Source organism: Schistocerca americana, chromosome 3 (genome assembly GCF_021461395.2).
Source record: "Schistocerca americana isolate TAMUIC-IGC-003095 chromosome 3, iqSchAmer2.1, whole genome shotgun sequence".
In the NCBI taxonomy this organism is placed as follows: domain Eukaryota; kingdom Metazoa; phylum Arthropoda; class Insecta; order Orthoptera; family Acrididae; genus Schistocerca; species Schistocerca americana.
The window spans coordinates 426,778,590-427,066,947 of NC_060121.1; the positions used below are offsets into that span (position 1 = coordinate 426,778,590).

At 41.2% G+C, this 288,358-nt stretch overlaps 2 protein-coding genes and 1 pseudogene across 3 annotated transcripts; 2 read left to right on the forward strand and 1 right to left on the reverse strand.

The window, feature by feature from the left end:
* The first annotated feature begins 458 nt into the window (after nt 1-458).
* On the forward strand, nt 459-87,513 carry LOC124606665 (solute carrier family 22 member 7-like). 2 transcript variants are annotated; one of them, XM_047138676.1, is made up of 9 exons: nt 459-567; nt 19,829-20,073; nt 27,745-27,969; nt 43,972-44,129; nt 50,160-50,328; nt 67,469-67,690; nt 81,313-81,527; nt 81,658-81,845; nt 86,757-87,513. In XM_047138676.1, the coding sequence occupies exons 1-9, from the start codon at nt 547-549 to the stop codon at nt 86,979-86,981; spliced, it is 1,668 nt and encodes a 555-aa protein (XP_046994632.1). In that variant the 5' UTR covers nt 459-546; the 3' UTR covers nt 86,982-87,513. The 2 variants fall into 2 exon arrangements, with proteins under 2 accessions (XP_046994632.1, XP_046994633.1); XM_047138677.1 differs by having other exon boundaries at nt 505-561.
* LOC124608107 lies at nt 59,027-59,144 on the forward strand (annotated as a pseudogene).
* A 32,164-nt stretch (nt 87,514-119,677) lies between the features above and the next one.
* LOC124607012 (solute carrier family 22 member 7-like) lies at nt 119,678-240,960 on the reverse strand. Its single transcript, XM_047139166.1, has 9 exons — nt 240,940-240,960; nt 218,241-218,488; nt 176,396-176,620; nt 170,147-170,304; nt 155,202-155,370; nt 144,916-145,137; nt 124,015-124,229; nt 123,644-123,831; nt 119,678-120,171 (listed from the first exon to the last, which is right to left on the reverse strand). The coding sequence occupies exons 2-9, from the start codon at nt 218,468-218,470 to the stop codon at nt 119,968-119,970; spliced, it is 1,611 nt and encodes a 536-aa protein (XP_046995122.1). The 5' UTR covers nt 218,471-218,488; nt 240,940-240,960; the 3' UTR covers nt 119,678-119,967.
* Between the last annotated feature and the right edge of the window lie 47,398 nt (nt 240,961-288,358).

Below are 288,358 nucleotides of genomic sequence, written 5' to 3' on the forward strand. Positions count from 1 at the left end.
CACGGCATAATAATTGTAGCTGTACTGAGACAACACGTCATCTTATTTCGGAAGAACAGTTTCGTTCCTAATGCATGTCACTTAGAATGCATACTCGTTATGTCGCGTCCGATAGTCCTCATGGTTTTCACTTACGGTACTTTTACTGTTTTCAATTCATAAAAAACCCTCGAATAAACGCTGTCCCATAAATCCGAAAGAATATGCCAAAACAGTCTTGTTTGAGGCTTATCTTCCGTTTTTAAGTCCGCTTGTAGCCGTATTAATTTGCATTCAGATTAAGTATAGCTTTCCAATTGCCTTACACGTTATTAGGAAGGCCTTGAGGACGGTATCTACCACGACATTGAAGCATACGATAGTCGTGTTGACTCATTAGCGTCAAACACGCCCTAACGTAAATGTTCACTAATGAGCCTAGAATCTTTATTTTCGTGTTATCACCATAACTAGGACTAAGCAGACACTGTGCCCTCAAGCTCTTTAGATTCAGTGTAACACGAGCGGCGACAGGTACACGAATCACTGCGCCGAGGCACCTACAGGATGGCTGACGCAGATGTACGAGTATGTTCTCATTTTACTATAAGCGCTGTAGTTATACTGTCTGTCTGTATCTCTCTGTGTTGTCTTCACAACTTCGTCTTTACACACTTCACGGGAATTAAAATGCGTAACCGAATACTTGTATGTTATAACGTCACCTTATTCAATCTCTTCGCGAAAAGTACTGGAATGATTCTACAGCAGTAGAGATGCCACAGTTCTATAAACTTGCGTCTAAGTACACTTGTAAATGTACGAGCGTGAGTCGTGTAAGACTTAAGACCCCCTTTATTCCTGGGGCGATTGCACGTATCGACAAGCGGTTTTCGGCGAATCATGGCGGACTATGGGGCACATACGTTGGTACATGCACAATAAACACAACGTTTATATTGACCGAGATGATGAGGCAAGTACATGTTTTTTAAGTGGGACGCTATACCATTTTACTTTTTTTACCATCATTCGAATGCTCTGGAAAAGACGCGCATAGTGATGTAACGCATGTTACTATTGTGATTCAAACTTTGCTTAAAAGAGGGCGGATGAGGATTTACCTACGTAGCGTAGGCCGTGCATGCTGCATAGAGCACGGCAACTCGGCCTGCGGGTCGCGCGAGGCGTGTTTACAGTCTGGAGCCACTTCCGACCGCCTCGACCTTCAATCGTACAATATTTACCAAGGTCTTTTAAGCGAAGTTTGAATCACATATAGCAACATGCGTTACATCACTATACCCGTCTTTTCCAGAGCGTTCGAATGATGGTAAAAAAAGTACAGCGTCCCATTTAAAAAACATGTACTTGTCTCATTATCTGGATCAATATAGGCCGGCCAGTGTGGCCGAGCGGTTCTAGGCGCTACAGTCTGGAACCGCGCGACCGCTACGGTCGCAAGTTCGAATCCTGCCTCGGGCATGGATGTGTATGATGTCCTTAGGTTAGTTAGGTTTAAGTAGTTCTAAGTTCTAGGGGACAGATGACCACAGATGTTAAGTCCCATAATGCTCAGAGCCATTTGAACCATTTTTTTCGGTCAATATAAACGTTGTGATTATTGTGCATGTACCAAAGTATGTGCCCTATAGTCGGCTATGATTCGCCAAACACCACTTGTCGATACGTGCAATCGCCCCCGGAATAATGGAGGTGTTACATCTTACTCGACTCACCCTATACATATATATATATATATATATATATATATATATATATATATATATATATATGTGTGTGTGTGTGTGTGTGTGTGTGTGTGTGTGTATGTATGTATGTATGTATGTATATATATATGTATGTATATATGTATACAGGGTCAGCCACCTAACGTTACCGCTGGGTATATTTCGTAAACCACATCAAATACTGACGAATCGATGGTGGCGGAAAACGCGAAGAGCACGTCGCCGCTCACGTATTGCGTCACGGCACGCCTCGTTCCACCAAGGAACTGGGGGACGTCGGGGCAATTCGGAGGTGCGTGGTATTGAACGTTCCGCAGCTGTAAGAATAATGTCGGTAATATGTGTGACCTCATCGTCGACGCTGGGAAAGTGACGGTCATCGAATGTCGCGAGAGACGAAAAAAGTGTCCAATCGGCTTGGGCAAACTTCCAGCGTCGCGGTCGCATGTATGGCAGTTGAGGCTGCAGTCTAAGGACACATGGAAAGTGGTCACTCGAGTGTGTATCATCAAGGGCGAACCAGTCGAAGCGCCGAGCTAGCGGAACAGTACCGACCGAAAGGTCCAAATGAGAGAAATTTGTCGTGGAGGCAGACAAAAGTGTAGGGACCCCAGTGTTGAGGCAAACTAGATCCGCGTGGTGGAAGACGTCTAGCAATAGTGAGCCACGTGGACAAGGATGTGGAGATCCCCAAAGTGGGTGGTGGGCATTGAAGTCCCCATCCAGCAAATACGGGGGTGGAAGCTGACCAAGAAGATGAAGGAGATCAGCTCGTGCCATTGGTGTGGACGATGGAATGTATACAGTACAAAGAGAAAAGGTATATCCAGAAAGGGAAAGACGGACAGCGACAGCTTGGAAGGAAGTGTTTAAGGGGATTGGGTGATAATGGAGAGTATCATGGAGAAGAATCATGAGTCCTCCATGGTCTGGAGTGCCTTCAACAGAGGGAGATCAAATCGGACGGACCGAAAATGGAGGAGAACAAAGTGGTCATGGGGACGCAGCTTTGTTTCCTGAAGACAGAAGATGACCGGCGAGTAGGATCGTAAGAGGATCGACAATTCATCCCGATTGGCTCGAATGCCGCGGATATTCCAGTGGATAATGGACATAGGGTGAACAGAAAATGGAGGAATGTGACCAAGGTTGCCATCAACTCAACGACTGCTCAGAGCTTGCGACCGACAGCATGGAATAGCATTCAGCCGATGGCAAAAGATCCTGATCCATAGGTTGTTCAGGAGCAGCTCCTGCCACCAGCGATCGGCCGGTTGATCGGCCGCCAGCAGCGCGCCTCGGCGACACAGAAGACGGCCGAGGGCGATTTCCGCCAGTTGGTGCTGTAGATGGGACACGCCTTGGCGGAGAAGGAGATGAACTAGGTTTCTTAGTAGCCTTCTTGGAAATGTGATGTTTAGATGAAGGAGGAACCGATGGTTGTGAAGTTGGGGTATGTAAAAATTCTTCACGAGTATGCTCTTTTTTCGAAGTCTTGGTGTCTGACTTTTGGGCTCGAGATTTAGCAGAACCTGATGAAGGGTGAGCCATAGAGTGGGCGGGCGAAAGTGGTGAGGTTGAACGGGCGATCTTTGCGCTGGCCGATCGGACGACCGTGGCACTAAAGGTGAGTTCGCAAGTCTGCGTGGCCGCCTCTTTTGTTGGCCGAGGAGAAGCAAGGACAGTGCTGTATTTTCCTGTCTGAGGCACGGTGGGCTGTCGACTGGCGAATAATTTTCGAGCAGCAAAGGTCGACACCTTTTCCTTCACTCTGATTTCCTGGATGAGCTTTTCGTCTTTAAAAACAGGGCAATCTTGAGAGGAAGCAGCGTGGTCACCCATACAGTTGATGCAGCGAGGGGATGGAGGTGGACAAGCACCCTCATGGGCATCCTTGCCACACGTAACACATTTGGCCGGATTGGAACAGGACTGGCTGGTGTGATTGAACCGCTGACACCGATAGCAACGCGTATGGTTTGGGACGTAGGGGCGAACGGAAATTATCTCATAGCCTGCTTTGATTTTCGATGGGAGGTGAACTTTGTCAAATGTCAAGAAGACAGTGCGGGTTGGAATGATGTTCGTGTCAACCCTTTTCATAACTCTATGAACAGCCGTTACGCCCTGGTCAGACAGGTAGTGCTGAATTTCTTTGTCAGACAATCCATCGAGGGAGCGTGTATAAACGACTCCACACAAGGAATTTAAAGTGTGGTGTGCTTCAACCCGGACAGGGAAGGTGTGGAGCAGTGAAGTACGCAGCAATTTTTGTGCCTGGAGGGCACTGACTGTTTCTAACAACAAGGTGCCATTCCGCAATCTGGAACAAGACTTTACAGGACCTGCAATTGCGTCGACACCTTTCTGAATAATGAAAGAGTTGACCGTGGAGAAGTCATGACCTTCGTCAGACCGAGAAACAACAAGGAACTGTGGCAACGATGGAAGAACTGTCTGTGGCTGAGACTCAGTGAACTTACGCTTGTGAGCAGACATAGTGGAAGGCGAGGAAACCATTGCGGATGAATCCCCCATGATTACCGGCGTCTTCGATGGCGCGCTCCTCCCTTGTGGGGGCCCTCTCTGAGGGCACTCCCACCTTAGGTGATTGTTCACACCTTAGGTCACACCTCCCGACAAACGGACAGAGGGACCAATCGGCACTTTCGGAAGGTATCAGCTCGGGTAATCACCCCTCCCTGGGCCTGGCCGTTACCAGGGGGTACGTACGTGTCCTACCTGTCTACCCGGGGCAGGGAATCATGCATTACCCCATCACCGGCTACGCACAAAATGCGTGGGCAGGCCTTCAGACACGCACAGGGAGAAAGAAAGAAAAAGGGAAGAAACAAAGAAAGGGAAAGGAAAGAAGAGAGGTCTCAAACGCCGCAGCAGAGAAAAGGGTAAAAAGAAGAGGTGAGGAAAAGAGAAGGACAAAGGAAGGATGAAGACATACAAGCAGAGAAGGCGAAGAATGCGTTACATTTACGAGCATCCGTCTCCGGACGCAGGCACAAACCATACTCCCAGAGGGGGGAAAGGGAAGGAAAGAGCCAGAGGGGTGGGGAGGGGGGTGAAGATGGGGGATAGGGAAGATGCGGAAAGGGAAGGTATGCAGCCCGGAAAGGAAGGAGGGCCACATTAGCTCGGGGTCCCGTGCTCGCTATGCACGTATCCACAAAAGGGTTGTGGACCCCCTTGGGGGGTGCATGTGTGTGTGTGTGCGCGTGTGTGTGCGCGTGTGTGTGCGCGTTTGTGTGTGCGCGCGCGTGTGTGTGCGCGTGTGCGCGTGTGCGTGTGCATGTGTGCGCATGTGTGTGTGTGTGTGTGTGTGTGTGTGTGTGTGTGTGTGCGTGTGCGATATACATTCTATCGACCTCCGTAGCTGACCCTGTCTAGCTGTAACGCGGATGACTTCGGTTCGGTTCCTGGAACTGCCATGGAGTTTTTGGTGGTGGGAGGACTGCAAAGGGCTGCAGTAAGCCTCGTAATGCCAGATTAGAAGCGACTTGAGTCAGAAACAGTGGCTACAGAGTCAAGAAAGGCAGCAACGGCAGGGAGAGCAGTTTGCCAAACCCACACCTCTTCATACCGCATCAAATGACACGATTGGCGTAGGATGACAAGGCGGCTTGTCTGATCCAGTTGACCCTTCAGAGCCAAAATGGGGAGCTTTATATATACATCCCGCCATGTGGAATTTTATATTTGGAATTCGGTGCAGAATAGATATAAATCAGTGTGGTCTAAACCAGCCATTCAGTAACATATGTGCGACCAATGAAACTGAAAAAGTAAACAAAGAACAATGTGCCAGTATGCAAGTATGAAGAAATAAACCATGTGACCCAAGGATAAGTATGACAGCTACTGCTTCTTACATACTCTGTTACTGTGGTAATTAACGAAATGGACGGAAAGCCAGGGGGATTTAAAATTGTTGAGAAGTATAAGCAGCCTAGTTATCACAGGGTTAACTGAAACCTGGAAGTCAAGGAAGGCAGGATTCGGTTACGATTGTGGACGGGTCCTTAATCAGTTACCACTGGTTCCCTTTTGCAATTACACACATTTATTTTAAAACGGTGTTTCCAGACTCAGCAATAAATGAAGATATCATACGTTATTAATGAAAGAATAAACAACTGCGTAATTAATACTGCTTACAGTGGTTACGATTTACCAAATGAGCATAAGATACAGAGACAGCAAATAATGTTTTAAAAACAAGCCAACGTGACCCCATTTAGAATTTTAAGGCAAGTAACCACAGTCATGGCTGAAGGCCTTTAACGCCAAGAACGGCAATTGTAAAAAAGTTTAACAAACACATTGTAAAACAGCAGTGCAATAGCAAAGGTTAATTTAAAAAGACAGGCAAATAATCACCAAACGAGTGAGACAAAATGATGGTAAACTTGGTAGCACAACCATTTAAACCTGCTGTAATGCCAAGAATGGCAATTATATAAAAATTAAAAAATACATACAGTGAAACAGTAAATACGACAGAAAAGGTTAATTCAAAAGGACAAGCAAAAGATCACCAAACAGGTGAGACAAAACGATGGTAAATTTGGTAGCTCAATCATTTAAACCTGCTGTAATGCCAACTACGGAAATTACATAAAATGTTTTAGAAACATACAATAAAACAGCAAATGCAATAATAAAACACAAGGGCCAGTCACAGACGGTGCACCAGGAATCGAGCTCTGAATATGTCCGGCAAAAACACATCTGCGAGCAATGAGATAGGCAGCCAAGAGTTGCATTCACTTCACAAGATGGTAACTCAGACTAGTGGCAGTCTAACGAATGACTAATGATAATCTTGCTGACGCTGCCTGACGTCCAATAAACCAAATACCAAAATGTAAAATTACGCCAAAGCCGGAACCGGCGGTCTGGTCGCAGTCCGCAGAATACTGTGCTTAGAGCGCTCGGAACGAGAAAGGAGTCACTACCACCAGAGTAGAAGAATCGTCAACCAACCTACAATCAAGAAAGCTGTCAAAACTACCCGCCTCACCGGACAGCAGCGGCAAGGCGAGGAAACGTTCACTGCCATTAGATATACTAGCTTCCAGGGCAGGTAACTGGGGCGTTAGCGGACACGAGGCAGGAAAAATACTTCTGACTGAACTTAACAAATAGTAACTAACTGAACGCAATAAATAGTAATTAGAAGTCGACGAAAGCTAATCAGATCCGCCTCCCCAAGCACTCCACTCACTACTCTTCGCCTAAGCAACACTGCAAGCAGCAACACGAACCAAAGTCACTGGAAAATCGCAAGATCTCGCAATGGTGGAGGTTTCTCTACTTGAATCCGAATGCACTCAACTTAAAGCTTGCCGGATCCGGTTTACGACGAGGTCAATCCAGCAGTCCATGCGTGCTGCCAGCAGTCGCGGCCTGTTGTTGCACTGCGCGGACCTGACTCCTCCTGAGTCCCCAACCGAACTGCCCACTAACATGACCCAAAAGAAGCACGACGTCACCCCAAAGATAGGGCCACCGTTACTACATATCGATAACCGCCGCTGCTGCTACTAGCAGACAGGCAACGCTTGTAAAACGAAGTGGCGCCAGTCAACACGAGAAACACACAAACAACCGCAACCATGTCAACTAAACGATACGGTCTGGTCTCCAACAGAGGAAAGAGAGCGCAATTAAAGTAATGGGACTCAATAGAAACCAATGTAAGAGTTTTCAAGACTGACAGAAATACTTTAGAAGAACTACTGCACTCCAGATAGGAACATAGGCACAGCGTATGCTACTCTTCTAGCTGTATCGCTTGATGCACAAGCAGCGGTTTCTGTCCCACGAAAACGAGAGACTCACCTGTGCAATGAATGCAAAAACTTACGGACTAACTAACTCAGAAAATATACTATATGCTCAATATGTGACCGCTGAAGCAAACACACGCTGTGAATACAAATGCACATCCACGATGTAGTAAATTGTAGACACCTACCTAGTGCAGCAAATATAGCGCAGTCTGATTCTGATGACGTACGTGTAGGACTGAAGATCTCGTCATTTGGAACAATTTATGTCCGAAACGATATGTTCGCTGACGCTGCACAGCAATGGGAGACATCTTTTTGTATTGGTTATGGCCCTGAGAGGCGACACGACCTAGGCACATTGTGGTGTATTGATGTCTTGTGTATTGCTCACAGTCCAGGCATCTTCCCGAGACATGACAATGTGATGAGAACAAATTCCCAAGCTCTAGTTTAGTACTGATTTTAATATGTATGTAAATAACAGTAATCGCTGATTGAAGGAACAAATGGTGTTGCTGTATGAGAAATGGAACAGGTGTTATACCGATTTTAATCAAGAGGCGAGGATCAGAATTCCGCTCGAAGCTGGACATGAGGCGAACCAGCACGTGCCATGTGGTTGGTAATGCCGAATGGTTACGGAGTGAGCCGAGTCTGGGTCGGCCCGGGACATAGTGACTTGCACGGGCAAGGTGGTGGAGGAACACAGCGAAGAATTGGGCAAAAACTAAAATGCCATATCCATTCCACTTTGGGGAAGGTGAATTTGTCTGACCAGCGCCTTCTAGCAAAGACAGCATAGTTCAGTCACTAAATAACTAAGGTTAAGCAGGAAGCATTTTAGCGTGAGACGAAAATATGAATACAGTAAGTAGATTCAGAAGGAGTAGATTGAATTAGTTACATTCAGAGAGAAAAAGTCTCTCGCAGGACAGAGTAGCGTGGAGATCTGCATCAAACCAGTCGTTGGGCTGAAGACCACTACAACAACATATACCATAAAAGCATGTAGCATAACGTACACTATAGCGTAAAATAATAAATTGCTAACACAGCTTAATGAAAAGGAGACACAAACTATGATAAAAACATAAATGTGAAGCTGTGTTAAACCCAACGTACAGGAAAAGTAAATATTAGCACCAAGTACGCTCAGTCAAAATCATCCTCCCATAAAGTGGTTTGCATATCATGTCACCTGTAAAATTAGGAAAAACGTGAAGTCAACATAAACAGCAGTAATGATTAAATAATCATGAGATATTGTCAAAAGAGAAACTAAAATTATGTGGAACCTGCCAAAGTAAAAAGCGAAATATCTTAGGAACTACGCGTCTATGACTAACGACATACACTGCAACATACACTAAAAACTCTTCGAAATACGCCGGCCTAACGCCAATCAATAGAGGATTGTAAAGAGTGCAACGCCTAATTGTGACACAAAATTACAATTTCCATATGGTACAATCCTCTCCAATGAGAGAATGAAACAATGATTAGTGTCAGTTAAAATCGACGACACATGTCAACAAAGAGGAGGGGAGGCGAGGAAAGTGGAGAGGAGCGGTAGGGAGAGTAGGTTATGACCCAAGAGAGATTAATACAAAAAGTCCAATGATATTATAACAAAATGATGGTTTGGCAATGCACAGCCAAAAGGAAATAGTAGTGACAAATGAGAAATTAGGAGACGATGTAGACAAAATCAATACTTGCAGCGTCAGTTTGCATAAAGTATAAGAGATGGACGACATTTTACTATTTAGATCCGCTGTAACTCGATCGATTATTCGATGATGATTATATCATTTTATCGCACATTGTTAGTACATTTTATGAAGCTATATTTATAACAATTTTATGTTTTAAGGTTGGATGCACCACGTGATTTACGATGTATACATATTTGATTTCTTTTTTACTATTGTATGTCCTTGAATAAAAACGAGGCTAAAATTAAACAAAAACCAGTGCCTAAATTGTAAATTTGTATGTAACTACTTTATTCCGTGCCTATATGATAACTGTTTGTAGAAGTCGTAATATTTAACCATTTATTTACTGTAGATAGATTGTATATATTGCTATATCTACTTTCAGTCAGTACATTACATAATTCGCGTGGTTTTTTAATATTCCTTCCTGATTTCTTTTATGACTCTTAGGCTCATTAGTGCATGATCGATATATTCATTGTATACTTCCCGTTGCTTACGTTCTTCGACATGCAGCTGTTGTCTGTATAGTTACTAATACCGTCTGTTGACAGTTGTTATCCTTACCACTATATTTCTCGATGAGTATACTAAATGAGTAATTTAGTACGTAAAGAGAGAAGAAAATCATGGGGGATTCGAATGGGGTTGTAGGGAAAGGAATAGAAGAAAAGGTTACGGGAGAATTTGGGCTTGGTACTAGGAATAAGAGACGAGAAAGGCTAACTGATTACTGCAGTAAACTTCAGCTAGTAACAGGGAATACTCCATTCAAGAATCACAGTAGGAGGAGGCATACTTGGAAAAGGCCGGGAGATACGGGAAGATGTCAGATTAAATCATGGTCAGCAGAGATTCCAAAATCAGATATTGTCTTATAAGGTGTATCCAGGAGCAGATATAGACTCAAATCACAATGTAGTAGTGATGAACACCAGGCTAAAGTTTAAGAGATTATTCAGGAAAATCAACGTCGAAAGAAGTGGAATGCGGAAATGCTAAGGAATGACGATATACTCCTGAAGTTCTCTTAGACTATAGATACTGTGATAAGGAATATCTCAGTAGGCAGTTTAGCTGAAGAGGAACAGACATTTCTAACAAAGGAATTGTCGAAATTTTGAAGAAAAACATAGGTACACAGAAGGTAACTGGTAGGAAGGGGACGGGGGTGGGGGTGGTAGAGAGTCGGCATTAATGAAGGTAGAGGGGATTATACGTTGGGACTAAGGACCCTTTTAATACCTTTAGAACACGAAAGGTTGGATACAGTGATCCTTGAGTGGCAAGCCACTGGACGATAGATTTACAGAAACATTTATTAACATCATTTAAGGAACATACATTGGTACTCAGAGCAGTCAACAGCATTACTTATATCGTGATTCCAAGTCATGACTTGTTTTACTCAAATAAAAACAGTTATTATTATTGATGGGCGGCACTAAGCCACTTGGAACGTTCTTAACAAAACTAACAATATTTCTTTAATTACTTCGAGGCATTAACCATACGTAATAGAAAGAAGGTAATAACATACCATATATTGACCTAAAGCCAACGGATACAGCTCCAGGTTAGCAAAGTAGTCACCAGCTATTTTATCTTCAACCTAAGACAAAACCAGCAACTATTAATAGTTATATAAGAGCAAATAAGCCCTCGGTCACAAATATTAAGTCAAAATTGACCATGTTTCGACGCTACTATGAGCGTCGTCTTCAGAATTAGACTAACTGTTCTATGAGTAAAACCCTTGTTCCCAGTACGAGCAGCCCTTAGCGGTTCGCCGTCTCACTTACAACTATTCATGACGTCGCCTTTCCGGCTTACACCTTTTTTAATATGTGACTTGTAAGTACTGCATCTTTTTCCAGTCAGTACAAACTTTAATTTTATTAATGTATTATACACATAATATGTTTTAGAACAGTTAGTCTAATTCTGAAGACGACGCTCATAGTACGAGGTGCATTCAAGTTCTAAGGCCACCGATTTTTTTTTTAATTAACTACTCATCCGAAATCGATGAAACTGGCGTTACTTCTCGAGGTAATCGTCCTGCAGACGTACACATTTTTCACAATGCTGACGCCATGATTCCATGGCAGTGGCGAAGGCTTCTTTAGGAGTCTGTTTTGACCACTGGAAAATCGCTGAGGCAATAGCAGCACGGCTGGTGAATGTGCGGCCACGGAGAGTGTCTTTCATTGTTGGAAAAAGCCAAGAGTCACTAGGAGCCAGGTCAGGTGAGTAGGGAGCATGAGGAATCACTTCAAAGTTGTTATCACGAAGAAACTGTTGCGTAACGTTAGCTCGATGTGCGGGTGCGTTGTCTTGGTGAAACAGCTCACGCGCAGCCCTTCCCGGACGTTTTTGTTGCAGTGCAGGAAGGAATTTGTTCTTCAAAACATTTTCGTAGGATGCACCTGTTACCGTAGTGCCCTTTGGAACGCAATGGGTAAGGATTACGCCCTCGCTGTCCCAGAACATGGACACCATCATTTTTTCAGCACTGGCGGTTACACGAAATTTTTTTGGTGGCGGTGAATCTGTGTGCTTCCATTGAGCTGACTGGCGCTTTGTTTCTGGATTGAAAAATGGCATCCACGTCTCATCCATTGTCACAACCAACGAAAAGAAAGTCCCATTCATGCTGTCGCTGCGCGTCAACATTGCTTGGCAACATGCCACACAGGCAGCCATGTGGTCGTCCGTCAGCATTTGTGGCATCCACCTGGATGACACTTTTCGCATTTTCAGGCCGTCATGCAGGATTGTGTGCACAGAACCCACAGAAATGCCAACTCTGGAGGCGATCTGTTCAACAGTCATTCGGCGATCCTCCAAAACAATTCTCTCCACTTTCTCGATCATGTCGTCAGACCGGCTTGTGCGAGCCCGAGGTTGTTTCGGTTTGTTGTCACACTATGTTCTGCCTTCATTGAACTGTCACACCCACGAACGCACTTTAGACACATCCATAACTCCATCACCACATGTCTGCTTCAACTGTCGATGAATTTCAATTGGTTTCACACCACGCAAATTCAGAAAACGAATAATTGCACACTGTTCAAGTAAGGAAAACGTCGCCATTTTAAGTATTTAAAACAGTTCTCATTCTCGCTGCTGGCGGTAAAATTCCATCTGCCGTACGGTGCTGCCATCTCTGGGGCACATTGACAATGAACGCGGCCTCATTTTAAAATAATGCGCATGTTTCTATCTTTTTCCAGTCCGGAGAAAAAAAAGTCGGAGGCCTTAGAACTTGAAACCTCGTAGCGTCGGAACCTGGTCTATTTTGACTTAATATTTGTGACCGAGGGCTTTTTTGTTCTGATATAATTCTGACACAGTCACTGAACCTTAGCAGATATGTTCAAAGTTTTTTTTTATTAGTAGTTAATATGTACGCACTATAATAGTTGCACCACGCCAAACAGTGGCCTCTTTAAAATTCATTATTAAACTGAGCAAAATCTGTGGACTACAAATCATGGGCACTAGCCCCTTAATCAATTCATGAGTAGTTTAAAGACAATTTTCTGATGACGAATAATATTATTACACAAAATTTGCATGAACATGGACGTAATTCTGGGGAATAAATGACCTAAAATTTAAATCTCAAATTTAGCAAGTTTTCCAAAATGACCTGGACCTAACAGTTTTAAAGTCACAAGACACATGACTAGTACTGAATCAAACAAATTACAATATACATTTTTAGATGCGGTCTGTAAATGACAAACTTCGGATACAAGCCACTTTTCCCCAAAGCAGCCCAAATCTATGGCACAATGTGGTTATTCAACGTGCGGTGCTAGCCAGTTCGAAAAACTCGTTAATACGCCAACTTCCCTTAAGCGCTACTACGTAAGTAACAAGTGTAAGGATATTTCAGTTTGAAGTCAACAACCACATTGAGCAACACGACAACTGTCGGTTCCCTTAAAATTTCACACTTAAATTAGTGCTTTGAGTTTTTGTCATTAAACAGAATGATTTTTCAGTTTGAGCTCAACAACTCAATTAACCAACACGAGAACTGTCTGTTCCTTTTAAAATTTAACCACTTGAGTTTGAGCTTTATGTATCTGTTATCCAAATGGGCAACTCACAACTTGACTCTTGGAAATGATGAAACAAGAATACGTGATCATTTACAGGACCTTGACCCGATAGCCATCTTTCCAGCACACGGCGATCAAAATTATGTTACTCATTCCGTTGCCGACGGTTTACCAGCGCATTTTGCTGTCAACATAGAAACCGGTAAGCACAACCAATCAGCTGATAACGTTAAGCAAGCACCACACTCAGGACGATTCTTTACTTACATATAAACTAAATTACATATAAACTTTCTGCTTCTACAACATAACAGAAAGAAACGTTAACCCACACTTAAGCATCAAAGACAGCATCCACCACAATTCTCAAAGCACGACCAACCAAAATTTTCCGACATCCAAGTAATGTGGTGAATCGAAGAAGAACACAGTAACACCCGCAATCGAAAACGGGCAGCTCACTGGCCCGCATTCGTCGCTCTGCGGTACATCAAGCCAACTGCCGAATACCGACTGCCAAGGTGCGACCGCGTCGCCGCACGAGATTCCGTCAAACCGCCTCACAGGAACTTCTCCCAGCTCACTGTTCAAGCACACGAGTAGAGGGCTTTTCCTATACTCGGTGCTCGAACGAGTACGACCTCTTCCTTCAGCCTCATCGATTCAATTACACTGCCAACAGTCAGGTCCAATCGATATGCACATTTCAGTAACTGCGAAGAGGCCATGGGTCACAGAACAAATACTTCCCTTGTTCAATTAAATAGGGAAGTACAAAAAGTTCAGGGAAATTCAGGGATAGAGAAATAACAAGTCACTTAAGAATGAAATAAATAGAAAGTGAAGGGGAGCTAAGGCGAAATGGCTGTAGGAAAAATGCGAAGAAACAGAAAGAGAAATAACTGTCGGAAGGACTGACTCAGCATATAGGAGAGTCAGAAGAATCTTCGGTGAAATTAAGAACAATGATGACAACGTTAAGAGTGGAATGGGAACTACACTGGTAAATGCAGGGGAGAGAGAAGATAGGTGGAAAGAGTACATTAGGGTTAGTTAGGAGGAAAGACTTGTTTGATGATGCGGTAGAAGAAGAGGCACGAGTCAACATAGAAGAGATAGGAGATCCAGTATTACAATCAGAATTAAAAGAGCTTTGGAAGACTTACGACTGAATAAGGAGAGGGGATAAACAACATCTCATCAGAATTTCCGAAATCTTTGGCGGGAGGGGGGATTGCAACAAAACGACTATTCACGTTGGAGTGTAGAATGTGTTAGTGTGGCGATATAACATTTGTCTTTCGGAGAAACATCGTCCACATAATTCTGAAGATTGCAAGAGCCGACAGGTGTGAGAATTATGGGACAATCAGCTTAACAGCTTATGCATCCAAGTTGCTGACTAGGATAATATGCAGAGGAGTGGAAAAGAAGATTGAGGACGTGTTAGATGATTATCAGTTTGACATTAGGAAAGGTAATCGCACCAGAAAGACAATTCTGCCGTTGTGGTTGATAATGGAAGCTAGACTACAGAAAAATCGACACATTCATAGGATTTGTGACTTGAAAAAGGCGTTCGACAATGTAGAATGGTGCGAGATGTTCGAAATTCTGAGAAAAATAGGAGTGAACTATAAGGAAAGACGGGTGACATACAGTATATATAAGAACCAAGAGGGAACCATAAGAGCGGGGTGAAGAACGAAGTACTCTGATTATAGAAGGTGTAAGACAGGGATGTAGTCTTTCGCCCCTATCGAAGAAGCAATTATAGATGCAAAAGAAAGGTTGAAGAATGGAAGTAAAATTGAAAGTGAAATTGTATAAATGGTAATATTGGCTGATGACATTGGTATTCTCTTTGGAAGTGAAGAAGAATTACAGGATCTGCTGAATGGAATGAACAATCTAATGATTACAGGATATGAACTGGGAGTAAATCGAAGAGAGATGAAAGTAATGAGAAGTAGCAGAAATGAAAATAGCGAGAAACAACATCAGGATTAGTGATCAGCAAGTAGATTATGTTAAGGGATTCTGCTACCTAGGCAGCAAAATAACCCACGACGGTCGGAGCAGGGAAGACATCATCAAGAGCAGACTAGCACTTGCAAAACGGGCATTCCTCGACAAAAGAAATCTACCAGTACCAACTCAGAAATTTCTGATAACGTACGTTTGAAGAGAATTTTCCATTTTAGATGGGTGTTACAGAAGAATGTTGAAAATTAGGTAGACTGATCAGGAAATGAATGAGGACGTTCTCTGGAGAATCGTCTAGGAAAGGAAAATGTGGAAAACACCGACAAGAATCAGGAACATTATGATCAGACATCTGTTAAGACAAACACTGAATAACTTCGATGGACTAGAGGAAGCTATTGAGAGTAAAAACTGTAGAAGAGGACAGAGACTGGAATACTCCCAGAAAACAGTTGAGGACGTATGTTTAAAGTGGTACTCTGAGATGGATAAGAAAAGGAAAAAAAGTTTTCGATGTATGATCAGTGTGGCACCTGACTCCACATATGTGAAAGCGATATTTTCAGTAGCATACATGCCCATTTTGTGTGTTTTGTTCTTGTCACTCATTGTGAGTACTGATGGAAACTGTTGTAAACTATTGCACTTATTTTACCTGAGGCATCTTTTATATTATATTTCTTTGATTTTACCACAGATGTGTCTGATGTTGATGATGTATCTGAAGGTTGTGGGGTGAAGCGTGTGCTTGAGGACCTGTTGGAAACATTGTTGGTAGTTAAGAATGGTTTTATTGACTTCAGTACATGATGTAGTGGGGCAACACACCTGTCTCATTTGTCCCTGGCCGGCGCTGACGTATGGGCGGTGGCTTCCGCCCTGGCTGCTGAGTCGGCGCCCTGCGTTGCTAATGGTCGGCCTGTGGTAAGAGGACAACTTTTAGTGGCCAGGGTCGTTGACATCATTGCGCGCTACTTTGTTCGCCGTGGTGGGGTCGGCAAAGCCCCCCCCTCTGCTCGCGTCACCGCGTTGATGCGTGAGGATGACTGTGCACGGGACACAGCTTACTGCCCTCTGGCAGCATTCGGATGGTGGCTGCCACTGGCCAAGTCCCACTGGGAAGTCAGCGTCGTGGCAGCAGGCACGGATGGCTATTCAGCTGACCTTACTGCTGGTGGCAGGTGCAGCCCAGTCTCGGCTCATGGCTACTGCTGGTGACGCCCAGTCGTCTTGCTGTCTGGCGTACCTCTGGCGTTGTGGTCGTGCTGCTGGTTTCTGATGCCATGAAGTGATCCCACGCCTTGAAACTAAGACTTATTTACATGCCAGTGTCATGCATTTGTTTCACTAAAACCCGGCACTTAGTCACGCCACCTAATACAGGAGATTTGGCCTCGTGTGGTGACGTCACCCTACTGGCTACACGGTTGCCACAGAGTGGTCGCTTTCTGCTGACCTCGTCTGTCCTCACCCTGCAACCCACTTGCGTATCTCTTATCGTGACCCACATGTAGCCTCATTGGCGGCTACCGATACCTGGCTGTTACAACATTGCTCCACAGCTGCTTCTACACTACTTTTGCTAAAGACATAAATTTTGCTCAAAGGGAGGGCAGAAGCACTACACAGCCACTCGAACCCCCCTCCTCCCCTCCCCCCTCGGCCCTCCATAGAGAAGCCCCATTCCCTTTGGTCTTGCCACAGCCCAATTCTCTACTGTAATTACTACCACCCTTGCTCTGTAAAACAAATACATAATCAGCTATTATGGACTATTATGCAGCTACTAAGTTTATCAGCACCTTCATAAACGTATTTCATCCTTTGCTCGTGCTGCTTAATCTCACATTTCTCAGGGGTTCCTTGCTCTGCTCATAACTCAAATACTACGAACATAATTCCTTGCCGGACCTGTTGCCATATTTATACAAAACCAACTTCTCACTCTCCACTCCACACCTACAAACTAACATGATTTTCTTTCTTTCTTAATAAATTACACTTTACACATAAACTTAAACAAAACATGTTCTCGCTTCATTAAACTGTTATGCTTGGCGTCTGATCTGGTTTCTTTATTGTTTTGGAACAACTTTCGGAATTTTGTTCTCTTTATTGTTCCCAAAACAACGAAGAGAAAATGGACAGGAAATGGGCAATGTGGGTATTAATAAAGGAGGAAAAGGACAGAGAGGAGAGAAGTATATGGACAGTGGAATGAAAGAGGAGATGGACAGAGAGAGAGGGGGATGCGGAGATTGACAGAGAGATGGGGTGAATAAGAGTTGGTCAGAGGAAAGCGTGGAGGAGGAGATGGGTAAGAAGAGGGTGAGGGGCAGGAGATTGACTAAGAGGGGGGATGGTGAGATTGACAGAGCGCGAAGGAGGAGATGGTCAGAGGGAAGGCAAGCAGATAGAGAAAGAGGAGGGGACAGATAAAGAGGACGGGTGGGGGGGGGGGGGGGGGTGCGAGCTGGACAGAAAAAGGGTGAAGAAAGAAATGTACTGATTAAAGATTGGAATAAATACGTGTCTGAGCAACACTGCATACTCAGTTAATAAGAAAACACATAGGAAGTGCGGGAAAGCCAGGACGAAATGGTCGCTGGTAAAACGTGAAGAAATGTAGAAAGAGATATTAAAAAAGAAAACCCTAACGTTTTGCCAATAACAAATTTAGAAATGTTATATTTTGCACAACAATAGGAATATTAATATTATTATCACGTTCTACGAAGCACGGGCTGAAAATTCAGTTAAGGTTTGTAGGGGGTTCATTACTATTCGCTAGCGCACTTGAGCAGATGTAATTTTGATGGATAGCTCACGCGCTGCCTGTGATATGGAATATCTATACTACAATAGAATCGCAGATCAGAGCAGTGTTGGCAGTAAGTCGAGTTTAGTAGCTCGCAGAGAGCACTCTTGTTTTGTAGCTCGTACAGAGCACTTGGAGTTTTGGAGTTCGGACAGGACAGTGCAGCGGTTGATTTGTGTTGGGCCAGTCGTGCAGAACGATGTCGGTGCCTGAGCGATGTGGTATAAGGTAAAAAAAAATATATAGTTCTTTGTTGCCGCTCCCATATGTTAATTGCCATAACTGATTTAACCACAATTGTAGTGATAAAGTCCCATGTAATTCCTTGCAGAAATGTTTCAAAAACAACTTTTGTTCTGAAGAAAACTTTTGCCAGTTATTTATCTGAGTTTAAAGTTTTTACGAATTTTTCCTGTCCATACTCGTGTTGATTAAGCAAAAGAAAATCAGTTGTTTTCCTACAAATGAAAATCTAGTGGCCAGCATTGCAATGGGGTGTGCCAAAAATTTTTTATTGGGGAAGATACATAGATAGCGTTATCCGGCGACATCATTGTGAGGTAAGAATTTTTAGTTTATTCAGGATGATTTCACAGGGCCGTGACGCAGCGCTGCTGACGTCAAAACATATTAATCTCGATATGCACTCAGTTTTTAATGGAAGATCACATTAAAACTTGAAATTTTATTATTGGAAAGAAATTTTTCTATTGGGAACTTAAACGAGATTTTCTGTTGGGAGGTTACACTGAATGTGAATATTATAGTTAGTTTTCTGTTGGGAGGTTACAGGTTACAAAAACAAATGGTCGAGGTTATCCGAAAGAATGATTCAGCATAAGGATCAACACAGCCTTCAGTGAAACTAAAAGGTGGAAAGGTGTCAACGTCAAGAGTATATTGAGAATTTCATTGATAATCACAGAGGAGAGAACAGACAGATGATATAAAGAGTACATACGAGAGAAGTAGCAGTATAACCGCGTGAGAAAAGAAGAAATTGGAGTCTATATAAAATACATAGCGGATCCAATAGTGGCGTGACAGTTTAACAGAACTCTGGAAGACTTGAGATCAAATAGGGCAGAAGAGATAGATAACATCTTTTCAGTGACCCCGGAGTCCCATGCTCTGCCCTCGCTGGTACCACACCGCTTTTTGTACTCGTCCATCGCGGCGCTCGAGTTAACAGCACCAAGTTTCGACACCTGAAGATGGGCGTATAAGAGACCGAAATCGGTCGTGTTCTAAATAAAAGAACTTACAACTGTAGCGATATTTTCAGCCTGTGGTAAGTAGGTATAACTTGAAACATTACCTGCCACTTTGGCAACTGGCAAACACATGTTCTTTCCTAAGAGCAATGTAGGACGTTGTTATAATTATCCTGTACAAAATACATCCCGTCTAATATGCCAGAAGAACTTCATTCTTTGGAAACTACTGTTATAAAATATTTATTATTCATTTTTACTCGTATGTCAGTAAAGTTAAGGATTCATTAACTTCATTTTTCCGAAAGGGTTATTTCGTTGTACGTTTGTCCCCATGACTGCAGACGTAACCAATTGAAAATATAAAACGTGTTAAATAAAAAACAAGTGTTTTATAGAACGATGTCGTCACGAAAATCTTCGATTTCATTGTGTAAAAATATTCTCGTAGTATAATGTCGTCTTTACTAAATTTACAGGTTCCCACTGGACAATACTTCAACGAAAAGACCAAGTTCGAGGACATAATAGATAAAATCGGAAGTAATGGAAGGTTTCAAATACGTATGAACATCATCTTCAATTTTTTGGCGCTGACTCTCTCTGCGATGTCCACTTTTGCAACACTGATTGCCCTCACAGTTCCGCCACACTGGTGTCACGTCCCTGGAAGAGAAGCCGCAAATATGACCGTGGAAATGTGGAAGAGTCTGACTATACCACGGTAAGTCTCACTTCAATTTGGAAACTTCAACTGAAGAAAACCGCAACAGGTCAGTCAAAACTGTTTATTAATTACGACGACTTTTGTGACATTCTAGACACACCTTCAGTTGATATTTCAACACAGAATGTCTTTAAATGTCCATCAGAGGAATTTGGAAATATATAATAATAAATAAAAAATATTCGTTTAACGACAAGGAAACAGTAGCGGAAAAGTATGGGGTGTAGCCATATGTGGCTCGGAGAGGTGGATAGTAAGGAAGTCAGGGCGGAAAAGACATCAGGTTTCTGAGGCGTGGCGTTGAAGTACGGTACAAAAGATATCATGTGCAGCGAGGATGAGCAAAGGAGAAGTCTTCAACAAAGCAAAGGAGAAGTCTTCAGTAACTCAGAGAAGAGGACTATCAAAGAGGCAAGGGACCGATGGGTTAAACAAAATGATTCAAATGGCTCTGAGCACTATGCGACTTAACTTCTGAAGTCATCAGTCGCCTAGAACTTAGAACTAATTAAACCTAACTAACCTAAGGACATCACACACATCCATGCCCGAGGCAGGATTCGAACCTGCGACCGTAGCGGTCGCTCGGTTCCAGACTGTAGCGCCTAGAACCGCAAGGCCACTCCAGCCGGCGATGGGTTAAACACCTACACATGTATAGACCCTTCATTGTGATATTAGTAGAATAAAAAAATGCCATAAACAATGCACGAAGAAAACTAATTAAGGACATTGGACAAAAAAAAACAAGATCTGTAATTGGCACTGTACTATGGCCTGAAGACGCTTCTGGAAGATAGTAAAAAAGGGCAAACATAATTTTTACCTAACAATCAACCGCGTGAAAACGAAAGAAGACGATCATATTAATATCAAAAAGTTACATAGGAAGTTTAAACACAACTATACAGTATTTAAAATCTTGTGAAATTTTTTGTAGCATTCGTTTATATGATACACTGAAGCGCATGAAGTTGTTAGTAATTCCCAGATACAAGTAAGACAGCTCTTCAGGCCAGAAATAAGGATACGAACGCAAAATCGCGCAACGATGGTTTACCCAGAAGAGTATTGTGACTCCCAGTCGTCACTAACTTGAAGCTGAACCTGTGGTGCAAATAGTCTCACAATCCGTGAACAACACAAGGATGGACCCTGAAGCAAATGGCCAACTCTGATCTAAATATGCCTCCTACCTGCTGAGGACTCAACTTTACGGAATTAATTGCTTCCAGTTGCTGACCTGCTATATGGTAGCTAAATGATAGGGGACAGTGTAAAACGGGGCAAGATATTCGAAATTCTGACAAAAATAGGGGTAATACATAGGGAAAGACGGGGAAACATACAATGTGTACAAGAAACAAGAGGAAAAAGTAAGAGTGAAGGATCAAGAACTAAGCGCACCTATTAAAAATCGTTTAAGACAGGATGTAGTCTTTCGCCTGTACTGTTTAACTTTCCTACTAATTGAGGTCTTTAAAAACGGTAAAGGAAACAGAGAGGCAGTTCTGACGTTGCGGTTCATAATGGAAGCGAGACTGAAGAAAAATGGAGACACGTTCATAGTATTTGTCGACCGGGAAAAACGTGTTCGACATCTACATCTACATCCATACTCCGCAAGCCACCTGACGGTGTGTGGCGGAGGGTACATTGAGTACCTCTATCGGTTCTCCCTTCTATTCCAGTCTCGTATTGTTCGTGGAAAGAAGGATTGTCGGTATGCCTCTGTGTGGGCTCTAATCTCTCTGATTTTATCCTCATGGTCTCTTCACGAGATATACGCAGGAGGGAGCAATATACTGTTTGACCCCTCGGTGAAGGTATGTTCTCGAAACTTCAACAAAAGCCCGTACCGAGCTACTGAGCGTCTCTCCTGCCAGAGTCTTCCACTGGAGTTTATCTATCATCTCCGTAACGCTTTCAAGATTACTAAATGATCCTGTAACGAAGCGCGCTGCTCTCTATCTCTTCTATCAACCCTATCTGGTACGGATCCCACACTGCTGAGCAGTATTCAAGCAGTGGGCGAACAAGCGTACTGTAACCTACTTCCTTTGTTTTCGGATTGCATTTCCTCAGGATTCTTCCAATGAATCTCAGTCTGGCATCTGCTTTACCGACAATCAACTTTATATGATCATTCCATTAAATCACTCCTAATGCGTACTCCCAGATAATTTATGGAATTTCCAGTTGCTGATCTGCTATATGGTAGCTAAATGATAAGGGACAGTGTAAAACGGGGCAAGATATTCCTGACGTTGCGGTTCAAATGGAAGCGAGACTGAAGAAAAATGGAGACACGTTCATAGGATTTGTCGACATAAAAAGCAACAAGAACTAGCAAAAAGGGCATACCTGATGAAAGAAGTCTTGTATTATCAAACACAGTCGTTTATTTGAGGAAGAAATCTCTAATAATATACGTCTGGAGTACAGCAGTGTATGGTAGTGAAACAAGGACAGTGGAAAAACCGGAACAGAAGAGAATCGAAGAATTTGAGATGTGGTGCTACAGACGAATGTTGAAAATTAGGTGGACGGATAAGGTAAGGAATGAGGAGGTTCTGCGCAGAATCGGAGAGGAAAGGAATATCTGGAAAACACAGATAAGGAGAAGGGGCAGGATGATAGGCCATCTGTTAAAGCTCGAGGGAAAGCCTTCCGTGTTACTAGAGGGAGTTAAAGAGGATAAAAATAGTAGAGGAAGACAGTGCTTGGAGTATAGCCAGAAACAATTCCGGACCTAGATTGCAAGTGCTACTCTGAGATGAAGAGGATGGCACAGGAGAGGAATTCGTGGCGGGCCTTATCAGGCCAGTCAGAATATCAATGATTCAAAAAAGAGGTCTAGAATAATTCTATAAATTGCCTGTCCCATCAAATTTCGTTCCCTCTGAGAGAGATAACTGCGTACCTACTCTCAAATGTGAAATCTGATTACTGTAGTCTACAGATGAATGAAGCAGACGGCAATGCAATTGATTGCTTTGTGATAATTTCATTTAGAACTGCTAAACTTTCATCTTAGGTGGCTTATATTTTCTTGAGTTGTAGTTCTGCTTTCGATTTTCCTTTCGCAGTCGACGAGGTTGCTATGAAAATTGATTGCCACATACAATGACGATCCAAAAGATTATGATCATAGACAGCCGCGAGATTGAGCATCACCACGTAGTGTTTTGGGTGCATGGCGTCGTAAGAAAAGTACGTATGTGGGAGAGGAAATTGCCCTGCAAGTCGAGGACACTGTCTCTAGGGATGAGACATCTGGGCAAAATCAGCCACTGGTGCACTGTCTGGAAGGCGAAAATCGATCCTAAAACCAAGCTCAAGCTTCCCAACCACCTACTGGTTACAGGTGACACGAAATTGAGTTAATGTGACACAGTCAAATTACTTGGATTTACCCAAAGCAAGAGACTGACTAGTGGATCGCGCATAACGAGTATGATCGACGAGAGTTATGGCCTAATTAATGGTAGCTCTTTGTGGCAGACTATTAGGCAACATAAAATTGACAGTTTGGTGCACCAGCTCACTTCCGGCCACCTTGTGTGTTTGAGAAGCGTGGCCGATGGCAGCCGACAAACACATGGGGCCTGAATCTTCAAAACAATCTTTTTGGCGGAATAACGGGCGACCCTCTCCAAACTATACTCTCAACTTTCAGACTAAGGAACATTTTGGGCAGTCATCCATCAACCAAATCATCCAGAGAAGATCAATAATATTTTATACAAAACGACCTTTTTACACGACATTCTCACTTATTCATTAGAACAAGAACACTGAAATTCGCTTCATAAAAAAGAAATTTACGTCTCGTACGACACTTTATCGACTGACACACGTATACGGACTACGTAAAACTGAAATTGTACACAGATTATATCCACTCACTTTCCTAATCGTATACAGCGGAATCTGAAATCAGACGAGCACATTGTTCTGTGAAGGTTCTGTTTGGGGAACTGTTCTAGAGTCGATGCAGGCCGCAAATAGGGAAATCCACTGACAGAAGCAACTCTGACAGAGGACAGCTTCGGAAACGGCGAAGCTAACCGACCGTTCACGTGATACATTCATTAGCATCTGTGGACAGTGGTTGAAGAACTGTGAAATTTCAGGTAGTCGCAAGGTGTTGGGCGTCAACGCCTCATCACTGAATGTGGCAACAAACTGCGAGATTTTGAAAGACTGTAAGGCTACGGCAGCTGTGTTTCAGAGCACACCGTTGATCGACATTACTAAACATAGGGCTTCTCACCAGTCAACACTCAAGTGTTCCACGTTGAACCACCCCTTTTTCCGGGGTACACTGCTTTTTGTGTCCTCATTTCTTTGTCCGTCGTGGGTTATTTCCAAGGTGGTAGAATTCCTTGACTTAGTCCAGTTCGTGATAAACAATCTTGATGTTCAGTTTCTCGCTATCTTCATTTCTGCTGCTTTTCATTACTTTTGTCTTTCTTCAGTTTACTCTCAATCCATTAAACTGCTCGTGCTATTCAACATATCCCGTAAATGTTGTTCATATTCGCTAAGGATAGCAACGTCATCAATGAACATATAACTGATATCCCTCCACCCTGGATTTTGATCTCATTCTTGAACCTTTTTTAAAAATTTCTTTCTCAGTTTGAACAGTAGGGGGCAAAGATTACATGCCTGTCTTACACCCTTTCTTATCCGATTACTCTGTTCTTTAGCTTCTAATCATATTATTTCTCTGGGTACGTACTCTATGTTACCTGCCTTTTCCAATAGCTTACTTCTATTTTTCTTAGTATCTGTAACATCTTGCTCCATTTTACAATCTCGATCTTCTTCTGTGTCAACAAATCCTATGAATGTTTCTTAACTTTAATTTTTTCGGTATCGCTCCATCATCGAGCGCAGCGGCAGGACTGCCTCTCTGGTGCCTCTACGTCAGATCATTCCAAACTGATGGACGTCCAACAGATGCTTGATTTTCTTTTCCGTTCTTCTGTACGTATATCCTCATTAGCAGCTAGGATGCTTGAGATGTTAAGCTGATTGTGCGATAGTTCTCGCACGTATCAGGTCTTGCTGTCTTCTGAATTGTGTGAATGATGTTTTTCGTAAGTCTGATGGAATGTCGCGAAACTCGTAGATTCTACACACCACCTTGAAAAGTCATTTGGCTGCCGCTTTCCATAAGTATGGATTTACCTAAATTTTATTGCGAACCACATACATCCTATCTTGCTTGATGTCTATCCAGACTGCCACGGTTTCTCTCATGTCAAAAGGCCCGAATCGAGCTGCAGTGGTTTGAGGATCATGATGTATTTGCTGCCAAATGCGCCTGGTCTGAACCTGAAGGAACCTATCTGGGACGCCATGCGACACCATCTCCGGACCCATAAACCACCGGCCAGCAATTAACGTGAACTGCGTTGACTTATACGTAGACATATGGTATCGTACACCTTTGCAACATACTAAGGATCCACGGCACGCAGAATAGCTGCAGTATCACGTTCGACAGGTGGACCGGCCGCGGTGGACGAGCGGTTCTAGCGCTTCAGTCCGGAACCGTGTGACTGCTACGATCGCAGGTTTGAATCCTGCCTCGGGCATGGATGTGTGTGATGTCCTTAGGTTAGTTAGGTTTAAGTAGTTCCAAGTTCTAGGGGACTGATGACCTCAGATGTTAAGTCCCATAGTCCTCACAGCCATTTTTTCCACAGGTGGAATAACACGCTATTATGCAGTTAATGGTAATGTCTTGGATCATCAGAGTATATTAAAATGTTGAAGAGTAAGTGACGAAGGGTCTTTTGTTGTATTGGCTGTACATTAACAGTACAACTGTCATTCTGCTTGGATGCATATTTTTTATGTAATTAAACACACTCTGCCCGTAGACATCCTACTAAGAGGTGTTTTTGTATGTTGGTGACAAAATAACGTACGCAATGTGCAAATGGTGTTTTACTCGGTGTAAAATACGAGATTCTCCGTAACAAGGTCAGAAATAGTTGCAAGGAAGGAACGTATTAAAACAGCCTATACCACAAAAGGACAAACACAGCGTCTTCCTATGGAGACATATGTTTAATGTTTACATTCTATATTGCTCATAATGTAGTGCAGTTCACTATCTATAAAAGTAGACTTGTACGATAATTAGAAATTGAGATACTAATAGACTTAATGAAGTCTAACAAACCCTAAGTGAGACAAACAAGCCAGAAACAATTTTGGAGTTTCCTATTGAAACATTGCGCTTTATTTTTCATAATTAAAATGTTCTGAACGTTTTCCTCCTGGATTTTCAATGTATCAAAAGAAAAAGTCATTCACAAATACATACTCAAATAGTGAACTACAATAATATTAAGTATTTGTAAAGTTAAAAGAAAGTGCGGTATGGTACGTGCATAATTTCGACGTGGTGTTTTGGTTTCTTGTTGGTTACACTATGGATAATTTTAAATAAAAAGTTATCCACAATGACTAGCGGTGCAGGAAGACCTCAGAAACGTGTTATATGGTTTAGAGATAAATGTTTTAATGATATAGTTTTATTTATTACTAAGCGAAATTCGATGGCCATAATGAGTGAGAGATAATTATGAACAATCTTGGTTTTATCTCGAAAATGCGTACCCATACTCATATTTAGCAGCTGCAGTGTGTCAGTTAGTTTGTTCCATGATTTGTCTGCCTTAGTATTGTCAATGTATTATGGAGAAACAGTGTATAAAATGGGCCTGGTTTATTTAAAACTCCAGCAATGATAGTTTATGAAAATTTATAAAGGATTGTCTTGAGAACTATTTCCTTACATAACAACAATAAACAACTTGTGCATATCGCTTAAGTTTGAAAACATGGGTACCAGAGGTTTCGGTAAAAAAAAAAGGAATATGATAAATAGGAACTTTGGGCCTGTTTGGTTGTGAACAGTTTTATTCATACTAGTCCAATTAATATCAGAAGAGTTCTGCATTCGTTTGTGTATTTTTAATTTTAAGATTGTTGGAAGAAGCACAATGATGTTGAATTGATTTTTGATGTTGGTTTTTCTTCTTTTCTGATTTACTGCCAAACTACTACAGAATGGGGGTTTAATTGTTCTCTTTTCCATCGGTACGAAGGCGCTCTTCTAGGGTGTGAAACAGTGAAAATGTAAAAATAACAAATAAAGGATCTGTATAATTTTCGAAAAGCCTGAGACAATTAAAATCGAACATTAACAACTGATTTGGCAGGAGCGATTTTTGGATAAAGTGAAGCTGATATCTAGTCACCAACAAATTACGCAATACATTGTGCACCAAGCTTCATCCACACATCTCATTTACGAACAAAATATGAAAGGCGTTGAAATACGTCAACGTACAGGTAACAGTAGGTGGCCGAAACTATATTTATTTTCCCTATTTTTCTATGTTTCTTCTGTATTTTCCGTGTTTTGTCAGAATTCAAAAGCAAATGACAGTGGAAAAATTTTATACGTCTACTACATAGTATTCCACATAATTAGTTTAGTCAATGGAAGTCGAAAATATGCACAGTGACTCAAGTGTAACCCTTTACGTAATGGTTGATATCTTTGTACACAAACCACACGTGGTGAAGTGACGCACAAAGAATTTTTTGCCTGTTGATTAAAATTATTTGTGTTTCTAGAGACGAAAGAGGATACAGCAAGTGCCTTATGAAGACGCCTGGAAATGAAAATGTGACAATGTCTTGTACCCACGAATGGGAATACGACGACACCTGGTTTAGCTCCACTGCCGCTTCACAGGCGAACTGGGTGTGCGACAAGAGGATGTACCCCAACAAGCTCTATTCTATCAGCCGATTTGCGTCGATACCGTTTGGAGTTTTGCTGTTCTACTGTGGTGACAGGTTAGTAACCGACTAATTCCGAATTTCTTATTTTTCTTTGCACATTCTGAGTAACTTCATTATTATTTAGCATGTTTTATTCCGAATCCAAGCAGACAGAGTGGATCCTTAGACAAGTGCAATTCATTTGCAATGAAGTCTGCCGCTATCATTGGGGAAATGGCATTTCAAACTGGGAATATTTGGGAGGATGTTGTCAGTTCTGAGATTAGTCTGATACCCAGAGGTGCCTTCCAAAATTTTTTGGTTGGAATCAATGGAACGGTGTTAGTTTGCATCACGGAGACAGCACTATACTTGGTAACCTTATGAAGAGGCACACTACTAGTCCATATATTTCAGCCAGGTACCAGGGAAGTGGTTTTAGCACAGGGCTCAGAAATAGGGAGTACTCTGGAGGTGATTTCCAGCAGTTCCTGAATTTGCCTTATAATGAAGGAATAATGCTCGAAAACCATCGTTAACACTTGTCTATTGGAACTGTTTCCAATTTATTGCTGTAACAAAAGTATTCCATTTAAATAAGACTGATATCTGGATACAATCGATTTTGTGTTTTTGAAAGTTGATAACTTAACATTTATTAATCCTCAAATCCAGCTCGATTTTCGGGGGATGTTGATGGCACCATTCAGTCTATTTAAAATTAGACAGTACGCTTACTTGGCGTGTTACTATCATTTGGACAACCGGTAGTGGGTCTTCTATCCATCATCACAATTGGCTCTAATATGGCGTAACGTATATTTATTTGACATTCCCGTCATTTGGAATTGAGGTAACGTACATAGACGCACATTACCCTCTTTTTAATCACGTATCCACCTTAAGAAGTTTTTATAAGCTACAAAACCAATTGTGGTCCCATAAAGTATCTTACATACAGCTATTTGCGGTTTTTATTCCACTGGATTTATTTATCTGCTCCTGCCTTTACACCGACCACCCACTGAAATAATTTTTTCTTCCTTAGCAAAAGGAGACTAAAAACGGTGCTGCAAAAAAAAGTGAGTGGATTGGATTCTTGCTGGGTAAACCAAGGCTTCTCTTTTGTAACAACTGCTAGTTCATTACTGACAAAGTGGTGATCAATTTTCACAAGCATGTCGAATGGGATCTTCAATACCCCTCCCGAATATACGTCAACAATACTCTGATGAAGTGGATTAAACTAATTTAAGGTATCAACGACACAGGCTAGTCGCAGTAGCGGGTCGGCGATGTCAATCCCCTATTGATGAATACAACTCCAGAGCTCTAATAACATTCTCGCCTTCAGTCAAGGAGCTTCGTACTATTACATAATGGAGATAGCGTACGGGTTTCGAAACTCATCACTTCAACGTCACGTAGCAAAATTTACCACGTTGAAGTCAGTGATATGTGTACTTATTATAGCAACTAATAAAGAAAATTTCTCTTTGTGAAGCGGAATTATTAACTTAAAGATGTACTACTAGAGAAAAATCGAATGAATTGGATCCCTGCAATGAGCCATAAATTAGAAATGTATGTCGAGGATAGTAATGTTCTACCTCATATGTGGTGTAAACCATCACCTTTTCTTCTCACAAGCCCCAGAATAGATTTAAAGAGAACTAATTTTAATATGAATCTCTCCGTAAATGATTTTTAGGATTTTTTGGTAGTATTTAAGTTGAAAGCCTCAGTTTTAAATCAGTGAATATCAAGGACTTGAAAAAGATAGATTCCCTTGACTGTCCAGCAGTTTCTCGTGTTCATGCTGCCTGGATAGTTTACCAGATGCGTCTACAGTGTACTACGCTGAATTATTCGTGATTCTGAAGTTGGTGGAGAAGATGAGGTAAGACCATTGGAGATGTTAATCAACTACAATTCGCTTGGTGCTCTTCTTTCAACACATACACCCACGGGAAAAATGGTATAGAGGCTTTAGGATACTCTCTCTTTGCTGCAGCAAACTGGAACAGAGGTTTTTTCTGATAGTCACTAAGGGTCATGGGAAAGAGTTGTTGTAGCCACCAAGGAGTTCTGTGGGAGTGACAGAAGAACAAACTTCCAGTTCACCGGTTATGCATTGGCTGGAGGAAAAACAGCTTGAGGTGAGGGAAAACGAACTTAGGCTGTGTTACCAACTTCTACGTAACGCCCCATCTTCCTGTCACCCGAACGATGTTAGGTCTCACCCACCCTCTTCGAATAGGCCCTTCTACACGTATTCCACATTTTTCTCTATGTACTGACTCTTTTGTAATGCCTGTGATCTACTCATTTTGGTACTGCCTATTTTGCGGCAATGCCTTTTGTATTCTGACAAGAGGGCCAGTGTTAATTTTTGTGGGGATCTGTTTTGGCTGATGACGAGATGTTATTGCTGAAACTTTTAAAATTTTGTATTTTTTCTAGTATTTTCTAGACTCTTGCATAAGCTTTTAAGTTGTAGATTTGTGCTAGTGGTTGAACGTCTTTTAGTCCCTGGATCATCATGTTATTTTCGGATCACTGACCTTATCGTGAGGCAGCAAGTATAAGAGCAACACTAGAACAATCTCACATAAAAGATGCTACCATACTATAATCAGAGAATCAAGTGCGAACAAAATGAATCCCATTCATCATACTGATCGAGTGTTCGAAGCTAGTAGGTGTGGAGTGTTTATGCTGCTGAGGAGAGGCTCTGCTCTATGACGTCATTCATAATGGACACTTCGTTTCTGCTCTTCTGGAACTGTCAGCAGTTTTCAGTTGCTTAGCGAATTTGTTACCGCGTCTTCACTGCTTAGTCAAACTGCTGCTAGGTGTTGTTGTGTCCTGCATACTTCCTCTTATGTAATGCCTCGAGTGTAAGGAAGACAGGTCAGCCTGTGCTCTTCCAACTATTTTCTGCTGAAATGTCTCACAGCCACACACATGGGTGTCAAGGTTACTGTCTTCTTGGACAAGTAACGATACTGAAATTTTTACGCTTCCTGGCTAGTAGCTTTTGATATTTCCACTTGACTATCCTAACTTAGTAAATTTTACTCTTCCACTTCCTTACTAGTTTGTCGAGTATCATGCCCCTGCATTTTAACAAAATTCGTTCCGAATTTTATCCTTTTCTCTCTGTTTGGTTAATTATCTTGCATATTTGCATCTACTCTCCATCTTTAGCTCGTTTATCCTAGCTCAACACTATTTTTCTAGCTTGCTTCTATTTACAATTTACTTTAAAATCTTTTACTTACAGGTACGAAACCATTCCGAAGAAATTTCATGGACGGTTGTCCCCTTTGCACGATTTATTCTCTTTCTGAGACTGCATGGAGAAAAGCTAGTATCTCTATAACATTAGTGGTTGATACATAGACTGTAACGATATTTTGTTTACGCTTCTCTTGCTATCTCCGTACAGCCATTTGACCGACAGAAATTTGACCTCTTTGTGCAATGACTAATTCATTTATTGTCCGTGGTAGAGTGCGATCTAAAGCTTTATTCGGAAAGGTTACGTTTTGCATAGGTAACACACTAGAAGGTTTCTCCGGCCAATTCAACGTTGGTCGAGTTCTCGTATTTATCGTGGTATCTGTAATCGTAGCAGGCAGATGAAACTTTTTTCCCGGCCACATTACTCTTGGTTCCATATACTAATAGATTACTTTGTTTTACCACTAATTTTTTCATCCTTTTAAATGTGGTATTACTGTAGTAATTTACTATTACTGTCTCTGGCGAAAACATCGAATATAACCTATGACTGCCAATCCCCAGAAAATATGGTTGCGGCATTGATACTACTTTTTTACACGCTGGAGCTTCCGTAATTCCTAGGGACAACTGAATTTCAGTTTGAACCACCTGAACGGGAGAAATAGTGACTAACTTCTTGACACAACTGTGAGAGCTCCTATTAACATAACATCATGTGTATCTCTTTGTTCTGACAAGTTACACTTCATTACTTTGCACTTGTATCCACTTATCGATAATTTTCCATTTGACATACATATGGATTGTGAAACAATGGTAACCGGAATTTAAACTTGAAACTGAAAACTGTATGTTAATTTACAGTCTTTCTCGATCTGAATAAACATGAACTGTAGGAACATGGAAGAAGAACGTTGTTTTACTTTTAACTAATGGTAAAACCTGTTGCATCCCCGTTAGAAATTCTTTTTCCTTTTGCTGCAATCCCAACAGAAACTACTGTCGTTTTAACAATGTTGTACTTATCTGTCTATGTGCGACGTAGAGTTTCGCTTCTTGTACCCTTTCAATTTACATTCTTGCACCCCCTAAGCTACTCGCTAGTTTGCATAGCAATCCGGCTTCTCGTCTAACGTCCATAACTGATTCAATATCTCTCTTAGGTCTATTCAATCTTGCGATCGTTTCTCGCATATGCTGTTGCAACTCTTGTTATTTTGTGCATACTTATCATTCTGCTTGACACTCCCTGTTCCATGTTCGTGTAATATGCCAACTAAAAGCGGTTTCTGTGTTCCTTGCCATTTCTTGTATTATCCCTATTGTACTATTTAAATCTGTGACGTCATTGTTATCTTCTGTCCCCAATATTGTTTTTAATAATTTCCCACCAGCATCTGACCGACCTCTTTTCTTTTGTAATAGTTTCTGAAATAATCTCTGTGATGAGCTGTAACTGAGCACAAAGTTTTTGATAGGAGAATTTCAGTTCCTGGTATCCGTTCTGTACATGTGTTAACATTTCCCCTTTTACTGTTTCCATAGATATATTTGTGAACATACTCTGCAAACTCCGATTTTCCTCCCAGATTCCATTTTCCAACGGCTGGATTGCAATTACCTCTGCTTCACTCACAAGAAATGGCTCTGAGCACTATGGGACTTAACATCTTAGGTCATCAGTCCCCTAGAACTTAGAACTACTTAAACCTAGCTAACCTAAGGACATCACACACATCCATGCCCGAGGCAGGATTCGAACCTGCGACCGTAGTAGTCCCGCAGGTCCGGACTGTAGCGCCCAGAACCGCACGGCCACCGAGCCGGCACTTCACTCACATAACAGAACATTATAGCCATGATAATATATTGTGGCGTCGACATCACGTAGGAGAAAGAAATTACCCAGAATCCCCTACTTACGAAAAATGTGTATCTCACTGAAAACTACTATAGAAAACTAAAAACATAATATCAATCGATGTAATCCAACACGAAATTAAACAAAATACACCGCTACTTTATCACTTATCCCTAGATCTAAGCTCATGAGGTACACTTTGTGATACTCTTGATCTTCCTGGTAATTTCTTTTTCTGCTGTAAAGGTGCAGCTATTTGCAATAATGAATCGACTATACCCTGGATTTTTTAGTTGTACACACTCAACAGGCATATTAAATAGACATTCCTGTCCAAAAGGTGACTATCACGTAGGGGATTAACATTTTCACAATGGTACCGTGGACTCGTCCCATACTATCATCAGCTTCTGGATGGAACGAACTAAAACACGATTTCGTTATTTTCAGTAAGCAACATAACTGTTTCGTCAGATTAGATATAAAACTAGTTCCTTGACTTGTTACTATAGTTTCTAGTACAACATACTCAATTATCCATTTGTCAACCATGGCTTGAAGTGCAGTACTCACTTTTTGATCCGGTATTGCTATCATTACAAAGTATCTTGAAAAATGGTCGATGATCGTTAGTACATACTTATTACATGCTGAAACAGACCCAATATGTCAAGTCATACGTTTTGAAAATGTTTTTTCGAGTCTGCTAATCTATGAAGCTGCACCTTTAGCTGACTCAAATCTGTTCGTTGAGGACATGGAATGCAATATCTGACATATTGCTCCACAACATCACATTGTGTTCTCCACCAAAATCTTTCTGCGTCTCGTCTTCAGCAGCTCCCCTGTCTCCATATCCTGATAGTATCGTCATGTGCTGGTCGTAAACCTCAGTTCATAGTGTTTCAGGAATGATGACGATGGTCTGCATTAGCCGACTTGCACAGTATCTCTTCTTGCTAAAGAAACTATGGTGGTTTACTGTACGCTTGGCATTCTCTATCCACTGCTTGTGTCCTTTTAAAATCTACTTAATTCAATCCCGATGCTTGCAAGACAGCAAACTGAGCGTATCCACATTCGTGTGTTTGATACGAGGTTTGTGAAGTACTTCATACTGAAACTCACAAATATTTTAGTGCCAATCTTGTTGAACTATAATGACTTCACACTTACGGCCATATTGGTAGCAATGTAAATATGGAATATGATCATCAAAGCTAACATCCGCTTTTCTGTAGCAGGATAATTGCGCTCAGCTTTATTCAAGTGATGGGGCACACAAGCTACAGAATATTTTTGTACGTCTACAGTCTGATTGAAAATGATGCCCAAAGCTGTATCGCTTGCATCATTTAATAATGTTGTTGTTGTGGTCTTCAGTCCATGGACTGGTTTGATGCCGCTCTCCATGCTACTCTATCCTGTGCAAGCTTCATCTCCCAGTACCTACTGCAACCTACATCCTTCTGAGTCTGTTTAGTGTATTCATCTCTTGGTCTCCCTCTACGATATTTACCCTCCGCGCTGCCCTCCAATACTAAATTGGTGATCCCTTGATGCCTCAGAATCACACGATTTAATTCGACTACATTCCATTGTCCTCGTTTTGCTTTTGTTGATGTTCATCTTATATCCTCCTTTCAAGACACTGTCCATTCCGTTCAGCTGCTCTTCCAGGTCCTTTGCTGTCTCTCATCGGCGAACCTCAAAGTTTTTATTTCTTAATAATAATATAATGATATAAATTATTAAGTAAAACCAGGAATAATTAGTACAGGATCTGAAGTCAGTATCTCCTCCAAATTTCGGAACGCTGCTTGACGTTCTGATGTCCACTGAAATGTAACTCCTGTTTCTAGTAATCTAGTCAATGGTTACGCAATTTCTGCAAAGCCTTTGACAAATTTTCGATAATAAGTTGCCTATTGTAATATCTCTTTATATTCGATGAATTATTCTGATACAATTCTACCCTTGAATGACGTTTACTGATTTTCTATCTTCATACTCGCAGAATCCATGCGCAAAGTAGTTTCATACAATAGCTATGCCAGGAGCGCATAATTATTCTTTGTAGTACTCTCTCTGGTGGTTGTCAAAAAAAAAAAAAACCTTCCGAGATTGTCTTCGTGCCGATTATCCTGACCTTTGTTTGAAGAATTGTAATTTGAATATTGCGATTTATGACAAAAGATAACTGATACGAAATTGTACGATTAAAAGGGATATAGATATATATTGCTCCTTCATACAATAGATGTGTAGCGCCTACCATTCTACATTATTTGACATTTGAGAATTAATGATATTCATCGATATATTGCGTAGTTGTTAATCAGAAGGGAACTTCCGAAAGACTGGATACGAACCTGCATCTAATGATCCAAGAGCTCCATTACTTCTTCGGAAGGTTAAACTTCATCAAAGCCAAATATCCGCTTGATCTGTGGTTTCCCGACCGATTATACAACGCTCCCAAAATTACGAGGTATTTTATTTGTACAGATTAGCAGACGCACGAGCCTGCAGAGAAGAAGAATCATCGCCTGATTTCATTCTAACAAGTAAAATTTCTGAATCATTTTGAGTGACTGAGTTATGATTGGGTTTCCTATTATGAATGACTGATTGCTCGAACGAATTGAGAACTACATAATTACATAGATAGGAGGAAAAATTACACTATCCATTTGGTGGGAGGAGTGGGCATCATTTATACAGTACATTTTGCTCGCATTCTACATATACATCTGCGTGATTATTCCGCAATTCACAGTTAAGTGTCCGACAGGGATTGATTGAACCACTTTCACACTATTTCACTACCCTTCCACTCCTAAATAACATAGCGCCAAAAAAAAAAAAAAAACGAAAGCTTATTTGTGTGAGCTCTTATTTCTCTTATTTTATTACAGTCCCGTAGGTGGGTGTCAACAAAATGTTTTCGCATTTGGAGGACAACGTTGGAAGTGGAAATTTCGCGATGAGATCTTGATGCAAGGAAAAAGGCCTTTGTTTTAATGATTGACACTCCAATTCACGTATCATGTTCGTGGCACTCTCTCCCGTATGTCACGTTAATACAAAATGAGCTGCCCTTCTTTCAACTTTTTAGACGTCCTCTGTCAATCCTGTCTAGCAAGGATCCCATACAGCACAGCAGTACTCGAGCGGAGGACAGGCAAGTGTATTGTAGAGAGTCTCTTTGGTAGATCTGTTGCATCTTGTAAGAGTTCTGTCAATACAACGAAGTCATTTGCTTGCTTTCCCCACAACATTATCTAAATGTGCATTTCGATGTAATTGGTTCGTAATTCGAATTCTTAGGTGTACAGTTGAATTGCCAGCCTTTAGATTTGTATGAGGAATTTTGTGACCGAAATGTAGCAGATTTCATTTAGTACTCATGCGGATGATCCCACACATTTCATTATTTATGGTCAACTGCCACTGTTCGTACCATAGAGGTATCTTGTCTAAATCACTTTGTAAAATTGGGTTTTGATCATCTGATGACTTTACTAATCGCTAAATGCCAGCATCATCTGCTACAATCTAACAGGTCTGCTCAGGTTGTCTCCCAAATCTTCTAAGTGATAGTGCTCCTGAACCAACTCTTAAAAATTATTTTCGGGGAACGCATTTGGTACGATTTTGGATGAGGTTCTATGCCTATAACTGATATTAAACATGTATTTTCGCTAACATATCTAGGGCAGATTGAGATCAGCACCAAGTATAATTGTGCGAATGGGGTACGCATCTAAAACAAGATTCAAGTCGTCTTTGAACTGTATGGCAACTTTATCGTCAGAGATAAAATGTATGTAAGAGCAACCAAATATTAATTTATACTAACCATTCTAACTTACAGGAACTATCTACTTTCGCTACAGTATACACTACTTGTAACAGTAAGAAAGAGGTCACCACCATCCGTATTTAACCAATCCTTTTTGATCACCGTTACCCTGTTATGTAAAATTTTGGCTGTATCTATAACGATTTGTGCTTTAGTGCTTTCTACACCATTATGCAGTGCCTGTGTTGTTCTAATGTTCTTTGCAAATGTCCGAAGGGACAGGCACTGCAGTGATAGACAGCCGTATGAAATACGAGAATCATATTCACATTTGCGAATGTTGCTAAACTTCGATTGCACTGTTCATTGGTGATAATAGAAATACTTGCATAGACTGGGAAACGAATCCTGATCTTCGACTTTGTACGAGCAGTCACCTTGACTGTCTCGACCAACCGAGCACGGTCCCAGAACAGACCCAAACTTCCATACGTCAACGCTAATAACTGTTCTTCGATTTTGATCATACGTCTTTATCTGCACAGGATTCACAGTATCTGTGCGAGTGTAAGTTGTAGACGGTAGCGGTGACATATGGAAGTTTGAGTCGGTCCAGAGAGCATGCTCTGGTGACCGAGGTGCTCAAGGCAACTAATCGTGTAAGGTGGAAGATCTGGGTTTGAGTCCTGGTCCATGCATTGATTTTCATTATCACCAGTGCATAGTGTAGCCGAAGTATAGCAATATTCGAAAATGCGAATATAATTCTCTTACTACAGCGCTTTCTATTAGCGCCTGGAGATCTGATTCCTTCCAATCACAGCTACGACTAAGACCTGTGGTTCCTAGGTCAATCCCTGTCCTGTGTTTGACTTGCAGTTGTACCAACATGAGCCAGCACCTGTCGTTTGTTGCTCCCTGTGCTCTTCATGTTCCACGTCTTGTATGACTCCTCCCGTGTATGCACACAGAGCGCACACTGTATTTCTTCCCCTCCTTGGTAGGCGTATCCCTGAGGGCCTCCATTACAAGATTAACGTTGGAGCTCTCAACTAGCAATAATCGTACACACTGTAACTACCTGCAACATGCAGCAGAGAGGCTTCTTCTAAAACAGGTGAAGTACCTGCATCTGACTCAGGTTCTTTATCAGTCACAGATAGCTCCTTAAACTTATTCATCGGAGGAATCAGGTCTTTTGATCGACTCCTCATAAAGTCCTTCATTGCCTGCATCACCTTAGGGTGACGTCCCACTCATCCTCAGTGTGGGCGATAAACCGGGCATAAGCAGTAATGAACTGATTTGAGGGACACGTGGGGCGTCCCGGACGTCCTCGGCTCTCCACATCTGGTCACTCACAGCGTCAAACTATTTCACTGAAGCCAGCATTGTCTGGAGCAAAAGCTCACCAACGCAGCAGTCACAGTTACTATCCATATTAAAGATGGTGGAACTCTACATTACACAATTATTAAAACGTTAGACTGTGCCTGGTAAGTACACAAACACACAAGAAATTTCAGGATTAATCTAGTAACCACAGAGGTATGTCAAGAAAAAGGTCAACTCAGTTTGGAGGTCGTAAAAATAATTCACAAATGAACGCTGTACTTGCCTATGCTGCTGCAACAACCGAAGCATCCACCTTCACTGGCTGTCTGACCGGCACTGAACAGTTGAAACAAAAATAAAAGCCTCTGGCCATACTCTACACTACACAGATATTTAACCGCTAGACTGAGCCTAGTTTCTGCAGGATACGTAAGCAGTGCCTGGTGCATTGGACAGGCTGTTATATCCGGTGAAGCAGGAATTTAATCTCTCTTCAGGGCCTGAAAGAACCATGCTACAAAGGGGGCCAGACACTCGGGCGATCTGTCGCAGGATGATATTTGGCACCTTTGTAACTGCATGCAGGAAGGCAGGCCAAATTTGTCGGCAGAGGAGGATATACTATATACTGTTGCGACTGTTGGGGCACACTTTGCTACTAACTGTGTGTGTCGTTGAGTTTGAGTTTATTTTAATTTTTAAAATTTTTTTTGAGTCGTCAGTATACTGACAAACTTGATGCAGCCCGCCACGAATTCCTGGGCTGTGCCAAACTCTTCATCTCATGGTGGCACTTGCAGCCTACGCTCTCAGCTGTTTGTGGGAAGTATTCCTATGACTGTCAGCTTTTAGCTCTACAGCGCCCTTAGCACCATGTACGTTATTCCTTGATGTCTTAACAAATGTCATATCATCCTGTCACCTCTTCTTGTTAGAGTTTTCCATGGATTCCTTTCCTCTTCGACTCTTCCCAGAACCTCCCCATTTCTAACATTATCAGTCCACCTAATTTTCAGCACACGTCTGTAGCACCACATCCCAGACGCTTCGATTCTCTTCTGTTCTAGTTTTCATACAGTTGCCTAGAATTTTAATTCCACTCTTGAACCTGTCTTTTATTTTCATCATTCCTTCTTCGACGTATAGTCAGAACAGTAGGGGCAATATGTTATGTCCCTATCTCACACAATTTCTAATCCGAGCATTTCGTTCTTGGTCTTCCACTCTTATTATTCCCTATTCACTCTTTGTATACCTTGTATATTAACCGTCTCTCCCTATATCTTACCCTCATTTTCCTCAGAATTTCGAACATCCTCCCTCCTTTGACACTGTAGAATGGTTTTCACGGTCGACTAATCCCATGAACTTGTCTTGATTTTTCTTTAGATTTGCTTCCATTATCAGTGGAAACATGAGAACGCCTCGCTGGTGCCTTTTCCTTTCCTAAAGTCAAACTGATCGCCATCTAACTCAGCCTCGATTTTCTTTTTCATTCTTCTGTATATTATTCTTGTAAGCAACTAGAATGCATTAGCTGTTAAGCTGATTGTGGGATAATTACCACACTTGTCAGCCTTTGCAGTCATAGGGATGGCGTGGATGATATTTTTCCGAAATTCAAATGGTATATTGCCAGACTTACACAGTCTACACACCAATGTGAATAGTCGTTTCGTTGCCCCTACCTCCAATGATGTTAGAAATTCCGTTGGAAGATTATGTATCCCTTCTGCCTTATTTGACCTTAAGCTTTCCAAAACTTTTCTAAATTCTAATTCTAATATTCACTTTTATATCGACAGCTGTTTCTTCTTCTATCACATCAGACAAGTCTTCCTCCTCATATAGGCCTTCAACGCAGTTTTTTCACCCACCCGCTGTCTCCTATGCATTTAACAGTACGATTCCTTTTGCACTCATAATATTACCATCCTTGCTTTTAATTTCATTGAAGAGTTTTTTGACTTTTCTGTCCTGTTCCTTTTCGATTTCTTCACATTTTTCATGCAGCCATTTCGCCTTATCTTGCCTGCACTTCCTCTTTATTTCAATCCTCAATGACTTGTATTTCTGTATTCCAGCATTTCCCTGAACGTTTTTGTATTTCCATTTTTCATCTATCAACTGAAGTATTTCTTGTGTCATGCATGGTTCCTTCGCAGTTACATTCTTTGTACCTATGTTTTTCTTTACAACTTCTGTGATTTCTGTTCTTAGAGATATCCATTCCTCTTCAGCTGAACTGCCTACTGAGCTATTCCTTATCTCAGTATCTACAGCCTTAGAGAACTTCAAGCATATCTCCTCATTCCTTAGTACTTCCGTATCCCAGTTCTTTGCGTATTCATTCTTCCTGACCAATCTCTTAAACTTCAGCCTACTCTTCATCACTAGTACATCGTGATTTGAGTCTATATATGCTCCTGGATATTCCTTATAATCCAGTATCTGATTTCGAAATCTCTGACTGGCCATGATGTAATGTAATTGAAATCTTATCTTCCCCTATTTCCCGTCCTTTTCCAAGTATACGGCTCCTTTTGTGATTCTTGAACAGAGTATTCGCTGTTACTGGATGAAATTTGTGACAGAACTCAGTTAGCCTTTCATCTCTCATTCCTAGTACCAAGCCCATATTCTCTCGTAACCCTTTCTTCTACTCCTTCCCCAAGAACTGTATTTCCAGTCCCCCATGAGTACTAGATTTTCTTCTCCCTTTACATACTGAATTAGCCGTTCAATATCCTCGCATATTTTCTCTATCTCTTCATTTCTGCTTGCTACATCGTCATGTATATGTGAACCATCGTTGTCGATGTTGGTTTGCTGTCGATTATGATAAGAACAACACTATCACTGAACTGTTCACAGTAAGACACTTTCTGCCACACCTTCCTATTCATAGCGAATCCTATTCCTATTATACCATTTTCTGCTGCTGTCGATGTTACCCTATACTCATCTAACGAGAATTCCCTGTCTTCTTTCCATTTCATTTTACTGGACCCACTATATCTAGTTTTAGTCTTTGCATTTCTCTCTTCATTCTAGCTTCCCCACGACGTTCAAACTTCGGACGTTCCACGCCCTGCCTCCTAGAACGTTATCCTTCCTTTGGTTATTCAGTCTTTTTTAATGGTCACTTTCCCCTTTGCATTCCTCTCCCGGAGATCTGAACGTGGTACTGGTCAGGAATCTTTGAGACTGGTGAGGTCATGATGACACTTTCTAAATTATAGGCCACATATTCTGTGGATACACATTATGCACCTTCAGTGCAGTGGTTTCTATTGCCTTCTGCATCGTCAAGCCGTTGACCATTGCTGATTCTTCCACCTCTAGGTGCAGTTTCCCACCCCAAGGTCAAGAAGGTGCCCTGAATCTCTGTCCACTCCTCCGTCCTCTTTCAGAAGGCTGTTGTCAAAATGAGGGTGACTACCTACGCCAGAAGTCTTTGGCTGACAAAACTGATGATTTTGTTAGCGTATACTATATATTTCTAGAATGAAGAACTACTTGTCACATTATTTGAGGGGTTGGAAGTGCAAGCGGTACAAGTGGGGTTTCACAAAAGAAATGATCTAAATAAACATTTGGCAAGCAAGCTAAAACGTGGATCCCTTCTGAGCAAAATCACTTCAATAGATTTCCCGTATAATGCCATATTCTGTGACGATCAAATTTAAGCTCCAAGCCAGTGCCTGGGCTGCATTTAGAATGCAACTAGTCCAGATGAAATGGCGAGCGGGAGGAGAATTCCTGATCCTTAATGAAGGTTTGGGTATTTAACTTTTTGAGAGTACAACGATAGTGAAATTTGTGTGCTTTCAAGAGTTCTTATAGTAATATTTAATGCATGTTTAAATAGGCCGTAATTTGAAATACCGCTTGTACATGTCGAGGCAAAATGAGCACACGCACATTATAGATCGTAAGGTCTCTGAATTTGGACATGCATATACGGAATGTGATAAAGATTTTGGCCTCTCTGAAAAGGCAAGGAAACACTTCAGACATGTGTTACTTCCCCAAGACAGAAAGCAAGTGGTGAAGAAGCTCAGTAGAACACGTTCGGTAGTGGAAACGAAGACAGAAACTTTCCTTTAATTAAAGCTATGGATGCCATAGAAGAGGATAAGGTTGCTAAAGACGCAGAAGGAAACAAAATACAAAGTAAAGTAAACCAGGTGGATATGAATCAGCAAAGATAGTCCTCTAACAGTGCAGTGAAAGCATTCATTATTTATAGAAGCGGACTTTACGAGGGCCAAGACTGGTCTGCCATCGATACCTCTTCTTGAGCCTATGCATCAAGATAAGTTTGAAACAAATTTTGAGGACTGGAAAATTCTTGGGGAGATGAAGAACCACATCTCTCCACTTCACTTTGAGTTCTACAACAACATTATATGCTATTCCCAGACAGCAGTTACCATGGGTGTAAGAAGAAAGATTTGAAAAAGAAGAGGACGTGGCCAGAGAAGGGAACGAGGAAGACTGAAAATGCACAATGGTACAGCCACCCGAGTGTTTGCCAGCAAGGACATTCTTCAAGGGATACCGCAGAAGGAAATGATTACGGTTATATAGATGCTGACAGTGATGGGATTAGGGAGAGTGGCTATGAATAACCGCTCATTTATGTTGGAACCACGTCAGTAAGTTTTCGTTTTGTTTTTTTAACTTTATTTGCTGTGTACCCATTGTTTTTCCGCTTGTTGTATTAATTTAGTTTTAATTACTCACATATCCTCGTTTTATAGTGAAAAGTAGTGTGCTATGTCTATTATACGTGTCTGCCTAAAAAGATTTTCAAAATATAGCGCAGTAAATAAAATGATTTCGCGCTTCTACAGGTTTTACGCTAAAAAGATTTAAGATGCAAGAAGTATATTTATTACATTATATAAATAATGAAGGGGCACTACAATACCTAACCATACCTACAACTATACACAGGCCAGTTGACCATTAGGAAAAAATACTGATGTTTCGATAATAGCTCAAATAATTTATAAATTGTGATTTAACTTTGACAGTCATTTACTGAGTTTGCTTCAGCAAACCCTTGTATCACTTGTACTCTTAGCCAATCAATAAAATGACCTTTCCCTTGAGCATGTTGCATTTTTTCCAGCAATGTACAAATCAACTACTACCACAAACTGATTTGACATGATATCTTCGAATAGAAAGACAGAAAGTTAGTTGGAATTTGTCAACTTGATTTGCGTATGATGTCATGGAACTCGCCTGGTGACTACTTGGCCAGATCAAATTAGGACTCTAATTACTAGATGGCAAAACCGAATAGTCGGTTGTTGTTACCTACAGTGTGCGCTGGACCAACAAAGACGACCATGGGGAAGTAACAAGCTGATAATTCTGCACTCGCAATATGCATTGGTCGAAAGACCTCAAATGTTTGATAAATTAGTGTAAATCTGGAATGAGATAAGTTCCTTCACAAGTACGGATCAAAGTAAAGTTTTAAGAGAGATCTCTAACGTTGCTATGAGTTGCAGCACGTTAATCAGGTCACGGAGAAGGTTTCACATTTCTCATAGAAACTGACCTGAATAAAAGATTTTAGCATCAAGTATAATAACAAAAATTACCTAACCTGAAACATACATAAATATTTTTGAAGACAGCAACATTTATCTGAGAACGACGGAACTTCATAGTTAGTTCTGCAGCAGAAGGTGAAACTATATGTTATTTTTATAAGAATTACATTTTATATAATTTGTAATGACCATCTACACTGAGTGATAAAATTAATAAATTTTTTCATGTAGAGTGAAAATGTCATTGTTTCCAGATTTGGCAGAAAAAAACAATTTCTGTTGAGCATATCCGTGATAGCAATATCCAGATCGCTGCTAACGGTTTCAGCGGGTGTGTACCCACTTTACGTCGCCCTTTCGGCCTTATCTGAAGCACCTGGCATGCCGTGCATTGAATCAACAACTGCTATAGGTGAGTACAGTAGCCAGTGTGATCTCTAATCAGAGAAAAATCTGTTTCACGCGTCATATCCCTCTTTATTATGTTATGCATCGCTGAAGGACTATATTACACCTCTAATGCATTCCTTCTTTCGCTGCTCACGTTTTACTTTCCTTTTTTCATGGACTATCCATTAAATGTTTGCAAACTTTTTGATATACTTTATTTTCATCCCTTGCACTTTAATTTTTTTTAACTGATCTGCAAAAACGTCTAAAATTCAGAATTAATGCCTGTCATCTACCCTTTTGTCAGTCCCATTCTCAACACGCCCCCTGTGTCACCATTGTACCGACGACTTCGTCTGCTCCGCATATTTCATTTATACACTAGTGGCCATTAAAACTGCTACACCACGAAAATGAAGTGCTACAGAAGCGAAATTTAACCGACAGGAAGAAGATGCTGTGATATGCAAATGATCAGCTTTTCAGATCATTCGCACAAGGTTGACGCCGGTGGCGACACCTACAACGTGCTGACATGAGGAAAGTTTCCAACCGATTTCTCGTACACAAACAGCAGTTGACTGGCGTTGCCTGGTGAAACGTTGTTGTGATGCCTCGTGTAAGGAGGAGAAATGCTTACCATCACGTTTCCGACTTTCATAAAGGTCAGATTGTAGCCTATCGCGATTGCGGTTTATCGTATCGCGACATTGCTGCTCGCGTTGGTCGAGATCCAATGACTGTTAGCAGAATATGGAATCGGTGGGTTCAGGAGGGTAATGCGGAACGCCGTGCTGGATCCCAACGGCCTCGTATCACTAGCAGTCCAGATGACAGGCATCTTATCCACATGACTGTAACGGATCGTGCAGCCACGTCTCGATCCCTGAGTCAACAGATGGGGACGTTTGCAAGACAACAACCATCTGCACGAACAGTTCGACGACGTTTGCAGCAGCATGGACTATTAGCTTCAGCGACGGAGACCATGGCTGCGGTTACCCTTGACGCTGCATCACAGACAGGAGCGCCTGCGATGTTGTACTCGACGACGAACCTGGTTGCACGAATGGCAAAACGTCATTTTTTCGGATGAATCCAGGTTCTGTTTACATCATCATGACGGTTGCATCTGTGTTTGGTGACATCGCGGTGAACGCACATTGGAAGGGTGTATTCATCATCGCCATACTGGCGTATCACCCGGCGTGATGGTATGGGGTGCCATTGCTTACACGTCTCGGTCACCTCTTGTTCGCATTGACGGCACTTTGAACAGTGGACGTTACATTCAAGATGTGTTACGACCCGTGGCTCTACCCTTCATTCGATCCCTGCGAAACCCTACATTTCAGCAGTATAATGCACGACCGCATGTTGCAGGTCCTGTACTGGCCTTTCTGCATACAGAAAATGTTTGACTGCTGCCCTGGCCAGCACATTCTCCAGATCTCTCACCAATTGAAAACGTCTGGTCAATGGTGGCCGAGCGACTGGCTCGTCACAATACGCCAATCACTACTCTTGATGAACTGTGGTATCGTGTTGACGCTGCACGGGCGGCTGTGCCTGTACACGCCACCCATGCTCTGACTAATTGCCCAGACGTATCAAATGGTTCAAATGGCTCTGAGGACTATGGGACTTAACTGCTGTGGTCATCAGTCCCCTAGAACTTAGAACTACTTAAACCTAACTAACCTAAGGACATCACACACATCCATGCCCGAGGCAGGATTCGAACCTGCGACTGTAGCGGTCACACGGCTCCAGACTGTAGCGCCTAGAACCGCTCTGCCACTCCGGCCGGCCAAGACGTATCAAGGCCGTTATTACGGCCAGAAGTGGTTGTTCTGGGTACTGATTTCTCAGGATCTATGCACCCAAATTGCGTGAAAATGTAATCACATTCAGTTCTAGTATAATATATTTCTCCGATGAATACCCTTTTATCATCTGCATTTCTTCTTGGTGTAGCAATTTTTAATGGCCAGTAGTGTAATACAGTATGAAGTATAAATACACTTATCAGTTCTTAGGAACTGCATACAAGTGGTCCCAAACTATATTCAAACTCAGATTTAACGAGATCTTGAGAAGATACGTCACAGCTTACAGAATACTAGTAGTTACCCCGGCCGCAGGACAGCAGGTCGTAGCACGGGTCCTCCGTGTGCCACAAAGTGTGATCTCAAGATTATGCCAACGATTCCAGCAGATAGGAAGCGTGTCCAGGCGCTGCAGTACGGGACGTCCAAAGTGTACAACACGATATCTCACCATCAATGCCGGCAGACGGCCACGGAGTACTGCAGGTAGCCTTGCTCGGGACCTTACTGCAGTCACTGGATCAGTTGTTTCCAGACACATAATCTACAGACGACTGAACAGACATGGTTTATTCGCCTGGAGACCTGCAAAGTGCATTCCACTGACCTTTGGTCACAGGAGAGCCCGTAAAGCCTGGTGTCAAGAACACAGTAACGGTCATTGGAACAGTGGTCCCAGGTTATGTTCACGGACGAATGCAGGTATAGTCTGAACTGTGATTATCGGCGGGTTTTCATCTAGCGTGAACCAGGAGCCAGATACCAACCCTTTAATATCCTTGAAAGGGACGTGTATGGAGGTCGTGGTTTGATGGTGTGGGGTGGGATTATGATTGGTGCACGTACACCCCTGCATGTCTTTGACAGAGGAAGTGTAACAGGTCAGGTGTATCGGGATTTCATTTTGTATCAATATGTCAGCCTTTTCAGGGGTGGAGTAGGTCCCACCTGCCTCCTGATGGATGAAAACGCACGGCCCCACCGAGCTGCCATCGTGGAGGAGTACCTTCAAACAGAAGATATCAGGCTAATGGAGTGGCTGCCTGTTCTCCAGACTTAAACCCCATCGAGCACATCTGCGATGTTCTCGGTCGACGTATCGCTGCACGTCTTCAAACCCCTAGGACACTTCAGGAGCTCTGAGAGGCACTGGTGCAAGAATGGGAGGCTATACCCCAGCAGCTGCTCGACCACCTGATCCAGAGTATGCCAACCCGTTGTGCGGCCTGTGTACATGTGCATGGTGATCATATCCCATATTGATGTCGGGGTACATGCGCAGGAAATAGTGGCGTTTTGTAGAACATGTGTTTCGGGACGGTTTTCTCGACTTATCACCAATACCGTGGGCTTACAGTTCTGTGTCGTGTGTGTTCCCTGTGTGCCTGTGCTATTAGCGCCAGTTTGTGAAGTGCCGCGTTGTGTAGCACCAGATTCTGCAATTATCTATAATTTATGAGCATGAGTGTAGTTTAATCGCAGACTTTGACCTATTCTGATAGAACGCCTTGCTGCCGAACACATAACAAACGCACACAAGTTAACGACCGTATGGTTCATATTAAAGGTCAACGTTTTAATTCACTGGGGCAAGATTGAGACAGCACTTCCGCAACAAGGCACAAACAGTCCACATCGTAAACCGGCCACTCGAATCTGGAAGGGGATGGCCCCAGATCTGCGTTTGACGTTCTCCCTCACCAGGTTACTGCCCTAGACGTATCCCGGCAGGCACAAACAGAGCACGTGGCTCAGGCACTGTCGCTTTACCGGCAGTTCGAAACACCCGCCTGCTCCAACAGGTTCACGGCTTCATTAACAAACAGCACAGCGCTCCATGCCCACTTGCTTTAGCCGTGGTCCTTTCTCCAACCTTTTACTGCGTGGAGCCCACGTTCCAACTACCAGGGTTCCGCTGTCGCGCCACGGATGCGCGCTCTGACATAGATGGCCACGCAACGGCACAACCGACAATCGAGGGATCAAAGATAGCCGCACGTCTCAACAACAGAATCTATATCCATTTGAACCGACTACTGTATTCATTCCTTGGCTCTCCTCTACTATTTTAACCCTTTACCTACCATCAAGCCTCAGAGGCCTGTCAGTGATATTTCTACGAGGGTGAGTCAAATGAAAACCTTAAATTTGGAATAACAAATCTAAATTTCGCGCCTTTATCCTGTATGAAGGTAAGCGTGCTACAAACGGCTTGCAGAATGGCCTGTAGGTGGCAGTATAGTGCAGATGCACACACACCGTCGCAGTGTCAGTATAAAGATGGCCACCCCACTTGCGACTTGCACCAGGGAAGAACAGCATTCTGTTATTCGGTTTTTGCGTAGTCAAGGTGTGAAACCTATTGAAACTCATCGACGAATGAAGGTTCAGTACGGTGATGCATGTTTGTCACAGCAAAAATTCTACGAATGGAGTTGGAAGTTCGCAAAATGGTGTGACTTCAGTGGAAGGTGCTCCTCGTCCAGGTCAGGCACAACGAGTCGTGACTCCACAGAACATTGCAGCAGTTGAAGCCATAGTGAAGGAAAACCGCCGAGTGACACTGAATGACATTGCAGCATGTTTACAGATTAGTCATGGCTCAGCACACCATATCGTGCATGATGTGCTCCTGGTCCACAAAGTGTCTGCAAGATGGGTGCACGGCAGCTGACTCCTGAAATGACAGAACGAAGTGTTGATGGTTGTATAGAACTTCTTCGGCGCTTTGAACGAGAAGGTGATGGCTTCCTTGCAAGAATCGTTACTGGGGATGAAACCTGGGTTCACTTCCACCAACCGGAAACGAAGAGAGCGAGCAAGGAATGGCGCCATTCCTCATCACCAGAACCAAAGAAGTTTCGCACAGAACCATCAGCAGGAAAGGTTGTGATGACTCTCTTTTGGGACAAAAAGGCGTCATTTTGGAACATCACATGCCTAAGGGGACCACTGTCACCAGTGCATCATACACAGATCTCCTAAAAAATCATCTGCGGCCTGCAATCAAATCAAAGCGTCACGGATTGCTGTCAGCAGGTGTTCTTTTGCAAGATGACAATGCAAGGCCCCACACTGCCCGTGCAACAATTGCAACAATCACAGACCTGCATTTTGAGTTCCTTCCTCATCCATCAAACTCACCAGACCTTGCCTCAAATGATTTCAATATGTATGGACCACTCAAAAACGCAATGGGAGGAAAGCAGTTCCGTTCTGATGAAGAGGTAAGCCACGCGGTGCATGAGTGGTTGCGCGGACTACCAAAATAACTTTTTTTCTAAAGGAATTTATGCACTTTGTAAGCACTGGAGGACTTGCATTGAGCATGGGGGAGATTATATTGAAAAGTGATACAGCTTTGTACCACTTGTGCACAATAAATAATATTTAAAAAATATTTAAGATTTTCATTTGACTCACCCTCGTACTATTCCTAATATTTCTCATTTTTAGTAGAGCTTGATGGTCAGCAGTGTCAGTGGTCTTTGCCAGATCTAAAAATATACCTGTGATACGTTCATTGTTGTCTAATTAATGAACTATTACTTACTTGACCTCTGCCATAGCTACTGAGAAGTTATCCGCAATGGCTAGAGCTAACGTTCTTTATTAGTAGGATACCATCACAATATGCGACAGTGAACCCTATATCGCTGCAATCGAAAGACTCCCTTCTTCCCTCATACTTAAGAGGATTGGCGGTTCTTTCCGTATGATGTAAGTCTGAAACCAGCTACAGGTACAATAATTAAAATTATGTCGAGAAAGATCAGTATTCTGCTCAGCAGCGCCTAACTGACGGCGGTCATGGATCCAGATGGTCTTCCTGCGGCCTCTCAGCTTCGCTACTAATAAATCACTCTGAGATTTCAGTTACTCGATTTCCCTCTTAAGCAAGTTTCACAGAAGTTGATCCTACGGATTTGACACTCAGAATTTGTTTATTAGTGTTCAGCTACCATCCATTACAGCATTCCTTTTCCACTCTTTCTCTCAGACATTGTAGGCTACTGTAGATTTCGTTAAAATACAAACTTCTTACCGAGGTGTTATCATGCTTATATTAACTTAGGTCTAACAAAGTCGCATAAAAGAAATTTAATTTCTTAACCAGTTTCGGGCACTAGATCTCGAAATACATTTCCTGTTTATGGTTTACGTGTTTATGCATAACAACAGTGAATGAATCAAACGACTGTATGGAAATTTTTGTGTTACAGGTATCGAATTGGCTGGAATAAAACATCGCTCATATGTGAACTTTTTAGCAATTGCGTCTTACTGTATTGGAAGCATTGGTATGGGGTTAATAGCCTGGACTCTAAGAAACTGGGTACATTTCGTCCTTGCTGCCTCAGTTCCGTGCTTCATTCCTTTGCTACTTCACAGGTAATTGTAGTGTAAGAAAATGATCGGAGGAGGTCTTAGTCGTTTTTACGAACGGAAGCTCTATATTGTCTATATATTAAGTACGATTTTAGAAGGAAACGCGACTGCAGCTCCATCTTATTTTAAATTGAAAGGTATCTGTCGATGAAAGATCTGGTTGGGGATCGGTGCTCGTGATGAAGGTGTCCATAAAAATGAGTGTACACGAAAGAAAAACCTTTGATGTTTACATGAACTGAGTTCCCGGATCTGCACATTTATGATAGTTAAATAAGAATTAAATAAATAACATGGCCATATTTATCTGTTGCAGAACGGATAGCAGTAGGACGTAAAATGGAAGTTTGCGAGGGAATACGTAAGCATGTGCTCTGGTAAAAATATCACGTTTATTCGAGAACAGTTGAACGAACTAATAAACTAAACAATTAATAAATGGATGATGATTGCTCTTCTTCATAAAACTCTCGTCTGAGTTACAAAGTTACATTAAACGCGTCTTGGAGACCCCACAACGATTTATCATTAATCATTAATTATGGAAGGGTCAGAGGAATGGCGACATTAAAGTACATATACACATATAACAGATATTCAGGACAAATATAGGAATAAAGAAAAAACTTCACCACTATGCACATGGTTGGCAAACGGTCGTTCCCTTGGCTTGAGTGCACGAAGAAAATGAACAAGAATTCATCGATAAGAATAAATGTTAACAGTTGCTCCATAGAAGAAATTCTGAAACTAATTTGGAAGTCTTACCCTGAGAATCAGTAACTGTGACATGTAACTATTCTCGCAATACGTCAAGACGTGGTCGTCACAATCAAAAGTTCTGCACAAAATGAGTGGTAAAATTCAGAATGATGATGATGATGATGTGGTTCCATACACCGAGTAGCGTAGGGAGCGATGCGGGAGACATGCACCGCCGACTAGGCAAAGTCGTAGCGAAGGTGCTTTGCCAATGCCTTCCTCCGACGGTAATGGCGATGAATGATGATGATGATAACACAACACCCAGTCATCTCGAGGCAGGGAAAATCCCTCACTCCGCCAGGAATCGAACCCGGGACCCCGTGCGCGGAAAGCGAGAACGCTACCGCAAGACCACGAGTTGCGGACTAACTTACCACATTGGACTGGATATAGCACTGGGAGTCATGATCTGAGAACTTAAGGCTCTCAGATCCGTACTTAACACGTGAAGAGACAACAAAGGCATGTGGAAAATAGATTCCGAACTGAAATCGAAATTCGTGACGTTTCAGAAATCTGTTCAGGTGTACTATACTAGTGAGATCACCAACGAACTAAATCAGACAGAACTAAGAAGATACATCACGAGTCCATATGTCTGAACAGAAATGGATCGGAACAACGGCTTGCACAAGTGGCCAAACGAAACCGGTTACAACGTTCCGAAATTAACCATAAAAATTCCATATACCGCTAAACGAGCAATGAACGATGATAGCTAGGCGTATTTTTGGCTGCAGCTGAAGTCTACACAAGTAAGACAATGAATTAACTGTGAATAGGTACACTCACACGTAATGGGTTTCACCCACCTCGCGTCTCCCAGAACCCTGAACACTGCCGATCGAACTGTTTTGGAACACACGTGTCCCGTTCCTTCAAAAGTGGCCAAAGAGCTCCCTATTGTATGGCGTCAACCTGTACAAGAGCTTCGTCCAAGGCGAACAGAAACCTCTTTGCTACCTGGTACGTGCTTTAGTTCCACAGATCTAGACACTGAAATTTAAATTGTCCATACTGCACATAGATGTATTGAATAAGCGTGTGGGGCTCCGATAATTACCAAAATCTTATTAAATTTTGAGGTGAAGTAAAGGTAATATACTTTGTGATCACTATAGACACACTCAGCTACTCAGTCTTTTATAGTTTGCGCCCAGAATCGAGGTGCCAGAGGTGGGTACATTACAACCCAAAAATCGATGCGATAAGAGATATGAACAGAAATGTTAAGTCTAAACGACTGTAATCCTCAGATTTTCTCTCAGAAAGTTTTATAGATCAGTCTAAATAAATATATAAATAAGAAGCAACAACAAGAGTAGCGTTTCATATTTTCTACGCAGAAAGAAGATTATCCAAGCGACTAAATTAAAGAATATCCTTACGCTATAGGGTATATGTAATTTCAAGGTAAACTTGGTAGTTTTAAAATCATGACTGACGAATAGAAAACATTACTCTACGCCAGACGCAATCAAATCATTAGATTTTCTACCATCAACTTGATTCCATTTATTATTGCTAGAGTCATGCCTTCAATTTCTCCTCCTATATTTCCAAAACTGAACTAAGGGTTAAATTTAAAAGTTTTCCGCTTTGAAATAAATGAAAGTTATGGCGTGTGAGATTAAATGGTATTGTATTTTATAAGTTGTTGCCTTCTGCTGTCCACTACACACAGCATCGGCTGTCAGTGTCACGAAGGTGTCTTACATGGCAGGGCTTGCTACTGGATTTGCAGTTCGAGAGAAGAGGCGCTTACATCCCCATATCGTCATCCAGATTTAAATTTTTCATGGTTTCCCTGAATCACTCAAGAGATTAGAAGGGTTGCCCATCGCTCTCCAAGTACCCAACTCTGCTTAACATTACAGCCTTAAATTGCAGTCTTATGGCTGTTGGCGAAAGAATGACACGAATGACTGGTTTGACGTGCATAGCTACTTCCTTTCCTCGTGGCAACAGTACTAACCAGGATTGCAGCATTTGGAAGTCCACTTGGAGGCTGGCGGTTATTGGTAATAGATTTAGATCATCAAAACTGTTTTTTTATTTTATTTATATTGTTCATCACGCCTCTTACTGCTTTGTTGAAAATTAAGTTTAGTGGTTGAAGCTACTTGGAGAAGGACTGGCAGTCTTTGTAATCACCTATTTAGGGAAACCATAGAAGAACATAAATCTGGATGACCATACGGGGATGTGAACGCCTCCTTACCCGAATGTGAATCCAATGGTAGCAAGTCCTGCATTGTGTGAGCTGACTCTGGAGTGCAATAAAAACCAGAATTGGGGTAGCAGAGTACTGAAATTGCGTCCAACTACTGCTTTGCCTAGTGTTACATTCTTCCGGGTATAACAAACGGTGGTTAAACATTGACAGGGGGTGTTCTTGTTGGTGTGGATGCAGGTATAACTCACTATAGTGTGTAAACATCTGGAAGAAGTGCTGGGTGAGGTCGACAGACTACTGTTAGACCGCTGTCCTGATCTGCAGCAACGTTGGATGACCTGAAACGAATGCTGTGGCACCTGTGGAACACATGGAGTCGCCTGCAATCACTGACGCAGTTGCGCCTTCTAATGCGCTTGCTCTGGAAGGTCGACGTTTACCTGACGGTGAATAGCAAACAGTGACGAAGTCGCAGATATCTGGACGTACTTCGAAAGTGGGTACCAAACGCAGAGCTGTCCCTTACACCTCAAAAATGGATTTGAAGTATTTCCCACTGCTAAAAGTACATCTGAGCCAGCACAGGACGCTTTATATGTTGAGATTGGGCAGATCTTCCTGAAAGGTCCAAAAGCAGTGCTTGCCACTGGGAGCATAATTGTTACACGGGTATTGATGCCCCTTGTGGAAGTTACAGGAGGGTTTGGGAAGAAAGGCTAGTGACCAACTTATCTGCTTGCCAGGCGATCTCGTGAAAGATGTTGTCGAGGCTCTGCCGGGAGCGATTGAGACCACTGTATACTCTCACTTGCAAATCGAACGACGACTGCCGCCTAAGTTTATAGATCATTCCAATTTTCTACAGACAGCTCCCTACTTTGATGAAGACAGTCTTGACTGTGGGGTGGAGGCATATTTAGCATTTTACATCATTGTTCCCAAGAGCGATAGTGATCCTCTGGTATGGACCCATATGGAAGGCTTAAAGAAGTGTCAGGCAAGTGTGTTATGATCTTGGATGCGGATTTCTCGACCTCCTCTGTTGGTTGGAGAACTGTAGATCAGGTGTACACTATAGCCAAGAAGCGGCTCCTCGTGTGGCGTCCATACCTGGGTGATTTAGGAGAGAGAAATTCATCCACAAGAGCGATAAGATAAATTCTGATATCTGACTGGGAAGAGTATCAGTCCCACTGAAACGAAAATAATACCCACACAGTGCTTGGGATGGAAAGCTAGTTAAACCAACCGTCAATAACAAACGTACCAGGGTGGAGAGGCGGGGGGGGGGGGGGGGGGGCAGGTGGCGTTGTCGGGATTGGTGAAGGTAGATGGAATTACTTGGGAACTGAGAGCAGGAATGCCCGGATACAGTTGTCCTTGAGTGTTAAGCCATTGGACAATAGATTTACAAAACATTTATTAACATCATTTAAGGAACATACATTGGTACTTAGACCATTCAGCAGAATTACTTATATTGTGATTCCAAGTCATAACGTGTTCTACTAATATTAAAAAAAAGTTAACATTTCTGATTGGCGGCACTAAGCCACATAACAGGTTCTCAACACAACTAGCAAAATTTCTTTAACTAGTTTGAGGCACTAGCCACACATTTTTTTTAAAGAACAAGGTAATAACAACGTACAATGACATCTTGACCTAAAGCCAATGGGTACAGCTTCAGATTTGCGAAGCAACAACCCAAGACAAATCCAACAGCCATTGGTGCGTGTGACTAGATAACAAGTAGACACTACAATGGATGCACAACGCGAAACAGCAAACATTTTAAAATTTATAATTTAATTGAGCAACGTCTGTGGACTACAAAACATGGGCTCTAGTCACTACAGCAAAATATGCGAAGTTTAAAGATAATTTGCTTACGACAAATAAAATTTTTATCCTAAAATTGCATGAACACGAAAACTAGTCCTTGATAACTAACGACCTAAAATTTAAATCTCAAATGTAACAAGTTTCCAAAATGACCTTGGACCCCTTTTAAAATTACAAGATACATCACCAATAGTGAACCACATTTTTAGATACGAACTGTCAGTGACTTAAACTTCGGGCACTAGCCCTCCTTGAAATTTTCCCCAACGCAGCACAAATCTATGGCACACTGTAGTTATTCAATATGCGGCAACAGCCACTTTGAACTACAAGTTAATAGGCCAATTTTCCTTAAGCCCTATTACGTAGGTAACAAAATAAAAGATGTTTGAAATCAGCAACCACATTGAGCAACACGAAAACTGTCGGTTTCCTTAAAGTTTAACACTTAATTTGGTGCTTTGAGTTTTTGTCTTTACGAAGAATGGTTTTTCATTTTGAGCTCAACAACCCAATTAAGCAATACGACCACTCTTTGTTCCTTTTAAAATTTCACCACTTACATTTGAAATTTAGGTACTTGTCATCCAAGAGAATAATCCATAACTTTACTGTTGGAAATGATGAAACAAGAATACGTGGTCACTTACAGCACCTTGACTCGACAGCTACCTTTTCAGCACTCAGGAATCAAAATTATACTAGCTATTACGTTGCAGAAGGTTTACTAGCGCGTTTTGCTCTCATCATAGAAACAGGCCATCAGTAAACAAAAGCCATCAGCTGATAACGTTAAGCTACCACCATACTCAAGATTTTTCGTTGTTTACATATAAACTCCCTTCTCCTACAGCAAATAACAGAAAGAAACATTAATCCACACTGGAACATGAAAGACAGCAACCCGCCACAATTCTCAAAGCATGAAAGATTGTCAACATTCAGGTAATGTGGTGGATCTAAGTAGAACACAGCAGTAGTTCAAACAATAGTGGTGTCCTTGCAGTTGATCACAGCCACATCATTGGCCCACTTTCGCCATTCTTCTGTACGTCAAAACAACAGCCGAATACCGACTGCCAAGGAGCCGGCCGTTGTGGCCAAGCAGTTCTAGGCACTTCAGTCTGGAACCGCGCTGCTGCTAAGGTTGCTGGTTCGAATCCTGCCTCTGGTATGGATGTGTGTGATGGCCTTAGGTTAGTTAGGTTTAAGTAGTTCTAAGTCTAGGGGAATGATGACCTCAGATGTTAAGTCCCATAGTGGTCGGAGCCATTTGACTGCCAAGGCGCGGCTGTGCCCACCTCACGAGATTCTGTCAAACCCCTCCCACTGACGGCCCACAGCTCACTCTTCGAGCGTACGGGCAGAGGGCTTTTCCTATGCTCGGAACGAGTACGACCTCTGACTTAGCCGCATCGATGCAACTACACAGCCGATAGACAGGTCCAGTCGATTCACACGAATCAGAAATTTTAAATTCTGATTTGAATGTATATTGCAGAGAGAGACTGAACGTGTTTCTGTCAGTAAAATATGCATCAAAATCTAGTTATATTCTGGATGTGAAATTAATTTGGGCAAAGATAAGTATTAAACGTGGGTCAAACATGGGAGTCACATACTGTCTGTAGAACAGTATCAGCGGCTCATGTGAGGGATAGCTTGGAGAACATTTTGCATAAATTTACTGGTCATATTATAGTATTAGCTGGAAATTTCAACTTGGCTATTGACAGGGAGACTCAAATGAGTAATACATGTTGTAGGAATAGGGAAGCATGTGAAACTGTTCTAAATGCCTTATTCTAAAATCACTTTCAGTAGCTAATCATGAGCCAACTCGTGAAAATACCCTATTACAGCTCCATGTCATTAAGAGGCCAGAACTAATCGACACAGTTAACTTAGACCAGGTATTCAGGGGTCAAGTAGCAATATAAATAAAGATAACAAGATGTTACTGCTGAACAGGAGAACAACAAACAGATTGCAGACTAAGTGATAAACACAGAAATATCATACTCCGCTCCGACAACAGTACGCAGATTCAAGAGTACTGTAGGGGCTAGGGGTCCTCTAATGGGTAGGTGACATCAAATCCAGAGACTTCCGGCTTGGTAGCAGGTGACTCATTGTCGTATAATCAATCGTTTGTGGTATCCTCACTCAGTTCCCCCTTTAGCGGAGTGGCTTTCTGTGGTAGATATTCCCAGTCAGTGGAAGAACTGTTCCAGGTAGTGGTGCTACCTCCAAGCACTTTCATGCCTCCAATTTTATGTCTATAGCAAGGCAGGCTCCACAACTACAGAAAGTGAGGGAAGTGAAGACATATGGAGAATGAACCCCTGGCTGGTGACACCTGCTGATGGTGGATGTCAAACGAATCCGCTGCTAGCCAGCATCACTACATTCTTCCTCTCTTAAAGAAATGGATCCTCCAATTTCCATGTTACGGTTGAACCTGTAACTATTTTATTTTTCACACAGTTCATACTGAACACATGTTTATCCTGTCTTTAGCTCTCTCTTCACATTGATGTCTGCCTGCTTAACTGAATGGTAACTTGTTTGCCTACCATGCAGTGGGTCCCAGTTCGATTCCTGGCCAGTTTGGAGATTTTCTCCGCTTGTGGTCTGGGTTTTATGTTGTCCTCCTCATCATTTCATCATCACCAATATGCAAGTCGCCCAGTGTGGCATCACCTGAAATAAGACTTGCAACCCGGCCGCCGATCTTCCCTAGATAGAGTCTCCCAGCCATCAATGCCACACGATCATTTTATATTCACATTGATCAAACTATAAAATATTCACAGAGTCACTTTTGGATTTTTCAGTTTTTATGCAGTTTCTCGGTGAGTGCTGACATACAGGTAGTTAGTAAAGGACTGTATGCCTAAGGTTGACAGTGCTGTACACTTGCCTGTAACTTCTAAATTCATAGGAGCTAGTGTAATTGTTTCATCTGTTCAGATATAAAATTAGTATCCTGACTGGTTGTCATGGTTCTTAGTGCCCCACACTTCAAGATCCATTGCTAAACCATTGTGTGTACTACTCCTTCTGCTTGTTGATTGATAAAAAACACAGCATGAAAAGTGGTCAAAAATGATTTAAACATACTTTTTACCTGCTGATATTCACATGAAGGGCCCAAGAATACCCATACCATTCATTCAGAACGGTTGTTGGCCTCCAGTAATCTCTAAAATGGTACCCACTGATGCCTAAGTTCTGTTCTTAGAGCGCAGAGCACACAATTCATTACATTCTACCCTATATCCTGTTTGTATGTGCAACAACAGTAGTTCTCTGTGAAACATTGTTCCATTGTTCATCACTCTCCACAACTTGCTAAGCTCATTACATTAAATTCCTGGTGCATGATATGTTATCCATATTTGGTTTACATATACAATGAAATGTGAAATGAAGTCCCATGCTTCTTTACAGAGCATAGGGGAACGATGCGGGAGACCCGCATCGCCTTACTAGGCAAGGTCCTAATGGAGGTGGTTTGCCGTTGCCTTCCTCCGACCGTAATGGGGATGAATGATGATGATGAAGACGACACAACAACACCCAGTCATCTCGAGTCAGGAAAAATCCCTGACCCCGCCGGGAATCGAACCCGGGACCCCGTGCTCGGGAAGCGAGAACGCTACCGCGACACCACGAGGGCGGACACATATACAATGCCATTTGTTAATACACAACTCTGTTGCAAACTGCTTACAATCTAGGTCCGTGCCCTACTCCATTCCTCTGGAAAAATGCCAACATGATCTATTGTGCACACTTTACCATGTGTTATCCTGGGACAGTGTATCACATAAGCTGGTATATTAATTGAGTTAAGTGCTTGTTTCATCTTTCAGGCCCATAAGTCATTTTAATGCTGCGTGATACAATGCAGCCAATGGCCTTGCCACAGTGGTAACACTGGATCCCATCGGATCACCGAAGTTAAGCACTGTTGGGCTGGGCTAGCACTTGGATGAGTGACCATCTGGTCTGCCAAGCGCTGTTGGCAAATGGGGTGTACTCAGCCCTTGTGAGGCAAACTGAGGAGCTACTTACACTTGTTGATTGAGAAGTAGGGGTTCCGGTCTTGTAAACTGACAAAAGGCCAGGAGAGTGGTGAGCTGACCACATGACCCTCCATACCCACATCCAGTGACGCCTGTGGTCTGAGGATGACACAGTGGCCAGTCGGTATCATTGGGCTCTCTGAGGTCTGTTCGGAAGGAGTTTTAGTGATGCACACAGGTAACAACAGAAATATGTGGTACCATAAATCAGGCTGAGCATCATTCTTTCCACAGTGGAGTAATTATTCTCCATCTTATTTACATGCCTGTTAACACAGCTGGTCAGATACTCTCTTCCTCCTATTTCTTTGCTAACATTGCAGGACTATTTCAACTGCCTGTAAAAGGTTTGATGGGACAAGTTCAAATGGCTCTAAGCACTATGGGACTTAACAGCTGAGGTCATCAGGCCCATAAACTTAGAACTACTTAAACCAAACTAACCTAAGGACATCACACACATCCATGCCCGAGGCAGGATTCGAACCTGCAACCATAGCAGCTGCGTGGTTCCGGATAGGGGGGCCTAGAACTGCTCGGCCACTGTGGCTGGCGGATGGGACAAGTGTTAAGTAAGTTCTTCCACCACACAAAAGCTTGCTAGCAAATTGGTGTCCAATGAAACTGATGTGTTGGTAAATGTGCCAACACCTTGTAGATATAGGAGGCCGAAATGGAAGCTATCTAACGCAGACGGGCGTGAATCCTGGTACAGGATAAGTAGTGAATGGTAGCAAGAAAAGTATGCAGCTCCTCGAATACTTAACTTTTATATATCCTTTGTTGTTTACAGCATTCTTGATGAGACATTTCATACGATAACTGTCAACTATGTAAGGCTAATGGCGCCTTGCTAGGTCGTAGCCATGGACTTAGCTGAAGGCTGTTCTGTCTCTCGGCAAATGAGAGAAGGCTTCGTCTGTGTAGTCGCTAGCAAAGTCGTCGTACAACTGGGGCGAGTGCTAGTCCGTATCTCGAGACCTGCCTTGTGGTGGCGCTCGGTCTGCGATCACACAGTGGCGACACACGGGTCCGACATGTACTAAATGGACCGCGGCCGATTTAAGCTACCACCTAGCAAGTGTGGTGTCTGGCGGTGACACCACAGAAACTTTATCCCCTTTTTCAAAAAATGTATGCAGGGTCTTGCTGATTCCGCAGTTTCAGGCTCAAGTTCCCTGTAATAGTTATCCAAACCTAGAAAGCGCTGTCATTCCTTTTCTGTACTGTGAATATGAAATTCCCATATGGCTTGTAAAAGCTGAAGCTCTGTTTGCACATCAATCTGGCGATGGTATGGCCTACTTATCAAATTTAAGATTAAACAGCATTTTCCAAACCTTCTGTTAGCTGGGCTGGACAGAATCATCTAAACACATTCTTTACTGTGCCATGTTGTCTTGTATATCCATGAGAAACACTATAATACCATCCAAATAATCATACACTGCCTTTGTTTCAGGTTTCATAGCACAAAATATCAAAATATAACAGGTTTTGGAATGTCACCAGTACTTTCTTCAATCTGAATGACATATGCTGGTACCAGTAATGAGTGAATTGAACTCTGTAGGTGATGTTGGGTCGATTCCCCATTGCTGCTTCCAACTCATAGTACACACTTAGCAAATGTAAAGTTGAAAAATTTCGGCTTTGCCCCAGGCTATCTAAAGTTTTCGTAATATTCGATACTGATTATTTTTCTGTGACTGTCTGGTGATGAAAATACTGATAGTCACAATAAAACTGATATGCCTAACTCACAGCATGCTCTTCTTGGTTACAATTACTGATGATTCTCTCCAAGAGGTGGTTCTTTCTTCTACAGTTTCAACATTGAGCTGCTGATTCATGACCTCCCCCATCACCCAGTATGGTTACTTGTTTATTAGTAGTTTATTCCCAGTGGTAATCCTATTTTATATTACAGGAGTTGCTGGCAGAGGTCTTTGAGATGAGGTGACTCTGTATATTCTTGTTACAGTCTTTCCATTTCCTCCATATCACTTCTCTGTTGATGTGACACTTTCTCCCAGAATATGACTAAATTGACAGACTACCCCGATTTAGAGTACTGTGCTTTCTACTCTCTATCCTACTCTTCAATCTCCAGTACATCATGATCCCTTAGAATCGACTTGCAAGGTAGAATAAAGAAAGGCACATCTGACACATAGTGTAGGGGACTGGGATTTTATAGTGGGTAGGTGATGGTGATTCCTGACATATTAAGTTTGGTAATAGGTGATTTACTTAGTTGGTTCAGTCTACAATGAAGACCCTGCTCCAACATCCAGCAGGAGGGGTGGGCATTCAACCCACAATCCTCTGTGTTGACGCATTGTTGTATGGTCATCTCAGTGAGCATAGCTTAGAAGCGGAGCGACCTCGTTTGATAGACATTCCTACTTGGCGGTGGGGTTCTCAGGTACTGGCACAATGGTCAGGCACTACTACATTGATAGCAAATAGGCTAGAGACCTGCTCCAGATGTGGTAACTGACAAAAGGCATGACACCCGGAGAGCAAAACATGGCTAGCAGCGCTTGAGAATGGTGGACATGCTGTGGATCAGATGCTGGGAAGGTCTCAGGTTGGTCATCATCGGTGCTGAGGCTGGACCCTTATACAGGCAGTTCATAGTATGGCGAATGGGGACAGCTGCTCCTGCGGGTGGCAGGTGAAGAGTAGTGTCCCCTCAGCAACAGGCCGATTACTGACACGACAGCAGTCGCCAGTCTGGTTACTCTTGCTGACTGGACGGCCAGTATTTACACACATCTGTGTCATCAGCCATTTTGACAAACAGACGCACTGCTTTTTAAGTATCCTTGATTGCCACTGGTCACCATTCGAGTGGTCATGCTGGTCAGCTGAAGCAGCCATGATGGCACAATGCTATGCAAGAGGATTACTGCTAAAACTTGGTCTGGCCAGCACTGCTACATTAAGTTACACCTTTGATACGCATGTATCAAGCAAAGTTGTGAGGGTTGCAACACCTTCTGTAGTTCGACAACTGTGCTGAGAGACGTGCCAAAGTAATAAAGCGGTCGTGGCAAACCTGCCAAAGCTCTCCTTCCTCCTCCCCTGCCCCCTGACCTCACAAAACAACTTCCCTACAAATTGTTTCATGCAGATTTAGCATTTTTGATAATTTCTTAAGGGGATTAATAACACTCAATCATTATTGAAAAAATATTATTAATTGACTGTGCTGATGGAAAAAGCTGCATAGAACAAATTAAATGTATCATTTGTATTCTAAGAAGATTGAATGTAAAACAAGGTCTGTAACTTGTTGTTTAGGCAGCAACTGTACATTAGTTGTATGATGTATAGTAAAGAAGAGATTTTATATGTTCCCCCTAAATGATTGATACTACACAAATTACATATTCCCGCGATAATATCGGTGAAACAGCGACAAATACAGTGCTGAGACAGTATATGTTTGTGTCTACAGTCGCATTTTATTTATTTTGCCTAATGATTACTGGTTTTGGCACACAGTACCATCCTCAGTCCATTTCCTGGCACGTAGCCGTCAGCTTATTTCGCAGTTACGTATTTGACACACCTACTTTGCAAATAAGTGTGACGACTGTGGTCCAGGGGATGGCCTGAGAACAGTACAGCGTACCGAATATGGTAACCCTTAGAAATAAATTGCGACTGTAGATACAAACATATGTTTTTACTACATAAATTACTAATTAAGTACAATCGTGTACGATACAGAAATATAAGAAAAAGGGCTGCAGTTGTCGAGGGAATATTCCGTTCTAGCAATTTTGTTTTTGTTATCATTTTTTTTGCATTACCTTGCTTGCAGCGAAAGAAATCCATTCATTTTGCCACTGAAATAAATTTTAACAGCAGTGTCGGGCTTTATCTGCAGGATAACTAATCTGACGGCCTGCCTATGCCTATGGTTGACCTTATGTAATTATTTTATCATCATTAAATTGCTAAATACGGCTTCACAAGATGAAGCCGTCACTGGACTTGTCTTACGAATCCTCAAAGCTGTTTCGATATAGTGATAAGCTTCTCTTAACTCTCACTCATACCCTCAAAATGTCCAAATGTGAAGCCAATTCAGTGCTCTTAACTAGATGTTTGACCTTAAACTTGAAAACAGGTAGTTCGTTGAGTAGCTCAATTGCATCAACATATTTACTTAATTTGGCATCAAGACCTGATATAAATTTTTCTAAGTAAAACAGAGGTTTCATTAAAGGCATTTCTTTAATCAGGAAATTACAGTAAGATGAATTGCTGTGATATATTTATGGTATCTCTTTCATATTTCACTTATTATTTTATCAAATATTGTGAACCTCTCGAGGTCAGCGAGCCTTCATGTAGTTTTCAGTAGACAGATATCGGAAGAAAAATTGGCAAAAAAATGTTCGAATAACGCATTTGTGTCACTACTCTCTTGCTCGTATTTGAGGTCCTATAACTTCGTAGCGAAGTAGCGGTAAGTGATCCATTACCGAAATTAAGCGAGCTGTGTAGGTGGGAACTATGTAAAGCACTCTAGTTGGACGAAATGAAACAGTGTCAACATTGTTGCAGGTCTAGGGAAATAATTTTTCTCTTAGACATAATGTAGGAACAAGGTTGGCATTAGAACCCACGAACTTCTTCCGGTTATTTCTTCAACCTTCTCTGCTGAGGTTTCTTCCAGTCAGCTTTTGCGCCAGCTTTGTTCCTGCTCCCTTGGTGGGGGCCTATCTCCTTACCCATTAGTATGACTGTGACCAAATTACAAAGCTGCTACGAAAGCAAAGAGAGTTTCATTGCAAATTTAAACGTTGCAAAAGCGCCACAGAGCAAAAAACCGCACAAAGCCTAAATTACCTTAAAGATGACCTCCTATGGAGCATTTAAGGAACTGGAAAGTAAAATTCTATCTACCGACTTGGGTTTATGTTAAATCTGTAAACGGATCGAAGCCATCTGTCCAGACACACTGTCGCCATAATGACATCGACATGAAGGGTGACACAAAGAACGCCAAAATACTGAAAGTTTTTTTCCAAAACTGTGTCACCCTGATAGATCCCACTCTAGGTCCGCCTTAAAATTGTCGTACGAACGTGAGAATGACAGGTATCGAAATAAGCGACCATGGCATGGAACAGAAACTTAAAACTTTCAACAGATAGAAGGTCAAGCTATCTGACGGAATACCATTGGTTTGTATATGGATTAGGGGAAAGATCTAGCCCCTCTTATGGCAGCAGTGTACCGTATGTCTCTGGAGAAACGAAACGTTTCTAACGATTGGAAAAAGGTACAGGTCAATCCCGTTTTCAATAAGGGTCATCGAACAGGCGCTCAAAACTATTGGCCTATATCTGATGTGGGACTGTTGTACAATTTTGGGACATGTTGTATTTTCCATTTTAGTGATTCACATTTTATATATTATATATTGTTAACACTAGAAGTACTGTGTGGGTCATTTTTGACCCATGATGGTTTTTCGAGGACCGTAGCCCCCTCCTGAATCATCACAGGATCAAACGTTCCCGTGACTTTTCATCATTTATGGGGTTGTACAATTCATCAAAATTTCATCCCCCTAGCTCACCTAGAAGCATGAAAAATTTACCTGTTATACCAGTAGTGCCATGTGGGTCATTTTAGACCCACACGCATTTTAACGCAATCTGATATCAGTAACACCGGCTTTCAGACACTAAATAGTTTCTGGGCGTGCCTAGACGTTATTCACGAGATGTTAGAGTATATTATGATACTTTGGGCCAAAAAGAACGTGAAATACGAAGTATTCACAAGTCGGCTGATGTTTTGTATCAGCGCGGCTTTCTGTTTCCTATGGAGTGGCGACGTGTAGACCTACGGAATGACACTGGGAAGCTACAGAATAACATATTATACAGTCCCCTTCTCCAATGCTGTCTGGGACACTGCTAACAGTTCTCTTGCACAACAGCAGATGTCAGGTGCGTAGCCCTTACGGACGTCACGACTAACAGCTTCTTCACCTCCTGAAACTGGCAGATGAGCTGAAACAAAAAGGAACAAGTTTAGTTGGAGCTTTTCGGAGATTACTCAAGGAGGTCCTTCCTGCAGCGCGAAGTGGAGATGACACATTGTATGCAACACACTTACAAGTCAGGCGACAATCTACTCACAGCTTACCAGGGGAAAAAGAAAAAAAAGTACCCGTATTCTGAATAACAAGTATGCTGGATGTCAGACGAATGAGAATACTGGAAATAAACTTCCAGACACTGTGAAGTTTTATAATGGGACTAAGGATACAGTGGATGTAATTGACCAAATGGCTAGACACTGCAGTGTCCGAGCTGGCACCCACCGAAGGCCTGTGCGTGTCTTTTACAATATTCTTGACCTTGCCATGATAACGCTCACACAATTTTTAAATTACCTAGCTCTAAGAAGATTTCACGTCGGGACTTCATCCTCAGAGTAGCAGATGAGCTTGCTGCCCTCTAGAAACTGCAGACAGGAGCCTGTCTCCCCTTGCAGGCACTCGATACCGGCGCTGGCCAGTATGGAAAAGGCGCTGTCAAATTCAGGACTTTTATACACAGAGTCACAGAGAGCTTGCTGCCTCTTACAAACATCCGAGAGAGGTCAATTTCCCCTTTCAGGCACTCGATAGCGGCACTGGCCAATATGGAAGTGGATGGTCTTGTCAAATTCAGGTTTCCTCAAGCAACAAATCAACAAAGGGAAATAAAACATCAAGCGTATGCTTCAAGTGCAAGCATGGGTGCAAAAGCTGCCGAGCAAAAACTCTTGTCGAATGTCTGACTCCCAGCTGAGGCAATTCTGTCGAGTCCTTGTTCTTAAATATTTCCAAATATTTATTGTTATAGGCTGAAGTTATTTGTTCTTATGTTTTAGTTACTTGATTGCAATAACCAAGAAATCATGCAGAGCATTTTAGTCACCTGCTGCATTTTTGGATCTTCCACAAATATTTGGTACTTACCTTATTTTTCTATAAAAGTAAAAATATTATTAATACTCATGTAGGCCGTGCGGTTCTAGGCGCTTCAGTCTGGAACCGCGCGACCGCTACGGTCGCAGGTTCGGATCCTGCCTCGGGAATGGATGTGTGTGATGTCCTTAGGTTAGTTAGGTTCAAGTACTTCTAAGTTCTAGAGGACTGACGACCTCAGACGTTAAGTCCCATAGTGCTCAGAGCCACTTGAACCAATACTCACGTAAACAATATATTTTGATTCTGTTTCAATCGTTTTATAAAGAAAAAACATTATAATATTGTTTTACCTCCTTGTTTGAACGACGGTTGATTAATATTGTGGAATTCCTTCTCTAAAATTAAAATAAAAAAATGCTTACTCTGAAAATTTATGTTTGACAGTGCACTATTCATTTAGAGACTTATTGCCGACATGAAGACACTCGGAACACCACCCAAATACGAATAAAACGTGGTTTTCTACTGTGAGTCAAAAATGACCCATATGGTACAACGAGGGGTACGGGGAAGTGTGGCACTTCTAGTGTTACTCCTTATTATTATTCAATAGACTGCTGCCATCTGGTGGTACTCCTCTGTATTACTTTGTTAACCAAAATGGCATCCGGCAGTATGCAGCTGGCTGTCAACTCAGACACATGTGTCACTTCGTGTTAGGCCATGAGGACACATATTTTCTAGTGTTTTACTCTCTTTTAACCATTAGGTAAAGTTAGTTTTGGTATGTATATATTTATATTTGCTGTAATAACTCATCTAAAAGTAATTTTGTTTTTTTATTTCAAATTCACAGTCCGTTACGCCGGTACAAAATTAACATACGGTTTGTCGCACAGCAGGATTTCATAACCTCTGCACGCAGATACGCCAAAAACAAATTTACGATTACGGCTACAACAGTGTAGTAGTTTCGTGATATTTGTAACCTTGCAAATCTGAAGATAGCAGCTTAGCCCTGCCGAAACTAATAATCCAGTGTATCTGCATGCGATAAAGGGCAGACTTCGTATCTGAAGCTTTCTTTACATTAGAAAGTCTCTTCGGGTTTTACTATTTCGTTTAATCAAAGCTACAGGTTTAGTGCGCAATGGAAACGTACCAAAGATCCTACAATTTTCTTTCAGCTAGGATTATTTATTACCTACGTTATTTATTTATTTGAAATGATCATCGGCATTTGCTTCAAATGTATTGGAAGAGAAAGTTGTTATTGTGTTTACTTGTTTATTTATTTACGTTTTTGTTCTTTAGGTATTTACCCGAGTCTCCAAGATGGCTACTAAGCAAAGGGCGTCCTGATGAGGCGCTGAAGATTCTCGAACGTGTGGCGGCAACAAATGGCAAGCCGTTACCTCCTGATACCACAATGAAGCTTAAATTTTTGTGTCATCAAAGAACTCCCAATATGGGAATAATAAACATCTTAACGAACAGGAATCTCTTCAAAAACACAATTCTGCTTGTGATTAGCAGGTAACAGCAATTAAATCATAGCATTTTACATTCAGTTTAAAGGACAGTAACTACTTTAAATTAGTATTAATTACATGTTACGTATTACTTCTTTCTGAAATGAAAACGAATAGAAGCAAATAAGCATTACTTAAACAGGGTTAAGGTAATTGCCATTGTTTTAAAAAGAACTGCTGCAGTAAGGAACTACGATTTCAGTGTAGTAGGTTATGAATTATTGTGTACACGTAAAGCATTTTTGATCACAGTGATAGAGTTAGTTGTTAAAGTTAATCTTACGTCTTTCGTCAAATTTCCTATGAACAATTGAAATATTTTAGACGTTAACTTCACATGTTTTGCTAGATAGTAAATTTGATGCAAGCCGGTATCAGACTACTCTCATTTCAGACAACAGCTCCGTATTTTATAGGATCCAGTTATAAAAGTGGTTGTAAAAGGAAGCAGGCTGCTAAGAAGCAGGTACATGATGATTTGGCAAGCAAAGTGGTTTCCACCTAACAGAGGACCGCGCTACACATCACACATTTCGTCCTTATTTATGGCATACGCAGAGATTGGCGAGATATCAGAGTGACAGAAGCGAGAGCTCCATAGGACCAAGAATTTAGAAAAAATAGCATTTTTGTGGTGGCTCGTGTGAGGCATCACCGGTTATTTTAACGTGGTCTCCGCAGCGGAGAGAAAGCAGTCTGGTAACTGGAGCGTCGTGGGGTCAAAACGCTATTTTAAATTTTTACGTTACTTGCACTGTAATAATCAAAATGTGGGGAACTTAGCAACAGCTTATGATTTTTTTAGTGATATGATGAAGCCCTACATGGAGGACACAAATTTTTTCTTTTAATTGACTTGTCGGTGTGGCGGGGCTATCGAATGCACGTTTATGCTGCGAGATTTTTCAAGACGAAGAAGGATTGCCATCGTGCGGTATTAAAGTGATTCTGCCATCTCCTCTCCGCTAGCGCAACACTTCCCTGTCTGTTTTGATCATCAGGTAAAGAATATCATCAAAGAATTCACAAACTGCTCTTATCTCATAGAAGGAGAAAAAGAAATTGCGTCCCGAAAAAGGTGGATCAAAACAGAGTCCACAGAACATCACCAGCTATTTTCATTAGTATTTGGGGAAATGACGCGCTACACCTAGTTTGGTGGCAAACTGCGGGATGAGAGAGAACCTATTATAAATGTAAATCACGTCTGTCTCTTTATAGAAAGTTTGAAACAACCATGTAATTGTAAAAATGCGGCGTTTGTATCACATACCGAGAAAGTTACTACTTCCCCTGTTTTTACAATGAATATTACCTCAGCAAGAGTAAATTATCAACTGCAAAACAATAAAAGTATCTAATTTTATATACGAAATTTTCGTGTACGCCTCACAAAATCTTCCTGGAAAATTTAAGTTCAAATCCCAAGTTTTTCTTTCTGTTTTCTTTTCCATGTCTTTTACGAAAATATTTTATAAAATGCATGACAGACAATTACTGACTTTATTTATATTTTATTCCGACTTATTTCGCTCATAAGTCACGTTCATCGTCGTCGAAAGATTAACGTGCACACAAAGCTAAAAGTATTGCTCATTCCGAACATTACAGGTATGCTATCTGTGTGAAGAGCAACTATTTGACCAACTCTGGTTGGTTCTCTTCAGTTAGTTGTTCTTCACATAGGTATCATCCTGTAATATTCGAAATGAATGGTACTTTCAGCTTTGATGTGTAATGTTGGCTGCAGATTAATCTTTCCAGTCCACGAAAATGGTTTATGAACGAAAAGAGATGTTTAATGAAAATATTAGTAAACATAACATAGTGAGCATTCAATAATGGTTCAAATGGCTCTGAGCACTATGGGACTTAACATCTATGGTCATCAGTCCCCTAGAACTTAGAACTACTTAAACCTAACTAACCTAAGGACGTCACACAACACCCAGCCATCACGAGGCAGAGAAAATCCCTGACCCCGCCGGGAATCGAACCCGGGAACCCGGGCGTGGGAAGCGAGAACGCTACCGCACGACCACGAGATGCGGGCTAGTGAGCATTGTTTAGATTTATGTGCAGTGCAAGCAACGTAAAAATTGAAAAGAAAAAATAAAATAGGAAAAAGTTTCCGCATAAAGACAAAAACCCACGATCCTCGGATTGTCGTAGTGCACTGTTTAAGCAGCACCAAACACTGCGAATAAACTACGCTAACTTAAGTGTCTCATGCATCGCCTGACCTGAGTCAAAAAATGCAATTTTTCCTAAACTCTCATATATTATAGCTTCCTCTTCATATCTGGTCAAGTCCTGAATATATCACAAATTTGGACGAAATTTGTTATGACGGTCCCCGTTTCAGTAAGGCTTGAGTCCCGACCTCGACAATATGTGGAAACAACGATTCATGCCGCGCAAGCTGAAGAACTGATGTAACGCCACTATGTCCCGGGCCGGGCACTTCGCCCATCGCCCCCACCCCCTTCCCCCGTTCACAAGCGTGCCATGACGGGGTACCTCGGGGCTGAGCTCACCTGCCGGAGGGACGTGCTACGGAACACTGCGTCCAGTGGAAGAGAACAGTCGTCAGGGCCGCTTCAGGATACAGTCAGATTACTGAAATATCGCAGCATTTGGACCGGCGGTCGTCAAAACTGTGGCCCGAACCAAGCATGCGTGCAGCCCACGGTTCGCGGTCTATTTTATAGCGCTATGCATCTAGACACTAACAGCTGAATCCAGTAACGTCAGCTAACATTGAGAACTTCTCAGGACAATAGTTTTCCTGCTCACAATCAGCAACAAATAAAACAAACTTACATAGAGAATAATATTTTAAGATGTTCTCTATTTTAATTCACGTTGGTGAAATCTGCTGCGAGTCAAGTAAAGTTGGCCGTTTACGTCAGGGGCAGGGGCGGTAAGCAGCTTCACTGTGTGGCTAGGGGATGTGAGTGGGGAATGTTTTGCTGTTTATCTCTCGTTGCTGACAACTCATGGGAGTGTGTGCCTCGTACCGATCATACGCTATAGTATAAATTTCGAAGGGAAGTGAAATCCGATACTGCAGTGCGTGTGTTATTCTGAATTAAAATACAAAGATCCTCAGAACATGCACGCATGTCGGAAAGAACAGGAACTGCAGCGGCTATAGGCGATATGGAATACATTAATGCATGCACGTCCGAGGGAACACTGCATCGCACAGTAATTCGGAATAACGCAGGCACTGCAGTGTTGTTTTTATCCGCCGACACGGAGCAAGCGACTGTCAAGTAAAATGCCTCCCCTGTACGGGAATCAACATAACGGCTGTACAGGTGCAGGTTGTAGACACATGGCTGACGACATGTGGCAGCTTGGGTCTGGCCTTGAGTTATGCTTGGGTAGCCAAATGCTAAGGCGACCGCCAGCAATTAGTGGGAAATCCGGGTTCGGGTCACGGTCCTTCACAAATTTCCATTATCGTCATTCCATTTTACAGCTGATTGCGAATATATTCTATGGAAGCAAAATGCAGTCGTCAGTGCGCATTATAGAGACGGCCATCTTAAGACGCAATACATATCTGTGGCAAGGAATATGGAATTAATAAAGCTGTTGTAATGCAACGCAATGAGTAGAAGAAAAATTACATTCAAAGCATTTAGTAAATGTTTGTGATCGAGTTGCATATTCCATAACGCATTTAAATATAGGTGCTATTAAGGTTACTAATTAATTAATAAACTGCTCACACAACACAGCAACAATTCGTCAGGCAATTACAGTGTCGCAACTTTGGGGGTTCTTGGTTGGCAGCATCCTGAAACAGAAGAGTCGACACGAAGTTTTCCGAATGATGCCGACTTCTACCGATCAGTACTTGGGGGCCAGCATCCAACTTTCTATAGCTAGTCTGTTGGGGGCTCATAACGCACTAATTCACGTAAGTTACCATTCAGTAATGAGATCGGTACATATGCAGCCCGAGAGGCCGCTCCACAATGTCAGTGTTGGCTCTTGAATAGAAACATTTGACAACCACTGATTTAGACGATGCCTCCAGGCTGAAAACACGAGGACACTCCAAACCTCTCTCATTTTGTAACAAAGAAATGTAAAATAATTACTTAATTATTCTAGCTACTTATCGAAACTACTACATCTTTCAATACTACGCAATATTTTAGTTTCCTCTTTTATCTTTAGATACATGTAGAAATTGGAAGAGTACTATTGTTGTGGTCTTCAGTTCAAAGACCGATCTTCTACAGCTCATGACCATGACGTGGGTCTATCCTGTTCGAACCTGTTCGTCTCCGAATAACTGCTGCAACCTACTTACATTTCAACCTACTTCCTGTATTCATCTCTTGGTATCCCTCTACAGTTTTTACCTCCATAACGTCCCTTCAGTATTAAACTGATGATGCCGTGGTGTATTAGAATGTGTCCTATCAAGCAACTTCTTGTTTCATTCAAACTACACCAGAAATTTCTTTTCTTGACAGCTCTATTTACTACTCACTCGTAAGTTACGTGATCTACACATCTGATGTTAGCATTCTTCTGCAGCACCACATTTCAAAACCTTACATTCCTTTCTCGTTTGAACTTCTTATAGTTCACATCCCACTTCAGCACAAAACTAAGCTCCAAATACCTACAGACAACGCATCCTAACAGCCAGATCTATATTATATGTTAAGAAATTCCACTTTTTCAGAAATTTTTTTCATGCTATTGCCAATCTCTGCCTTAGCCATCATTAGTTATTTAAATGTTCAATTGGCGAAAGTCATCTACTACCTTTAGTGTCTCATTTCCTAATCTAATTACTTTGCTTGATTTTCATATTTTCATCATGTAAATCTCTCTTCAAGACAATCTTATTCGTACTCGTCGGCTTTAATTCCGTTTCTGAATTTCTCTTTCATTTTCTTTTATGCTTTATCAACGTACAGATTCAATAATATCAGTAGCAGGCTGCAAACCTGCCTCACTCTCTTCGTGACTGTTGCTCGTCTTTCATGTCGCTCGATGACCCGCGCCCCTGCTCGCGTTTTCTTAGTGCGTTCACTGGCGCCACTACGTTTGCTCGTTTTGTCTGCCCGTGAGTGGCAGCAGCGGCGTTTATCGATAGCGAGTACTGTGGTACTATCTTTGGAGCGACCTCTAGTATTTCCGGTTCGTTGTGTGGGAGTTCAGTTGGGACGGAGCAGCAGAGAGGTCCGCACAGCGCCAGTACTCGCAGGGACAGCTGGCGATACATGCACTGCCCGATGGAAGAATGTGGTCGCGAGAATGCACGACCACGCCGAGGACCGGATTCAGCTAGTTTAAGTTGAATGGATCGTTAAATCCGAGTAGTGAAACCGCCACCATTGTGTGTGTGTCCGTCCGCCGAAGTGACCTCATGGTAACAAGCTGTTAGTTGGCGATTCATACTACGACGTTTGCCTTGCCTGACTTGAGCGAGAGCGACCGTTGGTTGGTCGTTCGGTCGGTCGTCTCGACGGACGACGTGTATTTGGTCTTCCGACGGCTTCTGGGTTCTTTGTGTTTGTGTCGACTTGTAATTCGTCCTTGTTGCTCCACAGTGACTAGTTTTAGTATTGTTTGAGTTGTTTGTGGAATTGTTTACGCGGATCTGTGTGCACCTTGTGTGGTTTGAATGAGCAGCCATTTTAATGCTGTCTGCGTACCGGATTCGTGGAGACAAATTGCTGTCATTACCTAGGATTATTCTTATGTTTGAACATGGTCTCTTGTATAATATTTGTTGTTTACGATGTGAGGAGTGTAGTCCACCCGTCTGCCTGGCATGGGTTATTTCATCGTTGTATTAGGCATCGGACGCTAGGCAGATTTTGCGAGAGTGTTGGTCTTGCGTTTAACTGTGACTAGTTTGAGTTGCCATCCTGTTAAGTGAGTATTACACTGGGCTGCCTGTCTCACCTTACTTACGTTTGAGGGACTTTCCCAGGTCGATCATTGGAGCACTGTCTGCGGATCACTCCCTTCTTTATTTCGTATGATTGTGTCAATTGTTAAAAAAAATTGTTTAAATTATTCCAATTGATTGCGGCCTTCAGCCGACAAATAATTTGAATTCTTTCTTAATAAGGCCTTCAGCCATCAGTGCAGCTTGTGTTACAGTAATTTTTTTTAAAATGATAGTTTTTAAAAAAATTCCTTCCTTAAATAAAGTTGACGTGTTTACCGTGTAACCAACGGTAACTGATTAGGCCCCGTCCACACCTTTTCCTGCCGTCCCTAAGTCCCACGTCTCACTCGGCACTCATAACTTCAGTCTGAAATCTGTACAAGCAGTAAATAACATTTCATTTCCTGTGTTTTATCCCTGCTACCATCATAATCACCAGTCAACATTCACCGCCTGTTTATCACGGTTATTAGTTTGTCCGTATAACACAGTGGTCTCTGCCATTACTCAACAGGACAACGTTTTTGACGATGAAGTGCTGTAATACACTGACGAGGCAAAACTTTATTACCGCCTGTTTAAAAGCTGGTTGGGCCATCTTTGTAACGCAATATACACAGATTATGAGTATCAAAGATCTGACAGTTTGTCGATAGGTTTGTGGAGCTATGTGGCACGAAGTATCTACACAAGTCCTGTGATTCCCTTAAATAACTGACTCCTGGTTTCTGTACGCAGTGATGTCTCTCGATAGCGACCCAGATGGGGACCATCGGATTCACATCAGGCGAATTTGGTGGCCAAAACATTAACGTGATTTCACGCTCAGGCTCCTCGAACCTCTGTAGCACAATTCTGGCTTCGAGCCACGGACAATTGTTGAAGGACGACATCGTCGTTAGGGAAGAGATCAAGCATGAAGGGATGTGGGTGGTCCGCAGCTGACCTAATGTCTTCGATTAATACCACAGGTCCCATGACGAATTACAAGTCGTCCTTGTAGCTCCACAGTGACTGGTTTTAGTATTGTTTGAGTTGTTTGTGGAATTGTTTTCGCAGATCCGTGTGTATGTAGTGTGGTTTTGAATGAGCAGTCATTTTAAAGCTGTCTGCGTACTGGATTCGTGGAGGCGCATATTGGCCCAACGACATCGTCAATTACGACTATAGTGGGCTCGGGATCATCGATATTGGACCGTTTACCACTAGAAAAGCGCCGGTTCATCAGATAAATCACGTTTTTACTACAACAGGTCGATGGTCGTTTACAGAAATGCCGTCATCCAGGTGAACACGCAGGGGCCGTCTGCTGTTGAGCTCCTTGTTCAACAATGTCCGCTGAATGATGTGCTATGAAGCACATGTGCGTCCACCGGCGTTGTGCCCTTTCGCCAAAGGTGCCACAGATCGCCATCTATGCTACTTTACACAGCAGACAAGCCTCCCAATCCAACTTTCTGTGAAGAGCCGTGGACGTCCAACTACTTGGTGCCTAGTGGTAGAGTCACTGCCTTTCTACCACTTTCCTTAGATAGTCACGACAGTAGCACGTGAATATTCGATTAGTTTCACTTTTTTAGGGATACTCGTTCACCGCCTCTATGTAATAAGAACCTATACTTTGGCAAACTGGCTTATCTCAGTGGATTTCTCCATTTGCTGCGTATATATTCGCATCCGTCTCTGCTAGGTTTACATACATTTATTATTGCGTCACGTGTCCGTAACGCCACTATGAGGCATCCAAGCTTGCAATGGGCAGTGGTCATAATGAGTTGGCTTATCAGTCTATTTATTTCTTTAGATCTTCTTTGCGAAGCAACATTATGCTTATCTTCCTGTATCGATATATATTCGTAAGTCACGTGTCTTTGAAAAACAGTCTTTGTATAGCTATGAACTTTCACTGATGTGTGGACTATTTGTTTAGAATTACGTTTTCTGACGATGGCTCGAAAGCTGTAAGCCGGTTCATAACGAACTATTAAATATTACTCCAGAACATAAACGCTGTGTATAGTTGGCCGGCCGGAGTGGCCGTGCGGTTCTGGGCGCTACAGTCTGGAACCCAGCGACCGCTACGGTCGCAGGTTCGAATCCTGCCTCGGGCATGGATGTGTGTGATGTCCTTAGGTTAGTTAGGTTTAATTAGTTCTAAGTTCTAGGCGACTGATGACCTCAGAAGTTAAGTCGCATAGTGCTCAGAGCCATTTTGTATAGTAGTATAGTAGTATATCTGTTTTCCTCTAAATACCGACAAAATATTCCATAAACATTCTCAAAACTTCCTCTGGCTTTACACATGTTACAAACAAAGGTTTGCCTTTTATCCTACTATTTTTCAAGATAAGTCGTAAGCTCAGCATTGCCTCTGGGGTTTCCACCCAGATTGATCTTCCGCAAGGTTGGCTCCTATCACTTTCCCGTTTCATTGCTAAACAATTCGTATCGATACTTTGCAGCTATGAATTCTTGAAGCAATGATTTCGGTAGTACTCACACCCGTTAGCACCTGCCTTCTTTTTAACTGCACTTATTCAATTCTTCCTAACTTATGACGGTATTTCTCCTACCTCGTGTGGAGTCATAATGTGGAATAGTTTTGTCATGTCTTGCTTCCCTAAGGATCTCAATAATTCTTACGGTATGTCGTCTCCAGGATTTCGTTTCCACTTAGGTATTTCAGTGATCTGTGGTATTGTTGCTGCTTTATCGTATCTCCTTTCTCATCTTTATCTGATTCATCTTTCGGCCGGCCGAAGTGGCCGTGCGGTTAAAGGCGCTGCAGTCTGGAACCGCAAGACCGCTACGGTCGCAGGTTCGAATCCTGCCTCGGGCATGGATGTTTGTGATGTCCTTAGGTTAGTTAGGTTTAACTAGTTCTAAGTTCTAGGGGACTAATGACCTCAGCAGTTGAGTCCCATAGTGCTCAGAGCCATTTGATTCATCTTTCCTTTCTATAATATCATCTTTAACTTCATTCCCTTGCAGAGCCTCTATAAATATTCCTTTCTCTATTCGGTTTTACCTTCTTTGCTTAGCGGTCTGAACCTCCAATTATTAAGTGGAGTATTCTCTACGTCCTGTTACATTTTTGCACGCTCTTACGGAAATACCATGTATAGCGTTCTAGCCACTCCAGCTTAGCCAGTTTGCTCTCTCTCTAAACCTCATTTCTTAGTCGTTCGTGTTCCATTTCACCTGCTTCTTTCGCTGCCGCTTTATATTGTCTCCTTTCATCAACTAAATTCGTTGTTGTTGTTGTGGTCTTCAGTCCATAAGCTGCAACACTCGTTCACCTTTGGTGTTTCTGGAGGAGGCGCTAATCAGTGTTCGATGCGAGTAGAATATTGCTTGACCCGTTCTTTTGCCGTTCTTGCAGCAGGAAAGTGATGTGATGATCCAACAAGATAATAGTCGCCTACACGCTGTCCGTGAAACTTAACGTGCTGTGCAAGAAGTGTAGCAACTTCTCTGGTCATCACGACCTTCGGACTTGTCTTCAATCGAGCACTTGTGGGTTATGATGGGACAAGAAGTCACTCGTGCAACTCGTCAGCCAACAACTCTTACAGAACTACGTGAACAAGTCGAGCAACAAGACATAACGTATCCCAGGACGGTATTCGCCATCTGTACGACCGATTGGTTGCATAGTCAGCGCCTGAATTGATGCCCGTGGAGAGTACACTGCGTACTAACGGATATTCCAGCATCGGTCGATACCTGGAATCTCAGCATTGTTTGTGCTATTGGTCTGTAAATGTAATCTTTTGGTGTACTCCATTTGCGCTGTTGCAACAATAAATCTTGAATGAATTGGAAACGCCTAAAACGGTGTACTAATTTTTTGCTGGCAGTATATTTTATATGAATTTCTTATGTAGAATGTTACACACTTGACAATATGTTATATAAATTTCACAGCTGTTGTTACCTGTAACAATTTCATTTCTTTTCTATTTCAGGTTTACCTTAGTGCATGTTAATACAAGTATATATGACCAATATCAGTAGTTAAACGATTAATGTAATCTAGGTAATCACAATTGTGCTTTTTGTTGGATAGGTACTTGTGAATGAGACAGTTTTTTCACAGTGTCAACAATGCTTACAACAGCTAAACACCAAAATACAATAACAATAATAGTAGTAATGAAACTGATCTTCAGTGGAATAAATAGTTTAAGTGTCCACAGACTGGTATAGAGAGATTTCATTTAAACTATACACACATATCTTTTTCTCTTCCTAGTTTAATTCCAAACTTTGTGTTACCAACTTTGGTCTTTATATTCACTTCTAGCACCTTTCCATTATCCTCACATCTATCATTGCCATTTGCCACCGAAATGTGTTTCCAATCCACGTCTTAAGAAAATTGTATTCCTATTTTAATAGGAAATTTGTTTTCAGTAGTTTTTTCACTTATTTGAGTCACTAGCCAATTTCACCTCTTCTCTTCTTGTACAATCTTATATCTACCTTTCACATTTCCTGTTCAGTCCTCAGCGGGGATGATGTGTAACAGGTGGCTACACAGGGATCTGCTATTTATACTTCCTGTTGTCTTGCCAAAAAATCAGCCCTTGGTGTCATGCTGATTGTCCGTTTCGGTTAGAAATTATACTAGGCCAACATTATACTTAAGCAACAGTAAAATCAGACTTGAATCTAGCAGACTTGTATTTCTGTCCCAAACTTTTAATTTTATTAACAGTTTTCCTCTTGTAGAAATAAGCTACACAACAGAGATGTCAAACAGCAATATTAATTAATGTTCTTGTCAGTGACTCAAGTCTTACTTTATTTACCATATTTTTTCAAAATTTGTTGTTCGTAACTGATTTTTAAAGCGATGAATATACGCTGGCTAGTATCTACTGCTGCTCCATTTTCTATACGATTCTAAAGTTAATATTTCAGATACAGAGAACTTCAATGCATTCAAAATTGCCTTGAGAGCATCTTTGTATTTCTTCATTTCTTCTTTAGTAACCAAGAGACGAAGACGGACATGTAGTTGCTCTCACGCTAAACCAGCCACAGTGCTTTACCTCATTAATATGTACTTCTAACAACCAAATGCGAGAGTGTAAAGGAATGCTTATACCCGTAATAAGATGAAAATTTCGTCTCAGTCAGTTTGCAAAGCAAACATAAGGAGAAGTATATGAAATGAAGACATAAAATAAATAGTCGCAGTCACAGTCACAGTAACTACCTTTTCCCAGATAGCAATTGCTATAGTGTTTGTTTTCGCGTGCTTATGTGAAGACATGAATGGTATGTATGTTTTAAACTTTGATAAATAATGTCGGTTAAGTCATTTTAAGTGGCTGCGTAGTTTTCGTGCATTAGTGTTGCGTGGATTGACTTTTTAGTGTATTGATAAACAGACTCAGTTTACTAGCTGGCTATTGCTAAGCTTAGTGCTGTATTCCTTGTTGTATAGACGAACATAGATTAAAGACGGATAGGGACTAAAGGGGCTAAACTTGTCCTACAATGTCCAGTCACACCAATGTGACTACTGCCTGTCTTCGACTGCAACGTGTAATAACCACTCACAGTCGCAGGTGGCAGCACAAGCAGTGAAGTGTATATAAAGCGTATTGGGGTGACGCGGAAAACAGTGCAGTCGTTGCCGGAAACCAAGCTATTTATCTGACATAAAAAAGGGAATGATCATTGACTTTCAGGTCAAAGGTTGGAACCATTTCCGGAACGACTGAGTTTGTAAACTGTTCGCCTGTCGCCGTTCTTAAAGTATACCGTGCATTACAAAATTGTGCTATCCAAAACCAGCGCCAAGGCAAATGTGGGGCACCACAGTTGGCGGAGAAGTGTACGGGTGAACAGACGCGCAACTGTTGAGCAACCAACCTCCCAGAAGAACCAAGGGGCTGCCACAGTGACTGTCCAACTACCGTTCAGTTAATGCTGCTGCGAATTGGTCTGCACAACAAGAGTCTGGTTCATGTACTGGTTCAAATGGCTCTGAGCGCTATGGGACTTAACATCTGAGGTCACCAGTCCCCTAGAACTTAGAACTACTTAAACCTAACCAACCTAAGGACATCACACTCATCCATGCCCGAGGCAGGATTCGAACCTGCGACCGGAACGGTCGCGCGGTTCCAGACTGTAGCGCCTAGACCCACTCTGCCACACTGGCCGGCTTCATGTACTTTTTATCGGCGAAGGAGGCTGGAATTTGTACTAAAATACCGCAACTGAACGCACCGAATGGCTACAGGTGACCTTCCAGGTATCAGGTCACCGTTGGCGTGTACGGCATTAAATGTCTGAAAGCCAAGAACGTGCAAGCATTATGTAGAGTTACGGTCTGGGGGATGTTTTCGTGGCATTCCCTGGATAATATCGTCATTCTGGAAGATACGATGCATCAACACGATTATTCATCTATGCTTGAGGCCATATCCACCCCCGCATGCAGTTTCTTTTTCCTCCGCACGATGGCATCTACCAGGGGGACAATACAACTTATCACGTACCTCACAATGTACGTTTCTGGTTCGAGGAGCACGCAGATGAGTTTGCTGTACTCCCCTGGACACCAACCTCCTCAGATTAAAACTCAATTCAGAATCTAAGAGAGCATGCTGATCGGGACAACCTCAATCGTAAAACCTAGCGCAGCTACTCACGGCACCGGAGTCGGCGTGACTCCGTATCCCAGTCGGTGCCTTCCAGAGTCTCACTGAATTCTTTCCTTCACATCTCCCCATGGTCCCCGCTGCAAAACGTGGTTATTCAAGCTTTTAACAAGTGTTCAAATTAATGTAACCAGACAGTGTATGGGGATGCAGGGGAAGTTGGCCACTATCCGGAAACAACTCGGATCTGTTTGGTCATGGCTTCAGGTCTGTACTATTTATTTTTATTTAGCAACAGGAGTATTTGTTCATCACTCAAACAACCTCATTTATTTATCGTGCTGCGGTGGTGTTCGGGCATCCGTGACGAAGGTTTTGGCACATGTGGTGCCCACAGCGTCGCCTAGGATTCTAGATGCGGCAGTGCTCCCTCTCGCCTGCTGGTTCGCTCATTTTGGATGGTCGACACTCGTATGACAGTAAATGGCGAACAGAGGGTCCTGCCTGGGAGCAAGGTGAAAGGAGGTAACTGACTCTACGGTACTCCCCGTCCGTCTCTGAGGTATCGCCCATTGCTGAAAGAACATCTGAGTCGACGTGAGTCACGGCTTCTCTTGAGGCTGAGGTCCTGAGAAATTCAGGGGATAGGTTCCCTGGTCATTGCGAGCTCCAGCGCTAGATGGATGTTAGAGCCCCTTAAGGAAACAGCGTACAGGCCAGGAATGAAGGTCAGTGGCCGTCTGCTTATCGGAGGGTCTCGTCAGAAATGTGGAGGGGTCTCTGGCATCGGTTGACTGTTTCAGTGAAGATAGCTAACCTCACGCGAAGTAGAAGCAGCTTCGTTTCCAGAACCGGTCGCGGTCCGTTGGTTTGGAGCTGAGTATAAGGCGTAAATCAGAACCTAAGACGTTTCTGTGACGTTCTTAGATGCGAATTCCTAGACCTCTGCTACCGAGTGGAGTATTTTTATTGTATATGATGCTTTCTTAAAAATTATTATACGAGTTGCTTTCAGTAGGGATATTTCTTATTGTTTAGTGTAAGTATTAATAACAAATCTATTTCTGCTAACAGGTCTGCGAGTTCCCTCGTTATTTTCACCTTGCTTATGAACAGCAGAAGTTTTGGAGAGAACCCTTTCATTGTTTACATTGCGCAAGGAATTTTGAAGTTCTTTGCAGGATATGCTGTTCACATAATAGGAAACAGGATCGGCAGACGAATAACACACTGTTTCATATTACTGACGGCTGCCGCCGTGTGTGTCGTACTTGTTTTCCTGACTGCAAGTAAGTAGAAAGTCTCCTTTTTCCACTGATGATTCTACCAAAAAATTGTTTGTTGTTACTTAAAATAAGAAACAACTGAAACTGTACTGTCATTTGCTACATTTTGAGACGGATGTTTTCTTTTGTTCAGATTCATTTCCTCAGTGGATGTTAACGACTGCGTCTCTGGTGCTACAGTTCTGTGCCAGCTCCTCGCTGTCGCTAACAAACCTGCAGAGTATTGAAATACACCCAACATGTATACGGCAGATAGCCATCGCCATCGAGTATGTCGTTGTTCAGTGCGTCATGTGTTCGCCCCCTTACCTTGCTTATATGGTACGTATACACTTGATTTATAGGTAATGATTAGATACTACACTGTTTCACAGCAGTTATGTTATAGCGATCATGACCGCAACTATTAATTTACCATAAATGCGTTCTCTTTAATTTCTCCATGCATTAATAAGAAGCTCGTGGCTCCTGCGTCTTTTCTGAACCCGACCACCTAGCTTCCATTATTTAGCTGTCGTCTCCTTCTTTCTTAAAAATTATTTTTCATACTGACCAACAAAGAACTTCATCAGTCTCCCGACAATTTTTGTCTTTCTTATGTCATCTACTCGTACTATTTCATAATACGCATGTGTCCAATTCTCAGTGAGCCATTTTCATGTTTTTAACCGTTTTCTTATTAATAGTGTGTGCCTCATCTAAACAAGTCAAAATTTTCGGTGCTAGTTGTGTGTGAACTTTCCAATTTCAGACATGTGAGAGACTCATTGAAGATACTCTATTCGGTTTAGCAAACGATCTCAAATTTCACTTGCGATTTTCTTTTCGAGATGTTAATTACACATTACTTTCGTGTTACTATATTTCATTTGTCAGCCATACGTATCAACACTCACTAGTGTGTCGTTTTTGGTTGAAGTTTATCCCTGCTGAAGGTAACCCTACGACTGATTTCATCATCAAAGTGAAGATGGTTTTTATAGTATATAAATTGCGTTCTGTGAATATGCATTGCTTCTGCTTAGAATTTTGAAAACTGTAGAGTAGCTAGGAATAGCAGTAGTGTAGGGTGAACCAATATTGTTTCTCAACTGCTTTTTGGGCAGATAATGTGGAAATAATGCGGAACGTTTTCTCAAGGTAAAATGTTAATTTATTGCTATTCATTTCCCATTTTAGAACATCGTTGAAGTGTTGATAATGACCCATTATGCTGTTTTCACTTCTAAACCCAGTTTGTTCATATTCATGATTAAAATCTAATGTTCCTCCTCATTGTCAATAGTTTTAATGAAAATCTTTAATAATGTGTAGAGGAGGCTAATTGCTCTACAACTTATAATTATTTTCTGTCTCATTTCTTTTCTCAGTTACATCTCTTACAAAGGTATCACTGTACTCTCTCTCACACCCTCGAGGTCATTTTCGAACTGATTTGTTTAATTGAGTTCTGTATAACTGCTCCCGTTCATTTCCTTGAAATTCCCTTTTTCTCCATAACAGCTGCCATGTTTCATATGAGATTTTCTTTCCCTTTGATTTCATGGTACACCCAACGCCCTTCCCTCTCTCTGAGTACCTTAGTTAAACAGTTCCTTCTTTCTTCAATATCAGTATACTCTTCGTAGTCTAAGATACTGAACTTGTTCTTTAATTTAATCCTGTTCTAAAATAAATAAAAGTAATCAACATTTATGGTCTCTATACTACTGGTATAGTTTCATTACAGTTTTATGCACACTTCTACTGTGCATATTAAAGCGCTACGATAACCAACAATTCGAATGCGGTTTATGACCGTCACATCCCGTATAAGTTCCCTCTTTTTTGTTAAGTAGGGTATATTTCGATTTGAATTTCATTTTGTGATCGCGAAGTCCATTTTCTATTTGTTAGCTTCTGGAAGAAGAGTTGACTGAAGAGTTTTTCTGTAGTTTTTGTTCTACTTTTGTATTAAAAACACTAGTTAGTATCTTGCACCGATCTTTGGGTCATTTATCATCGGGGCATGACCACAGTGGTGCATGAACCTAAATGCTTTTTCATGTAATGTTTTTTATTTATTTTGTAATGTTTTCTCTTATTCTGCCTGAGATTCCTTCCATATCTGTAACATTGTTTTTCTTTTTATTTTCTTCTCGCCAATAATCCCTACACTTGAATTTTCCCCTAGCTCTGTTTCTCTGTAGTAATGCATATATTTCATTTTAATAATATTTTATATCAATTTTTCGTCATTTTTGCCTTCCTACCATTTTCTCTCAATCGATATTGTGTATAAAACCATTCCATTCAAAACGTTCTGTAATGCTTATTTATTTTCAATAAGAATAGTAATACCATCAGCGTATCTTAACATTGATATCTTTCGTTTCAATTGAAACTTTATTTCCGTCATTAGATCTTCGATGCACACATTGAAAAGTAGGGGTGAAAGACTGCATCCCTGTGTTAAAACTATTTTAATCAGAGCACCTAGTTTTTCGTCTTAAAATCTTATAATTCGCTCCTGATTTTTGCTGTATTTTATCCATCTTTCTCTGTAACGTACTCCTATTTCCTTCTGAAGTCTTATCTATCATGTACGTATGTTTGTCTGTACAACTTCTGTGATTTAGAGACGTCCAATCCTCTTCATTTCAGCTGCTTACCGTGACATTCACTATTGCAGTGCTTATAGCATTAGCGAATTTCACATGCATATCATCATTCTTTGTACTTCGGCTCATAAATCACTTCCTTCCACACTGATTCTTCCAGACGATTCTCTTACATTTTAAAGTGTCATGTCAGAAGCGCCTCTCTGGTACCTTTATCTTTTCTAAAGCCAAAACAGTGGTCATCTAAACAGTTATTTTCCGTTCCTCTGTATATTATTTTTGTCAACAACTTGGATGCAAGAACTTATTATGCCATGTTTCTCACTCTTATTTGCTATCTTCAGAATTTCGTGGATGATATTTTCCCGAAAGCCTGACGGTATATCTCCATTGTCAGATTCTGCAAACCAAATTAAACTGTCGTTTGGTTTCTGCTTGCGCCAACGATTTCAAAAATTCCAAAGGAATGCTATCCATCCGTTCCGACTTATTTGATCTCCAGTTCTTCAGTGATTTGTTAAAGCCAGCTTCTAAAACTAGATCCCCGATATCTTCCATATATTTTTCATTTATCACGTCATCAGACAGGCCCTTTCCCTCGTACACGTCTTCAGTGTACTCTTTGCACGTATTCGCTCTCTCTTCTGCGTGTAATTATGAAATTCACATTGCGCCATTAATGTTTCCACCTTTCTTTTTAATTTAATCGGAGGCTGTGTTGACTTTTTATATGCTGAATTAATTTCTTCCGACGTCCATACCTTTTTCAGTTTCCTCACATTTTTCCTGCAAACATTTTTCCTTGGCTTCCCTGCCGTATCTATTTACTTCGTTCCTAAGTGACTTACGTTGCTGTAATCATCTCCTTGCCAAAGATTTTTGTACTTTCCTCTTTATTTGATCATCTTAATTATTTTTTCTGTTGCAAAAGCTTCCTTTGCCGTTACCTGCCTTGTAGACGTATGTTTGTCTGTACAACTTCTGCGATTTAGAGACGTCCAATCCTCTTCTGTTCAATTGCGTACCATGAAATTCACTGTCGCAGTACTTACAGCATTAGCGAATTTCGCATGCGTATCATCATTCCTCGTGCTTCAGCTCATAGATCACTTCCTTCCACGCTGATTCTTCCAGACAATTCTCTTACCTTTCAATCCTCTCTTCATCATTACTACATTGTTATTCAAATCTGTCTCTGTTTGTGGGTACGGCTTTCTACCCAATACTTAACTTCGGAGTATCTTTCTGATCGTGATATAATCCAACTAGAATCTTCCAGGTGTACCTCCTGTTGTGAGTTTTGAATAGTGTACTTACTATTACTTGATGAAATTTATTGCAGAAGCAGTCTTCTCCTTTGAGACCTTTGCTTGTAACTCATTGCTAAAAGCTCGTATTATTCCGTAACTCTTTCTCATGTTCCTTCCTACTACCATGTTCCAGTATCTCAATGTCATTAGACTGTCGTCTCAGTTTACAGCATTACCTGTTCAATATCCCCATCCATACTTCCTTTATGTCTTACTCTGCTTGTGATGTCGGTATGTGTACGTGATCAGTTGCTGTTGGCGTTGATTTCCTGTCGATCCTGATGAGAGTAATTCTGGTCAATAAAATTCTTCTGGGTTTCGGACCGCATTGTCAGCTGTGAAATTCGGACGTTTCGGCGACTATTGCAAAACGCCTTTCTTAGGGTTTATTGCTGAGTCAGCAACAAACCCTGAGGAAGGCGTCTTGCAATGGCCGACGAAAGGTCGGAATTTGACAGTTGACAAAGCAGTTCCAATCCAGAAGAATTTTATTGACTGTGACAACGGCCGCGAAAGCCTTCGCTTACAAGAATAATTCTGAATTATCAAAGAAACTCACTCCCTGCCCTACCTTCCTATTCATAACGAACCCTACTCCAGTTATACCAATTTTCAGCTATTCTAGATTTGATCCTTATTATAAATCTTCATCATCTTTCCATTTTACTTCACTGAGTCCCGCTATATCTAGACTGCCTCTTTGCATTACTCTCTTTAGATTTTCTAGGTACTCCCGCACGTTCAGTTTTCTGACATCCCACACTCCGATTGGTAGACTTGTTCTTTCGGTGATCATTCATTCTTTTCCTCGAGGCCATCTTCCCCTTGGTAGCACTAATCCAGAACCTTGTCAATTTAAAACATCGACATGACAATGTTTCAGGTCACGCGTCCTGTGTATGCAATGTGTGTGCTTTTAAAGCAGTGGTTTCCACTGACTTTTGCATCCCCATGCCGTTAATCATTGCTGATTCTCCTGTCCTCTAGGAAGTTTCCGAACTGAAAGGAAACAGACTGCTTTGAAAGTACCTCCTCTCCTTCGCCCGCCTTAATAGGACTGTTGGCATAATGTGGGTGACTCGTTATACCCGAAGTCTTCGGTCGACATTGCCGATGGTTTTTATTCAGAATTCAAGCATTTGGTGGGATAGAACACGGGACCCAGGTTGTTTTGATTATTAGAGGCGTCGTGCTACAACATGCGTTAATAAGTGCACGTGTCTTTTCATTTCATTTGACGGCTACAAAACGAAGAAGCAGAAGCCTTTAAATTATTAACAGCGATAGCAGGAAATGTAACGGCACTCTTTTTCTGTGAACAGGGAGCAACGTCTGGCCTGTACTACATGTTCGGCGTATTGGCAGTGGTGACGCTGGTGACATCTATTTTGATGTCGTTCCTGCCTGAATCACTGAATGAAAAACTTCCGGAAACTCTGAAGGACGCTTCCACATATGGGTGTGACCAAAAGTTCTGGAGCCTTCCGAGGAGAAGGCCCAGCATATCAGAAAGAGATACATTGTACAAATACGACTTCGAAAAATGATTGTCTGGAAATGATCTGATATTATTCTTCCAGAAGAAAACTAATTGGACAGCAGACCCGGACAGTCCCCCTGCCGTAGTGTGGCTACGAGACAGTCAACAGTACCATCACTAAACGAAAATACGAAGAAGTCATGGTCGACTGTGTGCCTTTTGCTTCATGCAACAGTAATACAATATGATAAACTACGGCGATACACAGACAGACATACGGCGTACGCAAAATTTGAAAGAGTTGTTCACTTTTGCTAGTAAAATGTTTCGCAACATTATGCGAAATAATCATTTTGATATGGTGAGGTATGTTTGAACGATATTTATTTCGTTGATAGTTTTCATCACCATAGTATTGTTAATATACTGGCAATAGCAGTCTTCCGATTTTCTTAGTAAATAAGAAAATGGTGTACAACAGTAATTATCCTTTGTTTCTGTGAAACTGGGCAAAATGTAACCTACAATTTCAAATATGTGTATAGATAATACTTCTTTATGAGAAAACTATGTGCAAATTTGTGACTTCGATTCTCAAAAATCCTCAAACAATCTTTCTCCTTGCATTTATCCAATAGTACACAGACATGATGATATCAATCTCATGCGTAAAGTATCATTTCTAAGATATATTTTTCTATATGTTTTATTTACGTCACTGGTTCAGAATATACAAGATTAGGAAAGGAAACCGACTATGTGCAGTCGATAAGAGTTCGCTTGGAGCGATTCAGGGAAGAGAGAGAAAACTCTATCCCGGGTAGAACGGCGTCTCTGAATCCATAGCATCTGGTGCAGAAAGTCCGTGTATAACCTCTGTATCACTTTCCTCGGTAGTTATTATACCACATAACGCTGAACTAAACTCAGGTATACCTTTAAAAATATATTCTGCTGGCTGTGTTCAACAGTGTTTACGAGTATATGAATAGGAAATAACGCATTGTCGATTGCAACGTCTGCTAAGATATATATACACTGAAAAACAATTTGATAAAATGTATAGGGCAGAAAGGCACCATAAAAAAAAAAAAAAAAAAAAAAAGAATTTGAGTAACGATCAAGGGGTTGCAGTGGCATATTTTGGGTTCTACAGGAACATAGCTGAAAACTGAGAAATAGACATCCTTACTCAAAATGAAATGTAATTAATAGGAAACGTATATGCAAACAAAATGTTTGGATTAACCAGTAGCCGAATGAGAACGAGAAAAACATACACACGTATCGTACTTACCTGATGTGACATACAGAACTTCTTTAGAAATGAAAAAAATCACATTCATGTTTCATGCTTCAGTATGTCCTAAAGAGATCAAAGAAAATGGAAAATGAGTATTCTATTGTACACAGACTTGCCACCACTTAATAATGTATGTCGTAGCAAATGCTCAAACTGACCACCGTTTTCACGCTGGCATATTGCCGTAAATAGATAGTTCCTATACTCAAATTTCTTTGTTTCATGCTGTTTCTTAAGCCCTTTTGATAAAATTGTTTTTCCGTATTCTATATTTGTGTGTGTAAGTTGCTTCTTTTCTTCAGGAAGGATTTATTACAGAATATGAGTGTGTTAAAATCAGGTGGAATTCATGTGTGGCACAGTATGTTGAAAGTAAGAATAGGCAACTGAGGATAAAAAGTGGAAATTTAAGGATGCTTTCAAGCAGATAATCTTGATATGCAAGGAGACTAGATATATTTGTTTAGACTTTTATCACAGTCGTAATTTGAACTGTTAATCAAGAACTCAAACAGAGCAGGCAACGATCAAGAGCTTATTATTGTAAACACATGAACAATTGACCGTCTAATACACTGCAATAAACCCTAATACACATCACCAAAATAACTCGGCAGACAGTCATCAAACTACAAACGTTGATGACGAACTGTATCATTTCAGTAAATAATGGTGAACTTAACTGGACTCGAGTTTTCTAATGAAGAACAAAATCTTAACAATGGTCTTAAATATAATACTAAATTATTATTAAATAAAACTGAAACTGAACAGTTTTTAACACAAGCTAAAACGTGATAAAATTAGCTCACATGAATTAATAGCAACAAATGAACACCAGTATTAAAGTAAAAAATGCAGTAATTAATTATAGTATGATCATGTTATATGAATTAGTTGTGTCTGTTCTTTCGGACATATTTCACAGAATACTTACCACGCATTCATATAGCTAACTGATTCGCCTCAGTGAGCACTTAATCCATCACTTTCAGTGTGGGTGCACAATTATGGTCGACCTCCGGGGGCAGGAATGTCAAAGTAGCGAGCATGGAGAAAACGGACGAGGAGTGCGGATTGGTGGCGCTAGGGGGGAATGGCGGTCGGCCGAGAGACTCAGCGCAACTGCGATAAACACCGTGTCTGTGTCGCGCAGCGGCTAACTCTGCTGAGCAGTAGGCTGGAGATCACAGGTTCCAGTCCCGGTCCACAACATATTTCCGCTTATTGCTGCTGATGCTGCATAAAGTCTTGACGCTGCTGACATCAGTAGTCCCTTCCCTTTCATTTCCTTTCTGCCCGTCCACCTTCAGTTTCCATAATAATGATTATGTGATGGGAGTAAAGGGCTGGGTATGAATTGTGACGATGTATATTTCATTATGATTTATTAATTTAAGGATAGGTCATAAATGACTGGAGGTCACCCCCTGTCGCTCCGCATGTGGAAAGCGTCTTCACCAGAATAGCTGCAGCGGTTCGCGTATGGCAGAAACTCCGGTGTACTGCCCCCGGAAGTCTAAAACTATCACCATAAGTAACTACCACAGTCTTGGCGAGAGGTTAGTCCACACCGTGACACTCCTCGCCGTAACAACAACAACACCGCAAATGGCAATTTTGCAAGCTCGGGACGATTAACAAAATCATTGCCTGACGCAAGGCAGTTAGTTCCTATTTCTAACGTGACTGTTAAGCGCCTTTATGGCTAAAAAGGTTAAAATAGTTGTCTCCAGGAATTCAAAAGCATCTGACCCTCATAAAGAATTTTAATAAAACCAGTCAGACAAATGAAGGCAGCAACACTAGCTTTTTCTACAAATTGTGAAGAAACAACTTAGCTAGTAATAATGAAATAATTTATAAAATACCCACGGCAGCCTCGGCTACTTAACAAGTCGTAAATGAAACGTCCGAGAAGACGATAAGAAAGGCCACATTCTCAAAATACGACCACTAGGTCCGCAGAAAACACCACAAATATCAGAACAGTAATGTGATTTTTTAAAGTAGTCCTTCAAGTCTGGGCCGCACAGAACAACACCGTTTACACATCACATTGGCAACGCAGTACAGTCAAATTCAGAAGCACAAGTTCGCTTAGAATAACAGATAGCCCTCGACGTCTTAAATAACTACACTTCATGTCGGATAACGCTCTCAAGTCTTCGCTGCAGGGGAAATATTTCGATCTATGGCTATATAAAAAAAATAGAAGGCGGTTGGAAAAATGGAAATGAAAAAAAATCTAAATAAAACGAAAACAATTAAAAAGTTGAATGAAAAGCATCGGGAGAATAATGTAATTACAACGAGACCAGAAGAGGGAAATATGTGAGTCGTCATTCATGAAAATGGTATTAATAAAACACTAATATTCTTTGAAGATCACAAAATCAGAGGAAACATAAGAAGAACACGCTTAATAAATTTCAACGCAATGATCGGATGATGAAATATATAATAGTAAGTTTCGTAAGAGGCGTAACGCATGCATATTGTACCTATGGTAATATTACGATAGCAAGCAGCTTCATATAGACAATGAGTCACGGCTATCTCCTGGCAGATGGGTATTCTAAGCCAGCAGCAACTAGTAACGGCTGTGCCTGAACGAGGACACTATCATACAGACCATGATATCTTATGTAGTAAAAAACAATATTTTTTGAAAACTGTTTCTTCTGAGAATATTATGGGTGGTATTAATGAATGATTATTTAAAATGTTTCGTTGTTGTGAGAATGAAGCTGTGAGTCCGAAGTAATATGATAAATGATATACCATTAGCAGAACTGAAATTCGCGCTCGCTTCAAATTATGGCGGTCGCGGTAGAAATTTTTTTATTGCTGCTAATTTGGTAGTCTCTGCGCTTGCGATCGGGCAATAATCGATCGTGAGCGCGAAGTGGCTTATTACGAAGCGAAGAGATAAATTGTGTAGCTGTGGTTGCCGTTTAAATAACCTTTCCCAAATCACAAGCAAGCACACATGCATCTGATATTAATTTGTGTGTCCCGGCTATTTTGAGCATATCTTTGGCAGTGGCTGATATAAACATTCACGCTCATTAATTTGCATTTGATATTAATAACTTTTACGTAATGAATGGAAATGCGACCGTAGGCCGCCAAGAAAGTTAATCTTTTCCAGTAACTTTGTGCAATGCTGTAGTTTGCTCTCTCTGAACAAAAAAAAAAAAAAATGCTTTTAATTACGTACAATTTAATCTTGCAAATATAAATAATATTTATATTCAGCTGTCCTTGTTATTACGGCTTGTAACATTAATTTATATTTACTGTTACTTCAAAGGTGTCTAACCGCCATTGACTAAGCAATACTGCAAGCAAACGGCCAATCCGATAGTCAATTGATATGTTGGTATGGGGAAACGGAAAATGACATTTTGCATAACTGAAAGGTAACACATAAATCTTAGAATCTATATTCCGCAGAATTACACTTACATTCTCAGACGAGAACAGAGAGGCAGCGTTTTTACAGATTTCGTCACCAATGGCGGTGATTGAGACCTACCTCCATGATAAGAGACAAATAAAAGTGTCCTTCTTCATCAAATGAACAAGAACAATGATAATAATTTTACACTGTCAGTGATTTTATTTCGATTATGCATAAACACGCTGGTTCTTTTAATGACGTAGTGTTTTCACCACACTTATATGTCAATGTTTGTTTGTCAGTATTGTTGAAAGATTACCGTCAAACCTCCTTGCCTAGGGACGCCAGATGAAAGTTGATGTCGTCAAGCCCTGAATGAAAATTGCGCAACGGATAACTGGGGAGGGGAGCTTGAGAGCGCTACCTAGAGAGCGTGCCCTTTCTGTACGATACTAGGCAAGGGGCTGGAGGGCTCACACGCTGATGTGTGGGTCCCTGCATATCTTTTATTTTAAATGAATTCCTTTAACTCGTCTCATTTGTGATTTTTAGGGTATGTTAAAGATTGATGACAATTGATTACCTATTTATTTTCAACATTATCACTCGACTTTACAGCAATTGCAGCAAGATTTGGCCACGCTTTATGGAAAGGTGTGAGGAGGATTAGGAAAGTTCATGTGCAGATTCATATTCACGTACAACAAATGCATAATACACGTCACATATAAATACGTATTATGAAGCTTGACACATTTCTTTCCACCCGTCCACATGGGTTCTGTTGCACCCACGGCCGGCCGCGTCGTGCAATAAAATTGCCCAGTGCGAGCGAGCAGCGAAGTCTGCTGCTTATGTAGCGGAAACTACCGTAACGTTTCACTGTCTTTGACAGTCTCTTTGACTTATTTTCTGTCTTTATTCCGTCACTTACGAAAAAAGTTTGTGGCAGGGATGGCACAATGAATAGTGTTGTGTCTTTTAACATAGTATATGTTGACACGTGAATTGCAGCTAGAGAAAACTGATTCATACACTGAGGGGACAGAAGTGGTGGGATAGCGATATGCACGTAGACAGATGGCGATAGTATCGCGTACACAAAATATGAAAGGGCAGTGCATTGGTGGAGCGATGTTGAAAGATGTCCGATGTGATTATTGCCGCACGATGGAAATCAACAGACTGAATGCGAAGTGATAGTTGGAGATAGACGCATGGGACATTCCAATTCGTAAATCCTTAGAGAATTCAATGCTCCGAGATCCACAAGTGTCAAAAGAATGTACCGAGAACGCCGAATTTCAGGCATTACCTCTCACCACGGACAACGCAGTGGGTGATGGCCTACACTTTTCGACCCAGAGTAGAATTGTCAGTGGTAACAGACATGCAACGCTACGGGTAATAACCGCAGGAATCAATGTGGGACATACGACGGACGTATCCGTTACGACAGTGTGGCGAAATATGGCGACAATGGGCTATGGCAACAGACGACCAACCCGAGTGTCCTTGCTAACAGCACGACATCGCCTGTAGCGCCTCTGGTCGGGCTGTGACCATACCGGTTACACCCCCGGTGACTAGAAACCCGTGGCCTGGTCAGATGAGTCCACACTACAGTTGGTATTGGCTGAATGTAGGTTTCGAGTGTGGCACAGACCGCACAAAGCGAGGGACCCAAGTGGCCAACCAGGCACTAAAGTGGCTCCATAATGGAATGGCCTGGGTCCTCTTGGTTATGTTCGGCTACTTGGAGATCATGTGCAACCACTCATGGGCGTTATGTTCACAACAACAATGGAATTTTTATGAATGACACTATGTTTTGTCACGGGACCACAGTTGTTCGTTATTGGTCTGAAGAACACTGTGAACATTTCGAACGAATGATTTGGCCACCCACACGCCCCCTTAAATATCATCGAACGCTTATGGCAAATAATGGAGAGGTCAGCTCGTGCACGAAATCCTGCATCAATAATGCTTTCGCAGCTATGGACGGCTGTAGAGGGAGCATGGCTCAGTATTTCTACAGGGGACTTTCAACAACTTGGGAAGTTCATGCAGTATGCAGTTGCTGCACTAGGCCCAGCAAGAGGAGTCTGACACGATATTATGGAGTATCGCATGACTTATGTCTCCTCACACTACGCTCAGGGGAAATTTGTAAAGTGCATTTCACTATTCTATGGTACTGGGGAAACAAGACACATTTTAAAGCAATTCAGTCACTTAAAAGATAAGAGTAGTTTGTTTTTAATGAGTTTTATAAAACTGTTTATTTAGTAAATGGCTGTGAAAAGCTATTATGATATGATTGCTTCGTGGTAAAAGACGTGGAATAGTGCGGTACAGTACTGGCAGATCATTGGCTATGACATTTCACATTCAGTGAGAAGAGAGATGATTAGTGCGTATGTTGTGGGATAGACGAATTGCTAGGCGAAGTCTAAGCTGAATTCGGAACTCAGCCACCAAGACGATATGGTAAGTGTACTAGTAGCTTTTATGTGATGTAATAATTTTTTAGAATTATGAGTTACATTAGATCGTCGAGTGTTGCAAAGTAATCGTGGACAAATGATAAAGACGAACACGAGGGGTTCAGAAAGTTGTGTGTGAATTGTGACTTTGTGTATAACTAAAAACCACGTTCTATGTTATAGAAGTCATGATCGAGAACCAAACGTTTGGAGAGAGTGGTTTGGATTATGAGCATTCTTTCACAGATAATCTGTTTTGTAAACTCTCCGGTAGCAGGCTCGGTAAAATACCATACGCTGGCTAAATAAGTGTGACTGACGGAGTGTGAGTGTCGAAAATGTAACTTCACATTAGCATGGACTTCATGTTTACTTTGTAACAAAAATGTGAGAATACTGTTTAATTTTCGTTAAAAAACTTTACTTCCACTAACTAGCTCAGTAAATTTGGAACTAGTAAAATTTTAGAGCAACCTTTACATACAGCTGGTGCGACTACTACAGTTCATCCAATCGAGAAACATCAATAGGTTTTCTAACAGGTGAGATCTGAATGCTGAAGAAGCACAAATCACGCCACGCTGACTGGACATTTTCTGAACGCAAGCTGCCCCATGTTCACAGACGAAGACAAATTCAAATACAAGGCTATGAAGCAACAAATTCCAGACCTTAGATGACAAGTCAAATTAGATGAAGCAGGAAAACCATTACATCCTATTTTAAATAATATCAGGTGCACTAGCTATAAGCTAAATTAGATAACAAACAAGAAACTCATGAAATCGTATAAATGCGAACACAATATTAAAAACAACGTGTTTTGAGATGATATATTATCGCAAGAGGCCACTTCATTACATATCTTTTGACAATCGTTCCAGAAACTTTGAGACCTTTGAGATCAATAATATAACCGTAACGGGGTATGGAAAATTAAGCATCTAGATTTCAGTTATTTCAAATTTCAGGACACAATACATAGACAATCTGGTAAAACATGCTGATATACTCGTAATTATAAATGGCTTGGAATGCAGATTCTTCGACAAATTCCCACAAATAACCGAAAAAAATTATGTCTACTGCAGACAGTATGCCGACGGCTTTATCTTTATATTGGAAGGGGCTGAAACTGATCTAAACAATTTGGTTGGGAAATTAAATTCAGTGCCCCCAAAGATACCATTCACGGATGAGATAGAAACAAACGATAGTCAATTTCTTAGATTTGACTGTAAACAGTATTAAAGGCTAAAAGGAAATATCAATTTTTATTAAGCCTATGACCACTGATGTCATTATTAATGCACAGTCTTAACATCCACAACAACACAGAAATGCATACATTAACGCCATGATTGCTAGAATACTGAAGCTGTCATTAATATTGAATGAAATAATTAAGGAACCTAATACCCAAAACACATAGCAATCGACAGTGGGTATGGAAATAATCATGTGAAATTACTATACAAGAAAAGAAAAGAAAAACTGCAACATGTAGCGAACAACACCAAAGGTAAACGGAGGAAACTATGAACTAAGGATGAAAAAGTTATTTATGTGCCAAAGACTTATTAAGGATGGCATGCAATGAGGTGACAGAAATGAAGGAATATCTCTTAAAATCGTTTCGAACCTCTTTTTGCCCAGCGTAGTGTAGCAACTCGACATAGCGTGGACTCAATGGGTCTTTGGAAGTCTCCCGCAGAAATATTGGGCCATGCTGCCTCTTTGGCCGTCCGTAATTAGGAAAGAGCTGCCGGTGCAGAATTTACTGCACGAACTGACCTCTCGATTATGTTCCATAAATGTTCGATGGGTTTCATGTCGGGAGATCTGGGCGACCAAGTCATTTGCTCAAATTGTCCTCAAACCAACTATGAACAACTCTGAGTGGTGACATGGCGCATTGTCATCCATAAAAATCCCATCGTTATTTGGGAACGTGAAGTCTACGAATGGTTGTAAGTGGTCTCCACACAGTCGAGCATAACTATTTCCGGTCAGTGAGGTTCCACTGGACCAGACGACTCAGTACATTCCATGTAAACACAGCCCACACAGTTATGGAGTCACCATCAACTTGCACAGTGCCTTACTGACAACTGGGGTTCATGGCTTCGTAGGGTCTGCATCATACTCGAACAAGAACATTACCAACTGAAATCGGAGCTCATCCGGCCAATCCACTGTTTTTCAGTCGTCTAGTGCCCAGCTGATGTGGTCACGAGCCCAGGAGAGGCGCTGCAGGCGACATTGTGCTGCTAGCAAAGGCACTCGCACCGTCATCTGCTGGCATAGTCCATGAACGCCTAATTTCGCCACAATGGTCTAACGGATACGTTCGTCGTACGTCCATGATTTCTGCGGTTACGTCACTTAGTGCTGCAAACACCGCTGCTCTCGATCGTTAAGTGAATGCCATCGGCCACTTTGTTGTCCATGGTGAGAGGTAATGCCTGAAACGTGGATCTTGGAATATTCGATTCTCTAACGAATTCCGAAACAGAATGTCCGATATGTCTAGCTCCAACTACCAGACAGCTTTCGAAGTCTGTTAATTCCCGCCCAGTTTCCATAATCACATCGGAAACTTTTGAACATGAATCACGTGAGTACAAATGAAAGCTCCGCCAACGCACTACCATCTTATACCTTGTCCACATGATATTTCCGCCATCTGTGTATGTGCATAATGTCTTCCAATGACTTTTGTCACTTCAGTGTATGTGACAATGACTTATTATGATCTGATGTTCCACAAGATTTCAACATATTTTCGAAACTGCGACGCTATCGTATGTTTCTGGGCAGAAAAAGTTCTTAAAATATAACTCCAAACAACGCTGATAATAACGAGAATCTGTTTTCATGTTGGTGAGTGTACCAATCAAGTGTAGTTCTTCTGAAAAGATGTGCATGGAGCAGATGGGACGGGATTGTGAGACTAGACTTAAGGAACCGCCACATATACATAGCAATAAGATATCTATCGGTATACACTTTGTCGAATGTAAGTACACTGCTGAAAGCGACAAAGAAAACTTGAAATTTTACATATATCAGGTAAGGAGCGGACACTAATATATTGGGAGAACTTGGAAATCACATGCACCCCACATGTTGGACCGTGTAAATGTGCCGAAGAATCAGAATGGTTCCTTCCGGAGTGTTTTTTTCAGCGTTTTCGACGAGCTGATCTAGCGAAATGTACAAGGACAGACTTGGAAAGAAGTGATACCTGACGGGCGAAGCCACTATGTAGGAAGAAGTGACCACGCCGAGTCTTCCACTCGCTACCGCGAACATGGAAATATATATGGCATCAGCAGTTTAACACTACCGAACATCCCATAGTAATGTCATTTTATTTTACTGTAATTTCATTTTAACAGTTTTTACTGATAGTTGCTTGCACTCTTTTTATCGCAGAGATAACATTTTCAATTTCTTAATAATGACTCTTTCATGCTTACTTCTTTCACTACTGACATAATTCTTACAAACTATACCTTTACATGGTTGTGTCAATCACCCGTTTATTCACTTGTAAGTGTGGTCCAATGAAAGCATTCTCGACTACTAATCAAAACGAGTCAAATGTCGCATACAAATCATCAGCAATGGTGGCCAAAAATTTCTGCCATAAGAGGTCACTCTCGTTCTGCTAACAGTCTTCTGAAAGAGCGTGTAAGACCAGACAGGGATTCAGCCCACTCGCCTACCCTTGGGCTGAGAAACTACCCATAAAAGGCAGAAGAACCAGGAATGATCAACGGCAGATGGCAATGGAAGCCACTGCATTAAAGACACATAGTGTGAGTTTGCAGGACATTGGGCCTCCATTGGCAAAAGATTGCCGATTAACCCCCCATTCCGATATCGGGGAGCGGACTACCCAGAGGGAGATGATCGTGAGAAAAAGATGAGTTAACAATCGATGGATAATATACTACGTGACAGATCATGGATTGTCAGAAGTAATACGAAAGCTATAAAACCTAAAATGGGAAATGCAAAGTAAGCGAAATGGAAAGAAGATGATGATTTCTGATCAGACGAATGTAGGGTAATATCAACAGCAGCATAAAATGAAACAACGGAAGTAGGATTCACTCTGAGTAGGAAATTAGGGCAGAGAGTGAGCTACTATGAACAGCTGAGTGATAGGACTGTTCTCATAAACGCTGAAAATGGTAGTTCAGCTATGCGTGCCTAAGTAGAAGCGATACGGAAAGTGTATTAGGATATTGAACAGCTACTTCAATATGAAAAGGAAGATGAAAATCTGATAATGATGGGGCACTGGAAAGCGGTTATAGGGAAACGGATAGAGGAAAGGATTACGGGTGATATGAGTTCTGTAATGAACTTCAGATTGCAATTGCGAATAGCACGTTCGGCCATCACAAGAGGAGGAGGTATACTTGGAAATATTGTAAGGTGTCAGGCAAATCCAACACCTTCCATGAAAACCCTGACATGATAACCAATTTCAGTAGTATGTCACATAGCTCCGAATAAATCGTGACATTAAATTAACCAAAGTAATACGAGTAATGAGTGAGCAAATGGAATACCACAGACTAACACAAGAATGCCTAAATGCATGTCATACCTTCCCACCGTGAGACAGACGCAGTTCCGAGGGAAGAAACGAGAATAGAAGCCGAGAGCAGAACCGTGTTAAGCTAGAAGGCCCTACGATAAGGGACGGACACCCACGTCGCCAGCTAACCGCTAGGACTACTCCTAGCCCATGTTAAAATCTAGAACCCTCCAAAAGAACAGTATAGATCTTACGATAACAGAAAAAGGGCCACACCAGCCGCAAGTTTTAGCGTGAGACTTTTTCGCGTCTCTATTACGTTGCAAACGTTAAAGACATTGCCCCACCACGAAAAGTAGCCGACAGGACCACTCCCCAGCCCATGTTAAAAGATAGAGCTCTCCAGAAGATCAGTATAGATCTTACGATAACACTAAAAGGGCCACACCAGCTGCAATTTTTAGCGTGAGACTTTTTCGTATCTCTATTACGTTGCAAACGTTAAAAACATTGCCCCACCACGAAAAGCATAACGTTTCTCATTGGATAGACAGAATTTTTGTAGGCGGAACCTAAGGTTAACATTGAGACCCTGACTGGTCAGATGTAAACAAAGCCAGATAGTTTTTTTAAAACCAACTTCGGTAAATTGTAGTAACGAGAAGTTAGGAGGGAGTTGCTTCGGAGAAGGCGAGCTGGATGGAGCTGCGCCGGCCGCCGCCCCCCGACGAACACCGACAAGGTAATGAACGCACGCGATGCCGCATTTTTGAGCGCATGAGGCTTCACTCATAACTGCAGAAGTCTCATCTGTTACATCCCCTTTTTACGTAATACTAGTGTCGATCGTCAATTGTAGCTCATGGTATTCACATTTGCTACGTAAGTTAAAATCTGAAACGCGATGATTTTTCTGTTATATAATTACTGAGAAGCCACTTCAGCCACTGTAATTTACGACAAGTTAGATAAGTAATTAAAGATAATTGAGGGTCACTGTAGACCATTTTGAGAGTTTTCTCTTTTGTGAAACTTAATTTAAACCTTGATTATAGATGTAATGTGGCATAGGTCATCCTTCGATCCATTGTAGAACTTGGAAACCCATTCAGGGAATATCCGTTCACATATTTGTTGAACGCAGTTGGTTTTTATCATCCTGTATTAAAACATTTCCTTTTATCAATAGTGCAATTTATAAACAATGTTTTGTGAGTGAAATAAAATTTCCAATGGTAAACTTAACGACTTTTTCGATGTTATTTTACCAGCTAACTAAAAATAGGAAAGCCTTGAACCCCTTCCACTAAATTTAGTTAGTATTAAGATTCTTTTACAGGGAGTGCAGTGCAGCTGACGCTGAAATCATTAAGTATTTGGTTATATCATCGCTAGTCTCACTGAAATCTTCTGAACTCTACATGTCATGTGTGGTCTGGCGTCTCCTTACCTGCAACAGGTCCCAGGTTCAAACTAGTCAATTCCCTAAAAAACACGCTCAGAGCATCGTTGCGCGAAAGTGGTAGGGAGACACGACTTAGAACAAACAGACACCATGCAGAATGTTAGAATATCTCAGAGACACAAAAATGTTCTAACTCGACAACATCATGGTGAGACAAAGATTTCGAAAACAGAAATGGGGCTGTAACGCGAACCAAGATGTAGACCTAGATTTAGATATCAATTTAGTAATGATGAAGATTGGAGTGAACTTTAAGTGAATCGTCCGAAATAATCTATGTGGATGAAGTGGAATATTGGGGTACTCTGGAATGGTGAGATGAGATTCGTTTGAATTTCGCTAAGGATGTGAATCCTCCGATAATGAGCCCCATATTAGGTGGTTCAGATGAATAGGTCATTCGCAGTTGGAAGAACGTAGGTAAAAGGTAGCTCACAGCGAAGAAATCTTGCGTAACAGATGAAATTATTCAACTGACTGACAAAAGAAGAAAGAAAAAAAAATGTTCAGGTAAAGCTCGGAATGCATAAATATAACCCGCTTAGGAAAGAAATAAACAAGAAATTCTGGTTAGACAGGGTGAAATGGCTAAATGATAAACGTGAAGAAATCGAAAAAGAAATGATCGTCGGGAGGACTGATTCAGTATGCAGAAAAATCACAAAATATCTTCGGTGAAACTAAGAGCAACGATGGCAACAATAAGAGTTCAACTGCAGCTCCACATTTAAGGGCGTAAGAGAGAGCAGATATGTGGAAAGAGTACACTGAAGGGATATATTGTCCGATGACGTGACAGAAGAACAAATTAGAATCGACACAGATGACACAGGGGATCCACTATTACAATTAGAATTTAAAAGAGCTCTGGTAGACTTGGGATCAAATAAGGCAGAAGGTGTAAAAGTCATTACACTGGAATTTCTGAAGTCACTGGAGAGTGGCACCAAAACAACGATTCAGTTTGATGTCCAGAATCTATGAGACGAACGACTTACCATCAGACTTCCGAAAAAATATCATATCCACAATTCAGAAGATAACAAGGGGAGATTCGTGCGAAAACCATCTCGCAATCAGATTAACAGCTCACATACCCGAGTTGCTGATAAGGATAATTTACAGAACAATGGAAAACAAATGTTGAGGATTAGTTAAAAAACTATCAGTTAGGCTTTATGAAAGTTAAAGACACCAGAGAGGCAATTCTCACTTTGCGTCTGATAACAGAAGCAAGGCTGAAAATAAATAAAGACACGGCATAGGACATACAAAAAGCTTTCCACGGTGTAAAATTGTGCTAGATGGTCGAAATTCTGAGAAAAATAAGAATAAATTTTAAGGGAAGACGAATAATATACAGTAAGTACTAGAACCAAGAGGGAAAAATGTGATTCAAAGACCCAGAACGAAGTGCTCGGATCAAATAGGATATAAAACAGAGATGTTGTTGCATCTGTACATAGAAGAAGCAATGAAGAAAACAAAAGAAATGTTCAAGGGTGAGATTGACATCAATAGAGAAAGGTAATGAAAGATAGATTCGTTGATGGTATTACTATCGTCACTTAATGTGAAGAAGAATTACAGGTTCTGTTGGATGTATAGAAAGCAGATTAGCAGAGGCAAAGAGTTCTTTGCTGGCCAAAATAATTCTACTGGTATCAACTATAGTCCTTAATTTGATGGAGAATTACTGAGAATGTGCCCTTGGGGAACAGTACTGTATGGCAGTGAATCATGGACAAGGGGAAAACTGGAACAAAAGAGAATCGAAGCGTTTGAGATGTGGTGCTACAGAAGAAAGTTGAGAATTTGATGGTTTGATAAGGCAAGGAATTAGGAGAACCGACAAGAAAGGGAACATACGGAAAACAGCGACGAGAGGAAGACAGAGGAATGGTGTGATATGTGTCACGACATTACAGTGCTAGAGGTACATGGTACTACAGGGAAGTGTAGAGGGTAAAACTCAAGGGGAAGACCGAGACTGGAATACATCCAACATATTACTGAAAAATTAGGGTACAACTAACCATAAAAAAGTCTATGTAAGTTTTATAATTTGAAGATACGACCGCCGCTGAAATGTGCATGGGGTTGATATCCTAATTTCAGTATATACATCGTGTGCCGGCATGGTGCACATTCATTGAAAAATGTTAAATGATCTATATTTGTTTGTACATCTGTGGGAAGCTTTTTATTGGATGAAGAACATATGAAGATGGCAGTTACTTGCCGATATCGATAATGTGCATATTTTTTATGTATCCAAGCAATCATGAGACAATCAGTTACTATACAAAACAACAGACAGTTGTTTAGTTACTTCTTCCATAGATATAATTCGTAATGCTGTGGAAGGTGTCAACACAACAGACACAGAATACTTAGATACAACTACATTTAAAATAACAATGTTTATGTGGGTGAATCTGTTAATGACGAATTATTTGTACTTAATGATTCTTATGATGTATAGAAGGAGTTTTTGAAGAGGAAGTTCTTAATCAAAGAGTTTTATAGCTGCATATTTCACTCCTTTCTGTGATAAAGTTATATTCAATAAAGGGCAGTACAGATCATTTTTGCATCTAGTGCTGTACTTCTGAATATCATGATTACTGTTAAATTTGAATGGATTGCTGATAAAAAATTACATAAGTGAATATATAATGTGGGACTGTGGTTAGTCCTTGCAGCTGGTTAAATGATCCTTGCATGGTATACATTTGTGAACTCCATATGTAATTATAATTACTTTCTTTTCCAATGAAAAATTATTGCTTAAGAGAGGGTTAGCAACATATTATAATCTTATAAGAAATAATACCAGCAAGGAGGCATTTCGAAACCACATTACAGGAAATAAATGCTAAAGAAAGACAGATGATACTTACAAGAAGACTGTAGAATGGTCCTTTCTCTGTCATTCATGTTGCTCCAAAACAAAAATATCTTTTTGATGAATACAAAACAAAAGATATTTAGCTTAAGACCAGTATGTGATCAAAACTATACTTGGAATTCAAAAACTGATTTCAGTGATGACTATGTTATATCACACAATAAAATATACATAGGCACAAATACTTTATTGACATTATTAACAAAGTAGAGTAAAACTGAATACTTGGTGTGTATACTGAAGTCAGTATTGAAAATGATAAGGAAATAGTTAATAATACAATACTGATTTAGAAAATTATGATTTAAACACAATTACTGGAAGATCTAGTTCAGGTAATTCATGAAACCAATTTGGAAAGAGACAAAAAAAGATGAAACATTCATAGAAACAGTCTTTATTAAAAAAGACAATAATAAACCTTATGGATATATTTGTTTAAATGGAGGTTGATGTAACATATATATGCTATCAAATCAATTCAATGATTTCTTTATCAACATTTACTATAATTTACCACATACACTTTGGAGGATAGGAAAATATGGAAAAGGAACAGTAAACACATTAATGAAAAGGGTGCAATTTCAAATGTATCTACCAGGGAATTCAGACTGAAATCCCAGTATCATGTTAGAGAAAGATTTGTATCAGGAGATAAAGGTATCAGTTCAGTAGATCATCGGTGTAAAAGACATGATATTACACACAGAGTTTTCGAGGAGGAACATGAAACAGATGAAGAACTGCTTAAATTGGTGAAAGAAAGTATGTCTAGTAATGGTGAACCATTTGGTGAAATGGAGGTATAATGTGTAGAAAGTGAAACCTAGGTATGAGAGTTGAATTTCATGACAATAGATGAACAATGTAGCATTTTTAATGAATAAATGAATAACGTTAGGACTGATTAAAATGTGCTGCTTATGATAAGCCTATAGATAAGCAATTAAACTTAAACTCAATAACAATGAATTACGTGGCATGAATGATTATTTAACTGATGCTCAAAACAGAAAGGGAGATAAGAAGAATGACAAAAGCTTAGTCACATCATTAGTCAGACCTGTTGTGAAAATGACTATCAAATATTTCGTGAATAAGAAGGAAAGTAATGGACTAACAGAACAAAAAAGGTGGATTTTTGCTATTATTTTTACGTGCATTTAGTTCATCATGTTCATTAACTGTTTGAGCTGGTGCAGTAACAAGTGTGCTTCATAAGCAATGAGGAGAAGATGTTAAGTTGCCAAAGCAAGAGAGACATAATCTAGCATTTGGAAAGAAGGGTACAGGATTTTAAAAAAAGTTGCGAGATCAATCAATAAAAACCATAATAAATAATTTTGATTTACACTGACTAGCTAAGAAATTAAACATTAAAGACTTCTGTGATGCTTACATCAATGATGAACTACCTGTTCATCCTAGCGAAGATGAATGTGGAACTGGTAATTTGTACACTTCAAATCATAATGACATATACATGATTTGTTAATATAAAGCACATAAAACAAAAATTATATTTGAGTTATTTGGTGGAACTGTATGAAAACATCTAGTTAACTCCTTAGGGCAATGTGAAACAATACAATCTTGTGTTGAAGCCAGATGTGCTCATCTGTGTATATTTGTCCTAAAAATAGTGTGAGATGGTTACAAATTCACTAATAGTCTGGAAACATGATACAAGCAAATATAAAAAAGGAATTAATTTCAGCTAAATAGTTGTAAATAATGAAAACAGGAGTTATGTGCAGACATGAAATTACTCTACAAAACTTATTGTTTTTAAATCTTACTATTTGAAATTCGAGTTTTTCCACAATATTGCTTTGGCACACAACTTACTATTTTGAATCACAGAGCCTGCGGTGTTACCATCTAAAATTTGATCGGTATAGATACATCATTGAAATGTAATGAAACTTAATAGTAGTAGCTATTTAATTTAATCAACGAAAGAGAAAACTGTATGAAATCTGGCTTCATAAAGTTATGAAAGTCACTTATTTGTTACTTTTCCTCAAGAGTATATGCACATCAAGTCATAAATTAAACCTGAGCATGTATATTAGAAACGAACATAAATATTTACCTAAATTATGCCATGGAACGACCATTATTTCTCAGTCCACACTGAGTCATGGGATAGGGTTGTGCACACATCCAGATGGCGGTAGTATCGCGTACACGAGGTATAAAAGGACAGTGCATTAGCACAGCTGTTATTGGTACTCAGATGATCCATTTGAAAAGGTTTGCAACATGATTATGGCATCACGACGGAAGTTAACCGACAGGACATTCTGTTTCGGAAATCGTTAGGGAATTCATTACTCCTAGATCCACAGAGTCAAGAGTGTGCCGAGAATACCATATTTCAGGCATTACCTCTCACCATGGATGGCCTTGACTTAACGATCGAGAGCAGCGGCGTTTGCATAGAATTGTTAGTGCTAATAGACAACAAAAATTGCTTGAAATAACTGTAGAAATCAATGTGGGGCGTACAACGAACATACCCGGTAGCACAGTGTGGCGAAAGGTGACGTTAATGAGCTATGCCAGTAGACACTGACGCGAGTTCCTTTGCTAACAGCATGACTTCGAACGCAGCGCCTCTCCAGGGCTCAAGACCATATCAGTCGGATCATAGATGACCGGAAACCCGTGAGCCGGTTTGATGAGTCCCGATTTCAGTTGGTAAGTACTGAAGGTAGCATTCGAATGTGGTGAAGATCCCACGAAGTCATGGACCCAAGTCTGCCAGCAAGGCACTGTGCAAGTTGATCGTGACTCTGCAAGAGCGTTGGCTGTAATTACATGGAATGTGCTGGGTTCTCTGGTCCATCTGAACCGATCATTGATTGCAAATGGCCACGTTCGGTTACACCGAGACCACTTGCAGCAAACAACGATGGAATTTTATGGATAACAATGCGCCATGTCACCGGGCCAAAACTGTTCACATTTGGTTTGAAGGACATTCTGTACAACTCGAGTGAATTCAACATGAATCTCATGGTACATTTGTAAGACATAATCGAGAGTTCAATTCGTGCACAAAATAGTGAACCGGTAACATTTTCGCAATTACGGATGGCCATAGAGGCACTATAACTTAGCATTCCTGCAGAGGACTTCCAATGACTTGTTGAGACCAAACCACGTCGAGTTGCTGCACTGCGCCGGGCAAAAGAAGGTCCGACTTAACGTTAGTAGGTATCCCATGATTTTTATCAACTCAGTGTACACGTATCAGCATCAGTAACAATAATAATTATAATGATAATAATAACTATAGCGTCCGTTCCCAAATAGTGAGTATAGTCCCCCATCACTGAGGGGGAGGAGGAGGGGGAGGAGGAGACCAGTGTTAAACGTCCCGTCGACAACGAGGTCATTAGAGCCGGAGCGCAAGCTCGGGTGAGGGAAGGATGGGGAAGGAAATCGGCCGTGCCCTATCAAAGGAACCATCCCGGCATTTGCCTGAAGCGATTTAGGGAAATCACGGAAAACCTATATCAGGATGGCCGGAGACGGGATTGAACCGTCGTCCTCCCGAATGCGAGTCCAGTGTGCTAACCACTGCTCAACCTCGTTCGGTCCCCATCACTGAAGAAAAATTCCAAAATGAGACTATATGTTCTAGGAAGAAAATTAATAGAAGGAAAGGGTATCTGCCTGGCTTTTGCATATGACTCTGCGTGCCATTAGGGTTATGGGAGATGTAAACACAAACTCTTCTCTAGCCAATAACCAACATAAGAGGAGGTAGGAACTGAAACAAGTCTCCCAAAGCACACATGAAAACAGAAATAGGCAAAAGAGGAAAAGTTGGAATTAGGAGGTAAGTTAACCATAAAAATAGATGATTTCCGATGGTTACAAAGTCTACATAGAGAAGTCCACATAGAAAGCGACTTGTTATGAAACAATGGTTAGACTCTTTAAATTCATTTGAATGGTTCTAATGGCTCTGAGCACTATGCGACTTAACTTCTGAGGTCAACAACTTAGAACTAATTAAACCTAACTAACGTAAGGACATCACACACATCCATGCCCGAGGCAGGATTCGAACCTGCGACCGTAGCGGTCGCTCGGTTCCAGACTGTAGCGCCTAGAACCGCACGGCCACTCCGGCCGGCTTCATGTGAATACTTGACAGTAAATTATATGCTATCGAAACCGATTGTTGGCATTAAGTGAAGATTATAACAAAACTGATAGCTTCATTAAAAACAAAAAACAGTGGAAATTTACAAATAATGAAGAACATGAGGAAATATTTGAGAACCACTCTGATGAAATACCGATTCTGTCTTAAAACCTGTTAATAAAACGACGGTTCACCAAAGGACAAACTTGTCAGAGGATAAAAAACACCAAATTTTTATGCAGGCTGAATCCCTTCTGAAGTACAGGGTGACTCATTAATATTCTTCCGATTTTACCGAACTAGACTTGTACACTATTGGAGATAGAAATTTGGGCTGAATGTAAACTTACGCCTAGAAATAAAATATGTGGCTGGACGCCAGTTGGAAGTTATGGGTTTATGCGGTTTCCGGTAAGGATTCTCGAATGTGTCTAGTTCGATCTTTCACACGCTCGCTCATAACCCAATATAGTCGAGTCTAGGCGGCGATGACATACCAGTAAAAGACGCTATTAGATCTCTGTCGCAACAGGTGCAGTTCGGTTACAACTGTGAGGCATGAGTTTCATCTAGATATGGCACAGCATGTCCCACAGGCGTAAGGATCACACACTACACCATTGATCTTCAGTGTTGTACAATTTCACAGCAAGCGATTTTCTGAAGGGGTTGTGAAAAAACTATTTGTTCCCCTTCCAAGAACTTTGTGGCAGCTGCGACGTCACACAGGAACGACAGTGAATGCCATAGCTCTAGACATGCTTGCAAAAGTAAGTGACGAGATTGACTATTGTGTGGATGTCTTCACACATAATTATAATAACGACAAATAGTTGTATGCAGATTTGTGTTACAGATATACCACTGTAAAATGAGATGGCTGTTTTGGAAATGAAAATATTGTGATCCTCTGCCTAAGGTAAAATTAACCCTCACATTTCCATTCATGTAGAGGATACAGTCTCACGAAATCTGATATGCTTTTGAAATATCCTGTATTTCAGTAATAAGAGCCAACTTTTGAAGTCACTGTAAGCATTTTCATATGCAGACAAAACCTGATGTCTGTTGGAATTCACTAAGTACAGGATAGTAGAGGTATAAGTGCAGACGTTGTGATCATTAGTACCTTAATATGTGCTCACTTCAGTGTGTTGGTTGTTTTTTCTCTGTGTGAAAAAGTCTTTCCACAACCACGCCACATAATTTATCAACTGATGTTTCCTTCACGGTCGTAACAGCACCATAAAGTGGATGACGCTTATGTTTTGTATCCACATGTTCACACTTCGCCACCTGACCTGCCATCCAGGAGCAGATAAGCATTAATGGCTTGCTCTTGTCACACGCACTTGGAGGTACTGACCAACTAACATTGATGCACCAAAGAAACTGGTATAGGTATACATATTCAAATACACAGATGTGTAAACAGGCAGAATAAGGTACTGTGTGTAGGCAACACCTGTATAACAAGACAAGTGTCTGGAGTAGTTGTTAGATCGGCTGTTGCTGCTGCAGTGGCGAGTTATCAAGATTTAAGTGAGTTTGAACTTGGTGTTATAGTCGGCGCACCAGCGATGGGACAGAGCATCTCCAAGGTAGCGACGAAGTGGGGTTATCACGAGTATACGGTGAATATCAGGAATCCGGTTAAACATCAAATCTCCGACATAGTTGCGGCCGGAAAGAGATTCTGCAAAAACGGGACAAACGACGACTGAAGAGAATCGTTCAACGTGACAGAAGTGCAACCCTTCTGCATACTGCTGCAGATTTCAGGGCTGGGCCATCAACAAGTGTCAGCATGCTAACCATTCAACGAAAAATTATCGATTTGGGCTTTCGTAGACGAAGGCCCACTCGTGTGCCCTTGATGACCGCACGACACAAAGCTTTGCTCGTCCCCTGGGCCCGTCAACACCGACATTGGACTGTTGATGACTGGAAACATGATGCCTGGTCGGACGAGTCACGTTTAAAATTGTATCGAGCAGGTATGGAAACAACCCCATGAATCCATGGAGCCTGCATGTCGTCAGGGGACTGTTCAAGCTAGTGGAGGCTCTGTAACAGTGTGGAGCTTGTGAAGCTGGAGTGATGTGGGACCCCTGATACGTCCAGATACGACTCTGAGAGATTGCACATACGTAAGCATCCTGTCTGATCACCTGCATCCATTCATGTCCACTGTGCATTCCAGAGGACTTGGGCAATTCCAGCAGGACAATGTGATACCCCATACGTCCAGAATTGCTAGAGAGTGGCTGCAGTAACACACTTCTGAGTTTAAAAATCTTCACTGACCATAAAACTCCCCAGACATGAACATTATCGATCATACCTGGAATGCCTTGCAAAGTGCTGTTCAGAAGAAATTCCCCTCCCCCCCCCCCCCTCCTCATACTGTTACGGATTTATGGACAGGCCTGCAGAATTCATGGTGTCAGTTCCCTCCAGCACTACTTCATATATTAGTCGAGTCCATGCCACGTCGTTTTGCAGCACTTCTACAAGCTCGTGGAGGCCCTACACAGCATTGGAGATGCTGGTCTATCAGTTTCTTTGGTTCATCAGTGTAAAAATATAATAGTCCAAGTAGCTATAATTATTAATCTGAAAATGAAGTAAATGATAACCACAGGCCTCAAAAATGAACATGAGGTTCTGCAGTTCTCATTCAGATGTTCTTCATCGCTAGTCCTCTAGGTTCTCTTGGTATAAGTGTGCAGGGCGGATTTCGTCTTCGTAGGGTGATGGTTATAGGAGGCATGTAGATACCTGTCCGTGCTGATGGGTTTTCTATTTACTCTGTAGTCAAGTTTACGCTCAGGTTTTCGTTAAAGTTCCATGTCGAGGATAGGCAGCACCCTATTCTTTTCTATCTCCATGGTCAATTAGTTTTTGCTGTGTTGCTGATTCTGGTTCAAATGGTTCAAAATGGCTCTGAGCACTATGGGACTTAACATCTGTGGTCATCAGTCCCCTAGAACTTAGAACTACTTAAACCTAACTAACCTAAGGACATCACACACATCCATGCCCGAGGCAGGATTCGAACCTGCGACCGTAGAGGTCACGCGGTTCCAGACTGAAGCACCTAGAACCGCACGGCGCTGATCCTGGGATTGGGGGAAGTTCTGTATCTCTTCTTCATCATATGGCCAGACAACGAAGGTGCCATGGTGCAAACTGTAGAGCTGTTTCTTCGATTGCTTCCATAAAGATGTCTGCTGCAATAGACGAGAGACGGAAAGCCATAGCTATACCGTCTGGGATAGCATGAAGATGACAGATGATACATAAAACTAAGGCGTTAAAGGTTGAAAGCAATAGGGAAGTGCAGAAGGAAGCACAAAACATTACCCTGCTGGCATCCTTTCAAGGCGTCACTGAACGTGTGGGTAAAATTATCCGCCGAGCAGGTATCAAGCCGATTTTTCGAAGTAACAACAGAATAAAAGAAGTTCTTGGCTCACGAAAGATGCATTTGATAAGATATACGCTGCTGGAGTTTACAAAATCGGGTGCGATTGTGGAGTAGTGTATGTAGGCGTGAAGGGTCGACTGATCAGCACACGGATATCTTTATACGAAAGATATATCCGACTAAGACAACACATCAAGTCAGCGGTTGCAGAACACCAGGACGAGTCTGGCAAACGCATAAAATTTCTAGATGCCCACGCATTTCAAAACAGCCTCTTACTTTCAGTAGTAAGATTAGGGAGCAGATAGAGATAGCCAGCCAGTCGATCCGCGAACATGAACGCAGAGGACGTTTACCGACTTCCAGGTCTTGGCCACCAGCAGCAAAAGCGCTACGGAAAGGCAACTCCTGTGAAGCAATACACATAGGCGCCTCAGGCTGCACCGGACAGCAAGTAAACAGTGCTGTCACAACTGCTGACCATTTCTCATTTCCATTACTTGATGGAGAAATATATTCATGGTAGAGGCAGACGACCATTCAGATTTGTCACGGTTCTGTAATATAGAAAGGTCTTGATCGCAAAATTCTTTATTAAGCTGTACGCCTTTCAAAATTTCGTCATCAGACTTTAGGTGGGGAATGAAGTGTACAAGGAAATTAACGATGGCAAATATATACGTAATAACATTGGAAAGCATTTAAGTATTCCACTACAAAGAAATTGTAGTTAGTATCGTACTTACACTAAAATCTTAGTGTAAACTAAGACTAAAACTTTAGTACAAAGCCTCACGAAAGTGAGCACATGGACTGAATACAGTACAGATCTCATCTCACGTAGGATTATTTGACAGTGCCGTTGTGTATTCGAATAGAACCAGTGCCAAACTGAGTGTGGCGATTAAGCTACCAGGGAATTAAATGAAGTGCCAGCAGGTGGCACTAGTATTATCCATAAAAAGTAAGTCGAAGAGTAAATTCACAAATTTCTGTGCATTGCGATTAAGTACGTCAGAACCTCGTGAGTAATTTGACAATATTTTTGCTTTTACATTTTTTAATATAAAAAAGAAAATGTTGTAATATTTTATTTCAGATTGTTGTCACTCATCTAGACTTACGTAAATGGTTGCACTGTACGTCATCCATTGTTTGTTCGACTAGAGTAATGATTACATTTGGTCATACTCATGTAACATTTCTTTTTGTGATTGTTCTAAACTGATAGCAGCTTGACAGTTATACAGTTTAGCGCTAAGAGAAAAAAATTAAGAAATTGCCTTTTATTGCATAGTAGTTCTTTTTAATTTCAAGTCGTTGCCACTCATCTGGTCTCATCTAAATGATTCTATTACATTATTTATTACAAGTTCGTCTATTGCTGTATGACTATACTTGGTTATATCTACGCAGCATTTTATTTAGTAATGGCTGTAAACTTATTCCTTCACAACTTACAATTATTTATTAAATATATCGGTTTCATGTTTATACTGCACGACACCAATTATATGTTGCAAATGTCTTCTGTTCTGATTACTGACTAAGACTATCTCTGTAAATTTGTTCACGATGTTATCTAATGACGCTCATTTCATGCTGTTAGTATCGAGTTTCTCTTCCATGAAAGTAACTTAAATGTACTTTTGTCAAATTATTCACGAGGTTCTGGCATGTACTTAATGGCCATGCATAAAAGTTTGTAAAGTTATTCCTTAACTAGCTTTCCATGGTTAATGCTGGCGCCACCTAATGGCCTTCGTTTAGTTCTTTGATAGCTTAATCGCCACACTCGGAAGTAACACTACGGACGTTCCACTCGCCGATTCCTATACACTTCCAATATGTTACAGTCTAGGTCAATATATGAGACATGAATTTTTTTATACGTGCCCATACGGGTGTTGAAGTAGTGAAAATCATCCCGAAGAAAACGAGGTTGTTATTTTTCTGAGCACATATCGTCGAAAAGGGAGGAGATGCAACAAAGGTGCTGAAACATAGTTTTCATGGTTGCTACTGTACTTTACAACTGTGCAGTCGCATCTTTAAACGTTCTGTTGTAACTCGAAATTCTCCCCTCACCTCAGAAGTTTTGAAACGGTAAAAAGTTTATGTGTAGCAAATTTAATATTATATTTAACAACAAATTCAGCCATGTATGATAAAGTTACATCCACAAGCCGCAGTAATCAGATATAAGTTGAAACTATGCCTATATGTTTCTATACACCCGCTGTGTCCGCCGTATCGCGCTTGTGATAACAAGATTACAATGTTGTTTGCAATTCCACAATGCAACCATTTAAGACGGACTCCTGAAGGATTCAAAAGAAACAGTAAGGTCTCGCTCTCTGTCGAGTCCGGGACTCACCAACGTGGAGGTGGCGAAGGGCTGTTCTCGTTTCTTTTTTTTTTAATGCTCTTTGTTTTATTTGTTTGTTGTTTGTTTTGTTTCGCTTCTTTGGTTGTTTGGCTTCGGACATTACATTTGACGTCCACTTTGTTATTTTACAGTATTTAGGTTGATAGTCAGCGCAATAATGAGCGGACGTTGTATTATTTATTGCAAAGAAGTGCTGCATACACATACACATTGTACACAACGCACATCTGAATATGGCAATATTATTGCATAACTTACAGCATGCATCACAATTTTTAAAGCAATAATTAACAGGAGGTTCACATTTCTCAGATTTTCTATGATGTATCCGCTCTTGAACCACGAATACCTAAACAATGTCTCAAATAGAGGGGATGAAAATTGATTGTGAATCAAAGATTTGATTTTCTAGATATTATTCGTCAGGTGCAAATTTACAGCTTATCAGTATAGTAGGATTACATCAGAGACCTATTTTAGAAAATTCTTCCACGGTCTGAATGTGTAAACATCAAGTGGCTGAATTATGTCGGTTGTTCCAGCAGGAATCTTGGTAATTTATCGTATGTTGAAGCAACGCAACAATATTATCGTCTTTGTACATAGTTTATCGATCAATGGGTCCAAACTGGCCACATGATTCCTGCAAGATTATGAGAAAGGCGGTTGTATAACACCCCTTGCATATAGGATTGGCTGTATTGTGTAGTTACGGGTTAACGAAATCAACGATTGAGCGAGACATTCAATTTTTATTATCTGTGGTACGTCCTGCATGTGTCTCCAAATTAAATCCAGATTGGTCCGAATTTTGAACACTGTCCTCTCCTAATGATGCAATATTTGATTCTACGTTTGCCATGAATGGATTAGCTTGTTCTAGTAATTGTTCTTTACTGGTTAACTGTTATTGAGTTAAAAATTTATTAATATTTCTGGAAGTAATTCTACGCCTTACTTTAAAATGGTGAACCCACTTCGTAGATGCTGGGAATAGTTGACACGACAAATTAACTTCATCTTTTGCCCTCAAAGCCCATCGTTTCTGGTCCAAGTCATGAATACGTAGTGATTTATCGCATACCTTCTGGAATTGTTCCAATACATATTTGGAAATGTGTAACAATTGACCACCTCGTGTCCTACTTTCAGTGACTTGGGTTTCTCTTCTATGTAGTGATTTTGGATCCTTAATCTTTCTGAAATTATGTTGGACTGTTTTTAAACTATTAGTGTTCTTCTTACCACGCCAAAACGTAATTGCCTTTTTTTGTATTCTAAATCTGTTATCATTTTACTCTTCTCATTGTCTTCCACAACATCGTCGTAAGCCTTTTAAAACACCTCTTCCACTGTGACAGCCTCAGGAAATACACTTTCGTCATAGCAGGACAGAGTACTATAACTGTCTACAAATACGTTAGTGTTAATTGACTATTTAATCACATTCGTTAAATGTAATGCGAACGATGTTTCTTCGTCGGTAATGAGGGAGTCGATATCGTATTGAGGATGATCGAAGCTTTTGTGTAATAGATGTAACACACTCTTTGAATTCATCGTGCTATAAGCTTAGTCTGTAACTCTCTGTACACCCCATTCGATTTCAACCCGACCTTCGGACTGCAAATGCAGACCACCTACTTATGGGAGCGGTGATCACTAAATGACAATACGTGCACCTGTACGCATGCAGTTGAAGTGCGTGCATATATTAGTACATGGCCGTCCTACTGTCCGACCATCCAACACTTCCTCATCATCCTGTTCGAACCGAGCGATTCGATGTCCATACCCGCCCTGCCGCATGACGTGTATTGGTACAGACACGAAGCGGCCATGCGAGTGTGATGAGATTTTGGGTAGACCGAAGGCGTCGTGCTCTTGTCGCCGACCTTCTCCTTGAGTACACGGTCGCAGTACAGGCCGCAATAGGCGTCTGACCAAAATAAGTTCATTTTAATGCTTCCTTCATGCTCATAGTTACCGCTACCATTGTAATAATTTATAGTGCACATTGGTCTTTCCCGTACACACTCTTCTGGCAATCTATAGCAAAGAAAATAACACAATGTATGACGATTGTGGCTGGTACTGTCGGAATACCCGCGCGAGGTAGTCGAGAGGTCTCATGCGCCTTGCAATGGTTCGTGCACCTCTCCCCGTCGGAGGTTCGAGTCCTCCTTCGGGCATGGGATGTGTGTGTTGTCCTTAGCATAAGTTAGTTTAAGTTATGTTAAGTCCCAAAGGAACTTACCACAACCGGCATAGTCAAGTCACTTGATGTTTACATATTCAGACAGTGGGAGAATTTTCTAAAACACTTCTCTGATGTAATCCTCCTATACGGCTATGATGTAAAGTCGCACCTGACGAATAATATCCAGAAAATTCAATCTCTGATTCATAATCAATTTTCATCCCGTCGATTTGTGAACACGTTTAGATATGCATGGTTCAAAGGCGGATACATCACAGAAAAACCCTGATAAATTTGAACCTCCTGTTAATTATTCTTTTAAAAATTGTGATGCTGTCAGTTGTCCAATAATATTGCAATATTCAGATGTGCGTGGTGTACAATGTGTATGTGTATGCAGCACTTCTTTGCAATGGATAATACAACGCCCCCTCATTATTGTACTAACTATCAACCTAAATACTGTAAAATAACAAAGCAGATGTCAAATGTAATATCCAAAACCAAACAACCAAAGAAGCGAAACAAAAGAAACAACAAGCAAATAAAACAAAGACAGTGAAAAAAAAAAACGATAACAGCCTTTCGCCACCTCCACGTTGGTTGTTCCCGGACTCGACAGAGAGCGAGACCTTACTGTTTCAGTTAAATCCTTCAACAGTCCGTCTTTTATGGTTGCACTGTGAAATTTCAAATAACACTATCGCCATGTATGACAAGCGTCATACAGCGCACAGAGTGCGCGTGTAGCGTTATACTCGTGTAGGGGTATCTTACCACTGCGACTTCGCGATGTAAGCTTGTCATATATGGCTGAATTTGTTTTCAAATATACCATTAGTTTACTACGCATATACTTTTACCATTTCAAAAATTGTGAGGTGAGAGGAGGATTTCGAAATACATCAAAACGTTTAAAGATGTGATTGCGCGGTTGTACAGTACAGCAGCAACTATGGAAGTCATGTCTGAACATTTTTCTTATATCTCCTACTATTTCGACGGTATGTGTTCACGAAGATAACAACCGAGTTTTCTTCGGAAGGGTTTCCACCACTTCAGCGGCCGTATGGGCACGTATAAAATAATACGTGTCTGGTATATTCACCTAAACTACAAAATATTCGAAGTGAATCGAAATCGACCAGTTGCACTTGGGTAGTGTTGCTTGTCAGTTTGGTATTAGTTCTGTTCGGATAGAGAACGGCACATGAGATGAGATCTGTATTGTATTACGTGCATGTGCTCACTTACTTGAGTTTTTCTTACTGAAGTTTGATTTTAATGTAAGTTAGATGCTAATTTAAATTTCTGTACTGTGGAATCCTTAGATGCATACTTATGTTATTAAGTATATATTTGCCATCGTTAATTTTCCTCTACACTTCATTCCACAGCTTCAGTCTGATGATGAAATTTTGAAACGCTTAACACTTAACAAGGAACTGTGCGATCGAGACCTCCCTTTATTTCAACAATTTTGCCATTTCTCACTTGTCTATTTCGACCAGTGGCAAGCAGTTAATCAAGCACCAATCAAGAGCGTAAATTTTCACCAATGAAAAGAAAACATTGTAAACACCAGCAAACGACCACTAACACCCTTCCTTCTCATCCTCGGTACCTTACCAGATTACAATAACACCCATGAACCAAAACTTCTCTTATTCAACAGTTGGAAAAATCACCCTGAGTGAGGCCATTTGCAATATTGGCCGTAACATTGGAGACTTTTACACACTGACGATGTGGTCACATACACAGATACATTTTCTTGTCAAAAACCAAACTCGCAACGCAACAAGTGCTTTAATAAAGGTAACAGATGATCTGAAACTTGCCATGGTTGAACAAGAGGCGACTATCATGTGCTCCTTAGACTAAACCATAGTCTTTGACACTGTCGATCTTGACATTTTACTTGCTAAAATTAGCAGCCTAAATTTCTCGCCGAGTGCAATGTAATGATTTCACTCTTACCTAACGTTTTGGCAGCTACGCATCATATCTGGCAGCATAAAGTGACAACTGAGGCAAGTAGTATCACGAGGTCGCCCTGGTTTCGGTATTAGGTTCCATGCTCTTTTCATTGCCTGTCAACGATGTGTCATCAGTTTTAGCCCTGCTGCAAATACCACATGTACGCTGATGACCTCCAAGTGTATCAAAGTGCAGAACCAATAAACCTGAAGACAGCTACCGAGAATCTCAGTGTTAACCTGCACGCACTTTCAAAATTGGCACAGAATATAGGGTTAAAAATGAACCCATTCTAAATCCAAGAGGCGCTAGTTGGTCATTTTAGGCTCCTTAGTCAAAATATATATGTAATACCTACAACCTTTAACCCTAAATGGGACAGATATCAACTTCTCTTCCCCATCAAAGTGTCTAAGAGTAACAATAAATGGAAATTTAAACTGAACTGAGTACGTGACTGCATTATGCAGGAAGACTTCAGGATCTCTCCAGGTCCTACAAAAGTATAAAAATCTCTTCCCTCCTGATGTGAAAAAGAACATGTACAAGCCTTTATACTTTCAATTATTGATTACAGCGATGTTATCCAGAAAGATTTTTCTCAGGAAAGTTCATGGCGTCCGGAACTGGTTATGAATGCCTGTGTTGAGTATATCTGTGATGTTCGACTTTTTGATCATATTTGACATCGAATGCACAGCTATCCTGGCTGTGTGCAGAGAAGTGCACAGATTTTCATACCCTAGTTTTCTCTTCTGTCACATCAGCCATCCTGGCTGCGTGCAGAGAAGTGCATAGATTTTCATACCCTCGGTTTTCTCTTCTGTCATATCAGCGTACACTGACCCTCATATCTCTCCTTGACCTTAACATTCTTGTCTGAACAACATGGCAGAAACACATCAGGAGCAAAATTCTTTCTGTCCCAATCCATCGTTAGCTACTTTCTCGAAGTCCGTCTCAGTAGCAGGTACCAACTCCTTAATAGCCTCCCGTATTATATTAGAGAACTTAATAACATCCCCAGCTTCAGATAACAGTCACTGATATATCTAATGAAGCAACGACAATGACTACTATTGCCCTATACGCACTCGATACCCCTATGCTTACTTGTTTTCGACCATATCTTCCTCATTTCCCTCTATCCTTACCTAGTATGGTCACCGGAAATTTCGTTTTCCCAGAATTCGCTGTTTCAGGAAACATCTACATTTATAAATTCTTTTTATATCTGTCACAGTCATTATTACTGTCATAGTTATTATTGTTAGTATTTGTCATATCTAAATTGTTATTTCTTAAGAAACTACGATGTAAAAGAGGTAGCATATGTGTGGAGCCTTGGTCCGGTGTATGAGAAGACCTGAAGGCCCTAATCAGGACAGGTTAAATAAACAAATAAAATAAAAATATCCGAAGATATTCAATTTATTATCCTGGTAACTCAGTAAGAGTTACTCCAAACAAAAAATCAGCAAATTTTTGCGTGGAAGTTCCCTGAATGATTGCGGAAGATGCGGTACCCAGGAACATTCAACTTCTTACATAAATAGATTGTCGAGGCTACAACTACTAGGGTAGCTAAAATGGCATACTACAAATGCAAAAATTAAGCCATACTCTTCAGAATACAGGCGTTCAGGTATACGCGCACCAGACTGTTTTTAATTATAGATCAGAAAAATACAACTGACCGGAAATATTTATAGTAAATACGAAGCATAAAACTGCCCTTCTTATTGCCTGAGTGTTTTCCTTAAGAGGAACACATTAAACACTAATCGTGGCGAAAGTGAAATTACACAAATTTGATATTGAGTTAAGGGCTAGCTAATGTTGCAATCATTCCAGCTACCATACTGAGAAGTCATCCAGGAAACCTCTCAGTGTTTGTCTGTGAGTACTTTCTGGATCGACCTACACTATTACTACTAAAATTTTTATTACTAGTTTTGGTAATGTCACTGTTTTGTCGTTAATATATTTGTGTGATGTAATGTTTTTCGATGTATTCGTTTTCCATCGACAAAATTTTTTCTATGTCGTAAAGCATGGTATAATTTCATAGACGTATTAGCCTCAAAAGTAGGATACAACAGTTGTAAACGAGTGAAAATCTGTATGAAGTTGAGAATGGGCAAAGAAAGGGAAGGGATGGGAGGGAATTAGTGACTTCTAGCCACACATGGCATTGTGAGAACGCAATGGCGGAAGTTCAAAATTTGTGCCAGACCGGAACTCGAACCCGGATTTACCGCTTTTCATACGCGGTTGCCGTTACCGCTTCTGCCTGACAGACTAAAATTTCCAACTCATCGCACGCTGCAACTCAGTGCAACTGCACTGAAGCAAACGTCAGGGTGCAATGTCTGTCAGACAGACACCACTCAGATACTGGTATATACATGTGAAAATTTAATTAAATAATAATAAAACATAATAAGAAATCAGAGACAAAAGTGTGACACTTTAATAAATATAACATGGTTTGCATGGTGTACAGTGTATAAGCTGCTAGAATCGTCAGGTTTGTGTTCTACCTGTTCTGAATCTGTATCCACCTCTTTTGTGCATGTAATTGGTTCGTCTGATCACATTTCCATTATACCACTTGATTCGTTGTCGTATTATCATTTCCAGTTCGAATTGCTCTCATTTTATCTACAAGTTTACTCTCGTCACAAAATTTCTTTAATCATTTTTCGTTCAGAGTTCCTCGAAACACTTTCCAGAGATCATGTCCTGGGCATCAAAATTCTACAACGTCGTGTTCTCTGATTCATTTGACTTTCTGCTTGGAAGACTCCAGTACTTTTGCTTCTTTCCAAAGAGTGAAATATCTTGGTTTGTCTCCGGAAGATTCTCATTAAATGACTCCGGCACAAATGACATCAAAACAGACATAATTAGGGTCACAGCTGCTAGTACGCCGAATACGATGTACATTCCATAAGTTTTTCCCTGTAGAAAAAGGAATCAACGTCATATACTCGCATCTAAATAATATCTATGTTTAACAGTATTTTATCTGATGAAAATACAGATATAAACAAAAACAGTACACAAACACGCTTGTTGTTGTTAGTGCTCATAATGAATGAGGAACTCCAAGTATGTTGAACGACTCAATAATATACTAATGATTTCGTAATATTAAATGTTAGCACCTATTAGAGCGAGTTTTATCAATGCCAAAATAACAAGTGTTTTTAAACCTGAGTGTCACTGATACAATTTTTTGATATCACTGTATCTCTAACCAGAATGTACATGTGACACACAAAAGTGTTTAGCTCTTCTCGACGAGTGCTGAAGGAACGAATACGACAAAGAAACAGACTTCAAGGCTATTCAACTAAGAGTTCTACAAAAATATTGGAAGTGTGAGAATCATGTCCTACTGGTGTCAACATCGAGGAACAACTGCTGCCATATTCTGCACTGAGGGCAGTACCAAAATATCTAGGATTACAAAACAACACAGATTTGAATAGTTAATACTGAAAGGAGCGGTGTTAGAAACATAGAAGATGATTTTGTGAAAAAAATCGACAATAATAAATCTTCAAATGAAAGAATCTGAGAATCGATGAAAGAAAACGGAATGATAGGAGGAAATGAAATAATGTTAATGCACATACTGGAAGAAAACGTCACCATGAACAATAGTATGATAAGGATAACACACGTATTATGTGTAGATTGAATAGAATCACAGTGCAATCTATGAAATGGACAGACACATGACAAAGAGCAAATAAAAAATAACAGCCATAACAGGAATGGTAAGTAATTAAAGGAAAGCATAGAGTCACAGAACTATTAAAATGATGTGAAGCCATTATGCAGAAGAATTGTTTGACCCTCATAATGAAGTATGCGAGAGAAATGAATTAGAGGAATAAGTAGAAGCAGAAGAATACAAAGAATGTGCGACGACTGGTATGGTGCAAATATCACAAAAGAAGAAGTTAAAAAATACATGGCAGATCTCAGGAAAAGAAAGACGGGGGCTGGTGATACCACACGTTACAAAAGATGTTGAAGATTTTAGGAGATGCCATACATACACTGTATTTCTCTACAAACAAAATATACTGTGCACGAGATTCCCGAGGAAACTTTCTCAAGATATTGCGGTCCTCAAACCGACAAACCCGAATAGCGGAGAGTAGTATTGTGGTCGCTTTCGGACGTGGGGAGCCGAGCCAGCCCCCAGGTCGACGATACAAAACAGTACAAATATTGCAGAACTACTCTGCTACACATAATTAAAGGATAACTTTTTCTAAATCAAGTAATTGTCCTGTATTTCGTTGAATCAATACGAAATTTTGCGCAGAGATGTCTACAGCCTTCCCGTGCAATAGTACAAAAGCGTGGCGCCCTGTAACGTCAGCCTCTGGCTCGACACCGGTCCAAATAACGAGGTGCCGACAAATGTGAAAAACAGGCCAAAGACCAAAATTTTATGTGAGGTGCAAGAATCGACACGAAAATGCCTCAGGGGGAGGCATAAAGTGTGTTAAACCGCCCATTTGCTTGGGGCACTGATTCCTACACATTTCGCAGTCGAAAACGATATTTCGCAGTGCGATGAGCAACAACACGATGTTCTTGACAACCTTTGAGATTGTTGACAACCCAGCAGGTTTCAGCCCTTCCCTATGGAAATTGTTGTGCTGTGTTCCTACTGAACGTGATCGCAGCCCTTTGGAATGCAGTGTGACCCTAATTTTTGCCCTCGTCTACAGGTTGGAACCACTAAGAACCATTTAAAACCATTCGGCGAAATTTGAACACGAAGCAGGAAAGGGTACTTATGCATTTTCAGCCCTGATGTTTTGTTTCCTCCTGTTGTGTTGTCGCAGGGGGAGTGCCACATTGACTCGTGTGTGAATAAAACGGCAAAGAATCACTCTAAGACCGCCTGGTTTGACGGCCTCAGTGCCACCCGCCCACATTTATTGACACTTTCAATAATATGCCATTACAGAGGAAACTTTCGAAGCAGTCGTAGGGGCATGCAGGCGGGAAATCACTTGACGAACCTATGATTCTAGTTGCCTGGCTTTCGAAAAAGTGATCCTTTAATTGCGCTGCACATTGTAGCTCTGAAATATTGTGATGCTCTGCGTTTCGCTTCTTTGATTTGACGATATTACTTCTTCTTTCCCTGTTACCTTTTAATTGAGTCGTGCAGTATATTTGTAACGTGTCTTCCACTAACAATATATGGGATATGAAAGAAGAATGAACAAACCGTCAGAAGATAATTTTGAATCCAGCATACAATAGAACCAAGAAACAAGACTTTGGAGCATCAGGATATAGAGAAGATGGAAAGCTTATGCAAGGTTAATCGAGTTATTATGAAAATGCTGTTGTTTTAATAAAATGAAAAATAATCTTAGAAATACTAAATTAATTAGTAATAGATTGTAAGGACAGGAGATTAACAAGAAAACTATATATAAAATAGGGAGAAACGGTGAAACTCGAGCCTGAATAATTTGATACATTAGTTATTAGAGATGTGTGATATAGGGTTATTCCACTACTCTAGGTCTCTTTAGTATTTTCTCAATGACCTCGAACAACATAGTGAAAATGAGTGTACGACGAGACAAAGTGAAAGCTATTAAATATGCACATCATTACGTGTTAACCGAAAGCAAAGAAGATCTTTAAAACAGTGGGGACAATTTGAGAAATAGGGTAAAGAATTTGAATATTTATAAACGTGTTCAAACCAAAGCTAATGAAAAAAAAAACAGCGAAATAATTAAAACAGGTGGAGGACAGATATTTGAAGATGTGAACTGCTTCACATAAGAAGCATTCTTGTAGAAGATGGAAGCTGTGATAGAGAAGTTGGAAAAAGGAGAGGGAACGAAAAAGAAGACTTCAGAAAATACAACGCTTACTAATAACAGAGACAATAACAATGACTGCAAGAAAGAGATTACGAAAACTATTTGGACTGTAGTTAAGTAAGGCTCAGAAACTTTGATAATAGGGAAAAAAGACGAAAGATATTGAGAAAGGTTTGAAATCTGTCTGTTTCGTGCTGACGCTGTAGCTTTCCTAATGAATGATGGTGATATAATTATTTATTATTTTTGGAAGATGAAGTCTAATCTACCGGGCTGAAATTGTGACTTTGCATATGAGGAGAAAACAAGTATAGTAGCCTTAAAAAATATTCAAATATGAAATTCATTTGTCTTGCCTGCCATTTTTAAATCGTGATTTTCAGCTATCATCAGTGAGGTTTTACACAGTTGATGAGTTTACGTTAACAACAGACGGTATTCTTTACATATCAGATGAGCCACGTTTATGTCACAGTGCATCCAAAATATGATACTGCATGAATCTGTATACGTACTACCGTAACTATTTTTAAGTAAATAACCATCTGCGTACATACCACGTGCGCAATATAAGGTGGAACACTCATAGTACATTGAACAAAGGTGTATTCAATTGCGATGCCTATCTGGCGTAAACTCGTTGGATGTAATTCCAAGCTCTGCAGGTTGGTGAGTGAATGTGAAGTGTTACAGCAGAGCAGTAGTACCAGGCACAGTGTTGTTATGATCCACTGGGCTGAAGATGCTGGAAAAGCGCAACTCTGTTACCATAACACAGTGCTAAATATGTACATGTTAAAGAATTTTGAAAAAAAAAAAAATACTTCCAGAGTGCAATCTAATGAAATTGCATGCTCATTTCCCCTACAGATATTTGTAAGCAATTTGTGATAAGAAACGTGGAAGAAAGTACTAAACCATGAGATACCTGCGGTTAAGCACACGAGAATGATGCACAAGCAGCCTGCAGCCAGTAGTACGAGACAGTGTGTTATCCGTCTCCCAAACCTGTTTCCGACAGCGTGAGCCACATATGAACCAGCCAGTTGCAGGGATCCTTGTCCGAAGTATGCAACAAAAGGATTCGCGCCGAAACTTTTGTTGGAAAAAAGTAGAGTGAATACAATAAATCCAGCAGCTGACCTGTAAAATGAAAATATTGAAATTTGTTACCCTAATTAGTTTAAGCATTTAAATTATTCTGGTTAAATGCAGTATTTTTAATGTACATGTTTATCATCACACGACCAGAGAACTTGTTTGTGTAGCACTTGTACAATAAAACCACGGTAATTCGAGGTAAATGGGATCAGGTAGAACTCAGATTTGGGAAAACTCAAATCACGCTACTAGTAACAATTTTAGAGACCTCTTATTTAAAAATTTAATTACAACTTGATGTTCACAGTATTAACTTCGATCACGATATCAGTGATAATGATTAAAGAAAACCACCTTAGCTGTTTTAATTGTGACCGGTTTCGCCGTGTTGCGCTAAAGTCATGACACAAAAGGTTTGGTTGCCGTACGTAATGTTAAAGAGCAAATCCAAAAACATTGATCATAAGCAATCTGCTGATTGCTGGTGGAAGCATGACGAACAGCCATGGCATGCTGTGCGCGTATCTTCAATGCAGCGTGGTCCCACCATCTTCGTAGGCGAATAACGTCAGATGTCATTTGCCACTTTGTATTGCTCCACGGAGACATTGCTAATCTTAATGGCGTCATTTCATCACTACGACTCACTTTGTTGGCATCGAAGAGATGATCCCAAATGATTTAGGTTTTGACGACACATTGTAGAGATTGAGCACTGGATGTAGTAGAATCACATGGTCTTCACCTGTAAACTGCCTTAGGTAACAATTTCTGGATTTGGCACAACATCCTTCCGCTAAAAATCTAGTCTTAGAATCACGTTGAGCCTCTGCCATATGGTATGTCAGCAATTTTTGCTAATCTCAGACTTAAAATTAACAATTTGTTAATTACGTGAGTGATTTTTTTTCAACACATTTTTTGATTTTCTGTATTTATAAAGCTACTAAAGTGACATGGCTGAAAGAAACGGAGAAATGGAAAAATAAATGAACGTCGGAAGGAAAAGATCAAGTTAATATAAAAGAAAAATAATTTCAGGAGAATTTGAAAGCAGCGGGGTCAAAATTTAGAATGAAAATAGAATTTGCATGTTAAATGCAGAAGAGAGAGCAGACAGATGGCAAAAGACGTTGACGTCCTCTGTGAGAAGGAATAGTTGTCCTGCAGTGATATGATAATAAATAAGCGTTAAGTCCGGATGATGTAAGGATCCAGTGTGAGAGCCGATGTTTCACAGTGCTTTGGAAGAAATGGGACCAGACGAGGCAGGAACACTAGATAATATTTCTTCGTAAGTTCTAAAAGGTAAAAATTAAACGATTATTCGAGTTCGTGTGCAGAACGTATGGTGATGATGATCGCAATTTCCGAAGAATATGGGTCACGCAGTCATGAAGATGGAAGCATGTAACGCGGGATCGCACAAACAGATTGACGTCTCATAAACTGAAGTTTGTTGACTAGAATAACACAGAAAGGAAAAAAATGAAAAAATAAATATTTGGCAGATGTCAGATTTGGCTTTAAGCAAACTAAGGCTTGAGGGAGGAACTTTCAACGTTATGCTTGCTGACTGAAGCAATGGTCCTGAAAAATGAAAATATTTTCTAAGGACTTGTCGACCTAGGAAAAGCGTTCGACAATGTAAAGTTATGCAAGAGCTTAGAAATATCCAGGAAAACAGATATACTTTGTAAGGGAGGTCCATAATACACAATTGTACTAGAAAAATGTAGAAGAAATAAGTATGTACTTCAAACACAAGCGGTAGGATTAGATAGAGTGTAATGCACGAATGTAGTATTTCTCTTATTCTGTTGAACCTGTATATTAAGGAAGCAATGAATAAATAAACGTAAGGATCAGAAATCAGATTAAAACTTAGAGTGACAGAATGTCGAAGGTGGAGGAATTATTTTTTAACGTCCCGTCGACGAACAACTCAATAGAGATAGAGTACAACTTCGGATTAGGGAAGGATGGAGAAGGAAATCGGCTGTGCCCTTTCAGAGGAAACATCGCGGCATTTCCTGAAGCGATTTAGGGAAATTGCACGCGGTTTCGAGCCGTCGTCCTCCCGAATGCGAGTCTAGTTTGTTCACTACTACTTCACCGCACTCGTCGAAAAAATATCAGTATTAATATTTGCTGCAGAAGTTTGTCGCTTCGAAAAAAGTGGAGATGAATTTCAGGATCCGCTGAATGGGGTGAACACCCTACTGCGCAGAGAATTTGGGTTGACAGTAGCCAGAAAACAGCAATATAATGGATAATGTCCGAACTAAAGAGCACATAATAAGTAAACCAGCAGAGGCGAAGACATTATTTCCCTCCAAAAGGGCCGGCCGCGGTGGCCGAGCGGTTCTAGGCACTTCAGTCCGGAACCGCGCGACTGCAACGGTCGCAGGTTCGAATCCTGCCTCGGGCATGGATGTGTGTGATGTCCTTAGGTTAGTTAGGTTAAGTAGTTCTAAGTTCTAGGGGACTGATGACCTCAGATGTTCAGTCCCATAGTGCTCAGAGCTATTTGAACCATTTGAACCCTCCAAAAAGGAACCAATATTCGCGAATATAGGTTTTAATTTGAGAAAGAAAATTTTTGAGAACGTACGTCTGGCACGAAGGTAGTAGGGAGCTAAATCATGGCCTGGGAGAAAAGTTAATAATTCTTTTTGTTTAGAGGAGAAGACATTATTTCCCTCCAAAACAAACCACTATCATCGAACATAGGTTGTAATGTGAGAAAGAAATTTCTGAGAACGTACGTCTGGCACGAGGGTAGTACAGAGCTAAATCATGGCCTGTGAGAAAAGTGAATAATTCTACATACCGTAAATTAAAATTTGGAAGTCACTCAAAATAATCAGATAGGAAAGAAGTACGTCAAAACTATTACACAGAAGAAAACATGGTAATCTTCATAATAGAACAACGAGTCGTTGAGAGGAAACACACAATTAAGAATGTTGGGAGTAAGTGTTACTTTAAAGTAAAGAGTTTGAAAAAGGAGAGGAATTCGAGGCGTGCTGCATCTGACCATTGTGGACATTAATGGTCCAAAAAACCGAATAATAATAATAATAATAAAACAGCAGTAGATAAAAAATTATCGTCTGACGCGTAGCGCACACATCTCGCGCCGCTAGCTTGTAAATTTCGCTGTTTATTTCTCCGGGAAGCTTCTCGTTTGGCCTCACGTAAACTCGTGGAGCCAGTTCTAGAAACTGATACATCATAAGTAACCAACAGTGACGTGCTACAACATCACGAGCACTGCCCTCTACTAGAATGAAGGCCGTCTGGTGGCGTTGGGACCCAGTGAAGTGTCAAGGAAAATGTATAAGTAGAGAAGAGACAAACGGGAAATCATTCTATGGACGATATGCGCCACAACTGGGGAAATCCAGTGACGTAAGCGACTTGCACGAAGGACGTATTCTTATCCAGCGCCTGGGATCGAGCATCTCATATACGGCGACACTGGGAAGCTATTCGGGTGCTACTGTCTGGAGCATCTATGGAAAGCAGTTGAATGGTGGTGAAAGCAAGAGTAAGCGACAAGGTGTGGGATCTCTGAGCCTCCTCACAGTACGTGGATATCGGTGGTTGCCCGCTCTGTAAAGCAGGTTGACGGGCATCTGCAGCTTATTTGATGACAGAGTAAAATTGCTGGTGCAGGCCCGAGTGTTTCGTTGTAGCCTGTTTATAGTAAAAGTTGTTCAACATCGGGCTACAGCGGATCTGAGTCCGACGTAACACACATGGGACTCTATCGGGAGCCAGACCCTCACGCAGAAGCTACCGGTCAGTAATTTACAGGCACTGAGTGACCTCTAAGTAGACATCGGTTGCCACATACCTCCGGAAAGCTACCCAAGATTAATGGAATTCATGCCACACGGAATAGCTGTTACGTTGTCTTATCAGGTCGCAAGAAACAAATGTCGAGCCTAAAGTCCAGATGAAGTCGATGCTGGACACTAGACTTCTGACAAGCTCAGAAGCTGTAATATCGAGACAACTCGTGAAAATTTTGGCAATACATTACGTCACTCTAGAGTCAAGTAATAGAAGGAACATCAACATATTCCTACAGCTTGTGCTCTTCTATTATGGGTACATTTCTACAGTAATGGAAGAACATGCTTCAGTTTCTGTTTATAAGCCTCAATCGAATCTCTGCATTTTCCATGCATATTATCAAAATAAGTGCATAAATTCGTATGCGTCTATATGTGCATGTTCCACATCTCCTACTAAACCACTGGACTGATTTCAACCAACTTTGTGCATTATCCCGTATTGACAGAAAACAATCGCTGTGGGGATAAGAACCATCTGTCTAGTACAGTTCAGGAGATATGACGTCAAAAATGTGAGATACGTGATAAACTGCCACACAATGCACGACGTTTGAAATTATTACCTGTACGCTACTTACTCTATTCGCAATACTTTTCACAGACAGTATTCAAATTTACACCTAAATGCATCTAAAAATTATAGCATGGTACCACACATAGCTGAGGATAAATGACTTAACAAACACTGAGATGTGTGAAAAAATGTCACAGCACATATGAAGTTTTAATACATATTTTACTCTTTACTACTAAGACACTCCTTCATTCGAGTCAACTTAAGAAAATACCTGGAACCACGCAGCGCTTATGGCAGCTATCAAGTGCGAAGGGCAAACGGCCGTAGGCGAAAACAGTAGCCATTTATACAGTATCCTTTTATTATAAAGGTGTTTTCACAAATACATGGAAAAGAAGCTTTTTCCATGTTACACAAGAAAGTTAATTTTTTTCTCTTCTTCTCTTCTTCTCTTAACTGGACAATGCAGTTAGTATTATAGATAAAAATGGGTGTACGTATATGTGTATGAATGTATGTATGTGTGTTCCACACCTCCTCCTAAACCAATGGATCGATAAAACAAACTCGGTTTACGTATCATTTACTGCCCAGAGAGAAACGCTGGGGGTAAGAACCACCAACCTATCAAAGGGTTGGGAGTGAAGGTGAAAAAGCAGTGTATCCACGAAGCGCCATTACCTGTACTTTAGTCACTCAGTTCTTGGGAATGAGAGCACGTCGTAACCTACAACGAAGTTCACTCATAATTTCAAGGATTAAATAAAGTTTTCCTCGGTGACAACCACCACAAAATGATGAAGGGAAAAACGTTTATCGCTTAATACATTTTTATCGTTCATGCCATAAAACTGCGGCATGATGCATCATGTTTTGCTTTAATACGTTACTCTAGCTGTATTCGTGACCATTTTACAGGCAGTATTCACATTTACCGCTTAATGTACCGGAAAGAGTGTGTCATTGTACTCCACATACTTCAGGATGATAATAATTATAATTTCGGGTGCCATAGTGCCCTGGCATAGGTCTTTCTATTGGATGCTACTTCGGCAACTTGTATTCCATAATCTACTCCAGTTATCCAAGTTTAACGTGGAATCCGAACCATGTGTTGCTTCTGGCGACTCCTCGCGCCGTTCACAGGTGAAGGCTAGGTTAAAACGCAGACTAAAGAATCCGTGGTCCGGCAGGGATTCGATGCCATGATCGCTCGGTTTCCAGGTAAGCGCTTTACCTTTTCTCTCCTTCATATTATCAGTCATTGTTTTCGACATTTGGTCTAGACGGTCGTCTGATGACACCCCTTTAAGTTTATCGTCGAATACTTCATTAGTTCTTTTTTTTTAATTACGGAGGACAGCCAACCCTCTGTTCGTCGAACACTCAGGGCTAATGTGCCCGCGACGGCATATACCAAGCATATGACGTCACAAACACTGATATGCGTAAAAGACTGACGCATCATGCAAGACATCTTAATGTATTATTTCCTTAGTACTAACCCTATTCAGAGTACATCTCGCTGACAGTAGTCACATATATCACTGGAAGTACCTGCAAAATTGTGAGAGTGTGTAGCGCATATTTCAAGACATACGACATGATAAACACTGAGTTCCGTGAAAACGAAACTGCTGGCAAAATTCGCTAGAGATACAGGAGAAGTGCGTGTACAAATACGCGTTAAATGTGTGTGAAATATATTTGACATGTGTGTAGGCGGGAAAGCCATGGGTGTGAAGTTCATCCTAAAACCTTGGAAGATTTCTACCAAATTTCGTACTCATACTAGTTACGATCTGGAAAAAATACTGTGATGGTAAGGACCACCAGCCTCCAATATGGGTGAGCACGATAGTTTGGAGAGAGATGAGTGGAGGGGGGTTGGAGGAGATGGACATACAGCGAGGAGGAGGAGAGACCAGAGCAGGAGATAGACAGAGAAAGGAAAGGAGGAAATCGACAGAGATGAGTGGAGGAAGAGATGGGCAGGGAGGGGGAGGGTTTGGACGAGATGAAACGAGAGAGGAGGAGGAGGGAATGGACAGAGAAAGGGAAGAGGAGGAAATCAACAGAGAAATGAAAAAGGAGGAGAAGAACAGGGAGAATGGAGAGGAGGTGGACAGCGAGAGTGAGGAGGAGGAAATTGGCAGAGGATGGGAGAAGGAGCATATGGATGGAGATGGGAGGTACTGATGGAGAGAGATAAAACTCCTCCTATTAAGAAACCTGTTGTAATTAAGCGTAATCTTTGGATTTTTAACGTCTAAAGTAGAAGAAACATCACTAGCAATGCTCAAGCAGGATTACGGCAATGACACATAGAAAAGCCACAGTTGACGAAGGTGAAAGCAAGACGACGTTTGCTGGAAGGTGGAACGACAAGTACAGCCCATTAATTGCATGTACATCTCCAGCTGTTAATCATTTTTATTGTCTTTCTATCAGTTTTTTTTACATTCAGTACCTAGTAATACCATCCAGCTATACTACACGCTGCTATATGAGTGCTGACCTGACAGAAGAAAGTCCACGGGCAGTACAGATCCGTACCAAAACGCTGATGGTCCAGCATACTATGATTAACTAAGTAGTAGCTGAGAAGTCAGGTGACTGCATGCAACGTCTGCTGGTAGAGAGACATCTATGAATCTCACTTTCTTGTGTTCTTGATCTCCTCCAGGGCTTAAGCCATCTACCCCTGCCTCTCTTGGACATCAGCTCTGCTAGAGAGCACATGCCTTTATTCCATCTGTCGGTTTGTCTCTCGTGTGACAAGCATCTGCCTTTTACTCTGATATTCTACTTTCGCCTTCAAATTTCGCCTTCGCCTTCAACTCTTGCCTTCGCCTTACATCCGTAAAATATCACATTTCTTTAAAATTGTCTAAGCTTCTAGTTACAAACCACTGTCGTCCATGCGACTCGCATATGGTAAATCTATACCCTTCCTGGAGCTTTCCACAATAGCCCGAATCGGCAAAAAACGATAGAGTTTTTTGGATTTTTTAACTTTCATTTACCCTCACACATGCTCCCCACATTCCACTCGAGCCATCCTGTACAAATGTAAGTATGGCAGGTCCAGAAACAGGATCTGGAACGATTTCGATGACAATGGGCAATCAAATACAAAAATAAGGACGTCCCTAAGGAATATATCAGAGAAAAAGTTGTAAACCTAGAAGTGAAAGAGACGATACCAATTTACAGTCGGGAGGGTAGGGAGGGGGGAGTAAGATAAGAAAGAGGTCCAGTAAAAATTGAAGGGGTAATCGACAATATGATAGGATGAGTCAATTAATGAATATGATGAAAAACTAGAAGGACGACAAGAGGGCAATGAAAAAGGTGAAGTGTACAGAGATTTGGCAAGGAATTTCCTTAGTTGGGGTAAATTTTGACAGTAAGTAAAAGATTTGCAAGGTGTGGAGCTATCGAATAAAGAATTGAATGCTGTATAGGCAAACTGGACACTGAATACGAACAGAAAATCCAAATAAAAAGAGTTTGAAATAAATTCAAGCAGTTCAATTAGGTTCAGGTGGAAAGTTAGATAAGATTTTGGGAGGAGGCAATAATAAAGAGATGCGAACCATCTGAAGGCAAAAGTGGGTGGGGAAGTTATTAAAATTTGTGGTAGAGTTACAGATCAAAAGTTGATTAACAATGTTCAGGTACAACAAAAAAGTGACATTTCGGTAAAGATTAAGAAGGTGAGACAAGAACAAAGAATGCACGAAGAGGGCGGTACATTCATTGTGATATCATGATGCAGTAATCGGTCTTCTACCAATAAAATGTTTGATCATCTAGGTGAAATGCATCAGGTAATTTTCATTGACATAGGGATAACGTCTTCGATTGGTAATCAAAACATCATTGGTCCCAGGTTCGAATCCCGCCACTGCTTAAATTTAGATTAATAATGAACATTTTGAGACGAACACTTCTGGCATAAAAAGTCATCCTTATTCTGCCAACGGCCTTGTCCAGAAGGATAGAGAAGATGGCAGAGGTTCACGGCACTCTTTTGTCCTTGGGGTGGGAAACTGCCCCTAAAGGAGGAAGAATCAGTAATGATCAACGGCATGAGGATGAAGAAGGCAATGGAAACCACTGAATTAAAAACAAGTAACGTGCATCCACAGGACTATAACTGAGAAAGGGTCATGTTGATCTCTCAATTGGCAAAAGATTCCGGATTAGTCTCCCACTCTGATCTCCGGGACGGGACTGCCAAGCGAGAGGTGACGATGAGGAAAAAACTGAATAAACAATGAAAGGATAACATTCCACGAGTCGGGGCGTGGAATGCCAGAAGCTTAAATGTGGTAGGGAAGGTTGAAAATCTGAAAAGGGACATGCAAAAGCACAATCTAGATATAGTAAGGTTTAGTAAAGTGAAATGGGAAGAAGACAAGGATTTCTGCTCAGATGAGTATAGGATAATACCAACAGCAGCAGAAAATGGGTAACAGGCGTAGAATTCCTTACGAATAGGATGGTAGGGCAGAAAGTGTGTTATTGTGAACAGTTCACTGATAGGGTTGTTCTTATCAGAATAGACAGCAAGCCAACACCGACAACGAAGGTTCAGCTACACATGCCGACGTCACAAGCTGATGATGAAGAGATAGAAGGAGTATATGAGGATACTGAAAGGGTAATACAGTACATAAAGGAAGATGAAAGTTTAATAGTCATGGTCGACTAGAATGCAGTTGTAGGGGAGGGAATGGAAGAAAGGGTTACTGGAAAATATGGGTTTGGGACGAGGAATGAGAGAGGAGAAAGACTAATTGAGTTCTGTCATAAATTTCAGCTAGTAATAGAGAATCCTCTGTTCAAGAACCACAAGAAGAGGAGGTATACTAGGGAAAGGCCGGGTGATAAAGGAAGATTTCAGTTAGATTACGTAATGGTCAGACAGAGATTCCGAATTCAGGTAGTGGATGGTACGGCGTACCCAGGAGCAGATATAGACTCAGATTACAATGTAGTAGTGATGAAGAGTAGGCTGTAGTTTAAGAGCTTGGTAAGAAAGAATCAATCTACGTAGAAGTGGGATATGGAAGTACTAAGAAATGACGAGGCACGCTTGAAGTTCTCTAAGGCTATCGATATAGCAATAAAGAATAGCTCAGTAGGCAGCACAGTTGAAGAGGAATGGAAATCTCTAGAAACGACAGTCGCAGAAGTTGGAAAGGAAACCATAGGTACGTAGAACGTATCTGCGAAGAAACCTAAGAGATACTGCAGTTGATCGATGAAAGAAGGAAGTACAAAAATGTTCAGGGAAATTCAGGAATACAGAAATACAAGTCACTGAGGAGTGAAACAAAATAGGAAGCTCAAGAAACCTAAGACGAAATGGCTGCTTGAAAAATGTCAAGAAGGCGAAAAAGAAATGACTACCGGAAGGACTGACTCAGCGTGAAAGTCAAAATAACCTTCCGTGAAATTAAAAGCAATGGTGGAGAGATTGCGAGTGCAACGGGAATTCCACTGTTACATGTAGTGGAGAAGGCGGGTAGGTGGAAAGAGTATACTGAAAGCCTCTATGAGGGGGACGACTTGTCTAACAAGACAGAAGAAAAAAAGGAGTCGATTTAGAAGAGATAGAGGACGCAGTATTAGAATCAGAATTTAAGTCAGCTTCGGATGGCTTAAGATCAAATAAGGTAGAAGGGATAGATAACATCCCATCAGAATTTCTAAAATCATAGTGTGAAGTGGCAACAAAACGACTTTTCACGTTGGTGTGTAGAATGTATGGGTCTGACGACATACCATTAGACTTTCGGAAAAATATCATCCAAACAGTTCCGAAGACTGCAAGAGCTGACAAGTGCGAGAACGATCGCATAATCAATTTAACAGCTCATGCATCCAAATTGCTGACAAGAATTACATACAGAGGAATGGAAAAGAAAATTGAAGATGTGTTGGATGACGATCAGTTTGGCTTTATTAAATGCAAAGGCAGCTGAGAGGCAGTCCTGACGTTGTGGTTGATAATGGAAGCAAGGCTGAAGAAAAATCGAGGCACGTTCGTAGGATTTGTCGACCTGGAAAAAGCTTTCGACAATGTAGAATGGTGCAAGATGTTCGAAATTCTGAGAAAAATATGGGTAAGCTTTATGAAGACACGTATAGTATATAATATTTACAAGAGCCAAGACGGAATAATAAGAGTAGACGAGCAAGAACGAAGTGCTAGAATTAAAAAGGGTGTAAAGGAGGGATGTAGTCTTTCGCCTCTACTGTTCAATCCATATACCGAAGAAGCGATGATGGAAATAAAAGAGAGGTTCAGGAGTGGAGTTAAAATTCATGGTGAAAAGATATCATTGATACTATTCGGTGATGACATTACTATCCTGAGTGAAATTGAAGAACAATTACATAAACTGTTGAATGCAATGTGTACAGATTATGGATTGAGATTATATCGAAGGAAGACGAAAGTAATGAGAAGTAGCTGAAATGAGACCAGAGAGAAACTTAACATCAGGATTGATGGCCACGAAGTAGATGAAATTAAGGAATTCTGCTACATGAGATTTACTGTTTGGGCAGCGAAATAACTGATGATGGGCGAAGCAGAGAGCATATAAAATGCAGACTACCAATGGTCAGAAAAGCGTTTCTAAAGAAGATAAGTTTATTAACATCGGATATGGATTTAAGTGTCACGAAGTCTTTTCTGAAAGTATTTGTATGTTGGGCAGCCATGTGTGAAAGTGAAACATGAACCATGGACAGTTTACACAACAAGAGAATACAAGCTTTTGAAATGCGGCGCTGAAGATTAGATGGGTGGCTCACATAACTAATGCGGAATAGAACTGGGGAGAAAAGAAATTTCAGTCACATGACTAGAAGAGGCAATCGGTTGATAGAACACATTCCGTGACGTCAAGGGATCACCACTTAATGCCGGAGGGATGTGGGGAGGGGGTGGGGGTAAAATTAGTAGAAGGAGCCCTATACATGAATACAATAAGAAGATTCAAAAGGATGTAGTTTGTAGTAGTTATTCGAGAATGAAGAGGTAGTGTATAGTAGCATGGAGAGTCTTCGGACTGAAGACCACAACAACAACTGGCAAAGACAGAATGTTGTGCAAGCAAAGGTACACTACAGGTCAGAATTAACTGCCATTTCACTGCTTCTGCTCAAGTACCAATGATTATATAGTATCAAGGTAAGCCATACTTCTGTATCACATAGTTGTTTATTAAGGATTTTAATCACATTATATTTTTTAATTGTTGAATAAAAGCCTGCGTTTGGGATAATTAGTCACCATGGTCGAGTGGCAGTGGCAGTCACCCTTCACACGCACCATCATTGCCTCAGTTGTACGCATTTTTAAACAATTTTGTTTTGATTCTTTTTGTTAGAAAACATACGAGGAAGACTGAGAAAGCTAAATGGTAAGTAGAAGATTTGAAAAAAGACAGAATACGTTGCTGTTGAAAGTTAGATTAGAAAAGCTCCGGAAACTTGTAAAGGCTTTTAGGACGGTATGTAACGTTCCCTGGCAACATTCACACTATTAATAAACTAAAATTTAATTGTACTATATACGCCGCTATGAAGCAATTTGTATATACTGTAATTATTTAACAAAAAAATATTATTTAATTTTGTGTAAAGGACATTCGTTATTATTGTAATATTTTCAATAGTAATATTCTCGATGTATTTATGATTGTAATATTTCTATACTCATAATGTAATTGCGAAATGTGTAAATATCTGCGATAACAAAAATGTAAAAGTCAGCCACAGAGGAAAATAATGTTGTAAGATTACAAAGATGGTCAGCAGTAGTACAAAAAGCACCACGTAGTGTGTATTCTTTGTCGTCTTTCTGGAGAGCAGAGAATGAGAGGAACCTGTGACGTAGCATTTTATGAACGGGTAGACTTCTTCTGTCTGTATCTAGATTTAGCCGCCATTAGAGGAGAAATTACAAACTAATGTAAGTTGAATTATTGTTGTGGTCTAAATATATTATAATTTTATCAAAAGTGTGTATTACTAATGTAAATTAGCTTGCCCATGTCATCTATAATATTTCTTTAAAGAATTTTCAGCATTTTTTAGCAATAATCGCTGGTGTTGCTGGGCTGTGCCGCGACCGAACGATTTGCAGTGGCGGCACATTTAAAAAATTGTTCCGCTAAGAAAAAATTAACCAACCCCGAAAATCGGGAGTAGATAAGTATTAGCACTGAATTAAGAAAATGTTTTTCCTTTTACAGCGATCCTGAGACTGACGGAATTATTTACTAGTTTCAGATTTGTGCATTCATAGGCGGATAGTTAACGCTGAAGTTTAACGATTTGTTGGTTCTTTCAAATAACTTAAATGTATAGTGAAGTGTGTGTTTCATCAATTATAATTAAACTTCGGCTTGGCAATGTTTAACCATTTTCTGCTAATAGAGACAGTCTTGTGTTCCATAGCTAACGCCGGGAAGGAATTCAGTAAATATTTAAAAAAAAAAAACCACTGCATTTAGAAAATGTGTGCCAAGGCCGAATTATGTAAAGCATTTAATTCTCAACTAAAAATTCTTAATCAGTTAATATGAATTTATCAGCATGAGAGGGTTGACTAAGTTCACGTAATTTTAAATGTAGTTAATTCTGTCTAAATGAATTTTTGTTACCACACATAAATAAGAGGTTCTACAACAAAGTTCGTACGTACAGAAAGAAAGAAAGATAAAATAACAAAAAGCAAATTTTTTTAATAAAAGGTAACTAATTATTTTTAAAATTTTTTTTTTAATTTCATTAAATTGGCGCCCAACGTGGGGCCCGAATATGCAGTGGCCACAAAATACCCATGAGATAACTAGGGAATTATTGTAGTCGAACTTTGTTGGAGAACAATTAATAATTTTTTTTCATGTATTGTATGTATTGCCTAACCAATATTGTGTGGTAATACCTGTATATGATTTTTTGCATGAGAACACTATATACCCAGAAACAAGCTGAGGAAGAGATCTCATTATATCGAAAAATTAATTACCTACCACAATACCAGGGGGCAGCTGCACCCAAGATAGATCACCAAAAGGTAAAGCTACAGTGTAGTTGTCCTGTGGGTGGTAAAGTAGCCTCAATGCAGTGTTCTCGGATCATTAGTGGTGTGCTTGTTGTTAGTGTTCTTTTTTTTTTTAAAAAAAAACAGGACATTTGAGTAGTTAGTCATTGTAGTATATAATAAGTGTGTTTCAACAAATGACCATTTCTTGTGTGATTATGTCAGTGAAACCTGAGTGTTAGGATATTTAGTTCAGATTTTGTTTCTTTTGTTGACTATGGTTAGATTGCGTAGCCAGAAAGATATAAACATGGATAATGAACAGCAGTTAGCGAGCAGTGATGCCGAGTTAGAAAGTGAGGCACAAAGTAATGTTAGTGGCGCAGTTCAGGAAGTACAATGTGAGAATCTGGGGGCAGAAGGGCAAGAAATGTTGCCACTGCCAGCCAGTGATTCAGTTGAAGGTAGAAATACTGTGCCACCCACAAGCACTAGACACGGACCAGAGAGTGGTGAGGTGTCATAAGTGCAATCATTAAGGGTTATGTTCGAGCGCATGCTCAGTTTCCAAGCTGAATTTGCACGTATGCAAGCAGAACGCGATAGAGAACCTGATGCTAAACAAGCAGAGCGTGATCGACGCCAGCATGAGAGTGATTTGCAGTTAATGCAATCTTTGGAAGCTATGCAAAGTGAGACTGTTAGTTTGAGACAAAACTATGAAACCATACCTAAAGCGGTACAACAACTGAGCGAAAGAGTAGATAATATCCAAGTGGCTAACGCCAGTATCGTGGGTGAAATCAGTGTACTGGCTAACAAGATGGAACAATTAGAAATTGACACAAGTCAAGTAATTGAGCAGAAAATGTCCGAACAAGTGCACAAAATTGAAAACGAATTTATAAAAAAAATAGACGAGAAGGTGCACGCCGCGATTGAGGCCAAAGATTTGGGCTCCAATGCGGAAGTGCAGGACCTAAAAAAGGTGGTGCACACTGACATTCCGCTGTGGCAGCGGAATGTCAACCGTCGTCTTGCGGAGCTGGAAAACAGCTTGCTGCACGGCGACGCACAGGCGTGTGTCACGCCAGCCAGGTCCGACAATGATAGGCATATAAATACAGCAGTGAAAAATTGGGACTTCGAGACAGAACAGGCAACCAATGTTAGCGATATAAACAAATGTCACTCCAAAATAGTGATTGAAGAAAGCCTGATTAGAAACCGACAGTTTCAGATCTTTACAACGGAGAAGAAATCTGTTCACCCTGTAGTATTTATCAAGGGATTTAGAAACATTTTGCCTAGCGTTTGGAGTCATACACAGAAAATACAGTTCGTTATGTCTTCATACAAGGAGATGTTGCATTATGGGCAACCGAAGCAGCTGACAGTTGCGACACATATGAGCAATTTGAAAAGGCATTCTTGGCCAAATATTGGTCAACATGTATTCAGGAGAGATTACGGAAGGAGGTATATAATCCAGAGCCGTATTCTACACGATTAGGCAATTTGCGAAAATATTTTGAGAAGTACATTAATAAGACCCGTTACTGGGACGAGCAGATTTCATCCCGGGATTTGATCAGACTTTTGAAATCACACTTGCCGATACACGTAAAGGAGAAACTTATACACGTACTGGAGAACGACATGGAACATTTCTTGTCTGTTCTGGACTCAATTGACCTGATTCAGGAGGATGTTAAGGCAGCCTCTGAACAGGCTGGAAGTAACGGAAACGGTTACAGAAATTGTCGAAATAACACGCCTGCACCAAATAATGGAAACGGCGGAGGTAACAAAAAGAGACAAGATTAATCATGAACCAACTGGGATGGCTGGGCTCCGGCACAGTTTTGCCCAGGTTTCCTGTCTGCCTTCGCCCAAATGGGGGAGCCATGAACATATATAACCCTGAGACTAATTAAAAGAGCCATTCCAAAATTAAAAAAAAAAAAAATACAGAATTGTAAAGAACGTTACTGGCACCATTGTGTCAAAGTATAGAAACTCTTTGCCAAATGCTGCCAGGGGGCAATGTAACGTTCCCTGGCAACATTCACACTATTAATAAACTAAAATTTAATTGTACTATATACGCCGCTATGAAGCAATTTGTATATACTGTAATTATTTAACAAAAAAATATTATTTAATTTTATGTAAAGGACATTCGTTATTATTGTAATATTTTCAGTAGTAATATTCTCGATTTATTTATGATTGTAATATTTCAATACTCATAATGTAATTGCGAAATGTGTAAATATCTGCGATAACAAATATGTAAAAGTCAGCCACAGAGGAAAATAATGTTGTAAGATTACAAAGATGGTCAGCAGTAGTACAAAAAGCACCACGTAGTGTGTATTCTTTGTCGTCTTTCTGGAGAGCAGAGAATGAGAGGAACCTGTGACGTAGCATTTTATGAACGGGTAGACTTCTTCTGTCTGTATCTAGATTTAGCCGCCATTAGAGGAGAAATTACAAACTAATGTAAGTTGAATTATTGTTGTGGTCTAAATATATTATAATTTTATCAAAAGTGTGTATTACTAATGTAAATTAGCTTGCCCATGTCATCTATAATATTTCTTTAAAGAATTTTCAGCATTTTTTAGCAATAATCGCTGGTGTTGCTGGGCTGTGCCGCGACCGAACGATTTGCAGCGGCGGCACATTTAAAAAATTGTTCCGCTAAGAAAAAATTAACCAAACCCGAAAATCGGGAGTAGATAAATATTAGCAGTGAATTAAGAAAATGTTTTTTCTTTTATAGCGATCCTGAGACTGACGGAATTATTTACTAGTTTCACATTTGTGCTTACATAGGCGGATAGTTAACGCTGAAGTTTAACGATTTGTTGGTTCTTTCAAATAACTTAAATGTATAGTGAAGTGTGTGTTTTATCAATTATAATTAAACTTCGGCTTGGCAATGTTTAACCATTTTCTGCTAATAGAGACAGTCTTGTGTTCCATAGCTAACGCCGGGAAGGAATTCAGTAAATATTTAAAAAAAAAACCACTGCATTTAGAAAATGTGTGCCAAGATCGAATTATGTAAAGCATTTAATTCTCAACTAAAAATTCTTAATCAGTTAATATGAATTTATCAGCATGAGAGGGTTGACTAAGTTCACGTAATTTTAAATGTAGTTAATTCTGTCTAAATGAATTTTTGTTACCACACGTAAATTAGAGGTTCTACAACAAAGTTCGTACGTACAGAAAGAAAGAATAAAATAACAAAAAGCAAATTTTTTTAAAAAAAGGTGACTATTTATTTTTTAAATTTTTTTTAAAATTTCATTAAAGTTAGAAACAAGGTTAAAGAGTGGAACGCATTCGCACCCAAGCTCCTGCATACGAAGAAGTTCTAAGTATCATGTTAAAACATCTGAATCCGGAGTGTGTTTGAAAAAGCGACTCAAGGAGCGTGGACTTCAACTTGCCACCAGTACTGTAATTGACAAATGTGGATTCCAGCCACAAAGACACACAAATTACAACCTGCTTCCCGACATAATTACATGTATAGTATCTTGTTCTTCCAACTACGGAGAAATGAATTATATTATTAATCTTGACGACGATCTCAAATTTAAAAATCGTAGGTATACTTTCAAATTGCGTCATCAATTAAGTTATGAACATCTGTGACATTTACTCGAAAACTCAAATAGTTTGGATATTTCACATTTTCAACCAAGAAGGACTTAATATCGCTTGATGAAGTGTACTGTTTTCCATTTGTCTTTTTTATAACCTTGCTTGAGATGAGCGAGATTATCTCAAGGCATACTTTCCTATGGGTCACCATTATGGCGTAGACAGCTTTTATCTATGACAAACATGCAGCAGAGTTCCCAAAAAGTTAAATAGAGACAATGCTAATGTAATAATTCTTTTCAAACAATATGAAGATAGTTTGAGGTATGTATTTCCGTAGCATGTTAACCCTATTAGAACTTACAACGCGTTCGTCGAACTGTGTAGATGTGCATGAAGTGAGGTATAAGTAAAGATGACAATTTACGTAAATAGAATTATTGTATTAATTTTGATAACTGTGCTTGTATTTAATAGAGTAATGGAAGAGAAAAGAATGAAACTGTGGCCTGTATGTTAATTTATGCTTCATATCATTCAGATACTTTTTAAAATGGCGCCAATTTATGTAAAATTCATATCATTCAGACATATTTGAACATGGCGTAAATTTACGCAAAATTCAGATCCTTTGGATGCCTTTGAAATGGTGCAAGAAACTTCAGATAATTCAGCTACGTTTCAAAATGACGGCTACAGGCTAACTGTTCGGTTTATCATAATGACTGCTATGTTTTCTTGTTTCATTTTAATGATTGGTAAAATACTGGAATTTGATTTGTTTGTGTGTGTGTGTGTGTATGTGAATGTGTCTGTGTGTGTGTGCGTGTGTGTGCGTGTGTGTTTGTGTGTGCACATGTGTGCTTGTGTACTTTTTTATAAACAGTGACACACATGGTCTGGATACTTTCGAACGTGTTTAAAAACAAAAATTCAGATCATTTGGATACATTTGAACATTTTTGATTGCAGCATCAGTGGGCCTGCAAAGCATAACTGGGCTAGAGTCGCCTTTGCATTCTTTTTTTTTTTAATTTTTCCAATATCGTCATTCTGAATTTCTTTTAAATTTTCCACGACTTCCATCTTGTATTTTTAAATTTTCCCACCACTGCGCTTGGTGTTTGGCGACTGTAGTGCTATCGCCACGTTGCTTTTTTTTAATTTCTCACCATTTGAATCTTGCATTGTTGAATTTTCCGCCACTGCTAGGTTTGTGTTGTTCGATAACTGTAATGCCGACTAGGTACCGACACTTGAACTATGACCTAGAAGCCCTGCATTTATCCTTTTGCCGAACGTGGAGGCTGTTATAATACGATCCGTTATCAGGGCAACCATACAGTCATTTACGACCCTAGTGCAGCCGGAAGAGCTAAGCGCCTGCTGGCTACGTATTACAAGCGTCAATAGCTAGTGCTTTGACCTGGCAGTTGTTATGGATTCAGACCAACCGTTACTGTAACGAAGTCTGATAGTCGAAGATCTGCAGGAGAAGGCAGTTTCACGACAATTTGCTCTTGGTGCATTATAGATCGTGATTTAAATATCCCAAGCCTTGATGGAGCTATGTATATGCGATCAGCGTTCAATTAACAAGGGCCGAATTTTTGTAATTCTTTTGGGTGATTATGATTTAATATTAATTTTGAACGCATGTGAAGTTTCTAGCAGTTCTGACAGATGGCAAAGTGATCATTCCAGATGCCGTCTACTCAAGGTATTCTTTACAGTCAAAGTGCTGCAGTTGAATTCTTGGTTGTGGAAAAGGAAACCGTGGTGGAATCCATAAACATTTCGGTACAGTGTACGGTAATGGTGTAATTGTTAGTAATACTGTTGGAGATGGTAAAGGAAAGTGCAGTATTCCAGTTACGTGATCGGTCAAATCCGGGAAGTCTTGTCACAGCCACTGTTTCGTAATGCTGAATGGCGCGGAAGGCGTTGCTTGCGCAGACCAGTGTTTCAGAACTGGACAGTTTGGTCGATAGCTACTGGTGAGCAATGGAAGTGGGTGTGGAATGTTGAGACTCTTCGTTATTCAAAAGTGTGCTCAGGCTGGGTTCTACAAATGCTCGCAACAGACCACAAGATTGAACGGAAAGCCATTTCATATCAACTGTTGGAGTAATTGGATGCCAAAGGAGAGGTCTTTCTATAACGAATCAGTGCAGGTGACGAAACCTGGGTGCATCCCCTTGAGCTGGAAACTAAAAGGCAGTAGCTGGTGTGGCAATCACCAAAAAAGAAGAAATTAAAGGCAGTTCACTCTGTTGGCAAAGTCATGATGACAATCATTTGTGACAGTGACACTGTTTTTCTCGTGAATATACTGCCAGAAAGGTCAAGCATTAATCGCAGCCATCTCTGATGACTATGGATAAATCCAAATCCGTTGCCGAAGTGCTCGGGCAGAAGGAAGCCAAAATAAATCACCAAATTGCTTCATCCTTCATACAGTCCAGATCTGGCGCCATTGTACTTCGATATGTTTGAACCACTCCAGGATTCTCTTTGTGGGACACGCTTTGACGACGATGAGAGCGCAATTGATGGAGTGGAAACATGGCTTCGAACACAGGACCAGAACTCTTACCAACAGGAAATACATGGTCTTATAGAACTCCGACATAAGATCACAGAACATAATGGAAAGTGTGCAGATCAATAGTTCGTGTTGTAAGTAGGCTGTTTAGGTTTTTATGTTCGTAACGCCACTTAGCGCTCTATATGAAAATCACTGACTGTGCTGTGTGCAGTCTGTGGCTGGTTGGTATTGCTGGAATATTCGCTATTGTAGTGTTGCGCAATTGGATGTGAACAGCGCGTAGCGTTGCGCAGTTGGAGGTGAGCCGCCAGCAGTGGTGGATGTGCGGAGAGAGATGACAGAGTTTTGAGAGCGGACGATCAGGATGTGTGTCCGTCAGAAAAAGGAAATTTGTGAGACTGGATGTCATGAACTGATATATATATATATATATATATATACATATATATATTACGGCTTTTGAACACTATTAAGGTAAATAAATTGTTTTTTCTCTATCAAAATTTTTCATTTGCTAACTATACCTATCGGTAGTTAGTGCCTTCAGTACTTAGAATCATTTATTTAGCTGGCAGTATTGGTGCACGCAGTATTGCAGTAGTTTGAGTAACGAAGATTTTTGTGAGGTAAGTGATTCATGAAGGGCATAGGTTATTGTTAGTTAGGGCCATTTTTTTGTAGGGATTATTGAAAATCAACTTTGTGTTGCACTAAAATAAATAAAAATATTGTGTGTCAGTTTACTCTAGATCAGAATAAGTACAGAGAGAAACGTCTGACTACGTTCAGTTTTGCTCAGCTGTTTGAAAATCAAATAACGTAGAGGTTTACCAGCACAGTCATTTCTTAATTTTTCTAAGGGCATGTTTCAATGTAAATAAAATGTTGACTGATATTGCAACTAAATGCTAACTCTTAAGAATGGATATATTCTGGGGATAAGTGGTGAAGCATCATTTATTGAGCAACCATTTTAATTACTTTATCAACAGGAACTATTTAATTATCTAACGAAGAATGAGAGTCTATATTTTAGGCGTATTGTAAGCTAATGATACTTAACACAGTACAAGCTAACAAATGTAAAATTTTGCTCCACTCACCTGCTCAGCACAAGTAAAACAGTATTTTTGAGGAGAGTCTTGTTGCTTATGATGGTTTTAATGCCCATGTTCTTTGATATTTGCTGAGAAAGAAATTCAATTTTCTTCTTGATGTCAGGGGACAAAGCTTTTCCGTTTGTGCGCGCTATACGTTCCACGACCTCGAAAGCCTCTTTCGTGCGCCCTATATTTATCAGCCATCGCGGTGACTCAGGCAGATACCTTCAAAATAAGTAGCACAAAGTTATCATAAGTTTCAAAAATTTCTATTTGTTACACTTTAGTAATCTGTGGGCGAAACCATCACGAGAAGTTCAAGTTACTTTAGATCCTATATTAACAAGTAAATAAATTAATTCAGTACTAAATATGCCATTGTTATCCTACAAGAAAGTATTTAATTTTGAGAGGGAAGCTTACCGGACACTGTTGTCACATTCGAGGCGCCGTTGAATGAAATAATTGTAAACACTTCGCTCCTCCTTCTCACGATGCTCTACAGCTCGTACGAATTTTGAGAGATATCTGTGACGAATAGCCGACGCTAGCGTAATAAAACTCAAATTCTACGTACTGTGTAAACTGTGTCCTATTTTAATCAGTACTAGCTGTGCCCATCAGGCTTTGCAATGCCTCTTTTTCTTTCTAGGTAGTTGCATATTTAGCGCCCCTCCCCCCCCCCCCCCTCCACCACTACCCCACACCCTAGGGATTGAACGTCATGGTGACAATCACCACTAGATCTGGCAAACCCGAAAACTAAGGATTTTATGTTAATATTGGTCGTTATCGAATATTTTTACGTGTCACTTCTACTCAGTGCCATCCGCATTGCTAGGGGTTGTTTGGATGTATTGCCCCCACAATTCTTTTTATAAAAATTGTCACTTAGACACACAGTAGATTTGATTGAAGTTATTCCGGACGTTCCTCAATTAAGCTGCTACGTCTCTACCTTTCATCCTCACTCCTGCGGGCAGCAAGTGGTTGTTACTGCCACACTAACCTTCACCGGCGTTCGTGCAACGACTCACCGAAGATTCATCACAATGGGGTGAGTAATACAGGAACGCATAGAAGATGAACAAACTGTTATTCATTCTGACGTGAAAACGTCTATACGCTCGTTACAGTGAGATTAGATCAGACTTGCTTGTGTGAAAAAATACTGTTTAGATTTGATTCTCTAATAACTATGAGTAATAATGCGTAAAGAATGAGTGAGCCCCCAACAGACAGATAGTGTTTGTATGCGTTTGTCGCGCAGTATTTGTCCTGCGTGTGATGTTACCGTGTCATTGTAGGTGCATGCGCGTCATTGTTAAGAACTAGCTTTCTGTAGAGTTATAAACCGTTGTAGAGTGGGAAAATATTCAAGCAAAATAGTAATTCTGATGTTACTATGAACAACTTGTGGAACACTATTAGCACACAGACAGAGGCAACAAAAATATGCCCCTTTATATAAGAGAAGATCGGTATTAAATAGAAAATTACAAAATAATGAAAAATGTCGTCTCATATGACTTGTAATTATGGTTGTAATTGTAGAAAGCACAAGTCAGAAGAAATCTTGCGTCGAAAGAAATCCAAAAAGCCTAAGAAGTCCAGTTCTGAGTTAATGCAATAGCTAAGGCAGTGTCAAGAAGGATACAACGAAACGGCGCAAAACTACGACATAGTTCGCCCATGGGGCACACAGTGGTCTGTGACTGTCTGAACCTCTACAGATCATCTATAGGCGTCATTGGAAGGCAATACAGAAAACAGTAATAATTTACAGGTAGATGTGAACGTGACAATCCCATCACGACCACGAAATATCGTAGTGTTGTCAACTGAAGTTATATGCGATTACCTTTTGATTTTTCTATTTTGTAAGCTTTATACTGCTATGTGTAGCCATTGTTTTAAAGAGATCATAAATAATTTCCATATTAATACGAAACGCTTGTTACGATTTCATCCCGACGTTTTCGCGAAAAAACTATGGCGCGAACCCGAACTGCACACAATTATTTTATTTACATATTAGCTGCAGTTCCTGTAGGTGGTACTGATTGGAGAAGTGGAATAACATAAGCGTTTAACAAGAAAAACAATAGAACACTAGTAATTAATGCCCTAGGGATACAAATCTTGAATGTTAGCAGAACATAATGTAGAATACCTCTTCCACTCCTACGGTAACGAGTCAAGTGTATAGCTTTGTCGTGCATCAAACTTTTCGGAGAGTGCTAGCGGGTTTCTGTTGTCTCGAGTTACAGAGAAAATGGAATAAAGGGGCCTGCAAATAGTCTATATCTGTTAAACAGCAAAAAATAAGCTAACGTGTTTAACGTGCTTATCTGACACAAGGGCCACTGCCAACATACTCATATGAAATATCAGAGGCCTGGTGTTTATCTCAGAGTATTCGCTCAATCTTATGATCATGAAATGTACGCCACGACGTCCCCTCCCGTTGTCAACTAATCTTAGAAGAATAAATTTTTTCCCCAGAAATCGAACCTGCTGTCTTTAGAGTAGCATTAATTAAATTAATGTGCTGAATAACGTATCTATCATAATGCAAACTTAAAGCTAAGATCTTAACGTTGAACTCAATAACCAAGCGGGGTGAGAATGACGGTTATGATAACCTGTGGGGATAACATCGAATTATGAGTAAAATGTCTCAGCTACCAACATGCAACTTGGAGAATACAAATCCGATTGTAAAGTTCAGGAAATTCAGGCCAACATTTAGTCAGTCAAAAACAGTTGCTGTCTCCTAAAATTTATGTCTCTACCATTGATCCACTGTATTTATTGCTTGGTTGGGGAGAATAACTACTTTCGTTAAGGAGGTAAAGCCATTGTTTGTGTAACTTATTAGTGGACTTCAAAATGTGGTGTGTATACTTTTATGACGGCTTGATATGTGCTGGAGACACTTTCAGTGGGATGTCTGAATATCTGTGAAGGAATGGCAGCCCATTCCCTTCAAAAGTGGCAATCGATGATGCTGCCCATGTTCGACGTTGGCGTCTGGAGCGAAGTCGATATTCTAACTTCTCCCAGAGGTGTTCCACTGAATTCAGGCCGGGACTCTGGGCTGGCCGCTCCATTTCTGGAATGTTATTATCTACACACTATTGCATGACAATGGTGCTTTATGAAAGGATGGATTGTCATGGTGATACAGTCATTGTAAGGACAGATCCTCTACTATGCGCAGTACGCAGTTATCGATTTGTTAAGCACAATAAGGGGGGCACACTATAAGCACCAAGAACAACACCAAAACGTAACACCGCGTGCTCCGTGCTTCACAGTAGGCACAACGCATGATGGTAGGTGATGCTCTCTAGGCATTTGCCAAATCAAAAGGCTTCCATCAGATTGCCGTAAGTAACAGCGTCATTCATCACTTCACGTCATTTGTTTTCAGCTATCTATTGGCCAGTGACATCGCCATTTGTACTACCTCAAGTGTCACTTAGCACTGACTGCTCGACCATTATGCAGGATTCTTTTTAACTCCCTACGCAGAGTCATGATGATAGCTGGACAGCCAGTAGCACTTTGGAACTCACTAGTGATTCGCTCCGCCAGTTTCATGCGATTTTCTACAACCACCCTCTCTGTCAGCAAATATGCTCTGCCTGGTATTGGTTTTGCGGTGGTTGTTCCTTCGATTTTCAGCTTCGCATTCACATCACCAATAGTCGACATGGACACTTTTGAAAGGTAGACAAATTCATGATGTACTTGATACATAACGTCCAATGACTAGTCGACATTCTAAATCACTGATCTGTCCTTACCGAACGACTCTGAGGTTGCTGCTTCTCTTCCGACAACAAAAGGCTCCCCGCCACCTTTTATAATGGCGGATCCGCCTGTGGTGACATCTACTGGTCAACCCAGCATTACATAGGAGGTGTTCGCATACTTCTGATGGGATAGCGTACTTGGAGCAATCGGTGAAATTGGGTAAAAACCACAGCAAAGGCTACTTTGCCCACTGCCGAGTAACACATCTCTTAGACAAAAATTAAGGTGTGGTGGCATCACGCCCACGGTTTATGTCTCAGGACATGCCTCGTAAAGACCCACTTTGAATGTGGAAGATGGTCATGGATGTCAGAAGTACGAGAGCTTCAGTTACTGACTGGAGCCGCTGATTCTCTTGAAAGTCGTGCTTACTGGCTGTGGTGTAAGACAACCTCGACATCAAGAAAATATTGCAACAGTATGCTGATAATAGAGTGAAGGAAGCAAACTGTCTTCTTAAGCATGACTGTTTTCGCAGCTCTTCTGAGACGAAACCGTACGTAATCTTGTTTGTGACGCCCAGAGACAGGGGGAGGGAGGATGAGACAGCGAGGGAGAAGTGGGAAGATGTATTACGACACATGGCTCTACCCTTCATTCGATCCTTGCGAAACCCTACATTTCAGCAAGATAATGCACGACCGCATGTTGCAGGTCCTATACGGGCCTTTCTGGATGCAGAAAATGTTCGACTGCTACCCTGGCTAGCACATTCTCCAGATCTCTCACCAAATGAAATCATCGGGTCAATGATGGCCGAGCAACTGGCTCGTCACAATACGCCAGTCACTACTCTGGATGAACAGTGCTATCGTGTTGAAGCTGCATGGGCAGCTGTACTTGTAACGACATCCAAGCTCTCTTTGACTCAATGCTCAGGCGTATCAAGGCCGTTGTTACGGTCAGAGGTGGTTGTTCTGGGTACTGATTTCTCAGGATCTATGCACCCAAATTGCGTGAAAATGTTATCACATGTCAGTTCTAGTATAATATATTTGTCCAATGAATACCCGTTTGTCATCTGCATTTCTTGTTCGTGTAGCAATTTTAATGGCCAGTAGTGTATTTGAGCGGAGCAGAGAAGAATGAAGAATCATTCCAGCGACGATAACTCGCGCAAATGCGGAAATCGTCGGATTTAAGTGACTTTTGGATGCCAGATTTTTGTGGTACAGTGCCCTCGAGGAAGCTGTTCACTTGCTACTGTCGTGAGCACCTATGGAAAGTGGTCGAAGAATGCTGAAACCAAGAGTAGGTGACAAGAAATTGGACGTTCATACCTCATCACAGAACGAACGGATCGGAGGCTTCCCCGCTCCACAAAATTCAGCATACAGTGCTGAATATGGTGTTCCGCAGCAGAATACGTGTTTCCATGCTGACCCAACAACATCGACGATTATGATTACAGTGGTCACGGAATAAAAGAGATTGTACCGCCGATCAATCGGCTCGTGCCAGCTGTTCGGATGAATCCCATTTATTGTTAAGCAAGGTCGATGGTCGTGTCCAGATACGCCCTCATCCAGTCGAACAACTGCTCGAAACATGCAGCGCGCCACGAACGCAGACTGGAGGGAGGAGGGTTATATTATGGGGGACATTCACTTGGGCTTCCATGAGATCTGCGTTAGTAATCGAAGGCACCATGACAGCTGTGGGCAACGTGAACATTACTACAGATCACCTGTAACCCCTTATGCTCGATGTCTTCCTGAGCAGCGATGGCGTCTTCCAGAGGAATAACTGTCCGTGCCACCAGGCCACAGTCATGCTGCAATGGTTTTAGGTGCATGATAGTGAACTCACGTTGATGTCTTGGGCATCAAATTCGGCTTATCTGAATCCACTGAAATCGAGATGGGACACTATCGGGCACCAGCTCCACACCCACAAACAAGTTGCCTTAAATTACGGGAAGTGGTTTGTCCATAGGGGGCTGATGCCACAATCCACTGGAAACCTATGGAGTACTTGTCGAATCCACCCACCCGCGCTGCATGTTGCGACCCAGAAGTGGATCAACACACTTTTCAATAGTTGGTCATAATGTTTTGGCGCATCAGTGTATACTTGTAGGTTATAAGAATGTAACAAGACACAGTAACCACATTAAAGTACAGCGGTGTATCATTAATGCACTACTGGCCATTAAAATTGCTACATCAAGAAGAAATGCAGATGGTAAACGGGTATTCATTCGACAAATATATTATACTAGAACTGTCATGTGATTACATTTTCACGCAATTTGGATGCATAGATCCTGAGAAATCAGTACCCAGAACAACCACCTCTGACCGTAACAACGGCCTTGATACGCCTGGGCATTGAGTCAAACAGAGCTTGGATGGCGTGTACAGGTACAGCTGCCCATGCGGCATCAACACGACACCACAGTTCATCAAGAGTAGTGACTGGCATATTGTGACGAACCAGTTGCTCGGCCACCATTGACCAGAATTTTTCAATTGGTGAGAGATCTGGAGAATGTGCTAGCCAGGGTAGCAGTCGAACATTTTCGGTATCCGGAAAGGCCAGTACAGGATCTGCAACATACGGTTGTGCATTTGCCTGTTGAAACGTAGACTTTCACAGGGATCGAATAAAGGGTAGAGCCAAGGGTCGTAACACATCTGAAATGTAACGTCCACTGTTCAAAGTGCCGTCAATGCGAACAAGAGGTGACCGAAACGTGTAACCAATGGCACCCCATACCATCACGCTGGGTGATACGCCAGTATGGCGATGACGAATACACGCTTCCAATGGGCGTTCACCGCAATGTTGCCAAACACGGATGCGACCATCATGGTGCTGTAAACAGAAGCTGGATTCATCCGAAAAAATGACGTTTTGCCATTCGTGCACCCAGGTCCGTCGTTGAGTAGACCATCGCAGGCGGTCCTGTCTGTGATGCAGCGTCAAGGGTAACCGCAGCCATGGTCTACGAGCTGATAGTCCATGCTGCTGCAAACGTCGTCGAACTGTTCGTGCAGATGGTTGTTGTCTTGCAAATGTCCCCATCTCTTGACTCAGGGAGCGAGACCTGGCTGCACGATCCGTTACAGCCATGTCGATAAGATGCCTGTCATCTCGACTGCTAGTGATACCAGGCCGTTGGGATCCAGCACGGCGTTCCGTATTACCCTCCTGAACCCACCGATTCCATATTCTGCTAACAGTAATTCTATCTCGACCAACGCGAGGAGCAATGTCGCGATACGATAAACCGCAATCGCGATAGGCTACCATCCGACCTTTATCAAAGTCGGAAACGTGATGGTACGCATTTCTTCACCTTACACGAGGCATCACAACAACCATCCATCTGGCAACGCCGGTCAACTGCTGTTTGTGTATGAGAAATCGGTTTTAAACTTTCCTCGTGTCAGCTCGTTGTAGGTGTCGCCACCGGCGCCAACCTTGTGTGAATGCCCTGAAAAGCTAATCATTTGCATGTCACATCATCTTCTTCCTGTCGGTTAAATTTCACGTCTGGAGCACGTCATCTTCGTGGTGCAGCAATTTTAATGGCCTTAAGTGTAATACAAACAGTTCTGATTAAACTGAGAGGACATAAATAGGGAATACATTTCTTTGACTATATAGTATTTTAATAAGGTTTGAAACATTATTTTAAAGAATAAAGTTATCGTAAAAATGATGCCTACCAACTTGAATGTACTTTGCGCAGTAAGGATGTTTTGTGGTTTTATGAAGATAAAAATAAATCTTAAATTTTGAAGCCCTCGTCATATTCCAAACAGTCACACAACACTTCTTCAGGAGGAGCACCTACTGTGGGAGTACTCACCAACAGTCTATTGTAGCATTCCAAATGGTTCTGCTGATGCCAGTTATCGCCAAACAATTTGCCGATAAGTCTATCCATTTCTTCAGTTTTCTCAGTCGACAGTGGATGAAAAGACTGCGTTTTCTGTAGACTGGAATCCCATAGTTTTCTTGAGTTCCAAACTCTTCTGTACTGATTGAAACATGTTTGTCTCGCTTTCACATCTGTAATATTCAGAGGCCTTGTCGTTTATCATATTCTCTACATTTACTGTCTATTCGTTCCATTTCAGAGATTTTTCTCTAATCTCTTGAAGTACTTTGCAAGCTAATGACACCATCCACTTTCTAGTCGATGTCTCACAACCTAACGTTATCCACTGTTCTGTACACACTAACATACTCTTCTTTGGAAACAATTGTGGGCGCCTTCCACAACTTTTCAGAGTGTTACCAAACACTCGGTCTGCTGGCAAATAGCTATGACCTCTCGCTGGATGCGTAATTACAATCTCTTCAGTTGCTGTTACTAGCAGTAGAAAATGAACAAAAGTGAAAAGTATGTGGTTATTTATTTTTTGCGCTGCACATCCATTACAAAATAATCTAATTTTCTTCTTATTCTTCAAATATAGAGAAGTCAACTGATGTAGCAGAGTCCTGGATATCTCTGTTGCACCTAGACCAGCTCGATATTCAGTCGATGCATAATATACATTTTATATTACCTTAACGTCAACAGATCAGAAATTATACAGACTTATTTGTCTCCTGTAGTATATCTCTTGAATAGAGGTGCTGGGAAGAGGCTGTACTTGTTGCACATCAGAACATAACATGACTGTATTTGGTGGTTGATTTTATCGAAGATCTCCATAAAACGCACTAGCACGCAATTTGTGCGCTTCTTTGTCCCATCATTGCTTGTTTTGGATTTACATCAGTGATTGTTTTGGATTTTCATTGCTTTTGATAAGGAAAAATAATTTTGCACAATGACTGTAAAGATCAGATGCTGATGTTTTAAAACCAAGCTTGAATTCAGATATAAAAATTGGGCGAAACATTGCGAAACAGACTTTGAGCGGAAGAACTGCATCCCTATTATGTATACCTTTTATGTACTGTGTATAGGTTGGTTATATTAAGTACGCAATCTATGTATATCCTATTTGCCTTTTGCCTATTGTAATGGTTTTATCGCGCAGACATAAAAAATTTATTTCAGAAATTCACTGGCTTTTCTAGTTTTTTTTGGCAAGGCAAATTTCAGACTGTACACATGTGGTTGTTCATTTATCGTCTGTCCAGGTGTCTGCTATTAATCGATCCAATGATATACTAGGAAGCAATAATATTATCTTGAGAAACTATGTAAGGGATTGGTACTAACTTATCCCTTACGAATGGACTATTTGAAGGCCTAAACCGCTTACATTGAAAAGTTTGTTTCCATATGTATAAGGAATGAAAAGTTTATGTCCGGAGCCTTTTCTGGATCTCTCTCTTTTTTCTCCTTCTCTCTTTGTTAAACCTAGGATTCTCTTTGTATACCTCTTCTGCATTGTATAACTAACTGTTTTTCACAAGAATCCATATTAATGAACTTCGCACAAAATACTGAGACCACAATGTGAATCTCATATGGCGAAGACCGTACTTCACCCATATTTTTTTATTTTGCTGACGAAGTCTGTTTCGAATGCGACCTCCTCGTTTGCACCAATTTTAGTGACCTCAGTAATCTGTGTGAGTCATAAGGTCTGATTTGGTGCATCCGTATTATATAATGCAAGATCAGAGTCTGGGACGTCAAATAGACTCAACGTCTGGGAAACCATAGGTGCACTACGCATCATTGTGAGATATTCTCGCAAAACCGCAGTTAATTAGTGACAAATGTGTGGATTTAATTTTAGCCTACAATGATTTATGTCATTACAATGAAGTAACAGTATAACTAGACACTTCTCTCTGACAGATGAGAGTACAAGCGAGTATTTATACCTCTATGGAACATAACCAAGGATACATAGCAGGTTATAGGTATATGTTGCTCTTTCTCAAAGAACACTATTTTCATGTAGAAACTGAAAAATACTTGACATTGTTTGCACTTTATCAGTAGTATAAAAACGTTAGGAGTCAACAGAATAACTATTATGCAAAGACAAATCCAGTTTATCTGAAATTCAGCCATACATTAATGTTATGTTTAAAAGACAATGGTGAGAATTACGCTTCATTTAATACCAGATTCTTAAAGTAAGTAATATTGACTCTATTCGTTTGAAGTCAAGCAAAATATAATGATGCCTCGAAAATTAACATAAATTTAGTTTGAAATGAGATGAGACTATTACGAGAGGTAAAAGTTTCTTCAGTCCCGGTGTCATTCATGTTCCAATGATAAAAAAATGAAATCAAAGAATACATTTTGGTTGTTGAGGGAATATTTGTATTTCTTACTGTACTTACAAATTATGGTAGTGTTTTAGAACTATATTCAAACTTCTGAAAAGAAAACAAATTTAAGTGGAAAATATTACTATTACAAAATAAATTTTCATTAGTAAATTACTGTGGAACTCTCAGTGAAATGATATAGCAAATGGCCTTTTTTGTTAATCAGTGTAAATCAATTCAGCAGTTTGTATGTTTGATATACTCACCTATGAAGCAGTACTGGAATGAAACAAGGAATAGACGCAACCAGAGTGAAGTATGTCCAATTTTTGAGAAACCAAGCCACTGATGCCATGGCAATCACACCAAGGCAGTAAGACACGTAGGACAAGAAATTTACAGACGAACGGTGACGGATACTGGCCAACTCGACTCCTGGAAACAATATAGAAGCAGAAAATTTTGAGTTTTTTGCATTTAATACGCTGCATGGCTAACTCTGCAACGGATTATGCAAAAAATATTCTTATACAAAATACAGGAGAGAAATAAAGTGAAAAAAAAGAACTGAAAACGAAGTTACCTTATTGTAGAATTACTTGAAATAATGTCACAGAAAGAATGTACTGAACTTTTTTTCGACTACTACATTTACTGTTAACTGAAAACTCAAGATATGATATTTTACATATTTGATAAAAGAATAATAGGATACACTAAGCATAATAAATTTTGTCTTGTTGGTTTTCGCAAGTTTGTTAAAATTATATGTTCCAAGTTACTGCCGCGCATTCTTTTGTTGGCGTTCTGACTGGTTTGAAGTGGTCACCAGAACTGACGTTTCTTTGCCAGTGCCGACGGCTCTGAGTAGCATGTGCACCCAGAGTCCTCAGTTTTTTGTTCGATACACTCCAGTATCGAATGAAACAACAAGTTTACTGTCATCGATCACTGTTTATTTACTACCAAATTTTGAATTTTATGATCAATACAGGATGTGCATGTTGTGTAACAATTTCAGAGTAATAACATGGTACTTTGTTTTGTAGACCTCTTTAATTAAAGACTGAGCGGTAACATGGAGCAAAGTAAAGAGATAAAATACCTCCATTGGTCATAGGTTCCATTCCTTGTAGTGATACATTACATACACCATCTAACTTTGTAAACAATGAAGGAGTGAAAATGGCTTCTAGAAACTAATAAGTACAAGAAACATAGTAAAACAAAAAAAAAAAAAAATAATTTGGAATGCAAAGAAAATATAGTAAAACTAAAATACAGTTTGGGAGCAACTCTCAAATCACCGTAAAGATTTTTTGATTGTGTGTATGAATACAAATGTAAATATCTCTAGTTGTCACAGATCCTTTTCCATCACGTTTACATACCTAAACACGCAGTATAGAGTTATCAGAGTGACACGTTAGAATATCAATAGTGGTAAAACTTGAGTATAAACAATAATTTAATTATTAGTATATAATGATAGTTTCTGTGCGTTTTTGTTTGGTTGTTTGTGAGTTTGCTGGTGCGTTTCTTTCTTTGTGTGATTGTTTGTGTTCTTGTTTGTATGTGTGTTTCTTTGTGTATTTGTATGTCTGCGTGTTGGTATTTTTGTTTGTTTAAATTTCGAAGTAGCACATTATGATACAAAATAATATGCTGATTGATAGAGTCTGAATAATGTATAAAGACATACATATACATTCAAGATGATAGGTGCCGTAAAATGTTGGTGTTTTGGTGGATCTGTTCAGTTCTGGTAGGTCAGCGTTTGTTCATTTAGAAGACGTCATGGAAACATGCAAATGATTAACTCATTTTCATTTTTTTATTACTCTTAGCCTTGTCCATGTGACATTTTGCTTCAGAAGTAGCATAATTCTTCAGTTCACGCACCTCGTGTTCAACTATTTTGATATTAAGTTTATCAATAATCACACTTCTCTTAGTCCTCATTACTTTTTTCTTTTTTCAGTTCACCGTCAATCTGTGTTCTGTGCTCATGAGACTGTTCGTTCCAGTCAATGGGCCATGTAATTCTTAATTTTCATCGACGGTATCAAGTCATTTGTGAAACTTATCCTTGATGTTCTTTCACGAAGAAATTTAATCCCACTCTAAAATCATTTTTTATTTTCATAATGGACAAAACGTTGCGACTCCGTCTTACACCCTTTTTAATGGAGAGCATCGTTCTTGGGCTTCCCTCGAGATTCTTGTAAACTTTATGTATTGCCCGTCTTTGCCTATAGCTTACACATATTTTAATGAAAAATTTGAACATGTTGCACGATTCTGCGTATTTGAACCTCTTTTTGGGTCTAAAAATAATTTTTATGAGGCTTTCATGTTCTTAAGTCTATATTTGTAGAACTACATTGGTAGCAGTAACAGTACATATTTATCCGTGTAAATCACAATCCGCCTGGGAGATACAGCAAGTTCTTTATGATTATTTGGAAAATTCGTTCACAGTGATACTATGTGCATAGGCCTATATTCGATAATACGGCCGAACTGCAGCTAAAGACAAAATGAACAGTGAAGTTAAAACGACCAGTATTTCACGAGAACGACAGTTTTGGTTGTAATGACAACTTTTGAGTGTAATACGCAAGGTGGTCAGAAACAGCCTGAAAAGCTCGTAAGGAAGCTGCAGTGTTGTGCCGAGAAATAGATGTTAAGAAAAAAAATCCGATATGTTGCGCCGCTTCAGAGTTAATTATCATTGAAGTTCGCCGATCAGGCCGTTGCGCGCATCAATTCAAGCGGCACGCCAGATTGAATTAGTGGCAATTTTTTTCATAGCGTAGATGATAGCGTATGAGACGGCTCAGCATTTGGCTGGGGTTAGATTTTTTCTACTCTTCCATGTTCAATTTTTATATCGTCTTCATGTTCGTTTTTAGGAATCAAATCGAAGAACAAATATAGCGATACAGTCTACCGCGGGCTCTTTGAAAATGTGCCCACAACGGCCTGACTGGTTAACTTCAATATTAACTCGTAAACGACGAAGCGTTCCGATACTTTTTCTTAACAATTGTTTTTCAGCACAGGCGACCATGAAACATTCTTATAAGCTTTTCAGACTGTTTTTGACCTTCCTACATGTAGTCTCTAAAGGTGATTACAAGTTATTGTTCAAGGTTTTACTTTGACATCTACGTGTACATCCACACTCCGCAAGACATGGTACGGTGCGTGGTGGAGGTCGTATTGTGCCACTACTATCCATTTCCTTCCCTGTTCCTCTCGCAAATAGGAGAAACGGCTATCTAAGTTCCTGCGTATGAGCATTCATTTATCGCACAATCGTGATACCTATGCGTAATTTACGTTGGTGGCAGGAGGATCGTTCAGCAGTCAGCATCAGATGCCGATTTTCTAAATTTTCTCAACAAGGTTCCTGGAAAACAACGTCACCTTCCTCATACTTGTGTCATACTGCAACGAAATGATGTCCATTCATTGTCTAAATCGGATACCAGCAATGGCTTGTCTGATTTGTCTTGAAAAAATACTGTCCTAGTCTTCTTGATTGATTTGTTAATTATAGTGACCATTGTCGGTATGATGACATTATGGTCAGTAACTACTGTCTCTATACTGCCTCCATCGGTAAGGTCGGGGATGTTTGTAGCTACAGGATCTAAATTGTTACCATGCGTGTGAGCTGTCGAACAAGCTGCTCAACATAGTTTTCGGAAAACGTGCTCAAAAATTCTTCGCATGACTGCCTGTCCGTACTCTCCTACAACGTGTCCATAGGCGTCCGAGTCAAAATTCAATAGGTAAAGTGGCGTCAAACTCATAAGAAAGTTCTTTTATGGTTTACTTCATATCTTTGCACAATAATAAACGTTCGGGAAGATACAGGCTGGATATTTTCCTCATATATATATATATATATATATATATATATATATATATATATATATATATATATAGATAATGTTGTTACAAAAGTCTCGAAATGTTTTTGACAGATATATTCTAATTTTTGCACGATACCATAATGAACAGTCGGAAGGATGTCTGCTGAATATTATGTTTTAATGCATATGACTATATGTTTAATATAGAAATGGGCAAAGTTAACAAAAATCTCGAAAAGTCTTTAATACACTTACTTCTAAATTTAACGTGATACTCTAATAAAAACCAGACGGATACTGACTATACATTTTTTAAATGACAAGGTACATAGTTCCTATTGTTTTTAAATTTTCTGTTAAACTAACTGCTAGAAAGAAAATGCTGAGCTGTGCCGTGTGGATTCCAATTTATGTCTCGTGTTCAGTATCAACAACGATAGCAGAGCATTTAAATTTTTAGACAAATTGTTCCTCCCATGCGTATATACACACATCAAAAAAAGTTTTGCATCGTCTCGGTTCCGAGAGTTCCGGAACCTGTACAGAAAATTGAAATAGAGATCAACATCAACATCATTTCCCCCCTTTTTATTGCTAATGAAAATCACACATTGCATGTTGTATCACCACACAGCGAGACCTTCAGAGGTGGTGGTCCAGATTGCTGTACACCCCGGTACCTCTAATACCCAGTAGCACGTCCTCTTGCATTGATGCATTCCTATATTCGTCATATCATACTATCCAAAAATCCATCAAGGCACTGTTGGTCCAGATAGTCCCACTCTTCAACAGCGATACAGCATGGATCCCTCAGAGTGGTTGGTGGGTCACGTCTTTCATAAACAGCCCTTTTCAATCTATCCCAGGCATGTTCGATAGGGTTAAAGTCTGGAGAACATGCTGGCCACTCTAGTCGAACGATGTCGTTATCCTGAAGGAAGCCATTCACAAGGTGTGCAATATTGGGGCGCGAATTGGAGTCCATGAAGACGAATTCCTCGCCAATATGCAGCCGATATGGTTGCACTATCGGTCGGAGGATGGCATTCACGTATCGTACAGCCCTTACGGAGCCTTCCATGACCTCCAGCGGCGTACGTCGGCCCCATATAATGCCATCCTAAAACAACAGGCAACCCACACCTTGCTGCACTCGCTGGACAGTGTGTCTAAGGCGTCCAGCCCGGCCGGGTTGCCTGCAAACACGTCTCCGACGATTGTCTGGTTGAAGGCATAAGCAACACTCATTGTTCGGACATGGACAAGATACAGACAGACAGGAAATGTCGATGACATGCCTCGCTCAGGCCGCCCAAGGAATACTACTGCAATGGATGATCGCTACCTATGGATTATGGCTTGGAGGAACCCTGACAGCAACGCCACCATGTTGAGTAATGATTTTCGTGCAGCCACAGGACGTCGTGTTACGACTCAAACTGTGCCCAATAGGCTCCATGATGCGCTACTTCACTCCGGACGTCCATGGCGAGGTCCATCTTTGCAACCTCGACACCATGGAGCGCGGTACAGATGGGCCCAACATCTTGCCGCATGGACCGCTCAGGATTGGCCTCTCGTTTTCTTCACCGTTTAGTTTCACTTCATGGAAGCCATCCTGGGCTTATATTTCGGCAAGCTAATGCCCGCCCACACAGGGTGAGAGTTTCTATTGCTTGTCGTCGACCTGCATGTTTTTTTCGATTCAACAGCCCAATAAAAACAAAATAAATGGAAATCGTGCTTTACTTTAACCTCGTCCAGTTTTGCGATGGCTTCATATTAGCGAAGTTGCTAAATTTCCGGCAAAATCTTTTATTAGCCGTAACTCCGTAACTAAACATTTGCCGACCTATGTTTGTATGAACTTTTTTCTTTAATTTTCATTGTAGAATAACGTATTAAAATATTTGCATATCGTCGTGAGCCACCCTATATATAAATACAGGCTTAAACGGCTTGAAAGCCATGAGATCATTTCAGTGCGGGTGCATTCTCTCTCTCTGAAGGCTTACATGAACACGGGGTAAAGCGGCGAGCAGTCAGTATGATGGGCATGGGGCGCTACGAACGTAGTGTGTGACATCACGGGAATTTGATTTGGACGGGTAGTGTTCTTGGATAACCGAAGTGGTTAAGACGACCGCTCGCGTGTAACGGGAAATATGGATTACAATACCCATCCTACAAAAATTTTCAGTTGTCGCCATTGAATTCGCCCGATGTCAGAATTTATTGCATTTCATCAAGTAAATGTCCGGCTGCGGAATTGAGAATGGCGTCTCTTCTTTTCGACATTTCCGAAAGAACAGACACCACACACACATGTAAATTTTAAAAAAATTAAAGTATATAGTGTGATAAGAGCATCAAATACAGAAACACGTGCAGGCAAAGTTCTTTTGACACCACAGTAATTCACGAAAGTGTCACAAACATTCAGAAACCGAAAGTGCAGACTGTCACTATCATTGTCAATTGCGACGTAGAGGCTTACGAATATAGACCAATACTTACAGTGTAGAACAATTTTACACCCGGTTAACAGAGTTAAAATTGTAGTTACCTGAAATTGTGTGTGAGATGTTATTTCAATGGGTACAGAGTTTTTTGGAATCTTTGTTAGTCAAGATCGCATATAGGGAGGAAGTAGGTAACAAGAATAGACCATTTACGGCTATCTTCAAACCTGAATGTAAAAATCAAGGTGTGAGATAAACGGACACATTGCAGCCTTGGCTAACAAGGATTTCACAAAAAATCAACGTTTATTGAAGGTTAAGTTGATCCAATAGTGCATGGGCGTATTGCCAGTTCATGGTGTCCAACGAACCCAATGTTTCGGCAGACATGACGTCATTGTCACGTGTGCTGACGAACAGAGTTCCTTGAAGCGTGGTTCTCGCTCGAGAGAACAGGTCGGCGGCCGAGGAGGGGAAGGTGTCGGCATCTCTAGTAGAGTAGGTATTGTTACTCTGTCCACTCTGGCCGACAGATCGTTGCGTTTGCTGAGTGTAGTGTTAAATAGAGGCCGCGTTGGTTCTCAAGCCTTGCTGAGATTATAATAGCGTTTCCAGTCGGTGACACTGTCCGTGGGCCGAATTACGATGGCCGCGCCAACTGCTCTGTTACACGTATTTGGAAGTATGTGCTGAAATCCTGGTATGCTCGTATTCCATTGCGTTACTCTCGGGAAAACAGCGCTTTACGAGCGGTGACTTATTAGGATACATTTGTCGAGTGTAACACTGGAGTATCCGACAACGATCTTCAATGGTGAGCACTGTTTGTTCAATATATGGCTTACCACACTGGTGCAGAATCTTGAACATCTTGGCATTCCACAAACCGAGGTCGTCTCCGACGCTCTTCAATAATGCACATGTTTCACTGGGACGTTTTTACTCAGTGCTTTCCCCGTGTGAGTTCGACTTTTCCCAGTAGTGCGCCAATGTACAAGGTATCTATAATTATAGTGCAGTTACTCACAGAGGTCCAGTGTGGGTTGTGATTATCGTACAAGAAGCGAAACTTGGAACGTACGCTAATGCGTCAATGAGGAGCCGATTTACGCTGGCAGAAAATAGTTTCCAATTTTGGCCACCAGGTGCAAATGTGGCGCTGTGAATGCGAGAAGAACGTACAGAAATATGTAAATTGAAGATGGATTGGGGAGAGGGGGAAGTTGCATCGGGTCATTATGTGGAACAAGCGGCGAAAGTTAAACTGAGTGCCGCACTGGGATTCGAACCCGCGATCTCCTGCTTAATGGGCAGTTGCGTTAACCGCTACGCCACGTGGACACAGAGTTAGCAGCAACTACGCAGACCATATAGGCACATCTCACGGCGGACCCTCATTCCCACCTAGCGCCACCTGTGCATCCTCACTGAATAAGGTGAATTCGTTGCCCAGTGAGGTGAGTCAATTATATTCATGCCAGCTGTCTGTTCTTTCAGACATGTTCCGTAGCACTTCTGTATCCCACTTCTTCATGCTTTAATTCTTCTTGACTAGTCTCTTAAACTTCAGCTTATTCTTCACCACAAGTGAATTGTGATCTGAGTCTATATCTGCTTCCGTGTTCGCCTTACTATCCGGTATCTGATTTCGGAATCTCTGTCTGATCATGCCGTAATCTAGTTGAAATCTTCCAGTATCTCCCGGCACTTTTCAAATATACCTCCTCTAGCTGAAATTTATTGCCGAATTAAATTATTCTGTCTCCTGTCTCATTCCTAGTAGCAAGCAAATACTCTCTCGTAACTTTTTCTTCCAGTCCCTCCCCTAGGGGCCGGCCGAAGTGGCCGTGCGGTTAAAGGCGCAGCTGCCTGGAACCGCAGGACCGCTACGGTCTCAGGTTCGAATCCTGCCTCGGGCATGGATGTTTGTGATGTCCTTAGGTTAGTTAGGTTTAACTAGTTCTAAGTTCTAGGGGACTAATGACCTCAGCAGTTGAGTCCCATAGTGCTCAGAGCCATATGAACCATTTTTGAACCCTCCCCTATGACCCCATTCCAGTCCACCTTGACTATTAGATTTTCGTCTCCATTTACGTACTAAATTCCCCATGAAATATGCTCGTATACCTTTTTTTATGTCTTCATCTTTGGTGTGTGACGTCCGTACGTATAACTGAACTATTGTAGTCGGTGTTGCATTGCTTTCGATTCTGGTGAGAACAACCCTATGTTCAAATGGCTCTGAACACTATGGGACTTAACATCTGAGGTCATCAGTCCCCTAGAACTTAGAAGTACTTAACCTAACTAACCTAAGGACATCACACACATCCATGACCGAGGCAGGATTCGAACCTGCAACCGTAGCGGTCGCGCGGTTCCAGACTGAAGCGCCTAGAACCGCTCGGCCACTGCGGCCGGCAGAACAACCCAATCACTGAATTATTCAGAGTTACTGCTGCTGTTGATATTACCCTATACTCCTCTGAACAGTACGGAATCCATAAAGTATTCACGGGACTGGTCCTTCAGGTAACAATTTCTTGATGACCCCTCTAGTAAATCCGATCTCTGAAAAAGAGCCCAGGTCCAAATTTCCGCTTTCTTGCATAGGCCCAGCGTTGATCTTTCTGTGGGAATCGTCATTTAGAAGGCTCTACATCTTCGCCATGTGGGAGAAAACGGTAGTAGCGTTACGTTTGTCAGCAGCTAAGACAAAAGTCTCACTGAAGTCTCTCAGCTCCCGGATGGCGTCCCTCTCTTAGCTGGTAATGTTTGACTTCGTAAACTTATCGTCGAGGTACCACAAGTTTCACGACGTACTTCTTCAGCTGCTTCAGGCATTAGCCGCGCAGCAATCTATTTAGCCGCAATGACGCTGTCCGTGACTCATGTGAACTTGGGGGGAGGGGGGGGGGTAAGTAAGGTGGGAGGAGGGGGAACCACATCGTTATTTAGCGGCACATTACATTGATGAGACCTTGTATGGGGCCTCCAGTAATGGTATGTCTACGAGGAGTGAAGATATTGACGTTAAACGTCCTCTATGCTTTCTACGTGCAGAATCGGCTTTCACCCAGATAACACCGTCAATCCAGTCCTCATTCCTGAAGTCAAAGTGGTTGATTAGTGCTAAAGGTAGTAATAGAATTTCCTGGGAGCTGTACTGAAGTTCGGCGAGTGAAGAGTACCTTCTCATATACCAAGGGAAGGCTGGTATCGCTTCTTGATTCTCCAGGCTGCCACTGAATCGATGTGTTGTGTGACCTTAGCTCGGCACAGCATGCTCGGTACGACATCTATTCACAAATTCAAGAGAGCTAATTGCATCTTCCGTTGTACAGCTTGTTGAATTTCCTCATACTGCGGTTCATCTCCTCCCCGTAGAAGTATTTGAAGTAATTCTTCAGTTTTTTTTTGCCGTATTTATTGATCGAACAGTCCATGAGTGTACAGCCAGTCGATAGTTGAAAAATGCAAAGCTACTATTGTTCTCTCTTATAAAGACTCCACTGAGAAGAGACAGAGGTTGCTAGATGACGACTCCTACAGGAAGATCAATTCTGAGGCCACCAAGAAGGTAGAGAACAGAACTAGGTTGCTTCTCAAGGACTCTGATTTGCCAGAGGGGGTCATCAAGAAATCGTTACCACCTAGATTTTATGGACTCCTTAAAGTCCACAAATGTGGGGTTCCGTTACGTCCAGTTGTCAACAACACCAGAGCTCGCACATATTTGCTGGAAAAATACCTGGCTGAAAATTTAAACCCTTACTTTGGCAAACGCCTGCATCACATCCTCAATTCTGTAAATCTTGTCGTAGCCTATACAACTTCAGGCTGAAGGCCTCAGGTATTCTAGTGAGCTCAGACACTGTTTCGCAATACCCCAGTGTGCCCCTGTGAGAGTCACTAGAACACGCGAAATATCTAAGAGTCGCGTTGGACTGGACACTATTCTAGTAGAAGCATCTGGAAAACACCTCAGCGAAGATATGAAACGCGAAGAACATCCTACATAAGAACATACTACATAAGATGCGTCGAACAACCTGGCGCTGCACTGCTGAAACTCCGCACTCTTCAGCAGTTGGACTAGGTTACTCTGCTGCGGAATATGGTGCTTCTGTATGGCTCAATAGCGCGCGTACACAAATGTTCAGCACAAAGCTGGCGAACACATGAGAGTACACTAAAGTCAATCGTCGTCGATTGGCTACCAATAATGACCCACATTCCAACCATGGCAACACAAGGCATCCCTGTCCATCAAGACCCAATTGTCCGAGAAACAAAACCAACTTCGGTCAAGAAAATCATCCATGAAAATAGCCGTGGGATTGATCATGTCCATTATAATTATCCGGGCTGTTATGCCGTGGTCGGTTGGTGAATTATTTGTCAAATCCCAACGTTTCGTCCCCGTCTGCGGGAGACATCTTCAAGGGGGTCTGTAGCTCGATGGAAGGTCCAACACACCCACTGGCTCGCTACAGACCCCCTTGAAGATGTCTCCCGCAGACGGGGACGAAAAGTTGGGATTTGACAAAGAATTCACCAACCGACCACGGTATAACAGCCCGGATAATTATAATGGACATGACATTTCCGGCCGTGAAAGTCTACGTTATAGTAGCCGTGGAATTGCACACGCCTCAGTTCAACTTAACCGAATAACAACCACAGGACTGGAGAGAGAGAGACTTGTCCACCACATTTTCAGATTTTACCCTGCATAAGAAGGGAATCTTCATTCTACAAGTGGCGCAGAATATGGACCGATTACGCACGAAACATGACAGAAGTGACTCTATAAATGAGAGAAGTCTCCATCTACAAAGTGCGATTGTGGCAGTACGTTCCCCACATTGTCACAGACTCTCCCAGCAGGACATAACGGCTAACCATCAACAGTTTCCTGATGGAAACTAACGACTCAATTGACTATATTAAAAATTTAAATGTCTGTAAAACATATGTGCTGATATTTGTATTTTACTTAATACTGAGCTTAAAAGCCGTACCATACCATATATAAATTCGTCAGAAATATGGCAGAAAGACCACCGGCCGTTTCAAGCACGTCCTGACCTCCACATATTTTCTATTTAATGGAAAATAATATGAAAAACGGAGGGATCACAATAGACAGCGGACTCTAGCCTGTGGGAGAGAATTTCTATACATGGTCTTCAGGAACAGTGTGAAAAAAAAGAAACTGCTTGTAAGGATGTTGCATGGTAGATCGTGTTGGGAAATAGTTATCAATATACTTTGCTAATCAGGAAGTTGAGTGCATGCATTCTAGCGACCCGCCAGAGTCTACGGCGCTAACTGAGTTCTTCGTTTCGTTTCCTAACACCGAACAAGGGAGGAATAAAAATTAGACATGTGACGGTTGTAAGCCAGCCAAAGGCTGAACAGTCTTGTGCAGTATTATCTTCGCTGTGAGAACAACTGACTCTAACTGTGTATGGCGGGCCGCTTGAATCTGCGATCAGAATGGCCTGACTGGCTAAATTTAACGCTAGTTTACGTTGATGATGATGATGATGTTTGGTTCGTGGAGCGCTCAACTGCGCGGTCATCAGTGCCCGTATAAAATCCCAGTTTTTACACAGCCCAATTTATTACACGGTCTAAAGTAGCCACGGTCAGGAATGATGATGAGGATGATGAAATGAAGAGAACAACATAAACACCCAGTCCCTTGGCAGAGAAAATCCCCAACCCTGCAGAGAATCGAACCCGGGACCCCGTGATCCAGAGGCAGCAACGCTAGCCACTAGACCACGAGCTGCGGAGGTAATTAACGTTGAAATGTATTGAGTTTTTTCCTTAACAGTTATTCATCAGCACAACCTACCCTGCGACATCCCGACATTCTTACAAGCTTTTCAGATTGTTTCTGACCACCGTGCGTAAGTAACACTGCGAGAAAAAACCCTGCCGTCATCCACATGGAAACCCACCTTCTATTTCCGTTATGCACATGACATGTTCGTAATCTGTCCCCTTGGAAGGGAGAAACTGTTTGAATTCCTTGCACATCTGAACTCCAAAAATTTGAACATCAAATTCTCTAAGGAGAATGAAACAGGTGGAAGACGTCATGATCAAAACAGGACAGCTGGTGGCACCCTGGGCCACAGTGTGTGTCGGAAGGAAGTGCATAATGTCCTGTATTTGTATGCAGACAGCTGCCATCACCCTGCACAGATGAATGGGGTACTAAAAACAGTGGGCGTGTACCCCCACAGACTCACAATCTGCCCCAGGAACTGAAACGCCGCAGAAATGTGTTCCGAAATACGGCTACTCAGAATGGCCGATTAGGCACGCTCTCCGCCACATCACTACAGTGCAACTTCCAGAGCGCGAGCAGTTAACTTATACCCCCTCGCCCCGCGAGCCATTCCCTCCGCGGTCGGCACAAGTAGGCGGTAGCGTGGCTGCAGTTACCTCTGTCCGCCCTAGTCGCCACACTGCTGTGTTTGCTGTTTTCTCCATTATTATTAATTGTCAAATATGGATTAGACGCAGTGCTGGTCTTCAGGCCTTGCTGAGATTACAGCCGCAGCGCAGGCTAATAAGGTTGTTCCTGGTACGAATTTCGATGCCCTCTCCAGTGACGATCCCAGTATTTCGAAGTACTCGCTAAAATCCTGATAAGTTATATTTCCATCACGTAATTCGCTGCTAAACAATGCTCTGCGGCCGCAGACATGTTGGGAAACGTTGTTCGAGTTTGTCACCGGTGTTCGCGGAATCGATCTTTGACAGTGCGCACAGTTTGTTCAATGGATGTCTTGTCATATTTGTACGGAATCTGATATATCCTGACATTCTGCAAACCGAGGTCGTCTTTGACGGTCCCCATTAATACCAATGTTTTATTCAACAGCAAAAGGCAGTTTTTACTTGAGGCATTTTCATATTCGTCAGACTTTTCCTGATAATGCGCCAGTGTTTGGTGTGAAGGCAGTAGCGACGACTTCCTTTGTGACTTCTTCCGTCAACGCAACTGACAATGGCAAATAGATCAAATCGTTTTAATATTGCGCCCGTAGGACACTATGAACTGGCAGTACACTCATGGAATGTTCAATCAACAAACACCGGAAGAAACTTGAGAGTAACAAATTTAAAATTTGAATTGTCGCGCTGTGCCGTTAGGAAAGATTTCGTGCCGCTGTGCAGTATGTTTGCCACGGATAACAACGAAAGGGGTCCTGCTATGAAAAATGGTAGCCAGACCGTCACTCTTGGTTGTCGGGACACATGGTGGACAGTAGTCAGGTTGGTAAACCGAGGCATCCCATCACAGTCCAGGGCGTCGCCGGAGACGTCGTCGACTTGGAATCTCATTGACTGGAATAGAACTGTCTTAAGTTATCAGTCATGCTTCGAAACGAGCCCTGAATGACCAGCGAGTCGGCCGGGACAGTGGTGAGATATCATTTTGACTGTCGCTCGCCATACGCCCCGACAACCAGGAGTGATTGTCCGTAGAGCCATTTTATTTTATAGAGGGACCCCTTTGCTTGTCACATGCGGTACCCTTATAGGGCAGCGGTACGTCGACAGTGTTATACGCCCTGTTCTGTTAGCGTTCATGGCAAGCCATCATTCGCTTCCATTTCAGCAAGAAAATGCCCACCCGCACACGGCGGGAGTTTCTAATGCTTGTCTTCGTGCTTGCGTAACCCTACCTTGGCCAGCAATCTCTCCTCTGTCGACAGCATTTGGAGCATTATGGTCAAGGGCCCTCCGTGATTGCGTAACCCTACCTTGACCAGCAATCTCTCCTCTGTCGACAGCATTTGGAGCATTATGGGCAAGGGCCGCCCAAAAATCTCGTAATTTTGACGACATAAGACACTGATTGGACAGAATTTGGCCCTACATTCCTCAGGACTACATCCAACAGCTCTGCGAACAACAGCCAGAGGTGGACCAGCGCGTTAATAACTTGCTCAATTTTTTCTTTCTCTTGAATGAATCATCCCATTTTTCTGAAACTGTACGCATTTGTCTGTCTGCACATGAACATCACATCTGCCGATTTCCGTCGCATTCGTATAATTCGTTCGTGGTCTGTCATTTTTTTTATTTTTTGCCTTAGAGTGTATTTATCCTGAAGTTATACACGAAGTTGCAATGAGCTCGTCGCAGCGTCACAACTTATTTAGTGTACGATACTTGTTTTCTTTCTTAGAAATATAGTGTTCATTGTTTTGGCGTTCCCCTTATTTGGCATTTGTCGTGGCCACACTTCAGACGAACGCGCACGCTCCATCATCAGGAAAACCCTCAGATTCCAGTGTCCTTCAACCAGCTTTCTGCATTCCTCGCCCAGCTGCAAACTGTCGTAAAACTCACTACTGGCGTTCGCTCCGCGAGGCGGCGTCTTGTACTGTCGCAAGCTGATGGAGACAAACTTCTTTTGATGTGGAGAGTGCCGTGGGGTCACTTGTGATTTCTAAAGAGCCTTCTGTACAGTTATTGTGACTAATCGTCTCTCTAATGCCGGCCGGTGTGGTCGAGCGGTTCTAGGCGCTTCAGTCTGGAACCGCGCGACCGCAACGGTCGCAGGTTCGAATCCTGCCTCGGGCGTGGATATGTGTGACGTCCTTAGGTTAGTTAGGTTTACGTAGTTCTAAGTCTAGGGGACAGATGACCTTAGATGTTAAGTCCCAGTGCTCAGAGCCATCTCCCAAACGAAGAACGATCGACAGTGCCGTACTACTAAACACAGCTGCAATACGATATAAAATAAGAATGGAACACGAGAGCCCATAAATAGGAACGGCAGTACAGGATATATTTCTGCTTCTCTATTATGGTTCCAGCTTAACTCACCTGTCGCCATGGTTGCTTCTGACATGGGCAAGTGTGCACCTTCAGAGGCTGCCGAAAGGGCAATGTACAGAGGAAACACGGACGCTGATACGGGGAGCAGCGTCTGTGACAACGCCGTGGCACTTATGCCCAGCAGAAACTGTTTCCTTCGTCCAAATCTGAAATAGAAAAACACATTCGGAGTAAACAAAAACCAGCACAAAAGTCATAAGTTTCTGGTGACTTCATGGATCATGCCATCTAGCATAGAAATACATACTAATTGCAGCAGTGTGATATAATATCATAATGTTTTGTCATTCATTATATTTCTACCTAAATCATTTCTAACACCATCAGCGTTAAGTGTGAAACAATCATTTCGTCGCCTGATGTAATACAGTTTTTGTTCTCTTCTAACGACTTTGAGCGAAATCTTTTGGTTCAAGGTTTAAAGAATGGGATCATAAATTAATCATGAACGTACTATATGGTGAATTATGTCTCACCCTTGGGACATAAGTTGTGTTCGAAAATGTTTGTAGCGAGATAAATTATCGCCTTTATTGATGGCTGATCACAGATTAGTCTTTAATGCACTGCCTGGTGTTTTGTTCAATAAAACACATCGTTTAAAAGCAAACAGGCAACAAAGGTTCGTTCTTCGGCTAGTTTGAGCCACCAAGGAGTATCCAACCATTTACTGTCTGTGAGTACAGCATGAAAACGTGCCGAAAGAAATGTGTCCCCAGGTTAAGACCAGTGTTTGCCGACTAGCTATTTACAAATTAGAGTTTCATCCTCAGTAGCGTTATATTACCTGGAATATGACTTAACCCAAAGGAAGGCAGTTTGAAGTCGCAATTCTACTATTATCCTCATGGAAAACAATAAGATTATTTTGGTAGTTTCTGTACACAGATATAAATTCGCTTCGTAACAGTTGCTAGACTTATATTTCTAATACGGTAACATTAAAGCACTTAATGAATTGTTCCAAGTGACTTCCTCACTGACATGTTCTTACCAAAAAGAGGAATCTTATATTAAAGGAAATGGCGCTGCCGCTCAAGGACCTGAAGTTTCACATTTCAGGCTACATAAATTACCTGTTGAACAAGGATTGTCAAAGGAGAGTAGTTATAACAGTACCTCCATTATTAGGCTTAAAATCGTCAGGTGAGACGTCTCATAAACTACGGTGCCTCACTATATGTAATAGAACAAAAATAACAGCACCAGGATCTGGTCTCCAAGTACAGGCTATGCTACGAATAGATCGGCGAATGTGAAATTAATCTCTTTCGAACAAGATATTGATGGATTTATCCTTAGGTGTTAAATGAAGCCAATGTCAAGCAAGACTGTACAGGTCCACAAAACACTCCCCATGAGTTGGCGGTAAAACTGAGAGCAAACAAATGATGATACTAATGAAGTGATGAAATACGCACCTCAACAAAAATTTGGAATATCGTAGAGTTTACTACAATGACTTCCTGTAGCACACACAATAAACATAACTCCTTCTGAAAACAAGAACGATTTTGGTTAGTTACAAAAACTCACTAAAAAACAAAGCAGGCCCCCCTCCAAAGCGAACATCTTGCAAACAAAATCAGTGAAAATCATTTTCACATGATGATAATTATCAATATTTAGCAGCGAGTATGTCCACCCCTCACATGGATGAGTTCTTCCAACCTACAGGCATGCTCTTGGGGTATGAGCTCCTTTTCCTCAATGGTAGTTTTGGTGAGGTCTTGAAGATTCTCAGGTGGATCCGGACGCAAAGCAAGGGGCACTTTCAACAGGTCCCATGCACGCTCAATTGAATTCATGTCTGGGGGCTGTGAGAGCCAATGCATTCGGTTGGTGTTGTATCTTCGACACTACTAGAGGTCGGAGTAGTCTTGCATTATCATTGATTAGGGTGAAGTTGGCATCAACTTCATGTCTGTGGTGCCTTACAATCGTTTGTAGGACCTCTTGCAGGTATCGAAGACCAGTCAAATTGCCATAGATGGGTATTAGAGGAGTCTGCCATTCCAGCAATATTGCTACCCAGAACATTACACTTCCACCTGGAAACGGATGGATATTCTGAACTTATCAGCGTTTCTGGTATCGACTAGCGCTTCTCCAAAGGCTAGTTTGTCTTCTCACTGGATTGATGCGGCCCGCCACGAATTCGTCTCTTGTGACAATCTCTTCATCACAGAGAAGCACCTACAACCTACGTCCTCAATTGTTTACTGTATGTATTCCAATCTCTGTCTTCCCCTTCAGTTTTTGCCCTCTACGGCTCCCTCTAGTACCATGGAAGTCATTCCCTGATGTCTTAACAGATGTCCTGTCATGCTGTCCTTTCTCCTTGTCAGTGTTTTATACGTATTCCTTTCCTATCCGATTCCTTACCTTATCAGTCCACCTAATTTTCAACATTCATCTGTAGCACCACATTTGAAATGCTTCGATTCTCTTCTGCCCCGGTTTGTCCACAGTCCACATTCCACTACCTTACAATTACAAGACATTTCCTCCTCAAAGTAAGATCTATGTTTGGTACTAATCAACTTCTCTTGGCAAAGAATGCCCTTTTTGCCTGTGCTGGTCTCCTTTTGACATCCTCCTTGTTCCGTCCGTCTTTGCTTATTTTTCTGCCAAGGTAACAGAATTCCTTAACTTTATCTACTTCGTGGCCATCAATCTTGATGTTAAATTTCATTTCTGCTACTTCTCGTTAATTTCGCCTTTCTTCGAGTTACTCTCAATCCATATTCTGTACTCATTAGACTGTTCATTTCATTTAGCACATCATGTAATTCTTCTTCACTTCCACTCAGAATAGGAATGTCATCAGCGAATCATATCATTGATATCCTTTCACTTTGAATTTTAATTCCTTAACTGAATCTTTCTTTATTTCCATCATTGCTTCTTCGACGTACACATTGAACAGTAGGAGCGAAAGATTATATCCCTGTCTTTACCCTTTTTAATCCGAGCATTTCGTTCTTGGCTCTTGTATATATTGTAACTTACCCATCTTTCCCTATAGCTTATCTCTATTTTTCTCAGAATGTCGAACATCTTGCACCATTTTACATTATCGAGGCTTCTTCCAGGTCGAACGTGTCTTGATTTTTCTTTAGTCTTGCTTCCATTATCAACCCCAAGGTCAGAATTGTTTCTGTGGTGCCTTTAGCTTTCCTAAAGCCAAACTGAATGTCATCTAACACATCCTCAAATTACTTTTCGCTTCTTCTGTATATAATTCTTGTCAGGAAGTTGGATGAATGAGCTGTTAAGCTGATTGTGCGATGATTCTCGCACTTGTCGATAGTTGTGTGGATGATATTTTCTGAGAGTCAAAATGGTTCAAATGGCTCTGAGCACTATGCGACTTAACTTCCGAGGTCAACAGTCGCCTAGAACTTAGAACTAATTAAACCTAACTAACCTAAGGACATCACACACATCCATGCCAGAGACAGGATTCGAACCTGCGACCGTAGCGGGCGCTCGGTTCCAGACTGTAGCGCCTAGAATCGCACGGCCGCTCCGGCAGGCTCTGAAAGTGAGATGGTATGTCGTCAGACTCATACATTCCACACACCAACGTGAATAGTCGTTTTGTTGACTTCCCCCAATGGTTTTAGAAATTGTGATGGAATGTTCAGTATCCCTTCTGCCCAGCCCTCTTAAATTCTGGCTGTAATTCTGGATCCCCTCTCTCTTCTAAGTCAACTCCTGTTTCCTCTTCTGTCACATCAGGCAAATCCTACCCATCATAGAGGTCTTCAGTGTACTCTTTTCACCTACCCTCTCTCTTCTCTGCATTTAACAGTGGAATTCCTGTTGCACTCTTAATCTTACCACCCTTGCTTTCAATTTCAACGAAGGTTGTTTTCACTTTCCTATATGCTGAGTCAGTTCTTCCGACAATCACTTCTTTTTCGATTTCTTGACATTTTTCATGCAGTTATTTCGTCACAGCTTTCCTACACTTCCTATTTATTTCATTCCTCAGCTACTTTTATTTCTGTATTCCTGTATTTTCCTGATCATTTTCGTACTTCCTCTTTTTATGGATCGACTGAAGTATCTCTTTTATTTCTTCGTCTAGTATCCGGTCGCAAACCAATCCTGGTGTCGTCAGCAAACATGACATACTCCAATCCACAAGGCTCCAGTGTTGATGTACAAGAGCTCAGGTCCTTCGATTGCGTCAGTCCCGTTGGTTCAGTGCAAAATTTCTCATGGGCCATTTGAATGAAGACCACCTTGATTCAATATTCTAGGCACTGTTTGTTCTGAGATATGAATCTCTGTTGCCTGGCAGTTGATGTCGGGAGCCTGCGAGCCGACAGCTGGAGGAAATAATCCTGCATTCGTGCTGTCATAGCCGGCCGAAGTGGCCGTGCGGTTAAAGGCGCTGCAGTCTGGAACCGCAAGACCGCTACGGTCGCAGGTTCGAATCCTGCCTCGGGCATGGATGTTTGTGATGTCCTTAGGTTAGTTAGGTTTAACTAGTTCTAAGTTCTAGGGGACTAATGACCTCAGCAGTTGAGTCCCATAGTGCTCAGAGCCATTTGAACCATTTGGTGCTGTCATAAAAGGACGACCACTGCGAGGTACGTCATTGACATTTCCCGTCTCTCTGTTCTTTCTACACACCTTAGACAGACTGCTTTGAGTGACACGTAACCGATCGGCAACGTCTTGCTACGGATGACCTGCTAAAACCAAAGCCATAATCCTACCAAAGTGTTGTATGCGTCTTAGTGGCATGTTACTGTAGTGCTGAACACAAACTGAATTAATCTGTTGTTGATACTGGACTGTTCGCGGTCTGCCGCTGCGGCAAAGGAATATTTACATGACTGAAAAATGGCCACAAAGCATGCCAGTAGTAAACATCGGCCAGTATATCGTTTCTAACTTGACGTGCCTAGGTCAATGCAGTCTCTAATATCGTAGACTATATTTCACGATAGTATTCGAAACCTTTGTAGAGCAGTGTATATAAAGGGATATTAAAATCTGTGAATAAACAGTTTGATCTCTTTGAAACCAAAATTAGTGCTGAGAGATATCTCAGCTAATTCACTTTCTTGTAGCTCATAAGATTCTTGCAAAAGGACCTACTTGAAAACGTTTGATAGGCATGATCAAATAACAACTTGACTGCATCATGGTTAAAGAAAAATTTAGTGATCAGATGTTAACATGAAGTGCTAGGAGATCGGAGAAGTGAATGTAGCGCAGAGAGAACGTCGTTGTGAAAATATTAACTATATTCAGTGATTACTTGATCTTCGCTGAAGAGAATATCGTTGTGAGAATACGTGACCTTTGCAGAATATAATGACAGTTCTGGCTAAAGTCTAACAAAACTGAAGAATACGGCAAGTCAGGTTTAGAATTACGGAATTAGGACCATAGCTCTTCCGGGCCAAACAAATATTTCTACTAATAGTCTGAAAACAATAAAAATAGATAACAAGTACAAAGGAATCTTCACACAAATGTGGTTTGATAATAAGAAATGAGTAGCATTAGAACTACGTCTTCTTGGGTCCACCACACTCACCAGGTCTGGTACCATCTCAATTCCAACAAGTCCAACATCCCCACAACCGAATAGTGGAAAACCTCTCGTTTCTGGCAATTGTCTCTGGTAGTTAATTTTTCCTCACCAATCTTACTGCAGGAATCTAATTTACTTACTGGGAAATGATTATGCACAGTGCACTCATCGAAGAGAACCGCCAGTGAAAAAAAAATCTACATAACACCTACTATGTCTTTTTACACGACTGAGAAAATTTCACTTTATCCAAGAAGATACCCAATTTGTTTCAGCAACGAAGATTCTCCTCCTACTTAGACTCAATTGTGTGTTGTCGTGTAAATGCCGTAATCAACCAGCGTAATGTGAACTAATAAGTAATGGAAACAAGATTCTGAGTGCGGTCTTCTAGTAGCACAGTAAATATAAAGTCATTCTAGGTCTGCCCTTCACTTTCTTTCTTTGGTGCCACTTGTCATTTGCTTGTGAGCATCAGAGAAACATACATAAAAAACTGTATGATTGACTCCAGTCTTCCCGGAAAAAACATCTGCGACTTAGATGTGAGATAATTAATAAATTATTGGTGGCAAATTTTTCATCTTTCGTACACGAAGAACAGCTTCGTTTCGTATTCAAATTTGTTGGTATATTTTAATGATATTGTGAAGTACTCAATGTTGTGAAGCACTCACCTGTCTCCAATGTAAAACAGAAGTATCCCAAAGACGGTGGAAACGATGTGGCTCACGGAATACACAGTATTCGGGTACAGTTCCTTATCGCACACCCAGTTCTGTTCGGATGCGGCTGTCATGGAGAACCATGTGGTGTCGTAGTCCCAGCCGTAGATGCAAGACATTGTTTCGTTCTCTTGCTCTGGCGCCTTCATCAGGCATCTGCTGTATTTCCCGTCTTGTCTGCGGAAGTCAAACAGTTTTCAAGGACCACTGAACAACGATATGTATACTTGTTGATAACACATTTCGGGAAGGCTATTATCAAAATATGACAACTCCAAGTGGTCAACATTGTTCGATTTCAGAAAACACATCAGACTGTAAGAGAAACAGTTTGACAACGAACCAGAGAAATAAAACTGCATAAAAAACTCTTCCTTCGCACCTTATGAAAAATAAAACTATATTAACTTTTATAACGTCCACAGAGACACTATAAAAAGCTATACTAATTTTTATAAAGTCCTCACAACGCTATAAAAGGTTCAATACAGTTTTAGACATGAACTGCCACCCCTCTCATTAAATACTTTTCGGATAAATTTTTATAGCTACTAATAATGTAGAACAATGACCCATAAAATAAGTTTGGATAATAATGTAGTCATTCCGTGAGTAAAATTACATGTAAATGGGTCAACTGCATTAATGAAGCTCATGAAAATGATTATCAAATCGTTCAAAAAGTTCTGAGCACTATGGGACTTAACTTCTGAGTTCATCAGTCCCCTATAACTTAGAACTACTTAAACCTAACTAACCTAAAGACATCACACACATCAATGCCCGAGGCAGGATTCGAACCTGCGACCGTAGCGGTAACGCGCTTCCAGACTGTAGCGCCTAGAACCGCTCGGCCAACCCGGCCGGCAATGATTATCAGAGTCACAATAGTTTAGAGCTCTAATCTCAGGTATTTAATATCAAATTCTGATGCTAGTAAGATGTTTGTGGTAACTTAAAAAGATTACCTCCTAAAAATCTCCTCAATCATGTGGTTACCAAATGGTACAAGAAGAAAAGCCGATACAACCCAGATGATGGTGACAGAGAAGATTATAAAGAAACTGTGGCGATTGACTGAAATAATGTTGGTGATAATCTAATGATTTTAGGCAATTACACTCTAAGACAATAAATGAATAATTAAAGAAAACGATGCACAGCGAATGAATTACCCGAATACGACGGTAATCAGTAGATGTACATGTGGAGCCATCAAATGACTACAATTTCAGAAAAAATCGTCGATTTAGTCTAGAGAAAGGGGTTCACAAATTGAGCAAGTCAACAGCGCGTTGCCCCATATTAGCCCTAATGCAAAATAGTTATTCGCCTTTTCATGAATTGATATACATTTTGGATATCCTCCTAAGGGATATCATGCCAAACTCTGTAAAATTGGCCGTTTACATCGTCAAAATCTCGAGATTATTGAAGAGCACTGGTTACTATGACCCAGACGTTCTCATCAGTTGGGAAGAGATCCGGCAACCTTGCCGGCCAAGATTGGACTTGGCAAACACGAAGACAAGCAGAAGAAAATCTCGCTGTGAATGAGAGGGCATTATTTAGCTGATATGTAAGCCCAGGAAGGGCAACAAAACGACGAGTAGAATATCGTCGACGTACCGCTATGCTGTATGGTACCTAGGATGACAACCAAAGGAGGACTACACTGAAATGAAATGAGACCCCCGGAGCATCATAAGTACGCTCATGCTCATAAATTAAGGATAACTGCAGAATGTGGTGCCACACAACGTGGCACTACAAAAAACTGTCGCTAATAGCATAGGCACATAGGGAACACACACGACACAGATCTGTAAGTCCACGGTATTGGTGGTAAGTTGAGAGACCCGTCCCGAAACATATGTGCTACGAAACGCCACTGTTTCCTGCGCATGTACCCCGACATCAATGCGGGATATGATCACCATACACACGTACATAGGCTGCACAACGGGTTGGCATACTCTGGATCAGGTGGTCGAGCAGCTGCTGGGGTATAGCCTCCCATTCTTGTACCAGTGCCTGACGGAGCTCTTGAAGTATCGTAGTGGTTTGAATATGTTCAGCGATACGTCGACCCAGAGAATTCCAGACGTGCTCTATGGGGTTTAGGTCTGAAGAACAGGCAGGCCACTCCATTCGCCTGATATCTTCTGTTTCAAGGTACTCCTTCACGATGGCAGCTCGGTGGGGCCGTGCGTTTTCATCCATCAGGAGGCTGGTGGGACCTACTCCACCCCTGAAAAGGCTGACATACTGATACAAAATGAAATCCCGATACACCTGACCTGTTACACTTCCTCTGTTAAAGACATGCAGGGGTGTACGTGCACCAATCATAATCCCAACCCACACTATCAAAGCACGACCTCCATTCAGGTCCCTTTCAAGGACATTAAGGGGTTGGTATCTGGTTCCTGGTTCACGCCAAATGAAAACCCAGCGAGAATCACTGTTCAGACTATACCTGGTCTCGTCCGTGAACATAACCTGGGATCACTGTTCCAGTGACCATGTACTGTGTAATTGACGCCAGGCTTTACGGACTCCCCTGTGACTAGGGGTCAGTGGAATGCACCTTGCAGGTCTCCGGGCGAATAAACCATGTTTGTTCAGTCGTCTGTAGACTGTGTGTCTGGATACAACTGTTCCAGCGGCTGCGGTAATGTCCCGAGCGTGGCTACCTGCAGTAATCTGTGGCCGTCTGCGGGCACTGATGGCGAGATATCAGTCTTTTTGTGGTGTTGTGCACTGTGGACGTCCTGTGCTGTAGCGCCTCGACACGTTTCATTTCTGCTGGAATCGTTGCCATAATCGTGAGAGCACACTTTGTGGCACACGGAGGGCCCTTGCTACTACCTGCTGTGTTTGACCAGCCTCCAGTCGCCCTAGAACACTACCCATCACAACGTCATCAACATGTGTTCTTTGAGTCATTTTCAACACACAGTCACCATTAGCACGTCTGGAAACACTTACTCGATACACTGTACTCTGACAAGCACCAACACACCTCTGCATATGTGGACTGCCGCGAACGCCACCGTGAGACGATTGCGAGTCAAATGCACCGCATGGTTATACCTCGAGGTGATTTAAAACCGCAAACCGCACACCAGAGCGTTCTTTCACCATGTATCAGCATTATCCTTAATTTATGAGCACGAGTGTTGTTGTCGGGCCGTATTGTGGGCGGGATTCACGTTGGTATCCCACTGCTCTTTGGGGCATTTCGCTGATCATCGGGGCTCATTTCGAAGCCGGATTCGTTGCTGAAGGCAAACTCCAGTCAATGAGATTTCAGGCTGAATGTGTCTGACACCACTGTAAGCGGCCTTGTTGGAGAATACATGTCAATGCTAGTGCTCGTTGCTTTCTGTGAGGCCTGTTAATTGTCTCTATGGTTACTGAAGCACCAGTTGCACGTTGTCTCGATGATAATGATGAATCTCTGAGAACCGCCCTGACGATTGTTCGTCGCCTCTTTAATTCGACCACTTCCTTCTTGACGCTGTGTGCGGACATGTTTCGCCCATTCTTGCCACCATCGTCGAATAGTTTTATTTCTTGCTAACATAGCTCCTATTCAAATGTCGAAGGATTCGCCTATTACACAAACTGGCTTTCTTGACCCAAACTACACTTCTTCTTTCAGATGCTGGTGTCTGAGTGTATTATTCACGCGTCTGACTGCGAGGCATACTTACTGCTGAACTGAGTACGGTATACGCAACGATATTCGCGACGACTTTATACACGGTTACCGACATGTACTCAGGTTAACATCCTTGCCAGCTGCGCGGTGAAATTGCTCAACAGCGTCACACACAAATCCATCGGCCGCCAAATTTTACAATTTTCTATGATTCTTGAAAAATCAAGTTTTCCAACACCGCTAGTAATTTTTTTTATTACTGTTATCAGTTTCGACAGATCTACGCTGTCAGCATTGGATATTGTAACGTTATTAGATGTACATATAAGAATGTCAAAGGATCCGATGATGACAGCATAGATCTGTCGAAACCGATAAAAGTAATAAAAAGTAATACATGTTCTCGTATATCTAATAATGTTACAGTATTCGATGATGACTGCATTGATCTGTCGGAACTGGTAATAGTAATAAAAGGAATTACTGTCGGGCTTGGCAAATTTGATTCTTCAGGAATAATGTAACTTTCAGATCGCCCTCAACGACTGATGCAATGACAAACACATATTTATAGTTTTGCATTTTCTGTCGATAGCTGTCTGATGTAATCACTCTTTAATGGCTTTAAGCTGTAATTTAATCTAGAAAATCTCCAATTAATTTAACCGAAAAATTTAGGTATTGGTTATAAAAAAAGCAATACAATATAACCCTAAAACGGTAAATGAGTAAGAATACTCTAGATTGAAATTCGGTTCTTTGTATTAATCTATAAGTAGTAGAGACAATAGTGTCTCTCTCTCTCACTTTGTTCAGATTATTCTATTAGCTCATTTCGGTTCGATCACCTTATTTCCTCAATAAGTATTCATCCTAGTTCAGTGTTAGCTCGTGTGAGCTATATGTATCTCGAGTTGTAAAAATATAAGAGATCAAAAGGAACGACAAACTTTAATTTGTGAAAAATACCCTACCTATATTATGAAGACATGAAGACGTTATACGAGGAAAATTTAGCTAAGAAAGAGTTTCAGTTTTAATTAAAATGCAGTTCAAGACTATTTTAGTGGAAAATCAATTTAATTGACCTTGAGTGAGTCATTTTGAAATTGTATTGAGAAAAGAAAACTGTTAAGTCGTTTGTAGTGCAGCGCAGCGATAGTCCATTGTTCAATAATCGGCCGATATTAACCATCAGACTAGCATATTTGGTTGCTTTAGAAAGCAAGCATCGAAGTCATTGTTGCTACTAAAAAGTGATTTCAAAATATAATCAAAGTAGGCGAAGAGTTCTCGGGCTTCCAGCCGGGTGGCGGTGTCTTCAAACAGCGACGTTTCGACGAGTGACATACTCATCATCTTCTGGCGAAGTGCCGAGACTTTGCGGACGCCGGTCCCTTTATACCTGTGGTGTGCCCCCCACCACCTGGCCGCGGGAGGCTGGGTCCAGAGGAGCCGGCGGGCGAGGTGGAGGGGGAAGCGGGTGCGCCGTTCGTGTCTCCGTCAGAGCATTCTGATTGCGTCTCGTGAGCTGGACGGTTCTTGTTGCGTTCCTGGCGTATTGCGGCTAATGCTGGATTCCAGGCCGCGCTCAGTTGATAGCCTTCGTCCCTGTTCACAAGGTTCTCGTGGACCCGTATTTCTATTGATTCTTTAATGACGCTATCCCAATAGCTCCCGGCTCGGCATAGCACCCTGGTGTTTTCGAAGTCAAAGGTGTGGTTTTCTTTGATGCTATGTTCAGCTATAGCAGATTTCTCTATCTGTCCAAGTCGAACATGCCTGATGTGTTCCTCGCACCTTTTAGAGATGCAGCGCTGCGTTTGACCAATGTACTGCACACCACATTCGCAGGCAATGTTGTATATACCAGGTGTGTTTAGTTTGAGTGGGTCTTTAGCTGTGCCCAACAGCTCTTTCGTCTTCGGCGGTGGTCGGAAGACGGTATTTATGTTAGATTTTCTTAATAGCCTCCCGATTTTGGCTGATGTGGGCCCCAAATATGGAAGAAAGGCGAGTCTCTTGTTAACTTCCTCTTCCTCTTCCTGAACTTTGTCAGCCTGTCTCCTCTTGAAGGCCCTGCCAATCTGTGTTTCACTGTACCCGTTTTTCCGAAATACCTCTCTTAGGTGGTGTAATTCGTCTGAGAGGCTTTCTTTGTCACAAATGACGTGCGCCCTATGCACCAAGGTGGTCAGTACTGACTGGCGTTGCGCCGGATGGTGGCAGCTGGTTGCATGGAGGTACAGGTCTTTTTTCTATATACTGAATGGCCCAGCGTGCCATCCGCTTTCTTCCTGATCAGTATGTCCAGGAATGGAATACAGCCATTCTCTTCTACTTCCATCGTGAAGGTTATATTCTCATGTATGCCGTTTAGGTGGTCCATAAACTCCTCCAGTGCCTGCCTGCCATGCTGCCAAATCACGAAAGTGTCGTCCACATAGCGGAAGAAGTGCCTGGGTTTACGGTGAGCAGTTTGTAGTGCCACCTCCTCAAAGTGTTCCATATAAAGATTCGCGATCCCTGGAGCAAGGGGAGATCCCATGGCCACTCCATCCACTTGTTCATAATGCTCTCCATTGCACTTGAAGTAGGTGGTCGTAAGTGCATATTCAAAGAGCTTCACTGTTTCAGGCTCGAAGTGCCGATTAAGGAGCGCCAAGGCGTCTTGTAGCGGTACTTTTGTGAACAAGGAGGTGACGTCGAAGCTCACGAGTAGGTCATCACTCTGTATTCGGATGTCCTTCAGTATTCTAACGAAATCCGCGGAGTTTTTCACGTGATGACTGCAGTGTCCCACCAGTGGTTTCAATAGTGTCGCCAGGTATTTGGCCAGTCCATAACTGTGCGAGTTGATAGTGTCCAGAATCGGCCGTAGAGGCACCCCATCTTTGTGAATCTTGGGCAACCCATACAGGCGCGCTGTCGTTGGCGCTCTGGGATACAGCCGTTTCTGCACTGCCTCTGGTAGATCTGAGTCCTTCAGTAGCGCCACGGTTTTCCTGGTCATCGTCGATGTAGGGTCCTTGTTGAGCTTCCTGTAGGCTGGGTCTTGCAGCAGAGAGCAGATTTTCTGTTGGTAGTCGACTGTGCGAATCAGCACCGTCGCATTTCCCTTGTCTGCTGGGAGGACCATGATGTCAGCATCATCCCTCAGTGCGCGGATAGCCTCTCGCTCCTGCGCAGTAATGTTAGCTTTAGGGAGTCGTGACTTGTCGATGATCCTGCAGGTCTCCCTTCGGATCTGCTCAGCTTCCTCCTTGGGTAGGCCCCGGATTGCTTCCTCTACGCTGCTGATGATGTCCCGTTTCGGTATGGTCCTTGGTACAGGTGCAAAGTTCAACCCTTTCGTGAGGACACAAGTTGTGGCTGCATCTAGCACCTTATCTGTCAAATTTACAATAGCTCTGGTGCTATTTGTCACCTTCTGGGTCGACTGAGCTCCAGAGAGTCTGCCGAATTTGTTGATCTGTTTTGCGGCAACATGTCGTTTCTGCACCTCACCTCTCTTTGAATATGCACTTACGACCACCTACTTCAAGTGCAATGGAGAGCATTATGAACAAGTGGATGGAGTGGCCATGGGATCTCCCCTTGCTCCAGGGATCGCGAATCTTTATATGGAACACTTTGAGGAGGTGGCACTACAAACTGCTCACCGTAAACCCAGGCACTTCTTCCGCTATGTGGACGACACTTTCGTGATTTGGCAGCATGGTAGGCAGGCACTGGAGGAGTTTATGGACCACCTAAACGGCATACATGAGAATATAACCTTCACGATGGAAGTAGAAGAGAATGGCTGTATTCCATTCCTGGACATACTGATCAGGAAGAAAGCGGATGGCACGCTGGGCCATTCAGTATATAGAAAAAAGACACACACAGACCTGTACCTCCATGCAACCAGCTGCCACCATCCGGCGCAACGCCAGTCAGTACTGACCACCTTGGTGCATAGGGCGCACGTCATTTGTGACAAAGAAAGCCTCTCAGACGAATTACACCACCTAAGAGAGGTATTTCGGAAAAACGGGTACAGTGAAACACAGATTGGCAGGGCCTTCAAGAGGAGACAGGCTGACAAAGTTCAGGAAGAGGAAGAGGAAGTTAACAAGAGACTCGCCTTTCTTCCATATTTGGGGCCCACATCAGCCAAAATCGGGAGGCTATTAAGAAAATCTAACATAAATACCGTCTTCCGACCACCGCCGAAGACGAAAGAGCTGTTGGGCACAGCTAAAGACCCACTCAAACTAAACACACCTGGTATATACAACATTGCCTGCGAATGTGGTGTGCAGTACATTGGTCAAACGCAGCGCTGCATCTCTAAAAGGTGCGAGGAACACATCAGGCATGTTCGACTTGGACAGATAGAGAAATCTGCTATAGCTGAACATAGCATCAAAGAAAACCACACCTTTGACTTCGAAAACACCAGGGTGCTATGCCGAGCCGGGAGCTATTGGGATAGCGTCATTAAAGAATCAATAGAAATACGGGTCCACGAGAACCTTGTGAACAGGGACGAAGGCTATCAACTGAGCGCGGCCGGAATCCAGAATTAGCCGCAATACGCCAGGAACGCAACAAGAACCGTCCAGCTCACGAGACGCAATCAGAATGCTCTGACGGAGACACGAACGGCGCACCCGCTTCCCCCTCCACCTCGCCCGCCGGCTCCTCTGGACCCAGCCTCCCGCGGCCAGGTGGTGGGGGGCACACCACAGGTATAAAGGGACCGGCGTCCGCAAAGTCTCGGCACTTCGCCAGAAGATGATGAGTATGTCACTCGTCGAAACGTCGCTGTTTGAAGACACCGCCACCCGGCTGGAAGCCCGAGAACTCTTCGCCAGCTGTATACGCCGGGAAAGCATACATTCACATAATCAAAGTACATTTGAGTTTGCTAGACCCAAGACTATAAAACCATATAATGAAACACTTTTTTATCAGTGATTAATTCCTATCAGAGAAGTAAATCAACAACATTTAGTTCACTATAAAAGAAAACGGCATTTAACCTGGATTCTGGACAGTTTTGCCTTGTTCCACGTTCCTGAGATACTTCGATGAGTGCTTTATAATAAAGTCTACTGCTAGAACAGGAAAGAAGCCACGTAAGCACATGGAAGTGTTAATACGACCATCAATTAAAAATAGCCAGGAGAAGACAAGATTAAATACAATGAATATCGATTTATGACCAGGTTGCTTAACTCCTTCTCGGTGCGTCTTTTTTTGTCTTAGAGTGTATACTGAAACACACTCATTGTACTGAGAAACGAACAATACGGGAAAATGTAGGACGACCGTAGGAAAGTTTGGGAGGGTATGTGACAGTAGTGAGTAAACAAAATTCAACAAGGCTCAAGAAGGCTCAACAAGTACATCTAAAAGACAGAGGATATGAAAGATTAAGAGGAACTCTAGAGTAAAAGCCGCTTACTACCTCTTTCACCTTAAGCAGAGTGTATAACTAGTATAACTCAGTATAATGTCGTGAATACATTCTTCTTGTAATGCAAGATGACGACTTTTGAATGGCCAGCAAAGCTATCTGGTCGTTATTAATGTAATACTCAGTTGTAGACAAAACCCTCACATCCCAACTGAAAATAGAAAGAGGTTTTTCACACGTGTTTAAGTAACGCAGATTTACGACCAAGGCGTTCAGTCATTCTACCACGATCTGAAAGGGTAAGTGCGACGAGATAAAGATGTACATTGCACTTTGAATAGCCTAACACGTATTCGTGAAAATCATAAATCAAATCACAAAGCCATTCTCAACTTAATCAGGATTGCACAACTTGTCTCGTAGTTCTCTACATTTCACACCTACCCTATTTGGCGGCAAATAAAGATAAATTTTGTATGCAAATAGCAGTTGATAGGGGTAGCAGTTTTCTGATGGCAGAGAGTATTCAGTGAATTGTCCGCGCATCAACTACGAAGCACACAACGGATTGGGGAGAACATGTAAATTGATCATGAAGTATGTAACATTTTACAAACGAGATGAGGCTGAAATAATTAGTGAGAAATTTGTAATGAATTCCCGTTATTATTTAATAAACAATCATGAAAATCCACTAACAAGTTACACGCGTTCTCGATGGCACGATGCTGGAATACAGTACCAGATATTATCAAACTCACATCAAAAGAACACCATGTGTTCACAAACCACTCTGATATTGTTAAAGGAGTGGAAAAATTCCTTGCATCATGACCTATATCCACAGATAACTTAATGAAACCCCAATATTGATCCTTGAACAAAGAACAAAGCTCCAGTCAGAGCAACAGAACTAATCTCGGTCAGAAAGTGACACACCTGTAGAGATGAAAGATCACGTAAGAGAATGTTACGTCAAAGCACGCTACGAAGCAGTGTTCTCATCATGAACGTCTGGATTTTGCAGCTTAGAAGTGGCCACCTCGGTAAAATAAGACAGAAACGTCTGAATTTAAAGATACAGAAACGTGTTAGCTCAATGTGGCGTCCACGTAAATAAGCATACAGTGGAAGGGTGTACATTTTTGTGCTAATCCGTATGGGCAAGCGTGCTGAAGCTTTACCTATCCCGTGATGTGGCTGGTCAGCTGGGATCTGCACTCCGAGCACACTATACAGATACGCTTTCACTATGCAGTCTAGGATGAGACTGCCTTCGCAGACGAGAACAGTGCATAGCGTGTCTTTGCGGCATCCTAGTGATTTAAACTCACGTTGTGATATTTAATACGAAAAATGTTTCTAATAGATAGCTTTCAAGTGTAACAGGTCTGTAATTATTTCTTGTCGGACGTTTCTAACAGATGTGTTGCTAAAAACCATCTTACACTAGTGACTATACCAAATCACAAACCTGGACAGGAATTCTATACTAGTGAATTTAATTCGGAATTTCCTAATTTATTATGAGAAAGTGGTTGAGCTTGAATTTAATGTTGAGTTGCCATTTGCACAGCCAATTATAGTTTTGAGTAGGTCAAAAGATAGCTTATCAAAGCACATTTTCTATTTAAAGGGTCTGTTGTACTTTACATAATTAATAACACAGGTTTGCCACTAAAAAACTGCATTGCACTTTTTAACATTTTCTTATAGATTTTGCCCTACCATAATCAGGAAAAATATTAAAAAAATTCTATCACATAGGTTTTTATGTATTTCGCAGTATTTATGTTCATTAGTAATAAATCTATGTGCTTTTTAAGTTCATAATTAAAAAAATTATATCATTTATAATTGATAAAATAAACTTAAATTTAAAAAAATTACAATATTAACTATTCTTTGTTACCACTTGCAGGTTTTACTGTGCACTCCTGTGCGCCAGAAGCAAATGCAAACAATCTTACGAGTATTGTTCAGTTTTATTGTGTTGCGACAAGTCAAATGATGATTTGTATCTCGTATGAAATGAAGAGAAACTCTCAGTAGACATATCGCTATTCAAGTGAACAGTGCTGTTGTTTCTGTCTAGTCATGGTTACAAGAGGTTATTTCTCCAAACAGTTTTTGTTAAATCTGTGGTGAATACACTATTAAAAGTCAACAGAGAAACGTAAGTGATTTTGTGAGAAAAGTTTATTTTATTTACTTTAAATTAAAACTTGGTGATCAAGATAAACCATGGGCCCAGCATAAGATGTGTAGAAAATCTTCGTTTGTGGTTTAAGGTTAAGAGAAATGCATTTCGATTTGGAATTTCTGTGATGTGGCTTGAGCAGAAAAACCATACAACTGATTGCTATTTCTTTTCAGTTGACGTAAAGGGATTCAATTAAAAAAACAAAAGAAGCATAAGTTATCCTAACCTTGACTCAGCTATAGGTCCAGTGCCCCATAGCTCTGAAATACCTATCTCACAGCCACCTTCCAGGTTGGATGAATACCCGAGTGAGTTGGAGGACAAAGTTACACTACCTCCTCAGGGTAAATCAAGCTCAGATTTTTTCTTCAGACGAAGATGAAAGGCTTCAACTATTTTTTCACAACTGTTACGTTTCAGATTAAAAAACAAAAACCTTTTATCATCTGGCACCTAATTTTCATGGTACAGACACCGAGAAAAAGAATTTACCCAGTTTTTCTCAAAAGAAGGAAATTTAGTTTTTTGCAATGATGTGGAAGGACTCATGCATTGTTGTGATATGCAGTATGACCTAACTGAATGGCTCCTATTCATTGATTCATCCAAAACCAGTCTTAAAGTAGTATTATTGCACAATGGAAATAAATTTCCATCACTTCCGATTGGACATTCTGTGAATATGGACGAAAACTATAACGATTTGGCCATTATCCTGGAAAAAATTAAATATCAGGACCATTAATGGATGGTGTGTGGGGACTTCAAAATACTCACGATGCTTTTGGGTCAGCAGGCAGGCTATACTAAATACTCATGCTTCTTATGCTTGTGGGATAGAAGAGCCAGAGAACAGCAGTGGACTAAAAGTGATTGGCCACCCCGAGGAACTTTAAAACCTAGAGAGAAAAATGTTATCAATACTACTTTGGTACTACTAGAAAAGGTTTTGTTGCCCCCTCTCCATATCAAATTGGAGTTGATGAAACAGTTTGTAAAATCGCTGCAAAACGATGGGGACTTTTAAATATCTATGTACAAAATTCTCGAAGATTTCAGAAGCAAAGTTGAAAGAAAGAGTTTTCACTGGCCCTGACATAAGAAAACTTTTAACCGACACCCTCTTTGTGGAATGTATGAATGAGAAGGAAAAAAATCTTCGGTATCGTTCAAGGATATAATGCGAAAGTTTTTGGGAAATACTAAGGATCCTGACTACAAAACCATTGTTCAACGGATGCTAGCAGCATAGGAAGTTCAAGGCTGCAAGATGAGCTTCAAGGTCCATTTTTTTTTAAGATGGAAATCGGAAATAAAATAATGTTTTATTGGTTGTAAGGAATTTTGTGTTTGATAATTTTGAATGAACGAGTGCTTTTACCAATTTTTTGTGTTTGAATTTGCAAAAAAAACCTTATGTGATAGAAAAAAATTGACATCGCTTCTGAAATCAGCGCATTCTAAAACATATAATTCAGTAAAAATATCTCATGCAGCTGACAAAAAAAAATTTTTTTTGCAGGCCTGTGTAATTAAAGATAAGAATACTTACCACTTCCCGCAAATACTGGTGTAGTTTTGTTAATGAGCATAGTTCTCCAAACCATGTAAGTTTAAGGGTCATCTGGTATTAGGCTAGTTAGTTGATGAAGCAATGCAAAGGCTCCTTCAGAGACAGTGTAGTTAGATTTGCACTCTGTTTAGTTGCTTCAATCCGAGTTTAAGAAGGAACTATTTACTGTGTTATCTATTATAATGCAAGTTGGTTAATGCACAGGCATAGAGACTCTGTACTAAGCAATGAAGTTATAAATTGCGATCATTATCAGACCTCTGATTTAAATTCAGAATCATTTCAAGCTTTTTACCTGTTCAGTATTGCTACCAGTTTCACGTGTGTCGGTAATTGGTTTTATAAACTGTTACACCTAGTTCATATAAAGTACGTGTTGTTGAGAGTCATATGCTACTGGTTACTATCTCATTGGCCACTTGTTTGTTAGTAGCACACCTATCTGAAATGTTAGGTTACTGTGTAGTAGTGTGAACAGATATAAGGAAAGAGTTTAGTGTGTGTGTCAAGGAAGGTTAGGTTAGCCTTATCACTGCCTTCTGCTTTATCATTTTGCTTGACACAAGAATGCCTAATTAGGCTGGCGACCGGTTTCAATATGTAATGTTACGACTTGGTTCTGTGCTCGGAGACCCACCGTTTACTATTATTTATATTCTGCTGGAGTGTTTCGAAATGATTCGCAGTATGCTTGTTCTGTTTCCATTAGGTTATTTCACGATCACAACTTTCAAAAATTCCTCCCAGATGTATAACGTTAACATCGATTGCCGTTTTAAGGTGGTCGGTGGTATCGTTACAAGATGACTTTCAAATGTAACAGATCTACTAGGCTACGAAGGAAGCGTTCGTGTAGTTACAAAGGTGCATGCATTAAAATAACAACTTCAACGACAGAAATCCTGAATACGTAATAAGTGATTCTTGAACGTAGTGTCACAATACGGATCGAGTGGTGCGATGCAGAAAACTTAAGAGGCACAGTGATACTCTTGCCATCCCCAGAACGCACGTAGGTGACAAGAGACAAGAGCTACTAAGGACTCCATAACTGCAATGTGTATGAAGGTTCCTGTAACGAGCTGCTGACGAACTATTTTGTCTATCACGCGTGCGTGGCTGCCCCCCACCAAATAACAGATATGACGTTCGCTACAATTGTTGTATACCTTCAATTCTATCAGTCAATCGCTACATAACTTTTTGTGATTTAATAGAGACAACTTGAATGTTATTTGTTTGATTCTTTGCCGTTACGCTGCAGTGTGTTACTTTTTTTTCTTCCAACATCGCAACCCACAAAAAGAAATGAATCTGAAAACTGCGAATACAGAGTCACTATTTCATTTGGTAGCATTATCTGTTCGTGAAACAGTTGCAGATGTCAACTTACGAAAGGAAAATTGAGACAGTTGCATTTTTTCGTGAAAAACTTCTAAAGAAGAGTAGGTTATTAGGTCAGCCACTTACCATTCAGAATTAGATGCCATTCCATATGTCGCCTTCCACTTATCAACCACCCGCCCTCTCCCACCCTCCGCTCACTCCCTCATTAAAACTTCAGACACTTCATCACTCAGATTACATGTGTCAGGAGTAGAATTATCGTTTGAAGCCCTTACCACTCACTCAATTATAGGGTTGCTAGTAGTCAGAAACGCAACGCTCACCGTTGAAATAATGCGGTTCTGTTATGGGTAGCGAAGAAAGCATTTCAGACGCACGTCGCTTAAAATTGTTACGAAAACGCCTCAAGGGTAGCGTCCACGAAGTTATCCCTTTCCTTAGGGCGTCGAGGGAATTGCATTTCTTGTTAAACCAGATCTTTGGTTGTATCCATACGCGCCGTCATACAGGCAATGGCAGGGCGGTGAGCGCAAAATAATGCTATGGGGTACACTGAGTTGGGCGACTATGGGACCTATGGTTGTATCGAAGATTCCATGACAGCAGCGAATTATGTGATCATTATTCCGGAACACTTACATTCCTTCATGACTGAAGTATTCCCTGATAGCGATGACATCTTCCGGCAAGACAGAAGCTGCAGTGCTTAGAGGAACATGATGTGGCTCTTTGCACTATAGGACTTAACGTCTGAGGTCATCAGTCCCCTAGAACTTAGAACTAGTTAAACCTAACTAACCTAAGGACATCACACACATCCATGCCCGAGGCAGGATTCGAACCTGCGACCGCAGCAGTCCCGCGGTTCCAGACTGCACCGCCTAGAACCGCACGGCCACTCGGCCGGCTCTTAATCAGTGATATTCCTTCACCTTGAATTTTAATTCCACTCCTGAACCTTTCTTTTCATTTCCATCATTTCGTCTTCGACGAACAGATTGAGCAGGGCGAAAGACTGCATCCCTGCGTCACACCTTTTTCAGTGTGAGCACTTCTTTCTTGGCCTTCCCCTCTTATTATTCTCTCTCGACTCTTCTAAGTGTTGTGCATTACCCGTCTCTCTCTGTAGCTCACCCCTATTTTCCTCAGACTTTCGAACATCTTGCACTATTTGACATTATCGAACGCTATTTGCAGGTCGACATATCCTATGAAGGTGTCTTGATTTTTCCTTAGTCTTGCTTCCATTATCAACCGCAACGTCAGAATTTACTGTCTGGTGCCTTTACCTTTCCTAAAACCAAACTAATCGTCATGTAACACACGCTCGTCTTCCTTTTCCATTCTTCGGTATATTACTCTTGTCAGCAACTTTGGATGCTTTAGTTTTAAGCTGATTGTGCGTTAATGGAGGTACGTTCCGCGTATGCAGCTAAATGAAAGGCAGTTTGTTTTTTTGCCGTATGCGTTTCGCTTCCTGTATTTGTGAAGCATCTTCAGTGATCTGTAGTACTACTTCTTTCTTCTTATGCTTGTAATAAATGTGTTATATAGGAGTTACAATATGTTACTACGTTGCATTTTGTCATGTTCTTGTCTTTGATTTTAGATTAGTAACAACTTCTACAGCGTAAATATCGTGATGTTAAATTGTACAGTAGTTTGATCCTACTTACGATTTCCATTGTTATTAGTCCATTTGTGTGGTCCTGGAGATATATTTATTCGGTCCCCATGCTTCAGCTGGCCGATCTCCGGCGTTTTTCACCCATATTCTTTATAACACATCACTTGCACATTCCATTTAGTGATCAAAATGTATCTGTTTACAGAGTTTACTGTTGCCAACTGTCTCTGTGTGTTTATTCTTCGTATTTTGTTTGTGTTGTGTGTGTAGTTTGATAATTTTCATATTTTCATCTGTTTTGTGTGTGTGTGTGTGTGTGTGTGTGTGTGTGTGTGTGTGTGTGTATTTTGTTATGTGCCGATCCTTGTGAGAGCGATTTTCTTCATTTTTATTTATTTTCTTCAAAAAAATGGATATTTGTGTGTGTGTGTGTGTACGTGTGTGTGTGTGTGTGTGTGTGAGCGAGAGAGAGAGAGAGAGAGAGAGAGAGAGAGAGAGAGAGAGGGAGGGAGAATGAGAAAGATGGGAGGGCCTTCAGGTTTCTATTGGGGCCAACACGATGCGGGCGTTATTGATTATATTGGTTTGGTCATTAATTACTTTCTTTTTTAACGCAAGGGCTCTTTAAGCGAAAGTTTTCTTGTAATGGCTTTTACATACAAAGATCCCTTGCAACGAAAAAGAAGGTAATTAATGACGACAATAATATAAGGAGTAACTCACTCATCATATTATCAACAAAAACAATAACAAGCATAGATCATGAACAGAAATTTGAAACATAACGAGAGTAAATAATTCATCAGTCTGCCTCCGTCTTTTCTTAATCGTTCTCTCTCTGTCTCTGTTTCTCTCTCTGTCCCATTATCACCTTCTCTCTCTCTCTCTCTCTCTCTCTCTCTCTCACACACACACACACCACACACACACACACACATACACACACAAAACAAATGAAAAATATCAAACCATATGCACAACACAAACAAAAGACGAAAGATAAACACACGCTGACAGTTGGCAACAGTATATTCTGTAAACACACACATGTTGATCACAAAATGAAAAGTGCAAGTGAAACGCTACAATAAATGAAAAACGCCATAAATTGGCCAGCTGGAGTATGGGAACCGAACGAACACCTGTCCAGGACTACATGTATGGACTAACAACACCGGAAATCGTAAGTAACACCCAACGATAATTTAACACCGTGAAATTTGTGCTTCAAAATTTGTTTCTAATCAGAAAAACACGAGGATAACATGACAAAATGTAACATATTATAACACTACATAAAAACAAATTGCCTTTCATTTAGTTTCATAGGCGGAAAACACCTCCATGAATTTTGTAGCAACTAAGAAACGACTGAAAACGGATAAATGACGAGATATCTAACACTTAATATTATCGTCATTTTCTTTTTGTTTTCTCGTTCCTTAGTCTGATCTGGCAGTCTCTGGAATTGTGTGGATGGTATACTGCCAGACGCTTACAGTATACACACCAACATGAATTGATTATAGATATTCTGTTGGAATGCTATCTACTCCTTCTGTCTTGTTTGATCTACGTCTTCCAAAACTCTTTTAAATTCTTATATTTGTCCCCTATCTCTTCTAAATCTACACCTCTTTCCTCTTCTGTCAGATGAAACAAATCTTTGCCCTCATAGAGTCCTTCAATGTACTCTTTCCATCTATCTCCCCTGTCTCTGCATTTACCATTGGAATTCCCGTTGCACTCTTAATGTTACTACCCTTGCTTTCGGTTTCACCGAAGATTGTTTTAATTTTTCTATATGCTGTGTCAGTCCTTCCGACAACCACTTCTTTGTCGATTTCTTCACTTTTATCATGCAGCCATTTCGCCTTATCTTCCCAGTACTTACTATTTATTTCATTCTTCAGTGATTTGTATACGTGTATTCCTGAGTTTCCTTTAACATTTTGTACTTCCTTCTTTCGTCGATCAACTGAAGTAAATTTTTTGATACCCATGGTTTCTTCGCTGCTAACTTGCTTGTACCCGCGTTTTTATTTCCCATTTCAGTGATTGCCCTTTTTACAGATGCCCATTCCTCTTCAACTGAAATGCCTGCTGAGATATTCAATGTCACAGTAACTATAGCCTCAGAGAATTGCAAGAGTGTTTCTTGATCGCTTAATACTTCCAAATCTTGTTTGCCCAGTCAGTTCTCCTGACTAGTCTCTTAAACTTCAGCTGCTCTCCATCGTTACTAAAATGTGATCCGAATCTACTTCTGCTCCTGGGTATGCCTTACAATCCAAAATCGATATACAGTTATATTATGGATCATGAAGTAGTGGTAAAGTATGAAGTGTAAATGATATCTAAATGGGTAATATGTGCTGTTCTTCCTCCATTCTGACTGTCTATAGTTAGTTTGACTCTTGATAAACACCTGGTTTGCTACTGTACATATGTTCTAAGCATTTTTTCCATGCCTTTTCTTTTCCAAGTTATTGTGTGTTCATCGTAAATTGAAATAAGTGTCCCAATTTTTTATAAAATCAGCTGCCGAGATGTAGTGGTTAGGAAGACTGAATTTTTGTATGTTCATTAATGTATTATTAATACTAACTTTTAAGTGTTAAGCTACACAAGGCGAAACTGTATCTCATAAGAAAGCAGAAGAGGCAAGTCGACAATGCCTTTCTCTCTGCCTACTTTGGCGATGAGCGGTGCCCGGCAGCCGAACCTGGGCGTGATTGGCACTCCACGAGGCTCCTGCAGCTGGCACAGTGGGTGGCTGGGCCACGGACAAACTCACATCCCGCCGCTGTCGCACTTTCGCTGAGGAAGCCTGCAGATGGCAGTTCCTTTCAGCTAGGTTTAGATCACCTTCGAGAGCCGCTACACTGTAGATACAAATCCAGCCTCTGCTAACTCAGAAACAGACGTCAGATGGGACTTACTGTTTAGGGGTTCGTTTCAGCGCACGTGTCACAGACACTCGCCGATATACGCGTCCGACCGTTTGACTGGTGAAGCACACCGGTAAGGGAGGGTTGTTGCGTATGTACGACTGATAGGGATACTCATCGCTAGAGCACGGTTTTCATATCAAAGGTGCGGTTAGTTGTGAGCCTGTGAACTATATACTTTGCTATAACGGCACATAAATCATAAGGGGAGGCAGTACTCGTATTCTAATACGAATACTCAGGTTTCAGGACGGTCCATTCTTCCATTTGTGGGCGATATCAAAGTGATGGTGAAGAGTAGATATCTTCATGGTGCCTGTCGCTGGATCTATTGAGTAGAAAATATGGCGAATGTCATGTCACAAGTGCCTGTCGACGTACACTCAATTTCGACACACCGCTGCCACCTGCTGGATGGTGAACGAGGCGAGCTTCGTGGTAGGTGCAGTGTGAGGTACAGACAGAGCTGACGGATATCCTCGCCGATCAACAGTCCATCTACACTGAGACCGAATCCTCGAAATGCCCTTCAAGCCAACTATTAAGCAAATTGCCCTCAAACTGCTCCAACAACGCTTCCCCATTTCCTAGTGCAAGGGAACAGTGAACTTTGAAGTATGAATGTAGTACGATATAGGCTTCCTGTGAACATGTGTCTATATTTCCGTCAGTCGAATGAAACCATTTCTACTACTCCGTAATGTTAGGATGTGTGCATTTGTGATTGTATTATTTTCAGTAATATTTCAAGATAAATAACACCGATTCCTAGTTTCATAACATGGCCGACAAATAGCCCTTGTTGGCTAATCCTTTTACCTTCGATTAGACGATTATTTTTGGTGTATTTTTAATCAACTGTGATTTGTACCATTAGTTGGTATTTTTTTTTTTTTTTTTTGTGCGTTGTTGACTGGTACATGTACATGAATTGCTTTTCTAGTTATCACCTTTCGTCTGCACAGTGAATTGACATTATTTGCATCTACGACAGGTGCTTGATAATCATTCCCTTTGGACATTACTTTCCTTCGTGACATTGAGCACATGTATATGTTTGACAATACTTGTCCTCTCATACTATAATTTCTAAACAATTTTTATTGTAATGGCCTGGCATACGGTTGTGAGCTGCTTTTTAACATGACTTCACGCATGTCTTGCGTTTCGTTGTCTTTGGTTGATTGGAATCGTTATTCGAGGGTACAGTTATTGTCCTTTTTTTTATATGTGACATTGAGAACATTTATGCTGTCACGTTATCATCAATATTTTTAACTGTCTTTTAGGGACATTTATATCTTACATTTATTATTGTTGCGCATTTAATAAATTTCACTTTCGTGATTTCGAATACTTTATGTGATTATTGAAGTACCGTCTAGTGACTTATGTATATTTTTGTCATTCTGAGGCCTTTGAATAATTTTGTTGATCTTTAATACAATGTGCATACATAGAAAACTTATTTTGTTTTTGTATGTCCATCCTTGTGATTGGAGGTCTGAAGGATTTCGGCCCATCACTTATGTAATAAAATCGAACACCTGCAATTGTCCTTACGATATCATTTGTTATATGGCTACCAGTTTCGGTGCTTCAGTGTACCATCTTCCTCTACATCTACATCATTACCCTGCTATTCACAATAAAGTGCGTGGCAGAGGCTTCAATAAACCACCTTCAAGCTGTCTCTCTACCGTTCCACTCTCGAACGGCGCGCGGAAAAAACGAGCACTTAAATTTTTCTGTGCGAGCCCCGATTTCTCTTTTTTTATTGTGAAGATCATTTCTCCCTATGGAGGTGTGTGCCATCATGAGAATTTCTCGTCGCAACGAAAAACGCCTTTGTTTTAATGATTGCCGCTCCAATTCACGTGTCATGTCTGTGGCACTATCTCCCCTATTTCACAATAGTACAAAACGAGCCACCCTTCTTTGAATTTTTTCGACGTCATCCGTCTGTCCCACCTGATGCGGATCCCTCACCGCACAGCAATACTCCAGAATAGGGCGGACAAGCGTGGTGTAAACAGTCTCTTTAGTGGACTTGTTGCGCCTTCTAAGTGTTCTGCCAGTGAATCGCAGTCTTTGGTATGCTCTACCCATAATATTATCTATGTGATCGTTCCAATTTTGGTTATTTGTAATTGTAATTCCTAAGTATTTAGTTGAATTTACAGCCTTAAGATTTGTGTGACTTATCGAAATTTAGCGGATTTCTTTTAGTACTCATGTGAATATTCGCACTTTTCTTTATTCAGGGTCAATTGCTACTTTTCGCACCATACAGAAATTTTATCTAAATCATTTTGCAATTTGTTTTGATCATCTGATGACTTTACAAGACGATAAATGGCAGCATCAGCTGCAAACAATCTAAGACGGCTACTAAGTTTCCTATATCGTTAATATAGATCAGGAACAATAGAGGGCCTGTAACACTTCCTTCTCGACCGCCGGATATTACTTCTGTTTTAATCGATGACTTTCCGTCTGTTACACGAACTGTGACCTTTCTGACAGGAAATCATCAATCCAGTCGCAGAACTGAGGTGATACTCCGTAGGTACACAGTTTGGTTACTGGGGACCAAAACGAACCGCACAATAACCCTGGGTTCGGTGTGGTGCGGCGGTGAGGTAGTTGGACTGCTGTGGCCTGTTGTGAGGTTGTGAATCACTGAGGGCTACGGTGGCACGATGCCTCTCCATCGTTTCTAGGTCCCCGGTTCAGTACACAATACAATATGTCATACAATCACTGTAGCCCAAATAGGGATGGCCCTTCATATAAGCCTCCTACTGAAATGTTATGTAAAGTGTGTTACAATTTAGAGGTAACTTTGAAAGACACTAGATGAACTGTTTATGAACATGTTGGAACTAAATTTTTGCTGCAACGATAGTTGCAAAATACATTCTTTTCGAGTGATTTGCGTATGATGAGAGGAATCTCATACCTCTCATATGTCTTTCTGCTTTTTTTTTATTGTTTACTTGCTCTACCACTCGCTACCTGTTTTGTCGGTAGTAACTCTCGGAAGGACATATCATTCCAAGTGTCATTATTTCCTTTCGGTTTTCATGTTTAGAAAGTAATGGTATTACTCAGGTTAGCTAATGTGGCAGTGCAGTTCGATAGTGGATTACAAAGAAAGGGATTGAGAAAGATAACCTGAGAAGATGCTCGCAGATGTCACTTGTCCGAGACATCACCTCGCTGAAATGGAACATTTAAGATTAATTTCCGCTAGTTATTTCAGTGTGAGGATAAGGAGCTATCAGGGAAGAAATATTAGAAATTAGCCAAGATGCTAGATCCTTCTACTTCCGTTTATATGTAACTAGCTGAGTACTCGGTATTGTCCTGATATGTCTTTATTACATTCTCCTTCCCCCTCTCTCCACATACTATTTCTCCCCCCCCCCCCCTCTCTGTCCACCACCACCACCCTCTCTGCCTGTCCACATCCTTCACCCACACTCTCTGCCCATCTTCTCCTTCCCCTTTCTCCCTCCATCTACGCCGCCCCACCTTTCTCTGACGATCTGCTCCTCACCCCTTTGCTCATCTGCTCCTTCCGTCTGTATTCGTTCCTCCTTAATCCTCTGTCTACCTCCTCCCTCGCCAAATTCCGTCTCCCCACTCTTTGTCGATCTTCACCCCCCTCCCTCTGTCAATTTCCTCCTTCAACCTCTGTCACTTTCCTCCACCCCCTTCTAATTCCATATCCTCCCCCCATTTTGTTCATCACAATCCTCTTTGTCTCTTTCCTGCTGCTCTGTCTGCCCATCTCCTCCTCCCCAGACCATCACCTCCCGTCCCCTATCTGTGTCCATCTTCTCCTACCTCTTCTGTCTCTTCAACTCCTCCTCTTTGTGTACTCTGTCCATCGATACCTGTCCCCTCTTTCTGCCCATTTCCTTCTCATCTCTTACTATCTCCATTTCCTCCTACCCCAGTCTCTGTCCATCTGTTCCTCTCCCGTAACTGTGTCCAGCTCCTGCTTCCCCCTTGCTGTCTGACCATGTCCTCCTAATCCCTTCCGTCTGAAAGTTATCAAACTCCTCCCAATAGGGGACTGATGGTTCTTACCCCCACAAATCGTAACTAATAATGTACCAAATTTGGTTGAAATGGTTTCAGAAGTTAGGGATGAGCTTTTTAACTGTGGCTCCACCCGTGTACGTACAAGTCAATAATATTTCACACATTTCACATATTTCACATATATTTCACATATATTTTAAGTATTTCTCACGTATTAGTACACATAATACGCCTGTTACTCTAGCGAATTTCTCTCTGCAGTTTCATTTCCACGCAGCTGAATGAGTATGACAAATATCCTGAACTGTGGGTCATACAATGCTATAATTTTCCAGGTATATCCAGTAGTATAAACGTCTTATGCCTAATAAATGGGTTGTGAATGAAATTTGCAGCAAATAAGCAATAAATTGAAAAGTCACGCATGATGCGGTAGATTTTCACGCGTCTAAGTGTTTGTAACGCAAAATCTTCTGCACTGTGATATATTTTTGTAGGCATAATCAGCCGCATAAGTGGATACTGTCTGCGAAATGTTTTGCGAACGGAGTTAATAGAAAAGTAGTAATAAATTAAGACGTTACACATGATGCGGCAACTTTTCATGGATCTCAGTGTTTATGACACATCTCGTGAACTTTGTGTCGTAAAATGATATAATTTTGCTGGTACATTCAGTAGTATATTTAAATATTTTCTGCAAAATATGTCGCTAATTCAGTTAGTAGTAAAGAAGTAATAAATTAAAATGTCATGTTTGGTGTGGCAGTTTTACTGCACGAAAACTGCAAATTTTGTAATCGATAGACTTTTTCCCTTTCATCATTTTCTAGTGGTTGTCAGCGAGAAAAAGGTTCGTAAATATTTGAAATCATATGTAACGTTCGTTGCAAGACGCCAAAGTGCAGTCATTCTCAAATACTGGATGTATAAGTTACGCGTATTCGCGCATCGTTGGCTGTACTGCCTTTTCTCTGCCCCCTTTGATAGGTAGGTGGTTCTTACACACACACACACACACACACACACAGTGATTCTTTCTAGACAGTAGGTGATATGTGTACCAAGTTCAGTTGATACCGGTCCATTGGTTTAGGAGGGGGTGCGTAACACACATTGGTAAGTCAGAACACTATGACCACCGACTTATTATCGATATAAACCTATCGAGGCGACAGCAGCGTCACCTGACAGGGAATGACTTCTAGTCGGACACATGCACGGTGCACATAGTATCGGTGAGCGTGTTATCCGTGTGTAGAATGGGGAAGGCGCGCAGTCTATTTGAGTTTGACTGAGGGTAGATTGTGATAGCCCAGAGGTTCGGCACGAGCATTTCGGATACTGCTCGGGTGTTCTAGGAGAGCTGTGATGAACGTGTTTAATACGTGGTGAAACCAAACTGAAATAGACGTCGTGGGGTTGGGCGGTACCAAATGGTTCAAATGGCTCTGAGCACTATGGGACTCAACATCTTAGGTTATAAGTCCCCTAGAACTTAGAACTACTTAAATCTAACTAACCTAAGGACAGCACACACACCCATGCCCGAGGCAGGAATCGAACCTGCGACCGTAGCAGTCCCGCGGTTCCGGACTGCAGCGCCAGAACCGCACGGCCACCGCTGGGCGGTACCCCTCACTGTTGATGTCGGATGTCGTAGGCTGGGCAGTCTGGTAAAAGAGGACAGGCAGCAAACTACGGAGGAACTAACAATAGTCCTTAATGTGAGGGGTGGGGGGGGGGGACAGAATAAAATTGTATCTGAACACAGAGTGCACCAACACTGCAAACGATTGGCCTCCGCAGACGAAGATCTGTGCATCTGCCTATGTTAACATCATAACATCGGCAACTACGACTGATACGGACACGTGACCATAGTCACTGGACACTGGTGCGGAGGCAGAGTGTTGAATGGTCTGATGAATCCATCATCATGCCTGCGGGAGCGAGTGAATCCTCTGAGGGCAACGACTCCTTGACACCTGTCCTGTGGAACTGAGACAAGCTGGCGACCCCTTCAGGACAATCGTGTTTCCCGTCGCCAGTGGCATTTCTCAGTAAGCTAGTGCGCCAAGTCACAATGCCAGGAGTGTGACGGAGAGGGTAGAGGAACACAGTGGAGAGTTCCAATTGATGTACTGGGGTCCCCAACTCGCGAGATCTGAATCCGATCGAACACCTCTGGGATGCGATTGAACATGGGTCAGAGACAATCACCCTCCTGCCCGGAATTAAGAGGGATTAGGCGACTCGAATTTGCATTCGTGGTGCCAGCTGCCTCCAGTGACCTACGAAACCTTCATTGCTACTTTGCTGTGACGCGTCGCTGCTGTTATTTGTTTCAAGCATGGTCATACCGGCTATTTGGTAGGTGGTAATAATATTCTGACTGATCATTGTACATAGATACCATTGTACATAGATACATGCATACTTATGTGCATCCATTTTTATCATATGCGTTTACTAGTTAGGGTAGGGTTCTCCCTAGAGTCGTATGCCCTTTGGGCGACTAGCTTGTTTGCTCCTCACGCAGTAGAGACTCCATCCGCATAATATACACAGGCGACACTGAGCTACAGAGCTTATGAGAAGCAGGGAACCGACACACTAAATTTTATATTGGAATGCGCTGCAGAAGCCAGTGTTCTGACAGACGAGGGTAACGCCTACGAGCGACTCGGCGGCGCCAGCAATGGCAGGTGCTTATGTTACTCATAAAAGGTGTCCCCTTTCCCTGGTACTTTAGTCTGGCCACCTTATTTTAGGAATACTCAGAATGGAAAGGAAAGGCACAAGCATCTCCCCTTGCCTCATAGGCTAATGACGCTTCTAGAGCTCTAATTAGCCTCTAATATTAAGGCAGGGATTTTTCTCAGGGATTCGAGTGGAAAATATCCTCTCCTCTCATACGTCAACGAATAATCACGAGCTTAGATTGACCGCTGGTGGTTTTGACGCAATCCCTACTTTCGCGGAACACCTAAAAGGTACGAAAAGTTCTTTGGGATGTATAGGGCCCGTGTTGAAGATGAGAAAATTGGGAAGGGAAGCAGGGTGCTTCAAGCAACCAGGTACTCTAATCTAGTGCTGTGTAGACTGGTAAGCGTTGGGTTTCAATTTAAATGAGACTGGTATCTTGCGAATTTTCTGGACGTGACCATGTTGGATGTCGCTTAATGCCGTGTGCGTGGTTTGTCGAGATCGCTAAACCTCCGTTAAACTTACTGAAACATCCGTAATACAGCTACTTCCTTGTTTCTGTACCTAACATTGTGAGGGATACGCCATATTTACATCCACACACCTACCGTACGACAGTTACGACTATCAATTTCGTTGCATTTAACCACATGTGACAGTATGAACACTGGGTACATTTGTAGTTAGCGTTGTTAATTATGTAAACATGACGACCTACTTTATATATAGCTTTCTGCAATTTACCAAATGTGCTTTGTGCGATTTTATTTCTGTAACGATGTTTAAAAAATTTCCAAGAGCGATTCAACTCAACATATTATGACAGTGTGTAATGCCTGGTAGCTGATACGTACTGAATTAAGTAATAATTTTTGTAGTATTTATAACAGAGTGAAAGTTTAAATATAAAATGTATGTTACTATTGTTCATCCCTTTTATGCAAATTTCTTATTTGAAGATGGCTCGTCAGTGAGCTGAAACTAGGAACCAGGGCTCTAGCGACCTTGAAAGAGGATTTTTTATCTACACATTTTAACATAACAGATGACTTTCTTCCGATCTGACAATGTCAAATTGCAAATTATTTTAGTCATTTCATCTCCATCTCGATTAGGCAGTGGATTCTTATTTCAGCGAATTTCTTGTAATCATGATCTGTTTCCGACTTTTAAGAAAAATACCTCTTTTATCCTACATATCCCACTACCTTGGTGGCCCGTCGTATGTGTGTTATGTGCAACTATAACAGCTTAGTGCTTCATATGCGTTTTATTAATTTTAAACGTAGCTGTTCACTGTGTTTAGTTTTTCCTCATTCTTGTGAAATAAATGTGCTGTAATTGAATTCCTTTTGCTATTATTTTGCTAGATAGGTAACCTCAGGCACTCTTTATGGATTACCCAGGGCCATAAGCCACACTTATAAACTGAAGCGCCAAATAAACTAATATAATTCAAATGGTTCTAAGCACTATGAGACTTAACATCTGAGGTCATCAGTCACCTAGAATTAAAACTACTTAAACCTAACTAACTTAAAGACATCACACACATCCATGTCCGAGGCAGGCTTCGAACCTGCGACCGTGGCAACAGCGCGGTTCCGGATTGAAGCGCCTAGAACCGCTCGGCCACGTTGGCCGGTAGACTAATGTAGACATGCGTGTTCAAATACGGAGATACTCAAACAGGCAGATTACGGCGCTACGGTCGGCAACGCCTATATAAGACAACAAGTGTTGACACGGTTGTTAGACCGTTTACTGCTGCTACAATTGCAGGTTATCAAGTTTTAAGTGACTTTGAACGTGGAGTTTTGTCGGTGGACGAGCGATGGGACACAGCATCTCCGGGGTAGCGATTAAGTGGGCGTTTTCCAGTACGACCATTTCACGGACGTACCACGAACATCAGGAACCCGGTAAAACATCAAATCTCCGACAGCCGGCCGGGGATGGCCGAGCAGTTCTAGGCGCTACAGTCTGGAACCGCGCGACCGCTTCGGTCGCAGGTTCGAATCCTGCCTCGGGCATGAATGTGTGTGTTGTCCTTAGGTTATTTAGGTTTAAGTAGTTCTAAGTTCTAGGGGACTGATGACCTCAGAAGTTAAGTCCCATAGTGCTCAGAGCCATTTAAACCAACCAAATCTCCGACATCGCTGGGGCCGGAAAAAGATCTTGCAAAACCGGGACCACCGACGACTGATGGGAATCGTTCAACGTGACAGAAGTGCAACCCTTTCGCAAATTGCTGCAGAATTCAATTCTTAAGTCATCAACAAGTGTGAGCGTGCGAACCAATCAACGAAACATCATCGATAAGGGATTTTGGATCCGAAGGCCCACTCGTGTACCCTTGATGAGTGCATGACAGAAAACTTGGCGCCTCGCTTGGGACAGTCAATACCGACATCGGACTGTTGATGACTGGAAATATGTTGCCCGGTCGAATGAGTCTCATTTCAAATTGCATCGAGAGGATGGACGTGTAGAGGTATGGAGACAACATCGTGAATCCGTGGACCGTGCATGTCAGCGGGGGACTGTTCAAGCTGGTGGAGGCTCTGTAATGGTGAAGGGTGTATGCTCTTGGAGTGATATCGGACACCTAATACGTCTAGATACGACTCTGACACGTGACTTGTACGTCAGTATCCTGTCTGATCAAGTCCATGGTGCATTCCGAAGAACTTGGGCAATTTCAGCAGGACAATGTGTCACCTCAAACATGCCTGGCCACCAAACGTCCCAGATATAAACTTTATTGAACATATCCGGGAAGCCTGGCAACGTGCTGTTCAGTAGAGATCTCCACCCCCTCGTACTCTTACGGACATATGTACAGCCCTGCAGGATTCACGGTGTCAGTTCACTCTAGCACTGCTTCAGACATTAGTCGAGTCGATGCCACATCGTGTTACGGCACTTCTATATGCTCGCGGGGGCCCTATACAATATTAGGAAAGTATACCAGTTGCTTTGGCTCTTCGGTGTATTCCCTTCAACAAATTCGTGCACCAATTCCAGTTTATCTTGTGTCATCCTACAGTGGATACCTTGTATTTAGCTTACCCTCCCCACACATATAATTTAACACTAAAAGATATGTTTCAATTAGCTTACGCTGCCAGGATTATTTATTCACTGTCATCAGATACAATTTAGCTAAATGAGACGGCCGGAGTAGTTTTCTCTTCGTATGATCTCCCAATTACTACACGCATCTAAAAAAAGTTATGCGTCACCCCAGTTGCCAAAAGTCCTGAAGATGGACGTTGACTGTGGGTATTACATCACAGATACAATCCCTTTGACTGTTCAGAGACGTCACTATACCCGCCCAAACAACCATGCATGAGCAGCGCCTATTAGATGGACGAGGTCCGACAGCCGATCAGTTCCAGTCATTCCACCAGGGAGGAGGTACATTGTTTGTGTTGTCTGTAGGTCAACCAAGCCTAAACGGTCAGTACCACGGTTCGATCGCGTCCGCATTACTAATTTGTTCCAGGAAGGGCTCTCAACAAGAGAAGTGTCCAGGCGTCTCGGAGTGAACTAAAGCGATGTTGCTCGGACATGGAGGAGATACGGACAGACCGAAACTGTCAATGACATGCCTCGCTGAGGCCGTCCAAGAGCTACTACTGCAGTGGATGACCGCTACCTACGGATTATGGCTCGGAGGAGCCCTGACAGCAACGCCACCATGCTGAATAATGCTTTTCGCGCAGCCACAGGTCGTCGTGTTACTACTCAAACTGCACGCAATAGGCTGCATGATGCGCAACTGAACTCCTGACGTCCATAGCGAGGCTCGTCTTTGCAACCACGACACCGTGCAGCGCGGTACAGATGGGCCCAAGAACATGCCGAATGGACCGCTCAGGATTGGCATCGCGTTCTCCTCATCGATGAGTGTCACATATGCGTTCAACCAGATGTTCGTCGGAGACGTGTTTGGAGGCAACCCGGTCAGGTTTAACGCCTTAGACACAGTGTCCAGCGAGTGCAGCAAGGTGGAGGTTCTCTGCTGTTTAGGGGTGGCATTATGTGTTGCCGACGTACGCCGCTGGTTATCATGGAAGGCGCTGTAACGGCTTTACGATACGTGAATTCCATCCTCTGACCAATAGTGCAAACGTATCGGCAACATGTTGGCGAGGCGTTCGTCTTCATGAACGACAATTCGCGCCCCCCATCGCGCACATCTTGTGAATTACTTCCTTCACGATAACGACATCGCTCGACTAGAGTTGCCAGCATGTTCTCCAGACATGAATACTATCGAGGATGCCTGGGATAGATTGAAAAGGGCTATTTATGGATGACGTGACCCACCAACCACTCTGAGGGATCTACGCCGAATCGCCGCGAGGAGTGGGACAATCAGGACCAACAGTGCCTTGATGGACTAGGGGATAGTATGCCACAACGAATACAGGCATGCATCAGTGCAAGAGGACGTGCTACTGGGTATTAGAGGTACCGGTGTGTACAAAAATTGGCTCTGAGCACTATGGGACGTAACAGCTGAGGTCATCAGTCCCCTAAAGCTTAGAACTACTTAAACCTAACTAACCTAAGGACATCACGCACATCCACGCCCGAGGCAGGATTCGAACCTGCGACCGTAGCAGTCGCGCGGTTCCGGACTGAAGCGCCTAGAACCGCTCGGCACCGCGGCCTGCCCGATGTGTACGGAAATCTGACTACCACCTCTTAAGGTCTCGGTGTATGGTGGTACAACATCCAATGTGTGGTTTTCACGAGGAATAAAATGGACAGAAATGATGTTTATGTTGATCTCTATTCCAATTTTCTGTACTGATTCCGGAACTATCGGAACCAACGTGATGCTAAACTTTTTTTGATGTGTGTATTAGGTACATTTCATAGTTTGTCACCATCTGATAGTTTCATTGCTCAGCAACTTCTTTCCATAGCTGCTCACGACAGTAGCACGCGGTCAGGCGACCACCTCCTACATTTCCAAGAAACTCATTCCCACATGCCGAACCGTCACCGATCCTTTGTCAATGAGTTACACCAATTTCGGCCCGTGCCGTCGTTAGAATGATTCCCTATCTGCCTCCGTGTATATACAGTCATGCAATAAGATATAGAACATTTTCATTCAGAATAACTTTATTTTTTAGAACTAAAGATCACAACCAGAAATACATCAGAGAAGTAAACTTCTTTGCCAAGGTCGCTAATAATAGCCTTTATTCTCCATGAAAGTATTATAATCTTCAGATCAGCAAAGCATTTCTGCAGTGTGACTAAGCAAAACAAGCGTAATACACAGTATCAGGTACAATATAAAAGAAAAAGCCATAAAAATAATAAAACTCGATATAGTGTTTCCCATCTGTCTTAAAACTGCAGCAAAACTATTCTATCTCATGAACTAGCAGGTACACAACAGGCTAGAAGACTATATACACAGTTATTCACCAAATACGTCTGTCTTACATCACTTGCAACAAGTACATCACGGCTGCCAGGGAGCCGCTAAACTGGCAGGCAGTGGCCAATAACAGACAGGCGTTGAAAACTGGACCGCCAAGTGTCGCTAGTGTGATATGTATTTCGTATTAAAAATCATTTATGTGATTACATTTCAGTATTCCAACTAAAATATTGACAAAAATAAATCTAAAAACGTGTTTACAAATTTATTACCAAGTATTAATTGAGACAGACTCTAAAAAATTATTCTTATTGCGTTAATAACGAAATGTATCTATGTAGGACCTGTATTAGTATTTGGAACAGCTACCGCTGACTGATACAAGGTATATTACTTAATAGGATTAGACAAATTACAAAAACCCCAGACACACATACAACGCCTTTAAAAGTATTTGTAAAAATTGGAACAATTTTTTTACAAATCTTAAAGATGCACGGATTACCATTACAATCTGGGCTTCTACAGTGTTATTAAAGTGTCAGCGTAAGCTGTTGTTATTAAAGTGTCAGCGCAAGCTGTGATTACATCCAATGTAATGACGATGTACTCAAATAATAACACGTTAGAAATTTTACTAAAAATGCGAAAAATATAATTATTAGCTGACCTTACAAAAAGTAGTTTGGGTAATGTCAATTAAGTAGCACTGCAATCTGTGGTTACCTCTGAAGTAACAACAATGCACTCAAATAGTAATATAGTAAAAATGAAATAAAAAATACAAATAACTTTTTAAAATAGTTATTTATAATGATGCAGAGATATAGTTCAAATGGTTCAAATGGTTCTGAGCCCTATGGGACTTAACATCTGTGGTCATCAGTCACCTAGAACTTAGAACTACTTACACCTAACTAACCGAAGGACACCACACACATCCATGCCCGAGGCAGGATTCGAACCTGCGGCTGCAGCAGTCGCGCGGTTCCGGACTGAAGCGCGTAGAACCGCTCGGCCACCGCGGCCGACAGGGATATAGTTATCAGCAATGGTAACACATGTCTTTCGGGTAACCTTCCATGCTACAGAAGATCCTGACTGAAACCCGCGTGAGTCGAAAAGGAATAATTACAGCAACAGTGACAACTTACTTAGTTGAGCGTGGTAGTAGTAGATCGATGATACGATCACTTGCTTCAGAGACACATTCTGTCCCTACACTGTAATAATTACAGTGTATGGACAGAATAAATGTAATTATTACATTCTAGTGTGAATGCTAATATGCGGAAGAGCTCTAAATGCATGTTTAAAGTTTATTGGCACGTAAGTATTGATTGCAGAAGCTAAAAAATTATTCTTATAGCGCGCATTACGCAATGTACGTATGTAGGCTGAATCAATATTTGATGCAGTTATCACAATTGATATACCTATGATTTTTTAATATAGTGTATAGTAATTTATGAAATCCACAGATACAATTATATAGCCATCAAAAATTATAAAAAACTTAAGCACAATATTCTTTCACTCCTAAAGCTGCAGAGGTAATGGTACACAAAGTCACTTACGAAACGGTGTACGCTGCCGTTATTGTCTGTGACAATCCTATATGATCACATAATAAAATGAAAAATAAAAGAACCTTTCAAACATCTTTTTCGAAGAGGTGGAGGTATAGTTACAAGCTAGAGTTACACAAAGTCATTAAGGTAGCTGTCGGCGCTGTGGTTCCATCCAAGTGAAGACCGTGTGAAAATAAACTACTGTAAGACTGGCAGCACACATAACTCAACGTGGAAGCAGTAGACAGACGATGTGATGGCCCGCATTGTAGTCACAGCCTATGCTCACAATCTTTTCCTATGGGTATTCCACTTAAAAATACAACTACCACTATAATAAAATGATAGGACTAAGTCAACGAGTAACAGCAAGCTGACACAAACTGCAAAGTTCTAGGTAGTAAAAAGTTAGGTCATTTGGTAATTACTTTGTAATGTTACGGATATGATGAGCAGTGTTTCTATTTTATTATGTGAGTACATGGGATTGTCTCAGACCGTAACGGCAGCGTACACAGCTGCTCAAATCACTCTGTGGCTGTCCCGTTTGTAACACACGTCCACAGTTTTTGGAGTGTAAAACAAATTTGTTCAAAGTTTTTTATGGGTTTTTGATAGCTGTGTAATTCTGTCTGAGGGTTTTTTAAATTACTAAATGTTGTATTAAATAATCGGCTGTATATCAGTTCTGGTAACTGCATTCAATATTTATCCAGACTCTGTCTAGGTATATTGCGTAATGTGTGCTATAAGAATAAATTTTCAGCTCCTACAATCAATAATTATTTGATAACAATGTTTTAAATTCGCCTTCAGAAACCTTGCACGTATTACCATTCACAGTGTAATGTAATTCTGGTGCATGGATAAACTGCGTCTTTGAAGTACGTGATCTCACCGTCGATCTACGGCTACCACACTGAACAAGTGTGTCGCCACTACTGCTGTAATTATTCCTCCTTGGCTTACGTAGCTTTCATTCAGGTTTTTATGCAGTATGGATGGTTACCTAAAAGTCATGTGTAAGCCGTGCTGATACATATATCTCTGCAACTTTAAAAAATGTAAAAGAAAGATAAATTTAAAGCAATTATGTTTTATTTTTTACTTTTACTACGTCATTATTCGAATAAATTGTTGTAGACGTAACCACACCTTACACTGCTATATAAATGAAATTGTAAGCCTAGTTTACCCAAATTACTTTATGTAAGCCCAGTTGCTAATTGTAGTTTCGCATTTTTGCAATAAAATTTTTTGCTCTGTTATTATTTGAGTTTATCGTTGTGTCCTTGGATGTAGCCACTGACTACAATGCTGCTTTAATGACATTGTAGAAGCCCAGATTGTAATCGTAACATGTAGACTTTTTCGGTCGGTGTCTTCATTAATTAAAACTTCCGGGCTAAGAGGCGGTGGTCGAACAGTAGAAATTCTTCATCCTAACGTTTCGCTGCCAACTGCGGGGAACATCTTCCGAGGTGAGTCATGACTGGCTGTAGGTCTCGTTTACATAGAGCGCATAGAGGATGCCACCACTCGTCATGCGCTCACGTGATGTCGAGGGTAAAACTCTCTCTGACCAAAGTGATTACTCTCGATTGAAGGTAATCGATTGTCACATTGCTGGTACGAAGTGGACCGCCATATCTTATCTGTCGTTCAGCCCCTTTCTTTTCTGTTAAAATTATTGTGATGTTTATAAATCTCCATGGTTACTTTGTACATACGTGCATAATAATGCGATGTATTAGCTAGCACTCTCGTTTCACAAAATTTCATTTCATGATCATCTTCTTCAAAAACATGTTCCGCTGCACAATATTCGTCAGTGTTCCCCAGACGACAGTTTCTTTTCTGTTCGGTTAGGCGCGTCGTAACAATTTTTAAGTTGTTATAATATAAACCTTACCACAAATACAAGGAATTTTTACACGGCAGGGGTTGTAAAAGGGTGTCGTGCATCTCTCGCCGATCTTAAACATTCGCTAATCTTCTTGGTGGGTGTAAAGACTGTTTCAACCGTAAAAACTGTCTCAACTCGAAACTTGGCCAAAACTTTCCCAATACGGCCGTAATATTGTGGATAAATGGCAGAAAAACTTTCGCAGCCGACGGTTGTTGTTGTTGTTGTATGTCTTCGTGCACTTTTCTTCTGGGATGGAGTGCTCGATCTATCTCACTATCAGTGTATCCATTTTTTTAAAACGCTGTTCGAAATTGATTTAGTTCCTCTTACAGGTAAATCTCGTTCAAACTCAGTGAATTGTTTTTCATGGCGTCTTTGTCGCCTTAAAAGATATTCTTGTCTACCACCAGCTCACCAAGTCCAATTTCATAGGTAACTAACGCTCACTACCGTTACGTCGTATATTTAAAGTGTTGTGTCGGTATCTGGGCCGACACCGTGAAGTTGAGATGGCTGAAAAGGCAAGCTAGACTAACGCAGACGGGCGTGAAGTACTGGAACAGGATACGTAATTAATGTTATTAAGAAAAGTACGTAGCTGTATTAATACTTATCTTTAATATCATTGTGGTACATCGATCTTGACGATACACAGGAGACTTTAATTACAATCACTGTATGGCTAATGGCGCCTTGCTAGTTCGTAGCCATTAACTTAGCTGATGGCTATTCGGTCTCTCGGCTAATGAGAGAGAAAGGCTTCGTACATCTGGTCGGTAGCTAGGTTCTCGTACAACTGGGGCGAGTGCTCTCTCGTATCACGAGACCTGCCTTGGTGGTGGCGCTAGGTCTGCGATTACACAGTGGCGACACGCGGGTCCGACATGTACTAAATGGACCGCGGCCGATTTAAGCTACCACCTAGCAAGTGTGGTGTCTGGCGGTGACACCACATAAAGGAAACCTGATTGGCATCCTGACATTGGCGCTACAAGCGCCACTCTTAAGCGACTGGCGCAAAATTTTAATAGAGAGGTCATCATTCCCCTAGAACTTAGAACTACGTAAACCAAACTAACCTAAGGACATCACACACATCCATGCCCGAGGCAGGATTCGAACCTGCGACCGTAACGGTCGCGCAGTTCCAGACTGAAGCGCCTAGAACCACTTTTTTTAATCTCATTTTGTTCGTTTTCGTTCGTTGTATCTGCTCGGGGTGGGCGTCGCAAGACACCCGTTTCAGTTCGTCGTTGATCCATTAACTCAGCTACTTTTTTTTTTTTTTATTACAGAGGGCAGCTAACGCTCTGACCAAACACGCTGAGTTACCGTGGCGGCGTCGGCCACACTGGCCGGCCGAAATTAACTGTTAGTCTATGTTATGTGAGTCTGTGTTCAACCTCATAAGTTTACGAAATTCAACACGTGTTTTCTTGTTAGTTCTTTAGCTAGAAAAGTGTGGTGTTTAACTGATATCAGTACACGTAAATGGAAGCGTAGGACAGACAACGAAGGAGGAGATTAACGAGACCGTTGCGAAAGAGCAGCGGGGCGCTATCGCGACGGAAATTGTTTAGGCAGTCGGCGTAATGTGCGACGAAATTGCTTAGTGGTAAACAGTGTCATTAAGCTAGGAACAAGGTTACCAGTCTTCGGTAAAGTGAGAAACTGACTTCAGCGTTTGAATTTCACAAGAACAACTATGTGGCAACTGAAATTATGCAGCCCAAATACACCTGAAAGAGAAAACACTCGTCAGTTATCAACTGCACAAGATAAAACTGGATAGTGATGGCTTGCAAACTGAGTGTTCATACAGACTGGCAAACGTGTACTTAGTAAGGTAGTTACACTGTTAAAGTTGAATGATACAGTTTAATCACTGTTGTTGTTGTTTTGTTACTGTTGTTGCTGCTGACAATACTACTGTTGCTGTCTAATTTGGAACACGTGACAAGTTTTCCATTAGTGTCCAGACTTGCTGATCTCCTGTAAACAGGCGAACAAGCACTAACTTTTGTAGTCACAAAATTATTTCAGTAAAGTGCTACAAGTACTGGGCAGTATGGGATACAAAGTGAAGATGTCATGAATTTCAGGAAAATACATTATACACTAATTATATGAACGCGTGGTGTCTGTTCTTTCGGACATGTGCGATAACGCTGTGTCGCGGATGATGCAGTGGTTATCGCACCTTCCGTGGTCGAATCCCGGTCTGGCATACATCTTCAGTCGTCATTGCTGATTCCACGTAATGTCCCGATGCTGCTGACATCAGTAATCCCTTAACGTTCCTCCCCCACCCTCACCCCCCACCCCCCCTATACCTTCAATTTACGTATAATAATACTCGAACTTTCTACATAACCAACGCGAGAGAAGGAGGAACTTCTTAAGAATCGTCACGCACGTTTTCTCTGGTGTTTCAGCAGATGTTCGCAATCTCGGTTTCTCGTTGTGTAGCTGGAGTCAGCCCCAGAAAGCGTCGATTTGTTTCCCCATTACGAACAAAATTATATTTAAATCAGAATTTTTCGTGCCTGTTCGATAGTATGCTGTCAAATTAGTTGGTGCCGATAGTCGTTTAATCTATATGTATTAACTTGGACAGTAAAACACGAAGAATAATTAGCAATCCAGCAGTTACCCTGTAGCGCTGCACAAACTAGGCGGTAGCAATCTGTCGGGCCAGGCCAGTGTTGTCGTTGGTGGAGTACTGGCTATTCTCCGAGTTCTACTGTTTCTGTTAATGCATATACAGAAAAAAAACCACAAGACTAATGCGGGACTGCTCAATCGAATGTCCGCTTTAAAAATAATTTTGTTTGTAACGGGAAACAAACCGACACTTTCTGTTGACACAGGTAGTCACAAGAAGGATCTGACGAGCAGTAATTGTCTGAGCTGACTTCAGCTACACGATGCAGAAACGAAAGGCAAATATTAGGCAAAACACCAGAGAAGAAACCAGGGCGACTCTTAGTAGACTAACAGAGTTAAGGCATAGGAAAAATTCATAAACGTTGAAGCAAGTAGATTTTGTAAAGTCAGCACATAGAAATCCGTGCTTACAAATTAATACTGAAAAGTGGTTCATTTTTCACTTTAAATGTACATAGATCCTCAATGAATCAGACCACAAGAATAAGTAATAAATAGTACACGGTAATACCAAAATAGTTTTCCCAATAGATTTTGATACACGAAATGCTCTGTAAAAATTATTTGCATCCTACAGTTTAACGTCAGCGTTCTTTCCAACGTGGGTAGAGAAAGGCGATTGAACTTTTTTTGGTAAAGTTTTTTCTTTCTCTAACAAGTAAGCTCAAATCAGCAAGTAAGTTGTGTACATAGTTACAAAAACTTTGTCTGATCATGAGGCACAGTTATGATGATTAAAACGTTACCTTACAGCACAGGTTCCCCTCAGTGGAAATTAGTTATATTAAATAACGGCTCTAGCACACACGTTTTCGGTCGACCAGTGTAGCCGAGCGGTTCTAGGTGCTACAGTCTGGAACCGCGCGACCGCTACGGTCGCAGGTTCGAATGTTGCCTCGGGCACGAATGTGTGTGATGTCCTTAGGTTACTTAGGTTTAAGTAGTTCTAAGTTCTAGGGGACTGATGACCTTAGAAGTTAAGTCCCATAGTGCTCAGAGCCATTTGAACACACATTTTCAAAAACAGTTCACTAGCGGTAACGTGACAAAAAATGTATAGTGAGCAAAATACTGACATATAGATGGATCTGTTCTATGATAAATTCGTATCCTAACTCGAAAGTAGTTTTCTTTGTCATAGAATAATCAGAAAGGCATCAAACAGTCAAGGAACACTAGTTGTATTAAAGTATCCTAGGGAAAGACGTAAAGATCCTATAACAGTTTCACACCGTAAATATTACCCAAGATTACAAAGAAAAGTTATCAAAACTGAAGTAATATGCACATTGTTTCATAAATCTGTAATTACGAACCAGACTTAAGTCTATATGCAATAGTGAAACGGGAGACAGGTTAAAAGCTCATACAACAGGTTAACGTAAGTAGTGTCTTTGAACCGTCTCTCAATGTCTGGTAACAGGCAGGAGCTACGTTTATTAGTCAATTATTAACAATAATAGAAAATATATGGGAAAACCAGTTCAAGGAGAAAAACAGCAGCATGTTGAAAAAGCTACGATTATCTCACTCACTTCCTCTCGTAAAATTAGGAAAATTATATATCCCCTTAAAAGCAAAAGCTCACCTGATTTTAATGCCGATACTAAGTACTCACGACTAGTTCCCACGCAATATGTGGTGCCTTTTCTGAAATATGTAGTGTATCACTCACGCAGGGCATTTGTCCAGAGAGATTGCATACGCCGTTGCTAAACAGCTTTATAAGAAAGATGATTGGAGAGATGTTAATAACTACCGACTTCTTCCGCTATTGGCATCACGTTTACAATATTATTGAGGTGATGTACTCTAGAACAGAATCCAACTTGAACAACTATAATATCCTCAGAAAATCACTGGACTTCAGAAGAGGTGCTCGACTAAGAGTGGCATTTGCAACACAACAAACACACGTAAACAAGCACTGCAAACTAAGTATAACAACTACTCGCAATCACACTTGAACAAAACAAACCGCGTGTTTGAAAGCGTGTTGTTTACAAACAGCAGAAACAAAAGAATACCGACTGTTGCATCCAAGGATACCCAACAAACTCGGGAGTTAAAAAAAACCCCTAACGTATAATGTAGGGGATGTAAACATCTAAAATATATGCAGAAAAGTTGGTGACAGAAAAGTGGGCGCGGCACATAAACGGACGTGGTAGGAAACTGCTCTTTAAATGCTCGAAAAAAAATTTTCAGCAAAATCCTTTTCAGAGTATTTAAATGAAACCTTAATCTATCGAAATATGATGAAAACCGAAAATCGATTGTTTTCGACCTGAACCACAGTGTGGTCCCCTTTAGGTGCCCGTATTGATGAGAATTTAAACTGGAAAAAGAAACTCTTCGAATATCTCAGTTCGACAATATTTGCACTTGGAATCATTGAAAATCTTGGAGAGCAGTTCGACCACATTTGCACTTTGAATCATAGAAAATCTTGGAGAAAGACAAGTCATTAGGTAAACATAGTTCGTGAATTTTCTTTCAATAGTGTCCTGTGGGGTAATATTAAATGATAGTTTTGCTGTGCCCCACAGAACGAATTTATCAGTTAGAACAGTGCTTGTGTCTTACAACACATCGAATGTTGTTTGTGTCGTGCCGTCCCTTTCCCAATCCGAATTCGTATTTTAGCACCACGTCACTAGCTTTCCAACTGCTTCCAATGCATGAAGCAAATATTTATCTCCACAGCATTCGCTTTCCGTTGAATTTCTAACAAAATTTAGTAATGGGTTCACTTTACTTCCGTGCCACATTTCTGAGTCTTGTGGCAAACTTGTCAGACAGGGGATCTCATTATTCATTTTACAGTGTATAGTGTCGAAACAAAGCCCCGGCAATAGACAACATTCCATTAGAACTACTGACAGCCTTGGGAGAGCCATTCCTGACAAAACTCTACCATCTGGTGAGCACGATGTATGAGACAGGCGAAATACCCTCAGACTTCAAGAAGAATATAATAATTCCAATCCCAAAGAAAGCAGGTGTTGACAGATGTGAAAATTTTAAAAAACTCTCTATTGCCGTTGGATTAACTTTCCTACATAGTTTGTAATTATTGTACCATTTGTTTGAGTATAAATGGCTTTTAGTGATACAGTGTATCATGGTCTGAAAAGCCATTCACACTTTTACTAAAAGAATGTCCATCTGGTAATGAAGAACGAAGAAAACTATTGTCTGTGGCTGTGCTACTATTCCCCCGCACCCTAGTTGGAGATCGTATGAATTTAGGAGCTCTAACAACATCCTTTTTCTTGCACCATCATGTACGAAATTTATACTGAAGTCACCACACATAAATAATTTCTGGTACTTTCTATAAAGTGAATCAAGAACCCTCTCTAGCATGAACAGAAATGCTCTGAAGTCAGAGTTAGGGGACCTATGAACAACAACAATTAGAGGTTTAGCTTCACTAAATTCAACTGTCTCTGCACAAAATTTAAATATATGTTCAGTGCAGTTCCGTGATACGTCTATGTACTGGCCTGCTAAATGGAATGAATTATACAGTATATGGATTGAGAGTAAATCGAAGAATGATGAAAGTAATGAGAAGTAGCAGAAATGGAAACAGCGAGAAATTTAACATCAGGATTTACAGTCACGAAGCAGATGAAGTTAACGAATTCTACTACCTAGGCGGCAAAATAACCAATGACGGGTGGAGAAAGGATAACATCACAAGCGAATTAGCACAGGCAAAAAGGGCATTTCCGGCGAGGAGAGAAGTGTACTAGCAAGAAACATAGGCCTTAATTTGAGCAAGATATTTCTGAGAATGTATGTTTGGAGAACAGCATTGTATGGTAGTGAAACATGGACTGTGGGATAACTGGAACAGAAGAGAATCGATGCAATTGAGACGAATCTTTAAAATTAGGTGGACAGATAAGATAAGGAACGAGGAGGTTCTGCGCAGACTCTGAGAAGAAAACAATATGTGAAAAACACTGACAACAAGAAGGGACAGGACTATATGACATCTGCTAAGATATCAGGAAATAGCTTCCACGGTACTGGAGGTAGATGTAGATGGTAAAAAGTGTAGAGGAAGACAGAGATTGGAATGCACCCAGCAAATAATTGAGGACGTAAGTTGCAAGTGCTGCTCTGAGTTGAAAAGGCTGGCACAGAAGAGGAATTAGTGGCGGATCACGTCAAACCACTCAAAAGACCAATAACTTGAAAAGAAAAACAGAAAGAAAATAATTGTCTTGGCTCCGGTTTTGGATAGCGCCATTTTGCCAGGTGCGGTGTGCCTTAACCGCTGTGGTGAGCGAACATTTACAGTCTTAGCCCTTTCAGAAATGCTTCCGGCCCTGCCTCGAAAGCCAATGACCACGCCCATTTGGACGTGAGATAATTTGAACTGTTCTTCGCATTGCAGCAAAGTCTGCACTGTTTTCCTCATGCCCCTACATGCATTACATATCTAACACTGCTAGTGCTGCCACCTGCAATCTGCGAGTGGTTATTGCACGTTGACGTCGAACATAGGTTGTGGTCAGATCAATGTGAAGCACCGTGAATTTCAGTGTGTAATTTTGTCACTGATTAACTAAACTACCCAAAAGTTATAAAATATTGCATGTTACTCTTATTATACCATTCAAGAGTACTTTTTTCAATATACTAGAAACAAGCGTTTAACTAAATAAAACGTTGTATTTACTTGCCTTGGTATTGTAAGATTCTTCCACATTTCCAGAGTTAAATTTGTGTTTTCTATTCCTGGAACGTGGCACCAGTGTTCAGGTACCGTCAGAGCAATTATCTTGGCATATGAAGACATTGTTGAAAAGAATATTGCGATGACATTGAAGATAATGTTCATTTGTATTTGGAACTTCCCATCACTTCCAAGTTCTTCTATTATATCTTCAAATCTAACATTTTCGTTAATCATGTTGTGTCTAGCTGTATCCTGAAATTCGACATATTCACCATATAGAATGTTGGTATTTATTTTCCCCCATGAATTCCAGCAAGTAGCAATATTAAAGTAAATTAAATTATGTTACTGTTACACAAGAATCTTGTACGAAATACTTCTATAAAAATTAAAATTTTACAATAAATGGGATGCAACAGAAAAAACTCCTACAACATGTAAGGGTGACGTGTTCCCGCTTCTTGCTGTTAACTATGGCTAAAAGACAAAACATCTGTTCGAATGAGCTTTTTCTAGTAAGAGAGTCTTTTACATTTATGTGACATAAGTAGTGCATTCTCTGATAACCAGCTTCAAGAAATAAGTCACAAATATTTTCGCATAAGAAGTTACCATAGAAAACATAGCAGAAGTACGAGTAATCACACTAAACGGAAAACTGTCTGAGATCTCCTTCTCCACTTATTTATCATACAAAAGTCGTGATGTCGGCATTTACGACAGGTGTATCATCATATCAGAACCAGAATTACTGCTTACTTTGCACTCTTCCACAGCGCGATGTTTCTTGCGGTATGTTGCACCTAGCTTTGTGTACACCGGAGGGCCGGATGACTTCTGTAAAACTCCTCGCTAACTGCTGTCAGCAAGCCAAACTGCCCAGCGTGCATTCTAACCGTGTCACGTGTAACAAAAACTGGAGTGACATCAGCAATTACATAGAAAGCTACAACCATGTGTTTCCGTTAAGACGAAGATAATGGTGACAGTGTAGTTAGGCAATGCTTAATGGTCTGTCTTTGACTTCTTTCACGACCCAGACGCCGATCCGTATTTACGATAACATACAATGGCTTTTTGAGGGACTGTTTCCTATCCAAGAGACGTTGTTGTTGATTCAGTGACACACTCTTGAAATAGGTACGTACGCAAGGCGGAGCATACGTACCGCTTTTCCAACATGTTTTCGATATATTAACGCTGAAATCCAGAAAATAATGGAAAAGGTCAGCCGCTCGTGTTCTCGTGGTAGCATTCTCGCTTCCCGAGGACGGGGTTCCGGGCTCGATTCCCGGCGGGGTCAGGGATTTTCACCTGTCCGAAATGAGTGGGTGTCGTTGTGCCGTCATCATCATCATTCATCCTCATTACGGTCGTTGGAAGGCAATGGCAAACCACCTCCACTAGGACCTTGCCTACTACGGCGGTGCGGGTCTCCCGCATCGTTCCCCTAGGCTCTTTCAAGAAATATGACTGTATTTCATTCAATATAAAACTACAGTTTTTAATATCTTTGAATTTTATGATCAATTATCGTAGAAAAAATAGCCTGCACCAAGAAAAATGCAAGATTTCAACAATTCTGAAAATATTAAAAGCTTTCTCCAGTACGTCACCTATTATCAGCCTCCACTAAAATTGTAGTACATTTTTTTCACTACGTCCATCCGCCATGCTTTCTTCCGTTATTTTCCTTAATTTATAATTTTTATAGGCAGAAGCGTACCTTCAGTTAGGTTCACCTCCCACTAGTCTCTTAAACTAACTTGTGGTTTAATTTCTCCATGGAGATAATTAAATCCCTTTTGGTTTAGTCTTTTAGCATGATTCGTCTTCTTCTGTGAAGAGACCTGTTACTTCCACAAATGCATTTTAAATCTCTTTTGTTTCTTGTCGGCTATTATATCTTCAGAAAATCATATTGCTGTATCAAACATACTCCTATTTTCTCCGTTTATCACTACCCATCATTTACTTCTGTGCGAATTGCAGTCCCGAAGCAAGGACGATAGGATTTTGGATGCCCAGCATATTGACGAGTACGCTAGAGTGGGAACCTTAGGACGAATGGGTCAAGAATGGGACAGAAATTCGGCTGCTTTGTTTTCTAAGGATTTCATCGCAGCATTCGTCTTAATCAGTTTCGGGAAAATCGGAAAACCTTGTAAGGTAAACGGTATGCTGTCGTGAATTCGGCCATGTTAAAGTCTGAAGATGTGGGAGGTATTTACCCCGGCTGGGGTTGGCCGCTGCGGTCAATGACGAAAGGGTGGTCATTCAAGGATGGTCCGCTCTGGCTCACAGAAGAAGTGGTCAGAGGCAGGTAAGCCAGAAAAGCGGATGGACGAGAGGACATCTGACTGGAAACGTGCCAGGGAGAAAGTATGGAACGTGTCTATTGGCGGTGAAAGCCACAGGTTCGAAAATAGCGACATTCAAACATCCCTTAATTCAGAATAATTCGATGGTTTATTGCAGCACAAATACAAATGCACCAGCGTATTCACTGCGCTTAGACAAATCTATAGGAATATTGATAGCAAATTATTAGTGTTACACTGATCAATGAAAACTAATAATTACTGAATGCCGGGTGACAACCTAGCACGACAGCTATCATTTATGAATGCCTCACATTTATATTTATTTTGTTTAATGACCTATTACTATTTTACACCTTTATCACGAAAATGTGTCATATCATCGTATCCTCCACAGTCACACAGTAAATGAGTGCAGCATGGAAAGTCTCATGTCGCACTATGCACTATCATAGTACATTTGTCAAGACTGATACTATCTAATTTAACTAAACAATCACTTACTAGCTGAAATGTTCATCCACAAGTGGGATGCTGATTTTCTAAAGACAGAACCACTGGCAAAACCTGTAGTGTATTGGTACATATATGTAGATGATATTCTTTGTATATTGAAAGCTTCCAATAGGCAACTCCATAAATTTGTGGAAAATATGAACCAGTGGTACATTAACATAAAGGTCAGCGTGGAGATGGATAAATTTCCTGGACATTAGCTTAAGGATAGAAGACTATAACCATAAATTTAAATTTACCGGAAAGATCCCTTCGCAGTCACTTTCTCACAACATCCTACAACCTACAAACATGCAGTATTCCATCACATGATTCACCGTCTCCTTTCTATCACTGTGTCCCAAGAAGACTTTGACCAGGAACTTAACAAAATTAAAACAATAGCCACAAAAAATGAATTTGACCCCAACAACATTGATGAAATTTTAGGTGAAAAGATGAAGAAGCAAGCCACGTCGCTACTGTCCCCAATGATAAACACAAACAAACTGGAAAAGAAATGGTGCAGATTACGTTTTATAGGGAAATCATCAAATAGCGTAAGTAACTTCTTTAAGGCAAACGGTTTCTCTGTGTTTTTCTATGTACCTCAGCCAATAAGTAGTTTCTTGTTCATTGCAAAAGACAAACAAACAGCTATAACAAAAATATTTATAAAATCACATGCCGTGAGTGTCGGTCTTGCTACATTGGACAGACAGGGATCTCAATCTGTACCAGGCTTAAAGAACACAACAGAAGATGGAGATTGAAGAAGCCTTATTCAGCCTTTGGAGAACATTGCCTGAACTATAACCACAAATACACAATAGATGTATAAGTCCTAAACACAGAGGAAAAGGGGGCCAAACTCAACCAATAAGAAATTTTAGAAATTAAAAGACAGATGTGTATATCCCCACACCTATTATTAAACGAGGAAACCAATTTCAATTATTGACGTCTTTTAGAAGAGATGACAAGCCCAGGAGAGAAGCAAAACTTTGGCACCTATTAGACGGAAGGGGTCCGACAGCCCATCAGTTCCAGTCATTCCACCAGGAAGGAGGTACACGGCTCGTGTTGTCTGCAGTTCAACCATGCCTAGACGGTCAATACCGCGGTTCGGTCGCGTCCGCATTGTTACTTTGCGCCAGGAAGGGCTCTCAACAAGGGAAGTGTCCAGGCGTCTGGAGTGAACCAAAGCGATGTTATTCGGACATGGAGGAGATAGAGAGAGACAGGAACTGTCTATGACATGCCTCGCTCAGGCCGCCCAAGGGCTACTACTGCAGTGGATGACCGCTACTTACGGATTATGGCTCGGAGAAACCCTGACAGCAACGAAACCAAGTTGAACTTTTTCGTGCAGCCACAGGACGTCGTGTTGCGACTCAAACTGTGCGAAATAGGCTGCATGATGCACAACTTCACTCCCGACGTCCATGGCGAGGGCCACCTTTGCCATCAAGACACCAAGCAGCGCGGTACAGATGGACCCAACAACATACCCAATGGACCGCTCAGGATTGCCATCATGTTCTGCCTTCAACCAGACAATCGTCAGAGACGTGTTTGGAGGGGATCCGGTCAGGCTGAACGCCTTAGACACAGTGTCCAGCGAGTGCAACAAGGTGGAGGTTCTCTGCTGTTTTGGGGTGGCATTATGTGGGGCCGAGGTACGCCGCTGGTGGTCATGGAAGGCGCCGTAACGACTGTACGATACGTGAATGCCATTCTCCGACCAGTAGTGCAACCATATCGGCAGCATTTTGGCGAGGCATTCGTCTTAATGAACGACAATTCGCACCCCCCATCTTGCATATATTGTGAATGACTTCCTTCAGGATAACGAAATCGCTCGACTAGGGTGGCCAGCACGTTCTCCAGACATGAATCCTGTCGCGCATTGGGATTGATTGAAAAAAGGGCTGCTTATGGACGACGTGACTCACCAACCACTCTGAGGGATCTATGCCGAATCGCCGTTGAGGAGTGGGAATGCCTGGACCAACAGTACTTCGATGAATTTGTGGATAGTATGTCACAACGAATACACGCGTGCATCGAAGCAAGAGGACGTGCTACTGGGTGTTAGAGGTACCGGTGTGTAGAGCAATCTGACCACCACCTCTGATGGTCTCGCTGTATGGTGGCACAACATGCAATGTGTGGTTTTCATTAGCAATAAAATGGGCGGAAATGATGTTTATGTTGCTCTCTATTCCAATTTTCTGTACAGGAAGCGGAATTCTTGGAACTGAGGTGATGCGAAACTTTTTTTGATGTCTGTGAATAGTAGAGGTGGAGTGATATATTTAAAATGAAAAGCGGTACGCCTATCATGAAATGGGAAAGCAGGATAACCGACATAAATAAAGTTCATGTTTGACACAGATCAGACTCCCAACATGAAGGTCGATATCGGTTTCTCAGTAAATAATATGCCCTCCTTGGGCACCAATGCACATTTTGTACCTGTTATTCATGCTGCCTACCAAACTTTTGAGAAGTCCTTGGAGGATATTGTCCCACTCTTCTCTCACGGTCGTTTTAAGTTCTTACACGGTTCGGGGAGCTAGAGTTCGTTGAGAATATCTACCAACAGCATCACAGACATGCTGTATGGAATTTAGATGCGGGGAATACAGAGCCCATTCCGTAAGTTCGATATCCTCACTTTCCAGCATGTCCGTAACCTCAGCAGTCCTGTGTGGGCGGACATTGTCGTCCATAAAAAGAATGTTGGTACGTGCCGCGCCGCTAACCAAGCATACACGATCCAGAATAACCTACCTGGTATATCGCTGTGCTGTAACGATACCTCGCGCAAAGATATGCAGCGGTGTTGGGCCGCCTATACTGTACCGACGACGTCCGTGAACATTTTGTGACGTGCAACGTGTTCCTCTTTCTCTCTCTCCACGTTAAGTGGTGGCCAGTGTCACTTGCCACAGTGAAGCGGGACTCGTCTGAGAACATCACTCGGTACCACTACTACCGACCTCCAACCAACATGCTACTTTCACCAACGAATTCTTTATCGACGATGGTGTAGTTGGAGTGGGCGCCCTTAACAGGATCCCCTGCGTAGAAAGCAGCCTAATTTAATCGCCGAACAGTGACTCTGGCAGAGACGACTGTACCGGTACCTGTATTTGTAGCGGTTGCAAGGTCCGCAGCGACCTGCCTGCAAGTGAGACGTCTTTTCCTTTTCGCCACTAGCGCTAGGTATCGAACCTCTTGCGGTGTGGTGATCCAGCCGCGACCAGTGGCATGCTTTCGCATAGCATTTCCTTATGCAATGGCCTTTCTTAATCGCGATACGAGACTTGGCGACACACCATTATTGTAGCCACAGTCCAACTGCTCGTCCACGACCGCAAGCGCTCAAATGTTGTCTTTCTGACATATTATCGTACCACATGGAATGTCACTCTAATTTTTTCCACAACAAGCTTCGCCAAACACCTTACTCCTTGAACTGTAGAATGCACACGGTGCGTTCGTGCATAGGTTTCGCTGCTGTGAACACGTCCTGCTCTCTACATTTTCTTTTATTGCATTGGTAGAGTGTTCACTAGCAATTGTTCGTTGTTCCGTAACAATTGGCAGATGTTCATTAGCAAGTGTCAGTAAGTTGTTAGCAATTGTTAAGCAGTGTAGATATTAAGTAAAACTGGCCTTTATGGTGGGGGAACGCATCTAAACCGTTCTGATTGCTTCTGGGGAGCTAGGAAGGATTCATGTAGCTGTTGAAGATACTCTGTGGCGACTGGGCGTACGATTTGGATGCATTTAGAGTGGAATTCTATCAAATATTTTAACTTTTATGTGATGTGGAACTTCGTGTCAGAAACATCGTTTTTGTAACAAGGGCTGCTCAGCTAGCCTATGGAGATTATGGTGCCCCTCACTTTACGCATTGTACAAACTTTACTGCACTCGAGGATCACTGATCATTTTACAACCGTCATTTTGATAGTCAGCAGCTGAATGATTTTTTAAATGATTTGATGATGCGTTGAGCTGACATTTTGTATATTTGATAATTGAAAAGCACCTAAAGCCGAAATTTACAATCGTACATAAAATGAAAAAAATGTCAGCTGAGGGCATCACAAAATCATTTAAAAACATTATTAACTCTTTTGCATATTTAAATCAAACACTATAGGACCACCATTCTTATTAGCTTCGATGTTTTCTCTGATTCAGTAAATCAGTTCATCCTATGTTTAGTTGCAGCCTACATCAATTATTCATTGTAATCCAACTGTTCTATTAATAATTATTACTAATAATATTTTAAATTGTGTCACTTAATAATTCGCATTACATGCCAAGGCTTGGGTTATTCGACTGCAGGATCACGGATGAAATACATTTTTTTTAATCATCAGTCTTCTGACTCGTTTGATGCGATCCGCCACGAAATCGTGTCCTGCGCTAACCTCTTCATCTCAGAATAGCACTTGCAACCTACGTCCTCAGTTATTTGCTGGATATATTCTAATGGCTGTCTTCCTCTACAGTTTTTGTCCTCTACAGCTCCCTCTGGTACCATGGAAGCCATTCCCTGATGTCTTAACGGATGTCCTATCATCGTGTCCCTTCTCCTAGCTAATGTTTTCCATTTATCCCTTTCCTCTCCGATTCCGCGCAGAGCCTCCTCATTTCTTACCTTATCAGTCCACCTAATTTCCAACAGTCGTCTGTAGCATCATATCTCAAATGCTTCGATACTCTTCTGTTCTGCTTTTCCCACAGTCCATGTTTCACTACCATAAACTGCTGTGTGCAAAACGTACGTTCTTAGAAATTTCTTCCTCAAATTAAGGCCTATGATTGACACTAGTTATCTTCGCCAGGAACGCCCTTTTTGCCAGTGCTAGTATGATTTTTGCTCCGTCCGTCATTGGTTATTTTGCTGCCTAGGTAGTGGAATTCCCTAACTTCATCTACTTTGTGACCATCAATTCTGATGTTAAGCTTCTCGCTGTTCTCATTTCTGCTACTTCTCATTACCTTCGTCTTTCTTCGATTTACTGCAATATTGCAGTGAAATCTACTGCTGGGTGTGGAAGTAGTAGTGTACTGCTCCATACTAAAACAAATGAGTTACAGTTACTAAAAGAGCGATAAGTTACCCAAGTACAATACAAAATATACGTAACAAAATACATATCAGTCGATGGGTAGGGATTTCTAACACGTTATTTCTGAATTGTAATATTTTGCCGGAACCTTTTGACACTAGCAGAAAAAGAGTACAGTTTTTTCATGGCCAATACTAGGTATCAGAATCATGAGGGAATAATGATACGTGTAAAGGACCTGCAGACACCGGAAAGTTGTGAGATTACTCGATGGTAAGTCAAAGATTGCAAAACCAGATTTAAACTGAAAAGTATTTCTAGCGGTTAAATTCTGTTGTTTGTGAACTGTTGGCTAAAACTTAAGAAATTGTAAGACATTACATGGGATCTAGTTTTACTAAAAGAATCACTGGTTGCGGAAGGTTTCAAAGGGAGCATTAGGCAACGACTGAGTGAAACAATGATAAGGAATACGACAGAAGTTGAATGTATATATTTGAAAGGTGTAAAACTAAAGCCATCAGAAAAGCCCAAAACACAAGACCCAAAATAAATCCTTGGCTATGGCAAGAGATATTGACTGTAAGTGGGAAAGGAGAAAATACAAAAACGCAACACACAAAGCAGAGAAAAGGGAGTACAGACGTCTAAAAAATGAAACAAACCGGAAGTGCAAAATGGCAAAACAGAAATGACTAGAAGAGAAATGTCTGACTATAGTAGTGTGCATGATAAGTGCTGTCTATGAGAAATTAAAGACACTTTCGAGAAAAGAAGAAGCACTTTTACGAATACTGTGATCCCAGCTGGGGCAAGCCAGGAACTTTGCTTCTGGCTAGAGAAAATGGCATTCATTCCCCGATGTTCCCTCCTCCAACTACTCGCTTATTCCAGCCACTGGATATTGGCGTCTTTGGGCCCCTGAAGAAAAGTTTCTCGGAAGTGCGCCACAAACCAATGAGGAGAAACAAATACATAAACAGATAGACTCCGGCAAGATGCCGACTCCAGCGTAGCATATAGCTGTGACTCTTAGGAACATACACAGTGGATTTCGAGTCAGTGGTGTCTGGCTATTGGATCCTTCTACTGTTCGTCTTGGTTGATGGAAGATAACCGACCTACATCTGCACCTACTGGTATTTTTTAGGATAAATCCAGACAACAGGTTCCCCTACCTAAAGAGTATGTCAAGCAGTTAAAAAAATACTGAAACAATCACTCACAAGACAGATTTTAACACTTCAAATATCACACATACTAGATGTCACAGAGAAAAACAAACCATTGGAAAGAGTATCTTGGGGCATTTCACAGACTTAACAATCCCCCATCAAAACATGCAATCAATAAAAAAATAAAATACAGCTATTAGAAGTTGAGCAGTCTTTGAACTGCACAGTAGTTTGTATTACTGAGCACTGGTGTAGAGACACAGAAATCCAACATGTAGTATTATCATTATATGAAAGGGCAAACTCTTACTGCAGAACTACTTCAAAGGGTGGAGGAGAATGCATATATATCAGAAAATGAACACAGTTCAAATCAAGACATGACTTCAGTACAGTAAGTGAAGACAAACACTTTGAAATATCAGCTATTGAATTAACAGGTCTTGATATCACCAAGAAATCAATCATTTCGTGTGTATAGAGCTCCCAGTGGTAGTGTGGACACTTTTTTCAATAAATTAACAGCAGTTCTAGGTAAAGTCTCCAGTACAAAGGTCAACATAATTCTGTGTGGGGGCATTAACATCAACACTAACATCATAAATGTATCCAGCGACACTTCTATAAACATGCTTCAAAGTTTTGGCATGTCCCTATCCGACAATAGTCAACAAGGGTAACTACAATGACTGCATCGGTAATTGACCATGTGGCCACAAATATGGACAGGAAAAAATATAACGTAGCTGTAAAAGATCTCGGACTATAGACCATCTTTGTCAAATAACAACAGTAAAATCAGACATAGAATCATTCCCTACACTACAAGTCTACAAAAGACATCTATCAGAAATAAGAATAAAAGATTTTTCAAAAGAACTAGAGAAACATAGCTGGGATGAAGTGTACAAGGAAAACAATGTGAATATGAAATTATCTAAATTCTCCACATTGTTTAAATTGAACTCTGAAAAGGCATTTCCAAAAGAATGCATGTCTGTATCAACATCTTACAAAAACAGATGGATAACAGCAGGTATTAAGAAGTCCTCCCAAACACTTAAACACCACAGTTCCATGAAAAAGATTTGCAATGATCCAGAATTCTTAAATTTCTATCATAGTTACAAAAAGATCTATAGGAAGGTGCCGATAGCTGCAAAAAAGTCATTTAATGACAAAATAATATATAATGCAGAGAATAAAAGCAAAGCAGTCTGGGATGTTATAAAAAAGGAAACGGGGTGAGGCAAACAACTACAGAATAACATACTGCTAAGGGAGGAGGATAAGGTAATAAATGATCCACAACACTTAGGAAACTATGTAAACGAGGGTTTTCCAAGTATTGCAGAGAAGTTACAGCAAAAATTCCCCAAAACAAAAATAACACCTGTAAATAATGTTGCACTAAATACAATGATGTTACTAACAACCACAGTGAATGAAGTCAATAAAACTGTCTAAAAACTAAAAAATAAAAAGTCAGTAGGCTTAGATGATGTACCAATGTGTGTACTGAAACAATGCATAAGGAATATACAAGGCCCCTTAACAAATATGATAAATGAATCCTTCACATCAGGGACACATTTCCAAGGGAATTAAAACAGGCAAGAGTTGTACCTTTACTTAAGAAAGGTAATGCAGCAGACATAAAAAATTACCGGCCCATTTCCCTGTTGTCAGCATTCTCAAAAATAATAGAAGCAATTATGAAAGACAGATTAATGAAATACCTGAATAAATACAATCTTTTAAGTGAATCACAGTTTTTTTTCGAAGTGGCAAAAATATGGAGTCAGCCATAGTAGAATTTACAAAAGTTGTACTTGATGCTTTTGATAAAGACGAGTGTGTCACAGGAATATTTTTGGATCTTTCTAAGGCGTTTGCTGCAGTCGACCCCAAGATTCTATTTAATAAATTAGAAGCATGATGAATAAGAGGGGTAGCTAATGACTGGTTTCGATCGTACCTAGCAGATAGGGTACGAAGAGTAGAGATAACACATACTTCAAATAGATAAAAATGTTATACAAATAAATAATAATAATAATGATTATAAAACATCCAACATTCCACGTAACACCTTTACTTTATGTTTTTTCCTTCTTTTTTCCTCTCTAGAAATACTTACCCCCCAAGCTATGCATAGCACAATACTAACACCTCTTCCTCTTTCTGAGCTCAACATTTCACTCGTTATGGAGGGATGCAGACTCAGTTTTTTCAGGATAGCAAACGGAATTGCAATACAGAAAATGGCCCACAGATCATCTGTGTGTGTGTGTGTGTGTGTGTGTGTGTGTGTGTGTCTGTAATGAGTGAAGTATTATGAAACAATGTGCGTATAGTGTGTGCAGTGACTGATAGTGAGATATGAGTGAACAGTGTGGCATTAAATTATTAAATAAGTTATCTGTAAAAAAAGTATTGTATATCAGGAGTAAAGCTAATGATTTTTTCTAGCTAGAAGCCTGTAAATATATGTGTGTACGAATTAGCTTATTTTAAATTGGTCTAAACTTGTAAATACTTTGACATGTCCTATGTCCTTGTAAAAAGATATCTATGGATGAATAAAGCTACTACTACTACTACTACTACTACTGTGCGAGAAGGTGACCCACAACCCGGACTTTAATTCAACGAAAGAGGAAAGACCCCCAATTCCGCCAGTGGTGCAGGTAATGGAAGATATGCTGACACCAGAGGAGGACGTGACAAGGCACTCAAGAAGAGTCGAGTCACCAGTACAAGATGAGTGACGTCACTTGAGTACCTAAAGGAGATGGAAGAAAAGTAAAAAGAGAAATAAAAGAAGAAAAGAAAAAAGAACCTGGAAAAAGGAGACGTGAAACGTCATACGAAAGTTCAGAGAGAGACGAAGACGTGACGCTGCCTGTGAAATATGTGGTGGAGTATAGGCAGAGGAGAAGGCTGCATCCTGTGCAGTAAGTACAAAGTGTGGTATCACCAAACACGTCAGTATTTGGCAAACAGTGCTAGAGCAAAATATTTCCTAAGTGAAAATTGCAAATAGGCCTAAGACTAACTTAGAACAGCTAACTTCTTAAAATTGAACACTGTTGCATCTGTAACTTTGTTTGAATATTGTAATTTCCATTTCTACATTTAATAACATCTCGTGTCTACAAAATTTTCATTTTCAGTCATATCCACAGTTTTGATCCTCACTTAGTCCAGGCCACCAGACGTGGATCACACCGAATAATTTCACCAGAGAATGTTGTAGCCATATCCGCCGCAGACCGACCTACCTCTCATGACATTTTCTGCTATCATCAAGAAACGGAATCATTTTCATTAACTGATCCTCAACTAGTGCCGGGGGTCTAATTGTGAATCATTGCTACTATTTTAGTTTTTTTAAGAAATACCATTACTCAACGCCAGTTAATATAAATTTTTATGTTCCTTGGATACTTCATGTGGACTAATTACTGCAATGTATGAAAAAACGTCTTATGTCAATTTATTTCCATTGGAGAAATATGAATCGATGTTTAGGTAGCTCCAGGACTAGTTACTTTACCTTACTGCAAGGTAGGAGATCCACAAAATCTTGGGCGTCGGCTGGAGATATTACCAATTTTTAAGCAAGTTAAGACTTTGTGGTCCTGGTGATTGAATTTTGTAAACGTGTTGCTACTTCTGGAAGTTTTTGTTAAAATTTTTGACTTTTCTTTTGATTTTTTGTGAAACTGCACACCAGCAAGTGCTCCTTCAAAACATCCTTTCAGAGATGGTACCCGCTCAAAGTAGATTGAAACGTGTCGTGTAGCTGCGAGAGATTTGTGGTGATTCATTCCAAGCACAAACATCTGCGCAAATAGGTAAGATATGGAGCAGGCACTGAGTTGCGTGGCGGTCTCATGTTGGGTGTTTCAATTCATAAATAACTACTACAACAAGAGTGTTTGAACGGGAACGTCTCTGTGACATGCTTTCACCAAAACTTGTAATTTTTACCAAAGCTGCATGAAGTCGAAAAATTTCGGTGCTTCTAAGTACATTTACTGTACCTTTGTCAAAACCAACGACGTTAATTAGCTTGAGTAATAAATGATAAATAAGTATACATTTCTAATAAAACTAAAGAATGGTAACCATGTATCAGTAGAATCTTCTCAACAAGCCGCTTAACATCTTTTTATTGTAACGTAACAATGAAAGCTTGCTCAGGTACTCAGGTTTCTGGCATACGGATTACATTATCTCCCAATGAATTCGTTTGCCTTTTGATAATGTAAAACGAGGGGACTCGCTCCTGGTACCATGAATTTCACTATTCTTTCTTGCTCACGAAGTCTCTCCGCCTCTCATCGGGTCTCAGACTCTACTCATTGCCGTTATTTCGAAAGTTAGCAGCTTCTGCCTCTCCCATTTAGTTAGTGTCCAGCTTTGTGAGCCGTAGAGTACAGTGGGGTGTATAACGGCTTGTAGATCTCCAGTTTCCGCAGAATGTTATATTGTGCTGGACTGGAATGTATATGTGAGGGCTTATAGAGATCTGGAGCCAGCAGAGATTCTTTCGTTTAAATCTATGGGTATTTGATTTCAAGAATTCTACCAATCTCCAAGGTACCTGAACTGGTCAAGAGACTTGAACGTGCTTCCGTTGATTGTGAGTTCTTGCGCATATTTAGTTCTGCCTACCTACATATCTTCCACTTTCTGTTTATTGATGAGCAGATCTTCTTTACTTGCTGCTATGGCAGTCCATCTATAAATCTCCCCAAGATCTTATCGACTCTCTCTCAGTAAAACCATGTCGTCTGCGTAAGCAAATGTCTGGAATCTGCTGCTTCCCAATCGTTGCCTATTACACTTTTCAACTTAACTCCCTCTTACGACTTTCTGCGTGTTGAGATTATATAGTACACATGACACTGCATCTCTCTCTCTCTCTCTCTCTCTCTCTCTCTCTCTAAAACATTTCTTGTGGGGAAAGGTGATGAGTTAGTTCCTCCAGTTCTTAGTATCGCTTATGTTTCACTCATACGTACTCTAATCATATCAACGAGCTTATTTGGGGTTCGGAACTCCTTCCGGACAATACATTATAAGCGATGTTTGGAGATCTACGAACAATACCAGTACTCTTCTGTCTCTTTTCCGAAATTTCTCAAGAATTTGCCTAAGAGCAAACACATTGTCAGTGGCTGAACTATTTGGACTGAACCCGGTCTGATATTCCCCCACAATATTTTGTGCAAATGGATTGATCTTTTCCAAAATGCGAGGGGCACTCAATAGAAAGTGCAACACATTTTCTTCTCGGCCAATTTAGGTTAAAAAAAGGCAAAGTTTGCTATGGGACATCGTGGTATACTCCCCTTTCAGCCCCTCTGGTTCTAGAATTTCCGATAGGTGTCGGCGCTACACGTAGCCTTCAGAATGACTTCTGTTAGGGAGGTGCGTTCCAAGCAGAGAGCTGCCACTGTTTTCCTTTTGGCGGACAACCAGACCATCGCAAATGTTAATAGGCGCTTGTAGAATGTCTATAGAGACCTGACAGTGAACAAAACCACGAAGAGTCGTTGCGCAAGGCCTTTGTCGTCATCGCAACTAGCTCTCGCAAACCTGTCCCATATCCCGTGAACCGGCCAGGCGCACGCAGCTGTGACTCGTGCACTGTTGGACTTCAGCGTGTTCGTCGCCACATATATGCAAAAGAACTTCTCCTTGATAGCGCAAGCCCTCAAACAAGTCTGCTCTCTGAGATGAGTTCACAGAATTTCATTGCAGAGTTCTTCCTCAGCAGACCTACAGACCTAATCTCACACGTCCCATCTGTATGGTCCAATGAATGAAGCACTCCGAGAGAAGCAGTACGTGGATGATGGGGAGGGTATTGATGCAGCAAGACCTTGGCTCCGACGTCGAGCAGTGTGTGGTACCACGCGGACATACAAGCCCGCCAGCTAGGTGGCGCAAGGTCGTCACTTTGGGTTTTGCAGCCCAAATAATGGATAATAATATTTGTTATGGGTATCCTGAATAATACCAACCTGCTTTCAGAACAAAGTCTTGCATTACTTATTGAATGCATCGCATAATTCTAGAAAGGACCTTGTAATCCACGTTAAGTAATCATCACTAGTTAGAGCAATCCACCTTGCTTCCTTTCTTGTATACTGGACAAAATACTACCATCTTCCAACTGTCCGTCTTTAATATACTTCTTCCGTACTTCAACACTTCTGCGTAGACGACATCATCTCATGGCGCTTTATTGCTCTTCATCTTCCGTATGGCTTTCACTATGTCCTCCACCGTGATGTCAATTTGTGTTATTTGTTTCTTCTTTGTTTTCAATGAAACTCACCTCTTGTTTAGGACAGTGGAGTAGCTCACTGCAATATTCTTCCCATTGCTCTGATTCAGCGTCCACGATCATGTTTCCATTTTTGTCACTGATGTACTGACTACATACGTGGAACGCTTTTCTTGCAGTTTTCACGTGTTCATTCAATCTCCTACTGTCAGCATTTCAGCTGTCCACTTCCAAATTTTCAACAGTTTTTTTCAGGCATTTTCTCTCTTCAGTTCTCAGTACTCTTGATGTCGCTCTACGCGCATCCTGATATGCTTTCTTCAGTGTTTCATTATCTGTACCCTGTAGCCATAACTCACGTGCTTTCTTCCTTCTCTTGACTATATCTTGCATTCCTCATTAAACGATCTTCTCTATTCTTGTTTCTTCTTTCTACCCAGCACTTTATTCCCGCGTCTGTCTTCAGAGAGTGACATATCTTCTCCATGTCTTCTTCATCTTCTACATTTTTTAGTACATCGAAGTGGTTATATATTTTTAACTCAAATTCTTTATGTTTTTTCTCATTTTTTCGTTTTGGCATGTCAAACCTTGCGTTTCCATTTTTTGTTTTCTCACCAGACCTGAACTTTTCCAGGTCATGAAATGGTCAGTCCCACATAAGAAGTTTTTTCATACATTGCAGTAATTAGTCCACCCAAAGTATCCAAGGAACATACAACTTTATGTTAACTCTAGTTGAGTACTGGTTTTTCTTAGAAAACTAAAATAGTAGCAATGATTCACAATTAGTCTTAACTTGCTTGAAAATTGGAAACATCTCTAGCCGACGCCAAAGGTTCTGTGGATCTCCTACCTTGAAGTAGGGTAAAGTAACTAGTTCTGGATCTACCTAAACATCGATTCATATTTCTGCAATGGAAATAAATTGACATTAAGCTAGAACGTGTTTCACTATTTTCCTGTGTTGCATGTCTATCATTAATTGATGTACCTGATTGACGGTTTTCCATCCGGTGAGCATAATGTTCTCGATGAATTGTCCTAAGTGGGAATGTTGTCGAGCTGGTAACCATGTTTTTCTTTTATCGGCAAATGTTATCATCCAGAAGCCGTTAACATTGGTTTCTTCTACATCTACATCTACATCCATACTCCGCAAGCCACCTGACGGTGTGTGGCGGAGGGTACCTTGAGTACCTTTATCGGTTCTCCCTTCTATTCCAGTCTCGTATTGTTCGTGGAAAGAAGGATTGTCGGTATGCTTCTGTGTGGGCTCTAATCTCTCTGATTTTATCCTCATGGTCTCTTCGCGAGATATACGTAGGAGGGAGCAATATACTGCTTGACTCTACGGTGAAGGTATGTTCTCGAAACTTTAATAAAAGCCCGTACCGAGCTACTGAGCGTCTCTCCTGCAGAGTCTTCCACTGAAGTTTATCTATCATCTCCGTAACGCTTCCGCGATTACTAAATGATCCTGTAACGAAGCGCGCTGCTCTCCGTTGGATCTTCTCTATCTCTTCTATCAACCGTATCTGGTACGGATCCCACACTGCTGAGCAGTATTCAAGCAGTGGGCGAAAAGCATACTGTAACCTACTTCCTTTGTTTTCGGATTGCATTTCCTTAGGATTCTTCCAATGAATCTCAGTCTGGCATCTGCTTTACCAAGGATCAACTTTATATGATCATTTCATTTTAAATCACTCCTAATGCCTACTCCCAGATAATTTATGGAATTAACTGCTTCCAGTTGCTGGCCCGCTATTTTGTAGCTAAATGATATGGGATCTATCTTTCTATGTATTCGCAGCACTTTACATGTGCCTACATTGAGATTCAATTGCCATTCCCTGCACCATGCGTCAATTCGCTGCAGATCCTCCTGCATTTCAGTACAATTTTCCATTGTTACAACCTCTCGATACACCACAGCATCATCTGCAAAAAGCGTCAGTGAACTTCCGATGTCATTCACAAGGTCATTTATGTATATTGCGAATAGCAACGGTCCTGTGACACTCCCCTGCGGCACACCTGAAATCACTCTTACTTCGGAAGACTTCTCTCCATTGAGAATGACATGCTGCGTTGTGTTATCTAGGAACTCTTCAATCCAATCACACAATTGGTCTGATAGTCCATATGCTCTTACTTTGTTCATTAAACGACTGTGGGGAACTGTATCGAATGCCTTGCGGAAGTCAAGAAACACGGCATCTACCCGTGAACCGTGTCTATGGCCCTCTGAGTCTCGTGGACGAATAGCGCGAGCAGAGTTTCACACGACCGTCTTTTTCAAAACCCATGCTGATTTCTACAGATTAGATTTCTTCGTGCAAGCTGTACTTTTCCCAATGTCGGGTAACAGATATTTTCTTTGCCGTTAACATCACCTTGAAGTACATATATGTTCTTTTTCGAGACCTCTTCGTAGACACAATCTGTCTTTTCATGAACTTTTTCGTTGTCTGTTCTGTCTTCAGCAGTGACACGAACATTGGTGAAGACTGCGTCATAGTTCTTCTGACTAATTGTAATTTATGACAAACGCTTGCTCAAAGCTTCAAAGCTGCTACTTCTTTTACCATGTTCTTACTTATGGCAACAAGCCATTCCAATTAGCCTTTTAGATCCTCCTCCACAGAAAATTATGCTGTTACTGTCTTTTCGTTCGCCTATCCACCCGGTTTTCTAAATCGCCGCTACGTCTGTCTTAAAATCATTACGTCTAATGCTACTACCGAAGTGGACCCTTTACGGATGAGGCTTTGGGCGCTCCAGGTAAATGTGATGAAATCTTTTATCTTTTATCTTTTTTCCTTGGTGTGTCTGCGTTCCAGTTAATCTATCAGACATCCAAAACTGATCAACTTGATTAAACGTTTGTGATTTTGGGTTGTTAGCCCAACGAATGACCCCCATCCTGAAGGTCAAGGGGCGTTTCTGTTGGTGTTGTCATACCCTAGCCGACATGATAAGTTTTAAGGCGTCAGTCACTACCCCTCAACCTTCTCGACGAGGGAGAGGATTTACTGCCTTGACAGACAGATATCATTTCTTCCAAAAACTTTACTTGTTTTTAGTGGGTAACTTTTAGTGGATATACCTATTCGACGCCAGAATACCGCTCAAGATTAATCATCCATTCATTTACCCTAATCCTTCCTCGAACCAGTTTCAGACCAGCTGTGCTCAAGCACAGCCGTTTCCCTTTGTCTATCCGTATTGCCTGCCACCTACACCAGAGAAGAATGTGATGGAAGGGAAATCAGGAGGTAGAATGGAAGAGAAAGGGAGAGGAAAGAAAAGAAAGATGGGTCGTTGTGAGGCACACTTTGTCTGACTCTGCTGAGTCCTGCCAGCCAGTAGCTACGTTACCAGTCTCAGCTTCTCGAGAAAACTCAAACCCTCCAGGCCACATGTTGTGAGGTAATGGGTGAGTTGTGGCACCCTGAAAATATTCAAAGTTCGGAGTTGGCGCGGCCGCGCTGGGGCCTTTCGGCGGGCGGCGGCTCGTCGGCCGCCATGTGGTGTCGAACGTTACCCGGGGTCCAGCGTCAGCGTGGCTGGGAATTCCACGGTGACGATGAAGGAGACATGCCGGGAGTGCCGAAGGTGGCGGACTTTGTGAAACAATCATGGCAGACATTTCACAGTTTGTGTAGAAATTAATAATAGCCAGAGGAATCATGATACCAAAAAAAGAAACGTGTACGTTACCATTATTTGCACAACAATTCTGATGGTGTAATCAGATTTTCAATATCTTCATTAGTTTTAAGTTTAGTATCTGACTGTAAACTATACAAGTCTATCCAAAATCTAAACGGTTCATCCGATTTTCTCGATCGACATGTCTTTAAAAAGCTATTAGTGTAAACCTAAATTTGTATGAACTACAGGCATGTAACTTGAAGAATACATGAGTTATTGGAGGTCAAAGTGGCCGATTACTATTAATCGCGTCAGGACATAAGTACTCCACAGTGACACGAAAAAACGGTGGCAGCATGCTTATAAGCATATTTATTCATCTGTGTCTTTGTTTATATCCGATATATGCAATTCATGAAGAAATTGGTCAATTATTTACTGTGTTTTAGAAAACACAGTGACGTTAGGCTACTATCCTAATTTTGTTTGTATTCCTTTAATATATGTCTATTTAATTTGTTTATGTATTTAATAATGTGTGTTACAGCGTGTTTATGGTCCAGCAGTAAGAATATTTATTTAATTTCAAGTTATTTAAATGTAAATATAGTGTTTCGAAAGTGTTTCATTATGTTTGTGAATGCGCTTTGTCTTGTAGACATGGCGCGAGCGCTCTCATCAATCACAGCGCTCGTGAATGGGGAGACTGGATGGAATTGGGAGAGAGGACAGGAGAGCTTCTGAACAGAGCGGCGCGAGGGACAGTCGCACTGGACATGGGGAGTGCTGGACGCGATGGCGCGACTGACGCACCGTCGCGGCAGAGACTTGGAGAGTGTGGAGCAGTCTGCACTGGTCGCGGCAGATAGAAATACTTCGGAGTGCCGACTTGTGCACTTGTGAGATTTCCATGGCTTCTGCAGTGAAGACGTAGTATGCTTGAATATCTCGTGAGCAACGTTGTTGTTCATAACTAATTACGTCAAATAGGACTCTATTGTTTCCCTGTTAGTCAACTTATATTTTATTTAATTGCTGGACCAACAACACCAATAAGTGTTTTGCTGAAATATACCGCATTCTCAAAAGTACTTCTACTGTTGTACTCATCATTAAAAGTCGTTAAGATAGTACACTACTGGCCATTGAAACTGCTACACCACGAAGATGACTTTCTACAGGCGCGAAATTTAACCGACAGGAAGAAGATGCTGTGATACACAAATTAGTAGTTTTTCAGAGCATTCACACAAGGTTGACACCGGTGGCGACACCTACAACGTGCTCACATGAGGAAAGTTTCCAACCGATTTCTCATACACAAACAGCAGTTGACCGGCGTTGCCTGGTGAAACGTTGTTGTTATGCCTCGTGTAAGGAGAAGAAATGCGTACCATCACGTTTCCGACTTTGATAAAGGTCGGATTGTAGCCTATCGCGATTGCGGTTTATCGTATCGCGTTGGTCAAGATCCAATGACTGTTAGCAGAATATGGAATCGGTGGGTTCAGGAAGATAATACGGAACCCCGTGTTGGATCCCAACGGCCTCGTATCACTAGCAGTCGAGATGACAGGCATTTATCCGCATGGCTGTAACGGATTGTGCAGCCACGTCTCGATCCCTGAGTCAACAGATGGGGACGTTTGCAAGACAACACCTATCTGCATGAATAGTTCGACGACGTTTGCAGCAGCACGGACTATCAGCTCGGAGACCATGGCTGCGGTTACCCTTGACGCTGCATCACAGACAGAAGCGCCTGCGATGGTGTAGTCAACGACGAACCTGAGTGCACGAATGGCAAAACGTCATTTTTGCTGTTGAATCCAGGTTCTGTTTACAGCATCATGATGGTCGCATCCGTGTTTGGCGACATTGCGGTGAACGCACATTGGAAGCGTGTATTCGTCATCGCCATACTGGCGTATAATCCGTCGTGATGCTATGGGGTGCCATTGGTTACACGTCTCGGTCACCTCTTGTTCGCATTGACGACACTTTGAACAGTGGACGTTACATTTCAGATGTGTTACGACCCGTCGCTCTACATTAGATCCCTGCGAAACCCTACATTTCAGCAGGATAATGCACGATCGCCTGTTGCAGGTCCTGTACGGGCCTTTCTGGACACAGAAAACGTTTGACTGCTGCCCTGGCCACCACATTCTCCAGGTCCCTCAACAGTTGAAAACGTCTGGTCAATGGTGGCCGAGCAACTGGCTCGTCACAATACGCCAGTCACTACTCTTGATGAACTGTGGTATCGTGTTGAAGTTGCATGGGCAGTTGTACCTGTACACACCACCCAAGCTCTGTTTGACTCAATGCCCAGGCGTATCAAGGCCGTTATTACGGCCAGAGGTGGTTGTCCTGGGTACTGATTTCTCAGGATCTATGCACCCAAATTGCGTGAAAATGTAATCACATGTCAGTTTCAGTATAATATATTTGTCCAATGAATACCCGTTTATAATCTGCATTTCTTCTTGGTGTAGCAATTTTAATGGCCAGTAGTGTACTTGCAGATTTTATTTAATTGCAATCTTTGATTTATGAATTTCTACGGTGCATTGGCAATTACCGAGTGATAGGAACCTTCGACCATGCGATTCATGTGTATGTTCCTACTGTGTACTGTAGACTCAGCAGTATTTGGCCTGTAATGTGGCAACTACGTATCCCAGCCCCTAGAGAACGAAACCAGCAAAAACTCTTAATATTTCAAACCTGGGTCCGAGGGTACGTAGTGGAGTGCCATCAACACCATACATCATTCATTTTATTATGAAAGACTGCAACGTTCAGTGCTACTATAAGGTAGTGCCTCCAGGGAGAGGGAATACTTTATAGACCTGAAAATAAGGACGTGACACCGCAGTTAATCGAATAATCGATTTCTGTGATCCTGTTAAACGATATGATCTTTGGATTGACTGAAATGTGCGAAAAGGCTAATAAATCGACTGTTAATCACAACTGCCCTTCCCTGTCTCATCTTTAAACCAATTTAACGGTTGCGCCACTGGAAATAAAACAAACAACCACAACACTCATTTTTGAGCTCAGAGATGGTTAACTGCGCGTTGTTGCTCGTCAAAGAAGTTTTATTTTTTCTCGTATCGAACGAGATGGAACAACGTTGCCACCACACAGTTGAACCCACATGGCGTAGTCAACGCCCTGCTGCTGGTATTCATGAATCACTTCCCGACCGATTCGTCTCAAAATAAATACAAGAAGTAGTCGCCTATCCCAAACCGTGGCCTACTCGAACACTCGTGTCTGCCACAGTAGAAATTTTATCATCACCCTCTGCTTCTTGCTCCAACAAGCGGCCCAACTCCTCTCGAACTTTCCCAATTACTTTAGTGTGATAGTCCTCTCTAAGTCTGCACAAATGAACTAAAGTCTTCTACAAGTGAACTAACCACAATGAAAGAGAATGGAACATAATCTGAAACAAAAGCGTAGGATATATTTCTGTTTTTCTATTACGACTCCAGCTTAACACACCGGTCGCCACAACTACTTCCACAAAAGGCATGTGTACACCTTCAGATACTGCGGAAAGTGTAATGTAGGGAGGAAACGCAGATACTGATACGGGGAGTAGTGTCTGGGACAAAGACGTTGCACTTAGACCTACCAGATACTGTTTCCTCCGTCCAAATCTGAAACAGAAAAATATGTTAGAGTAAACAGAGAACATCAATCAGGGTCGATTTAAAGCACAAACGATACAAACAACCGCTTGGAGCATCAAGCTGAGAGGGAGGCTCTAGTGCAAGCTTTGTACGCAAAACATATCGGATTTACCGATTAGTGAAAGTGCACTAGGGGAATGGTGGAGGGGAGGTATCAGATGATGAATCAGTTCTGGGGAAAAATGTTGTCGAACCGACTCTGATGACCATTATATAAAATTTCTTGTCGGTTCATTGATAATGACATTTGGTATGACCATACATACGAATTACAGCAAGATGAAACCATAACACCTTATTATTAATTATTTTTATGCCGAAATCAGTTTTCACTTTTCAATTTAATTGCCTGATAAAATACAATTTTTGTGTTTTAACACCTTCCAGTGTACCTTTTCATTGTTCAGAGCACTGGCTCATTAACTTATCATTACCATATTGTCTAGTGTGTTAGTGTCTCTTTCATTTGCAATGAGTTTTCTTCGAGAAAGTTTCTAGCAAAGTATGTGATCGTCCTTATTGATGGTTGATGGCGGCTTCCTCTTTGATGTAGTGTCTTGTGATTCTCAGCTGTTGTATTCAATAAAACGTATCGTTTAATAACAAATAACCAATAATATTGAGGGTTCTTTGGAAAGGTTGAGATACCTACAGATAACTATTTATTCTCACTGACCACAGCCAAAAATATGCAGAAAGAAACGTGTCTATAGCTTAAAACTAAAATCTGAACTCAGGTTACCAATCACCTATTTTCACAATACAGTTCCATTCCCTACCAATGCCGTATTGTTTGGAATATGTCTTGAGCCAAAGCAAAGCAGTTTGAAGGCGAAAATTTACAGTTGCCCCCAACGACAATATTAAGATCCTTTTTGTGATATCTGGTGCACACATCTTAATTCGTTCTGTAATATTTTCTAGCTCTATATTTCTTAATGTGGCAATGTAAAAGCACTTTGTCAGTCATGTACTCAAAGTGATCTTCCTCAGCAGCAAGTCCTTTCCAGAAAGAGGAGACTGATATAAAAGAAATGGGTGTTTGGTGAGAAGGACTGAAGTTTCACGTCGCAGATTCCACAAATGGAAAAACTGTTAACAGTATCCTCCACCTGCAATATGAGTAGTAGGTATGGTGTACAGGAAGTGCAGGTACTATAAGCAATCCAATCGGAGGAGCACCAGCAACTGTGACCCCGAGCGCACGAAGTTATAACACCTTACGATCGGCTTATAAGAGCCCGAAACCGGTCGTGTTGTAAATAAAGAATCTTTCAACCTTAGCGGTATTTTCGACCTCTGGTAAAGTGCAGGTTTCGTTACGAATAGAAAGATAAATGAGAAACTAATCTATTTCGAACGACAAACTTATGAAGTTAATCTCAGGTATTAAATGAAGCCCGTGTCAATTAAACTGTTCTAGTTCACAACCCCTCGCCATAACTTATCACGTCGACTAGGATAAAAAGTGCATGAGTTGTTGAAGTGATTAAATATACAGGGTGTTTCCGTAAGAGCGTACAAAAATTTAACACTACGTAAACGACGCTCGACTGAACAGTTTGAGGGAAATAACCTAATATCCAGTCACTCGTTTATGAGACCCCAGTGGATACGGAGATGGAATTAGCTGCCAGTTTGAGGGGTCAGAGAAGCCAGCTTCAGGAGATACGGAAGTAAACTTCTCTACCGCTCTGTCTGGCATTAACTTACAACTAACGTGCGTACAAGTTTATACGCACTGTGTTGTTTATTTGCATATACGTTCTTTATTTCCTGCAAGGAAACCAGGACGACGAGCCACATCTTCCACCTGGCCATCTGAATGGCCACCTGTACTTGAGGTTGGTGCAAATAGTTCTACCTGAGTTTTTGGAGGACGTACCCTTGGCTGTTCGTGAGAGGATGTGGATACAACATGACGGTGCACCGCCTCACTTCAATGTGGATGTCCGATACCATCTCAGCGATGTATTTCCTGGCCGCTGGATTGGAAGGGGAGGTCCTATTCCACCGCCTCCGACGTCACCTGACCTGAGTCCCCTTGATTATTTCCTGTGGGGATATATAAAGTCACTTGTTTATGAGACGCCAGTGGATACGGAGATGGAATTAGCTGCCAGAATTGTAGCTACCTGTGATGTGATCCGAAACACACCAGGAATATTTTTCATGGTGCGTCAGCATCTTGTTCTCCAAAGTCATGCTTGCGTTGAGGTGTTGAGGTTGATGGTCGTCAGTTTCAGCATATTTTGTAAGATATAGTACAAATGGTACGTTCGTTGTGTCAACGATGATATTTGTAGTTACCTGTAACTAATTTAAATAAAAAAGTACACAGTAATGTGATTTTATTCCTAATTTTCCTTAAGCTGGCTTCTCTGATCCCAGGTTCCCTACCTGAAAGTGTTCATTTCAGTGGAGCATTTTTGCAAGCTCTTACGGAAACACCCTGTCTAAAGACAGGCGAATATCTTGTGCTGTGCTGTTTGTACTCTTCAAAACAAGCTTTAGTGCTGAGTGGTATCTCAGCTGATCCACTTTCTTCAAAATCGCAAGAAAAAAGGGTGTTATGCAATGCATTCTCAAATTGCGAATGCGATTGTGCAACGACTGTACGGTTTACTAGTAACATATGAAGGGTTCTGCCGAACCGCGACTCGACACCGGATGACCCCGCTTTGCGCAAGTGGTCGCCTTCATCACCTCGGTCAGCGAGAAATGCCTCCAGCACCGATCCAAGCTTCCATATTTTCTGACGTCTACGTCCCATAGTGTTCGCATTAAAACTCATATGATAACCGCACAGGGGGAAACACTGTTTTGCTCGTCTTATTGCCTTAATTTGGTATGAAATACTGTAAGTCATCGTCTACGTTTTACAGTGCTCCTTAGAACATGCATGAACGAATCGGATTGTAAAATGCAGGAACCGTCCTAGTGTATTTTATGCCAGTGTGAGTCACTCTGACTAGGAAAACAATGTCTCTCCCCTGTGAGAATCACGCCATTTGAATGCGAGCGTGACACAGACACTAGAACATATGAAACTTTGGGTCGGTGCTGCAGGCATGCATTTGGGGCCGAACTGGTCAAGGAGACCGTTCGCATAAAGCGGGAAATCGCACATCGAGCCTCGGTCTGGCACAACTTATCATATTTTACTAGTAAATTACATACCCCTTACACAATCGTATTCGCAGCTGAGAATGTAATTCATAATTTAAGATGGCTGTCAGGGGTCAGCAGTCTCTATTCCTTCTAACATACGTTCATGACCCAAGAAACATTGCATCACGATACATCGACACTCTAAACTACAGAAACTGCCCTACTGTAATAGGGGGTGTAGTTGAAAACGTTTGATAGCCATGATCTGATCCCAGTTTGACTACATCATGGTTAAAAAATGGTTCGGTGACCAAATATTAGACTTCAAACATTTAAGAGACGGAGGAGTACATGCAGCCTTGTGGAAATGTCACTCTGAGATGATAAACTATGCTCGTTCCTATTCCCCATTGACCTGGTAATCACTGCCGAAAGTACTTATGATTCTAACCTGCGTAAACATAGCTGTTCGAAGAATATGAGAAGTGTGATTTAAAATTGTGGAATTCATACCAATATTTTTCTGTGTCAAATATTTCCATATGTTTTCGACAACAGACCGGCAAACACAACGTTAGTCTCCTAGGGCACGTGAATCCGAAATTCACGGCGTGTGAGGATTGCACAGAAAGGGAAAAAAATGAGCTACGATACAAACGTATTTGGACAGTGAGAAAAAAAGAAATATTTGAATTCGGTATTCTTAGAACATCAACCTTACTCATGAGATCTGACTTCCGCCTAATCCCACATTTCAACAATCACGTCGTGGAAATCGTTTTGAATACAGTGAAGAGAGTCTCGCAGTTGCTGAGTATTTTATTTTCCCTCAAAACTGGCACTGCACTAACCGTACTTCCTCACTGGAAAAATGTTACGCACAGTGCACTAATTTGAAAGAACTCCAAATGATATCATTTCGACCTAAAAATAACGAACAATGAATGACTGAGAAATTTTCATTGTTTCCTAAAAGACAACGAATTGGTATGAGCAACCAACAACTTTATCTTTCTTGAATTCATGTTTGTATATTGTTATATAAATGCGATAATTATTCAGGGTACTATGAAATAAATATATGAAAACATGATATTGAATGCGCTCTTCTACTTGTCCAATAAAGCTAAATTAACTATGAGATACCTAATCTTGCAGGATATCAGACGAAAACTGCGACGAGTAATACCTGGTACGTATCATTCTGCCCTTCGTTTATTTTCTTTGGTGGGGTTGTCATTTGTCTGTTATCAATTGAGCAATATAAAATATAAAACTAAGTAATTCACTGCAGGCTAGTAGAAAACAGTTTGGACTTTTATCTAAGGTTATTGATGAATTACTGTTTACAGTGACTTTATTGCTGGTAAAATCTTCAGGGTTCTTGGGCCGTGTCATACTTCGTCTATACGATCGACGATTCGACACTTCCGCTGCGATCTTCGTTAGGATCTCCTAGTATTCGTGGTCGTTTGAACACTGACAAAGACCAGTGTCGCGTCCTCTCATAGAGGGGGTGTTTTCCCTCGTTTACGCCGGAGCAGTGGCATTATTGGGTGAATTTCCAGTGGCTACCATTGGCAGTCCATCTTCTTTGGATAGTAAGTGAAGTTTCCCGCGCTAATGCTGAAGAAGTGGGCTTATTTGGCGCAATTCTTGTGGCTACCATTGTCGGGCCTGCTTCATAGTTATGAAAGGTTGTTTTCCTGCACTTATGCTGGAGAAGAGGTACTGGTAAAAGTTCTTCCTACTGCTATTGGTGAGTGACCGTCAGTGGACAGAACCGAAACGTGTAGGGTAACGAGGGGGAATGTTAATCAATGATTACTGGACGATGATTGCATTGCTCGCACACAGCGGTCGCGTTTTCATTCCTTGGATGACGGGAAGCCACGAAGCCGAATGCCTATAGCAGTCCTCTCTAAGGAAGTCACATTCGTTCTTAAAAACTGAAATCGCTTTAGGGACTTTTCTTCTATAAATGTTGGTTTCTTTAGCCAGCACACTTACGTTATTTAAGTCAATGTAAAGGCCATAATTCTCGTGATGTTTCACTACAGCAGATTTCACACTTATTTTCAGACTTGTGTAGCTTTCGTGTTCCTTAATACGTTCTTCAGTCCTCCCTGTTTGCCTTATACGCACTTTGCAGCAGACACACGCCATTTCGCAGATGCCAGCAGTGTGGAAGTAATCAGGTGCAACATTTTGTGTTGGAAACGTTCTTCTACATTGGTCTCGCTGAAGAAACGATCTGTATATCATTCTTCCAGAGAATCCTGCCCATGCGGTTAGTGACGCGAGAAACAAACGGTAGCTTAACTAAGTGTGAAGGCTGTTCCTCGTCATTCCTATTAGCATAATTAATGTTTCGTTCAAAAGCCCTCTCTATGAACAAACTACGTATGGTCTATTCGAGACACACAAAGAATCGTGTGCTTTGAGAACAATAGTGAATGAGACTAATTCGCCGACTTACATTTTAGCAAGTCACTTATCTGGAAAACTAAGCCGATACTTTTATCAAATATTCGAAACATTTTCTTAGAATCATACAATGAAGGCTTTCACGACCGGATGGTACTGTTGTTGATGATTCTTCCGGGTTATATGGCCGTGGTCCATGGAATACTTCCTGCACGACTCAACAGGACCAGCCATACCTCTGAGGATGTCCAACGTAGTATTGGACGAAAAGTTAGGAATAGAAGTATTCCATGGACCACGGCCATATAATCCGGAAGAATTATCAACAACATTTTCTTAGAAGTTATACGCGTGGTGAAGAAATCTTCGAGTGAAGTTCTTGTAAGCTTCAATGTGAAATCTTTATTTACTAACATCCCAGAATTAGATGCTATGGAGATCGTAAGCGCGGAAGTTGCACCACGTGTTGGTGAAATGATGGACGTCGATCGAACTGGTTCAAATACAGAGCAGAATTTCATGAACAATCTGACGGTGTTGCTATGAGCTCACACTTGTAGCCAGTAGAAGCTGACACTTTTATGGAACATTTTGATCAACAGACTTTACGTGATGCTCCGTTAAAGACTTTTGTTTGCTCCGCTTTGTGACTGACACATTTGTTATATCACCACGCAGCAAGAAAGATTTCAAGTTTTCTTCAGTTTTTAACTGAGATTCACTCCTTAATCGACTTTTTCTTGGAGGCTGAGAGCGTGGTCGTCCTCCTGTTCCTAGACGTGTTGTTATGCAGAAGACATTACAACAATCTGGGGTACAGAGTAAATAGAAAAATTAGTAACACAAATAGGTATTTAGATACCACTTCCCATCATCACCCAATCCATGAGCAAGCAGTGCTGAACAATTGTCTTCTCGTGCCTCCCGTATCAAGAACGACAACAACCATGAAGAGGAGTTGGATTTCTTAAAAAACACAATTCAGGTTAATGGCTCGATAGTTTCTCCTCAGACTGGGCCTTGAAATATTAATACAGAGCCGGAAGAAAATGTAGCACACCTGAAAAGACGACGTCTGTTTTGATCCTACGACGGCATGTGCCACCTGCGGATAGTATACGTACTGATAATGGTTTCAACGTGATCCGCCAACAGATAGCGCCATCTGTGGCTGTCCCTCAATAGGGAACGCCCAGTCTGGTGCAAATGTGTGAAGCAAGCAGGCAGCCATGGCACGGAGAAGCACTCGTGCTTCCTACAGCCAGCTGAGAGAGTTTGAAAGGGATTAAATCGTGTCTTTTCGAGTGGAGGGACGGATCTTTCGGAGAATTGACACACAAGTTGAGTGTTCTGCATCTGTTGTGCAACAGTGCTGGTGTTAATGTGTCAGGATTGGCGAGGAGGGGAAAGCAGTGGGCACCCGATGAGGTGAAAAATCAAACGTATTTTAAGTGCATGGTTGTTTAATGCCGTACAGAGGAAAGGCAGGCCTAGAGAAGTCGCCGAAACTGAATGGGCTGCCGCCCAAGAGTGCAGGAGAGGAGAGCGTCTGGTCGGGTTGGAAGCTGCCAGCAGAAGAGAGTGGACGGCATGTCCGCTACCAGCGGCTGGCCGCGGTTCCACCACCAACGTGATCGCCTCCAACCCTTCCTACTGGACAGCCAAGTTCTAGGCACGCAGTTCGGTAGCGTTACCTCGTGAGCAACACGTGAGTTTAGCTGCTGATGGTTCAACACGTGAGTTTCAAAGTGGTTCTGGCCGGTTTTGTGCAACGTGACTGATATGGTGCAACTAGCCGCCTGGCAGAAGGCACTGGTGAACATCAAGTGAAAAATAAAAATCAAATTTTATGCTATTAATTCCACTCAGTAACGGCCCCCACTGCACACTGGTATCAGTTGTCACGTGAATATCGTCACACTTGTAGACGAGGTTCTGGAGGTCCACGCAGCACAGCCCCCCTATAGCGACCCTTTTTTCTATCCCACTTCCGTATCTTGCATGAAAGTAGGAATGTTAATTTATCTATACATTTACTGGTATTGAGGGGTTTTGTTTAATCCCGGCAAGTTCTTAAATTAACCCCAGTGAGTCACTACACGTATTGTCTTCCCAGTTTTGAAGGAAAAAACCATAAGTAAATTAATACTAGTGTTTTCAATAGATTCTCGTTCACTTGTTTCTGTTACTAGTCTGCAGTTTATTCTTGGTGAAAATCATGTAACCTAATTATTTATGAACCTAAATCGAAGTAAAGTTCAAGACGAATAGTCAGTTTAAAATTAACACGTTATTTTATTTAACAATAATTATTAATAAATCAGTTCATTCACACGATCGCATTCAAAGGGGTTCTTTGAATAAGTATCTAATCTGGAATTCCGTCAATATCAGAGATACTAAACAATGTTCTGTCACTTTCGATAAAAAGATTGTTCCCGTTTAATATCCATAAACTGTCACGAACTATGATAACTAGTCGCGTGAAGTAAAGCTTTTCCACTATCACAATACAAAGTCCGAATCTGTCCAAAAATCGTTAATTCCGTAAAATATTTAAATCTTCACACGAAGTGACGTTAAAGTCAGAGAGATTATTGATCACCTCCCCGTTCCTCTAATATGACATAAGTTCTAATTCTGATCTGAAATTAACGCTTCCCAAAAAACAATCTCGTCACGATTTATTCTTGCGTCCTGGTTTAAATGAAGCTCCTATTGTTGCTTCCTAAAGCTGTACGTCCTAATTGACTTCGAACAGACTAGAGGATAGAGACTGGAGTATCATAATTGCATTGTATGTCTATTTATACTTTAGTAAACGATGTCTTTGATACTCAAGACCTACGTTCTGTGACTATAATATTGATTTTCTCATATATAAGAATAACTAATAATTTAACCATTTCTATCGTTTTCCCCCCTCCCATGCTTCCAAAATTTATGATTAAAATTCTTTTCTTTTTCTATTATTTTTCTACTATAGATTTCCCTCTATTTGTCTCTTATTTCTATTTCGTAAATTACTACTTGTGGAGGGGCTTGGTACATTTTCTGAATTTATATTTCGAGGGCATGGTAGCTAATTTGGGAGCTATTTTGGTTTATTAACACCGAGAGGCGTTGTAGGTGTTACACCCCGCAACGAACGTAGTTTGTAGAGACAGCAGTGGCAAATCATTCAGCTTATGAGCTCAGGCGTGTCAACTTGAACTGTTGTGATCCAGTTACTAACAGTGGAACTGTGGGCACTCACACCTACAGCATCGACGTTCACAGCTCGACCGGTGCCGTCAGAGGATCACATGGAACGTCACTCCGTGGTCTTCAGCGATGAAAGCAGATTCTGTCTGCACTCAAGTGATTGTCGTTTGCACGCACGACATAGGTCTGGTGAATGCAGTCCCGTACCGTGCGTTCGCCCAAGACACAATGGCTCCATCTCAGTCATTATGGTCTGTGGTGCGACAAGTTACAACTCTCGTTCACCCTTGGTGTTTCTGGAGAGGGCGCTAACCAGCTCTCGGTGGGTGCTGAATGCTGTTAGATCCGTTCTTGCAACAGGGAAGTTATGTGTTGTTCCAACAGGGTAATGCCCTCCCACACACAGCCCGTGAAACTCAACGTGCTCTGCAAGACGTTGTAATGGTACTTGAATTACGTAACCATTACGGCAGTTCTACTCAACCTCTCGATACCAGCAATATTCTACTGTTTCTGTAAAGTAGTTGACATATTTCTGAGACAACATTCAGATTTGGTTTCATTAATGTAGAGGAACTTTGATACATCGATATGTTTATGTTGCAATGATATTATTCTTATGTGTATTCTTTCTTTTGTCACTATGATCTTTGACCTACTTGTAACTCTTGATTTTTGGGCGCGTAAGCGATTATTAATTAGTTAGTTAGAGAGTCGGACCTTGAGAAAGTCAAGTCTTGGACGTCATGTTGGAAAGACGTATATTGTAATCATCTTATAAAATGTGAACTTTAAAAGTGAGGAAGATATTTTCAAGTATGTTTTGTATTGTGAAGTGATGTTTTGTGTGTTACGTGATATTGCAACAAAAGCAAAAAAAAGGAAGTGTAACTTAAATTCGGAGTGCTGATTACTTTTCTACATCATCATTGTCCTGCAAAAGTGTAATCTTCAAGAATGGTTTGTGAAATACATCTATAAAACTTTTGAATATAGCAGAATAAAACCTAGGCCTCTTTGCATCCGAGCTTGGAATCATCACCACCTAGATATTCGACGATTGAGCCATGATTTTACAACGAGACCAGCGTGGGAAACACGAAAAGATGAGTGCCTAGTTTATTTATTATTACATGAAATGACTTTATTAACTGTGCTCTAATGACACATGTCACATAATAACTTTGTTGTTGCCCGAAAATGCAGTATTTAGCAGCGTGAGCAACACCACAATCATTATTAAATTTTGACCTTTGTTGTGGTAGGGTTGTTAGAACGTGGCCAGTACGATCTCCGGAGTTATCTTCAATCGAGCACGTGTGGGATGTGATGGGACGAGAAGTGACTCGTGCGATTCTTCAGTTAACAACTTGTACAGAACTGCGTGTACAGGTTGAGCAGGCGTGGCCTAGAGTCAGCCCTTGCATCGCTAACCGTGTAGGTTTCAAGTCGTACTAACAAGGGTGTTACAGCATATCCGATACCTCAGAGCCGTGTGTGCTATTTATCTGGAAATGCAGTCATATCATGTACTGTTAATGCGCTGTCAATACAGTGACTCTTGAATGAATTGAAAACCTCTATAAGGATGCACTAAATTTTTTAGGCGGTGTATCATTCTAATAGGACAGATCACGAAGCGCTTTCTTACTCTGTTGAGAGTTTGTTTTGCGGGTCAGTGAGTGCATAAGCAGAATTGCACGGAAAAATGGTATATAGATCTCTTTCTTCAGTAAAAACAGAACAGAAGACTTTTCCCAGTCATTGAACGGATGCTCCAGATTACCTCAAAGTTGCGGGCGACTGCAAAATGACGTGCGGCTGCTGCAAGTTGTATACAGGCGAAACGGAAAGGAGTGTTAAAGAAAGTGTTAAGGAACACGAAAGCCATACACGGCTGAAAAAGTGTCAAATCTGCAGTAGCGGAACATCACGAGGACTGTGACTTTGACACTGATTTTAATAACGTAAATGTGCTGGCAAAGGATACCAAAGCTTATAGAGGAAAAGATCGAGAAGCGAATTAAATTTTTAGGAACTATAGCGAGGGCAGCTATAGGCTTCTGGCTCCGTGACTCTCCATTATCAAGAAACTGAATACGTGACCGCGGCGTGCGAGAAATACAAACAACGTCCAGGGAGCCAGCTCTGCAGACAATAGTATTGTTTGGTAAATTGTTTCATCTTCTATAAAGGTAGAATACTTATGAGTATTATTCAAATTTGGAAGCTGGGAAGCGGCAGTCAGGGACAACCACGTGGTGTCGTAGGGGTAAAGTCTTTGGACATGAAATTTCAAACTACGCCTGCTGTCGGTTCAAATACTGGTGGCGACAATACTTTTTCCTCCTCCGTAAAATAGAATCTCGAAGGCAGATCAACAATTAGTAAAGACATCGAATGAAAACCTCTCCGCCATTATATCGCTACCTCTATTCTCTAGTCAGTGGATATATAGACACAACATTTACCGAATTGAACACATGTTAATCCCTTTTCTTCTGCTTCTCTCAATAATATCGACGTAAGTGTGGCACTGAATGATTTTTTAACTTCGTCTTGCTAATTCGTAATGATCTGGGGTACTTTGCCTTAAGAAGGCAGACTTTTTGTACCGTTATCATGATAAGTGATAATCAATTTTTTTTACTATGTTCCATACTGAATATGATCTTTTCGGTAGTTTATTAAACACGACGCACCAAAATGAGGGAGATATTAATCAGCAGCAGTGTAACTCCTATATGATTCACAACAGTCTAACCAAGTCATCTGTAGAGCATACACTTGACATTTAACGGTAGACATTAACATCCCTGCATTTTGAATAGTGTTTCACCTCCAGATTTCGCATTTTACAAGCACCGTTGCTAAGCGCAAATGAATAAAGAAAAGCAACACGATTTCTGCTCTCAAATAAAGGTTTCGGAATCAATTTAATTTTAATGTGATTAACGAAGAATTGGAGATTTCCAACATTAAATCGAAAAGTATTCCCTATACATGGAAGGAACTACATAATTACTATATTTGGGCAGATGGTTCTAAAAATGACCCAAGAGCTTATACCTTTCCTTCAGTCACATGTGTAGCAGCAGTATAATGAAGATAACAATAGCTATCATGACAGTAATCTTCGAATTATCTGGTAACCTCACACGCTGCGTTTGTATTTCTCGAACTAAAACATTAGCTGTCATAGAAAAAATTTCATATTGGCATCAAATCGTAGCTATGAAGACTAGACTGGTCCTTATATCACGCAGTCATGAAATTAGAATAACACCCGCATTAGAAACTAGCAGGTAATTAACCAGTTAGTCGAGAGAGCCGGGTTTTTTCTCAACTTCTAGGCGCATCGTCGGACACAACATTACAATCAGGACGTTTCCAACTGTAAGTTGCAGTGGTCTGCGTGGTTGATCGTAGTTTGGTAATTGCGGGCTATAGATTCGATTCTCATCCATGGCGTCCATTTTTAACATTCACGAAAAGATCTAATTCTCCAGAATGTTAGGTCACACAGTGGTTGAGAATCCGTATTAAACACAATATCCTTTCACTACCAACAGTGACAGAACCTTTGTAAATGGCACCATAACAAAGGCAAATGTTCAAATGCGTGTGAAATCGTATGGGACTTAACTGCTAAGGTCATCAGTCCCTAATCTTACACACTACTTAACCTAAATTATCCTAAGGACAAACACACACACCCATGCCCGAGGGAGGATTCGAACCTCCTCCGGAACCAGCCGCACATTCCATGACTTCAGCGCATAACAAAGGCGGCAGCCGCCGAAGGCCAAACCCTGTCGCCAGTAAACTGGCACTAAAAAGTTTATTTAATTTAATTTAGGAATGGTTAATTCGTTAACAGTGTTCGTATTTAATCTGAACTTGAGACATTGCAATTTTGGTCCTCGACTTGAATTCGAATTCGGATCTCTAGGAATGGAACGTATCTGGGTTGCAATCCTGGTCCAGCACAAACATATTCATAATTTCATTTTACGCCCTAGCATGTGCACACTGACCTACCACCGAAAAATAATTTGCATATTTAATGTCTGTTCATGAATAGTCAACAATGACGATAGGTACCGTTATTTCTAGTGAAACATACGAGCATCTCAGTACTGGTGAGCAAGCAGTTGATACTTAACGTCTATTTATGGATGGGAAACAGCGACAGTAAGCGCCGGTTTCGATTCCCGGGCAAGCTAAACAAATTGCACCCTCATCTCATCTTGATACAGCTCGCTTCTGGTAAATAAATTCGATTTCTAACATCTGATTTTACTTAGTTAACAATCCGATAACGTGCTGGGTAGAAAATCCCGTCACAACATTTTAAATCATAGCATTCCAATTTTCAGCACATGCATACTTGGTTACTTTTGAAGGAGAGTATATTAAATGTCTTTCGTGGTCAGTTAACAGGGCAATAATGGTTTTGATGTAGTAGAAATAATTTCGTCATTTCGTTTCAAGTTCAGATGTGTCAACTAATACAGGTGAAAGCCTTTATATTTCACGTCTCTTCATGATGATCGTTGCTTGATCAAGACCCGGGCAGGTGCGGAAGTGTATTTTAGTTAGTAGTGGCTACGTCTGCTGGGTTTCTGTCCAGATCCAGAATAAAAAATTTCGTCATGTCATTTATAGTTCAAACATGTGAGTAAATAATTTTAATGAATAATTAGCACAGTGACGTTACTGATTGTACGACATTAATATTGTGATTTCTATAGAGCGTTCACCGCTGTTTATCGCGTTTTCTTTAACTAGTTCCTTTAACAACCAGTTTATGCAAAAACCAATCGTCGCTGAGACATTTAACAGGCGCGGAAAAATCTTATACAGAGGAAAAATACTTGGAACTGTCATAGGCCTTTATTAGTCCAGACATTGTCTCAGAATATCTTGTTCATGCAAACATTTACTTTGTTTAAGGATTGATACATAGTTTATGTTCCATAGTTAGTTGTTTCAGATTGGAATGAGATGGTAACGCTTTTGAAAATGATTATAACATGTACAAGCGTTAAGGACTAACTCATCTCTAATTACACGTTTTTCTAGTTGTTGCAGTATCATGGTGTGATGTTACATCGCACTGATTGCCTTAAGAACAGTGTTGTCTAGCGGTCTTTCGTGGTATCCATTTTGTATAGTCGAACGACTGTACTGCAAAGCGATTAGAGGACCCGCTAGACAGCTACGTTATGTTGGTTGCATGCAAATCAGGCGGATCGCAATTCAGGTCGTTCGGATACTTTTGCACATGATAGTACTACAGTGTGCGCTGAAATGTGTGCCCTGAAACACTTGTGCCTGTACCGGCGTTGTATCCCGTCATTATATTTACCACAAATCACCGCCTGGCCTCCTACACAGAAGGACGCCCCCGACTTCCGCGTTCTGTGATGATGTGGGGACGTCCACAATCTTTTCGCCTATTCGTGATTTCACAGTTCATCAACTACTTTCCATAGATGCTCACTGTAGCTGCATGCGAACAGCCTATCAGCTTCGCCATTTTCGTGAGGCTGGTTTCCAGCTGCCGTGTCGTCATTGGCCCTTTGTCAAAGCCCTGGAGGTCACTGGGTTAGCCCTTTCACTGTCCGGATCGCCGAAGCAATCATTTCCTGTCTGCCTTTCATCCTTGGGTATACAGGGTGTCCGTAAATGTTTACCATGATTTAAACATTAAATATTAATTATATTCGTCTCGGTAACGTTTGGTTTTTGTTACAGGTCTACTAGGGAACAACGAAGTTCCTGTACGGCTGTGTCTCATTCAACACATTCGCTACCAGGAGAGCCGTGTGAGCAATATCGTAAAAATGGCTTTCCCCATGAGAGAGATAACACAAACTAGGTCACCGATTATTGTGCAGCGAAAGTCAAATTAATGAGAACATGGATGGAAACATTTTTAGCAGCGAGGTCGCTTAAGAAACAGACAGCAGCGGCAGGCCATCTGTTTCGGAGGACACCGTGCAGGCAGTTCAAACCGCATTCACGAGGTCGCCGCAGAAATCGATTAGACAGGCTTAGCCGGAACTTCAACAGTGCATAGAGTGGTTCGCAAACGTCTTAAATTGTATGCGTTCAAAGTCTAAACTGTTGAGGCACTACAACCAGCTGATCGCCCAATGCTGTACCTTTTGGATGAGGACAACGATTTCTTGAAAAGTGTGTATTTTTTCCGATGAGGCCACATTTCATGTTTGTGGCTCAGTTAACTGCAATAACGTCCGGATCTGGGTATCAGGAAATCCTCTGCCTTAGAAGAACACATTCGGGACGGTTAATGTAGGATCGAGTGACTGGCCCATTTTTCTTCCTTGAAAGCAATTTAAGGGGTATTTTTACCTACATGTGTTGCTGAATTTGCAAGACACTATTAGCTTTCAGCAAGATGGCGCTTCCACTTATGGGGCTCTAGAAGTCCACGATTTTCTTAATCAATCCTTCCCAAAACTTTATTTTTATTTTCACAAGTCAACCTTGATTACACAGATTTCTTACACTTTATTACCGGTTTCAGAATACAACAGATGTTTCGTTTACTATATCCAATAAAAGAGCTAAACGTGTCAATCGCCCATAACAATGCCAGCAGCTGGCATTTCTCCACACCATTGGCAATGGTCACAGTATTTTGGCTCTTCCGTGTATCTCCTTCTAATGATGTATCTTCTTCTAATGATACATTTTTCTTCGATTCAATCTTAACGTAACTATTACAAGGGGAGCTTCATATTGCTGCACTCTGCTCCTTACAACCCACATTGGCAAACTCGTCATATTAATCCATGCTTAGATTTCCCTCATGGCGGGGTACCAAGCCGGTTACTTCGTACATTCCCAGAAGCTGTAACCTTAAAACAGTGCCGTGGGTATTTTTCATAACAGCTGTGGAATGGACTGCGCAACACAGAAAACATGTTGACGTTGTTAACGTAACTCTGTGAATTTTGACTGATAGTTGGTTAATGATTTCAACTTGACCTCTTGTGTAAAAGCGATTGCAAAATGATGTACGAGAAACCCACATTACCCCTCGATGGTTCTTATAGTCCTTTGCTTGGCTTCACTAAATTACCCTGCTTGATATCCACGATGATGCGGCTGCTCCCACCGCTGATGTTTTATGCAACCAACAATGTTTATCTGACCATCAAAATCCACGCGCGAGATTTTCATATTCTCTTCCTCACTATGTGCAAACTATTTGTCCAACAGAAAAAATGAGCAGGAACTTTTATGCAGTAAATTTAACGTAGTTAAGTTTTGCACTGGATACGTTTTCGCTGGAGATCTTAGTTTTCGATTGTTCAAGAAAGATGTACTCAAGTGACGTACAAACGCCCAGATCCAGACCCCCACCACTCCCACGCTCATCCCCACCGGTCAGGTTTTCTAGAATGTTGTTCGTGGCACTCCCTCCTACCACTTTTTTTATTTTTATTTGTACTTTTTTTTTTTTAGTTATCAGCTCTTTTGACTGGTTTGACGCGGCCCGTTACGAATTCCTATCCTTGTGCCAATCTCTTCATTGCAGAGTACCGTTTGCAACCTACGTCCTTATTTGCTGGATCTAGTCCATCTCTGTCTTCCTCTGCAGTTTTTTCCCTGTACATCTCCATCTGGTACGATGGAGCTTGTTCCTTAATGTCTTAACAAATGCCCCTTCTTCTTGTCAGTATTTACCATACATCGCTCACCTCACCGATTCTCCAGAGAACCTCCTCATTCCTTACCTTACCAGTGCATCAGATTTTCGATATTCTTCTGTAGCACCACACCTCAAATGCTTCCATTCTCTTCTGTTCCGGTTTTCCTCTTGGTCTGTTTCACTACCATTCACTGCTGTGTCCTAAACGTAGATTCCTATAAATTTCTTCCTCAAATTAAGGTTTACGTTTGATACTAGTAGACTATTCTTGTCCAGGAACGCCCTTTTAGGTAGTGTTAGTGTGCTTTTGATGTCCTCCTTGTTTCGTCCGTTATGGGTTATTTTGCTGCCTAGATAGCAGAGTTCCTTCACTTCATCTGCTTCGTGATCACCAATCTCGATGGTAAGTTTCTTGGTGTTCTCATTTCTGCTGCTTCTCATTACTTTCGCCTTTCTTCGAAGTACTTCTTAACTGACGAGCCTTACTACTCTACCGTATTAGTCGAATACTTAGAAAATGTAAAAGTGACCCAGGCGTAAACTTTACCGAACTACTCTGTGAATTTTAACGGTATGAAATAAGGAATTACATCAATGTATTCGTCAGAGCATCTGAGTACGGAACTACTGTGCCTGAACCGGTTAAGATAGGATCGAACTGTCAACGTGATTAGATTTCGCGTAAAGTTTACAAAAATCAGTTTTGCTTTCATTACCTCACGGGAACGTTTAAACTAATAATGTTAACGGAGTAGCCGACTATGCTGGTGGCGTAATGATCTAATTAGTAAAGACCAAGAAAGGTCGAATATCGAGAATAGTTAGAGTAGTCGGTAATTTTTGTACAGTTGTAAGAGTGAGTGCCACCAACAACATATTATAAGTCCTGACTGGTGAGGAGTGTGGAGATGGAGGTGGCTTTTGTACGTTTTTCTTGAATAACCTCGCCTCCAGCGAAATGTAGCGCAGAGCAGAATTTAACTACACTACTGGCCCTTAAAATTGCTACACCGCGAAGATGACGTGTTACAGACGCGAACTTAAACCGACAGGAAGAAGATGCTGTGATATGCAAATGATTAGCTTTTTAGAACATTCACACCTACAACGTGCTGACATGAGGAAAGTTTCTAACCGATTACTCATACACAAACAATAGTTGACCGGCGTTGTCTGGTGAAACGTAGTTCTGATGCTTCGTGTAAGGAAGAGAAATGCGTACCATCACGTTTCCGACTTTGATAAACGTCGGATTGTAGCCTAACGCGATTGCGGTTTATCGTATCGCGACATTGCTGCTCGCGTTGGTCGAGATCCGATGACTGTTAGCAGATTATGGAATCGGTGGGTTCAGGAGGGTAATACGGAACGCCGTACTAGATCCTAACGGCCTCGTATCACTAGCAGTCGAGATGATAGGCATCTTATCCGCATAGCTGTAACGGGTCGTTCAGCCACGTCTCGAACCCTGAGTCAACAGATGGGAACGTTTGCAAGACAACAACCATCTGCACGAACAGTTCGACGACGTTTGCAGCAGCATGAACTATCAACTCGGAGACCATGGCTGCGGTTACCCCTGACACTGCGTCACAGACGGGAGCGCCTGCGATGGTGTACTCAATGACGAACCTGGGTGCACGAATGGCAAAACGTCATTTTTTCGGATGAATCCAGGTTCTATTTACAGCATCATGATGGTCGCATCCGTGATTGGTGACATCGCGGTGAACGCACATTGGAAACATGTATTCGTCATCGTCATACTGGCATATCACCCGGCGTGATGGTATAGGGTGCCATTGGTTACACGTCTCGGTTACCTCTTGTTCGCATTGACGGCACTTTAAACAGTGGACGTTACATTTCAGATGTGTTACGACCCGTGGCTCTACCCTTCATTCGATCCCTGCGAATCCCTACATTTCAGCAGCATAATGCACGACCACATGTTGCAGGTCCTGTATGGGCCTTTCTGGATACAGAAAATGTTCGACTGCTGCCCTGGCCAGCACATTCTCCAGATCTCTCACCAACTTAAAACGTCTGATCAGTGGTGACCGAGCAACTGGCTCGTCTCAATACGCCAGTCGCTACTCTTGATGAACTGTGGTATCGTGTCGAAGTTGCATGTACACTCCATCCAAGCTCTGTTTGATTCAATGCCCAGGCGTATCAAGGCCGTTATTACGGCCAGAGGTGGTTGTCCTGGGTCCTGATTTCTCAGGATCTATGCACCCAAATTGCGTGAAAATGTAATCACATGTCAGTTCTTGTATAATATATTTCTCCAATAAATATCCGTTTATCATCTGAATTTCTTCTTGTAGCAATTTTAATGGCCAGTAATGTACATGAAATTTCCTACAAAGAAAGGTAGTTCTCATATTTTCTCTAGGATTAATAGTCTGCTCTTAGTGTGCGATAAAGTATGAAAATCTCGCCAATGGTTTCTGAAGACCGGATACTGCACTGCAGATTTTAGAAAAAGGACAGCGGTAGAAGCAGCTGAATCACCATGTGTGCCGGCCGGAGTTGCCGAGCGGTTCTAGGCGCTACAGTCTGGAACCGCGCGACCGCTACCGTCGCAGGTTCGAATCCTGCCTCGAGCATGGATGTGTGTGATGTCCTTAGGTTAGTTAGGCTTAAGTAGTTCTAGGTTCTAGGGGACTGATGACCTTAGACGTTAAGTCCCATAGTGCTCAGACCCATTTGAACCATTTTTCACCATGTGTACAGTGGTTTCTCACCCAAGAACGTGAACGATACTGTTCAGCTGTTGACGGGAAGATCTTGAAGTGTTACAGCTCTACATCTACATCTGATTACTCTGCAGTTTACAATTAAGTCCCTCGCAGAGGGTTCATCGAATCACCTTCAAAATATTACTCTATTGTTTCTCTCTTTAACAGCGCACGGATTAAACAAACACTTAAATCTTACCGCGTGGGCTCTGACTTTCCTTATTTTATTATGATGATCTATTTACCCTATGTAGGTGGCCGCCAAAAGAAAAATTTCGCATGCGGACGAGAAAGTTGCTGAATGAGGTTTCATTAGAAGATCCTGTCGCAACGAAAAACGACTCTGTTTTAATGATCGCCATCCCAAGCCACGTATCATATCCGTTGCGCTCTCTTCCCAATTATGCGATAGTACAAAACGAGCTACTCTTCTGTGAGTTTTTTCGATGTTCTCCGTCAGTTCTATCTGATGCGGATACCACACAGCCCAGCAATACTGCGCAAGAGGACGGACAAACGTAGTGTAGGCACTCTCTTTAGTAGACCAGCTGCGTTTTCTAAGTGTTGTGCCAATAAACCGCAGTTTTTGGTTCTCTTCCACCACAGCATTGTAAATGCAGTCCAGTTTAAGCCATTCGTATTTGTAATCCGTAAGTATTTAGCTGAATTCAAGGTCTTAAGATTTGGTGATATATATCGAGTAACCAAAATTTAGCGGATTTGATTTAGTTCTCATCTGGATTTCAAACTTTTCGTTCTTTGAAGTCGACTGACAAATTTTCGCACTTGCAGATATTTCGTCAAAATCATTTTGCAATTGATCGTCTGATGACTTTACAAGACGATAAATATCATCATCATTCACAAAATATGTAAGAATGCTGCTTGGTTTGTCTCCTTAATCGTTCATATAGACTAGGAACAGAGGAGAGCCTATAACACTATTGAGGAACGTGTGACATTAATTCTGTTTTATTCGACGACTTTCCGTCAGTTAACGTTGCAGATCGAAGTTAGTGATTTGGGTCTGTAATACAACGGATTCCTCCTATTTCCTTTCTTGAATGCTGTTGTGACGTGTGTAACTTTCCAGTCCTTGGGTACGGGTCTTTCGACAAACGAGCTCTTGTATTTGGTTGCTAAGTATGGAGCTATTGTAACAGCGAAAGCAACCATCTGACAGGAGATCACGAATTCTGTCGCACAACTGAAATGATACTCTGCTGACTCGCTACCTGATTAGAAAACGCTTGTGAGAAACCGCTTCAAAAACTTTCTGGAAACCTAAAAATATGTAATCAATTTGACATCTCACGTCGATAGCAATCATTACTTCGTGAGAATAATGAGATAGTTTTGTTTGACAAATACGTATTTTCTAAATCCGTGTAGGCTATTTGTCAATAAATCATTTTCTTCGGGGTAAACAATAATATTCCAACCGTTACCATCGCAAAATTGATGTTAGTTATATGGGTCAGTAATACAGCCCATTCCTCCTATTTCCTTTCCTGAGTATTTGTGTGACCTGTGCAACTTTCCAGTTCTTAGGCGCGGATCTTTCAACGGACGAGCGGTTGTACTGCGTATGATTGCTAAGTATGTGGCTATTGTATCAGTATAATCTGAAAGAACGTAACTGGCATCCAATATGGACCGGAGGTCTTGTCTTTATTAAATGATTTAAATCATTTCACTACATGGAGGATATCTATGACAAAGTTATTCATGTTGGCTGTTGCTCTTGATTCGAATTCTGGAATATTTACTTATATTCTATGGATTGTCTTTGTTAAATATAACAATTTCTTCTACTTGCTTGCCCCTACATTCCCAGACTTTTGTGCTCAAGCTGCCCAAACCCAGTTCCTTTTCAAACCCGAAATAAGAAGTTAACGAAATTAGCTGTGAGTCTGTGCTCAGGCTCAGCCGTTTAGAAATAACTAAATGCTTTGTTTTCACGCTTTTTTTTTTGGTCTAAGGTGCCGCAGTGTTTAACCTCTATCTGTAAACGTATTGGCAAATTCGGACGAGTTCCGCGACGGAAGAGATTAACGAGACCGTCGCGAAAGCGCCGCGGGACGTTATCGCGACTGCGACTTGTTTGCACAGCTCGTATTACTAGTGAAGGTAATGCTTTGTTGTACACTGTGTTATGAAACAAGGAAAGACGTCACCGGGATCCAGTAAATTTGTATTCATTCACAACAATAGCTATGTAGTCACTGAACTTACGCATCCCAAATACACCGCAAAAAACGATGACCAGTTGGCTTCTGTACATATTCATATAGGATAGTGACTAGGTGCTAACTAGGTGTTCATTCCAGCTGGACAACAATCGAGCGTGTAGACAGTTACACCCTTAGACAGTAGAATGACCCAGTTTTGAGACAGTGCTTCATTGTAATTGCTATGGTAGCACCTGATAGTGAGTTTACTATTAGTCTGCAACATTATCGATATCCAATAATGAGGGAACAAGTTCCAAAGTTTTTAATTTCAGAAAATTATTTTAAGAAAGAGGTACAAGAAAGTTGAAGTATGGGCCACTAACTGAAGATATCCTAAACGGTACGAGAATGCATCGAGAAATCCAAAGTGGATCATATGAAAGATTCAGAAATATTACTCATGTAGAATGAAAATGGTAAAAGAAGAACTTGTTAGATATATAAACACACACTACGAATGCGAAAATGTTGAAACAAGTGGATATTGTAAAGGTCAGCCAGTAGAAATGTTTCCTTGTGAATTATCTCTGAGAAATCGTTTACTTTTAATTTTAATTGTATGTAAATTAGTACTGTGAAACACGGAACTATTAATGTGATATAAGGTTTTTTTACCGTGTGATATGTCAGAAAACGAGTAGTTAATACTCGGTGGTAATATCAGATTTTCGAAAAGGTTCTGACAGAAAAAATTATGTGGGAACCTTATTTGTATCCTACCAGTAAATCTCAGTAATTTTTGCAACACGGGTGTATAAAGACAGTCGAAACGTGACTAATAATGTTTCCTTTGATTGAGTTCAAAGCAAGAAAATAACTGTTTACTCAGTAACAAATGCATTGTCTGCTCATGATTTACAGTTAGGATGAATAAGAGAGTACATTACGGTTCGGTTGTCCGCTAAGTGAAAGTCAGCCATAATAATTAATGACAAAAGGATCGGCGTGTTTGAAAATAGTTCATGAGAGGAGACATGTGATAAAATTTATAGTGAAGCAAATGTTGATATGAAATTTAATCTATTCTGTGATACACTCATATCATTATTTCTAGCACAACATCCGGACGTATTTCACCACTGATAAAGGTAACACCTAGTGAGGACAATGTAACTAGCGCCGAAACTCCAAAATTTTTAGGTTTGCAATTTGATGAGAATTTAAACGGGAAGAAACACGGTCTTGAACTTCTATGACATCTCACTTCAACTGATTTTTCACTTTGAACCATCGTAAATCTTGGGGAGAGAGAAATCAGTAAGTAATATGATCTGCGTATTTTCATTGAATAATGTCCTATGGAATAATACTCTGGGGAAACCCATCTTCATGAAAGAAAATTTTTATTGCTCAGATGTGTGCTGTGGGAATAATACATAGTTCTCTTCTACTACTGATTCGCTGTGCATCTATTCCTTCATGAAGTTTGTTGTCAATAACCCACTACTACTCAGAAGGAACAATGATGGGCATCACGAAAAATCAGAAGAGAAATGATATTCGTTATTCCGCATTAATCTTTAGCTCAAAAAATTGGTGATGAATGCTGGCACCAGGCTTTTTGTCACTTACCAAACTATACACAGTAAGTTACGTTCAAAAGAGCTGAGTATGAAAACAAACTAAAAAGGTTTCTCCTTGAAAATGCGTTCTATGCCACAGATGCTGTATGAAAATGTTGGTGTGTATGGCTTACTAATTCCCATATGTATAAAACAGACACAAGTAAGTGGTTACGTCATGAATATCATACCACGTGAATTGGTAATACGAATATAATATGGTTCGTTCCACATCATTACGATTAATCGCACAAATGTTCCACGGAACGTCAAACGAACTATATATCTCACCAACTAAATGTTAAAAGCAGCATGCTGTAGCGACCAAGAGTTGGCACACACACACACACACATACGCACACATCTTAATCCTCAGCCAAAAAGCCTTGACTGTTCTCTCACTAGTAAACAAGACGTATTCTTCCAGAAGGTGATGTAATGACCAACGTACAAGTCAAGCCACTGATGACTCGCAAAGGAGTAGGGAGACGTGAGCGAAATGCTCTATTCACGTTCCTCCTGAACAATCTTTAGTATAAGTCGTAAACTAACATTTACAGGTGAAGACGTAGTAGAAGAACAGAGTGCTTCATGGTTTTATTGACTACCGATGTTTACAGATTGGCTCAGACTGAAACCTACAAATTGTTCATGTGCGTACATGATATTTGTGCCTCTGCCTAATAGAATGAATTTTTCAGGACGTCACCTAAAGATTTAAAGTAGTCTGCGTTCGGTCTTTCCTTCCCCAGTCCAATTCGTTTGCTATATAGCTGAAACCACCGCATGGATTAAATATTGTTCACCGACATATTCAATTTGTATGTTATTTCAAACAAAACTGAATGAAACATTGCAGTGTTGTCACAAATTTTGCAGAGAAAGAAGCTCATTATTCTATTTAGAGTGTTCAGTGACGCTTGCGTGTTTGTAAATTCGGGACCCTTCGTTTCTCATCCCACTCAACAGACCTTTGCCTGCCACTCTGCTACTTTAATGTGTAATTCAGTCTCTGAATAATTTATTTATTCCAAAACATTATAAATTATTGTAAAATATTAAACTAGTCAACCATCGTTTTGCTATATACTAGATACAAACGTTTAGCTGAATATAACAGATTATTTACTTGCCTTGGTATTGTAACATTCTTCCACATACCATACAAAGTGAATACGTCGGTGAACAATATTTGTACCTTCCCTTCCTGGGACATGGCACCAGTGTTCAGGTACCGTCAGAGCAATTATCCTGGCGTATGAAGACATTGTTGAAAATATTACCGCGATGCAAATGAAGATAATGTTCATTCGTATTTGTAACTTTCTAAAACTTCCAAGTTCTTCTATTATATGTTCAAATTTAATATTTCGTTAATCAAGTTGTGTCTAACTTCATCCTGAAACTCTACATATTCAGAAGCACAGATTTTTAATATTTCTGTTTCCAGTTTAGTTGCAGTATTCATTTTAAAAACTGTTTGCAGTATTCGATTAATGTTGGTACTTGTAAATTTTGCATGAAATACTTGCAAACGAACCAAGTCTTGCAAAAAGTAAAAATTAGGTGTTCCCTGTTTCTGATCTTTGCAGGAAACAATTGCTTAAAAATGCAACCCTAGCTAAATACAAACTTTTGTTGGAATCAGCTCGTTCTAATACAACAGATTTTAATATTTTTATAACAAGTGCGGAGCGTTCTCTGAGAAAACAGCTTCAAGAAGTCACAGTTGCTTTCGCAGAGATAACAGCCGTAGGAAACGTGGTAGCAATACGGGTAATGATAGTAAAGAGATAATTGTCTGAGTTCTTCATCTCTATCTTACACCTCTGTTTATAATATGAAGAATGTTATCGTCTGTATGGGATGTCAGCATGACGACAGTTAGATCATGACAACACGGAACGACAATGCTTGCTTACCTCGTAGTCTGCCATAGCGCGGCGTTTTTTGAGGTGTTTTGCCCCAGAGTCTTGTACACAGGACGACTGGACGACTTCCGCAGAACCCTACAGTCTGTAGTCCTTGGCAATCGCTGTTTACTGCTCGGCGCACGTAGCAACTGGGTAACGTGCATTGAAATGAGACTTCTTTAACAATAAGACAATGGCGACTGCAGCTAAGCGTTGCATTACGTTCTGAACGGAACGTGTTTCACTATCCCCTTATGAAAACACATGGTGCCTATGGGCTTGGAAAGATCGGTTTTCTACCCATATTATCACGTTGTTGCTTTGGTTATTTATGTGTTTATTTTTTGAGTCATCACTATTGGGAATGATCTGATGCTGCCTGCTACGTATTCCTCTCCATCGCCAACCTCTACGTGTCAGAGTATAGCTTGCATCCTACCTCCTCAAATATTTACTGAATCTACGCCAATATCTTCGTTCCCCTACAGTTTTTACCCTCTATGGTTCTCTGTAAGGCCATGAGGGTTAATCACTGATGCCTAAATATACGTCCTATCGTCTCATACCTTCCTCCCGATACTGTTTTCCATGTTCGTTTCTTCACTGACTCAGCAGAAAAACTCCTTACACGTTACCTTATCAATGCAACTGGTTTTCAGCGCTCTGTTGTAGTACCAGATCTCAAACGCATCGATTCTCTTCTGTTCCGGTTTTCCCACTGCCCATTAATCACTCCAATACAATGTAGTGTTTCCAATGTACATTCACACAAATTTCTTCCACGAACTAAGACCAACGTTTGACACTAGCGGACGCCCCTTCGTCTCGAATGCCGTCCACCATAGTTTATTTTGATTACATGGTAGCAGAATTCCATAACTTCGTTTATTGCGTGATCACCAATTTTAATGTCAAGTTTCTCGCTATTCTCATTTTTGCTACGTCTGGTTACATTTGTCTTTTTCAGATTTAGTCACAACCCTTATTCTATACTCATTAGACTTCATTCAGGTCATCCTGTAATTCTTTATCACTTTCACTCAGAATAATAATCTCATCAGCGAATCTTGATATCTTTTCACCTCGATCTTTAATCCCACTCTTCAACCTTACTTTTATTTTCGTCATTGCTTCTTCGATGTATCTATTAAACAGGAGGGGCAAAAAACTACGTCCCTGTCTTACACACTTTTTAATCCGAGTACTTCCTTCTTGTTCTTCGGCTCTAATTTTTCCTGTTGGTTCTTGTACGTATTGTATGTCATCCGTCTTTCTCTATAGTTTACTTCTATTTTTGTCGGGATTTCGAACATCTTGTACCATCTTACATTGTCGAACACTCTTTCGAGGTCAACAATAACCTATTTTCCTTCAGTCTTGCTTCCATCAAGGAAATGCCTCTTTGGTGCCTTTACCGTTTATAAAGCCGAACTAATCCTCATCTTGGCTGCAGGAACAGTTAATCTAACTATGCGACAATTCTCGTACTTCTCAGCTCTTGCAATCTTGGGAATTGTGTGGATGATGTTTTTCCGATATTCTGATGGTATATCGCCAGTCTCATATATTCTACACACCAATGTGAATAATAGTTTTATTTCCACTTCTCGAAACGACTTTAGAAATTTCGACTCGTTGATCAGTGAGGTGTGACAACAGAAGATAGCAAATGAAAGCTGAAGTACTAAATTTCGTGTTTAAGAAATCATTCACACTGGGGAACCGTGCAAACATATTGTCGTTTGACCATCGCACAACCTCCCGTATTGAAGACATAGTAATAAGCGTCCCTGACGTAGAGTAGCAACTGAAACAGATGAAAACAATGAAGTCGCCATGTCCCTATGGAATCCAAATTCGGATGTACAAAGAGTAGTCTACTGCACGGATCCCTTACTTAGCTTGCATTTATCGCGAATCTGTCACCCGGAGATGCGTCCCAAGCGAATGGAAATAAGTTCAGAACATCAGTTTGTTGTAGAATTCTTGAACATGTTTTCAGTCATAATATAACAAATTTCCTTGAGAGGGACAAGCTTTCGTCCACAAATCCCCATGGATTTAGAAAGCGTCTATCGTGCATGAATCACTTTTCCCTTTTCTTAGATGGTATCCTGCGCACCATGGATGAACGGCAACAGGCAGATTCCATAGTCCTAGATTTCCGTAAAAAGTTTGATGAGGTATTCCACTGTGGCAGTTAACGTTGGCAGAAGCACACCGAATAGTTTCCCAAATTCGCGAGTGGGTCTAAGACTTCTCGAGTAATGGAATCCATTACGTCGTCCTCGTCTGAGTGTGTTCGTGAGAGACAATAACATCGTCAGGAATGGCCCAGGGAAGTGTGACTGGACCACTGTTATTCTCTGTATATTTAAATCACCTGACCGACAGGTTGAGGAGCGGTTTTCTGATGATGTTGTGGTGTACGAGAATGTGTCGTCGTTCAGTGACTGTAGAAGTACACAATACACCGCGAAACGTCCCCTTAGAAAAATTATGAATGACTATGCTGGTAAGCCGGCCGAAGTGGCCGAGCGGTTAAAGGCGCTACAGTCTGGAACCGCACGACCGCTATGGTCGCAGGTTCGAATCCTACCTCGGGCATGGATGTGTGTGATGTCCTTAGGTTAGTTAGATTTAAGTTCTATGGGACTTATGACCACAGCAGTTGAGTCCCATAGTGCTCAGAGACATTTGAACCATTTTTGAACTGTGTTGGTAAACCTCTTACGTTAATTGATTTTCAAACAGCTCAGCAAAACTAAACGTACTCAGACAATTCTCTCTTTACTTATTCTGATCATCACTAAACTGACACACAATATTTTTAGCGCAACGCAATCTGACTTTCAAAAATCCCTACAAAAGAATGGCCCTGGCTAACCATAACCTATACCTTTCATGAATCACTTACCTCACAAAAATCTTTGTTACTCGAACTACTGTAATACAGCGAGCGCCAATACTGCCAGCTAAATAAAAGATTCTACCTACTGAAGGCACTAACTGCTGATAGGGATAGTTAGCAAATGAAAGATTTTGATAGAGAACAAACAATGTAACTTCCTGGCAAATTAAAACTGTGTGCCGGACCGAGACTCGAACTCGGGACCTTTGCCTTCCGCGGGCAAGTGCTCTACCAACTGAGCTACTCAAGCACGACTCACGCCCCGGCCACACAGCTTTTCTTCTGCCAGTACCTCGTCTCCTATCTTACAAACTTTACAAAACCTCTCCTGCGAACCTTGCAGAACTAGCACTCCTGAAAGAAAGGATATTGCGGAGACACGGCTTAGCCACAGCCTGAGGGATGTTTCCTGAATGAGATTTTCACTCTGCAGCGGAGTGTGCGCTGATATGAAACTTCCTGGCAGATTAAAACTGTGTTCTGGACCGAGACTCGAACTCCGGACCTTTGCCTTTCTCGGGCAAGTGCTCTACCATCTGAGCTACCCAAGCACGACTCACGCCCCGGCGTGGTAGAGCACTTGCCCGCGAAAGGCAAAGGTCCCGAGTTCGAGTCTCGGTCCGGCACACAGTTTTAATCTGCCAGGAAGTTTCATATCAAAAATGGTTCAAATGGCTCTGAGAACTATGGGACTCAACTGCTGAGGTCATAAGTCCCCTAGAACTTAGAACTACTTAAACCTAACTAACCTAAGGACAACACACACATCCATGCCCGAGGCAGGATTCGAACCTGCGACAGTAGCGGTCGCGCGGTTCCAGACTGTAGCGCCAGAACTGCTCGGCCACCAGCGGCCGACGAAGTTTCATATCAGCGCACACTCTGCTGCAGAGTGAAAATCTCATTCTGGGAACAAACAATGTATTTACCTTAATCATGTTCAAAAGTCATCCTATATATATCTATCAATTCATGACATCCATCTTTACAAATTTCCTTTTTCTGGTGGACACACGTCCAGATCGTCCGCGTATAGGAACCTCTCAAAACTCTGGCATTTCTCTGTCCACATCCACCACTGCTGGGAGCTCACCTCCAATTGCCCAGCGCTATGCGCTGTTCACATCCAACTGCCCAATACTACACAAGCGAATATTCCAACAATGAGTTGAACCAGACACAGATTGCACACACCACAGTCAGTGATTTTCATACAGAGTGGTATGTGGCGTTACCAACATGAAAACCTAAAGAGCCTACTTACATAGCCCCATGCTTTCCACAAAAAATTTTATAAATTGTTTTGAAGAGTGCTCAACACTGATTTGAAAAAAATTTTCATAATTACAATAACACAGACATTAAATGCACACACTTATTGATACACTGTTGGTCAAAAGCAAAATTGTCCTCAAAGTCCATAAAGACAGTCCTGATAATTCATCACAGTAGTAATTGCAGTTTTTTTTTTCACCAAGTCTGAGCAGTAAAAGAAAATGCACATCGAAGTAGTGGATTTCCATGCAGTCGTGAAGAAATAGTGTTGTCCTTCCAACGGAAAGACGGTGCTGACTCGTGACATGCAGACAGGGACCACAGTAGAGCACACCCACAGCAGAGTCAGTCGAAGTTTTGAAGAATCTTGGTAGGCAGGTCATCACAGAGCAGATCCACTGTATTCCTGATAGAGATTATGGTATTGGTGGGCTACCAAATGTGCAGACCCACTGTAGTCCTTGTAGAGATAATGGTATTGGTGGGCCACCAAAGGTGCAGCCCCATGGTAGTGCTTGCAGAGATGGCGAGCAGCCATCTGTTACGATTGTGCGGGTGCGCAGTCACCATCAAAGAGTCTTGTGGATAATGTAGCAAGTCCATAAACCACAACTTGTGAAACTTCCTGGCAGATTGAAACTGTTTGCCAGACCGAGACTCGAACTCGGGACCTTTGCCTTTCGAGGGCAAGTGCCCTCGAAAGGCAAAGGCCCCGAGTTTGAGTCTCGGTCCGGCACACAGTTTTAATCTGCCAAGAAGTTTCATATCAGCCACACTCCGCTGCAGAGTGAAAATTTCATTTCACAACTTGTGCATCCACAAACTTTTTGGAATGTCCTTAGAACCAACAGTGCTGTTAACCAGTCCCTTGTGGAATTATCAACTCACGTGTGACCACTAACAGTCCTTTTTTTTAACTTCTCACACCATGTGCATATAGTATGACCAAACAGAAATGTGTGCAGTGAAATGAAACATAATTTGAAGAACTGGTGTCTATACAATTATAAATTTACAATATAAGAATACAATTACAAAGGTACAAAATACGTCATTGAAGAACATAATAATACAGATAACATTTGTAGTAATATGGGCTTTACAAAAGATTAGAAATAAACATATACATCAGTGTTACAGGAATTATGACATAAGTAAATAAATGAGAATATTCAAACATTAATTTGACATATGATCATTAAAGGAAAACTAACAGAGTAAAGAGCTTAGTATTAGAAAATTCTACAACATAACTCTTATCGGATAAACATATAAAGACAGGAAGAACACAAATACACAAGGGTACACAAACACATAAGGTAGTAAAAAAATCTCTCAGCTATACAGACAGCCATAATCAGGTGCATAGACATAAAATATTTCTCCTCATTTCATTAGGCATTTCAGTAAATATTAGAAAGTACGAACTCCAAACTGTAATAGTATGTTTACACACATGAGCGTGTCATGTTTGCGAAGCTTTCTACAAATAAATGTTAATAGTGAGGTTAATGGCCTCTTTCTTATCCACCTGTCCCTCTGAAAGGCCTATACTAACGGCTTTTTTCCAGGAGACTGTTGTGCAACTGGGTGCCCACAGCACATTTCGTCAGGGTCACCTAACTTCCTTACGGAAATATTTATGACAGCAGTTTCCGCTAGAGTGACAGTCTCATATATATAAAAATTTCGCAGGTTGAGAATTTACTTTACAAATGTGTAGATACAAAATTCCATAAATACAACTGTCCAAAAATTTCGACCAGCATTGTGATACATTCATGCATGTACGCACATTTCGTAACTCTTAAAGTAAGATTCTTGGTTTTCAACATCGTTTTCACGAACCAGTATCCCTAACCTCTTCTCATTATATATATATATATATATATATATATATATATATATATATATATATATATATATATATATTCACATTCCTTGTACATGTATCTCACCAACATAATACACATCGTTGTCATAATAGCATCATCATAACAGATCAATAACAACTCAAAATCGTTGCAGCTTCTTTTAGTAATTTCAAAACTGAAAAAAGTGCTCTGTGCTCATTTCAATAAAGTCATCTACACAAACGTACTTCAAAAATCATGATCCCATACCAAATACATCATGCAAAGCTCTCATAGTATCAGAATGGTTCTGAAAAACATATGAAGAGTTCACAAAGTACAGACAAAATACAATTTCATAAGTGTGAAGTTATCCAACTGTGTAACTGCGTTAACAAGTGTCACTGATGTAGTAAAAAAAGTGTTTGTCTCTCTTGGTAAAATGATCAGATAGCTGTGTAATTCTTTTTAGAGAAACATGACACCAATGTGTAAAGTTGTACAAGCAAATACCATATTAGCTAGGGCTCCTAACGCTTGCCACACGCTTAGTACACAGAGGATTAATGTAATTATGCCCTCAGGTGTTACAGATTGCAGCAACGGAATTAAATGTCTCACCAAAAACCTTCTTTGTATCTTTGTAATTCAAGAGCCTTCCTAAAAATGTTCCAAGTACAAAATTTTAATCACTCAAATGCGTTTCCTGTAGTGCTAAACTGTGAGTCTTGCTGGAAGATAATTTCTGCCATTACTTGACGGTAAATATGTGCCAAGTGTCGTAGTTATCGTCCTCCATAAGCAAAGTTCTGCGAAGTCAATGTACTTACCTCATCATAAACAAAAATGAAATACTATGCATATAGATATTGTAATTATTACGCTCATTTCCATGATCAAGAAAGTACTATACTGTAAAGATTGTTGTGCTACAGAAAAGGATGTCTCACTGTAGCTATACCATAAAAGTTACTACTAAAACATGGTTTACTTTCCAGAATAATACAGAGAAACTGTGCAGATATAAAACAGATACAGCACAAAAGCAACAATGTAAATTGTGTCACTCATTAATAGCATCATGATATAATTGTGTAGCTGTGAAACAAACCAAATACTAAGTCATCTGTAATGTCACGGAAAGTGCTTTAAATAGAGAATGTATTTTCAAGTAAACCAAAATTTTACATTAAAGTCTCATTAGCAGTATATTTTATAAATATGTAAGCCTTATAGTCATTTCGTAATCGTGCAACGAACAAGCAAGCTGTACACCCTATAAAACTGTGTCGTCTGCTCACTATAACAATGCAGTCGTAATAATGGTCTAAATAAGTTCCCTAGGTTCTTGACTGGATAGTTAACGACAAAACATTGTTGCATGTTAACAGTTTCTAAGCGTGACAAAGCGTACTAGTCACGTGAAGCGAAAAATTTTGTGGCAACGACTAATTCAAAAAGCAAATTACCTCTCAATAAACGGTTTTACATGGGAAATGTGGTGTAAACCTTTACTCTTCCTGGTACACAGAATTTCAACTTCATCGCAATTTTCATGTGGTATACATCGGATTCTGTAAGGTCGGTTGTAAATCAGAAAGAATTTGTGACTCAAGTGTTTCTTCTTAGGTGACAATGCAAGAACTTTAATTAGAACTTTCTGACTTATATATAGTTCCTTTGCCCTTTAGTTTTTTCCTTTTGTCTGCAGCAGAATTTATATGTTTAATAGCCAAATCAATTATGTCTTTGTGTAGAAGTTTACTTGTATTCAGAAAAGGTACAGGCTCTCTGATTCTGTTTGGTGGTTCTTCATTCTTCAGCACAAGAATAGATGGTAAAGCAGTGGAGTCATGAGGCATTTCATTCAGCACATTTTGAAATAAGTATAAATATCTGTCCCAATACTGATGCTTCCTGTGACAATAAAGTCTGCAAAGCTTATTGATTTCTTTCATAATCCCGTCAGATGGGTTACAATGTAGTCAGTACAATGAAATAAAAACAGATTTGATTTTATGATTCTGAAGCATCCATGACCAAACAGCAGATCTGAATTGCGGTCCGTTATGTGAAATGACTTTAGCAACGTGGCCAACTTAATCTAAGAAATTTTTAACACAGGCGTTGGATACAGGCCGGTGCACAATTTGAGCTTTACGTAACAGGGTGAAAGAAACAAAGTTTGAAGTAAGTTCAACAGCTACTAGAATGTACGAAAATCCAATAGATGTTCTGACAAGGGGTCCCAAGAGATCAACAGCTGCAAATTCTTTTAATTTAGAAGGACTGATAGGAAACAACGGAGCACGATTTGAGATGGTAAATGGTTTAGCTTTTTGACAAAGTTTACAAATAGATTAGACTGTCCAAATTCTCTTTTCCATATTGTTAAAATAACAAGTCATCCGAAGAATATGATAATATTTTAGTGGACCTAAGTGTGCGTAGCTGAAATGAATGTACCAGATGAGTTTATTAACAAAATCAAAAATGGTTCAAATGGCTCTGAGCACTATGCGACTCAACTGCTGAGGTCATCAGACGCCTAGAACTTAGAACTAATTAAACCTAACTAACCTAAGGACAGCACACAACACCCAGCCATCACGAGGCAGAGAAAATCCCTGACCCCGCCGGGAATCGAACCCGGGAACCCGGGCGTGGGAAGCGAGAACGCTACCGCACGACCACGAGATGCGGGCGATTATTAACAAAATCGTCAGGAATGCAAAGTACCCATAGATTGTCATCAACAGTGCAACATTTGAAGAGTATGTTGTTTGTAACCAGGTAATAATGCCAAATCTGTGTGTATGTCTTTTCAAGCCATTTACTTTTGATGTCTTTCCAAAGTGGATATTTATCTTGTTAATGAGCAATGGCCTTTAAAGATGTGGCGATGAAATTTTCAAAGTCGACTTTCTGAATGTAAAGAATACTGAAATTTTTTCTCGAGGTTGACTTCTGTGTTACTTTTCTCAAGCCCAGCCGGTGCACGTGACAGTGCATCTGCAACAATGTTCTCTTTGCCCGAAATGTAGATTATTGTGAAGTGGAATTCTTGCAGAAACAATCCCCAACGTTTTAACATGTCATGATTTAATTTTGACGACATAGAAAATTGTAATCCACGAGGGTCACTGAATGCCTTTACATGTTTACCAGAAAGAAAGACACGAAATTTGTTAAACACCCAAACGATAGCTAAAGCTTCTAATTCAGTGACGGAATAATTTTTTTCAGATTTTGTTAGCAAGCGGCTTGCAAAAGCAATGGTTTTCTGAACAGCAGTGTCATTTTCTATAGCTTCTTGAAATAAATGGGCACAAGAGAAGAATCTGTGCTAAGGTAGAAATCTCTTGGCAGATCTGGATAAGCTAGTATTGGCGCGTTAAGTAGCGCTTCTTTGAAAGAATTGAATTCCAACTGTGCCTGTTCGTCCCAGTTCCAAATAGTATTTTTTCCAGTGAGAGAACAAAGTTTTGGTGGTATTAAAATTTGCATGTTCAGAAAACGACAGTAAAAATTTACGAGACCTAGAAAACTGCGGACTTGTTTTTTGTGGATGGAACTGGAATGACTCTGATTGCTTGTAACTTTTCAGGATGCCCTCAGAAGAAATAATGTGTCCCAAAAACTTCACCTTTGACCTTCAGACAACAGAGTTTTCCAAGTTAATTGTAATTCCAGATTCTGCAAAAATACGTAACACACTGTTGAGGATGAGATTGTGTTATTCCCATGAGGCTTCTGCTATAAGAATTTCGTCCACATATAAGGTGATATGACGTTTTAAGAACACAGTTAATATGGAATTTAGCCCACGAATGAATGCTGTCAAACAAATGTTTAAACCAAAAGGAAGTTTCCGAAACTTATAACAAACGCCGAAACAAAGAAAAGCTGTGTATTTTCTACATTCTGGATGAAGTTCGATCTGATGAAAGCTGGATCTGAGATCAATAGAAGACAACACTTCTACACCATTAAAATTCTGAAGAAGTTCTTCCAACGTTTGTGGTCTGTCTGTTTCAGGAATGATGATAGTATTGATTTGTCTCGAATCTAAGACAAGCCCGAGCAATCCATTTTTCTTCTCATCAACATGTAATGGATTGTTGTATGAGCTCACTGCAGGCTCAATAATACCCTCTTCAAGCATAGATTGTATTTCTGTTCTAAATCGGTCCCAATAATGTTCCGGAATTACGTATGGTTTAACACAAAATTCAGTATGCTCACGAACACGAAACTGGTATTGAAATCCCTTGATTGGTCCTGTTTTGTGACTAAAAACTGTGCTTGTAAAATATCAAAAAGGTCCTCCTTATCAGTATCATTACAGTTCTCAATTGTTTGAATTTCATTATGAATTAAGTAATTAGTATCAATATCATCGATATCATCCCTGTGAATCCTTGCAGAGTGATTGTTAGTGTCAAGTTCCGTCAAAAATTACGAACTGTTGTCTAACAAGAGGTAAAGCCGATTAATTTCCTCGTTATGGTTTGAGAGTCAATCTACAAATTTCAAAGCTATTGACTTACCTTCTTCCTCTAAACTTATTTCAGCATTGTGACAGTTTAAGATTGCTTTGTATTCATTCAAAAAGTCTACTCCCAATATAATTTATGTCGACAATAATTGAACAATAAGAAAGTTCGTAGAGAATCTGTGGTTTTGACAAAAGAGTTCTAAGGTGGTTTCTTGGCTTATATCTACAATTTTTCCAAAGATTGCACCTTATAATTTAATCTTACGTAACGGAAGTGTGGGGCAATCGTTCGATTTGTTGCATTTGCTGAAAGCTGTTTCACTAGTTGCTTAAATGCGACTGCCAGAGTCAAGTACTGCCTTAATTGTTACATCATTTACTGTAATCTGAATTACGGGATATACAATGTTGTTCTGTTTTAGATCGTGCTCCACGAGTAAGATGTCCCTAATGTCTTCCATTTTTGCGCAATTAACAGCCACGGCAGCTACATCGTCAGCTTCATGAGTACGTTTTGTGGCTGCTAGCGGTGTGAGTCATTGTATACTGTCTCTTTGTTGTCCCACGTCTTCATTGGGATTAGGAGACCTAATTTCTACAATTTCGACATGTCAAGAGGGCACTGCCCTGTTTGAATCCCGACAGTTCTGATTATATTCTGGACTGTTGTTAAGATTATATCGTCTGTCGTCTTCTCAGTAGTTTCCATAGTTTCTTTCTTGTCAGTCACGTGATGGAGAATTTGTCCTGGAATCGTAACTGTGTGGTGGACCGTTGCGTCTGAAGGTATTCTGTCTCCCTTGATAATAATTATTTTGGTTCCCATATTGTCTGTTTCTGTAATTGTCTCTGTCATAGTCATTACTGCAGAGAGGTGATCTTCCCCTGTAATTATTATTACTCTGCCAACGGTTGTCATACGTGTGGTGTCGGTTTTGGTCACGATTTGCGTTGTAAGAATAGCCTTGTCGTGTCCAGTTATTGTTTCTGTCATCGCGGAATTGTGTCGGATCTGACCGGTATTTGTTGTGATCCTGTTTTCGCGTCCCGCGATTGTCAGTGTCAATTTCCAATTCTCGTAACAGCTCCTAAAAAGCTTCGATGTCGTCTTTGCAATGTCCTGACAAAATAATATGTCTTAAATATTCAGGCAATTTGATTAAGCAAATGCGAATAAGTTCTGAGGGGCTTGATGGGTATGACAAATACTGATTCTTATGCAACATGTCTTCAAAGTATTTGACAGGATTAGAAAATTCAGATTGTTCAAAGCGTTTCATCATCACGATGCTATGTTTTACGCGATCTTGAGTAGCTTGAGACCAATATGCTGAGAGGAAGGCATGATAAAGTTCTCCTTCACTGTGACAATCGCGAATGATCGAATGCATTCTTACAGCAGGTTCATTTTTCAAGTCGCCACACATAAATTCCAATCTGTGCTCTAATGACGAGTTGGGAGGAAAACAATAAGAGAACTGATGAAGACATGCTTGGGGATGAATGTCGTTGCCGGAATTCTTAAATGTTTTGAATTTACGTGTAATGAACAGCTTATAGTCAAAGTTATTATGACGGCGAGTCGCATATCGGTCATTGTTACGTCGTGTCGGCGGTTCCATCTCAAAATTCGGTGCACCTTGCCAATTTCTTTCATAATTTCCGAAATGCCCTGTGTTATTATTTTGTGGCTTTTCCGTATTTCTATGTCCCTCTTACCGTACTGGAGCGCTAGTGCCCTCTGAAATATGTAATTCTTTTATTACTTGTGGCAACTGATCTCGTACTTCCTGGATTTCTCTTTTGTGTTGCGTATTAATTTGATTCGGATTTTGTCTGAATTTCCTAATTTGTTGGTACTCTTCTGTGTCAGTAAAGACTACCGGTCTTGTGTCATTCAGATTATCAAAAATGGCTCTGAGCACAGGGGACTTAACTTCTGAGGTCATTAGTCCCCTAGAACTTAGAACTACTTAAACCTAACTAACCTAAGGATATCAAACACATCCATACCAGAGGCAAGATTCGAACCTGCGACCGTAGCGGTGTCGCGGTTCCAGACTGTAGCGCCTAGAAACGCTCGGCCACCCCGGCCGGCCTTCAGATTATCATCTACCTTCGTAGATAAATTATTTAGCTGATCCGGAAGTTCGACTACTTTCTCTGATAATGAACCGATTTCCTCCGTGTGTCTTTCTGAACCTAGTTTCAGAGTATCTACTGTGTCCTTTAAGTTTTTCTGAGTTTTTGCAAGTTGCGTAACTGAATCGGTAGATGCAATTGAGTCAATTTTAGCTTGCAAAGTGTCGTGATTTTCATGAACAATACTTTGTAGTTCTTTTATGGCTGCTTCTTGAATCTGTAAAGCATTTTCATGCCGCGAAAAAATAGGTTGAAAATGCTCACAAATTTGTGTTTTAACGTCATTACAGACTTTTCGACATTTCAATTCGATTTGAAGTAACTCAGCAGTTAAACCTTGATGTGTTTGTTGAAGTGTTTCTTTAATTTGTTTCTGATTTTGTTCCATTTGTTGCTGTGATTGTTTCTGATTTGTTCCATTTGTTGAAATAATAATGTATTAGTGTCTCGAACATGTTCTTTTCTGCCTACCAGCAGTGCATTTGCACCGGCAGCATTCGTATTTTGAAAAGCAGGAAATGTGTCTTGACTTAATTGAGAAAAAGGTGAGGAAACAAACCCTGAATCTACAGTATTCTGTCATTTCGGATAACTGAGGCGAGCTGTTGCCGACCGATCGATCGACATTGCTTCCCTGTTCACTATTTGTTTCACTGTCTACACCATTATTTGCCGCCTGGTCCATTTCCCTAAGCACAATTACCAAATTACTATTCTGAATATTTGTTAATTCATTAAATGATGGCGTTAACAAACTTCTCTAGTCTTCACTGTCATGTCTCAGTTTACTTTGCAGCCTAGTGTTATGTTTTTCACACGCCATAATTATCACGTATTTCACACGGTAACAAGAAAAGCACAATTTGAAGAGCAAAAATTAGAAAACACATTAACATAGCACTGAAAATAATATCCAATCAATTGCAAGCGCTGCTGCGAAATACTTGGTGCAAGTCTACATGCATGGCACAACTGTTTTACTGTACAACAATGAAAAACTACATCTACAAAGGGAATTCTCTCTACAATTACGCGCTAGCAGTAAACAATAACTATACTAATTACTCAAACTACAAGTAAAAATCAAAAGATTCCAGTGAGGTATCCGCGGCTAAGGGTCGACATATGAAACATCCCCTTAGAAAAATTATGAATGAATGTGCTGGAACACCTCTTACGTTATTTGATTTTGAAATAGCTGAGCAAAACTGAACGTACTCAGACAGTTCTCTCTTTGCTTATTCTGATCACCACTAAACTGACACACAATATTTTTTTGCGCAACACAATCTGACTTTCAAAAATCCCTTCAAAAGAATGGCCCTGACCTTTCATGAATCACTTTCCTAACAAAAATCTACTGCAATACAGCGTGCGCCAATACTGCCAGCTAAATAAAAGATTCAAACTACTGAAGGCACTAACTACGGATAGGAATAGTCAGAAAATGAAAGATTTTGATAGAGAACAAACAATGTAGTTACCTAATCAGTGTTCAAAAGTCATCATATATATACCTATCAATTCATGATATCCATCTTCACAAATTTCCTTTTTCTGGCGGACACACGTCCAGATTGTCCGCTTATAGTAACCTTTCAAAACTATGTCATCTCTCTGTCCACATCCACCACTGCTGGGGGCTCACCTCCAACTGCCCAACGCTACGCGCTGTTCACATCCAACTGCCCAACACTACACAAGCGAATACTCCAACAATGAGTCCAGCCAGACACAGACTGCACACAGCAAAGTCAGTGATTTTCATAGAGAGCGCTAAGCGGCATTACCAACATAAAACCTACTTACAACCGTAGACAAAATTTATAGTTGATGTAATGAATGGTAGCCATCTCTAAATGTGGAAAAATATGAGTAAATACAGAGGAGTAGGAAAAACTATCTCGCAATGTTCGAATACAGTATGAGTAACATGCTGCTTCATTTTGCTTCGAGACGGAGAAGTGTTGACATCGACACGCTTTGACTGTGTGAACATTGTTTCTCGGCTAGGTCTCGTGAAGTGTAAACAGTAATAACTCATTCCGATATTCGGTAAACTTCCATAGGCACCGCGGAATCGTTAAAACATTTATTGCGCTGCGATCACCACCATGGACAATGACAGTCCTCCTGCAACACAAACTTCGCAAAACCTGCGGCACAGTGCTACAATGGATACTAATGTACTTCATACACATATCAGTGAAGTGAAGAGAGACGCAGTCACCCTCTTCCACCACAAAGACGCACACCAACGTGTTACACTTCTTGAAGCAACTACAGAAAGAGACCTGCAGCCCACACAGAAACGCCAACGGAAGGAGGAAGGAGACGAGTACCAACGAAACAAAATGGAGAATCTGCTACATGTCAACGCCACCTAAGAAGGTACTATCGCACATCAACATGTAAGTTGCACTGCTAACTCACTCGCAACTGTCGACAAAGGGTCTTCCATCTTATCTGTTGAAAATAGGCTCAACCCTCCTGCAAAGTTATCAGACATAATCAATACATGAAAATTGAGACTGGGTCAGTAACGCTCCAACCTCCCTTACTGAGGACGAATTACTATCGGACATGACGTGATACTGCGAAGTTATTGCCATCAGAATGTTTAGTGAAATTACAACCTTGCATGAGTAAAATGTAACAACATTTGGTTGTGACGTTTAGATCAATGTGGACCTTGCGGTTCTAGGCGCTTCAGTCTGGAACCACGTGACCGCTACGGTCGCAGGTTCGAATCCTGCCTCGGGCATGGATGTGTGTGATGTCCTTAGATTAGTTAGGTTTAAGTAGTTCTAAGTTTTAGGGGACTGATGACCACATATGTTAAGTCCCATAGTGCTCAGAGCCATTTGAGCCATTTAGATCAAAGTGGCTCTCACAGTTTGTTTGTATTAACGGAGTTCGCCGTCCAGTGGACTTGTGTATGCCCTCCGTCTTACAATGCTATAATTGTTTCCGATATGGACATTGCAGCAAACAGTGTAGAAATAACACAACATGTGTGTCCTCCACAGGCCCACGCAGAAGTGATGTCTGTGTGACGACCAGTCAACCATGTGTATTCATTGTACCTGTGGTCACAGTGCCTATCGCGAACAGGACACAAGTAAACTTACAAAATTATGCTTGTCAATAGTTTTTCCATCCGAGAAGTAGCAGCTGTGTTTGAATTCAGGCTTTATGCAAATGCAGTTACCACACCGCTAAAAATTACTATACAAGATACAGCCACACCTAACTAAACCATCAGCTACCGAAAACATCTACGGAACACAGAAGACCCCGTCAAAGCATTGTTTCCCATGAAGAATTGTACTAAGCAGAACTCAGCCTCCCTCTGGCTCCGATGGGTCCCAAACTCTACCCACCACAACTTCACAGATTCATTCAACATAGTGGAATCACTATGGGATCTACCTCGTTAACAACATTGTAAGTATAATTATGCCTAAGACAAATGATATGACTGTATCGTATAAGCTGACTACTAATGAACCCATTGCAGTACTACAGATTCGACTGAATTTTCTCATTGTCAGAGTGTTGAAAGGCGATCTATTAATGTTGTTAAAAACCAATCAAAATCCAAGATCGCATAAAATATATCTTTACCCAAGATGACCGGTTTCAACTATCACTTGTGCCATCTTCAAGTCTTTAACATCTGTCTGCTGTAAAATATGCTCATTTTACGCTCTGCGTGAGGTTTAGCGTAAAATGAACATGTTTTAACACAAAAATGTTAAAGACCTGAAGATGACAGAAATTTTTTATGCGACATTGACTTTCGAATAGATTTTTACGAACAGATTCGATACGAATTTCAACCCAAAATACGTGGGGCCCGCAACTTACACCCAAAAATGGCCTCGAAAATCATCAATTGGAATGTTGGATCGCTCAAGGCTAACAAAGACAGCCTTCGACATTTTCTGCTCGAAGCTAATGTAGACATTTCCGTCATTACCGAAACATGTTTAAAACCAAACGAGCCGTTCACAACCCCAGGCTACCCTGTCGTTATAGAAAATAGAGATGGTTGCTACGGCAGTGCAGCGTTGTTGGTAAAACAAGATATCCACTTTTTGTTCTCAGTACTGGCACATAGCGTTAAGCGTTACAAGGATCTCCGTCTGAATTTGTTCTCGGCGTACAAAGCACCTAATGACAGATTTTCTGAGAAACAGGTATTAACAATCATTGTCTCCCTGGGGTAACACCTTCTTCTACTAGGTGACATTAAAGACCACCTTCACTGCGGGTCTGCAGAAGCGCCAGCACAATGAGGAAAATACTGTTGGCTGTATTAGATCGCAAAACCTCACAATACTAAGTGACGGCTCACCCACACAAATTGGCGAACCAAATAAAGTCCCTACGGCAGTGGACTTGATGCTAGCATCCCCTGCACTGTCTAGCGGAACAGCAAGGGAAGTGATACTCGATACTACAGGTTCGCATCACTTGCCAACCCAAATCGTAAAAAACTCACAACCTAGGAAGACTGTCGAAGATGTCGTTAGCCAGGAAACGAACCAAAACAAAGCCAACTGGAACTTATATGATACACTGCTGGAAGAGAAACTGAATCCGATCATCGAAACTGTGAATCCAGGAGTCCATGGGGTCTCGGTATTGCTTATCAGTGAAGCGAAAGAAGTCTCAGTACCTCATAACGACATGAGCGAACTGCTCATCGGTTGGGATTCAGAATACCATGCAGTCCTCAAGGAAAGAGGAACTGAGAAAACACAAAATTCTCTCTAACGATGCGATCATTCTTCCTCTTAAGAAAGAACAAGATAAAGTCAAGAAAATAACAATGTAGAAAAACTGGAAATCAAGGCAAAATTTTTGCTTTGGAGGTTGCAAATAAACACAAATAACTGGGACATGGAATGTGACAAGGAACATAAAAAACAGTGTATCATCCGATGAACTTTTAGAATCGTTCTTGTGTATAGCCTCACCTGACCTAATGGATAAACAAGACGAGTCGGAATATGAACAGGAAAACAGCGACATTAAAAATCCTTTTTGCTGAAAAATCAGAGACCCACCATATTCCAGTCTTCGCTCTGATGCGATTTCAGGCTCTTTCACATCTGGTAATAAGTGAATACACACAGAAATTACGCTCCAAAGACTCGGCAAAGAATATTTCTCTGCAAGGAACTCCTCTTGCGCCTCTACTTCGACAAATACGACGAAAAAAGATGGGTAATTAACACCGTACTGTGTGCATGGAAGATACTGGATAAATAAGCAACTTCTACCCGTATAGGTCATACAAGGCGTCGACAATGTAGACTGATGCCAGGACAAGTGTAATGTTTCAAAACCAGTACCAAACTAAAGCAATGGGACTGAAATTTCTCACTGTCACGATGCGTGATTGACTTACACAGATGTGTCTAGTGGAGGCGCTGGTAGTACTTAATTGGTACCCCGAAGAAGACAACAAGGCCAATACAAGCTGAATCCAGTCTCCACTATTGTGACAGCCCAGCTATTCGCATGGACGACCACTTTAGATTCAATAATCATTATTCCTGATAGTATGTCCGCGCTGCAAATGATTAGTAACCATCATGACTGTTGTACCAATCCCATAGCTGGTCCGCAGCTCGTGGTCGTGTGGTAGCGTTCTCGCTTCCCACGCTCGGGTTCCCGGGTTCGATTCCCGGCAGGGTCAGGGATTTTCTCTGCCTCGTGATGACTGGGTGTTGTGTGCTGTCCTTAGGTTAGTTAGGTTTAAGTAGTTCTAAGTTCTAGGAGACTGATGACCATAGATGTTAAGTCCCATAGTGCTCAGAGCCATTTGAACCCATAGCTGAAGCAGTTGTCGACTGCTTGTTCAGTTTGAGTTCGGGTTCTGTCTGTCATAACACCGTCGTCGGCGGTGCCGTAAATCCTAATCATCTCTCTATCATTACTTTGTACGTTGTTCGAGAGATTATTGATAAATTCGAGCTGGAAATATTGCTACAGAAGAATGCTGAAGATTAGATGGGTAGATCACATAACTAATGAGAAGGTATTGAATAGAATTGGGGAGAAGAGGAGCTTGTGGCACAACTTGACAAGAAGAAGGGATCGGTTGGTAGGACGTGTTCTGAGACGTCGAGGGATCACCAATTTAGTATTGGAGGGCAGCGTGGAGGGTAAAAATCGAAGAGGGAGACCAAGAGATGAATACACCACGCAGATTCAGAAGGATATTTGCTACAGAAGAATGCTGAAGATTAGATGGGTAGATCACATAACCAATGAGAAGGTATTGAATAGAATTGGGGAGAAGAGGAGCTTGTGGCACAACTTGACAAGAAGAAGGGATCGGTTGGTAGGACGTGTTCTGAGACATCGAGGGATCACCAATTTAGCATTGGAGGGCAGCGTGGAGGGTAAAAATCGAAGAGGGAGACCAAGAGATGAATACACCACGCAGATTCAGAAGGATATAGGCTGCAGTAGGTACTGGGAGATGAAGTAGCTTGCACAGGATAGAGTAGCATGGAGAGCTGGATCAAACCAGTCTCAGGACTGAAGACCACAACAACAACAACAACAAGGTGTTAATTGTGCTACCTATTTATTCTTAACTCTCACATGATGCACTGACGGAAAAAATCGCAACACCAGAAAGTAATTAATATAGGGTAATGAAATTTCGGTAATAAATTTGTCTGTGTAACGTATTCAAGTTTGATTAACATTGTAAGATCAAAGGTTAATGTAAGCGCGAGATAAGGTGCTGCGATTGTGAGTTGCTGGTGCATAAACAATCGATGATACCACCAGAATGTTGAATGCAAGCATGCGAAGGTTCATGAACTGTGTCGTAAAGGTACCGAATGGCAGACTGTGGGATGGAGTTCCATGCCTGTTGCACTTAGTCGGTCGGTACAGGGACGCTTAATGCTTTTCGTGGATGACGCTAGAGTTATGGTCTGATGGTGTCCCATATGTGCTCGACTGGAGACGGATCTGGTGATTGAGCAGGCCAGAGCAACATTACGACGCTCTGTGGTGCTTGTTGGACTACAACTGTGGTATATGAGCGAGCGTTATCCTGTTGGAAACCACCCCCTGTAACGCCGCGTATGAATGACAGCACAACAGGTACCATCACCAGATTGACGTACAGACTTGCCCCCATGTTGCGTGGGATAACCAAGAGAGTGCTCCTGCTGTCATATTAAACAGCACCCAAGTTGTGGGTCCAGCGTGTCTAACACGCAGACGGTTGGTTGCAGGGGCATGACTGGCCTCATTCCAACCAACATCATTGACACCGAAGGAGAACCAGATTTTATCAGAAAATACAACAGAACTCCAACCTGACCTCCAATGAGCTCTCGCTCGGCACCACTGGAGTCGGCGGTGGATTAGGGTCACTGGAATGCAGGCAACCGGCATCTGCCTCCGAGTTATTCTTGGCACTGTGGTGCCAGCTGCTGCTCAAATTTCTGCTGCAGATGCAGTACAATTATAAGTAGGCTGCCTAGGTTTTTATGTTGGTAACGTCACGTAGCGGTCTGTATGAAAATCACTGACTGTGCTGTGTGCAGTCTGTGGCTGGTTTGCATTCTTGGAATATTTGCTATTGTAGTGTTGGGCAGTTGGATGTGAACAACGCGTAGCGTTGCGCAGTTGGAGGTGAGCCGCCAGCAGTGGTGCATGTGGGAAGAGAGATGGCAGAATTTTGAGAGCGGACGATCTGGACGTGTGTGCATCAGAAAGAGTAAATTTGTAATACCAGAGCCGGCCGCTGTGGCCGTGCGGTTCTAGGTACTTCAGTCTGGAACTGCGGGACCGCTACGGTCGCAGGTTCGAATCCTGCCTCGGGCATGGATGTGTGTGATGTCCTTAGGTTAGTTAGGTTTAATTAGCTCTAAGTTCTAGAGGACTGATGACCTCAGACGTTAAGTCCCATAGTGCTCAGAGCCATTTGAACCATTTCTGTAATACCGGATATCATGAACTGATATATATACATATGATCAGTTTTGAACATTATTAAGGTAAATACATTGTTTGTTCTCTTTCAAAAGCTTTCATTTGCTAAGTATGCCTATCAGTAGTTAGTGCCTTCAGTAGTTAGAATCCTTTATTTAGCTGGCAGTGTTGGCGTTCGCTGTATTGCAGTAGTTCGAGTAACGAGGATTTTTGTGAGGTAAGTGATTCATGAAAGGTATAGATTATTGTTAGTCAGGGCCACTCTTCTGTAGGGGTTATTGAAAGTCAGATAGCGTTGCGTTAAAAGTATTGTGTGTCAGTTTAGTGATGATCACAATAAGTAAAGAGAGAAATGTCTGAGTGGGTTCAGTTTTGCAAAGCTGTTTGAAAATCAAATAACGGAAGAGGTTTTCCAGGACTGTCATTTTTAAATTTTTCCATGGGGACGTTTCACAATGTGACAGAACCATATGCCAAACACGATAGCCTTCCCTGTCGGCAGTGCCACGTGGCTGTCGGGATCTCGATCCTTTTGGGATTGTACGTTCTCGTGGCCACCGCTGCCAGAAATCATGTGGTGGCTACTTTCATGCGACGTCTTTCTGCAGTATTGCAGGAGGAACATCCAGCTTCTTGCAGCCCTATTACACGACTTTGTTCAAACTCAGTGAGGTGCTGATAATGTTGTCTTTGTCACCTTAAAGGCATTATTGACTAACATCAGCTCACTACGTCCAATCTTAAAGGCAACTAACGTTCACGACCGTTACAGCGTGTATTTAAAGCAAGCATGGTTTGCATCCTCTTAGTGGGGTTACTTGCGCCATACTAACGCGACTGGCGAGAAACTTCTTAGACATCATTTTTCAGAGGTAGATACAAGCCTACAAACTTTCGGGTACGTCGCACAACTCCTTCTTGGTATTCCAATTTTTTTTACATCTGTCTATTTGCGTTAGGGCCTGATACCTTGGTGCAGTTTGAAATATTCTTCAGTGCCGCTGGCGCTTATTTGAATATCGCTCTTAAGCGAGTTTGTGTGGGAGTCAAACGTTCGCACAGGAGTAGTTGTTTATAGTATTGAGACAGTTTTACAAGCAAAAATAAGTATCTCGTCTTTCTGGTTGTTGTCATCTGTTTGACGCCAGACTGACCAATGGGAGATTAAACTGAATATCAGATTCTTACATAGGCTCTCCATTGGACCCAAGCAACCAAGAGTTTTTGTAACCTTTGTCTCCAAGTCTTATTGTAAAAACTGATGTTGGCCTATGTAATGGAACAAGGCGTATATCAACGTGTCAGAAAAGTACTTCTTAACATCGAGTAAATTTTCCATCATATTTTTTTACAGTATCTTATAGGATTGTTTTATTCCAGTGACTTACAGCACTGTTTTATTAAAGTGTCCTACGACACTGTTTTCCATGCTAGTTTATTATATTATATATTTTAATTATACGATAACTGTTTTGTCACAAGTAATATTGATTGACAATTCTGTACCATCGTAGACTGAAGATTGTTTCTCATTAAGCAACGCATGAAAGAAAACATTTCCAATGACAGTAGATGTTACGTCCATGTCACTTAGTAAATGCCTAGCTGACTATTGTTATCCTCGGCAAACTGCAGAAAAAGCTATGTACATTCTTGTGGAATTTTTGGATTGGTGACCAGTTTTGAACTGTGTCGGAAGTGATATGATAAATCTGTAGTGTGCTGTACTCTCCTGTATAAGAGAAGTTTGATCCATACTGCTATACATACTATAACACATTTCTCTTCCTGAACAGGCGTCTTTTTCAGGGGATACACAAAAAAGG

What these genes read in the sequence shown, in the direction of transcription:
- LOC124606665 (XM_047138676.1), top strand. Translation starts at nt 547, where the DNA reads ATGGCTGACGCAGATGTACGA. An exon ending in ATTCCTTTGCTACTTCACAG is followed by an intron (nt 50,329 to 67,468) that starts GTAATTGTAGTG and finishes TTTGTTCTTTAG; the next exon opens with GTATTTACCCGAGTCTCCAA. An exon ending in CCCCTTACCTTGCTTATATG is followed by an intron (nt 81,846 to 86,756) that starts GTACGTATACAC and finishes TTCTGTGAACAG; the next exon opens with GGAGCAACGTCTGGCCTGTA.
- LOC124607012 (XM_047139166.1), bottom strand. Translation starts at nt 218,470, where the DNA reads ATGATTAACGAAAATGTTAGATTTGAAGATATAATAGAAGAACTTGGA. An exon ending in CTGTTTTACATTGGAGACAG is followed by an intron (nt 170,305 to 176,395) that starts GTGAGTGCTTCA and finishes TTTCTATTTCAG; the next exon opens with ATTTGGACGAAGGAAACAGT. An exon ending in TCTCGTGTGCTTAACCGCAG is followed by an intron (nt 123,832 to 124,014) that starts GTATCTCATGGT and finishes GCGCTTTTCCAG; the next exon opens with CATCTTCAGCCCAGTGGATC.